Raw genomic sequence first — 258,005 nt, 5'->3', positions numbered from 1 at the left:
CTGTGCTCTCTCTCATGTGAGGCGCTCAAGAGTTCAATTGCCTGCGAGTTCTATCACAGTAGTGCCTTTGTCTCAATGCACAAATGGACATTCTTTCCTGAAGCACTAGTTGGCACTGGGATGGTTTGATCACACCATCCTCATCACACTGGCCCAGCCTGTATGGCTACAAGAGCAGGTAACGTGACCACTTCCTTCCCTACACAGCCACTTGGTATTGCTCTGTGTGGATTCCCTCAGTTGCTGTGTGGCAGCACGCTGGACAATCCACTGACCTTGTGATCTTTTAATATATACTAATCTTGGCAGCTGAAGTGTAGTGCATGCCTGGCATTGCTGGGGTTATTCTATTCCATTACCATATTTTTTATCTAAATTAATGTTGACAATGTCAGCAATAGTTTATACAGTACGTTGCTCTGGGTTCTTCTCACTAACTGTATCTCCCCTCTCTAGAGCTCCAACACCTCTTTCCTTGTCCACACCACTAATTTGTGGGTACAAACCCACACCGTATTTGACACGGTAGCATGAAGCTATGGAGTCACCTTCCTTGGTCTTTCATGGCTTCCATAGCTTTTATTGAATTTGACCAAATGCACAAAACTTTTTGAGTTATCCATAATTCACACAGAGCCAAACTGTGAAATAGTTTTAAAATGCTGGAAAGGCACTTCTGGATGTCTATTGCTTGCCTTGGATGATGCTATTCATATGTTAACGTGACTGAATTAGAATTCTATGGAAAGCTATTGCTGGTAGTTCCTTATTTTGAATATTATAATTAAAAAAAAAAAAAAGCTCCAGGAAAGCCAAGCCCTGTGACTATTTGGCATTGTTGAAATTAAAACCAAAGAGCCCAATTTTTGCAGCAGTGTTTTAAGATTATTTCACAAACATCTACAATGCACACATGAGGCAAATCATGCCATTCAGAAAGAATCGTGCCTTTGTCCAAATGAAAAAAATAACACTGCGTGGGAAAGCTACACAAGCCTAGGCAGGGTGACTCCACAGCATCTCGTGTGATTGAGGTGTTTCTGGTCAACCCATTCCCTGCTTGGTTTAGTATAAAAAGTATAAGCTTTACCTAAGGATTAGATTTGTTTAAATGGCTGCACAGAAAGTAGACATTTTGATAAATACACTCTTTATAAATTTTTCATTTTTTTTTCAGCATATTTTTCGTGATTACTCACCAACAATTAATAAAATCTGTTTAGCACACTATTGGCTGGAATGTGCAACTGAGGCTCTGAACTGCTTAACAGTGTGTCATAGGTCCCATACTGCTATGAACCAAAGGAAATTTCGTGTTTCTGGAGCAGCAGGATGAGTTCTATCTCTGCTGTTGCCATGATGTTCCAGCTACTACAGTGTGCTGCATAGTGGCCATGGATTTTACAGTGTATTCCCCATATTTCTTAGAAAAAAATCCAAAGATTTATGCCTTTGACTTAAAAAAAAAACCCATCAGTCAAATGATTGAGTATTTTGTATTTATTTTTTATGGGGGAAAGGGAATGATCACCACTATCTCAGAAGCATAAAAAATATAGTTTCCCTATTGTCATTTTGAAGGTAATATTTGATATACTCCCCTCTTTGTTAATGATTGCTTCAATGCATGCAGAATATTGCCATTATTTTTTTTTTGTACACCACCATCAATGCTTAATGTCAACTTGTTTTATGCAAATTGTTTTTTCATTTTTAGTTACCTATTGAGACCACTCAGCAGGGAAGTACAAAATACTATGTAGCATGGGGATTCTTAGACAAGTGGCTAGTGCTCATCTTTTTGGAATTACTCTTTAATAATGTGGTAGATTTTAAAAAAGTAAACATTATTTACAATCTGGGAAGTTTTCCTCTTTGGATCATAACAGCCATGGCTATGTAGTTAGAATACCAGACTAGAGACAGGTGATATGGGGTTCTATTTACAGTTCTTCCACAGAATTCTCGTGTGACTTGGGCAAGTCACTTAACTTCTCTGTGTCAATTTCCCCATCAATAAAATGGGAAGAAATCAACATTAACATGTCAAGGTCCTTTCTGTGTGACAATATCCTAGGAACCACGTAAAAACCGCAGCTCGTTTCCAACAAGTAAACCTAAAGTCTGGATAAATAAGGCTATGTAGGACTGTGTGAAAGAAAGGAAACAAGCCAAAGCAAACCTCAACTCCTCAAAAACACCTCTAGAAAAAGAAGCAGCAACCCCCCCCTAAAAAAAAAAAAGCTTGTATAAAATAAAGGATGAAGCAGTAAAAAGCAGCATGAGAAGAGACGAGAAAATACATGGATAACATTGCCAAGGAAGCTGAAGCAGTTGCTGAAAGAGGTGATAGTAAATAACTTTACCAACTCAACAAGGTTCAGACTGTCCAGTTTACACCAACTGGATGGTCTGTTTAAGATAAACAGGGAAACACCCTGTCATGGGGTTCACTCACAACAGTGGTGCCTCCTGCTGGCCGTCCTGGATATTAGTTCTGCCAGTTGCTGTGCCCTCTTCAAGTGGCGTTTCTGCCATTGTCTTCTCACCCTGCGGACCCAACTCACTCCAGGAACCGCAGCGTCCTCTTAATGACTTGGCCCTCTGGCCGTGTCACCGTCCATTTCCCCCTTTTGGGGTTACCCAAAGTCATTCTATGCAAACAGTCCCAGGCAATCTTCTCCTGCGCTGTCCTGATAGAGCCATTTCCCCAGTGACCAGTAGGAGAACCCAGGCCCACCGACTACTCTGGCTCAGCAGTTCTGGGATCTACCCTCTCAACCCTCACTGCTCCTTCCCTGGACTTCTTCCTACTCTTCCTGGTTCCCCCCTTCTCTGGGAGCACCATCTCCAAACCAACTCCCTCCTCCCAGGGAGTAGCTGTCGACTACCTCTCTGCAACCCCCAAACACTCCTCCTGCTTCCCAGAAAGTAACTGCCCTTTCCCAGCAGTCCCCTCTGCTCTTAGCTCCTGGGTTTTATAGACTGAGCCTCATTTAATCAACTTTGTCCTCCTCCAGTTACAGGCTGGGCAGTTAATTGGCCTACTCGGCCATCTTAACCCCTTCTGATCCTGTGTGTGGACACCCCATCACAGACCCTAATAAGAGAAAAAGAAGAAAGAGTGATGGGCAGAGCACTTCAAAGCAGTGCTAAACAGACCAACACCACAAGGAACTATGGACTTCGCCAAAGAAATGAATCATCCAGAATTAGACATCATAGTATCTCACATTACAAAGAAGAGAAAAATGCAGCAAAAAAGCTAAAATCTGGGAAAGCTACAGGTGAAGATCAAGTCACTGGAGAAATGGTGAAAGCTTGTCATAACAGATATACAATCATAGACATATAGGACTGGAAGGGACCTTGAGAGGTCATGTAGTACAGTGCCCTGCACTCAAGGCAGGACTCTGTAATAAATAGACCATCCCTGACAGGTGTCTATCTAATCTGCTCTTAAAAACCTCAAATGATGGAGATTCCACAACCTCCCTAGGCAATTTGTTCCAGTGCTTAACTATCCTGATATCTAGGAAGTTTTTTTCCTAATGTCCAAGCTAAACCTCCCTTGCTGTAATTTAAGACTATTGCTTCTTGTCCTATCCTCGGAGGTTAAGGAGAATTATTTTTTCACCCTCCTCCTTGTAACAACCTTTTATGTACTAGAACACTGTTACCATGTCCCCTCCACCCCCCAGTCTTCTCTTCTCTAGATTAAACAAACTCAGTTTTTTTAAACTTTCCTCATAGGTCATGTTTCCTAGACCTTTAATCATTTTTGTTGCTCTCCTCTGGACTTTCTCCAATCTGTCCACATCTTTCCTGAAATATGGCATCCAGAATGGGACACTCAGCCTCCAGCTGAGGCTGTATCTGTGCAGAGTAGACCAGAAGAATTACTTTTCATGTCTTGCTTACAACACTTCTGGGTAATACATCTCAAAACTATGTTCTTTTTTTTTTTTTTGCAACAGAGTTACACTGTTGACTCATATTTAGCTTGTGATCCCCCATGACCACCAGATCCCTTTCCGCAGTACTCCTTCCTAGGTAGTTTTGTATATGTACAATTGATTGTTCCTTCCTAAGTGGAATACTTTGCATTTGTCCTTATTGAATTTCATCCTATTTACTTTAAACCATTTCTCCGGTTTGTCCAGATAATTTTGAATTTTAATCCTGTCTTTCAAAGCACTTGCAACCCCTGCCAGATTGGTATAATCTCTATGCCATTATCTAAATCGTGCATTAAGATATTGAACAGAACTGGACCCTGGATCCCTGCAGAACCCCATTCGACATATGTCTTTCCAGCTTGACTGGGAGCCACTGATAACTACTGTCTGAGAATGGCTTTCCAACCAGTTATGTACCCACCTTTATAGTTGCTCCATCTAGGCTACTTTACCCTAGTTTTGTTTATGAGAAGGTCATGAAAGACAATATCAAAAGCCTTAAAGTCAAGATATACCACATCTACCACTTTTGCCCTATCCACAAGGCTTGTTACCCTGTCAAAGAAAGCTATTAGGTTGGTTTGACACTATTTGTTATTAACAAATCCATGTTGACTGTACTTATCACCTTATCTTCTAGGTGTATGCAAATTGATTGCTTGATTATTTGCTCCATTATCTTTCTAGGCACTGACGTTAAGGTAACTGGTCTGTAATTTCCCTGGTTGTCCTTATTCCCTTTTTTACAGATTGACACTATATTTGCCCTCTTTCAGTGCTCTGGGATCTCTCCTGTCTTCCATGAGTTTTCAAAGATAATGGCTAATAATGGTTTTCACTAATGGCTCAGATATCTCCTCAGTCAGTGTTCACTATGTTAGACGTCCAATGGCTGCTAACCTTTCTGGTGAAAACTGAAACAAAAAGTCATTTAGCACTTCTGCCGTTCCACATTTTCTGTTATTGTGTCTCCCCCACGCCTCATTGAGTAATTGCCTACCCTGTTCTTGGTCTTCCTCTTATTTCTAATGTATTTGTAGAACGTTTTCTTGTTACCCTTTATATCTCTAGCTATCACTGAACACTTTAAAGTATGGTACCAGGAACAGCATTAAGAACAATAGAAAAATTGAATTATAGTCAAGATACCTAAAGAAAGGTGACCTAGGTCACTGCAGCAACTGGCAAGGTGTTACATTGCTTTCAGTGATGGACAAAGTCTTCTACAGTATCATTTTAAGACAAGTAAAGGAAGCATTTGAGACAAAGCTAAGTGAAGAACAGGCTGGATTTTGGCCTGGAAGATCTTGCAGCCAGATTTTTATCCTAAGAATAATCATTGAAGAGAGCATTGAATGCCAAAAATACAGTCATCATAAACTTCATAGATTTTAAGAAAGCATTTGACAGCCTCCATTGTGATGCACTCTGAAATATCTTGAAGTGTCATGGTACGCCAACAAAAAGAATTCATATCATCAAGACATTATCAGGGTGCAGCTTGTGCAGTTAAAGTAAACACAGACTTGAGTGACTAGTTCAGCATAGACACTGGTGTCAAACAAGAATGCATTCTGTCACCTCTCTTGTTTGGCATTGCCATTAACTTCATTCTGAGAAAAAGTGTAGACAGATACAATACAGGTATTGCACAGTTCAACAATAGTACACTAGAAGATCTGGATTTTGCTGATGAACATAGCTCTAAGTGACAGCTTAACCAATATGCAAGTAAAGACCAAAAGACTGTCCAGTACTGCAAAAATGACAGGATTAACAATCAGTTATGAAAACACAAGTCTGATGAGAACCCCAGCAACTCCCAGCTCAGCATTGCTTTAGAAGGCAAAGGAATACAAGAGATGAGTCAATTAACATTCTTTAGCAGTAATGTTCAAGCAAGAAATAATGTCACACATTGGGATGGGGCAGCTGCATTTATCAGTTTAACCAAGATTTGGTTATTGAAATTCTACAACTTATAGACCAAACTACAAATCTTCACCTCAAACAAGATTTCCACCTGAACAGATGGCTGAGAAAGCCAGAAATCCACCAAAGGGACAAACTGTCTAAATGCCTTTGAAAGCAAATGTCTCAGGAAAATACTAAATGTTAAATGCAATAAATTCATAACCAATGCTGAGATTCATCAGAATTCAATAACCCCTCATGTCTAGAGTTATCTAGAAAAGAAGATGTAAATATCTGGGACACATGTTAAGAATGAAGATATATCTGGGACACATGGCACGCAAGTGCAGCTAGAGGAACATAGAAAAGGAGCTGACTGAAAGAATCCCTCCATCAAACAGCACTCAGAGAAGGAACATTTATGGGACTTAGTAACATCGAGGACATGCAAAGAGCAGGACAGACAGGGATGACAAAGCCTCGTTCATGCTTTAAGCAGAAAGGTTTCAGATTCAGAAAATGGAAATAAGGATGCCTCCCACAGAGGGACATCATAAGTCTTACATTAATAGATTATCTCGAGTATTTTGAAATACTCGGAGGGTGTGATAGAAGTGCAATAGAATACATTATTTATTAAACTTGTAATTTTCTTTTCATTCATAGCTGAATAGACAATTGCAAGAATTTTCCTTTTCCCCTCAGTTACATCTATGGTGGTTTTGTCTTCAGAAACAGTAACGTATTTTGCAAAATAAAACAAGGCAATATTCTCTTCTCCTTTTTCTGGAGAAAGCACTGTTTTCTTTCTTTGGCAGGTTGAGCAACAACTAGTGGTGGAAGGGAGGGGCAAGGATAGGAAAGAAGAACAGTTAAGTTTTCTTTCTGTACTGTGCTAAGTTTTGCAGTCACGTCCCAAGTTTCTATGATGTGCAGAGAAACAAAAGTAGAAACCAAAATCATCTTTCAAGTTGGATTTTCCTTACATTTACTGGTTTAAAAAATGACAGATCTTAAATAATCACAAAGTGGTCAGTACCTCAGTTTTCCCTGCATAGGGAGGCAATAGGGTCCAGTGGGAGTAAAAGTCATGAGATCAGGGTTCCATTTCTGGCTCAGCCACTGACCTCTGTGTGAACTTAAAGAAGTCACTTCATTACTCTGTGCCCCAAATTCCCCATTGGTGCACTCGACAAGATTCTCCCCAACTGAATTTGTAACATAGGATTGTCTAACACAGGGATTCTCAGGCTTTTCCATAGCATGGGCTACAACTTGAGAGAGAGAGATTATTGCCTGGATACCTTTCTTCTCCTTCGTGATCACACAGCATCTCTGTGGCAACTTCAGCAAGAGCTTATGTGAAAAAGTAATAGGAAAGCATTTAGCTACTTTTAACTCTTCCAATGGCGGCTCCTGTTTCCTCTCTTCTTTTAAATGGCCTCATCCATCTCCTGTTGAAGTCAATGGAAAGACTTTTACTGACTTCAGTGGCAGTTGGATGGCGTCCCTAAAGCGGCGGCTACTAATGGCTCATCCTGCTTGTTTTCAGATGCTTTTTACAACCGGAATCTTTTTTTTCCCCATGAAGAACCTGGACAGCTATAGAAGCAACTGGAAGCATGGAGGGGCTGGTTAGATATCACTATGTGAGCAGCACCATGAGTGGCACACAGAGACCACTGTGTTTGTTTTTTCACTTAGGCCATGTCTACACCAGCGAGCTTACAGCGGTACAGCTGTACTGACGCAACTGCGCCACTGTAAAATCGTTTGTGTAGCTGCGCTATGCCAATGGGAGAGAGCTCTTCTGTCAATGTAATAAAACCACCTCCACCAGTGGTGGTAGCTATGTCAGCAGGAGAAGCTTTCCTACCTACATAATGCTGTGCACACTGCCACTTATGCTGGTGAAACTGTGTCAGTTAGGGGTGTGTTTTTTCACATCTCAGAGTGACATAAGTTTTGCCAACATAAGTGGTAGTGTAGACATGGCCTTAGTGTTTTGGTGGCAGTGGTTATGTTCCAGATCATGTGTCTAACATTTGGTAATCAGCCTTTGCCAAAGGGTAGGGAAAAAATCCTCATATTTAAGAGCTGAACATTAAAACTCATTTCTGCCAGCAGGCCTCCAAAACCCTTGAGAATGACCAGGCTGCTGGTGTCCAATGACTGCTGCTTACTACACTTCTCACAACAGTCTCACTGTTACCTGTGCTCCCCCCATCTCTGTCTTGTGTCCACCTATAGTTTCCCATCATATACTTAAGCTGTAAACTCCTTGAGTCAAGGACTAGCCCTTCCTTTTCTTTGTGAGACGTCCCTAACACAATGGGGACCTAATCCCTGACTGGGGCCTCTAACCACTAAGTTAATGCAAATATTAGATAATAATAATCAAGAACAAAAATCCTCCTTTATGCAATACCATGGGTGTATTTTAGACCACAGCTATTGCCCCCATTACCATAGTATCTGAGCACTTCAGAATTGTTAATGTATTTATTTTCATACCATCCCTGCGAGGTAGGGAAGGACCATCTGATTTTACTTCTCTTACAGAGGGGACTGGAGACATAGAAGATACTTGTGGCAGAGCAGGAAAGTAAACCAGGATCACTTAGATATGGGGAAGGGGATGGTACAAAAATACCATTTATAGGAGGAGTAGATATCTCTCCCTCCAGCCCTGAGGACCAGAACAGCTGGTTATTTCCTAGCAGAGGATACAGAAAATGGTCAAGGCTTACTACTGTGCACAGGATTTGATAAAAACAATCTTCTCTTCTTACTTGGGAAATCCAATTGTTTTCAGGTCTGGGAAAGGTAGAAGAGCTCTGTGTAACTGGAAAGTTTGTCTCTCTGTTACCAACAGAAGTTGGTCCAATAAAGATATTACCTCACCCGCCTTGTCTTTCTCAGATCCTGTAGTCACTAGATAAGACTGTGCGTGGAGAGAGAAAATTACAAATAAATAAATAAATAAAATAGTGGCGATTAAATAGTCTAAACTACTCAAGGACCTGATCCTGTAATGGGAGTTTTGTCCCAGTAGGTAGGGTGGACCTCGCCCTTAGTAGGAATCTTTGTGGATAACAACAGAAAAGTGTAACAGTACAGAGGAAAAAATAGCCAAAATTTTCAGCTCTGCCTTCTTTTGCATTCATTACAATTGTTTGGTCTGACGGAAGTAAAGTCAGATTGGGGTTCTGCTTTTGTGAATTAATTAAGAGAAAGAAAACAGCGATGGGGTTGGGAGTTGGTGTGTTTGTTTGTTAAGTCCCTGACAGGAAAGAGTGCCTCCCAAGCTGCCTTTGGCAACACCGCGGCTCTTCTTCAGATGTTACTTATCTCTTCCTGCGCAGGAGCGTCTGCGGCTGGCGTGTGCCCATCGTGCTGTGGCTCCATCACCAAGTGCCCAACCGAAGCGCTAACTCCGAGTCCATCAGCACAGGCTGCGGGATCGATCCGCGTGGGAAAGGATTGGGCGCCTCGCCTTTTCCGATCTCAGTAAACCAGGGCAAAGTCGGTCTCGATTTCTGATCCGTTACCCGGATAAACAACTGCGCTTTTGGAAAAGTCGCTGACAGGCTCCGATTAGTGAGGAGGGTACATGGGGGTGATTTCACGTGGGTGCAATTCCCATCACATTCGTGGGGTAACATCACAGGCGCCCTGACCATCCCTCCGGGTTAATTTTCCAGACAGCAAGAGGTGGCGTTGGTGGCAATCCCGTGCTGAGGACCGTGGCTGTGAAAGGCAGCCCTCGACTCCCTGATAACTACTCCCCGTAGGAAGTGACTCTGGCGTGCTCGGGGCACCAGCCCCGAACGAGTCATCACGAGTCCCGAGCGGGACGTGTTACACAGGGGTGTCTGCCCAGCGAGCCAGGCGTTCCTCGCACAGGTCCTTCCCACGGGGCAGGAAGAGGCTCTGGAATGCCTTCGTGGCCCGGAGCACGCATCGGAAGCGGGGTTGAGGCCGTGTTCGCAGCGGACTCAGCGGGAGACGTGGGCGGCCACTTTCGAGCACGCCGACAGCCTGCGTGCACTGCAGAAGGGACTGGGAAGTCCTCGCTGTCGTGTCATGTGGGGTGTGTGTGTGTGTGTGTGTGTCTGTCTGTCTGTCTATCTGGAGACCGTCCCTTCTCCCAATAACGGTGTGTTCCCCGGCTCCCTCCAACCCCCTCGGTCGCACCACCTAGACTCTTTTCTAAAGATCAAAAGCGCCTCGCGGTTGCAAAAGTCTGTTTTCTCAGGCGTCTTTCTCCGCCATGGTTTGGTTAAAAGGACAATAGACTCCTGGGTCCGTCTTGTTGGCACCAGTTTTGTGTAATACGGGAAACAACATTTCCTTTCGGGCCTGGAAAATGCAGGTGGCTCGTGCTTTCCCCTTTATTACTAATCCGCACACACCCCGGGAAACTTGGCTTTCTGGGCCATCCCGCATCCTCCCCCCTGCACGTTTGGAGGGAAAAGAAATGAAAGGAAGCAAAGCGGATCCGATCAGCTAAGCCAATTCCTAACCCAGTCAGCAGAAAGAGGTGTGCGCACACCGCTAGTATCTGGCCCGGAGACACCCTCGCTGCACGTTTCTAGCTATACATGCACGTAGATCTGCACGTTTCTAGCTATACATGCACGTAGATGTGTGTGCCTGACGACACACACGCGTGCACACGAAAGCGAGAGCAAGGTTAGCTTGAGATGTTTACACGTTTCTAGTCTCGGGTCATTCACACGCGATTTTCAACTTGCTTCTGTCTGGGGTGAGTCGAATAACCAGCTCGCTGTGCCTCCGGGCCGGACAACTCTTCACCTGCCTTCTCCCAACGGCGGCAGATTTCCCCCGTCACTGCAGGATAACGCATCACACTGATTAATGGGCCCCTTGATTAACTGGCAGCTGCTTTTAGTGGCCTGAAGTTCTCTCTGTTGGGAGAAGACGCTTCTCAGGCAGCTGGTGGGATGTAGGGGATGCTCTCCTAGCTCCCAGGGCTTTCCCTCACTTGCTGGATCAGAAACCGGGAGAAATAGTGACACGTTATCTGTACATCAAACTTCAGCCCTTGTGCTGAAGACAGGTTGGGTCAAATGACTCCAAAGTGTAATTCCCAGCGACTTCAACGGATTTAACATCATCTCCTTGAATTTGGCTCACTTTGTCTTGTTGCAGATTCGCAAACAGTGTCTTTTGACTCTCTCTCGCTAACTGCCTTTCCTGGGGTCCTTGCAGGAAAAGTTCTTCTCACCTTCAACAAAAAACCTGTGGGAAGCAACACTCTGGCTAGTCTGCACGTCCAGCCCTTCAGGGGGTCGCTTCACGCTACTTAGGTTAAAAATACGACTTTGTTTTTAATCTCTGTCCACTTCCAGGGGGGGAAAGCGTGTGTGTGTGTGTGTGTGTGTGTGTTCCTTATTGAAAGACCTAAAATCCTGAGAGGACATCTACGTTTCTTGTGACACATGGAGCCTGTAAAGTGTGACTATACCGGATGCATTTTAATTTACTTCTTCAATTGGTCTAGACACATGAACAATACCTGCGGCAGAGATTCAACACTCCAGTAATAGAACATGAAAATAGCTCCCCAACCCAATTTACACACCAGGACTATCACACACTTGCATGCCCAGTATCACACAGTTAATACAAACAGACATGTGGATTTTATCTACACATCCTGTCTTTACTTCAAGGAGAGTTTTGTCTCAATAAGGGTTGTAAGGTGTGTGTGTGTAATACACATTCCTTCAAGGCTTGATTGTCCCCTAAATGATGTAATCTTTATTCCCTTGTAGCAGACAGGCAAGTGAGTATTTGGAGTCAGAGATTTCTCCATTGGGGGGTGGGGTGGGGGGAGTGTCCAGACTTTCCCTCACATTGGGACTGAGGGGAGGATGAATGGCAAACTCCATGCGTCTTGAGGAACCCACAGGAGTCCTGCCTCCTCTAAGCGTCTATGCCCCTGTTCTGATATTGCCTTCCTTCTGGCTGCTTCCACCCAAATCTCCCCTCAGGAGCGGGACTGCTATTTGTGTGGAGCGCTGCAGCCCATAAATGAATGCTGACAGCCAGGAATGCTCATGGGTTAACCCAGGCTGCAGGGCAGCTCTCCTCTTGGACCAGCCCCAAGCCTCAGCTGCAAAGTCCAGTAACCACAAAGCACCCCCAGAGGAGTGTCACTGAGGTCTGGGGAGAGAGTGGGAAATCATGCAACAGCTTCAGCAGCCTTTCTGTGCCCAACCCCCACTATCCCACTCTCTGGCTTTTTGTTCTCCCACACAAGAGGAAGCATAGGGGATTGTTTCACTCACAGTGTGGAAATAACTATGTCATTAAGGTAAAATCCCGCTTTTCACTATAAGCCCCTTAAACAACTGGAAGGGAAACAAACCTCCCACATAACTTTTCCTGTCACAGTGAGGCTCTGGTCTATGATTTTAAAGGAAATTAAATGTTGGAAAAATGACAGCAAACTTAAAAGCTTGCAATACAGAGTAAAAACAATTGTAACTCATTGTGCAAACATTTAAGGGAGAGCAAACATTTAAGTGAAATAGAAGCCACAATAGATGCTTAAAACACAAATACAAACACACAAACAATGTAATAACAAAACTAGTCCAAATGTCAGGATTTTCCCATGCTAATAGTTGTGCTTTATTTCTTCCTACAGCGTTAAAGTTTTAAATGTTTGCAGTAAGTTACCAAAGAAACCCCCAAACCCTACACCCTCCAAAAAGAACCAACTCATAAAAGGCCTTTGACTGCTTTCTCACACAGTGTAACCCTCCTTATATTCTCTCCCACAGACCTGCATCCATGTCACTTGCAGCTGTGTGGCTGAACCAGTGGAAGCAGCAATGGTGTAGTGAATCTACCAACCATACTGTTTTGGTGTACCATGCCTACCAGGACCAGTACAGTGTTACACCTAGCCCAGAGTTCCCAGGGAGCTCCCAGCAGCATGGTGTCTACTGGAGATGACTGTTTCCATTTGTTCACTTTTTTATTCTTTGGGGTGGGGGGGGGGGGGGGGCTATTAATGTATGTAACGTGTGGGTGGGAGCTACATCCTGCTGCACCTCATACATTGCAGCTGCCCAGGCAAACCAGCTTCCCCCCTAACCGCTGTTGTATGCTGGGAGACCCAGTGTCTATTACAAAAAAGGAAATCCTGACCATTTAAGGGGTGGTGCATTAAGGAGGTCAGGCCTAAGGAGCTTTTGCTTTTACTTTTACTTTTGACACTATGCTTCTTTCGATGGTTTAGTTTCTTGTAGAGTTCTTTTTTCCTGAATATTTATGGTTTTCGTTTGGTTTGGTGGTTATTTTGCAGAACTTCTGGTTGTCTTCTCGCTCTCTCTCTCTGTATCTCCCTGAGATGCTATGATCGGAGTGGTTCTGTCTCCTTTGCATACGGAGAAGATCTAGCTGGATCCTTCCCCCACAACTTACCCTGATCAGGTAGTGGTGCTGTAGGGAAGGTACATATCACCAGAGAGAACTGGGGGAGGAGATGATTGGGTAGTGGATCTTAGAGAGTCTGGGAGATGCAGCTGAGGCAGCTGCCATACTGTAATGCCACCCCCAGCCTCTCATAAAGTCAGATCATGCCTGTGTCGCTGTGAGTGTTTGCGTGCACGCTGTCTCGCCTTTGTGCATGTAGATGTAGTGTGCATGCTTACCAGCCTCTCTTTATTGTATTTGTGCCTTGCAGGAGATAAGCAACCTGATGGATCAAAAACATAATAAAGTTTCTGATGTTTTAGTAGCTGCTCAACAATGATTCTCAGCGCTCATCTTGTAGAACAAAGTGTATAATATTTTTACATGAAAGCAAAGTGCTATTACAATACACATTTTAACAAGGTGAGTGGGGATTGGGCGGAGGAAGAGCACAAGCATACAGCCTCGCGGCCATGCCTGGGAGAGGGAGCAGATGGATAACAGGCAGAGACATCATTTGTTTGGGGGCAAGGCATGAATTTTGCCCCCGCAGACATTTCATAGGTTTATATGCTCCATCAAGTCTTCCACTTTTGCCTTCCTTCCCGACTTTGCAGGATGTAATATAATCAGGTATAATGTGCTATATGCTGACCCAACTTTGCTTCTCCACCCCCTGAATTTTTCTGAAATTACCCTGATAACAGGGGAGAGACCAGACCATCCAGTTATTACCTTGGATGTTTTGGGTCTGCCTGCAACTGGGAAGTGGTTGGTTTGACAGGTGACATAGCCAGTGCTCTGAGCTATCCAATCTGTCACTGAATGATGGGCACGAACATTGTGAGATTGGCCTAGAAGGACTAATCATGATGGGGTGGAAGGTGGGGTGGTGTTCAGCTTTGCTAAGAGAAAGTGCAGTCCCACCAGTGGGGTACATCTTTGTAGTCACTTTTGTGTGTGGATGCATGGTATGTTACAGGTGGGCCACGGACTTGCAGTGATGGTTGCAACTGCTAAATGTTGTAGTGCAGACAAGGCTTTCTAGGCCTTGTCCGCGCTGTGTTTGAAAACAGTGTTGAACTCTACCAATTCTTGAGTGCAGCTTTTGAAATGGGCTTTCAATATGGGGCACCCCTGCTGTTTGATTATCATTAATAATAATAATGACTCGCTGATCATGTGAACCATGTTTTAATGGCATGGTTTTCAAACACTGCTCTTCTGCAGGGGCATGGGGGAATGGGGTGTGAAAATAATGATAATGATTGGCACAAGAACAAATGGATATAAGCTGTCCATCAACAAGTTTAGGCTTGAAATTAAACAAAAGTTTCTACTTTCCAACCATCTGAGGAGTGAAATTCTGAAAGGGCCTTCCAAGGGAAGTAGCGCAGGCAAATAACCTAACTTGATTTAAGAATGAGCTTGATACGTGTATGGAGAGGATGGTATGAAGAGGTTGCCTACAATGGCATATGGCTCATCCATGACTGCTGTTAGCAAATATCTTCAACCGCCAGAGATGGGACACTGGAAGGGGAAGGTTCTGTGTTACTACGGTGAATTGTTTCCTAAGGTGTCTGGCTGGTTGGTCTCACCCACATGTTCAGAGACCAACTGATCATCATATTTGGGGCCAGGAAGGAAGTTTCCTGTAGGTCAGATTGCCTGGGACCCTGTGGGTTTTTTTTTGGCCTTCCTCTGCAGTGTGGTGCATGGGTCACTTGCTGGTTTGAACCAGAGTAAATGATGGATTCTCTATAGCTTGATTTCTTTAAATCAAGATCTGAGGATTTCAGTAACGCAGCCAGAGATTATGGGTCTATTACAGGAGTGGGTGGGATGAGGGTCTGTGACCTGCAATGTGCAGGAGGTCAGACTAGATGGTCATGATGGTCCCTTCTGGCCTTAAAGTCTATGAAATACCCAGCTGCCTTATTTGAAAGAGAGGTGGGCCGGGGGGAGGCCCCAAGAGAGCTACATGCGGACCTTGTTGCTATTGATATGATGATTGTGTACTGGTTATGAGCATGGTATAAATACCTAAATGGACAGAGTAGATAGGGGTCAGTGCTACAACAGGCAATTGGGTCTGTACATAAATGTCACCCTTTGGTGGTGATGGAGTTCAGACCTTAGAGGAACCACTACTAACACTGTGACCAATCAATCTAGTGGCTGGACAATCAGATCAGCCAACAGCGAGTATGAGGCTCATATAACATCATTGGCCAGGAAGTTTAGTTGCAGGGCAAGTAAGGAACCTCCCTCAGATAGTACTGACCTTTATATACTCTCTCCACCTGAATGAACACCTTGTTTCTCTATCCACCCTTCCCATACATAAATTGCTCAGTGTCCTTTTTTAGTGTGCCGACTGGTAGGGATTGTCATCTCTGGAGAAGGTGCTTCGCCATATCTTTCTGTGTTATTGCTCACACTGAAATGACCCTGGGCTTTAGATCTTGACCACCACTGGAATCAGGAAGGAATTTCCTGCTAAAATTTTCCCATCCTAATCTGGTTCCAAAGAGGTATGTTTTTGCCTCAAGTGGGTTTCCCCTGTCTTAAAGGTCCAGGGTTGTTACACTCACATATATTTATGTCCCAGTATATTTATTGGGGTACGGGTGTGATACTCGTTGTCTCTGCAAATAAAGCATTTTCCAAGGAGAAAGCTATATCAAGTGATTTACCCCAGCCAGTCTTCTGCATATGTTGGAAAGCTTTAAACTACTCACATCTCCTGGGTGAGATACTTCCATTTACAATGGATAGTGTTTTACATTTGCATGAAAACCCAATATACCGTGTATGACCTTTGCTGAAGCATGAATAGCGAGTCCCTGGGTCAAGCACACCAGTGGCTTTAGCTTGGATGGAGCAGTGTAATGGATTGTAGGGCAGTCCATGTCATCAGCGCACATTAGTCCAGGCAGGTCCAGTTTGACAAAGACTTCTTGCCAGGGGTCTTCAATTTGTTATCAGTCAGCGCTTCGAGCAATTGGACCCTATAACATGTATCTATCTCTGACTGTACTCTGCCCCAGCACCAATGCCTGTAGAAGGCATACCTTTTCACTGGCATCATGCAGACACCAACCGAGCATTGATGAGCTGAGTGCTGAAAGTGCGGGCCCAGTTCAGTGCTTAGCTGAGATTGCACTAATATGGTGATGGTTTGGGGGAGAGCTGGGACCAAGTTTTATGAAGAACTGACTTGGAAATCATTCTTCAGCCAAATAGATTTTTTCTTCTTCTCTTCTGTTAGGAAAGCATTAACACTGAACATCCTTCAGTGTACACTCCTCCACAAGGCCCCAATCCTATGTATGAATGTTTAGGTTACACCCTGGAGCAGTGGCTACACCATGTGGTACTGGCTAGTGTCTAGCTTGCTCATCCTGTACTTATCTTCTGCATAATATGGGGAAAAAGGGTATATTGGAAGCTTAGTGATCTTGGGTCCTGGCACAACAACCATACATGCTGTTTAACCAAAATGGGTGGGTAGATGCCATCTTACTCCATAGCAGGAACAAGGGCATGCAGTAGTTGGTACTATTGGGTTGTCAGCAGTGTGAGCAGTAAACACAATAGTCATCCACAAGCAGTTGGGTTAAAACTGCAGGGGGACCAAGAGCACTAACACCACTTTTGGGGGTCTGCGGTACCATCAAGTTGGTGACCCTCTGCTATTTCAAAAACAAGTAGATTAGCTGCTAGAGACATTTCCTACACCTCACCTGGGGTCCGGTAAAGCCACCGACTTAGCAACTTATCCCAGTCAGCCCTGCAGGAGAGATGCTTGTCTCTGCTACGGTTTAAAGAGGTTTTAGTCTCAGCTGTTAAATTTGGTAGGTTTTCTTTCTAGCATTTGGTAATATATATATATACCAAATATTAGAAAATAAATTGCCCACATGTCACTGCCAAAGGAAATGGAACAGGCCTTAAAACATTGAAGGACAAAAATGTCTATCTATATGCCAGCTATTACTTTCAGCCCCAGTACTGGGGCTACGTTTCTGGTGCAAAATAATCACAGTCAGGGCAGTACGCCGCACCTGCCAAACTCTCCACCAGGAGGTGTGTACATCTATGTGGTACTGACTCTGACTCTGTGACTTGCTTATTTAATATGTATATTTCAGTAGCACCCAACCACTCCCATCAAGATCACACCCCGTGATGTATACATAGACAAGGGTAGTCTGTAGAGCTGATAATCTAAATAAACAAGTTAGGGAAACAATACTACATAAAATTAAACAAAATCTTATAGGTACTTCCCAGACCACCTTGCTCCTCTAGGCACCCAGTGTCCAAGTGCCTGGGCCAATGTGCACTGATTTGCCCTGCTTCCACCCAACCCATGCCATGCAAGTGTTTATTTACTGTTTAATCCTTCCTTTTTTATTTTATCACCATGACTTGTGCTTTATTTCAATGCCTGTTGTCTCCTTCTTATTTGCATCTCCCTCAGGGTCATTTCAATACTTCATCAGCATCCAAGCCCCCTCCACCTCTGGTTTCCATTGAACACTTCTGCAGATATCGTGGATTCTGAAAGGCTCTGGAGGTGCCTTCTTCCTGCCCTGCTTCTGCTCTTCCTCTCTGTCTCTGCTTTGGGGGATAAGAAGCCTGATGGGGGGTCTCTTGGGGGAGGAAGCTGGTATGCCCTGCTTATGTGGTCTGGTGTTAGGAGGTGTCAGGGTGCTTGGAGTCCCAATTTCCGAGTTCTGGCTGGCCTGGTGCCACTGTTCTGCTGGGTCTCCTGCTGCTGCTCACCTTCCCTCTCTGTACTAGAGAGCAAGAGTCTCAGGAGAAGAGAGTCTCGTGGGAGAAAAAGCAGCTGGACCCTTCCTGCATGGTGTGTGGGAATCACAATGGAGGCTTCTGTGTATACACATTTTATTTCTGCTTGCAGTATCGGAATTTGAAAATACCAGGATCAAGTCCTTAAATAAGTAACATTCATATTCCCTGGAGTTCACACTGATGTTCTGATCTACCATTTGTAGACTAGAAAGTTAAACTACTCATTTAAAAACAAGTGTCATCCTTTCTTCTTGCACGGGACGGTCTTGGGGGACTCAGGCGAGCTGGAATCTGTTCCTGGCGCTGTCACAAACTTCCTGCGACTTTGGACTAGGTGCCTCAGGCCTGGGTGCCTCCCTTTCCTCCTCCGTAAGATGCGGGAGAGTCACACTTACCTGCCCCACAGAGGGCGAGGGGGAATGTAGTACGCCTGGCACCCGTGCCAGTGACAGGACCAGGGAAATAGGCACCGGGCAGGCAGGCGCTGTGCGTCTCCCCGTGCCAGCAAAGCTGCTCCACCAGCTTTCCGAAGCATCCCCAAGAAGCGTAGGCAGGCTCCCCTGAGCCTTTCCCGTCTGAGCAGCCGTGCCAAGGCTGCCCCCGTGCCAGCGGGGGATGCTCTCGGGCGGCGCTGAGCGGTGTTCCCATCATCCACCCTCCTCTGCCCCCCGTTCGTGTGCGGTCGGCTCTGGAAGCCGCTCCCCGGAGGTGAAAGTCCGCTCTGCGCCCAGCGCTCGACCCCAGCCCGCGGGGCTTTCCTCGGGGTGCGCGCAGGGCAGCGCCGCGCCAGCTGGAGGAAAGGTCCCGCTGCAGACCCGGCCCGCGATCCGCTCCTGTCCCGCGCCGCGCTGCCCAAGAGAGCCGGGCTGGACGGTGCCCAGCTCGGCGCGGAGCCGGGCCCCGCAGGCGGCGGCGAAGACGCGCTGCCAGGCCGGGTCTCGGGCTGCGATGAGCGGCCCAGGCGGAGAGCCAGGCAAAAGGGAGAGGAACACACGTGTGTTCAGCCCGGCTGGCGCCTGGCTCCGGCCGGGAGCGGAGCGGGGTCTCGGTGCTGGCTGTGGGAGAGCGATCGGAGGGACACGGGCTGGCAGGGGTGGGCAGCGCCGCGGCATGAACCTGGAGACGAGAAGAGGCTGGGAACTGGGCGCCGAGTCCCAGCTCGGGTCCTGCCTGCCGCGCACCGGAGCCGGAGCCTCTCCTGGGCAGCAGGGTCCTGCAGGGGGCTGGAGGCACCGGGGGGGGCTCCAGGCGTTGTAGGGGAGGGGGGACCCAATGACGCAGGGGGAGGAGGGCGTGATCCGCCAGGAGGATGTGGAGGTTATAAATCAGCCGGACGGCAGGCAGCTCCCCCTGTGAAGGGATGTCCACGGGAGGTTAAGCGCGCAGCCGGACGCGCCCTTGGTCCTGCGGAGCTGAGCGCCGCGCTGCCCCGGAGTCAGGGTGCTGCTGGACGGTGGGTCTCTCTCCGGGACCAGCTGCCCCGCTAGCTTTACCCCCGCGGCCCGGCTGCCGGAGGAGCAGCCCCTCTGCTGGGTGTCCCCGAGCCGCCTTCTCTTTCCGAGCAGGCCCGGGTTCAGCTTTCCAACCCTGTGCGCATCACCCGGGCAGGACCATGGGCAGCCGGGCGCTCGCAGGGGCCATGCTGTGCGCGCTGCTGGCCCCCGCTCTCCTCCTCGCAGGTACGTGGCCCGTTCCCCTGCGGGATGGGGTGTGGGGGGAATGGGGGGCGGCCTTACTTACGTGGCTCTAAGAGGCAGCCAGCTGCGCTTGACTCTGCGCCCTAGGGAGATGCCGTCCAAATAACTTGCTCCTGGCCGGGGGAGTGTGAGCCTCGCTGCCCTGCTGGAGGGTATTTTCTTGCAGCGCAAGGGGGCCGGAGCTGGGCTCCCAGACTTGGGGCATCTGTCCTCACCCCCATTGTGCCCCGGCTGGACCCCACTTCCCTCCGTGTTCCCTGCTGGAGGCTGCTTTGCTCCGCAGACCCGACTGTCCCGGGACATTCCCTGGGTGCCCAAACGGGGCTCTGTCCCTATTACTTTGCAAGTAGGTTCCCGTGATCCCCGCCGGAGCTGTCCCGTGTCTGACTCTCACGGGCAGAAAAGAAATCTCTGTGCCTAAGAAACTTGGGGAGCGGCCGGATCCCGATGATCTGTTGCCTCAAGCCCCCAGCTTGTACCATGAAAATAGAGAGCAAGGCTAGCAGCTCCCGCCGCCTCACCAAAAAATCCAGACCCCGACGGATCCCGGGCCCACGAGCGCTGCGAAAGCCCGGTTCCAGCCCGGGGCTCCAGCAGGATCTTAGCAAATTACGGACACAAATTGTACAAGCTAAACAGAGAACAGCGGTAGCCGCACGCGCTTCCCTGGAGAAATCTGGACTCTGACACATCCTGGCCCAACCGCACTGGGAAAAGGCATATTTAATGCCTAGACCCTGCCCATTTTAATCCTGTTTCCTCAAAATTCCAATCTTGACAGAGGAAAAAATGTCGCAACTATTAGCGAACTCAAAAATCCAGACCCTATTGCAAACGGGTGCAGCGACCCGGAAAAAAGATGTATCTGCCACCTAGATACCGCTGGGGTTTTAAAATCTCAACCCCTTAAATTCTACCAGAAAAGAAGAGCATCAGCTCCAATTCCACTACAATGATCCAGCTCCTGATGTATCCGTGGTAAATAGCACCGCCAGGACATATGTCCATCAAAACAGAGCTTTGGACACAGATTTATCTGATGTAAAAGGATGGCTACACTTTGTAGACAGAGTAAAACTGCGGATCTAGGTGAAAAAAAAAAAAAAAAAAAAAAAACAACCGGGCCATGTCATGCAGTATCCTGGTCCATATTTGGATTTTACAAGTGCTTGTGTGCCGGGATGTATCAGGGACCAGATTTTTTTTTTTAGGGAGGACTGGAAGCAGATACACTTGATTTCCATTTTTCCAACAGAATATAGAGGTCTGTGGTCAAAATTCCCTGGATCCGTTAAGACCTAGATTGATTGCTCATGCACCGGGATTTGTTGGAGCCTGGATTTTTCTGGTCTTGTAGGAGAAGCAATGTATTACCTATTTTGATGGTACAATTGGGGAGGTTAGGGCCCCCAAAACAGTAGGAACAGCAAGCTGAAGTGCTAATTAGCTGGGATGCACCCTGACCGGAGTATGGATTTTTGCAGTGGAATGTTTGCTTTTCTTAGTGTTGGAATAGAGCTTTCCAGATGAGGGGTAAAGTTATCTGCAGGTTCATGGCAGTTGGACCAGGCACAAGGAGATCTTGTGTTTGAGTGAGAGAAAATACTAAAATTCATATGGAACATAGGGCCAGATACAAACCTGGGGTAACTATACTGAAGCCAGGTATGGATTTGCCATATAATGGGGAGCAAATGTAAATTCTATAACATAGAAGAAAATTGCTAATTGAGATTAGCCTCAGAGCGAAGACTACCTTAGTGAGCGTTTATTCTGTTTGATGACTGTGCTAAGGGGCAGGTTGGATCAGTGTTTCTAAGTAAGTAGTAAACATTTTTACATGAGAGTAATCAACTTAATGTGTTGCCTTATTTATTGTTAATTAATTGCATCTAGAAGTTATAGAACCATTTAAGTGTTACATTTTCTTGCAAACTGTTCTACTTTATAGTTTCAATCAATTAAATCCAGACTAAATAGATGACGACTAACAACTTTATAAAGGCTAAGCCAATTTCTTAAAACCATGGCAGTAATGCAAATAGTTTGTGTATGTGAGTAAAACACTAAAATATTTTGTTCTTGCATTGAAATTTAGTTCAGATTTTGACTTGAAAACATTGAGGATATAGCTCTGTCTGCATGTATACAATTACAGACAATGGGTCAAACTCTGCCAAGTGATTTTCAGTTGGGATGGGTAGCTGGTGGATGTCATAGGTACTCTAGCATTCTAACGATATTATTTGATCGCCATCTATCCTGCAAAATCTCCTATTCTGTTGCTTGCTATGTATTATATTTCCTAGTATGGATGACCATGCTCCTTTGAAGTCCATAGCAAGACTCTCCATAATTTCAGTTTTGAGCAGGATCAGACCCTGAATATTAAAGATGCAGGAAAGAGTGGGGAATAACATATTCAAGTAAAAACATTAATACTTTATAGACTTTTACTTCCATCCCCAAAAAATAGATCTGGGAAGAAACTGGTTTTCCCATTCCATGAACATTTTTTGAGATTTCAAAGCATTTTCCCATTCTGCATTGGGAGGAAACTGAGACCATTCAAACATTCCCATGCAAAAACCACATGAGAAAGGGCATCCCACCCCAAAATAGCTAAGAGCCCAGTGGTCAGGGCACTGATGTGGCAAGTAGGAGATCCACGTTCAAGTCCCCACTCTGTCTGATTAAAAGTGGGGATTCTTAAGCGTGGTTCTCCCATATCCCAAGTGAATGCCCTGATCACCAAGCTATTACTGTTCTGGGATGGGGTTCTCTCAATTGCTCCTGTGGGAGCTGTTCCACTTGGTGTAGACAAGTAAATATTCAAGGGATAAGAAAAAACTGACTCAGTTGCTCTGTTGTGAGGGCACTGAAGTGGGAGATACAGGTTTGAGTCAGATCTAGGCTGGCGGGGCTTGCTCTAGCACTCAAAAATAACTGTGTAGAGGTTGCTTTGATATTCAGCTCAGGGTGGAAGTTAGGCTTCAGAGCCCAAATGCCAGCCAGAGCTCCCAATGTCAAAGTGGCCTCTATGCAGCTATTTTTAAAGTGCCAGCACCAGCCCCAGTAGCCTGAGACTGCCAGCCTGGGCAGGGAGGCTCAGTCCCCTTCCATCCAAAATGCTGTGTAGACACAGCCGGCCTGTCTAATGTACTTACATCATCTCCATCCCTCAAGTATCTGAGGATATTTGCTCTGCTCCCATTTAGGTGGCAGTAAGTTGGAACAGACTCTTAGGAAGAGTAGCTGGCTCAACAATTGCTTGTAATAGGGAGTTTTTAGGGAAGAGATGGGGAAATGGCATCTAAATTAGTACATGTGTTTTTTAGTAGTTTAAAGTTCCCCATGCTAACAGGTTAGCTACCATACCATTAAACACCACTTTGGGAATTAGATTAAAGAAATACTATTTATTTTCATGTAATTTTATATATGAGCATTAGGAAAACTTTGAATTCACAGATATTCACCTGCAACTACACTGTGGCTTCTCTCCCACATCACAGCAGAACATGTTATTTTGTTTTTTATGTTTGCACATATTTTGCTTGATCATTTGTTTATATCTAACCTGTAGCATCTTCGAAAGCGCATTTACCAAATGGTAAAAATAAAACCTTTGATGCCATATTAGAGCCCGATCCTGCAGTCCTTGCACACTCATGACTCTCATTTAAATCCGTGCGGGTTTGGGTGTGCAATGACTACAGGAGTCTAACTCAAGAGTTAGTTTCTGCAGTCCTCTTCCCTTGATCTCACTGGAGGATTTTGTCTGAATCAGGGCTACAGGATTGGGCCCAAACCCCTTACTAATAGATCCATATGTGAGACTAGCGATAGACAAACCAGAGACCATGTGCACTCAGAGAGCCTTCCACCAGATAGATCAGCTAATGTATATCTTCATTTTTCAATGACAGCACAGATTGAAAGCCCCACAGTCAGCGAAAGCAAAGCCTTCTTGAATCTGTGCCCTTGTTCTACTGAAGTCAGTTGAACCAGCAATGGGACCAGGACAGAGTGCTAAGTTAAAATGAGAAACAGTAGACTACGTAGCTTCAATTGCTAGTCACCTTTACACATTAACTTTTATCATTTGTACAGCTAGGATCAGGCCTCATTGTTCTAAATGTTATACAGTCATGGTCCCTGCCTCAAAGAGCTTACAGTATAACTCAAAACAAGATGTAACAAGTGTCTGGACCAAACAATAGGAGGAAAGGAAGAGGACAATGATAATAAGATCATCTGGCTATGCAGGATAGCGATGTGCTTGACCTGATGTTTCCAAATCATTTGATTAAAAAAAAAATTAATAAACAATATAAATGATCTTTATGCCATCTTTATCTGGCTGATCTCTTGTAGGCATCACAGCGGAGTTATATCTTGAGAAGGCATTTTAAGGTCAGTGGCCTTAGGAGTTAGTTCCCAAGGACATTGCCTGTGGACGGGCAGTGTGTAAGAAGTAGTGGGAGCATATGCTGGAAAAGAAGACAAAGGGTCATACAAGGCTGGCATAGTTGGTGGGGCAGAAGGCAACATGACAAGGACTGTCTTGTAGAGCTGCCATTCACAAAATGTGTAGAGTTTGATTCACCATCCAGGTCCCAGCAGTGGAATGATGTGAGCTTCCTGGCTGCAGAAAGTTTGCCTAGCATGGAAACAAGGGGTGCAGTGTCACAAGCTACTGTTAACTCCTCCACCAACAGTCCTAGAGCAGCAGCGCAAATCCAAATGTCTTGCTGGGGAAGGGGCATTACTAGGACATGCAGGAAACATGGTAATTCAGTGCCTGTCCTGGGGAGCCTTCACTGGTTGGATGGCTAGGGAGATTGGGCTTGAGTTTAAAGTTGTCTGTTCTTTTAGGGTGATCATCATGCCACCATCCATCTTTGACCAGAGGTGAATTCCCCCTCAGGTGTGGGAGCCTTCCTGGACCCAGGGGCTGCACTTTGCACTTATATGTGCCTGCAGGGATTAATCAGTCCCACTGACTTGTTTGGGTGTTAGGGCTGGGAGCTCTAAAAGAACCTGAGAACTGGACTTCTGACATCCCTTGAATTTCAGCGACACCTAACTGCCTCCTCAAAAAATTCCAGCCTACATTTATGTAAAGCTGGAGGATTAGAAGCTGGTATGGAACAGAGACATCCATTCTTCCATTTGTATGTAGGATTTAAGACTCTAACTTATTAATAGTACTAATGGGAATCACCCATGTTGTTACCGGGTAGTATTTTGGCAAGATGCTCTGTATAGTGTAGCTCTATAGAGCCAAGTTCTGCTCTCATTTACTCTGATGTAAATCTGGAGTAAGTTCATTGAACTCAGCTGAGCTGCTCCAGATTTACACAAGTGTAGATGAAAATCAGCGTTTGGCCCATACAGTAAAAGTGACTTTCATACCCACAAACGTTCAATCCATTTATCATTTATAATTGGTGATGTGAGATGACATTTTTGTTTGTTTTTGAAGATTGAAATGATCATGAACAAGTGTGACCTTTGCTTTGTCAGATTTTCCAAAGACCAGAAATAGCATCTTTGCCCTGGCTAACCGTGCTGGCCGTGCATGTCGGACAGAAGGCAATGGCTGTAACTTTCCAGACCAACTGCTGACTCCTCACGTGTCTATGCTGTTTGGAAATTGCAAGCGCTATGAATATTGGATTGTTGGTTTTCATGTCAGGCTGAGATAGTGTTAATGAAAGGGAGAGGGGTAATTGAGGAAGGACTTGAAAGACAGGGGTAAGGTTCAGCATTGCAGAACTCTAGCTCATAGGGCAGTGGTAGGATTCTACTGAGGAAATTGTTCCTCTGAGCCTGCCAGAGATAGGCAGGAAGTTGAGACTTCCTCATGCAACCCAGAAGGGAGCAGGAAGCAGGGATTGCTGCAAGAGTGGGGGAAGCTTTCTCATCAAGAGAGGAATGTCTGGTAACCACAGTCATCTCCACTGTTGGACCATTTCTCTGCGGCTAGCATGAGACCTTTTTGCACCAGGAGTTCCTTTACAAATACACTTTGTCTTTATTTTGCCCTTTTTTGACAATCTGTGTAATACATTTCCATACTGCAAAGCCCCAAGCCAAAGCTGTGTATGGCTGCATAGGTGAGCATATATGAGAATCCTTTCCATTTAACCATTTAAACTAACTTACAAACACTTCATTCATCAACCAAGGAAATGACCTGCCTCACATTTAACAACCAGGAATGGGCTGGCTTCTCAATTTATTGTGTGCGAACTGCTTATTCCGATGCTGCCCTAAAATCTATTACCTTCACATCTTTAGCTGTTGGTGCCAAGATGCGTTCTCAATCTTCTCTTACCAAGATGTAGAAACTCAATATCTCTCCCTGCCCCACGCCAAAGGAACTATCATGTGCAAAGCCAGACAGCCAGTACATACTACCAGACCCTCTCTCTTTCTCTTTATGATTTGTTCCTGGCAAGGAAATATGGCTTCCTAATATAAAGGAAAGCATGATTTTGCCTAATATATTATCAAAGTAATTCAAGACCGTTATAAATCCTTGTGAAACTATTACTTAATGTGTGCATTCTGGTTCTCAGAACTTTGTCTGCTATGTGTTTATTAAGAAAGAAATGTCTGACATCTCAGTTAATCTTAATTCTTCAAAGAAATCTGCCACTAAAACACAATTTTAATTCCTGCCCTCGTGCAGATTTTTTGGGTGTTTTTTATAATATACCCTCACAACAGGTGTGATTACATGTAATGACAGTGATGATGATTTACATTTGTATCATGCTTTTCCTCCATAAGGATCCCAATATGCTCTTGGAATATGGGATCGATCTTGCAAACAGTTATTCATATGTACTCATAATTACTCCTAAGCAGAGTCCCTTTGAATTCAGTTACACAACCAAATCATCTTCTCTGCCCATGGTCTCTGAGCGCTATCAGTAAATTCACCCAAGTATTACTGCAGCCAGATGCACAGTCATTCCTTCTCTGCCCTCCTCCTTCCCACCTTCTGGGGAACTTCACTGGAGAACATCAGTTGGCTGGGGAGGTCATTAGCTGGTTGGGATGTCCCAGACTCCACGGCCCGTTGGCTCCGTTAGACAGGAAGTGGGGGAGGAGGGCACAGGGCCTCCTAGCCATTGTAGAGGTACAGGGTCTCTGAACAGATCTTCCTGTTCTTCTGACAGATCCCATGAGAGCCCTGCTTTCCTAGGACAGAACTACCTGCTCTACTCCCTGGGGATGAATGTGGGGAAACTCCATGAGAGGAATTTCACATCATTCTCCCCACAACCCCTTCCTGTATGATTTTCCATGGAATGGAAGGATCCAATCCCTTTATTTCCACTCTCAACTGAATTAATGAGTCTCCCTGGCAAAGCTGGGAATGTCCGGTAAAGTCATGGAAATGGCTCAGGTGTAATTCTGAATTTCTATGCATTAGTGTTAACATAGGAATATAATAATTGCCATAATGGATCAAAGCAGAGATCCATCTAGCCCAGTTCCTGTCACCAACAGCGTGCAGTGTAAGAGCCTTCAGAGAAGATGCAAGAAACCCTGCAGCAGACAGTTATGGAATAACCTTTCTCCAGGGAAAGTTTCCTTGAGGAAAATTGTTTGTGGTAAGATCCAAAACAACTCTGTTAGTTAGAGCATTAAGAAGCTGTAGGCTCAAAGGTCAAAGGAAACAACATAAACTTGATGCCTATTTAAGTTAGATGCCATCTACCTTTATAGCAAGTGACCATCTTTTAACATATTGCATTGTATAACTTTTCCTGCTCTTGTCCTGATATTCAAAGTCTGGGGTAAAAAATCCAGCTGTCCTTGTCTGATGCGATGCTGTAATATAATACATTGTAATCTGTGGATATTTTTCGAGTGTGTAAATTGGGGCATACTCATAAAATGGGGCAAGCTCAGATTCCCTAGATATTTTCTGTAGATGGATCTTGCCCTGTGTCATGTGGTTTATTGGGGATGGGGAAATGGGGGGGATTTGGAATTAGCCACATTCATGAAACTGTTCCTTTGCCTTCCACACAGGTTTTCTTGTAAGAGAAGATGAACTGGGCCATTAGTCAGGTCATATTTATTGCAGCTCTAATAGCCAAAGATAATCCGATTTGCTGAGATGGAGTTAAATTACTGCAATTCATTTAGCACTATTGTCCTTTTAGTTGGTTAATAGTTTGATGTTCTAATCTATTGACAAATCACACACTGGACCAAAGCAAGAAGAGGTTAGTGGTCTATTTCAGATAACTGATTAAAGCTGGTCTTGCTTTACCATACCTGCCAAAAGTGAGGATGTCCCTAATAGAAAAGAGAGAAAGCGGTCTTCAGCATGAGACTGCCCTGACAAAGGGATTTTGAGTATGAGACAGAGAGGATCTAGGAGGTGGGCTGAGCTGTCCTGAGCTAAGAACTCTAAGAACAGCCAAACTTCAGGAGAAGTCTTGGACTCGCCTTTGTTGTCTGATTGCTGATTAACAAAGTCCAAACCAATAAAGGGGGTGAGTTTGACCCTAAACAGAGTGTGTGGAGTGCATCTTAGAGGAAGTTGAAAAGTCCTTTGTTCTGAATCTTCTGATCCTGATTGATTCTCTTGTTTTAAAAGTCAATTGTTGCATTGGGTTTTTCCTGTATATGTATCCTGGGTCTTTGATAATTGGTCAGTTTTACAAATGAAAAAATGAAGATGAAAGTAATATTCCTGTGTTGTGTTTTTTTCTTTTAAAGTTACAGCATTTTTGGGGTGTTCTTATCTGTGAAATATTGAAAATAATAACTCAAAAGTTTTGCACTAAGGGGAAATGCTGCAACTTTTCTGCTTAGTCACGGGGTTTTCTTCTGTGTCTTGATTAGTGAAGAAACAACAAATAGATGGAATTTGGTATACTGCAATGTCAGATGGAGCTAGCAGAGATTAAAAGAACTTGATTGTTTAACCTACAAAAAGAAGGCTGAGAGAGGTTATGATTGCTCTATATAAATAAATCAGGGGGGGTGAACACCAGGGAGGGAGAAGAGCTATTTAAGATGAAGGACAATGTTGGTACAAGAACATCTGACGATGATTATATCTAGGCTAGAAATTAAAAGAAGGTTTTTACCCATCAGAAGAGTGAGGTTCTGGAACAGCCTCCCAATAGAAATAGTGGGGGCAAACAACCTAACTAGTTTTAAGATGGAGTTTGATAAGTTTATGAAGTGGATTATATGATGGGGTTACCTGTGACAGAGGAGACTGGACTCCATATCATCAGGAGGTCCCCTTCCATTCCTACGTTCCCAGAGTGTTATGGGCATATTTCTGAGTTTTTAGATGTTCACATGGAATATTCCCCAAATTCAGTTTGTTATAACTTGTTTTCTTTCTAATGCAAGCGAAGCTATAATAAATGTTAGGAAGCTTGCTAGGAAAGGAATTGTGTACTTGTTCAGTTTAGTTGGAGTAGGGAAACTCATCAGTTTGCTCTATGTAGGAATTTTATGTGATTCATATAGAAGTTTTGGTCTCAGTGTATTTATGTATAGTAGTACTTTCCAAATACCTTGCTAATAAAGAGACATTTCTCAAAACAAAATAAAAATACTACAATGATGGTTATTTCATGGTGAACATTTATGCCCAGTATTAGAATTCAAAGCAAATCATAACGAGTGATGATAGATGTCATGAGCTAAGGTAGATCTGATTTCACCCACAGAGAATTAGAAGGCTAGGGATATGCAACACACAAACAGTACAGGTTTGGAGGTGTGATGGTCTTCTCTTTGCATGTCCCCGGTAGCAGACCACTAACACACAACTGCCCAATGGAACATTGACTACTCCACATATTGCAGTGAGCTGAGCAGGGACCGCTCACATCTTACCCACCACCTTTGAACCCTTTGAAGGTGTAGGAGTAAAAGTGAGTATGCTGAGGTGCAGAATTAGAGTCTCAGAGACCTCCACCACACTGACTTTTCATGCTGAGCATACATAGCTCTTGAGGTCCTATTGGATCTATCACTATTTTTGGATTCTCAAGTTCTGGACAGATCCATTTTAACACTATATACAAATGATAAACAAACAAGCAGTCTCAGTGGCCAGTGACTACTGCGGACCAGGGGGATGCACCTATTCTCTAACATAGCTATTGAAACCATCACTGATATTCTTTGCCACCTCTAGGCTAGACTATTTTGATGTGCCAAATTGGTTGGATAGAAAAGGAAACTTTTATTGAAAACTTAAATTTATTCCCCCAGTTTTTTGTGGAAACTCAACATTTTGAATTACTGCATCTGAAGAAGAGAGCTGAAGTCTCTCGAAAGCTTATGTCTGCAAATATTAAATTTGTTAGTCTTTAAAGTGCCACAGAACTCTCGTTGTTTTTGCTGTATACAGACTAACATGGCTACCCCTCTGGAACTATTTTGAATTTTGCACTGCTTTGCACTTCTGGCATCCTTTTTATGGCTTCCCTATTTTTGTGATGATCTTAGCCAGGGGTTCTCCAGCTTTCTTTGCTGGGGCCCCCTTTGAAAATATTTCAGGCTGTGATGACCCTCACCATGCCACCCTTACTTCTGTGCTGCTACTGCTGCTGGGGATGGCACTGCCTTCAGAGCTGGGGACCCAACCAGCAGCCACGACTCTCTGGCCACCCAGCTCTGAAGGGTGTAGGTTATCAGCCAGAGCTTCAGCATGGGTGGGGACTGACAGCTCACGACCCTTCCTCCCATAATAACCACGCGACCGCCAGGTTGAGAAGCCCTGAATCTGAGCTGTCAATGTACTGTGGGAAATGGCAACACTTTGGAGGCTGCTAATTGGAGAGCATGTTTATTTCATGCACTCATCTGTAACCGTGACTTGATATTATTTTTCTAGATAACATCAACAAGACGTTTACACCTTTAAATAAAATGGCTGGATGACCGATTCTTGTGAATCCAGTTGGGGATGAACATGTCTGTGTATGTACGAGAACATATGCATGTACAAGAAAATTACTGCTGTAACTTTTGTAGCATGTGCCACCCAAGCATGTAGCTGAGAGGTTGTCAGAACCGTTCTGCCTTCAGCTTTAACTATTAGGTGTTACATGTTGCTTATCTAGCACCTGGGAATTTTTATTTTGTTAAAATGCTAAATCAATACACTTTAAACAAAAGTGCTACCACCTCACTCTCAGATCCCAACCGGGAGGGGGTGGGGGGTTAATGTTTGGTGGAAAGGGCCAATTTGAGAGGCTCTGTGTATCTTCCTCTGTCTGTCAAGACCTCCCACAGGCAGCTAGCTACTCATGTGCATATCTGACTGCCTTTTAACTCCAAGACATAGAACCAGAGTGAGGGCTAATTACCATACACAGCACTTGTCTGACACATGATAGCAAGCCCTGAGATTTCCTAAATGTGCTAGGTCAGGCCCCCTTGGGAGCTTACTTATCCACTCTCTTGGTCTGATTATTATATCCAAATAATAGTTTGATCATTTAAACTAACTCAGAAAGAAGTTTGGGGCTTGATGCAAAAATTAGTAGGTGAAATTCTTTGGGCTGTGTTATTCAGGTGGTCAGAGTAGATGATCACAGTGGTCCCTTCTGGCTTTAAGGTAAAAAACTATTAATTATCATTCTCCTGTCATGATGCATATTTTGTCTGTAAATAACTTTTACTTGCAAGTTCAAAAAAATCATTAAAATAGGACACATGACAGTTGCAAAAGAGGCATGCATGAGTTTAGAGAATAGAGTCAGTGAGAAACAAGGCAGTTCAACATGAACTGTGTGTGTGTTTCTAATTATTGCTGTTGATATCAATATGCTCACCTCTATACGGAGCAAACAGGAGACATAGCCAATGAGCTTACAATCTAAGGGCTGGATCCTATAAACTCTTACTACCATATATAGTGCTAATGCCATATATAGTTCCATTTAAAAATTAAAGCTACTATTCCATTATGCTAGTTTAATGAGGTGGCCTGCTTAAAAGAAAGGATGGTCCAGCAGTTAGGGCACTAACCGAGGATGTGGGGGACAGGGTGCTGTGCCTAAACGTTATGTGTGATGTTGGGCAAATGTTTGTGCCTCGGTTCCCAATCTCTAACAAGGCAGGGATAATAACACAGCCCATCCTTGGAAGGACGCAGTGAGCATAAATACATTAGATTGAGAGGCATTCATTAAAATAGGTAATGGGGGGCTACCATATAAACAGCTGAGATAGAGGGTGGTGTCATGAACGTTTCAGGAGGTCAGAAATACTCGCATTTTTTCACTCTAGGTGCTCCTTAGAAGGTTTCTGCTTTGTCAAGGGCAGTATTGATGGTAACTGAAAAAATTCACTGAGAGTTAAACCAAAGATAGACTAGAGGTTAATAGCTCTCTTTGCAAATGGAGGTAATTTAGAGCTTTAAATGACTCTTCAAAGTGCCCCTCAAGACTGATTTTAGGCAAAAGTATTATTTAGCTCAGTAATGGAACTGACACCATGTACAGGTACAAATATTCCAACCACAAAAAATTGAATTTACCCATTGAACCGTACACAGTTTCTTCAGAAAAGATTTTAATGTAACAGTATGCCAGCAGGAATTTGGTCATAAAACCTTACGAGCATCAAAGGTGTCTTTTAAAAAAAATATATTAGAAAAGAACAAGTCATGTATACAGAAGAATAGATTGGCCAATGGCCATATAATGGGCCAGTTTGTGTAAATCAGTGTATCGCCATTGTTTTCAATGGAGACACAGTGAATGTCATTAGTGGAAGGGCTCCACACTTTTGGTTATTTTGGCTACATTCTGCAATTGTTACATTGGTAAACACAAATGTGAGTATTTCCATTCCTTTCAATGGGCTGACTCATATGAGGCAGTATTCAGACACTTAAGTAAGAAGTGCACAATTTAGCCCATATTGTAAGCGAATAATCTTTAAATTATTCAGGTTAAGAAGAATTTTGAATAGTGGAAATTAGAGAGGTGAAAGAACTTAGGGGACCTTATCCATTCTCCCACCAATGCAGGATTGTCCTGTACAGTATAAAAATTATGTCTGATGATTGAATATACATTTTTTAAATTGGGAGAATATTGTATTTGCCAATAGAAAGCACTAAGGGGGAGATATGTTTAATGAGCTTTAAAATGTATGCAAATCCAGCACTCAGTAAAACAATTAAGTCTATGATGGATAACTTTATTGCACATTGATGGCACTTTAAATCCAGAAGGTCAGAAGCTCTGTATACACTGCAGTTTGCAAAGATAAACTGAACATTCTCATTAATCTCTTTGTGGTGTAGATACGAAAGATTAGCAAGTACATTCAAGCTAACTGTTATGGTAGAGGGATGTTTATCCCAATAGTTCTTAATTATGAAAAGTAAAAAATGATGATTAATTTTAAAAAGACACAAGGTTAATTCATTTCACCCCATGTGTACAGTTACGCACGTGTGTAAATGCTTGTAGAATTTGGGGCATATATGTTCTCTGAAGATCACACACAATATCAGTAACATTTATATACACACATTTATTTTATCTGTGGTGTACAATAATTTGAAATAAGCCTATGTATAAGTCCACAAAATAGAGCAAAAGTTTCTGTTTCTTGAGTGCAAAAAGACTGCTGTAGTGTCCCATATGTTAGAATATACTTCAACCACTTTTATTCTTTAGCGCCTTTGCATCACCAGCTGAAAGCTCTGTCTAGTCTACTAAATACTGCCCAAACCATGTTTTGTGCTTTGTCAAACAGTTCTTTGACCCTGTCTTTAGGCAGCTTGGGTAACTTTTGTCACCTAAACTGGTATTTGCACCAATTGGTTCAGTAATCCTATTGGCTTACTTAAATGTATCCAACAAATTTAAAATAATGAGTAATATGGGGGGTCATTTGTTGTTGTCACATGAAAAGAAGTTACACCCCAATGTAGGTCACTGTAAGGGTAGGCTGCTGATGGTCGCTTAGTGACAGGCATAATGATTAATGAACATGTCCTGTTAAGCCATGACCTTTCCAAAAAGCCAGTGTCAAGTAAAATGCCTGAAGAAGGTACACAGAAGGCGTGATCCCCTTGTAAATATTGACAGTAGGAATTTCTATGCTATTCTCTTTCTCTTTGTCTCTTCTGGTAAGCTTGTCAAACCCTATTGCATTTGTTCTTTGAATCATTTTTGTATCATTTAAAAAATGTACGAAAGCTAATGACCCATGCAGGGATGGAATGTAAAGAAAAGCAATTTCTCTTCAGACCTGTACCACTTTGATGGTAACACACTATTGTCTTGTGTGTGGACTATCTACTACAAATAGGATTCTGTATTTTGGGGCTTTGTTGCTGGAAATCTGAAATATTAAACATATGTCAATATTGGGTTTGTTGGGGGCAAACATTAAGTTAGGTGCCTCAGTGTTAATGTGGTTAATTACTGTAGTTAAATATTTAAAGTGCACTAGAATTCAATGGTAAGAATCCAGTTTACTTCAATGGGAGCAGGCCAACACTGGAGCAGTTTTAAAATTCCACCCACAGTAATTACAAAACACAGCTAGCTGTATCTTTTAGATATAGTTAATATATGTAATAAGACAAAAACCTGGATACACATCAAACGTATCTGGGATTTCTTTTGACCACAGATTGGAGTGCTGAGAGAATTTCTTGCATTGAGCTCAGTAACTATGAGATGGGTCTCCTGGATTATTATGAAGCATACATTTCCAGGGTTTCCTATTTTATAAGAGTTATAAATGTGTTGCGTGACATTTTGTATGGGGACATTTTTGCTTCTGACATCATAGATTAACTGAGAAAAAAATGCCACATTTGTAACATTTCTGATCCGTCACCATTAGCAGAATAAAAAACAATAACAAAACAAACAAACAAAAAATCAAACATAACACAAAACCAGAACACTCCAATGGATGATCAGCTGGATGACCCTGGATTAGTGTTCTGGACTACCCCGTAGATGAGCTGAGTTCAGTGGTGGCAACTAGGTCATGCTAACTCCATGAGATAGAATCCCAAGAAACCTTATCTTAGACCGTGTCCTGTGGAGCACAGACTGTGTCTCCTTTTTGTTTGTACAGTGTTAATTCCTACAAGACCCTAGTGCAATTGGGCCCTGATCCTAATTGATCTCTGGCAGCTATTATAATATAAACAATATTTAATAATAATTTGGTCTTGAAGGTCAAGCTAATGGTAGACATTGTCATGGGCACCCAGCTTTTCCAGTGTTTTCAATCACTGGTCTGAAGGCTGGCACTTCTGCCCTTACATAGGAAGCCAGATCAATAAAACAATAACATTTTTCTTCATTGCAGGAATCTTGGAATCCTCATTATAAGAATAATTAGTATGATCATTAAATGCTCATGTCTGGTAGTTCATGGGACTATTCAAATTGTTTAGCTTGAGAGCATTGACAAAAGTTATAAGCCAAAGTGTCTGAATTTCTCTTCTCAATAGCTGCCTGACAACCACTGGTTAGTTGCAGCCCTTCTTGAGATTTTTATTATAGAGTATGTTCAGTCTCAAATTTTCAGTGTTTGGATTTAGCATTAGCATTTCAGAATTGAAAATCTGCCAGACCGTGAATATCTACAAGAGTTTATCCAGTACATCAGTAGCGCATGTGTTAATGGAGCCAAGAAATCAGTTTTTAGATTTTTAGAAAGATGATGAAAAAAAATGTAAATTTACTGGTCAGAGTTTTCAAATGATAAATCACTTCTTTATAGATTTGTGACCCTTTCTTCTTTTAACCACTCATTTAGAAATACATTGAATTTTATTTCCAGTCAACAATGTGGTTTTCTTGATGAACCACAGAAGACTTTATGACTCAAGTTCTCCTACTAATATACACATTTCTGATAATGCCTGTGGTCCTGTTTCAGGAAACATTCTTGTTCAGGGAACCATTTAAGCCTGGCTTAAGTTCCATTCAAGTGACTTAGATTTGCTTTAAGCACGTGCTTAGGTGCTTTCCTGAATTGAGGGTTGAATGAGAAAAAGTAACGTAACTAAATTAACTTCAATCACCAAGTAGTCTTGTATAAAAGTAGTAATTGAAATCAGCTAGAAAACAGTTGCAGGATCTTTTCTTACCTGGTCTCTAGTCTATAGTACTATGTCCAGTTTTGGGCCCCCTACTACAGAAAGGATGTGGACAAAATGGAAAGAGCCCAGCAGAAGGCAACAAAAATGATTAGGGGGCTGGAGCACATGACTTATGAGGAGAGGTTGAGGGAACTAGGCTTGATTAATCTGCAGAAGAGAAGAATGAGGGGGGATTTGATAGCAGCCTTTAACTACCTGAAAGGAGGTTCCAGGGAGGATGGAATTAGTCTGTCCTCAGTGGCAGTAGATGATAAAACTAGGAGCAATGATCTCAAGTTGCAGTGGGGGAAATCTAGGTTGGATATTAGGAAAAACATTTTCACTAGGAGGATGATAAAGCACCGGAATGGGTTACCTAGGGAGGTGTTGGAATCTCCATCCTTAGATGTTTTTAAGTCCTGTCTTGACAAAGCCCTGGCTGGGATGATTTAGTTGGGGTTGGTCCTGCTTTGAACAGGGGGTTCGACTAGGTGACCTCCTGAGGTCCCTTCCAAACCTAAACTTCTATGATTCTATGAATAAACATCTGCCTTTGGTATGCAAAGGTGATTGAAAATAACCCAAAAAGGTAGAAAGAAAAGTAAGACAAAGACTTGCCTTAAGAGCTTTCTCATTATACAGGGGGCCAGATTCAATGTAGCTATGCTTATTTACACCATCAGCAGATCTGGCCTATGATAATATTTTGGCAGGTTCAGATTAATTTTAACCCACTGAAAGAAACAAATTTAACAAATAAGACAGTAATCTGAAGACAACTTGAATGTAAGGACAGCAGCCCTTCCTCCAATGAATTAATTAAATTAAACAAGGTAACTGAATAATTCAGAAGTTATTTTCTAGTGACTACTATATAGAAGAACAGTTTTCTTGCAGGAGCTGATTCTGCATTCCTCAAGATGGAAAATTGTCCCATTGAAATGAAGAGATATTTTTCATTTGTTGGGACTGCTTATGCATTAATCATATAGGCATAAGCCCTCACTTCAGTACTCAGCGAACCTCAACTCAGGTCATTAGTGGGGCGTGTTCTAAAGACCACTGTAATCAGTGGAAAGACTCCCATTGGTTTCAGTGGGCTTTGTCTAAGGGTATGTCTACACTGATGGCAGCAAAGTTACCGCGGTCAGATTGATCTTTCTGGATCAATTGAGCGGTCAGTGTAGACCCACCCAATTGATCAGGAAGTCGACGCTGGTAAACCACCCCCTCAAGTGGCATAGCGCCATGTCAACGGGAACATAGATCCCGTCGGTGCAGTGCAGTGAAGACACCGCACAGAAGGGAAGCACAGCAGTCGACGGGAGTTACACAAGCTACTCTGTGTAACACCCGTTGACTGCTGCCGAATTTCCAGGTAAGTGTAGACCAGGGCTAAGTGTTCTGCCTCAGCTGAGTAAGGACATCAGGATTTGGCCCTATGTGCTTTTCAATATCACAAGTTTTACAGTTTGCTGAAGAAGTGCTATTGAAATACAACAGAAATACATAGGAAATATTTTAAAGAGAGATGTCTTTTAAAGAGTCTACTTGCAATTTTCCAGTGCCTCAGTAAACACAAATGGGTAAAGATAGGTATAGATTCAGTGTAGACAAGAACATCAGTATAATGCTTAGTTTCAATAGGAAAAAAGGCAATATAAATTGGTTGTGGCCAGACTTTTAAGGATGCTGTGGAAATAAAAAGTAGGAAATGCTATGTGTTCTACATCTCTCATTTCGAATGTGCTGAATGCAGGTTAAGCCACCTTTTTGCGAAGACCTTACATGTTGCAGTTGCAGAATAACTGGCAGTAGAGCAGAGAGATGGGACCCAGCTGTAATGACTATAAAGGGAATTCTTTTTTGAGGCTGTTGGACACAGAAAGATCTTGCCATTCTCTCTGGCTTTCTAGTTCCCAGACTGAGTAATCACTCTCTTGTGTCCCACACATGGTCCCCCTCAAGTCCTAGCCTGGATTAAGGCAACCATGAAAGGAACTGATGACTTCATCACAGCATAAACATGTAATATGTCACGTCAAATACAAATGGAATCAGCTCTTCAGCCTATAAGGATTGTTTGGACTTTTGTAAATACTGGGTTTTATGTTTTCCAAAATGGGTTGCCAGGCATTTGATGTTTGACACATATCAATGTTATCATGGGCTAGAATTTATCTTTTATAATAATTCTGCTGATGGGGAGAACACAATAAAATTGTGTATCACTTGTTATGGGACTATTGCTGTGCTGATTTGTCAAAACTGTCTACTTAAAAAATAGTCTTCAAGCAAAGTTTTTGATTTGGAGGGAAGGAAAGAAATAACATTTGGTTTTAAAAAGTCAGCTTTCTTATGAAAGACTGATTTCCACATTTCAGCTCACCATTGTTCAACAAACAAATTGCAGAGATCTGGTATAGATTTTTTAAAAATGTATCTTTGCAGGAAACTACCATTTAATCTGTCTGTAGACTGATAGTGCTGTATTTTATTAATTTAATTTTATATAATTTTGCACACCGTGATAGCTCATGAAATACATATAGAAACAATTCTATGGATGCATACAGTGTAATTGTCAGCATTTTTATCTCACACCTTGGCCACAAATACTTCATGATCTACAGCAGGGCTCAACCTCTGCACCTTCTGTGTCTACACCTGGAGCCAAAGGAGGATCTCCATTAACTGTAGTAGCACTTGTATTCCCTGTTGGCTAATCACCAGACATACAGATGGCAGCAAATGAGCAGGTCTGACATTCCAACTGGCAGAGAAGACAGTAGTGCACGTACATACAGACATACTAATCAGCACATTACATCTAATTTTCTTGAGGATCCCAACGGACACAGTGCTCATATAAACTATTGCAATTCTTGGCATCTGGGTCTCTGAAGGAAACACCAGCTTGTACAGGACACAGTGGCTCACATCTTCAGCAGGAAAGACTGCTGAGAACGTTTCACTTTGGTGCTCTATGCCCTCAGTTGGCTCCCAGCTCACTTCCGTTGCCAATTAAAAGACCCTATCTTGCTTACTGAGACTCTTAGTGGCTCATAGTCCATCTACATTATTGCTCCATTCACAGCCTACCAAGTCATCTGCCCTTCTCTGGGACAACACAGCCAACAATGCCCAGGGTGAAGACCTCCAAAGTAGGAGATAGATTGTCTTTTGTGAAAGGCCCTCAGCTATGCAAAGACCGACCAAAGGAAATAAGACAAAGCTTGAGCCTGTCCATATTCAGAACATGATACAAGACGTGTTTTCATGCCAAATCTTTCCCAAAATAACAGACAACAAATTCACACGCACACACCACCTAATAAGCAAAAGCTGCTGAACCTGGCAGAGGCACAGAGTCCATCAGTCTACATCTCTAGTCTATTTGGTGCCTAGATACAACTGTGATAGGCCCCTCAAATTATCTAAAATAGACAGATTAAAAATCTTACTCCCCCATATTTCAGTGCATAATAGACAATACAATTGTATATTTCATGCTGTCTCCTTCATACATTGGCTATAAAATACTTTCCCTTTCTCTGCAAATGGCACTGTGCTTGAATTCTTTCAAATTTACAGATACTCTTCTACTACAATGCAAAATCCTCATCACTTTCATTTTCCAGTGTTTCGGTATTACCTAAACCAGTGGTTCCCAACCTTTTCTCTGCTGCGGCACACCTCAAGCTCCAGGATCTCTTTTCCCCACCCCCCTGCCGGTGGCTGCAGGAGGGGAGTGGAGGGGTAGAGAAGCCAACCCATTGTTCACACAGGAGGGAAGAGAGAGAGATTGAACTCTGATTGGTTGCTCTGCCCTTGGAAGAGGTGGGGCAGTGAGGCAGACAGCCAATCAGAAGGCGGCTCCCTCCCCTTGTTTTTTCACATGAACTTTTACAAATTATTCCATGGCACACCTGTTTGGGCCTGATGGCACACTGATTGGGAAACACTGACCTAGACTTAGGTTTAAGACAGCTGATATTGGCTTGTTGTACTGCTAGCTTCTGGAATGCTTTGCAATGAGATGGGAGATCAGGATCAATGCGTTGAAAGGTTCCCCCCACCTATACCCCTGCAAGAATTCTGTTACTTGTTTTTAAAGGAATATGTTTCAGGTTGCTTGACGTAAAAGATTCCATTTAAATATTATAATGATGGGCAAAGAGAGACAAAGGGGCCATTCGAGGCTGCTTGACAGTAGAGGAGCTTGCTGCAGTAGGGGATGTTAGACAGAAGGGCTATGGCTTTAAATCAAAAGGAGTAAATCCTGAGTTCCTTACACAGTCTTTTCAAAGATCCTCTGGACTTTGCAGAGAGTTTTATACGAGAGTTCAGCATAACTGAGGCCCTTCTTTTGTCTCCTTAGAGATCCATACATGCATCTCACCTTCCTATGTGGAAAGAGAAGCCATCCACCTCCATTGCTTCCTCCTCTTCCTTTTTCCTCTGGACTCCATGGAGAGCTCTCCATGAATCCAGCATCCACTTGCAGAATGGGCTGGGGCTTGCATTGTCCTCTCACAGACCTGTGGCGTTCCCCAGGGAAAGATGATACAGCCAGATAGTACAGTGAATGGCTGTTCCATTGGCGATATATAGCCACGGAGTGCTCAGTGTGAGGCTTCTGAGGGCAGAGAACCTCCATGTGGATGGCATTAGTCTATACTGATCCCCAGGTCCCAGGGCCTGTTCCTTGTGGGAAAACCACGCCCCTTGAATGAAACAATTCTGGAGCAAGCTCAACATGGTGAACCTTGCAGAGGTTTCCTCTCTCTTCCTTCCCCACTTTGTGTGTTAATTCCATAGGAGAGGTTGTCGGGCCTTAAGCAAGGACTTCAGGACTTGGCCCAAAGGAAGGCATGTGGGAAAATAATCCAACAATTACGCTGCACCATGGCAGTGATGATAGCACTGTGAATGTGAGCCGATTGAATGCTGGAAGGCTACTTACCATTGTTAATGCTTCTTTTATTGTTTTTCTAGGATCTAGTTCAGGGTCAAAATTTAAAGGTCCTGAACTGAGTATAAAAGGCGCACAGCACGTCATTCGAGCAGGCCAGACTTTAAATCTCACATGCAGGTAACCAGCTGATTTGGCTTGAGATAATTTGCCCGGGTATTAATCCACCTGATTTTTTTTTCTTTTTGTAACTGAAACTGTATTGGGGGGACAATTGGGAGTTAACCTTAATGGCAATTGTTTGATAGCTTTCTATTGTTGTTTTTGGAGAACAAGATTAAAGAGAACCCCAGAAATAGCCTGATATAATAAAACAGAAAGCTTGGGAACCGGAGCTATATAATTGTAGCCCAACATCATTGTTTTTACTTCCTTATCTGTGTTTGCAGGGGGGAAATGGTTCATTCATGGTCTCTGCCTGAAGCTCCAAGTAAGGAGAGCAAAAGGCTGAAAGTAATTAAATATGCCTGTGGAAGGAATGGCAAACAGTTCTGCAGCAGCCTGACCTTGAGTAGAACTCAAGCAAATGACACTGGATACTATCGCTGCAAATATCCATCATCAAGTGCTGTAAAAAAGAAGACAGAATCTACAGTCTATATATTTATTAACGGTAAGATTCCAATTTTTTAAAATGTTCCTCGGGACTTTAAATTCAGCAATGTTAAAGTGACCAAAAGTGTTGCAAGTCAACTATGGATAAATGTCTAAAGGACATTTTCAGCTTTGCATGTGAATGATGTTTTCAGCTTTGCAAAAAGGTCATGCAAATTTGCCAGCCAATGTACAAAATCTGCTTGCCCACCGTTCACTGTGCAGCTGGATGATAATGCAAAAACTAGGGCTAACATTTTATTTGTTAGTGAAAAATAATGGAAGAAAAAGTGACTAGAAAAAAAAACAAATCCAAGTACACACCCTGGGCAAGTAGAATTTTGCAAGGTTGATTTATCTGAAATGAAGGTGTGTATCTGTGAAATGATTACGACATCACAAAGCCATATCAAATGGTCATTCAAAAATATATTTGCCATGATACTCCTTATAGATGTTAAATGCTATTAAGAGACCATAGGCTTCTAGTTGGCCAAAGGATGCCAAATGCTGTGTCTTGTTGCAGATGGAGAGATCCACTTTCCAGTTTACCAGAGGAATATTTTCATGTTGTAGAAAATTAATATTTAAGTGTTTGTCACTTTCAAAAAATTCAGTACTCTGGAATTGTAGCAGATATTAAACATATTGATTCTATTTTATATCATTCTGAATATCAACTCTTTTGGGTTCAACAATCAAAGATTGTGTAAATATGTGGAAAATACCTGGATTAGGTCACTTAAATTATATGAAAAAGAATGGCTTGCTTGCCCTATTTTCTATAGGGATATTAATCAAGCACAAAATGCACTAAAAATAAAAGAAAGTTATAATAAACCCTTCAGGTTTTGCATTTGCTTTTGAATTTTAATCTTCCTTGAGTTTTAATTCTTTGAATTTACAGCAAAAAAGTGACTAGATTAATGTCAGGTGTCAGATTACTAGATTTTAAAAACCTGCGTTAGAGAGAATCCAAAATGGAAACTTTTCCAAATTACGTGTCTGCCTCCCCTATTGAAGTGGAGTTTTGGTCTTACAAAATGAAGAACATGACTGAGGCTGTGGAAAAGTGGAACCAATCAAACCTGTTATTTAACTCTAACAGAAAACAAGAGACCAGTTCCTTATGGTCTATATCCTGCCTTACCCTAATTTATACAGTCAGTGCTGCTCTTTCTACCACTGAACAACACTACGAAATTATATTCTCCTCTCAGTGTTCAACCATTTACCTATGTGACTTTCAGTAGCATAACTCTGGGTATCCAGCTTTTATCCCTAAAAGTGTAAAGAAGGCAGGAGGTTACTAATTTATTGACTGACATCTCCTGCTGCCCATGAAAATCTGCAGCTTTCCAGAATAGTAGCTCTTTTCCTTTTTCATATCGAGACCCCCCTGAACCTTCCTTTCCATCTAGCTGGGATCTATCTGGCAATGTTCTCCCATTTAGCAATATGAGAAGAGCAAAAGTAATTGTGACTGCTTGACTCCAGGTTGAGAATCCATGTGCTAGGACTAGGACTACATTGCTACATATAGGAGATTCCTACATGGTGTCTCTCTCTCTCTCATTATCTTTCCTGCATGAGGTGTTAACACTACTTGTATGTCACTGAATTAAGTTGAGACACAGTTGTGTGTTGTTTCTTAGATTCTCTTTCAAATATATGTCAGATGCACAAGAGTCAGGATGGAATTTCTGGTAGATGCAGATGGCTGGAGAGAAACAGCAGGTCCTCATTGACAGAGTGGTCTCTGCAGCAGGATAAATATCTTTAATATGCTAGTTTAAAGTGCCTAAGTCACTTAGGAGCCTAAAGCCTGTCGACTTTCAATGAGAGTTAGACTTTCAAGTGCCTAAGTCTCTTTGGAAAATGGGACTTAAGTGCTTTTGAAAATTTTATCCTCCACCTTGTTTCCCAGGAAACTTGTCCAACATTGTTCAGGAGACAATCCTGTCCCAAGCTGACATATTTCTGGCACCCCAGTTTTTAGAATCTGATGTTGTGTTTAGTGGAGTGTCAGTTTCTTAACAGCAAGGTATTGATAATCTCAATATAAGTCACAATGGATGCATGTACCAGCCTAGGGACAATGGAATAAATTACAGAATAACTGCTTGATCAATGCCTGATGAGTTTATTCCTCTGAATTACTGTAAAGTGGGGAGAAAACTTATTGAGCCTACATGCATTTGCAACTTTAAGAAGAAATGTTGAGCAAGCCAAAGGAGATGTAGCTTTGTGAATTCAAGAAAAAAGGACAGTTGTTATATCTAGCTAGGTGCAGATGCTACCCCAGTTTGTAAATTTGTTTCTAGGTGGTTCCTGTATCTTCCTTTGAGTCCAGGATCTACAGTTCCCAGGAAGCATGGGGGAGGGAGGAGGAGAGAGAGAGTGTGAGTTCTGTGAAAAAGTGAGGGGAATGAACCTTATCTTTGCTGTTATCAAGCTTCCCAAGTCTTCCTTAAAGGGGTGAAAGTACAAAACAAATTGGTGATGAGCATAAAAGAACCACAGAAAAACAGAAATCTAAGTTATTCAAGTGCCTCATGATTCCTGCTGCTGTGATCTGCTGTTTCTCCCATGGCCCCGGGATCAGTATGGTGTTATCATTTATAAGGGAAGGTGCATGCAATGCAAATGCCTCTTAACTTATGTCAGTGCTTTTTGGAAGCCAGCATGGAATGTATTTACTGAGCTCAATTTGGAAACAAATAAATAAACTTCCTTTGAAGATTTTTAATTTTTTTGAAATGGGTGCTTGGGAAACAAACTGTTATAAAATCAGGATCATTCTTAGTTATGTATTGTTTCCTGTGACAGGACATACGTGTCAGTCAATTCCCCACATTAGCTCCATGTGGATTACTAAAGTGCCTCTTTCCCATGTTTTAACACTCTGCACAGGAGAATAAATAGCTGCTATTTACAAACACAGAAACTGAATCATGAAAGTTGATATTGTTTGTACAGGAAGTCCTCACTTATTGTTTTCAAAATGTTATTTGTTTCCGTAATTAGAGTGACTTTGAATATGAACTGGATAGAAAAGAATAGACGTATTAAACCTTTCAGGTCAGTAATACAAATATCCTATTGCAGAGGAAAAGCTTATATATACAGAAAGGAAGATAAAAGTCCCCTTTTCACTGTGAGGTAATGAAAATTCTTGCTGAAGAAGATGAGATGAAAATGCCATATGCCCCAACACTCAACATGGTACTTTCAAGATCCTGCGTTTCCTTATCATCCTGGCAGGCCCCAAGAGACTCTTTCAGAAGCCAGTCAATATATAGACAACCCCTTTTTCCACTGGAGCAGTCACTACTGAGTTGCACTGGGGGGTGAGTGCACAGTCTGTGCAGTAGTAACCCTGGCATCACACAACCAGGAACTGATCCAGCAAGAGAGGGAAAGGAATACGCTTGAGAGCTTTGACTGTGTTGCAGTTCACTAAGAAAACTGGCCTATGTATAGTGCATGAGACCACAGAAACCTTATGAGCCCTAGGAGGGAGAAGGACATTGGAATTTGAAATTCAGCAAGGCTTTTTGCAAGTTTCTTCTGATCCCGGGGCCAAATCCTGCTCTGTATTCTCATCCTGCTGACCAGTCTGACCTGGCTTATTTAAGTAAACACCTCGTTTAATGGGACACTCGCGTTACTCACAGGAGTAAGGTGTCCAGGGTTTTCCACTTACAAATAGACCATATTAATGGGATGAAGACATTTAAGAAACATACCAAATTAGCAGCATGCCAGCTATTTTGACTGACTGGCTTCCCCAAGGCAGGATTCCTCAGTGACTGAGGAACATGTTTTATTCACCATCTTCATTAATGATCTGGAGGATGGGGTGGATTGCACCCTCAGCAAGTTTGCAAATAACACTAAGCTGGGGTAAGATACTCTGGAGGAAAGGGATAGGATCCAGAATGATCTAGACAAATTGGAGGTTTGGGCCAAAAGAAATCTGATGAGGTTCAATATGGACGAGTGCAGAGTCCTGCAGTTAGGACAGAAGAATCCCAGGCATTGCTACAGACTGGGGACTGACTGGCTAGGCAGCAGGTGTGCAGAAAAAGAGCTGGGGGTTATAGTGAACAAGAAGTTGGATATGTGTCAACAGTGTGCCCTTATTGCCAAGAAGGCTAACGGCATATTGGGCTGCAATAGTAGGAGCATTGCCAACAGATCAAGGGAAGTGATTATTCCCCTCTATTTGTCACTGATGAGGCCACATTTGGAGTATTGTGTCCATTTTTGGGCCCCCCACTACAGAAAGGATGTGGACAAATTGGAGAGAGTCCAGCGGAGGACAACAAAAATGATTAGGGGGCTGGAGCACATGACTTATGAGGAGAGGCTGAGGGAATTAGACTTGTTTAATCTGCAGAAGAGAAGAATGAGGGGGATTTAATAGCAGCCTTTGACTACCTGAAAGGGGGTTCTATGGAGGATGGAGCGAGGCTGTTCTCAGTGGTAGTAGATGACAGAACTAGAAGCAATGGTCTCGAGTTGCAGTGCGGGAGGTCTAGGTTGGATATTAGGAAAAGCTTTTTCATTAGGAGGATGGTGAAGCACTGGAATGGGTTACTTAGTGAGGTGGTGGGATCTCCATCCTTAGAGGTTTTTTAGGTGTGGCTTGACAAAGCCCTGGCTGGGATGATTTAGTTGAGGTTGGTCCTGCTATGGGCAGGGGGTTGGACTAGATGACCTCCCTTCCAACTCTAATCTTCTATAATTCTATGACTGCCACTTTCAGGTCTGTCTTTCTGGGTGAAGGCACACCATCTTTTCCAGATGTCTATTGCTCAGACTCCTCTTTTTCAGCTGCTGGGGCCCATTTTCTTTTTGCACAACAAGCATGCATTTCTCTGCACCCTCCATGACCACTGCTACCTGCTCTCATGATAGAGCTGGGGAAAACGAATAACTTTGGTTACTTTGATATTTTAACCCCAGAGCTTTGCAGAAATTCAAACGATTGTTGGTTCAGGTTGCCACATTGCCATTTCCTCTGGTCAGTTCGGGTTTAGGCAGTAGCAACATTTTAATACTAGCAAAATTGAGAATTTTTCCCCAGAGTGAAATTGAGAGGAAAGTTAGCCAGTTTCACAGCCAAATGGTCTTTCTTTCTTTACAGCAAAGTAGGGTAAGTTTTCAGCCAGGGCAACTACCTTTTCATTCTCTCAAAATCTGTCATTGAATTGGAGGGGAATCTGATAACTGTCTTGAGGCTTGGTCAGCAATAAGAATGGTTTTGTATAGTCCTAATCTGATTATCAAACTCCAATTTGTCATTCTTCAAGGTATTTCCCAGCATTGTCAGTGTTCATGTATGCTAATTTATCTCCTTTGCATTATTCCCTGGATGTTGAAATATTCTCTGGTACTCCGTTTTACAATATTCTGGATACCTGATCTTGAAGATGAAGCAACTAAACAAGATTTTACTTCAATACCATTTAAAGTAGACATATTCATAAATCACCAATGACTACCGTTTCAAACGTGTCCTCTAATTATGATTGTTTCAATTTTTTGGTTGCCCAACATAAGATGACTAAGTGTTTCTACTGAATATTCAAAAATCAAGGCCCTCCGAATAAGTGGACACTGAAAAATTTAAGCCTTTGGACTTTCAAAGTGCTTGTTTTTTGAGAGCACATTTTGAAATCCTAGAGTCACATCCTGCAAGCCCTTGGTGCATAGAACTACCTTTGACATCACTGGGAATTCCAGCTGTTGGCAGCTGGCTGGATCAGGCCTTAGAGTTGGAATGGATTTAAAATGTAACTTGAATGGATTCACTCATAACACTGCATGATATTATATCTCTGAACAGGCAGACCATCTAAAAACAGCTCTTCAAAATCTTTGGTTTAAAGTTCAGAAGCCCCAGTGTCAGGAGAATTCAGTTGGTGAAGGTGTGACTTAAAAAAAACAAAAACCAAACCAAAAAAAAACAAATCTCTGAATGTTGACCAAAAATTTAGATTATTTTCTTCCTGTATTTTTAAAAAAAAATCAGTAATAACCTAGCAGTGGAACAATTTGCCCCAATGTTCTCAGTCTGGGAGGCTCTGCACCTCCCTTATGCCTTTCATGATCCATCTCTGCTATTTGGCACAGCTCTATCATATGAATCGTGCTTTTTGGCTAACAGATTGTCAAAGTCAATAATGTGATAGCACATTTGTTATGAAAAGGAAACTAGTTTAAACTATATTACAGCTGTACGCTGCATGTGGATACATTTTCAGTGCATAGGAAAGTTCCTGCTACAAAATAGAGCCATCGAGAACACACTGACATAATTAAACTTAGCTTCCATTCCTGCAGATGGAGATGCTTCGCTTTGCATACTGTGATTAGTTCCATTGAATTTACTGGGACTAGCCACAACGTGTAAAGATAAGCAAGTGCGTAAATCTTTGTGGTATTTGAGCTTTAGACTGTAAGATCTTTGGGGCAGGGACTATCTTTTCATCATGTGTGTGCACTGCCCAGCACAGTGGGTTTCTGCTCCTTGATTGCAACCTGTAAGAGTTACCACAATACAAATAATAAAATAGCAAATCCCTGACATTAATAATTTAGGGATGATGTTTATGAGAATAACTATATCTAAGGTCCTGTCTGTAATACATTTGAAACCATAATAGCAGCAACTGTCTGAATTGTGTAAGTGCAAGAATGTCTCTAATATGATTTCCCTGACTAATGACAATAAGGATATTTTGCTTTAAGAATTTTATTATAACCATGATTGAACACCATGCTATAGACTTACCTAGTGCATGGTATAATGTTGTCCCCTGGGGAAAAAAAATCCCTATTGAGAAACGGTCAAGAAACCATCCTAGAATTATAGCAGCAATACTTTGGTCTTGTCTACATGGAGCAGAAATGCACACAGGGGTATGATTTCTAAAGCATTGCACAATAAATGGTTCACCTAGAGCTGCTGGAGTACACCAACTGTTCTCTAGTGCACTTTAATGTACTGCTAAAGCATGCTAGGAAACCTTTGGTGTGCACCAGCAGGGTCTACACAGACCAATTCATGCGCAATATGTCAATGTGCTTTAGAAATCATACCCTACCATGTAGATAAGCCCTTTGTGTTTGAAGATAAGTGCTTTAGTCTTGAGATGTTCAACTTCTCTGCACTTTGGACTTTGCTTGCCAAGTTATTGTTGTCCTGGATTTATTTCTAAGTTTATTAATTTATGTCTCAATATCACTCATTCTTCAGGAAAAGAAGACTGAAGGACTTCTTCTGTAGAAGTAATTTTATCCACATAAGGCCAGATTCTGCCCTCAGATGTGCACGGTCCTCTCCCACTGTGCAAAATTCTCCTTTCAGTTACACAAATACAACCCAATTGACTACCATGAAGTTTCATTGGTATAACTGAAGTTAAGAGTTGCATCAGTGTAAATGAAAGAGGAATTTGGTCCGTGGATTTTAATGCAATGTACATGCATATATCTGAGGATAGAATTTGGTCCTTAAAAATGTCTACGAATGGGAGAAAGTTTTTCTCTGAATGTAGGGAAACCATTTCTTTTGAGCCAGAGATACCACTGTGATACCCATAATATAAACAGATATCCTGGCCCTACTGAGTTCACTGGCAAAACTCCCATAGACTTAAGTGGTGCCAGGATTTCACCCATAGAGTTTATTTCTGACATCTTTATATCTGTGTTTTTTTACTTTCATAGACTCCTAGATTCCAAGGCCAAAAGAGACCATTATGATCATCTAGTTCTAGTCTGTCCTCCTGTGTAATTCAGGCCAGAGAACTTCCCCAAAATAATTCCTACAGCAGATCTTTTAGAAAAATATCCAATCTTGATTTAAAAATTGTCCATGATGGAGAATCCACCGTGACTCTTGGTAAATTGTTCCCAAGGTTGATTACCCTCCCTGTTAAACTTGTACACCTTATTTTGAGTCTGAATTTGCCTGTCTTCAACTTCCAGACATTGGAACATATTCTACCTTTCTCTGCTAGAGCCCATTATTAAATATTTGTTCTCGTAAATCTGAATAGACAGTAATCAAGTCACCCCTTAACCTTCTCTTTGTTAAGCTAAATAGATTGAGCTCTTTGAGTCTATCATTGTAGGACATGTTTTCTAATCCTTTAATCATTTTTGTGGCCTTTCTCTAAACCTTCTCTAATTTATCAACATCCTTCTTGAATTGTGTGCACCAGAACTGGACCGAATATTCCAACAGCATTCATACCAGCACCAAATATAGAGTTAAAATAACCATTCTACCCAAGGCTGGATTTCCAATTAGGCACAGTAGGCACATGCCTAGGGACACCGGCATGCTAGGGACACCTAAACAGTGGAAGATTACTGTGTGGGCCAATGGTGCCCGTGCCCAGGGGCTCTAGCCAATTTGAAGGCTGTGCATGAGCACCAGAACTCTGGCCCTGCCTCCTGCTCCTCCTCCTTCCTCCAGAGGCCTCACTGCCCTGCTCCTCCTTTTCCACCTGAGGCCCTACCCCCTGGCCAGGCCAGAGCCAAAGTCCAGAGGTAAGCATATTCCCCCCACCTGGAGCTGGCCGAACCGGTCACCCCTGCCCCTCTCCCCCTGCCACCGCCCCCCCATGTGGAGCTAACCCAATCAGCCTCTTTCTCCCCCATTGCCCGCCCATATGGAAAACATGAAGGTCTGCTATAGGCAGGGGAGGCACTGAAGAGGCTGTGACTAGATGCGTGTAAGGTGTGAATCCGGCCCTGGCTTTACCCCTACTCAAGGTTCCCATTTATGTATCCCCAGATCACATTAGCTTCTTTGACCACATCATCACATTGGGAACTCATATTCAGTTGATTATCCACCATGACCTCAAATCGTTTTCAGAGGCAGAAACTTGTGTAGTTAAAGTGAAGGAACCTGAAAACACAAGAGTATGAAAAGGAGGAGCATACATTTTTCTGACTATGCCATTTCAATATGTGCTAATCCAATTATTTGTGCAAGACATTTGCCTTAATATTTGCCTCAATTAAGGCTCTTATGTTTGAATTTGGGAGCTGCTATTTATGTTCACAGACAATATAATAAATGACCTTCATGGATTTTGTGGTTCTGTGACTACTTTTTGTGGCTTCATGTTGCTTGTGATTGGGAAATATTGTGGGTAACATGGTCAAACACAGTACAGAACCATTACCTGCTGGCACAGTTATTGTTTTAAAATATAATATTCAGTAAGAAGCAACCTCTAACTTATGCAAATATTCGGAGGGGGGGGCATTTCCTTTTCAGTTTTAACCAGTTGTTTAGCAAAAAATAAACATGCTCAACTCATTGAAATACTTACAGTTAAAGGAGCTGAATATCCAGTGCAATTGTGGTCTTCAGCATTGCTGAAAATACTTTTTCCTGAAGATAAAACATTCTGTTCAAAGTCAGAATTAGACCTTCATATCTCCACCAAAAGTGGAGTGGTGAATCAGACCCAAAGAGTGGAGACACTGTATCCCTGGAGATGGCCCAGAAGAATAGGGGAGGGAAGTCAGACTTAGATTTAAAGGACCTAATTCACCACTGTGTTACATCACTTCAGGAAGGAATGATTAATCAGAAAGGAAACGTCCCAGGAGCTGCTAGCAATAGCTAGGCTGGGTGGTGGGAAAAAGACTATGTTGGGTTCAGGCGATTTTATTAATTGGTGAAGAAAGTTTCTATCTCACTGGAGTATTGCCTGTGCTTACTCCAGTGCCAGCTGCTAGTCCTGAAGTAATGGCTATATCCCCTTACAACCGTTAAGAAGGAAGGAGAATAAAATCAAAGGGGTTCAGGAAAAGCCTCCAGATTAATTATGAAAACAAAACTCTGCTAGGAAACATGATGCATATTCCTTTTAATCAAAAGCAGGAAGACATTTGGAGTGCTTTGGGCCATATTCTGCCCTCAGTGCATGGCGGAACTCCCTAGTGATGTCAATGGGAATTCTGCACGCGAATTAGGCTATAGCTATGGATGGCTCTTTATGTCCAAATGCTCTAATGTGTCATTGCAATCTCAGATTTACAGGGGAAAACCACCTTCAAATGTAATAATTGCATTCAGAGGAGTCAAGGGAACTTTTTTATCTTTGTTACAGCACTTGACTGTCTCCTCCAAGTGTGAACGGCAGCATGCACATTTCCATTAAAGAAAAAAAATGTTCTTCACATTTTGTGCTGGTTTCCTGTCGCCGCCTTTAGACGGGCAGGGAGTCCTGCGAGGTTAGGGCAGTACAACTCCCACTAGAGCAATGCTGGCATCAGTTAGTGGTGACACTTTGTCTGGAGACAGCACCGGTAGTCTTCAGGGCAGTTCTTCCTTGCACTTGTAACGATCTGTAGATTATGATACAGGAAACTACTCTGCAAAGTTTGCTGTTTTGGAAAGTAGCTCTGAATTTTGTGACAAGGATGAATGAGCCTTTGGGGAGTAGTCAGTCTGTTTCACTGGTGATGTTAAAGGCCTAGTGACCTCTCCCAGAACTGCAGCCCCTGCAAAACAAAAATGTTTCTTTTACAATGGTCCAAGCAGAAGCAGTCTCGGTCTTTCCCTGAATCATATTGCAAAGGAAATGTTAGACTAACAAGTCTTTGGGTATTTTTATTGCATACGCAGTCTCTATTAGGCATGAGCTCCTTTTGCGATCACAACAGATGTGACTGTAGTCCAGTCTTTGAATTTCAAATTATTTTCTTTATGTGACAATTTTATCTCATCTATCAAATCTCCTTAAATTCTTTGGGCAAAACTGTGCATTCACTTAAGCAGGGGTAAATCTAAGGTACTTCTGAATTTATCCCAGTGTAAATAAGTGCAGAATTGCTTCCTCTCCTACTCGATGCGTAAGACTGCTTTAGTTTGCATTGTCTAATAAGAAATGAGGATCTTAAAGTATTTTATTACTATGTGAAGTGGTGCACATAGTGTTGAGTGAAAGAGAAGCAAAAGTAATGTATATAAAAGAGTAGCTACTTCAGTGAACATATAGGAATGTGCAGAGATTCATGACAGGGATAATTTGATAGTGATATTCTATTTCAACATTCATAAATAGCCAAGTTTTGGAAGGAAGAATTTGATTGATCTGTATGGTATTCTGACAGAGTGAAAACAGCAGAATTTGGCCGAAAATGCACCAGAACTAGAGATAAGCCTCAAGTTAGGAACCAAATAATTCACACTTCGATTTGAATTTTGCAAATAGACTCTCTCTTTACACTGTGTAAAACCAAATGCTCCTGATCTGAACACCTGCAAACAGGATTTGGATCCAGAGTTTGTGACTCTTGCCCATCTTGGTTAAACATCACAAACAATAAAACGTTTGCAAAAGCAACAGTAATGTTCCCTGTTTCAAATGGGAGCTATTTATGCCAATGCCCTTTGTCAAAGGTGATTGCTTAAAGAGACAGTAAATTATACTATCAAGTCTTAGTTGTTGAGTTAAATGAAATAAATGTTTTCCTGATATTTTCATTCACCTTGTCACTTACGAAAGCGACACAAATATATTGTGTAGGTAGGAAGAAATGCAATAATGATTATTTGAATATCTGACTTAAAGACCATGTTTAGGATTCCAGTCCTTGTCTTACTGAAGTTAGTAAGAGTTTTGCTACTGACTTTCAGGGGAGCAGGAACAGGCCTTTAGTGCCTTTGATGGTGTGTTTCTTGATAGGTGAATTCCAATTCAGTCACATTTAACTATTTCTTCCAATGACAGTAAAAAATAAATGAACCCAAACACTATGAAATACGATATTTCATTTATGTCTGAGCCATATGTGAGATGCAATAACTAGAAAATAACCTGCTTGCCTATATATATTAAATATGATGCAAAAATGTAAAGAAATGCTATGTATTGATTATGAATGATGGATAAATATATTTTTCAAACGCTGCAAAAAATTTTTACCAGCCCTAAATAATGAAAATAAATGGAACTGCTATTTTGGAAACTTATCTACACTGATATTTAGGGAGAATTAGCTGATATGTTTTTTGTAGTTACTTGGAAATAATGAAAGGACCATTCTTTAAAGAAATATGATGCCTGTGGTGAGAATTTTTTCTAGGCCCTTCAGATTTACCACAATAAATGAGTAGGATCTTTTTAGTTGTTATGTTTGTATAGTCTGGTTAAGTTGGCCGCACATTTTCTAAGCTGTTTTAACATTTCAGACAGTTACCTTTTCTTTTTATCCTTCCTCTGTAGATACAGGTAGTCCATTTGTAGAGCTGCACAGCAACATACCTAAAATTATACACATGACTGATGGAGGAGAGATGATCATTCCATGCAGAGTCACAGCGCCAGACATTGCTGTTACTTTAAAAAAGGTAACTTGATCCCCATATATTTCTGGAAGTGTTACTGCAGATATAAATGTGCTGCATTACTTTTTTGCAACTATTTTAATGACTAGAGTGTTTAAGCAATTTAGGAATCCTTGTACTCTTGTGGTAAATGTTAACTAACTATAAATTTGGGGGTCACCCATGATTTAGGGGATAGTTTCATCTTGGAGCCTGGTCCAGCCATTGAAATCAATAAAGAAAGATACTCTCATTGACTTCAGATGGTGATGGCTCAAGTGCTTGGTGCATATAAATGTGTGCACGTGACTCCCAAGGAAGCTAGTGGAATTACATACATGAAGTAAATCCCCAAGCATCAAGATAAGAACAGTACTTCTTTGCTAATGTTACTCTTGTTTAGTTTAAATAGAGACAACAATTCATAGTATTGGAGGTGATGCTTTATCTGTGACAGGAGTGAGTTCCATATATGGAGGGATAGACGAACAGTATTGTTGCAGGAAAGAGAAGGTCAACTCTTTGTGTAAAACAGCAGGAAATAGTGAGACAGGACTCAAGAAAACTGATGAACTGTTCAAATAAGACACATGGGGCCAGATTTTCAGCTGGTGAGAATCAACATAGATCCACTAACTTCAAAGCTCCATTGTCTAGGCTGATTTACACCAGCTGAGATTTGGGCTTTGTATTCTAACTTAAATCAGAGGTTCTCAAACTGCAGTGGTCCCTGGAGCACTTGCTCGTGGTCTGTGGAGAGTTGGCTGGTGACATGATGCTAATTTTCCTCCTTGTTTCCAACTGCTAAATCACATTAAAGGAAGCTAAAAATACAGAGAAAATATATGTAAAACTCATCTTGAATCTAAAAGCAATCTCTAGAGATTAAAGCACTTTTGATTCTGGAGCACAAGTCCTTGGCGAGGTGTGGAGCCGGGTTGGCTTGCGTAGAAAATTTTGGTGGTTGTAGAAGCAAAGAAGAAATGGGACCTTAACTGAATTGTATGTGTTGTAGAATGCTAATCTATTTATTAGATTTTGAAAGCTGTGGGGTTAAAAATGTTTCCCTATTGTGTCTTAAACTCAGTGTATTTAATTCCTAAATGAGAAAACTCCTGTTTCACTGTAAGCGTCCCGCCTACAAGAAAATTCTTTAAAATGAGTTTCTCCTTTTCCTCCTCTTCAGAAGGATGAGATTTATTCCCAACCCCATTCCCCACTGCCATTAAGTATCCACTACATGTGTAGTCAGAGTTTGAGGTTTAGGATCACGAGGATCGATAGTGCCAAAATCAGACGTAACACGGTTTATAAGGGGGGAGGAACCTTGTCTTAACTAAGCGAATTGGTTACATATATTTTTTTGCATTCCAGGAAAAAGAAATTTGTCTCCCTAATTCATATGAGAATTTCCTGGAATATGTAAGCTACAGATCCTTAGATCATGTAGTTGGTTTTTTCTCATGCTATGAAATCAGCGGAGGAAGGCTCCAGCAATTTTTTGCTTATGCAACAATTGAGAGATGCCTGAGATTTATTTCACAACTGCAGTCATCCTACTTATGGATAGCTGGCAAAGCAGTTATGCGGTTTTCCATTTAGCAATTAAGTGAAAAGTCGGGTTCCTGTACTGGAACTTGTAGCTGCAAGAACAGCATAGAGCCATTAGGTCTTTATCCTGTGTTAACAGAAATTCAGAAAATAGATTCTCAGTCATGCTTCACACTTTCTAGGGAATCATCTCTGTGATTTCTCCCTTTTGAGTAGACTCAATCCTAAAGTCATGTGGAGATACTGCCATTCACTTTTTGTTTTTCTTAGTATTATTACCTTTTAGTTTCAATGATGCAATGTGGGGAAATTTTATTATTCATCTCCAGTGCTATGGGTGATGTTAATCAGTGAAATAGCAAAGGGTAGCTAATGACAGTGTATCCCATGTAATTACCTATTTTACATATATAATTGCAGCTTTACATGAGCATTGAGATGCACAGCTGCTATATCTTCAAGTTAGATGTGTGGTCCAATGTTTGCATATTGCACAAGATGGCAATCAATACACTACACAGAAAGACCCATAAAAATCTTGCATCCAGGGAGTAAGACAGTAAAGGGGATTGGTAAAGGAAGATGGAACCTTTCAATTCTGGGTCACAACTTCAAATCCAGCCTAGCTCTGTAGCAACTACAATGAGAGTTCTGTGGCACTTTAAAGACTAACAAATTTAATATTTGCAGGCGTAAGCTTTCGAGAGACTTCAGCTTTCTTCTTCAGATGCAGTAATAAAGAAGTCTCTCGAAAGCTTATGCCTGCAAATATTAAATTTGTTAGTCTTTAAAGTGCCACAGAACTCTCATTGTTTTTGCTGTATACAGACTAACACGGCTACCCCTCTGGAACTATCTGTAGCAACTGAAAGTCTTTTTCTTTTTCTCATTGTTCGACGACCTGTGGAATTAGATAATGGTTTTGGTTTAATTCTTAGTAGACAGACTGCCACATTGCCAAACCCACCATTGACACTGCTGGTGGTTGCTTCTGTCCAAAGTTCAAATGGGCACTATCGCAGCTACAGCATAGGTCATTCCCACATCATTTTGGTAACTTGTCTCAGTTCCTCACCACAAAGGAACCATCCTTTCGAGCAGTTGTTTTGTCTCCAGATCTGTTCCTCCTGGCTGGGAATGCCAACAATAGTATAAACATTCAGGTGTAGCAATGTTTGAAAAAGAAAAAAGGTGTGGAAGATTACAGAATTATTTGTCACGAGAATATGAGTTTTTATAGGCCCTTCCTTCCCCAAATCAGATTCCTCCTTCTCTCATGAAGAAACAGATCGATATTTCCAATTCTATTATACATTTCAGTATGCTTTAAATTGGCATTTTAAAATACAATATATCTTGCAAAACATCTGGGAAATGTATCTTACTACATTCATAGGTTTTAAATATTGTGTTGTGTGAAGGCCATCAGACCCCTGACAGGATCAGGGCCTGTTGCGCTAGGTGCTGTACACTTAGGAAGACAGTCCCTGCCCCAAAGAACTGACAGTCTAATTGGAAGAACGAGAAGAGGATGTTCAGGGTAACTTAGCTGCTATGGTGATGTGGGTGATATAAGTATCTAGATGTATAATAATGATTTCTATTTCTTGCGTCTGACAAAGTGGGTTGCAGCCCACAAAAGCCTATGCCTGCAGAAATTAAATTTGTTAGTCTTTAAAGTGCTACAGGACTCTCGTTTTTTTATGATAATGATAATGTCCCATGTTTACTTAGGCTATGCTGACCAATATTGTCTCATTGTTTTCTTGTAGTCCCGTCTCCCTCTGTTGCCTATGTTTAATACTTAGATGGTAAGATCTTTGGGGCAGAGACTGTCTTTTTGTTCTATGTTTGTACAGCACTTAGTACAGTGGGGTCCCACTCCATGAGTAGGGATTCTTGGTGCTATGGTAATACAAAATAAAATAAAGTAATAATAAAATAATAACTACAACAACTAAGTGATTCTGGATCATATCAATTCTTTTTAAAAATCTGTCACTGGCAGTTTCCTGTTGGCACCATGGCAGAAATGGAGCAAATCTGAGGGATGAGAGGGTAGGGGCTAGGTCACAGTGGCTCTGTGCATCACAGCGGTTGTGGAGAAGCTTGTGGGGAATGTGGGCAAGCAGGTCACTGAGGGTAGTGGCATTGGTAGAATGGAATGGCTCAATAAGATACACGAGCAAATAAGTAGGGATGGATAGAGTTGTGAAAGGCCTTAAAGGTGAGGACCTGGCCTGTTTCGGTTCTTTCCAGTTGGAAGAAAACATCGGATCTCCTTTCCTCAAAGAACAGCTGATTGGAGCACTTTGGACTTTTAGATCTGACTCAGCCACAAGAGACCAGCTTCGCTGTATAGAATCCCAAAGGGCTTTGCTTTCATGTCCTCCCCCTGCTTTTAACTTTCATTAGTCATGGATTGCAGTTGTATAAAGTGTCCTTGATGGTAACTGAAGTTGCCCACACACATTTTTTTTTAAATTCCCAAGCTGCGTATATAGCTCTAACCCCTAACCATTTCTGAGTGATGCCAGACTAGCATATTATGTGTGTACATGGATTTGCATTAGGGATGGGTGAGACTCGTGAAGTCTGAGGGTCTGTGAACCTCTCAAAGTACACTTTAGCTTCACAAAACAAGATTGAGTTTGTAAAGGTTTGTTCTAGTAATTTAGACTCTCTCCCTTGCCCTGCGCCACTCCCAGGGAGCGTCAGTTTTAAGAGCTTTTCTAGCTAAAGGGAAACATGTGCTGTGTATTAAGGATAGATGAACAACGCTCTTATCCCCAAAGCGAGGCTAATGCAAATTTATTAACTGATTAATTAACAAATAGGAATTCAGCTCATCCTAGGCAGCATCTGCTTGTGGGGCTCCTGTGGAGCCTGGACTGCAAATTGAATCCTCCTCTTATCTCCCAGCAGAACCCCTGGGGGAATGCAGCAGTGAAACAATAAGGACAATCTGCACCTCCACTGAATCAGCGGGCGTAAATCCAGCTGGATGGCTTGAAAGTGGAGCTGTAAACTGGTTAACCGTACATATTTGAAGTGTTTGTATGTAGAAACAGTAACTACAATAGCATCCCTAGAATACAAGCCATTGCTGAGTGTCAGCCAGCAGGCTATAAAGTAATGGACTGTGCTTATGCATGTAACATGTACGTCCCTTGTGATTTGCATGCTTATTATAGCTTCTTATCAGATGTTGTAAAGATAAGGAATTCTATTCTACTGCAGCAGTTTTGTGCTAGCTGTAATTATTGTTCCTTTTATTCATCATTCATGTCTGTCAGAGGAAATGGCATGAGATGAGTGGAGGTGATCTTGAGGACAGCTTTAGGCATGTGCTAAATAGGCAGCGGAGGGTGCCACATTTCAGAGGGAATGTGTTCTGTGTAGGAAGAAGCCATCTAATCTCAAGCCCCCTCGCTCTGGGCATCCAACTGGCCAGAAGACAAGTTCTCTGGACAAGCTAGGGAAAAGAAAAGAGGCGGAAGGAACGCAGCTAGACTGGCAACAGAAAGAAGTGGTAGTGGTGAAGGTGCTTTGTTGACTTGGGAGTGGAAGATGCACAAAATATTCCTTTCTTACCACACTAATACACCTCAGCTCAGCTGTGAGGAATCTTAAAAATGTGCAGTTTTTCTTTAAAAAGTGACACGAAAAATGTCATTGTGAATTTCCATACTCCTAGCCTTTTGTACATTGCCATGTTTTTTGAGAAGTGGGATTTTTGTTACAGTAACCAAAGCCATTAGTACATTTGAAGAGTGGAAATGTTAGAAAATATGACAGGAAATATGACAGAAAAAATGTTAGAAAATGTTTAATGATGATATTTCAAGATGCTACATAGTGAAAAGTATACCTGGGATGATGAGAAAACAAGAATTCTTAACATGTTTTTGTGTGAACCATAATGTTGATATCATGTTTTGCTTTTGCAGGTTTTTGTTATATCAAAATGGGTTTAAAATTCAGAAAGTGATCATGTAAAATATTAACTGCTACCACTAACAGAGCATTTGATTATTTCCTAACTGTAGATCCCATGTGCCAGGGGTCGTATTGGACTTTTGCACCTAAAATTTCAGAGATGACTAATGATTTCGGATTCCTCAATTTTTGGTACTCAACCTGCAAGGCCTTAAAGGTGCCCAGTTGTCCCTCTGAAAATAAGGTCCAATTCAGGTGTCTCAAGTTGGGCACCCAAAGTCACTAATCAATTCTGAAAAATTAAGTCCACAACCTCCTGTGGCTTTCTTCATTTTCCAGTAAGAACTACAATTAGCATGCCTGAGGAAGCTCTGCGGCCTTATGATTCATGTGTTGTGTGCTGTGATAGTCATGAGAAGTATTTATATTATGAAGTGTTAGTTTGGGAACATGCACACACATTATTCACACTTTTTCTGAAACAATTCCGTGCCCTTAGAAGACAATAGAAAGCAAGAGACTCACCAAACTGAATCTGAGCTGGCATCTGATAAATGCACAAGGTGACAGCAAATGAAGTTAATCTGTCAGATGTACGGAACAATGTATATTTGTTTCTGAATAGCCACACCAGACTAGTTAATTACAAAGTCTGCCTGAGACAGGCATTTTGGCTGCTGTCAAAAGCCAATAGCATTGCATACTAAGCTTCTAGGCTAATGCTAGTGGCAATCTATTGCATATTAATTTACATACTTCAGTAAATAATGTAATGATGGAGACAAATGAAACCTTCACATTTTGCACCCAGATTTCTTTTAATTTAATATTAAAAAATGTACTTGAAAATATGCCTAATTAAATATTGTCATTTCTGTATTGATTGGCATTTTTTAGATTTGTTTTTTAAATTCCTTTTTATTAGGCATCCAAAGGTTTTTGGGGCGGGGTCTCTGCGAAAATAAAAATGGATTAATTTTATAAAATATGTTCTTTGTTTTCAGATTCCTCTAGAAACTCTGATTCCTGATGGGAAAACAATAATTTGGGACAGCACGAAAGGCTTTATAATACCAAAGGCAACATACAAATTCATAGGTCTCATGAGCTGTGAAACAACCATTGACGGGAATAAGTATAGTACGAAATACCTAACGCACCGACAAAGTGAGTAGCGTTCACCTGTCTGAATCATGCAAACAGGGCATTGTGTTGGTGTGATGGTATTCATTTGTCCTTTCTTTTTGTGATCTGCAGCCAACACAATATTTGATGTCCAGCTAAACACCCCTAATCTAGTCAAATTGCTGAAAGGAGACAGCCTTGCCATAAACTGTACAGTCTCAGCAGACTGGAACACAAGAGTTCAGATGACATGGAGTTACCCTGGTGAAGTGAGTGCTTTGGTCTCTATGTAGAAATGCTAGTTATTTTCCAAAACAGCATCCCATTAATAAGCATCCCCAATAGGAATTTTGGCTTGAAATGCTTGCCATACTTGGCATTCCATTGTCATGACCCTCACTGACATGTCTTTTATTGCCTTTTTAAAATTATTATTTTGCTTAATTGAATAAGTAAACATGTTTACACAATACACTGTGGTATATTGCATAATCAGGAGTGAACAGTAGAATTGTTTCATCCTTGGGAACTTCTTCTTGGGTTCGGTGAAGTAATAGAAATTTTGTCACCCAGTGCCAAGCTCCCTTTTGTAACAGAAGAGTTTTCATTTAAGCCATCTTTCCAAGCCCATTCATTTAAAGAACTGGCAGACAGTCAGGCACCCGACTCAAGCATGTTTAGAAAAGATATTACGATTCAGCTAGCCAAGATCTCATTTGTTAAGTGTCACATGAACAATTCTCTTGTTTTGACAACTACAAGAATGATCTTGAATGTATTTCCCCTCTTCCTCCCCACAGACTGGGAGCATCCTCATAAATACTTGTCATTTATGAAACAACTGCCAGGGAGTCCGTGTTAAGCTGATAAGAAATTTGACATTCATTTAAGGTTTACAGCTCCCAGTTCTTTCACGTCAGTTTGATTTATACTGTAGATTCAAGTCAGGATCATTTATTATGTCAGTCATTGTGCCTAATCACAAACTGAAATTACGATTGCACTATGTAAAAATGATTACTGCAGCATACTGTAGCTGTTTTCACTAACATTTTTTCATCCCAGAAATAAATAACTTAGCAACGAACAAGGCTCCGAGCATGCCATAGTGGCACATTGTTGCCTTGCCATCCATTGTTTAACATCACACTTTGCACAGTGAAGTATTGTTTTGTTTTTATTTAGATGATAGTATGCTCACTGTTTATAAGACAATAACAACGTTCTGGGTTAAATAAACTTTGAGGCCAAAGGCTGAGGGGGAGTAACAGGAAATAACTCCTCAGCTTCAGTTTATCTTCTGCTCCACCCTATTCTCTTGCCAAATCTTGTCATTTCTCTCTCTGTAATGTTTCCAGAATTCTCCCCTTCTCTGTTCCTGCTGCTAACACCCTGGTACACACCTTGGCTACTGTAAATCTTCTCCTCTTTCTGCTCTCCTGTTTCTTCTCCATTTTATTCAACATGCTGCAGCTAACACAATCTTCCTCTCCTGTTGCTTCAACCCTTTCCTTGAGTCTCTTCATTGTCTTTATGGTCTTGTCAGCATCATTCAGATTCTTCAGCCTCATCTCCTAGATGCAACACAACTCTGCCCCTAACCGCGTCTCAGCTCTCTTTTCCACACACTACCCGTTCTCTGAGCCATATAGCTGTCAATAGTCAACAAGTGCTAGGTAAGGTTGGAAAGTCACGATGTAGCCATGTACAGAACTGGTAGCTGTAGTACTGTAGTAATTAATAGGTAGTTTACATTTTAAATTAAGTGTTAGTTGGCACACTGGGTTAATACATGAGCCTTCCAGCCACTATTGTGGTATTTCCTATCTTGGGACATTGAACTCTATATGGGGAAGTGTCATTCTACTTCATTGGGCCACACATGCAGAGCAGAGGATTGAGTTGGTTAGGAAGAGTTGTAGGACCCCAGATCCAGTACCTCCTTAAGATCCAGTTCTGCCATGACAGCTACACAAGCACAGCTAACTAAAATGTGCATTTACTGTGAATAAAAACCAAACAGCAGAGCTCTGTTCCAGTGTGTCTTGCACTAGCCCTTGCCGAGTAGTCAGATAATCTTGTTCAGTTTAACTCTCTCATTCCTCTCCCAGCCCCTCCCTACTGCAGAGGAAGAATGGTGGGGAAGGTACAGGGGCAGCTGGGCTTGCTAGTCCTCCCCCGAGGGAAATCTGCCCATGCGCATCGAGTCCCACATGGCGATGCTCACATTGCACTCCACATTGCCACTAGCACCCAGGTTCTGTGGGCAGGGCCAAAGTAGCCAGCTCAAGGGATGAGGTTGCTGCTACTCCTTATGTCTTTGTATGTTAGACAATACATAGTGGCTATGGCCTCTTCTGTATTTGGAAAGTGCCTAGCAGACTTTGGATGATATTACAATTTAAATAATAATAATTAATTGCTTCTCATAATATTATGTCTAATTTAGTTTGTAAGCCCTTTGGGGTGGAGATCATGCACAGCACAAGGGGGTCTGAATCCCAACTGGGGTCCTGGGCACACCATCAAACACATCATTAATAATTATTATTAGTAATAATAATATATTTGATTTCCACTTTTTTTTTTCTTTCTAGGTAAACCACAGAGCATCTATAACCAAACGCATTGGCCAAAATACAGATGCCAATATTTTCTACAGTATTCTTGTTGTTGACAAAGTGCGTGATATCGATAAAGGCCAATATACCTGCCATGTGAAGAGTGGACCATCGGTCAAATCTGTTAACACAACAGTCCACGTTTATGGTAAAAAATAGTGTGGACGTGTAGAATGTTTAATGCTCATATTCCATGTTCAAAGCTAAACAATGGTTAGAAACCTTATATACACGAGGACACAATGCAGGTGAAGTTTTGGAAAGCTAGCTATAGGAAAAAAAAGAGCCTGGGAACAGAATATGTACCATTTGGTCCAAGACGCTGTTTTATTTCATTGGCAGTAGATATCTTAGTCTGATCACCCATCTGGTCACTTTTGTTTGCAGAGTGCATGAAAATTCTTCACTAGTCAGTACTGGCAAAAGTAGGCAGTAGCACCATAAAGATTCCAAACAAGAGACAAATCTACAGGCTTTATTTAAATGGAAAAATCCCAATGCTTCTTTCCTGGGCAATGTGTAACTTTTTTTACCTCTGATCAGTGGCATGCAAACCACATAGGCCATAATACTGTTTTCGGCTCCTGGCAGTTCTTTATTATGTGAAGCTCATGAGAACTACGTCTCTGGCTCCATACACAGTTCAATCCTTGCCAAACATGCACGGAGAGTAGACTGATGTGATGCCCTCTATCTGGGACTACACAACTTGGGACCATTAAAATGCTGAAGCAAGTGCAAGCTACTGCATCTCATTTATGAAAAGGGGGTGCTGCTTGGGAGCATTAAACCATCTGCACTGTCTTCCAGTAAGATTCCAGCTAGAAATCAACGTGTTGATTTTAATCTAAGATGCCCTAAATGGTTTGGGACATACTTATCTGAGAGATCACTCTCTCCATAACATACTACTCCAGCAGAGATCAACCAGGGCACTCACACTGGAGCTCCCTAGATACTGATGAGAGGTGGCTGCTGGCAGGCTATTCTCTGTGTGGGGTTCTAGGTTCTGAAACTCACATCCTCTATTGGCCAGAGCCTGGATTTGTTCTGGGCATGCCGCAAAGCCTATCTTTTCTCTCCCTTCTCATGTTGTGGAGGAGGCTGTAAGCTCACGGTGCAGATAGTTATGTTCATGGGGAGTCCTACTGGATTAGTCTGTCTGTTTTAATCACTGATTTATGTGTCCAAAGCACAGGTTGAACAATTATTGCTATATTTTATAAATTAGAATAAATCAACCTAAAACCCTCAGGACCTAAGCTTTCAGCAGCTCGGTTTCTCAGCTCTGAAGCAGATTTTTATTAACATTCAAAGAAGCAGAAACTATTTTTTTACATTTAGGTTATGGAGATTTGTTTGTAACGCATAGTTAATTTTTATGATGGTAAAACATACATTCCTGCTGTTCTGAAGAATGGTGTAGAAATGCACTTTATAAAGGAACAGAAAAAACAGAGTATCAGCACTTTGAGCCCAGCTTGTAAACTGTTATTTGAGCAAATAATCTTATTGAAGTCTAGGTGAAATCTTGTTGATGGTACTAAAACACTGAATTGTGTCTTGCATGCATTGTTCTTAACCTTAATACACATAACATAGTTAAGTATAGATATGCCTGCACTTTCAAAGGACATCTATCACTCATTGATCTTTCATATGCTTTCCTTTGAACCAAATTTTAAGATTTTTAGAAGAAAAAGTCTTCCTCCAGTGTTAAAAAAAATCCATACATTACTTTGCTAGGTAAACTGACTCATCATAAAGATTGAAACATGGGACAATATACAGTAATGTAATACAAAGTGAAGTCTTATAAATTTGAGATGTTTCTAATGAAGTTATGAAGACTTTCTTGGTTTGACAAAGGAAATTTGTTGCCAAACCATGCTCTGAAGAGTCCCTAGCTTCTGTTTACAAGAACCTGGAAATGGGCAACAGGGGATGGATCACTTGATGATCACCCGTTCTGTTCATTCCCTCTGAAGCGCCTGACATTGGCTGCTGTCAGGAGAGAGGATACGGGGCTAGATGGACCATTGGTCTGACCCAGTGTGACCGTTCTTATGTTCTTATGTAATTGTAAACCACTGATCCATAGTTTTTTTATCTTTTGTTTTTTATTTTGTTATATCTCTGATGAAGATAAATAGAACATTTCTTCCCCTGGAAAAATCCTCTTTGCATTATATAGCCAATGGGCCATGGCCCAAATCTCAAATTCCTGAATGTTTGTGCTGATCCATTAGGTTTTGTAATGGCTATAATGATCACTGAAGATCTCTGGTAACTCAGAGCTCAGTCTTGATCTCAGAATCCGTGGATGCCCAAATGATCAGAGATCCCTGTTATACTTCTTCTCGTGAAGATCACCATACTGTATATCTTATTTTCTATAGTAAGTATGAAAACCGGTTGGAAATCAGTATCTTAACTATGTTGTATTTTTTTTTTAAGATAAAGCATTCATTACTTTGAACCACCGAAGAAAAAGTGTGCTTGAGGCTGTAGCTGGCAGAAAATCCTATCGGCTGTCAATGAAAGTGAAGGCATTTCCCGCACCAGAGGTTGTATGGTAGGATTACAGTTACTTCCACATAGATAAAGGAATTACTTCATGGGTGGGCAAATAACAGCTTTGCTCAGGTCTAATGATTTGACTTCCTGGTAAAATATTGAAATAAGACCTACTGATATGGAAATAAATGATCATAATGTTTAGCAGTTTTATTGCACATTCCACCAGAGGATTTCAAAGTACTTACAAATATTAATTAATTAGGCCCTGATCCAGCAAAGCACTTGAGCACGTGCTTAACTTCAAGTATGTAAGAAGTCGCATTGACTAAAAGTTAATTACATGCTTACATGCTTTGCTGGGCCTTAATCCTCACAACATACCTGTCAGTTAGGAAAATAGTATCCCCATTTTACACATGGAGAAGGGGAGCCACTGAAAGGGTAGGTGACTTGCCCGAAGTCACAGGGAAATCTGTGGCAGATGTGGGACTAGAATCCAGCTCTCCTGACACCTGTCTTGACCACAAGACCTTCTTTCCTCAGATCAACCAGTGAGAATACTGGAAAGAAATAAAAGCTTTAATTAAAATTAATGACTGGGTTGAAAGAATCAAGCTTGTAAAGTGTTAGTAGAGGTTGGCTTAGTTTTCTGGTGGCCTGTAGTTTGCAGATCTAATTTAGTGACTTGAGATTTTTTGGCTCAAATGCACTATATTAAGAAATCTTTTAAGAAGTTTTTTGAATTAGTCTAAGCACCTTTATACCAAACAATGTTATCTATTCATGATCTCTATTTTTTTTTGTTTAAATAATTTTAAATGGCAATAGCTTTGGCTTGATTCATTGCACTTTCACAAAGGGTGTGTGACAAGACTGATTAGGAAAACAATCCATAAATACATGAACAGCGTGAGTTCACAGTACTTTCAGCCAAAATTTATTTTTGCTTCAAACATTGTGTTTTGTTTTAATCTCCCCCATTGCGTTTGCCGCTCCAAATGGAAAATTAAGAAAAATATACATATGAAACTTGCATTTAAGTATTATTAAAACTTTTGTTTTTCTATTTAGTGGTTTGACTGTCCATATAGAAACAGAACTTCTGAAATGCAGAGGGAAATCAAAAGGCCTAAACCTACAGTCATTAAACAGATAAGACTTCCATTGCCTGTGTAAAGACTGCAGGACCTTACCCTAAATATTTCTTAAAACATGAGAGTGTAGTGGTGTGTCCATCAATTTAGTGGACTAAGTCAGCATTGTATAAAAAAGTTATTTGTACACTATTGATAATACATTCTTACTACATCAAACTATTGAAGATCTGTTGATGCCAGCTATAAAACTTTGAAAACAATATTCTACTGAGAAATGACTCTACTTATATGCAGTATTTTCTGTTGTTTTTAAAGATATTTGCCTGAATGCAGGATATCTGGTTCTTAAAATATCACAGTCCAGTTTGCTCTTTTCCGATCTGAAATCACAGTCATGTTTGTGACATCATAGCTCTTCACTCTGGAAGGTTTTATGATGTCATAAAGAAAGGGTTTGGGACTGGGTCATGCAACCTTTACTCACAGGAGTAATCCTTCCTCATAAAAGTAGTCCCATTGACTTCATTGGACTGTTTACATGGGAAGGAGTGAAGGATCGGTCCCTCTGATGTTAAATTGAAAATAAACAGTTGGAGAGCTTGGATTATTAAGACATGAAGAATCAATTTTCATATAAACATATATATTAAAAATAGATCTTAACAGTTAAAGGTTGGAGAGGACTGTTAGGTCATATTAATATTAACACAGAATTTTCATTGTCAAAGTACTTTATAAATACTAACAAAGGCCCTTTTAAACTATTTAGGTGGTGGTGTGCTGGGTGTTGCAATACCTGACTGATTCAGGAGCCTAAATTTCATTTTGAAAAGGGATTTAGGCACTTTGGAGTCTAAATTCCAGTAAATGGGATTTTTTTTAGGTTTCCTAAATCAGTTTTGGGTTATGACACTGAGTGCAGCAATGCCTACATACCCTTGAATATCTTGGCATAAGTCTATAGGGTCCTGCTACCTGCCAGTGATGGATATGCCTCTGATAGGGAATATATCAGACATTAAACTCATACTATACTTGAGCCTAGTCAAAAGTTCAAGAGAAGAGGCACAAGATGAAGGAATATAGGATACTTAAGCAATATTATTTCTCAAAATGTTATTTTCCATGTGATTTCTTATGACTATTAAAGTGCAAGTGTGGTCTGCCTTGGATGCTCATAGCTTAAAACATTTCAGCCTGAGGATGTTCGCATTCTAGCATATAATTACAGTAAAAAAACGCCACCATTTTAATAATAATAATAATACCTTATAATGATCATTTAACAGGTTAAAAGATGGATTACCTGCTGCTGAAAAATGTGCCCGCTATGTGGTTAAAGACTATTCATTAATCATCAGAGATGTTGCTGAAGAGGATGCAGGGAATTATACTATAACACTGAGTATACGACAGTGGAACTTGTATAAGAACCTAACAGTCACGCTCATTGTAAATGGTAAGTTTACAGTATGGTATTTACTTAGTTGCGAAACACATTGAAAGGCCAGATTCTCAGCTAGGGCTGAGAAATTTTCCCATTGACTTGTTGGAACTAAGATCAAGCTCCTGGCGTAGACTGGCAAAGCTACACTGAAGTCAATGGATATAAACTGATTTATATCATGTTGGGGTCTGTCCTCCATTTTTCCACATTATTTAAGTATTTTTAATACCTGCTCATCTCACTGTACTTTCCCTATTGGTGTTATTTCAGTTCCCAGGAGGGTTCCTAACTTTCCACTATGCTGGGTTATTTTACTTTCTTGAATATAGAGTGCAGTGGAAACTCAACTCCTTCTGACTTCTGTTCTATTTATGCCCTTTACAGTGAAACCCCAGATTTATGAAAAAGCAGTGTCATCATTTCCTGATCCTAATCTTTACCTACTGGGCAGCAAGCAAGTGCTGACTTGCACTGTTTATGGTATTCCTCAGCCGAAAATTACATGGATATGGCATCCTTGTAGACAAAATCATTCCAAAGCAAGGTACGTCAGCTTGTTTACTTGTTCCACCTCCCCACGACAATGATCAAAAGAACTTTTTTCCAGTTATAAAGCTTGCAATTACAGTAGAGAAATCAATAGAGTCTGTATGATTTTTAATCACTGTCTTTTGTATTTTCACACATCTGGGCAAAGAGCAGTATCTTATGCAAAATATACCCTAAGGGGCATCTTCTGCAACATTACCTTACAGTTATAGGAGAGCTGATAGTACAAACTATTTGTGCTGTTCATAGTACACTTCTAATCATGCATGTAATGTCCACAGGAGATGCCAGTGTGCTGTACAATATGTTCGCTGCAAGGCTTCTCTTATAAATTCATGATACAACAGATGAGCTTCCCTTTCTTCTTGAAATCCCAAAGGAATAATCTTCTGCAGAAACATTTGCAGGATATTTTGGATTCTAAAAGAACAAAGGCAAATATACCTTCCCTAACCCCAGTAGATGGGAATATCAAATCTGCACATACCCAGTTCTCTCCTCTTTGTACGTTAGCAATGTAAAACATAACACCATCGTAAAGATTCACATGATATTGAAGCCCAGCTAATCTTTTGTATTCAAAACTCTTTTCCAAGCTTTGTTGTTTTTGATGACTAGTTTGAACACTGACTCATTTCACCAAAACGTGGCCTAACTCATAAAGTCTAACAGAGTCTTAACTGAAAATCCTCACCACAAACTGTAGAATAATGACTACTAAGGAAGGGTGCAATCGTGCAAGTTGCTGAGCAATTACTGCCAATCTATCAAAGCCCTTACTTAAGCTGAAGAACATGAGTAGTTCTGCTGACTTCAGTAGGACAACTCACGTTTCAAGCAAAGCATATGCTTAAGTGCTTTGGTGGATCCGGGCCAGAGTGCTCAGCACTTTGTAGGATCACACCTTAATTTTCCCATTGTACCTTCCTTTAAGATTATGCAAATGAGAATCATTTGCTGTACTATTCTCACCAATAGGTGGCATCAGCAATCTCTAGATTTGCTTTAGTAAGAAAAAGTTGCAGTTCTCCATTTCACCAACAGTATTTCCTATATTTCTTATGTTAGAAGAATCAGTTTTACTTTTAAGAGAGTGATTAGTGGCCCTGTGGCACCTGCTTTCTCCCTTGCACAAAGACTAGCAATGCAAGTAGCCTGTGCAGGGAAGTAAGGAGGTAGATTATGCCCCTTTACTGCCCTGTGTGGGCACATAAAGTAGCTCCAAACTGAGCTTTTAGTGTGCTGCCTCCCACTCTCTCTGCATCACCAGTGATGCCAGTTGCATCCCTGATTGTCTGTTTCTTCCACAAGGCCTTAGTCCTTTGGCAAAGTCACAGCCCCTCCTGGCTGGCTCTAGTTATGCAGCATCTTTTGCCTCGGTTTCTCCCACCTGTCCTTTGGCCTACACCAGGTGGAGTGACCTGGCCCTGTGGCCAGACCACTTGATAGAGTCCTACCCCTTCCAGGGCCAGAGTCCTTTGTCAGAGTCCCACAGAAATACTCAAAACAACCACAACTTCAGCCCCGCTGGGCTCAGCAGGCTGCCTCTTCTTCTTCACAAGTGTGCCTAGACTGCTATAGTTTGTCTGCATGCTTACTCCTAGCTCCTATGGCTCAAACAACCCACTGTCCAGGGACTGGCACACTCCTCCCTCCACTCTGGGGTTCACACAGGCTGCTGCTCATCGGCGTTCCTGCCTCCAGTCAGGCTTCCAGCTCACCCTGGGAGTAGCCTGTCTCCTTTTCTCTCCTGTCTCCTTCTCAGCCATCTTCCAGGCTGTTTCGTAAGGAGGGGGAACAATCCAGTTCTTCTCCCCAGCTAGGCTCACCGAACTCTTTATGAGCATCCCTAGCTTTGCCCCAGCAGGATCTAATAACTAAGTTAATAACACCTGATCTCCAGCTGTTCAGGATACGCTCTGTGTGGGGCATGGGAAGGGGGTGGGTAGCTGAATTGTCACAGGCTGAACCCTTAAGGGCCAGCCAGCCAGCCTGTAACAGGCCCCAGGTAAGGAATGCAATTAGGCATGTGTTATGTTCCATTGACTTCAATGGAACTTAAGGCAGTGCTTAAAATTATGCAGAGTATTTCCTTGAAAAGAGATGCTTTCCTGAACTTTGTCTTTCGTGTTTCTCCTGTGCTGCCCCAAACACATTGCGGGTCCTCTCAAGATACACGTGAGATAAAATAATAATAGCATATGTAAAGTGTGTGCATGGAATTTTGAGGTCCTATTCTCCCCACTCTCCCTTCTGCAGCTTGCGAATCCCAGCTGACATAGCAAGGGACAATTGTCCAAAAAGGCTGGGATTCTGGAACTTGTTATATCCCCCAACAATGAAGGGTCGAACATGAGTTCTGGTGAGTTTTAGGATGTGTCTAATACATGACGAAACATTAAATACTCAGTTGTCAAAACCTCTCTGTTAGGTAGGTCAATATTATTATATTTAGTTCGGAAATTGCAGCACAGAAAAATTAAAGCTAAAATTTCCAGACTTTAGGTGAATAAAGCTGAGCCCCAGAGTTAGGCACCTATGCAAAACTGAGCTGATTTTCAAAGGTGGTGACCATTGGCATATCTCCCAGCGAAGTCAGTGGGAGTTGCAAGTGCAGCTTATTCTGGATTTAAGTGTCTAACTTGAGGTACCCAAGTCTGGAAATATTGCTCTATTAGTGCCAACTTTGTGTAGTTACATCTGCCAGTGCCTGTTTATATGCACAGATGTGAAGGTTTGCACACTCAACTTGATAAACTCATAATTATTTGTACTACAGCAGTTCCTAGAGCCGCCATTCAGGGATCAGGGCCCCATTTGGTAGGTCCCCGCCCCATATAATAAAAAAAAAAAAATCCCTCCCTCAAAAAGCTTACAGTCTAAGCCCAATTTCTGCAAAGATTTCTGCATATGATTGACTTTATGCAATATGAGTAATGCCATTGAAATCAATGGAACTACTCACAGTGCATGAAGTTAAGCACATGCTTAAGTTTTTGCAGAATCATTGCCTAAAGGTGCATTAATGGAAACCACTTGAAAATGTGGCTTTTTATGTCTTTACATCTTTGTTCCTCAGTCTTTCTATTGTTGAAATCTAAAACATACTGCAGTGGAGTCCTTGGACTCAGTGTTTGTTTAAGATAATGCAGATATATTGATACTATGTGAGTAATCATGCAATCTACTTATGTAACTCACTTTTGTCAATTATGTGGGCTAGTACATGAAGAATGGCCATATTTAAGCCTGTTTCCATAGTTTCCTGATGGCAAATTAAAGAATGGGATTTTGTTAAATTGTTCTAACATTGCACAACAAGTTGTCTTTATGGAATACAGGGGGACAAATAAGGTGATTAAAATGTTGCTGTTTTTCCCCCACTTTGTTCAGATTAACTCATTTGCTACTAAAGAACTTTTTCATATATATTTTTCAATTTTTTTCAAATTTGTGGTGGCATTTTGTCCCCACAAAAACCCTAGTAATATGGGACAAGGAAAGGCCCATCTGGGGATAAGAGAAAAGGCTGATTTTTTTAAAGCTCATCCAAAACTAGTGAGCCCAGAGAGCATGCAAATCAATGGAGAGAATGAAAGAATAAAAACGGGGGGAAATAGAACAATAAAAAACTAATTAGAAAAGCATGTTGTTTTAAACTGTTGATTTTCTTTGAAAAATCTCTCTCCATCCCCAACTGACCCCCAGTAAAGCAATGAATGTGTGTTACTGTGTTATGTCCTATAGTTAGATCAGCCACAGCTCATCTATGGCAATGTGTTTCAGCTTTTATTTGCTAGTTAGCCAGCATCAGACGTATTGGGGGAAACCCCCCAACCATTATTCAATGAAAGTGGGAAAGGGTAGTGTGGTCCCAACAGTACAAATCATCTTCCCCAGCATATTTATAAACTATTCAACTATATTGAGTTGTCATCTCTAGTCTCACTTTTTCCAGAATCTGAATCACCACTATCAGATTCAGCACCATAGGTCAACTGATGTGGCACCTTTGACTTCAGTGTAGTCATGCTGATTTACATCAGCTGAATACCTGGCTCTCCTTCTCTCAGGTCTCATTATGGGTGGAATTAAACATGTGCCATGGGCAGTGTTTGCTGCAGGACTCCCATTTAAGTCATTGGAAGTCAAGCCTGGAAGCTTTAAAAGTTAACGTCTTAATGTGAAATACCTGCTCAAAATGACCGTTCTTGCAATCTGCACCGCAGATATGTGTTGATTTTAAATTACTCCGGCAGAGATTGCCAAGGAAGGCAGAGTGGGGTATTGATACTGTTCAGTATAATCGCTGGTTTCCTCAGCACCAAAAGAGTATTATTCTTTGTGAGTTTCTATCTCTGGACAGTTCCACATTGACAGTGGACAGCTGGAGAGATATCCCCATCATGTTCTAACTGAACTTCGATTGATTTGAGCCTTCTGAATCTGTAACTGCACACAGCACTGGAATGTTATCTTGGGTGGTTTAGCTCTCTCTTCCCCCAACCCTTCCATGATGTTGAGTCTCAAACAAACTGAATACCAAATGAGTAACCTACACCAACTCCTCGGAGAGCAACTCTGCAAACACATCAATATTATTATGTTGAATTAGGTTGCTTTCTTTGAATGCTGGTTAATATTCTGGAGGTATCTACAAAATATTAGGCACTGGAAAAATTGGGGCCCAATTCTCCTCTTTTACATGACTTTTACCCTGGTATAGGTCTCACTGCATTCAATGGATTTACTGCTGGTGTAATACAGAATAAGTAAAAGGCTTAGGCCCTCTGAGTTAAATTCTCATTCCTGTTCTGGCTCCTTTACAACAGGTAAAAGAGCCAGAATAGTGTAAAAGGGGTCCTAAAAGTCCCAGATCTGGGACTTCCCTCACTTTCAAGAACTGAGACAGATAACCATAGGCTGTGCTGAGAGAACCTCCTTATAAGCTCTAAGCACACATTCTTTCCCATGGACTTTGGAAAAGTGCAGTGATAAAGGACCGAGGGATGCACATGGGATTCCCAGCATATTCAGTACAGTTGAGACTGTGGGTAGGAAAAGATAGGGCTCTTTGATGAAAATACATAAGCTCAAATTCAGCAGAGGAGGACTGTGTGTGGTTGCCAACAGATGGGATTGATCTGGGTTAATTGATGGTAGAGGAGCGGATCAACCCTGCTCAGTTATTAGAGCCATATTAAAAGGTCATTTTTGTAAGAAAGCAATCAGAGAAATCAGGATACTCAGCACCAAACTGTGGTAAAGAACATCAATGCTATAGAAAAAACATAGATTAAGGACAAGAGAGTTTAGTTTAGTTAGAAATAGGCCTGAATTAAACCCTGGATCAAAACACCCCAAGCAGTGGGAGTCCTCAATATCTGAACACGAATGCTATCTGCATTTTGCAATGGCCCTTTTCTTTATAATGATTTGACTGGAAACTCCCAGCCAAAGCATCCTCTGAATATTAGGTTGATCCCAAGTTTTCACTTTGAGCTCATTTCTACAAAAGCGGTCCTCCTACACCACCATAGTGATGGGCACTTTACAGGGACGAAGAGATGTGAGCAGCTCAACCACAGGCAGAAGCTTAGAGTTTGCATTTAGAGCTGTCTAGATATAGAAGGCCTGATCTTGCCCTCCTGGAAATAAATGGCCAAACTCCCACCAACTTCAGTGGGATTGGGCGCCGGCCCTGTGTGCAGAGCCAGTCTAATTGCATTTGTACATTGTTTATGTCAATATATTAACAAAGGATTGGATGGTAGAATCTTTAGGATGTGCTTGGACAGATTACTGGAGGAAACTAGGTTTGGGACATCAGTGAGGTATGTAAAATTAATAAGTGAAGAACAAATGTGAATTGTACTTAATTAGAGATGTACTGAACCACCCAAATTTAATTGTGGCTGTCTCTGCAACCATGGATGCCCATTAGTTTGTCCACAGTGTCGGTTTTGTACTCTGTTCTCAGTGCCACCATCTATTTTCAGGGAGGGAAGACAGAGTCTTCAGTGATGGTAAAAGTAGGTCAGATACTGTTAATAAACAGGTAGTTCAAGAATGCCTTTGTTTAATTTGACATGGCCAGATCCTCAGAGTCTAATTTTACATCAGCTGAGGATCTGGCCAATGAACGCTATGGGTCTGATTCTCATTTACATAAATGAGCCTTTACGCTACTCTGGTAGCCTAAAGGGGACTTAGAGTGGGTGTAAATTTATTTTTTCCCCACTTAAAGGCACGTTCACATTGCCAGAGCTATGCAAAGGGAGCTTAGTGTAAATGAGAATCAGGGGTCTATATTCTTCACTCATCTTTTTTAAAACGTGCATGCACACTGCTATGGTGTCTCAGGTTGCACGTAGCATGTGCAGAGAATTGAAATTCCCATTAAAGGATTTTAAATCAAGTAAAAAGAATGAGAAAGAGCCTCCCACTGAAATATTTTCAGCATTGCTTCACGCTGAACAAATAAGCAAATAAAGCAGGTCATCCTGTACTGTAGGCTTCCATTGTGAGCCAAAAATTGACGTTCACTAATGAGCAGCCACTTCTGCCCTGCGGAAATTACTAGAAAAGTGCCCTTGGTCCTTTGTGCGCATCTTGAAAAATAATCTTTCTAAATATTTTACCTATAAAATGCCCCGAGAATAAGACCTGACGTATTTGTCAAGCACAGATTTGCCTGTGTTTGTATCCCAAAGTTTGGGATAGTGTGTCACTGTCCATCCTTCTTGTAGTGATACAGTAAATGTGGCAAATAATTATTTCTGATGACTCTACTGTGCATATTGTAAATGCTATCAAAGGCTTCATTATGTGCCTTAAATGAACCAAAAGCTTGATCATTCAGATTTCAGCAGTACTAGGTTTAAAATAGCTCTTCATCATAGTTTCTCAAGTCTAATAAAAGAATGCTTACACACAAGATACAAGATGTTGCCAAAGTTTTTTTTTTTTTTTTAATTAGAGATGGGTCAAACCAAGCTGGGTTTAAACATAAGAAAATACAACAACATTCCAAAGGACTGTCTCATGGTGTTACTTACTGTAAATAAAATATAATGAAAATGCATTTGGCTATTGTGCAGATAATACTGCGAAGAGACAGTGTTCTTTCAAAAGTTCAACCAGTTGACAATACTGGACCACATTGAAGAGGATTCCACATGTTAGAGATTGGTGATATCTCTGAACACACAGAATATTTCAAACCAGTGGAACTCCTGAAGTATGCACAACTCCTGCACTGCTGAAGGCAATGGAAGCTTTGCCATTCATCTGCATAAATGGTTGCAGGATCTGACCGTATAGATGCTTACATATAATGTTTAATGCATTTGTTATTATATTTCATTATTATATTAAGCAAACCTTTTTCAAAATATAGAGTTAACACACTTACTCTCTTGTTTTTATTCCTTCTCCCCCTTCAGATAACAGTTTACTTTTATTCTATGTCTCAGTATTTTTTCCGCACTCTTTTCACTGTCTTTCCTCTAATCAACTTTTTCTTTCTCCCCTCCAAGTATCTCCCTATATTCATTCTCATCCTCCTCCTGTTTTGTGCCTCTCTTTGGGGCTGGTTTTGCCTCTCTTCCTATATTCAGTGCCACAATTGGCTCAGAGTTGCTCTAAGTCCTCTACCCAAAATCTGAACATGGACCACCTGGCAGGGTACTAGCAGCAACTCAGTGTAGCAGCTGCTCTTTGTCTTTACTGCTGCTCGGCCGATCACTAGGGAATGGAGTTGACATTGTCTGGGGAACCATACAGACTGTATAGAGCTGCATATAATGCTCCAACCAGGGCAACTGGAGCATTGGAGAGGAGTTCCACTACCCTCCTTAAACCTTGAGTGAACATTGCCCTGGATGGCAGCTCTGTTTAGTGATAATAATAGTAATCCATAGGTTATTTGGCTGGAGGTGATGCAACTGTGCCATGCCAGATAATCTGGAGAAGTGTAGTGTAGGAGGCAGATGCTCTCCTCTTCCTGGAAAACAATAAACTTGCTCCTATATAGCAGTTTTTTTGTGAAAGCGGAGATTTCATGATGATCTGGGTCCTGGAAGGCTGCAAATACAGACTTCTGCATCAGGATCTAAGGGAGGTCTTATGACTGCATCCTTGATTGAGCAAAATGTTCTATTTGAGTAGAAAAAAGAGACTTGCCTAGCAGGGACCAAACAACATCTGCCTGTGATCTCATGGAAACTCTGAGCTTGGACTTCACATCCAAATAAGGGATTTGAGAATTGAAAATAAAAGAGTCAAAACCAGTGGCCATTTCACGATTTGCTCCTATTACCTTTATGGGCCTTCCTTTTAGACTTCTGACTTCTCAGAGGTCTTGATACCTGAGAGTGTCCTTTCCTCCTCCACTAAATGAAACTTTAAAACTAATCTCTGTTGCAACAGTAAGGAAAGAAGTTCCAGCTGTTAGTTCTGTTGTTATACTTTGAGCAATATCTCCATTGCTCCAGCCAGTGCTCAACTCATCTGTGGAAAAGGTAGGGGGATTGGCCCTTTCTCAGAGTCAGAGAGGGAAAGTCAGAGGCTGAGTCCTGGTGACTGTACAGGAGAACTGAGTGATTAGAATCTAGCAGAGGGGGGAAAGGAGGCGGAGGACCAGGAAGGAAGGAAGGAAGGATTGGCTGAAACAAAATCTGTAAGAACTGCTGAGTAGTGTGTGGCAGGAAACAGTGTCAAGAAGCAAAATGCAATTAGCCAATAACAAAAAACAAGGTAAAATAATCCCATGTCATCTTAATGATGAGAAAAATTGATGCACATTTGCTTTCAAGCATTGCCACTTTCCTAGTGGGCTGTTGGTCTCATAACTTGCAAAGCAATTGGAAGAGTATTCTCTTCATTTTTTCATGTGTTTCAGCAAACATTTATCAAGTCATCTGCATGGTCTGCTGTTGTAGGACACTTAATTATATAGATTAAAACATTCTCTTTTACAGAGATGATAGCCATGAAATAAAAAATTGGGTGACCAAGAGCTTGATGATGGTCATGGGAAGAATATGGGAGATATAGGCTATGTCTTCACTGACGGTGGCAAATTCACCACCGTCAGATCGACCTACCTGGATCGACTGAGCGGTCAGTGAAGACCCGCTCAGTTGATCCAGAAATTGACGTATTAAGACCACCTTCTCAAGTAGCATAGTGTTGCGTCAATGGGAACGCGGTTCCCGTCGGCGCAGTGCAGTGAAGACAGCACGCAGAACAGAAGCACAGAAGTCGATGGGAGTTAAGCAAGTTTTTTGCATAGTTTGCATAACTCCGGTCGACTGCTGCCAAATCTCCGAGGTAAGTGAAGACAAGCCCATAGTTGAGGTGGGAATGCTGTTCCTGGCTTCTGACGTAGCTGACTTTTCTTTCCATTCATGCCCCAGACAATTCCGTGAGCGTACTGGGAGCTCTTAGGATGATAATGTTTTGTTTGAGAAAATTCAGAACAGCAAGCCTTCAGTATCAGCACCAATGAATAGTTCAGGACACGTCATGAAAAGAGAACAGATTGAATTGTCCAGCTACACATGAACTGATGTTCTGGCTCCTGTAATTCCCAGCAAGCTTTTCACTAAATCCATGGCTGCATGTCAGGAAAGCCCTGGGTGTCATGTTTTGTGTCACTTGTTTTTTAGTGTACATGAGAAGTAACAAAGATCGATGCCAGGAGAAAAAGAGAAAGCACTGGACACCTGGGTGCTCACAAAAAACATGTACTGTTTTCCCTAACTGCCCACCTCATCAGAGAGACAGAACATCATATTGAAAAGAAACTTTATCTTCATTCTCCCCACTAGTGCACTACACACAAGTGGTAGGGTCCAATGGAGTGGTCACAACTTTTCAGCGTGGCTTGTAGGGTCTTTGGCCACCGGTCTGCCATTTCTGTTCATGTAGAGAAGGACTTGAATGACTCCAGAGACTGGCACTACTTGATAGAGACCAGTAGTTGTTGCCATCTGCAAGCTGCTGGGTGCTAAATCTGAAATGAGCTTTTGATGTCTGACCGCCTTCCAGAGGGCAGGCACTGACATCACAAACACTACCACCGCAGCTGGTGCTGACTGGTACCTGTGACAGTCATAGCAGAGAGGCCAAGGCCTGCGGAGAATGACGAACAACATCCTGTCTCATCTCAGTTGTGGTGCCTCCAGGGCAGATCTGAGGGGCATTGAGGAGTCAGTGAGGGAAAGCTTGTACCGCTGCTGCTCATGCTGTACCAGTCACTGTGAATAAATGGAGGATTTCACTCACCAGGGCTTTCAGTCCAGCCCCTTTCACAAGCACTAAACTTCAAAGACACGTTTTTAAAAGAGAAACAATTTGTAAAAATATAGCCATGTCCTAACACTGATAATGTACTCCAAGCCGATTGATATTTATTTATTCATTCCTTTAATATGTTGGGCAGGCCACCTGTGATGAAATCCTGGCCCTATTGAAGTCAATGGGAGTACTGCCATTGAATTCAATAGGGCCAGGATTTCACCCCATCACTGATTATTTTGGACACAGCACCTGCAGCATCAAAGGAACATTTATATCCTCGCTCTTCAATAGGCAAGCAGATTATAACACTGGCAGCCAATCATATTCAAGCACACTGGCAGCGTACCAGCATATCTTCTCCTCCCCCCCCAGAAGACATTTTACAACATCTGCTTGCTCCTTACTACTCTTATGCACCTTTCTTTTCTGACTGACAATGATTCAGTGAGTGCGTGATTACTATTGCCCTGTGCTACTGATTACACAACAGCACAGATGGCTTTTGTTGTAGAACCCCAATGTGCAGATAAGCATAATTTCATGCAATTTGCATTTTTGGTAACCAAAGGGGAAACTAGTTTCCCTATGTTCTTCGTGATTCTAGGGCTTAGGTTTTCCAGTTCCTATATCTTTAAGTCAGTGTTATCATGATCTCATCATAAGTGATGCAAATCATTTAATCTCTTGACAGTAAGTTTTACCCAAACTCTGATGAAAACAATTCTTTAGTATAAAACACGATAGACACAGAGAAAGGTGATATGGTTTGTTTTTATTTTTTTAACTGGTGTTCAAATTTATTAACCTCAATTGCTGTGTGGCTTTCTCTTGCTCCTAGTACCTGTGCTGTTTCCCAATTCAGTCTCATCACTCCAGCTTCACAAAAGTAGTTATTTATTGACAGTGCCTGAAAACCATTAAATCCCAGTTAGTAAATAAGAGACACATCTTGAATAAGATGAAATATGGACAAGCTGTCAGTTGCTCTTAAGATCTCAATATTTATTTACTATACCTATGGATTTGATGGGATTGGAAGACTTTTGAGGACTGAATGAGATTTTAAGGCTGGGACAGCTTTTGCAGGTTCAGGAGCTCACTGATAGGTTTGGGAATGAGGAATTCAAATGACGTGAATACAGAAGATGTCACCCTCTTTTCTAATACAATATAGAGATCTAGATTCTTATGTTGGTGCCCATCACTGTATTATCTGAGCTGCAAATTTCAGATGCTGTTCCAAGTTGAGGGTATGTTCATGTCCTGGATTCCAGAGTTTTGGTTCAGGTCCATCTGTAATACTGGAAGTTCAGTACACCCTGAGAATAACTAGAAAAATCCTTTGCCTAAGCCGTCGCGAATCAATGTAAACCATCAATATTGGCTATTTTTATTTTAATACTGGTGTTTATACCTATTAGACTCTAGAATGAAACTGGTTTGTATTTTCACTTCAGTGAAATAAGCCAAGATGACATATAGTACACTCTCACCCTAGAAACTTTTCCCCATCAATAGTTATAAATATACCACACTATTATGCTTGGCATGGTGTATGCAAATAGAGGTAAGAGTTCTGAAACTCATTAGGAAAGGGAGAGGGCTGTGGAGTAGAGTGAGGACAGTGTGAAGCTAAGGTTGATAACAGTGGCCTTGTCCAGAATAGGCCATGGGAGTTTTCTTATCTTGCTTTGGCAGGAGGTGCTGTGAGCTTCCTGTGCGAAATCAGGAGCATATGCTGCTTTCCTCTTGTTGTTTGGCTTCCTCCTCTACACAAGACGGTTCCCAGCACTGTGATTATCTTTGCATCTTCAAACATGGCACACTCTACTTCCTTAAGAGCTTGATGTATTCTTAAAAACCAGGCTCACTCCCCTCCCCCAAATTACTTCTGAAGTGCTGGTAAGTGTCCAGTTCCACAAATGGCATTTAAAGTTGAACTTCTGGATCCAAAAACCCCCCTACAACCAACCAAACAAAAACCCTCCCGGGAGCGTAAAGTCATAAAACTGAAAATTGGTGAGTAAGTTTGCTCATGGTCTCAAATCTTTCCTTTAAAAGACAGGGAGTTTCTTATATTCTGGCTGTAACTATACTGCATGTGTTTTCAGCTTCCTGAGAATACCCAGTGTCAGATTAACAGCTTTGACCCCTCCTTCCCCTTTTGGCATGTTCCTCTGGAAATCCAAAATAGAATTAATGGCTTCTGGTTTTACAAGTGAATAGCCTATTTCTCAAGCACTTGACACAACAGGACTGAAGCATGTGTGTTTGTATACACACACACACGCACACGCACGCATGCACGCACACATCTTAATTAGGGGAAGAGAAAGCTGAATTCAAGAAAAACAATTTACCAGATCTTGTGGCTAAGACATTAGCCTGGGACTCAGGAACTCTGGATTCAGGCCCTGTGACGTAGGGCAAGTCCCTTGGGATGAAATTCTTTCCCCATTGATACCAATGGGATTTTTGCCATTGACTTCAGTGTGGGCGAGGATTTCACCGTTAATATCTCTGTGCCTCAGTTCCCCATCTGTAAAATGGGAGGGATAATACTTCCTTTCTTTCACCTTTTGTCAGCCTTGCTTAGACTGGAAGCTGTTGGGACCTGGACTGTCTGTGTTTGTATAGTGCCTAGCACAAAAGAGCCCTGATCCCTTCAGTGATGAGGGAGAATATTCTTAACCTTTGGCCCCCATGACTCTCCTTACCACTTCTCGTGGACACTGGGGTCTGATTGTGCCCTGATATACACACTCACCTACGTGGACCTGGCACAAAAGGATCTGCATGAAGGCGGGTGTGAGGGCTGGAGAGACTGATACCATTACTTATGAGCAGGCTGGCAGAGCTCTAACTTGTTTATGAATTGCTGTGTGTGTTGTGTGTTTTCCGTTGGTCTGGCTCCAACTCTGTGGTATAAACCTTCCTGGATGTGCAAGTCATTTATGAGTTCACTTAGTTCCAGAGCTGAAAATAATCATTTCAGTCTCCGATTTCCAAAGTTCTGTGGGATTAGTAGTTCACATTTTTGGTCACAAATAGGATTGTCCCACCTATTTTGCACAGTCAATAATTTGAAGATCTTGGCAAACAATAGAACAACAACTCACACAAAAATGCATAGATGAAGTTATATGTGGAGACACATCATGAAACACCTGTTGAAATAACTGGAAGATTATTTTGATTTTTCAGTCTCATCCAGAACGGATTTGTGTACCTCTGTTCTTGTCTGTATATTTGAACACCAGTACATAAACACAAACTTGGCTCGGTGATTGTATTTAAATCCAGTTTAGACTTTTCCCTGTCAGTTACAAAATGCCTGCCATTATATACCAAAGCAGGAGAAGAAGGAGACATGATTTTAATTACTGTACAGCTCTAATCAATTCTGCAGGTTAAGCAATGATCCTATGTGGCTCAGTTGGAAATAATAAGGGGGGTGGGGAAGATTAGGTACTGAGCAGGCTAACAAAGTCAGGACAACTGAAAACTGTTCTTGTTCTGCATTCATATATTTTATTATTTGAGATTATAATTAGAAGTAGTCATTCCAAATGTGGCTAACTGGTACGAATGAATTTGATTTTCCATTATAATTACATTACCATTATAATCAGCAGTGTGAACATAATATAACATGTGAAGTCAATAGGAGCCACATATGTGTATCCCTGGGGAAAATTCCATCCAATGTTTCACATATGTTGTTATTATTATTATGCTGGGCATCAGACAGACATAAAAGAAGATAGTCCCTGTCCCAAAGAGTTTACAGTCTCATCATACATACTCTTCCCCTGTAAATTATTCTCTTACAGAGAATAATTAAAACTAGGTTCAGAGGCTGCAGAACTACAGGAGATTTTATGAGATCTCTGGCGTAGCAGATGCTCAGCCTAATTCTGATTGTGAAGCCCTTTCCATCCAAACCCTTCCTTCACCAAATTTGGTTTTTTAACTAGTACATTTACCGCAAAGAGGCCAGACTTCCAACATTGCAGCAAAGAGGCATCAATGTATTCAGTGAGGCAAGACTACAATGTCACCTGCTTCAAAGGGCAAACATCTGACAGAGATAAAGAGCTGAGGGACAAGAAAAACAGTTGAACTGAGATCATGGAGTCCTCACTTGATAGTGACCAGATCCCACCCCTGCCCCAATTGCAAGAGACTAGATGAATATTAATTTGTTGTACATACAGTCTTGAGGTCACTGAGACGTCCTGCAATCCACAGCAATTTAGAAGCATTATTGGCCCCATCTATCTAACAGTTTCCTCTGTGTTAGTTTCCTGTTTTTAAAACAGGCTGTTAAAAGCACTGGTTTTGTTGAACAATGGTGCAGGCAAAGCGGACGGGGGCTAACTTTATTTGAACCATCCTAAAGCCTATTTATTTGTCCTTGTGTGCTCTTGAATGAGTTGACAAAACTGTCTTAAAGTTATATTCCATCTGCTCAGGCCACCACGACTGTGCTTACAGAAACTGAGTTTTGAAACAGAGTATGGAAACCATGAGAGAAATGGTTGGGTAGATCAGGCAAGGTGCACGAAGAGACATGGGTGCTGCAAGGCTCAGTGTCACAGCACCTAACTTCTCGGTGCCTAGAAAATCACAGGAACAACACTGCTATCCACAAAGCCGAGTTAGGCACCTAGGCTCCCTATACAATGAAGAGGAGAGGGAGATAGGTGCTGTACACTGCAATCCACAAAAGCCAGCCTGCTGGGTGGGGAGTAGCCTAAACTAGCCCAATGGGAAATGCTGACCAGAGAGGTGTGTATTAAGCCCCGCCCCTCTCTCAGACAGGTGCTTATGGGCAAATCTATACTTAAAACGCTGCAGCCATAGCAATTTAATGAAGATGCTCAGCCGATGGGAGAAAGATTTCCCATCAGCGTAGTTAATCCACCTCCCCGAGGGGTGGTAGCTATGTTGGCGGGAGAAGCTCTTCTGCCAACACAGCACTATCTACACAGGGGGCTAAGGTTGGTATAACTATGTCGCTCAGAGGTGTGGATTTTTCACACCCATTAGTGATGTAGTTATACCGATATAGGTCTGTAATGTAGACCAGCCATAAGTTAGCTCTACTAGCAACCTATGAACAGGAGCCAGCCACCTGCAGGCAGCTTGGGAGCCTAAGTCACTTCTTGCAGGAATTAATTCTGCACTTGCCTTGCTCCCCACAAAATGGTTGGAGGAGTAGGTGGTGGGGCCCACCTTGTAACTTGTACCCAGTAGTTAGAGCACTCATTGGGGATGTGAGAGGTCCAGGTTCAATTCCTCCTTCTCCGCCATAGGAGGCAAAAGGATTTTAACCAGGGAAGGTCTCCAGAAGGGAACTCTAACCACTGACCTACGGCATGTACTGATGTGGGGGCTCCCTCAGTCTCTTCTGTTGAAGCTGTTCCACTGTGGATAAATATTGAAAGAACCATTGGAGTGGGGGGACTGGACCTGGGGTCTCCCACCACACCGGTGGATGCCCTAACCACTGGGCTGTGGAGTCATTCTCCCAATCATCCTCTCTCATTCTGGCCCAATGACTGTTCCACTGTGGATGAATTCTTATAGTCGTTAAGCCGGCAAGAGAGAGAATGATTCTAGCCTGATGGTCAAAGCACCCACCTAGCAGCTGGGAGACCCCCTGTTCAATTCCTTTCCCCCCCTCTGGAAAAAGGAGGAATTCAACCTGGGTCTCCCTGGCTACCTACCTGACCGAAAACCACGTGTGACTTAGGCAACCAAATGTCTATTTTTCCCTGGTTTGTGAATTGCTCTGTGGTTTAGGTGCAAGATAGGTGTCTGGATGTCTGGAGTGGGGCAGCCGCGTACATGCCGCAGGGTTTAAAACTTAGGTGCCTAGGAAACTTTTACAGAAGAAAATTAGGTGCCGAATGAGTTTTGAAACCTCTTACAGGGTTAGGCAGCAGCCAAGTGATGGTTCTGCAGATCGCAGTGGTGCCGCACATGGGGACTTAGGCACCCAAGTCTGGAGTGTAAGCACTTGAGTTGCTTTGTGGATTGCACCCATGGAGCCTCCCTGCCATCCCAATCTTCTCCATCTCTCCCCACCCCCACACATGAATAAGCATAGCCCGTCCCTTCTGTAGGCTGGCTGAGCCTTCCCTGCATCATAAGGAATTCTGGGGGCAGAAAGCCACACATCTGTAGTGATGTCCAAATTAGTTAACGAATCATCATTTTTAAAGGTTGTCAAACTAATTAACATACATTAATTAATGTAATATTATCTTTGATGTTATGCAAAACATTTTGAAATTATCATATGGCATAAATCATCTACAGTGATATAAAATCAACAAAGGAAACAAGCAAAATGTAAAGCTATTTGAAGGGATTTGATAATCATTCTTTGTAGCTGTCAGTGCACAACCAAGTAGTTTCAAAGGTGACTTCTCCAAACAGCATGCTGTACATATGAAAAGAATTTGTTAATGAACATTAAATGTGCTATATTTAAAAACCTTGATGTGTTTGAAGAACTCGTCAAACTTGAAAGAGCTTATACTCAAATGAAGGGTCGAGCTCTACCTTTCAAACTGGAATTGAACGTGATAGTTTAAAATAATAATTAGATGTCCTGAAAAAACATTAGAGATGGACAGAATGTAACAAGCATTCCAAAGTGTTTAATTCCATATGTATCATATTAAGCTTTGGAAAACAAATTAGTTCCACCATGACCACATCTGAATGTTCTGATTAAAAGACAATTTGTAGTATAAGGCAAATACATTTTTTCTTGAGGTTTCCATTCATTTATGTAATTTGATTTTTTTTCAGCTTTAAAAAGAAAGTTTGAACCCCTTAAGCAGTTGGATATAATTTTTTATTTTGTTAATTTGTAAGATTATGTGGTTATTGTTTTATTGCCCATCTAGTAAACAAATTATCACAACAGTAGATATTTTGTCATTTTGTAAATTGAAAGATAACATTTGGAAGATAATCTGTTGAATTATCAACAGATAATCTGTTGAAACAAAGAAAATTAGAGCTTGTGACCTAATTTTTATGATAACCAAAAGAATCTGCACATAAAGAAATTTCATTGGAATAATTTTAAAAAATAGTTCTGAGAAGTTTTTTTAAATTCTTCAGCATTTTAAGTCTTAAAATAATATAAATAATAATTAAAACTAAACCTGAAATATAACAGTGAGCTTCAAACTTTGGAACACTGGACTTAGAATATGGGGCCCAAACAGTACCAAATTTGGATTCAATTCAGATTCTGGTGCATATCTGAATTTCACGCCTGAAGCCCAACTCTACAGTTGGTCAAACAAGAGCACAGAGTGCAAAGAATCTCCACTCTTTCAGGAAGTTTGGATCTGGATTTGAACTTCAGCCCATGTTTGCTAATGATATCAAGAAGCATAGATGTAATTTGCCAGATTATGAGTGTTTACAGCTCCCACTGACTTCCCTTAGGAGCAGCAGGTGCTTAGGACAGCTACTTTTTCTTCTGAAACACATGTTCATTCCACATTTGGTTTTGCTAAGAGAAGCACTTGTTTTCTCCTGCCCACAGGTATGAAGTTTGCTCTAACACCGAGGGACCTTTCACCTTGAAAACTGGCAGCAGTAGAGGAAACAGAATCCAAAGCATCACTCAACACATGGCAATGATAGAGGGGAAGAATAAGGTACGGTTGTTGGAGTTAAAAATACCACTGCTATGCTAGGCTACTATCTGGGAATGTATTTTAAGAGATCATTGAGCTAAAAACTGAAGAACTGAATGACATGGTGTTTTAAATGTTTTAAATTTGAAGGACTGCATATATGCATGTCACACACACACACACACACACACACACACACACAAATCCTTTGGTTTTTATTTACCAATAGTCCTAATTAAAGGCAGTAGGACTATGCATGAGAACAGCTGTTGGTGGCACTGAGCCCATAGGTCTTGTGAGAGCTGAACATAAGCATGACAGGGCAATTTATAATTACAACTCACAATTCATTTTCTGTGTGAACATTTAAATTTTCACTTCGATGCTGTCTGGGAATGGGACAAACACATGAAAGTGTCAAAAGACCATTGAGAACATAGAGCACCGATGGAACCAATAGTTTTACAAGCATCATTTAATGTTACACTATGCTAAGGTTTGTACCAATATTTCATGTGATATTTACTCTGTTTCATGCCATTGTGCAATTTCTCTTGTTTTTGGTAAGAGTATAGCATAATTTGCTCTCATCAGAGAGATTATTCACAGATGTAATGCTAGTTTATAGGAATACTGCTCTAGACACTTTAATTTGGAGAGAGTTCAGAGAAGAGCGACAAGAATGACTGAGGGTCTGGAAAACTTGCCTTACAGGGAGAGACTTAAAGCGTTAAATGTATTTAACCTATAGAAGAGATGTTTATGAGATGTTTTGAGCTGATGGTAGAGGGTTCTTTAATCTAGTAGTCAAAGGCATAATATGATCCCATAGGTGGAAGTTGAAGCTAGACAAATTCAAATGGGAATTAAGGTTCAAATTTTTAACATGGGGTTAATTAATCATTGGAACAGCCTATCAAGGGACATGGTGAATTCTTTCTGGATTTCTTCTAAAAGATGCTCTAGTTCAGCCACAAGTTATTCAGATAGATGCAGTGAGGTTCTGGTCCTGTATTATGCAGGAGGTGAGACCTATGATCACAGTGGTCCCTTCTGGACTTAAAATCTATTAATAACATAGTTCTCCATGAGAAAAGCTAAGCACTGTACTGATCTTACAGTCTAGTCTGACTAGTCTGTATTACAAAGAAGTAATATCTTATCTTAATGCCTTTAATTCCCAGCAATTCTGAAGGGCTTCATAAAACTTCAGGTGAAATACACAGGGGCCCTGGTTCTCAGTTACATTAAGGCTATGTTTACACGGTGTTGAAAGTCCCACAGCAGCAAGTCTCAGAGTCCGGGTCTCTGGACTCTCTCTTGTGCTATCACACTAAAATCAGCAGTGTACGTGTTGCGTCCCCCACCCCAGCTTCAGAGCCTGAGCTCCAGCTCAAGCCCAGACGTGTCTACACAGCTGTTTTTAGCACAGTAGCGCGAGCCCCACGAGCACAAGTCTGTAGACCTGGGCTCTGAGACTCACTGCCACGGGTTATAAAATGCAGTGTAGACACATCCTTAGTCCCCTTTCCGCCACTGTGGCAGTGTAAAAGGGCCTTACAGTAGGTGAATTACAGCTACTCCCACTTTAAGACCCTTTCACACTGTCAGAAAAATATAAATGGGGTTTAGTATACCTGAGAATCATATCTGGGGATCATGCCTTCCTCCACTACTGTAGTATTTATATGCTTCCATAGGTGTTCATGGCACTGTACATATAAGAATGGTGCTGGCCTGGGGGAGGTTGCAGGGGGGGAGGTTAGCCTAATTTAGCCAGGTACCATGCAAATGATTAAGGATCAAGGCAAAGATGGGAGCAGCCAACTTTATCAAGGAGGCTAGCATTGGAAAATTACATGAAAAACATGGTTTAAGGAGGGTTTTGAAAGAGGAAAAGGAAGTCATTTGAGGCACAGGAAGAGGAAAACTGTTCCAAGTGGAGATGTGATGAACAAAAGACAGTGAGAACCCAATTATGTTCCAGCAGGCATCTAGCCATGCTGAAAGTGAAGTTCTACCTGGTCGCAGCACATCGAATCAGCTGTGCCTGTGTCATTCGAACACAGCTTTTGTGTGTTGTGCTTTTTAGAGACAGTGAACGAGGAGGGGCTGAAATGTCAGTCCAACTTCCAGCCCACAGCAAATAAGTTCCTTCCTGGAGGAAGATGCTAATAATGGATCCTCCATGCAGGATTGTAGAGTTTGTTTGAAGTCTTTGGCAATCTGCCATTTTTTTTAAGCATGCCCAGAAATGCATCTGAAATGATGGTTCCCATGTGTATGTATTATTGAGAGTTTTCCAATGAAGCACAGTTGTTCTCTTTATCTATCCAACATGCTGTTAATCCCAGAAAGAACTGTGTGCCTTCACTAAAACAACGGCATTTAGAAGTTATCAAAGTTATCGGATACTGCCAAACTTTTTCATACATTTCAGGTGTAAGACTAATAGCAAAAAGGGAGTTGATAAGGGGGCTTCTGTAATTTTTATGAGCCATCTGAAGCACAAATCATTTCTGCTTGAAATGTGGTGGCTAGCTACAGCCATTGGCTCTGCTAGGTCAATGTGAGTTTTCTTGCCTGTGAATAATTGCTTTTCCAAGGCCTTCTCTGGACTGCATGTTCTTCCATAGTCTTCTGAGCAGTGCTTGTCTGAGGACAGGTAGCTATTCTAAATGTAAAGTGCTCTCTGGCCGTTGGCATTGTTTCTTGCCAACCCTTAGGTTACCTGATTTCCACAAACATGGCTGACATAGAGTAGTCAGACATTTATGTTGCCATGAGAGATTGTGGCTTTGCAGTCTTTGCAGTCAGTTTTCGTAGGATTAAAATCACCGACATATCTCGTTAAAATTTTCATTCATTGTGTCCCAAAGCAAAGTCAAAGTGGAGGAAGTTGAGACAAAAGCTTCCTGATTGGTCCATTCACAGAACTATCTGAGCACTTCCGAATACCTTCTGTATTGATAAATTCATGTAATCAGAACTGAACATCCAGCCTATTCCTACTTCCAAGCATAGAAGGCAGTGTAAAAAGAAGTCATGAAGCTCAATGTGAGGAGTAGACAAAGGTAGCACTTAAAGGACAGGGTGGAAAGTTGGATGTGATGGAGCAAGGAGGAAAGAGCTGAGCGGTAGACTGGGGTGGAGCTGGGCACCTGAGAACAATGATCTTAAAGCTGATGTGAAATGACGGAGGAAACTAGTGAAGGGACTGAGGAATGGAACAACATGGTTAGAGAAACTTGAAAGGATAGAGATTTTGAATAGAGTGGAGAGAGGAAAACTGAGAAGTGGGGAGGCCAGAGAGAAGGAGGTTACAGTAATTAAGACAAGAGAAGAACAAGGCATGTTCAGAAGTTTACTTTTGGTAATCAAGGTAAGCGTTTTGGTCTTGTCTAAGGAAGAGTTGCCAATTCCATTCACATTTCAGGTAAATAAAGCATTAGCACCTTATCAGATGATGGTTCTCTTTGGTTTGGCTTTTTGTTTCATTGGGTTGGTTTGTTGTCTGTATGTGAATAGAAATGTAACCTCTAGTTTACTTTTTAAGTTTAACCCCTCCCCCCAACCCTGAGTTTGTATGGGTAAAAGAACACAGGAAGGGTGTGCTACATTATTCATCTAGTGACACAGGAAAAAAATGGTCATGACTGTGTTTTAGTAACATTTCCGTTGAAACCTCTCTAAACAGACATTGAGAAACTTGAGTGGTATAATGGAATAAGTCCATGACATAAGCAATAATACTTAATCATCAAATAACTGTACAAGTGATTCAATTCCCACACCCAAAGTTTTCATTCTCATGTTGGATTTTCCCATTGACTTTCTACAATGTACTAACTCACACTATTTTTAGATTCTCCATTTAAACTGACCCAGAATCTTTCAGTTCTTAAGAAACATCAGTTATGAGTGCTTCCAGCTAAAATCATGGCTATATTTAGTGCAATGCTAATACTGGCTGTTATCCTTAACTGGTGCAACAATTCATTGCAAAGGCAATCTGTGGATGACCTGCAATAAAAATAAAGTAAGATATGGTGCATTAATCTATATCAGTGTATATTGTGTTATAGGCGAAGCTGTTAATATCACCTATTTATTAAAGTTCCCCGACACTTCCCATTATAAGAGGCTATTTTCAGTTGCCTATAATTTTGTCAAACTTCAGCTGTTTGGGCTGAATTTTTTCATGCCATATGTTTGCCTCAGGATTAATTTGTTTTTGAACATTTCAGCCAAAACAGTTCAGTTGTTTCCATCAATGAGGCTAGGGAAAAATACATTGTTTTGCCATGTTAAAAAAATCCTGGCAACCTTTTCTTTCAAAAGCTCTAACACCCTCATGCTTCGGGGCAGGGACTGAAATATGGCAGAGATGGCAGCTTTTTTGTGAGGGCTGTGCCTTGTAATGTTCCCATGAAAACCTGACTGAATTTGGCCACATTATAAGCCTTTTTTAAAAAGTCACAGTTTGCACATGCTCAGTAGAGACTTCTTAGATTTTAGCAGCTAAATTCCCCAAAGATTCCATGTGCATAGGGCATGCTTCAGCCCAGGACGGAGCAGGACTTTCCCAGCAATTGCAACTCTGGGTTGCTGTAGGCTGTGCTGGATCCAGGCTATCAAACTGAGTGGGGAGACTGTCTGCTGTGCATTCAGTGACCCCCTTCCATCTCCTCCCCCATGTCCCCCGCTGGGACCAGGCAGTGTGAAGGAGGAAGCTGCCTGATTCAAATGCAGAGGGGACAAAGAGCCAGGGGACGGGGCTGAAACTGGGGTTGGAAGCTGGTGGGCAGGGGAGAGGAAACTGGGACTGAAAATCTGACAGAACAAGGAGATTGGAATGGATCTGAATGGATCCCGAGTCTCTCCATTCCTCTGCTGTCAGCAAATAGCCATGAAGCCTTCTGACAAAGAGTATGTCTCATCTCCATCTAGTGCTAGTCCACATAGAAGATGACAACCTAACACGGCTGTCAGTTACTCTGTTAGCTCAAGTGGCAGTGGGCTGTGCTATGGCTCAAGGCTCCAACCCTGCTGATGAACGATGGGAGTGTCAATATGATACCACAGGACAGAATTACTGTTTTTTCCGTTTGTTTTTCTAAAAAACTGGGAATTACACACACAAAAACATTGTTAAAAGAACACTTAAGAACACTCAGAAGTTAGGAAATGCCAGAATTCAGGCTACATGTGCAACCTTAATTCAGCCCCCCTGTGTGTATCATGCATTATGATATATTCTTCAATTACATGATCAAACATACCAGTTTTTCTGACAGGGCTCCTGCCTCATTTGGTGCATGGGGTAGGATGAGGTGGAATCAGGGTTGTGTAGTGAAGGAGACTGTTCTTTGTAAGACCCCTACTTCATTTGTTGCAGAAGCTTTGTAGTGAATGAGGCAGAGGGTTCGAGAAAGAGAAGAGATGGTCTCATGCTTAAGGCAGTTGAATGATGCCTTAGAGAAATGGATTCTATCCTTTCCTCTACCACAAAATTTCTGTGTGACGCTAATCAAATCACTTAAACTAAACTTTTCCCAGGTGGCCACTAGCTGTGTGTTTCTCATTGTCTGAGTGGCTGATGAGATCCTGGTGTCTGATCTGCAGAAGTGCTGAGTGCTCACAGCTGCGATGAAGTCAATGCGAGCTGTACTTTTAACACGCAGAATACTATATAATGCTAAGTGTTCTGACAAATCAGCTCCTCAGCATCTCAAATCAGCATCTCAAATCAAAACAATTACTGGATACTTTTAACCTTAAACGCTCAGTGCCTCAGTTCCCATGTGTGAAATGGGGATAATACCACCCCCTTATCCGGGGGACAGAGGACTTTTGAAAATTAATTTAAGTTTGTGAAGCACTCAGGTATTATAGTGATGCGTGCCAGAGAAAAGCCAGAGGAAATGAATGATTCTGTCTTCAGAGCATGGATTGAGTAGTGTGTAGTAAATAAGGCCTGGGGGGCAAACACTGAACAATGAGGAGAAAACAAACTATTGAACAACTGCTCACTAAGTGAACATTGTGCACTGACTGAGGCAGAGCTCTTGTTGAAAAATTAGTATGTGATCATGTAATTAAAAACTGCATCAAAAAAGCATGTGGCAGTTGTACAAGGGGGCCGAATTAAGGTTGCACAGGAAATATTAATTCCAGCATTTACTAATTTTGGAGCATTTGACGTCGCAATCTTGATAATTTTTTTAACGTAGTTATTTTATGTGTGCAATGTATGATTTACTGAGAATTATTACATGACCGTGTAGTGTGTTATGGTATGAAGGTTTTATTTATTTATTTAGCTATCCATCCAGCTACTTACATGGCCCTTATCACCTTGATATCTGTGCACCTTTTTGGCATACATTTTGGATGGACACATCACTTATGAGTGGCAAAGCCACTTGACTTCAGGATTTAAGATAAAATGCAAACTAAATACCCAACTGTAAAGGTTTTACAAACCCCAAACCACTCTTTTTTTTTGTTCCTCTTTAGTTTGATTGATGATATCATCTTTGGCCACAGATGCGTGTGTGTGCATTATAATTTGTGACACTGCAGTATAAAATACAAACAACTGCAGTACAATAGTTTAGTAAAAATGCATTAAACACCTATGAATATTAGATAAATAATACATCACCATGGAGAGTGTGATGAGGCTAATATTTTGACAAGGTAGGGATGGATCCTGTATGTTACGAGTTGTGGAACCATAAATGTGTCTATATAAAGTCAATCCTAACAAATGAAACTATTTGTGATAGTTCACCCTATATTCTATTTCTTCTCGTTCACAACTAGCAAAGCAGTGGAGAATGTGGGCAATTTTAAGCATGTGACAGTTGTTTTGATTTCAATAAGACTATTTATATGCTTAAAGTTACTCATATGTTTAAGTACTTAGGAGGATCTGGGCTGTAGTTTGTACTATTTATTTTAAGTGCATTGCTCTAGGATTTTAGCTTGCCTTATTTTCAATGTACCACACATAATTTTTCTCTGGGTTATACATCCTCCTAAGTGCGACTAAAATTTGTCACCAATTTTAAAACAATCACTTCAGAGGGGCACGCTGGGTCTAGTGTTTGACAACACTGAAAAAAGCATGACTTGGCACATTCAGTTGCAGATCCCTGTCTGCCATCTGCTCCTCAACATTCCCTTCCTCTACATGCAACAGAGGCAGTGAATCAAATGTTAGTGTATTAACCATAAGGTATTAATACACTAATGCACTAAGGTCTTATGAGTGTATCTGAGAGTACTTAGTTGCTTGTACTGCAGCTTCTTTATGAATCAGCTGGATGCAGGGCCAGTTCTAGGGGCAGGCGAGTAGGGCGGTTGTCCTTGGGGACCTTCTTTCAGGAGGCACTGTCCCACCACTCGGGATGAGGAGGAGTGCTGAAAATGTTTTCTGCCCTAGCCAGCAACATCTTAGGGCTGCTCCTGCCATTGTTTTTTCAACGGGATATTGTATTCTGCTTGTAATGCCGCTGAAGATACAGCTTTGCTTCATGAGGAACAAAATCATCTGCCTAGACAGCATGAACTTGGGAGAAAAAGGTTCCCCATAACTTTTGTCCAAATCCTGTTATTCAATTCTGAGGTATTTCATTAGGTGTTTCTTATATTGAAAATGATGTTTGTTCTGAAGGTGAAGCATGTTGTCCAGATGTTTTGCACAGATACCTCCAATCCACAGGTGAAGCATATTAAGTATATCAAATCATTGGCACAATCAAAACACCACAGTGATGTGCTCCAGTATTTCAACATGGGACTCCCACAGCCAAGCCACCACCTCAGTGGATGTTCATGTACACACCTTTTAGGAGGCAGGGAGGTATCTTTCCTAGGAAAATTGTCAAAATGCCAACCATTTGGTACAACTGCGCTCTGGCTTCTCTGCTGCCCATTTCAACAACATGAGTCCTTTGTGTAGGCTCTTATGAGAAACGGGACTTTAATGTAGAAACTCCTCATCCACTGCCAGCACGAGGGAGGAATCACCTGTGCTTCCTCCTGCCTATAAAGATTTTGTCACCTGTCTCAATCAGTGTGCATGCCCTCCTGATCCTCCTCCCCCTCAGCCTCACATCTGGCCACCATTTCAGCCTTCTCCCTGCTTTCAGGATCTCCTCTTCTCTCAGCTGTTAGTGATGGCAGCAGCAGTATGTGAACAATCTCCCCAGCCTCTGACTCTGAAACGTGCCTTCTTTCTTAGTGCTTAATACTTTGATTGGCCTTGGTTGGCTTGATACAAGAAAAATTTTGGTGGAAATGTCTGATTGGGAGCTAGCAGATACCAGCGTTTACACTGTCATATCTAGCTGTGGCACTCTACTGCTGCATGTTGTCCTCCTGTGCAGACAGCACTGCTGCAGCCAATTTCTAAACCTCTTCATGTTGCAGAGAATGTCAGATGCTGAAAGAGTTAGATGACATGAGACTAATAGAAAATACTCTTTATGCAACACTATGAAGAAACCACACAGCTCAGATAAGTCCCAAATAAGCCAGTTTACTCAATATACACAAACAAGCCAGACCTAGTTACATACACACTGCTTCTCTGACTGTTTTCAGGCAGCATCCACACCACAGAACACACTGTGCACCTTTAGAAGACTCACAAACTATTAAAGGAGTAATGTCTTATGCCTATACACTACGAGTACCCAGGGCAATAACTGAGATAATATTATATACACATCTAAGGGAGTGCATAGGCCCCTGTCCAGGAATAATTAATGTATCTATGTCTGATGGAGTAAGAAAACTTATGCTTTAGGGGAAATTTCCTTTTTAAATCTGAGACCTGATAGTGTCAAATTATTGGATGATAACATTAATTCCCATCAACTGGTAGGGTTGCCAACTTTTTAATTGCTGAAAACCAGACATCCCTGCCCTGCCCATTGCCCCGCCTCTTCCCCCGAGGCCCTGCCTCTTCCCCCGAGGCCTCACCCCCTCACTCTTTCCTTCCCTCCTCTTCCCCTCCCCCCCCCTCCCCTTGCTTGCTCCTTCATCCCAAGAAGCTGATGTGATTGAGCAAGATGTTGCTGATTCATGAGACTTAGAACAGCATGAGAGGTTTAAAAGAAATGTTTGTTCTTTGCCTTCTGGAAAACATTTTTCTCATACTTGATTCCTTTCTACAACAAAATTGTCCACAGAAAAATTATATAGAAAAATACTCTAGTTTTAGAAGCATTTACTAAATGTCTCATGTGTTCTGTAGGTAGGTTTTCCCCACATGCCTTCTCAGGGACTTTATTTATTTTTTAAAAAGAAAACTGATTGCACACTCAAATGAAGCAAACCCAATGAACTGATTCAGTGTGGTATTATACAAATACATATTGACATTTACCCAATATGCATCTATTTGCAATTGTGCCCTAATACTTAGGGCTTGTCTATATTAGAAAAATTGTACAGTCTTTACTAAATTAATCTGAAGTCTATGTAATTAAATAGGCGATACCACCTAATGTAGACTCACACAAACCCATTTAATCCTTGTTTAGCATGTACTAGTATATTACTAAATTAAACTAAACTGATTTATGTGAAGGTTAAACAGGTTTAAGTGCCTCTACATTAAGTGAAAAGTACCTCCACCACTAAAATCCAAAAACAAAGTTTAAAAATCTTCCCATAACTTGGTTAAAATCCCATCCCACCTCTTTTCTTTGTGTTACTAGATACCAAATGGTACAGGAACATGAGCTTTTTCTTGGGTTGAGGGCAAATGAGAAGTTTCACAAACTTAGAAAAGGAAAGTTTCAGTTATACAAACAAGAATGCCTTGCTAAAACATAATATACCAAGATAGCGCCAAACAAATCTGGCAGCATATGTAATTCTGCTATAAAATGCAGCAACCTATTTTCCAGCCTGTTGCTAGCCCATTTTCCATAGTCCTAATCATCTTGTTTCTGTTATATAGAAACCCTAAATGTGATACAAATTGTTGTGGCTTCTAGCAAATTATGCACAGTAAGATTTGTTTTGTAGAAATTAAGTCTTTTTAAGGTGTCTAAATAGTTCTTTGAAAAGCTGGCAACTGATTGTTGGCTGTTTAAGAAAGTATTGTATTTTAAATCAAACTTATTTTTAAATAAGAATATGTCACTAGAATAAGCAGCTCAGAATATTGTTTGAAGAGAAATGTATTACTCCACACTCTTGATAACTCAAAAAAAAAGTAGCTTGGCTCTGCTTCCCAAAGATGGGGGAGGAGAGGGCAGGAACTGGTATTGAGGGGTGCTGGGATTGTGGGCACTAACTGGCATTGAGGGGGAATGCTGTGTGAGGGAAGCACTAACTGGCAGAGAGGGGGTGCTGGAGTTGGGGAACCACTAACTGGGAGTGGGCGGGGACATGGGGTGTGTGTGTGGTGGGGAGAGACGGTAAGGGGCAGTGAGGGGGTTGTGCTGCGTGTGTTGAGGGAAGGAAGTAACGGGCAGTCAGGGTCATGCAGTGTGCAGGGGGAGATGGTAAGGGGCAGCGAGAGAGGGCACGCTCTGTGGGGTGTGGAGGGGGGGGGAAGAGGCAGTAACGGGCAGCGGGGAGAGGGGTGCGTGCTGTGTACAGTGCAGAGTGGGAATTAGTATCCTGAGCGAGGGGCCAGGGCAGGGAAATCAGGCACAGCGATGGGGGTAGGGGGGAACAGACAGGAAACCCCCCACCACTGGGTAGTGGTAGTCTGCTGGAGAGGCTGGAGCCAGGCCCAGGGTCCAGCCAGTTCTCTCTGTCAGCAGCAGCAGCAGCTGAGCAGCTGTTGCTTTTCCCGCCTTCTCGGCGGAGAGGCTGGTCGTGGTTGCTCCGGTAACTGCACTTTTAGTGTCCAGTCATCACTCAGGGCCCAGTACAAACTTGTAACACGGGCCCTCCCACACACATACCACAACCCCGCATCCCATACATACAATCTCATGAGCCAAGAACATCTTTTTCCTCATGGTAATGGGGGTTGTAGCCTGGGCTGGGCCCCCCAGGGCCTCCGGGCCCCAGTAAAGTGTACCCTTCCCTCCCCATGTGGGACCCCTGTCAGCGCTGCTGACTGGCCACTGCCAGGTCCCCTTTTTGACTGGACTTTCCGGTCGAAAACTGGACACCTGGCAACCCTACAACTGGGGGAATGGCAGAAGGAGGAGTATTTACCAGGAAGGCCTGCGGCTCAGGAAGAAATACACTATGGGGTTCAGTCTAATAAAATAAATATCAGATACCAGTCGAGTCAGAGAGCAAGGCCTGCTTCTTCCCTGCCCAGTTTTTTAAACACACCCATATCCAGAACTCCACCTTATGGGTGCTCTGGGTTTACAGCTTAACTCTTCAGGGACATGTGACTGTGAAAGCCAGCAGACACACAGTGAGACTTCCAAAATTGATTATCTTACTTAGCATGAAAGATACACAGAACTAGGCAAAATAATAAACACAGCTGTATGCATTACCCTGCCTCAGTTTCCTCATGGCTCTGGAGAGTTCTTTGGGCTTGGGGAAAGTCCTCTGGGGTGTTCAGGATCCTTCTCCTGCAGCTCATGGCTTCTTCTCAGAATCAAGTAGTTCCTCTCCCTCTAGGTAACTTAGTTGTCTCTGACCTTGGCTGGTCCCACAGTTAAAGATGATCTATCTGCCTGCTATCCCGCTACAAAAGCATGCCTTTCTCTCCTGACCAAAGCTTCCTGTGTGTCTCTGAGTGCCTTGAATTTTTATGCCTCCCTTACATTCCCCCCGTTTTGTTCTGCAGCTGGGGTTTTCTACTTTCCCTCCCTGCAGACAGGTTGGAAGAACTAGCTTCTCCCAGCTTCAGCCAACCCACTCTTCTGAGATGTTTCCACCTGAATACATGACTATTAAAGTTTAATGACCAACTATTGTCTCTGGTCTGTCAGACATGCTACAGGCCCTGTCAGGAAATGGTGGATTCCACATCCACAGAGGCATTCCCTGACACAAAAATGTAATAATTACTACTTCATAACATTAATCAGAATCCATAAGCTGAACAAATGGATCCCAAAATCATCACAGTTCAAACATTGTTTTTACTATGCTTGACCAGCACTCATGGAGGAGATGCAGAAGGTCACTGTTCCTCAGAGATCTTGTTGATCTTGACCGATGGATTCAGTTATAGACTGAATGAACAGAAGAAAATATTAATTGCACTAAAATTATTTTTGACGGTTTATTGAAAGTACAAGTAGCTTAAAAAAACTAAAACATTTCAATCTTTTCTCATTACTGCCTCTCACACAACTCTACCAATAATGCCAGCTCAACACACATTTATCTGCTTTTCTTACAACCATCTCCATGCTTTTATCCATGCCATTCCCTTTGAGGTGGCTTAAAAAAGAATGCCCTCCTTGAACCACTCTGCAGACCCATTACTCGGTCTGCATTAAAATTTCTCGTCAAAACCTATCTGTACCATGAGGCATATGCAAAATTAACTGACTAAGAATGGTTAGATTAATGGTCAACAGGGGAGCTCAACTGAATTATGAGGATGTGATCAGCCATGACCACTTTACTTGACTTTTGTATCTATTTCCCCTACTCATTGTCTGCTTATCCTTTTAGATTTTTGAGCCTTCTTATCTATCTGTGCAGCATCATGGCTCTTTGTGGATGCCACAGCATTTCATATGAATAAATAATAGTCTATAACAGAAATTAAGAATACCACCTCGAATTATTGGGGCAACCTCCCAAAAAATCTCTATTTTAGGTACTTCTAGAGCCCCCCACTAACATAGTATTTGAACACCTCTCAATCTTTAATGTTTTTAGCCTCACAATATCCCTGTGAGGCAGGGAAGTACTATTATACCTGTTTTACAGATGGGGAACAGAAACTCAGAGAGGCTTAGAGACTTGTCCCAAGGTTATACAAAAGGTGTGTGGTGGAGCAGAGACTTGAATCCAGGACTCCTAAAGCCTAGATCTGTGTCTTAACCCCTGGACCATCCTTCCACCACTATGCAGGGCATTCCCTAGTGTAAGCATCATTGTAACATTTTTCTCTGAAGAAATGTTAGATGTTACTCTACCATGGCCTTCAGCTTCTATTCATACACATTTTATCACTGCAGGGAAACATTCAGTATGCTAGGCCCTCTAAGATGGCGTGATCTTAATAGTGAAGTAGAAGCATTGATCATCAAAGCAGCGTTTTGATTGTATGAACTGTTTTAAAGCTGAAATCCAAAACGAAAAAAAAAAAATGTGAAACAGAGATGAGTAAGCCTCTGTTCTGCCCTTGCCCTCATTCAGGTAGCATATACAAGAAACAATGAAAGATGTGACAAACTCATCTGTTATAAAATGGGGCTATATTTTCCTAGTGTTATCCAAGTGACTAAGGCGTTCCTCACCTACTCCCTTTGTTGACTGACTGACCCACGGGCAGCCTCGTAGGGTAGAGCATGCTATGCCACACCTCATGTTTTATCACCTGTCATTATTATATCAGCAGCATGCGATAAATCAACCTGAAAGGCACATTCAAAGATTTGGGTTGTAGTGACTCTGATAATGTAGCGGTCTCCTGGGAAGCTAGTTTCCTGTTATTTTTCCATCACTATCAGAGCTTGACATGGTGACACTTCCAACTAATCACCACTGCACTGCCTTTCACTGGACGAATGGAGCAACTGAATCATATTAATGGCAATAGGAACTTTTTAAAAAAGGGTTCAAACAACTTCTTAATCTAACGTAAGCTAAAACTATTCTTTCTTTCACAGACTGCTAGCATTCTGGTTGTAGCCGAAGCCAAATCTTCTGGAATCTACAGCTGCGTGGCTTCCAATAAAGTAGGAAATGTTGAAAGAAACATTAGCTTTTATGTAACAGGTAAGGTAAAATCCATTCAGTAACTAAATGCACACCCTGGTCATAATGTTGTATTTGTTAGGATGTCGTTTTGTTTACACTTTCCCCATGGGTGATAATTTCTGTAATGGATGCAGATGTTAAGTAATGTACTATTTTTCACTGCCTTAGTAGTGGGTTTTGACAGGACTGCTAGGATTTGGCTTCTAAAAAGGGGATTAGCGGTACAGAGTGATGAATAACAATGCTCCATTATCATGTATTCCAATGAAGATGCAAATTGCTCATGAAAGTAATGGTCTCTTCCTATGACTTTTTTCTAGTGTTTGATGGCTTACAGTCAGCACATGTGTAATGTTACTTTATACTTTGTAAAACTCCGACCAGCACCATCAGGTGTGATCACACTGTGTATCAGCTTCTGCAAACTATGGTCCTAATCCTGCAACATGTATCCTGCTAACAGAACTCTGAGCCTCCACAGAGCCCCACTGAAGCCAGTGGGATTCAGCACTGGCATAAGTATCTGCCTACCTCAGAACATGTTGCAGGACCAAAGCCGGTGGGTCACATTTTGCCATCTTTTTGCAGGTGTGTCTTCCATTGACGCCAATGAATATTTTGTTTATAGATGAATGGCAAGATAGGACCCATTGCATTCTACTACCCTCTTCTGCGGAAGATGCCATTATAATTAGAGGCCCTGATCCTGCAAAGACTTACACATGTGCTTAATTATGCATGTGAGTAATCCTACTGACTTCAATGGCATAAAGTTAAGCATGTGCACAAGTCTTTGCAGGAACAGGGCTAAAGGAGTAAATGCTGTGACTTCAAGAGCTAATGAAGTAAATTGGAATTTACTAGCAATAGCCATTACACAATTTATCAATGGTGACGCAGGAAGGTAACATTGCAAAGGTAACATACTGGTTGAAGGTTTTGTGTTGGCTGTGGCAGAATGCATTTACCAAGTGTGGACTCATGGGATGCTAGACTTAAATTAATGATCTCGATAGTCTTGAAAATGATCATGGCAAAGGATAATGGGACTTAATCATTTAATATCAGATATTTTGGAAACCACAAGCCAATCTATCCTGACACTTTAATACTAAAAATGAGAAACCTGCCATCACCTCACAACAGAAAAGGGCAAATATTTTCAATTAAGCAGATTTTGTTGTTGTTCTTGCTCTTATTTTGTAATCTGGTTTGTTGTTAATCTGTTGCTGTCATTCTGATTAACGTTAATGAAAATAATACCATTACTATGCTGCTAGATGTCCGACACAAATAGAGATAATAGCTAGAATTGGTTAAAAAAAATAGAAAAAAATTAAACATTTCTGAAAAAAACTTTTCCAATTTTCCCTCCTGGTCTTTGGATTAAATTTTACACTTTCTGATATATTATGACCAGCTCTAATAATACATTTCCACAGTTAGGAACGGTTGACTGTCTGTAAATACAGAAGTTCAGTAATAAAACACCAGAACTAGTAATTGAAATGTAAACATAGATAAGTGAGACACAGGGAGGTTATTTGTTAAAATATGAAAAAGGAAAATATTTACTTGTTCTATTAATAGATATGGCAAGAGTATTTGCTGACTAACAGATCACCCTTGAACAGTTCTAGAATCATAATTTTTGCTTTGATTTCAAGCACTAAATTGTGTACATTTCCTTGAAAGTGAAAACCTTTACTTAAACAATGAGACTGTGATTTCCCACAAATTGGTTTCTTAATCACTCTATGTTATTGTCTCTACATATTTCACATAAGGATTTTACATACGCCTTAGGGCAGTGAATGGGAACATTCCAATCGTCAGTCACTGTACTGGGGACTTGCTCTTTTAATGTGCAAGGCACTGAGTTGTGTACTCTAGCCCTATCTCATTAGGCACCTAATGCTTTGTGTAAAACCCTGAAGCCAAGTGAAGATAGTTTTTTGGTAGTCCCCAGTTATCACCATAATACCTGCCTGTTTAAATTCTTCAGTTGCTCTCCCACCTAATTTTCTGATAATAGAGCATATTTCATATTTCAGGATATGAATTGATTTTTAGCTGGGTGCAGAAAAATCATAGAATCATAGAATTGTAGAACTGGAAGGAACCTCAGTAAGTCATCCAGTCCAGTCCCTTGCATGGTGGCAGGACTGAGTAATATCTAGACCATCCTTGACAGGATGCCATTATCCAAATTATTTATGAAGATATTGAATATAACCCAACTCTCTCCATGATACCATATTTTACATGGTAGAATATATAACGGCAGAGAGGGTAGAGAGCTATGACTTTCCCCTGAATGCTTTGGTACTGGCATCCATTCAGAAACAGAATATTCGAATGATTAATTTATTGTTGTCTGGAAACTGTTCATGGTTTCACTAATAGCAGAGAATTCTTTCTTGGGTGTCTGGCTGGTGAGTCTTGCCCACATGCTCATGGTTTAGCTGATCACCATATTTGGGGTAGGGAAGGAATTTTCCCCCAGGGCAGATTGGCAGAGGCCCTGGGGGTTTTTCGCCTTCCTCTGTAGCATGGGGCATGAGTCACTGGCTGGTGGATTCTCTGTACCTTGAAGTATTTAAACCATGATTTGAGGACTTCAATAACTCAGTCATAGGTTAAGGGTCTATTACAGGAGTGTGTGGGTGAAGTTCTGTGACCTGCATTGTGCAGGAGGTCAGACTAGATGATATATTGGTCCCTTCTGACCTTAAAGTCTATGAGCACCTTTTTTATGTGGGGTAGTGATACTGATATAAACTCAACTTTTAAATCAGTTTTAAAATACGTTTTATTTGCCCTATGGACTCCTAGTGTATCTTGAGACTTGGGCTGTGTGACAAATAAACTCCTGTTTGTATACTGACGTCTGGTTGCTTTAATTAAACTTGGATTGTTGCTATCTGCTATTTGCACATTTAAAAACAAAGTCAGGCTTCTTCTTCTCTCTCCCACATACAGTGCATCAATTTGAAAGACCAAAACATTAATTTGGATTCACAAATTACTCTAGCAATTATGCTCTTTGAAGCTAAGACTATTGTTCTAGTCAGGTAGCGTTTTATACTTCAAGTCAATTGAGAGACATTTCTTTGGTGTTTGTTGCAAAGCGGGCACTTGGGGAAAAAATGACAGTCCAAAAAATGCTGATGGGTGTGAACAGACAGACAGGACACTGAAAAGGATTTCCTTCTAATGTATTCAAAACATACTTCAGGGCTAGGGTGACTGCAGGAGGTTTGTTTGTTTTTTGTGGGCAGGGCTGTTAGGCAGTTCTCACTTGGCTCTGACTTACACAAAGACTGAAAGTGAGACATGAAAATACCCAGAGAGGAGAACATGACCACTTTTAGAGTCAGAAGCTGCCCACCATTGCAAGGAAAGTCAGATAGGAACCTGAACATTGGGAAGAGACCAAGCATAGTCTAAGCAGACAATTCTTCCCTCTCCTAAAAGCTCCTTTCTTTGAACCACTGTGTGGTTCAATCCTTGTCTTTAGGTGTGGAGGAAGCCTGTGTTAGAGCAGTGGGAAGAATTGAGGGAGTGGGGGAGGAGAGGCAGTTTCTTTATATGACATGCTCCTCTCTGACAGTGGCAGAAATAGCACCTGGAAAGCTAGCAGAGGTTAGGGCTGCTCCTACATGCTCTACTTCCTATAGAGAGGGAAGGCGGGAGCACAGGTAAGGAGCTGGAGATGGTCAGATGGGGTCAAGCTCTCATGTTTATTATTGTAGATCCCCTGGTACTTCTGAAATACACACTTCCCATGTGTATCTTTGGGAGATTAGAGGTGCAACTTTACATCCCTCCCGTGAGGGAGGTGTGATTTGGGATCCCCAAGAAGTGAATCTGATATGCCCTTGAATAGCTTTCCTCTGAGAGCAGGGGCACTCTTAGGCTTTGTTTCAATGTGTTTTTAAATGTGCATCTTTGTCTTAGTCCATGAAATAACTGTAGGCACATGCCCTATGCAGAGAAAATATGGAGTGTTCACTTCTGAAAGACTTCCTGCTCATTGATACTGGGGCAGTCTCGATAGCAATACCTGTATGCCAAATTATATTTCACTACCCACCCTCCCCAACCGACCCCATTCACTACATGTTGGGCTGTTTTGCTGGCATGCAGCAAGCCCATGGGTGTGTTTGCAATTACTGAGGGTGAGACAGGAACAGCTCTGCCTTATTTCCCTGGTTTCCCAATGTCACTAGACGCATTTTATTTTGAGATTCCTGATGGTGCTTGGCAAAGATAAACAAAATCTTCCATCAGGAAACCTGGGAGCTATTTCCACAGGAAGCTTCAAATCACTAAAGTAAATAAAACTCTTTTACATTATTCCAGCCCTGTTATATAGCTCACCTCAGGCTATTAGTTTTAGTGCTAGGTGTCATATATTAGGGATTTGGAGTCTTTAAACAAATTATTTGATTGGAATCTAGTGCATTTTGCTTTTGTCCTCAGCTTTGTTTAAAAAAAAAAAAAAAAGTTTCTTCCCTGGTGACATCTAGGAAATGTTCCAAATGTGACAACATAAAGTAGTTATAGTTATATTATTCGGAGGGTACATTATCCTTTTAAGTTAAGAATAGGTCATTTCCCTCTGAGTCTCAGGGCACTCCAGGATTTTCTTCTTAAGGGGTTTACTTGGCTTTTCCTAACCTTTACTGAGCACTGACATTTGCATAAGCAAAAAAAAAAAAAAATGTAAAGGATTTCAGATGGATACCTTGCTATTTCTTGATACTGGGTCAAGCTTGGAGCTAGTCTAAGGTGATGCAGTAACATAGGTAAGCCAGATAGTGTACCTTTGGCAAGAACTGGGCCCAGGGAAGTTGCTGCACCTACTTATAGGAGGTCTGATTATGACCTAATGTTTTAAAACAAACCAGCATACCACAAAGGCAAGTTTGGCTCTCAAGAGCTCTTGATTTATATTGGTTCTGCTGAAATCAAAAGCTGGTTTCACATAAACCTGGGTAAACCAAAGAAGTTGTAGCAGTTGCTAGTCAGCACCAAATATGGCGCAACTGCTCTTATTTTTCACTCTCATCCCTTAAATTTAAAGTTCTCCCAATGTCTTTGTGTGTGTGAGAGATGAAAAAAGGCCAGACTACCAAGTGGTTTATAAGAGAAGTAAGTGTGCATATATCCAATATCTTTGATTTAGCAGTTTTTGTTCAACTCATCTTTGTCATTTCTGGGTCTTTGACATTTCTGTGAATGGAGAATACACATTTTCCACTCATCGCAACAATAAAAATGGATTCAAACCACAAAATTTAGGTCCCTCTGGATTATAAGCACTTCCAAAATTGGAGGGAGTTTGAATCTGGGATTTGATAGGATTTCATTTACCCAATAACTAACCTAATGGATCCATCAAAAATTAGTGTAAGGAAGTACAGTGTTAAATGCAAGTCTTGGTCATAAGGAGTACGTTTCTGACAGATAAGACAAATGTATGAAGGCATGAAGTACAGTAATTCCATGTCCTAAAAGAACAGACTGGTGTTCTAGGGAATAATAATAACAGCTGCAATCCCTGTCTCTATGATTTCAAGTGACGTTGACAGACAAATGCTGTAGATTTTAACAATTAGAGAACAAGTGAAACCCACCACCATTGTCATCAAGTTGTATAAGTCAGTTGCAATTAAACAAGCAAGAGGAAATAATTTTAAGTTAAACCAAAAGAGGTTCCATTCTGGGACAGCCATTTGAAGTTGATTTTCGCCAGGACCCTTCTCCTACTTTCATTGAAGCCAATGGCATAATTCACATTGGCTTCCATGGTGCAAGGGAAAGCCTCAAATGGTTCTGTAATGGAGTGTAATCAGGCACGGGATGGCCAGCACTTTCCAGGCAAAGGAGGCTGCAATTATCTGGTGATGAACCACAAATCTACTTTTATTTATTGTTGGCTGAAATAACAGCTGGTCAAAGTACCCATTAGAAATCATATTAGTTACAAATTTTGCCACATTTATGTTTAGCAAATTGTTGATGAGCTGATCTTGATTTTCTTTGAATCGACTCACTATTCATAAGTGTTTGCCTAATAGTTTGGATGAGTAATTTTCATCCTATGTGCTGTTTCTGACCAAATATTAGCTCTGTAGTTGGTCAGCTAGATCACATGGTATTGTTTCTGGTCTCTGCTTGGGAGACTGAAACTTTTTAAATAGAAGGATAGTAAATAGCTTACTTCTAGTGAGAATTCTTAGAAAAAAATTATTAATTCATTAAAATTTCAGGATTTGCAAGAGTTTCAATAAATACCCACCAGTTATCTGAATACTCCTGAATAACAAGAAATCGCTATCATAAAATAATGTGAACTGCCCTGTGCACTGCTATTGCCCAATACTTTCACCCTTTTTTAACTATTGCACTAGCTCTAGTTGAAACCAGACATTTCTCTCCTTTACAATGATCTTAGTGTGCCTTCTTTTCAATACCTGCTACTTTTTGTTTTCTACTTCAGACTGTCCTGATGATGAGCCAGATGATGAGCCAGATCCTCAGCTAGGGCAAAATGATGAGCCAGATCCTCAGCTAGGGCAAATCGCTTTGCACCAGTGATGACAATGGAGAGATGCCAATTTACACTAGCTGAAGATCAGCCCTGACGCATCCATTACAAGTGGAGAGTACTTTCTTTGTTGAGTCAAGTGATAAGAATAGAGGCAGGGTGGGTGAGGCCATATCTTTTATTGGACCAACTTCTGTTGGTGAGAGAAACAAGCTTTGGAGTCACACAGAGCTCTTCTTCATGGCTTGAAAGCTTGTCTCTCTCACCAATGGAAGTTGGTCCAATAAAAGATATTACCTCACCCACCTTGTCTCTCTAACATCCTGGGGCCGACATGGCTACAACTACACTGCATACAAGAACTGAGGCATCCATTATGTAATCAGTAAGGCTAGACACATCAGCAGGAAGACATTGAAAATTTTAGCTGAAGGATCTTCAGGCTAAAGGGAGAATAGAAATTATTTTAATTTTAACACATTAATTTCCTATAAACTAAATGTGTTCTTGATTTTTGACAGATGTGCCAAATGGATTTCATATTAATTTGGAAAAAATGCCCATTGAAGGAGAGAACCTGATATTGTCCTGTTCAGTCAACAAATTCCTGTACAAAGACATTGCTTGGATTTTGCCGAGGACAGTTAATAATCAAACAAAAGCAAAAAGGCATCTGACTAAGGAGTACTCCACTACTCTCACTCTAACCATCAAGAATGTTTCCCTGGAACACTCAGGCACCTATGCCTGCAGAGCAAGGAACATATACTCGGGGGAAGAAGTGCTTCAAAAGAAAGACGTTACAATTAGAGGTGAGCACTGCAACAAAAAGGCTGTTTACTCTCGGATCCTCAAATATAAAAGCACAAGGAACGATTGTACAACACAAAACAATGTAAAACATTAAAGGACTCATTAAAAAGTCACAGTTGTCTCATATCATCTTGATTTTTTATTAAAGTTGCTACCTTTCAGGCTCTGAGGTGGTACACCTCCAAAAATGGGTATGGACATAGGAGGAGTAGTGAAACAAAAGCGTAACACATGGGCTTCCAGTTCAGTTCAGACGGGTGTGTTCTGCTTTGGCAAACCTGGTGGAAGCTGGGATTTGGAAGATTCCCCTGTACTGCATTATGTATGTAGTGTTGTTGTGTCCCTTGCTGCCTCCTACTGAGTGATAATGAAAACTTTGGACCAATTTTATCTTCCACTTTGGTATCGGCCTCTTCGACAGTGTCAAAGCTACATAAACTGATTAACTTTAAAAACTTCTGGTTTTGGTCAACAATGGACATTTAATAAGTTAATTTTAAAGTGTGGAATGAGCACGATTCAGTTTGAGATTGGCTGGACTATACTTTTTTTATTTCAATCTGATTTTGGTGGATTTATAAATATTACCTGCTGAGCAAGTTCTAATGCTTATTTATTTGAATTAATTTTCTACGCTAAGTACATTAATCTTATGAAGTATCTCCTTCTCAAGGAAGGCCTTGTGGATGCAGGAAAGAAATAAAAATGTTGATATAATGCACAGATCTATCTTATCATTTATAATAATGAGGATTTAAAAATTGACAGAGATGAACCCTATTTCTCCAAATAAATCCAGGTAGATTTCCTGCGTTGGTCAGTTTTAAAGTTACTTACTCCACTACCGAAAAAGACCTGTGGACATCAGTGAGAGTTCTGTGGCTGGCATGAGCATAAAGGAATTTGTAATGTTATAATTATCTCATTAAAGTAGAAGTGCTATACTCATTCCATTGACAAGGTGATAGCCATCACAGTGAAATGTTTAATACATTCTTCCAAATTTAAATTTAAAATTAAGGCCATTAAAAAAAAATCCCTTCCTTTTGGTATGCAAATGACAATAGGATTTATTATGGGGATTAAGAAATGGCCAAGCTACTGAAGGAGAATTAAGTGTAATCTAAACTTCCTTTTAAGCATTTCCTTTTTACATGATTTCACTATGAGGTGTTTCTGTATATTATAAATTCAGTATAAGGAAGAAGTTGTTATTTTAATAGATCGGATAACTTTATTTTTTTACAATATGTAGCTTTTATAATTTTTTGTTTCATTTATGACTGATCATTTATATAGGATTTACATAAGTCATAACAAAGCAAGCCATAGTGACCAAAATAGCTACAGCAAAGGAACAAAGTGACTGTGCTTCTAAAATAGAGGGTGACAACATGACAACTTCTTGCGCTTGGGAACTCACCAGACTGTTTCCTCCTTTAGGTATTGGGACTGTGTCCCACGGCCAAACTTGTCTTTCACGTGGGAATTGCTTTTGTCAAGTGTGAAAGGGTAAACAATAGCATTTCCCCATCATGCCAGCTTCACGGAGCCTAAAATGCTTAGAAAACAATTAGTAACCTGGAAGTTGTCAGAGTAAAGAAAAGAATAATCATTTAGATCTTGAAATGTCACCTATAGCCTTCTTGTGTACAGTAGCTCTTTTGTTCATTATTAGCATGATGGTTTCCAAAAACAATGTATTCTTGCAAAGGAATTTGGGTCTCTTCTGTTCTTTTTTTTAAAAAAAGTGAAATGATCATGGTAATTGCTTTTAAAATGGGACAAGCTTGTTCTGTTACAATGCAGGTCTCCCTCTTTAAGGGGCTGTACTTGAGAAAACATTTGATGGCCCGATGGACTGCAATGACAGGACTTAATACATTTTCAATGGAATTGGAAGCCAGAGTGCGGTAGCTTGTAGCAGTCAGTTGCTGGCAGCAACCAGGTGATATGAGCCTGGGTCACAAACTGATGTTGTGATTAGAAACTGTCCATGTGTGGAATTGTTACGTGATGATGTGTAACCACATTGCCTTAGGGGACATCTTGATAGCCACTTGCTAGTATGGTGTCGGCCAATGCTCCGAACAGTTATGATGCTGTACAATGCTGTGTTAGTGCCCGGGCATAGTTGCCAGTGTTGGAAGGCATGGAAGAACCTCAATGAAACTGTGCGAGGAAAAGTGTTCTGTGTTTGATGGTGAGATAAAAAAGCTATTGTCAGTGCAGATAAACTGAAGAATCTTGTCAATTTCTGGCAGTTTCTCTAACTCCCTCTGAGTAGCGTATTACTGGGAGAAAATAATTATGTAATTTAAGTTTATATTCCTTTTTCTTAAAAAAAGTGTTAAAATGCAACTGTGTATTTATATTTTCAAACTGGTTAATAAAATAAGAAACATAAGTGACAATAAGCTTACTAGGGTAAAACTATGTGAAATGAAAAGTTATATAAAAAGTGCTAACAACTTTCCATGTTTTCCCTATTGCCAATGTTTGGTTTTGCAGTAGAGATTTTGCTTTCTCCAGTGTCACTTTGAGTCATTATACTCTGAAGAAAAAGGGCCATGTTCTGTCCTCAGTGACACCCCATGTAACTCTGCTGGGCCAAATTCTGCCTACAGTGAGGTTCCCCGGATGTAACGGAGGGCAGAATTGGTCCATCAGCCCATGTTTATGACGTCACAGAGAGACATGATGGCTATAATTGTAATGTTCAATGTTCAGTGTTAGGTGTGAGATTTTCAAAGGTGCTGAGCATTGACTTAACTCTGTTCCTACTGAAGACAATGGGAGCTTTACTGACTTCAGCGGGAGCAGAGTTAGGCCAACACTAAGTGCTTATAAAAATCCCACCCTATGGCTTCACTCCTGAGAAGCAGGTGGTCTGGGAGAGAGTAATCCCTTGTTTTAACCACTTCCTTGAAAATCCGCCAACTGCGGCAAAGAAATTATTAAAAATATGTGAATGGTAACTGGCTCTAAGTTTTAAGCAAGAAAGTTTTTCTCACTATGAAAACCCATCTTTAGTGTATGGATATAAACAAATTAAAATTAATCAGAAATAACTTACAGAATGTGTGATTTGCCTTTGTTTTGTCATCTTGTCACACCTTATTTTGAATGGATTGGTTGTGTTTTTCTGTGGTGATTATATATAAATACAAAACTTGGACCAAGTATCTTAAATCTGTCGGCTTTTGTGTGTGAACGTATTTTCAAATGATATATCTTCATAGACAGCTTAGTTTGCTAAAATGGAATCATAATGTAAATGTTCAGGATCCACAGCTGAAAAGAGGGGAATCTTGTTGGAATGGGGAGAAATCATTGTTGATGTTAATACTAATGCATATAGATTTGATGAAGAATGTACATCTGAACATCACTCACTGGCATTGTTGTTTGTTAATAAGAACAGACTATTTGTTGCACTATGAACACATAAGATAATGGTCATTACCCCCAAGGAATTTATAGCCTAGCTTGGACATAGACAAAAAATCAGACACAGATGGTTCATAGATATGTTGGAATTTATTTCACAGGATAAAAGTCTAGCAGAGGTCATTCATTTCGGAAATTCTGAAAAGCTTTCAATGCTTTTGGGTTTATACACATTATCTAAATAGACTAAGACCTAGTGTGAAGTGTAAAATGTATCTGAGAGTTTTTAATCATGTCAGATAGCAGGATCATAGGGGAGATGAAAAGACCTGTTGGATCACAGAGTCCAACCTCCATAAAAGGATAGCATATAATGCTCCCAACAAATAAAGTGTCAGATATTAAACTGATGCTGTACTTGATCTTAGCATATAGATATATGTTGCTGTCAAACAGTGAGCCCTACTCCTGGAAGTTTCCTTGCAGAGAAAGATTGCAGCATCAACCAGTTCCTGCAGGAATTGGGAATTCAAGGAAATCTGCAATGCAGTGCAGAATTGTGCAGGAATACACTGTGCTCTACAGAACCAAAGTACAAAAGAGATTATATAAGAAGTTGTAAATGTGGTAGAAAGGTTGTTGCTATATAATTACTATCAGGTCTGTAGATATCTTCCTGATCTTGTTCGTAACAGCTTTCAACTTTGTGCAGGAAGGAAGGGGGAAATTGATTGTTTGGAGGTGGGAAGGAAAACAACATCAAGCTCATCTGCTTCCCTTGGATGCCCAAGGATGATACAATATTGTGCTTGCTGAACTTTTTTTGGGTTCTCTTACCCATGGTTGGGGGATGTGCATGATGGACAGAATCAGCACACAATGAGGTTTACTTCCAAAACACTAGCTAGAAAGTCATTGAAATACATTTTATTTCATACCATTTGAGAGAATTTTAACCCATAAAAATGGCTAATGTGAAATAGGAATCATATGCTGTTATATAGCATTAAACTCTGGAACCTATACTTCTGCCTTTGGAATCAGTGTTTTAGACACTTGCATTTTGGGAGGGGATGTTCCCTGAGGAAAATAGATACATTTCTCACAAATGCAAGGACGGTTTGTGTCTTGCTTGCAGTCATCCTTGCCAGGATTCCTTGAGTTCAGCTAAAGACAAAAGCTAAAGATATACCAAGACATGGGGGTGTACAGCTCAGTGATTCAGTGCTCACACTTTGGTTTTGAAGTATGATAGTTTACTGAATAGGGCTCATAATAAAATTGATCTTCACAGTGAGTAAACCGTGTAAATTTCATTCATGCACATACCAGAATATATGGTACATATAAATGTATAAAGCTTTCACTAATGCAGGGTACTCTAACTAAGGACCAGATCCCTTAGAATCTATTTAAAATCTTGCACTTCATAGTACATTTCTCCTGAAAATATGTAAAATCCTGAGCTCTCATTAGAGTCTTTGCCTTTACCTTCTAAGAGAATGAATGCAGAAAACCTGGTCTTAACACAGCATCTGTTGTTGGATCACTTCCCTTATGCTCTGTAACATAACCAGTTACAACTGAGGAAAGAAAATAGTCTCAAAAGGAAAAGGAATCACTATGCCACACTAAATGCTCTTTTGCAAACAGGGATCAGAATAGAAGAAGTATAAGCATAGAATTTTGGTAGAATGTCTCAGACATTTTAAAATATCATTAATGACAATGCAAGAACTTATTTTAAACATAGATACATGATTATAGGAATATAATAACTGAATTCTCATTTTATTTTGTAGCTCAGGAAGCACCATTCCTCCTGCGCAACCTCAGTGATCAGATTGTGAACACCAGCAATTCTGCTACTTTAGAATGTCAGGTTCAAGGCATTCCCGAGCCCCAGATATCCTGGTTTAAAAACCATGAAGAAATACAGCAAGAACCAGGTGAGATCTTCAAATACCCTTTTTCCCTCCACACTCTTCTCTCTTCTCTTATAGCTGCCCTGTCATAGGTACTTATATCCTCCATTTCCGTAGTATCTGAGCACCACACAATCTTTAATGTGTTCATCCTGACCATAGCTTTGTGAGGTCGGGCAGAATTTTTACCTTCACACAAGTGCATAGTGGAGCAAGAATTTGAGCATGGGTCTCCCAAACCCCAGGGTAGCACCCTAACCACTGAACAAATCTAGTATTGGAATACCAGGGCAGAACAGGAATTCATCTGCCTGTAGTAGGGGGATCCATTTGTCATGTCGCATTACATCCCATTATGAGAAATCCAGAGCTGCTACTTTGCTGGATTCTGATTTGCTTTTCCTGCCATAACTAGAAAAGGACTTTGGGGCACAGGGAAGTTTAGAGCTGGATTAGCATTGCACTAGGGTTTGAGTTCAAGGCTCAGTTGAGGCTAAATGTTCAGCTAAAATGGCACCAATATCATGCAAGCTAGTCATGGGAGACTTCGGCCTCAAAGGTAGGAATCTTGGATGGGGTAAATTGAATGAGATTTTAGCCATATCCTAACCAGAACTGGAAAATAGGTCTCTTTTGGTTTTACATCCGATCTGTAAACAAAGTTATTCAGGCAGGTGTCACTCCAGTAATTTGTATCCAATCCCCAATCTCTTCTAGCAAAATTCAAGGAGGTTTGTAGTCAAGCTTCTGGCTTTGGTCATCTCCAATTATTATGTAGCAAACAAACAACTGGAAAAAATCTTAAAACATTTACCAATAATAATCACTAGACCACAATATGTTCTTGCAGCAATAAGACACCAAACCGGATATAGAACCCAATGCTGCAAACACTTCGTACTGAGCACATTGGTTACAATGGGACTAACATGAGTATTCTTATGACTTCAGTGGGACCACTACCTGTGTGTTTAAAGTTAAGTACGTTTAAGTGTTTGGCTGAATCAAAGTCTAAGCCCAGTACTAAACGTTACACCCAGAAATAAAACATTTTCAGGACCATTCCTATGGACTGAGCCTTCTTACTAACATAAGTGCTGTATAAACACCAGTTTCCAACAGAGCCTCAAAACATTCAAAAACGCTTTGTAATGCTGAAACAAACACGCAAAATTAAGGACCCATCCATTCCCGAGGGCGTTATGTAATGTTTAGCTAACCCCTAATAATCGGAAGAGGATTGTTTTACAGAATTAGTTGTTTGTTCTCCAGGTCCCACTCATTTAAAAATCTTCCACTCCACAGGAATAATTTTAGGGCCAGGAAGCAAAATGTTGTTTATCGAAAGAGTCAAAGAGGAGGATGAAGGACTTTACCGGTGTATAGCCACCAACCTAAAGGGATCGGTGGAGAGTGAAGCTTATGTCACTGTACAAGGTAAAGCATGGAAGCACAACAAAAATTGGTCTACTCTCTTGTTCTTTATTTGATCTATTTTTTCTCTTTTCATCTGTTTTTCTCTCTAAGCAGCTTATAAATTGGAAGAAAGGTAAGTGGGTTGTTGATCATGTGTGATTTCTTCAATTTAGCAGTTTGAAGGAAGTCTTAGCAAGGGAAATGCACCAGGTTGGAAAGGAAGCCAATGAGAAATGCTAACTCAGAATGTGTTTATTCTCACCTAAAAAGAAGAATTCAATCCAACAAAGAGCAGGTCAGAGTAGAAAATAAATGTAAATTTAGCAAATAAACACCCCCCCCCCCCCACCCATTCATTTTCTCATTTCAGGCTACTACAAGCCAGAATGAGACATTTTTGATATTTTCATTTTCTTGGTTTTAGTATAAAGTGGGCTGCCATGCCCAACCGGAAGGGTTTTCCAGCAAAAACAAATACATATTTCAAAGGTATTTACAAAAGAAGCTAAGGGGTTCTTATTATTACTCCCCGTCAGGATATTCATGCTATTCATGTGAATGTCCAGGCTTTTTTTGAATTCTGCTAAGCTCTTGGTCTCAATGGTACCTTGTGGCAATGAGTTCCACAGACTAATTGTGCATTTTATGAACAAATATTACCTTTTATCAGATTTCAATTTGTTACTTTTCAACTTCATTGACTAGCCCCATACCATTCATTTTTGTGTACACTTTTGACACAAACCTTCTAATACATCTCCCTTCTCAGCTCAACAGTCCCAGTCTTTATGATCTCTCTTCATAGGAGACATTTTAATTAGGCAAAATATTATTATCTCCTCCAGACACAGACTGTTTTCCTGCATGTTTGTACAGCTCATAGCCGAATAGAATCCCATTCCTGTTTATTTGAGTACTGCCACAACACACACAATGAGATAAGTAAATCACATGTTTCAACTGCAAGTTCTTTGGCTTTCTTGGCACATTGGTAAGTTCATCATTGTAAAAAAATCAGAGGTATCAGTGTGTATATATGAGTAGGGCTACATACAATAGATTAAGGATTTATCGTCAGCTATGTTTTGATGAGTAATTTTAAATTTGTGGGATATTCTAAAAAAATGACTGTTCTCTGAGGGCTTGTAGTTTAATACACCCTGCAGATTAGCTAATTTGTCTGTAAAATGTCATTTTACCTTGTATTGATTATTGAATATAATTGTATTTTGTTATTTACTGATGCCACAAACATTTTGCAGGCTAGTTTCTGAGGAAGCAGTGTCTCCTTGTTGGCTGACCAGGGGAGAAGGGGAGGATAGTGGATTCCTGTCTGGATAAGTGTCCTTCATGGACCATAGATGGATGGTTCTGACAAGAAGCTTTAGCCAAGTAGAAGATGGGACCCAGTGAGTTAAAAACTCCCCAGCACTATGGTCTGAAAAAGGAAAGAGAAGCAGATCATTTAATTAGTCCCCAAAACTATTCTCAAGAAGAATGCATACCCCCGCACCCTCTGCCCAGGAAATCTCTGTAGTCTCAGCAAGGGCACAGATGGTCAAATGAAGAGTGATCCCTGCACTCCTACCTCAGCAGCCCTCAGCAAAACCTGAACAACTGTCCCTCTTCTGAGGGACATGGAATTGTATCCACTCACTCAGCTTTGGGTCTAGAGGTTTAAGATCTGGGCTCATCTCTAGTTTTTACTGCATTCTCAAAAATGCATAGCTTACAATTTCTGTTGGTGTTCCAGAACAATACTGACGTTTTCGATCTGCATACAGTAGCTCGCCAAGTGCAGTAGAGCATATGAAAAAAATCTGGGCAAATGCCTCATGTGCAGGACTATGTTTAACAGACTGGAAAAGTGGTTTGCAAAATAATCAGGAAGGAAACTGTCTGCTCTTTTTATTTCCTTTGAAAAAAAGTTCTTATACTTACAGATAATACAATGTGTTATTTTTGTATCAGAAAGGGAAGAAAGGACTGTAGAATCCAAGAGGGTTCTTTAAATAATCACAGTCCTTGTTTGGTTTGGAAGCCACACATGTAGGACAGGCTGGGGAAGAGCTATAGCCATAAAAATGTCACCATAAACCATCAAATGAACTTTACCTTAACAACTGAATGGGAAGTACATATGACTAGAATGCATACAAATAGAAAATCAGAGCGAGGCACATACACATGGAGAAAAAGTCCCTTTTAAGTGATGCGGAAGGATTGCCACAGACGGAATGTGTGCTACTTATTGCAGCTTACGCTTCAGGGTCAATTCAGCCACTTGTCACACTGCTTCAGCTGGAAAACCATTTAATAAAGTTCTTTCATTGAAGTTCTGCTCCGCAGGTATTATGCACACTGCAGAGGGCCATAGCTCAGTTGAGTAGCTAGTTATGAAGGAGAAGGAGGATGTAAAAAGGGGTAGAAGTGTAAAAGGCGGCACTAGTTTTACAGTTTATACCCAGTTAAATACAGGCGCCCACCCCAGATATATAAATACAATAATGTATCTTGGTTTAAAGTTGCCTCTGGACAGATTTGTGACTTTCAGAGATATGAGAAAGGAAATCTATTAATTGCGCTAGAGTTTATTCAGTTGGTCTGAACTCATGACAATAATCTGCTACCTACTTATACATTTTTATATTGACACACATGTTACAATAGCTTGTATAGTAGGGACCCAATCCAACACTCACTCAAGTCAATGGGAGTGTTTCCCCTAACTTCAATGGGAGGAGAAACTAGCCTTGGTTAGAGAACCTAGATTCTAACATTTTGTTTGTGTGGTTATGAAATAAATGGTCACTATGAGTGTATGTTGGGTGGTCATTAGTCTGCTTCCATGGTGTCTTGGGCTATTATCTCATCAGACTGCACAAGCTGAGTAGGGGTAGATGAGATCAGTGCATGGATGAAAAAGCCGGGGAACCTGCTGGAAATGGTCCTGGTGATTCATTTGCTGGTTCAGTACTGAACCAGTGATGCAGCGTGGCATTAGTCATACTGCACTAATGGATGTGCTGTGGAGCGGTAAAATAGTCAGGATGAGAAGTAAAACTGAAGTCCTAAATACCTGTGGTCACTACAGAGGCTGTGACCTTCTTCACATGAGCAGGGTTCTTAAATCTGGTAACTGAGCTGCATCCCAGCTTGGATGATGATATTTTACTTTCCTACATTGTCCTTGCAGTTTCAAATGCATTCAGTATCCTTCTTCACTTCATTTCCTTAACTACCGCTTAGGCTTATTGTAGTTGTTAGAAAGCTGCTGACAAAGCCCTGGCTGGGGTGATTTAGTTGGGGTTGGTCCTGCTTTGAGCAGGGAGTTGGACAAGATGACCTCCTGAGGTCCCTTTCAACCCTAATCTTCTATGATTTCTATATTGCATTCCACCTAGAATTGGCTGCACTTCAGCTTGTGGGTGCTGTGATTCCTGCATTAAGGAATGGTGACACCCACTCTTTTCCCTCCAGGTGCTGCTAAATAAATGTCAGAAACTATTACTTGTAACCTGCACAGGCAATGAGTCATATTCACAGGATAAACAAGAATATGTACATGCAAATACAGAGTCTGGTGAAGGCCCTATATTATATTAGAAGACAATCTAGCTGTATTAGCCTGCAGCTCAAAGCACATTTGTCACAGTAACATTATAAAAGAAAGCATCGTTTGCGTTGTATGTGAAACAGTTGTTTTTTTAAGTACTCGCACATGAGAGAGATTAATCACATCCCAGGGTTTGGAAAAATAATTGCCTTGAATCTCAGTTTGTAGCCATATTCATATTTTTTATTGTGATGAAACTTACTCTCATAGCTCCAATAGGGACACGCCTGAGGAGTCTTAAATATTTGACATGAACAGGAATCTGATTATCACCTTCCCAATTCCTGCATAGCAGACTTGCCACAGTCGCAGAAAACAATTCAAACGCTGAACAAAGCTCTGCAGACTTGCTTAAAACTAGGCATCACGTACCCCTTGATTATCTCATCAGCCCTTCCTCTTTCAATTGTCAGGCGTGGTGCCAATCTTTGAAACTGCTTCAAGTGAGGCCAACAAAAACCTGTGAAATCATGTGTCTCTCTCTTTCTGAAAGCTGTTCACTTGAGACTAAATTTTGAGAGTATCCCAATAAGGGAAGGAGTGTGGGGTTTTTGTGTTTGCTCCCAATGAGAGAGAATATTATTGTGACATGATCCCAGCATTCACAAAACATTCTGCTTTGAAGACATTTTATGAGCCCCGAAGGAGCAGTATGAAATGAAATTTTATTCTGTGTTTTTTTTTTAAAAGCACCATCAATGCCCTCTGATATTTTCCAGACTTGGTAGTTTAATATTTTCTTCCTGCTCCCATTTGTCTCATTTGTGATTTCTCCATTGATTTTGATCAGCTCTCCCTGGGCTCACGAAGGGCTCGTCTACACTGCAAATAAAAACACGTGTAGACTTCTGGGCGTGGTCTGCAGCCCGAACCCCGCGAGCTGGAGTCAGCTGTGCCGGGCCAGCTGAGGGTGTCTAACTGCAGCATAGACGTACCTAAGAGTGTGGCCCTGCCAGCCATCACATGGTATAGAGGGGGTGCTGCTCGGGAAGGCACATGTGGGACCTGACCCTAGCCACTGATGTCAGTGGGAGTCACACACAAAGGTGTACAGGACCCACCGGGGGCCGAGGCTGACTGTAGCTGGGGCAATGTTGCTAAGCTCTCCTCCATGCAATGGGAATAAAGAGCACAGTAACCAGTTTCTTGAAAAAGAGTTATTCCCTGGCTGCATCTCCAGTGTCCCAGGAAGTGAGCTACCTCTTAGTTTCCTGGTGCCTGTCCTACAGCAACCCCAATAAAGGATTGAGCTCTATGTTAGCAAGCTCTCCATCAAGGATCTCTAGAGTTTAATTGCAGTGTGTTTATTGCCATGGGTTTGCCAGGGGGTGCATTTTTCTAGGCTCTGAGCGCCAGTAACATCCCTTGAACAGCAGTTGGTTATTATTGATATTTTCTTCAAATACATTGCAAATGCCAAAGAAAAGCAAACACCGCTGCTCTGAGTGTAGGTTTATAAAACCTGTGTTGCTTCATTTCCCCAGGAATGTCAGAGAAATCGAACCTGGAGCTGATAACGCTGACATGTACCTGTGTGGCTGCGACGCTCTTCTGGCTCCTACTAACGCTCTTTATACACAAGCTAAAAAGGGTAAGAACAGATGAAAAATTACTAAGCTTCCTCCTACATTAAGGGCCTGATCCACCCTTGCTTCCTTGTGCAGTCAGCTGCCCCCCAGGTGCAATGTGGGTGCACAATGCTAACCTCTTTGGACTGCAAGTAACCACAGAAAGTGCAAAGCAAGAGTGACAAAGCCCTGGCTGGGATCATTTAGTTGGGGTTGGTCCTGCTTTGAGCAGGGAGTTGGACTAGGTGACCTCCTGAGGTCCCTTCCAACCCTAATCTTCTATGATTCTATGAATCAGCAGCTAAAGCCCAGATCCTCAAAGATATTTACACACACAACTCCCATTGATTTCAACCAGAGTTAGGCATGTAAAATACCTTTGAGGATTTGGGCCAAATTGCCTGAAAATGTTGAATCTTCAGGGTAAATAGAAAAACAGGGTCTGGTAAGGTGTGGTCTACACACAGTTTTTGTGCTGGTATACTGATATCAGTTGGGGGTGTGATTTGTTATTGACATAGCTATACCAGTATAACCTCTACTGTGGATGCAGTAATACCAGGATAAAAGGTGCAGAGAGCTTACAGCACTAATGCAGCTGCGCTGCTTTCTGGTGTAGTTGCTTTAAGCCAATGGGAAAGTGCTTCCAGTGACATAATTAATCCACCCCCAAGGAGCAGTGGTAGCTGTGTTGGTGGAAGATGCAGCCCTGCTGATACAGCACTGTTATGTTGGTGTAACTTAGGAGAGTGGAATATTCACACCCTGAGCGACATAAGTGGTAGTGTAGACATAGCTTATTCCCCTTCCTGCAGAGGAATAGCTACACTTATGCAAAGCACTTTTATACCAATATAACTGTGTCCACATTAAGGGAGGTTGTATCCCTTTAGCTATACTGATAACAGTACAACGTGTGTAGAAAAGCCTTCAGGCCACATTCTGCAGCTTTGGTAGTGCAAAAGGACCATAGAGAGAATGTAAAATGTAGTTTATGCTCCCTTTAAGTCCCCTTTACACTGACAGTGGTGTAAAGTAACTTTAGTTTAACTAAGGCCACGTGTATGCTACAGGGGCTATGCCAGCATAGCTATGACACTGTAGCTATGTTGGCCAATTTAAGGCCCAGTGCTGCATTTTTTTTCATACACTGAAAACTGCCATTGATTTATGAAAATGCAAGGCCAGACCTTTAAAAGCATTGCTTCAGTAATTGTACTTGAGTGTGTACTCTTCCTCTCTTTCCACCCCACACCGCACCACATGTGCGCACAAACACACCGAAAAAATGAGAGAACCAAGCATGTTTAAGTCTAGGGAAAAGGAGAGTGAAGGTAGAAGGGAAATATAATGGACTATAGATAGAGCAAAGAGATATTATAAAGGGGATAAGGACCAGTTAAGGACAGAATAATTAGAAATGGCACTAAAAACAGTTGGGAAATGGTTGATTAAGCATGAGAAAAAACATTAAATGTAAGTGCAATTAAACCATGGAAAAAGGAGCTTCAGGAAAGTTTGGATTTGCTACCCAGAATGGACACTCACATGCTACAAAACAGGGGTCGACCAACTTCTAGGTAATAGAGTAAAGGCCTCTTCTCAGCCAAAAGGTTCCATTCAGGATTCTCCATTTAAGGTTCTCGCTATGTTTTTGTTATAAATCCCTAGTTTTAAAGATTTATGGCTGGAATATAAAAATTAGCTCTAAGCTCAAACTTCATAGATAGGGCTCAGGCAGAAATATTGTTGTTAAAGCAGTTACCACATCAAAAATGATTTCATGCTGTCTGAGAAAAAGAGCATCTTCTTAACGTCACGCACATGCGCGCGCGCGCGCACATCCCCCGACATATATTTCCTCTGTGTCACACTTTTACTACAGGGGTATGACTGACTCTCCAGCAATGCGAAGGATGAGGTGCTCAGTGCAGCCAAAGAGAGAGGGCAGCTCTATGCCATTTCTCTGCTTCCCTGATCCTGGGACCGCTATAGTTGAAATGGATCCTGACATGACAGCCTAAGAGTTGTTCTAAATTGTGCCAGCTGGAGAAGTGGAATACATACTTCTCCACAAGCTCAGGATCAGCTGGAGTACCATGTGCTCTGGCCCTTCCCCATCCCTGCCCAGCTGCACCTACTTTGTAGACAGTGGCAGCAGCTGGTACAGAAGAAAGTATTGCAAGGATTCCCCTACTTTGGAGGGATCCTCAGCTGTTCTTTTAGGGAACTTTTTGGATGCTTTGGGCAGCACAAGGCAGCTGAAACAAGAGTCAGGAAGCTACCCATAATTTTCAACATGCACCTTTCCCTGAGGTGTTCCAAGTTACAGAGTGTGTGTTCTCCCTTTCAAGCAATTTAGTGAAAATGATTGTAGGAAGACGGACCAGTCCTGATGATGGAGGAGGAGAACTGAAAGCTTGAGTAGGAATTGGAAGTATGTGGATGTGTGTAAGATGTAGAAAGTAATAGCCTACTGCTTTTTGGCATTGCTTGAGAGAAAGCATCCTGATGCTCATTTCCATGAAACTTGCACAACATCCAACTAATAGCTATGAAACCAGACTTTCTACAGGCTAAGATTTTTCCTTTTCCACACAAATACAAGCACTTTCTATGACTATACAGAAATCAAGCTGAGGCTATTGGTAGCTCTGCAAGCTCACTGAGAAGAAGATCAGTTTCAAAATGTAAATTGATGTACAGCTATAACCCTTTAGAAGGAACTCGATTCCTTTCATTTCTCATGGAAAGGCAGCAATTTGTTTGTTTTGTGGAGGATGCTTTTCTGGGTCAAAATCTCATTAATACATGAAATAATCTTTCTGAATCTGTTTTTTTTTAAAATCCCCTTAATAGCCCAAGAATAGAATTGTCAGAAATGACAACCTAGAATTTCCGAGCATTTGAAATCTGTATATGCACAACATACAGTTCAGTGTATTGCAGACGAAGTCTGAGTCTTACACAACTCAAAAACCACATCTGACCTTTTTTGTTAAATTCATTAAAGAAATAAACATTGACAGCTAAACTCCATCTGTTGCATATACCAGTGGGAGGGGAGGGGAAAAGAGGGGCTGGGTTGTTGAGTGGGTATTTTTTCCCCAACAATCATTCAGAAAAAGTTATTTTTAGCAACGGTGGTTAGTTCCTGAAAATACTTCTTATTTCTCAAAAATACAGAGTCTGTATCCCATGGCAATTATTTGTGTGAAAATTCATATGGATTTAATTGGAGCAATTGACAGTATGAGAATAGGTGGAGGAAGGGTTGGTATAAAAATTAAAATGTTGCAGCCATAAAATAACAGAATCTTTAACAAATTGTATATTGGAATGTGAAACATACGTCCTTACAGTGGGAGATGCTTTGTGTGCAGTCAGATCTAATCAACTTACAAACTTTGACCAGAACCAGAAGATGCTGCCCACTATTGTTTTCCATCTGATGGTGACTTTGAAATGTTCTTGATTTCCTAGCCTTATTCTTCTGAAGTAAAGACCAATTACTTGTCAATCATAATGGATCCTGATGAAGTCCCCTTAGATGAACAATGTGAACGTCTTCCGTTTGATGCCAGCAAGTGGGAGTTTGCAAGAGAAAGGCTTAAACTAGGTAATATGCTTGTTACAGTATTAACACATAGCATGTTGCCTTTGTGATGATCAAACTAGATGTGTTTGTAATTAGAGACAGGCAGTTGACCGTGTGTTTTAGATCTGCAGGGCAACTCTACATTTGATTGTTAACAAGCTGGTACTGATCTTCAGTTGAATTATTATCAAATCTAAAATTGCTATTACCTGGCTTGCTGTATGATTATTTAGATTCCAGATGTGAACACTCAAGTACTGTCAGTCGTTGTATTTGTAGTGCAGATAAGGCTGTTTTATATTTCTTATGTTTCTTACTATAAACATTAAAACACAGGCCAAGAGATTTTCAAACCTGGGCGCCTAAAGTTAGGCTTCTGTGTCCATACTGAAGCATTTAAATAAGAGGCCAAATGCAAAGGTGCTGAGCACCCAGTAGTCTCTCCTGGGATTAGTGGGAGCCTTATTAGTAGTACTGTTATTTACATGTATTACAGCAGTGCCTAAGGGTAGTCTACTCTTCACTTGGTCACCCATGGCTGGTCTGTGCCACCTGGCTCAGGCTAAGGGGTTGTTTAACTGTGATGTAGACGTTCAGGCTCAGGCTGCAGTCAAGCTCTGGGACCCTCCTACCTCTCCCTTATTTATCATATTTATTCATCTACTGATGACAAGCGCTATACAAGGGTTAGGTAGTGTTATTTAGGTGCCTAACTATGGACTTAGGAGCCTAACCATAGGCATCCATCTTTCCCATAGCCCAATAATTCTTACTTCCAAAAGGGCAACTGCCTATGTAAATGAGGGCAGAAATGAACCCATATTGTCCTTCTTGAGTTTTCCTCCAACCCACTCTGGTTTTCTTCTCTTCTTCAAATTTATAAAAGGACCTATCGGCGTCTCTCCTGTGCACTGGGCACCTATCCCAACAGAAAGGACTGTCCATGCCCAACTAAATGGCCATAGAGCCTTCCAGTCCTTAGCCAGCCAGTCTTCAAATGCCTGAGTGAAAACAATGGGTTTTGAGATATTCCTTAAAGTTTAAGGAGTCTGAGCTCTGGAAGACCATGAGACTGTTCAAATTGCAAAGTTGAAAACACCCCGCTAGCAGCTCTCTCATTTATATTGAGGGGTCTCCAACTCAAGTGTCAGCACTGATCTCAGCTATGGCAACAAGGTTTCATGTCCTTTCAGTCACAAATTAAACCTTAGCCAATCCCAGATGCAAATGGGGCAACCACCATCTTGGCTGGCACACTGTGGATTGAATCAGGGACCTCCGGAACTAAAAGCATGAGCTACACTTTGAGCTAAAGATACATGGATCTCTAGCTGGGGATGGTAACAAACGCACACTTTCTGCAGCTTTGGCACCAAGGGGGATCTGTGCACACTCAGCCACACACTCACTAGTGCGCTGTACCAGCACACAATTCAGATCTCACTTAATTTGTCTGCTATACAGGCCGAGGGGTGACTAGTATGTGAATAAGCACAGACAAAATATTTTAATGGTAATTTTTAATACCTGTACATTATTTTGTGAGTGCCAAAGTATAAAATCTTGTTGGGAGACTCCTCATCTATGAAAAGGTCTTATCACATCAATGGATCAAGAGCTCAGTGTACATAAAGTACATGGAAAGAATCAAGTTGAAATGGAATTAGCTAAAGTTTTTTGAAATTCCAAGGAAAACTTGTCTGAAGTAGGGTTTTGTTTTGTTTTTGTATAAAGGTTTGGAGGTGAGCTGTGAAAACTGAAAAGAGAACAGAATTAGTTAAAAGTGAAAGAATTGGTGTAAACAAGTAAAAAATGTTGACAATGAAGGAGAACTAGATTCTGAAAAGTTGGGTCAGCAAGGTATGTTAGTTTAGCACTTGCATGGGTTCCATTTACATGGCAGTTAGCCCAACCTTTCAATGACCTTAGCAGCTCTACGGGGAAATAATCTCAAACTTGAATGGTTTTTATATAGTTTCTTTTAAGTATCATTAGTCACAAACATAGATCCTTTCAATTCCATGTGTGCATGTCTTTTCTTTCCAGGTATTTGTCTTCACAGTTATCGTAATCAGTGTGAGGAGACTCTTTCTATTTAAATCTCAGTTGCCTTGTATGCCTCATCCATGGGTGCATATTATTGATGCTACACCCATACAGTGTTTCCTCCTCATCCCCTACGGCTACGGATGTTACAGAAACCAATCCATACTAACTCCAGTGAAGTCAGGGGAAACCCTCCCAGTTCAGATGAATGGAAATGAAATTACATGATAGCCCCTAAATTAGATCATAAAACTCTGGTGCTTCAAGGCAAATGACTGTGTTTAGTTACAGCCCTGTACCTTTCGCATTGATATAGTTCTGCATTTTATGACCATACTAAAGGTGGCAATAAGTCATAATTTATGACAGCCATTACACTGCTGAAGTTGTGGTATAGGACCCTTTGTCATTATTACCACCAATGGAACGGGCAGAGTAAAGCTTCAGAAATCTGTGTAGTAAACAATTTCATTAGTTGCACTCTCCTATTATGCACTATAAATCTATTCTCTAACTCTGCCAGAGATGAGTGACTTTTCCCCTCTGATTTTGACACACTGAGCTTTCATATTTATCAATAATTTAAAACAGGAATCCTCTGACACAGGGAAACAGAATGTCTGGTATGCATCAAATGAATTGGGCATGTTCACAGAAAGCCTCTTTGAAACTCCAGCCTTCCCAGTGACTCAGAGGCAACAGCATATAGCAAGAATGACTTGTGGATTAACCTCTGCCTCTCCATTAGGGCCCTGATTCGGCAAAGTTACATGCACATGACAATGTGACATCTCACATACTTAAACTTGGATGTCTGATCAGGTATCTTGCTGAATTGGGGTCTGAACAGCAACTGCCTGACCCAAAGCCAGTTAAGTCAATTTCCATTGACTTTAATGGGTTTGGATTAGCCCCAGAAAGTGTAAGCAAACCTGAGGAATTTTAACTAGAGTTCAGCTGCATTATTCTCTGCATCAGAGTTCTCAAAATGTGGTCACTTGACCGCTGGTCTGTGGAGAGCTGGCGGCTCACATGGTAACACGTCCTTATTTTCATCTGCTAACCTGAACTAAAAGTCGATTAAATACTTTCCTAATATTAATTTTCCATGTAAATGTCTGCGGCTGTTGTCCCAAGGATGATCTGAGATTATAAATGGGAGGAGAGTTGGTCTGAGACACAATCTGCATCTTAAAATGCGATCCACACAATAAGAAAGTCTGAGAATCCCTATTCTGCTCTAAAGTTTAATATGACACAAAACAGAATATTAGAGCTAAAAATTAGCTACAAATTCAATTTTATTACTATTTTCCATGAAATCAAGGTTGTTGTTCTCAGGGAAAACATGTTTCTAGCGTTCACACTGATTAAAGGGCTAATAGATGTCATATGCTGTTTTATAAGGTAACAAATTTGTTTTCCAAGAGGTGGCTAAACAGTTTACCCCAAAATGAGAAATGGATTATTACTGATGAAAACAATTAAAATTACTGAGTAAGCAAAGTTTTACTGTGGATACTGGGGTTGTAGTGCCTTGGATTACGGCTTCATATTGAGCACACCAACCCATTGCCATGTAAGTTAGGGTGAGATACACAAGGCATTTAGGCACCTAAGTCCAAAATTTAGATTTTCAAAATCCTCACTCAGCTTCTGCCTAACCCTATAGCTGCCTGTGACATTGCCCAGGGTACATTCTGGACTGATGGACAGCTGTGTCCCCTCAGCTCTCCAACATGGGGTGCCTTTTACGCCGCTTTGTGGTGAGAGCAACCGTTCCTGGTCTGGCACACACAGCCTCCAGCATGTAAATTACTTCCAGCTACACTGTGTGAGTGCTATAGCCAGCTACCTATGAATTACATTACGGAGCAACACTAGTGAGTGAATTCCCAGTCCCAGCCTTTCCCCCAGAAATGTGCACTTGTACTGCCCAGCACACTCCTGGAAAATACAACCTCATATAAAGTCCATCATTTTTATTGACATGAAAATTATATGCACAAACCTTGCTATCTCAAATGAAGTTCCCCAAACACTTTGATCCAAACATGCACTGGTTTAGATAAAACAATAAAATAAGGTTACTAACTACAGAAAGATAGATTTTAAGTGATTACAAGTAATGAGGAATAAAAGTCAGAATTGATTGCAAAGAAATAAAAGATAAAATGCAAACTAATACCTAACTTAACAAGCTAAGTGAATTCTTGCACCACATACTTTAGCAGTCTTACTGGTTGGAATGCTTTCAGCCACAACCCCTCCCCAGTTTTCTAATATTTGGTTGTTTGGAATTATGTGTTTGTTTTGTTTTTTTAAAACTCCAGTGTTCTTGAGAGGTGACACACACTTAAATCACATATCTGTGCCTTCACTCCATCTTATCAAGGATTGTCTTAGAAGTTCCTTATTTTAAATAGTCTTGGCGGGGGACAGGGAGAGCTGGGCTGGGAGGGTAGGTGGACAATTCCCTCCTTTCTGCTTCCTTCCTGAGGGCTGCAGAAGCATAGTTCAACTCTTGTGCACTTCTAACATCTGCAGAGGGATGTGCGTGTATGTAATTTTACAACTGTGGTGACCAAGTTAATGGCTCTCTTTTTGCATTGTCCTACCTGTTAAGGCTAACGGTCCAGAAATAGAGAGATCTTATGCAAATAATGCAATGTCTCAGTTTACATATTTAATGAATATATGTTCTCCCAATTGCATATTCTATCCTTTTATTTTGAACGAAAAAGTTGTCTTTACGTTCTGTCCTTGTTTCCTCGCCATCGTAACACTTCTTTTACATTCACAGGCATGTTAGAAAATCAGTAAAAATAAATATCACTGAGCATTAAGGTGTCTTTAATCCTAGTGAACCTGAAGCAGAAATGAAGCTGAAGTTAAACACTTGGGTTTTATATTTTAAAAAATATTATTTGCTGACATCCTGAGAGGATCTCGCCTGTCAAAACCTCCATCAGCCACTAAAAGAAGAGTGATGAGCCCAGACCCCCCAGTGAAGGTGGATGGAGAGGGAGAAAATCAGTATTGCCAGCTCCTAATACTCACAAATCATAAGTCAGGTCCCCAAACATCCTGAAACTGGCTTAACAATCATGATGTTTTTTTATAATAAGTGTGGGTTCTTATTATTTGCTTTTTGGTCTTTGAACCTCTAGGGTGTGCTCAAATCATGTTATCAAGCTTTTCTCCACAACCACGAGGGCTAGAAACTTTTTTTTTTAAAATAAAAGCTGAAATTCTCATACAAATTCATGATTCTAGCAGCTGGGACTTTAAAGAGAACACTGGATATTGTGAGCTTTGTCATAACATTGCAAGAACTGGCAACACTATCTCAGGCACAACACAGAAAATGCCATAGTGTCTCCACTGATAGATCTTGAGTCCACCCAGGCCTTAAGCAGCCATGGCCTTTAGACCCCTGGTTCCTCTAGGGGGTCTCTGCCTGTCTGCCTTTCTAGGGTCGAGGGGGCTGTTTCAGTCCTGCTTGCCCAGCTCCCTAAATCATAGGGCTGACTCCAGACTCTGCTCTGCTATTGGTGCTGGCTGTTCCCAGCAGGTGCATCTGCTGTCACCGTCCTTGCTGCTCCCTCTATGACAGCCCCGCCTCTAGTGCATGTGCGTGCACACACACACACGCAGGGGAAGATTTGCACAGCACAGTTTGTTATTCAATATGTCTGAGTGTTTTCAATGACAACAGCTTTGTTTGTTTTTTTACATGTGTGTATCTTTACAATTTGTTTTCTGTACAGGAAGGTCACTTGGATGTGGGGCTTTTGGAAAAGTGGTCCAAGCAGCTGCTTCTGGAATTAAAAAATCACCCACGTGCAGACTAGTTGCTGTGAAAATGCTGAAAGGTATTCTGTTGCAGGGCTGTGCTGGAACATACACTGCACTAGTTTCCCCACTCCCCTGCCTTGTTCGGTGTGTCATTCAAAAGCAACAGTGTGTGATGTTACCCCAAACTGTTTTATTTTGAAACACCACAAAGGCTGTATCTCACATTTCCGCTTAGATCAGATTTTCCAGCTAAGTGGGAAGCCCTTAAAATGAAAAATGAGGTTCTTAGTGAAAGCACTGATGAAACATCATATGCTATGGACCAGGGTTGCAGAAGCACTCAGAACCTGGTTGCTGCTGCTTCTGAAACATTTAAAAATCTGGCTCCACTAGTACAAGCACTGGGAAAAATAGAATGGGAAGAGTGGTTAAATGGTTTGGGGGCTACAGTGTATCCTGAGAATACAGCCTGGAGCACACTTCATAGTTTCATAGAGTTTCAGGCCAGAAGGGACTATCATATCATCTAGTCTGACCTCCTGAATAACACAGGCTATTACATTTCGCCCAGCTACCCCTATATTAATCCCCAATTACGTAGACTCATAGACTTTAAGGTCAGAAGGGATCATCATGATCATTCTAGTCTGAACTCCTGTACATTGCAACCTCACCCACCCACTCCTGTAATAGACCCCTAACATCTGGCTGAGTTACTGCAGTCCTCAAATCATGATGTAAAGACTTCAAGTGACAGAGAAAAGTGTGTTTGACTAAAACATATGTTCCTTTCTGGAAGACATCAGGAGATGGAGAATCTATCACTTCTTTTCGTAGTTTGTTCCAATGGTTAATCACCTGCACTGTTAAAAATTGTGCCTTATTTCTCATTTTAATTCAGCTTACAGCCATTGCTTTTGATTATGTCTTTCTCCGCTACATTTTCAAGCTCTTTAGCAATTAGTTTTTGCTTCCTGTGAAGGTGCTTACATGCTAATCAATTCACCTCCCAATCTTCTTTTTGAGGAGATAAACAGACAGAGCTCTTTAAACCTCTCACTGTCAGACATTTTCTCCAGCCCTTAAATTATTTTTGTGGCTCTTTTCTGCACCCTCTTCACTTTTTCAGTGTTATTTAAAAAATGTGGACACCAGGACTGTACGCATAGAGGGAAAATTACCTCCTTATTCCTACTGCCCTGTGTATACGTCTGAGGATTGCATTAGTCCTTTTTGCTACAACATTGCACTGGGCTACACGTTGAGTTATTTGTCTATTATGACCCTTAAATCCTTTTCAGAATCACAGTTTTCCGGGATACAATCTCCCATTGTGTAGATCTGGCCTGCATTCCTTGTTCCTAGATGCAAAACTTGGCATTTGCCTGTATTAAAACATGTTTTGTTTGAATGGGCCCACTTTACTAAGTGATCTAGGACACTCTGTATGAGTGCCCTGCCCGTCTCAGTATTTATCATTGTGATTTTACTTTTACTTTCAGATCATTGATGAAAACGTTGAATAACATTGGGCCAAGTACCAGATCCCCGCAGAACTCCACTAGAAATGCCCCAATTCAATAATGATTCCTCACTAGAAACTACTTCTTGAGATCCATTAGCCAGTTCTTAATCCATTTAGCGTGTGCCATTTTGATACTATACAGTGCTCATTTTGTAATGAGAATGTCATGCATCACTGAGTCAAGGATCTTAGTAAGGGGTGGTGCATTGCTATTGTGCTTCCAGGAGCATCCTGGAGGAAGGAATTGTGGGTCAGGGTAATACAATTCCCTTCCTGTTCCCAATGGCTCCATAGGTATGGTAACTCTCTGCTGGCCTACACCAGCAATGAAGTACTGCCCAGCCAGCCCCATGCCAACTCAGCAGTTCTGATCAGGGTGTTGGAAGGGTGGCTGGAGCCAAGGTTTTGCCCACTCTGCTCCTACTTGTGGTGGTGGTGGAGAGTAAGCAGCTATGCAAAGTCTCTTATCCCTGTGCACCTGGTCCCAAAAGGTGGTTAGCCTCTGTCAGCCAGCTGAGAATCTAACCCTTAGTAACAGAACAGATTGGCCAGCATGTGAATGTATGTGCTTGAAGGTCTAAGAACAGTCAGCTGGATAATCCATGGATTTCAGTATGACACTGGGATTTTTGTGAAATACTGATTTTCAGCTCCATAAAGACAGTCGGGGATTCAGGAGATGGTATCTGTAGCCTGCCTGCCTGTGTCTGTCTGTCTGTCTGTCTGGGCCTCCTCACTGTACTATCTGAGCAACTCACACTCATAGATATTATCCTTGACACCCCTGTGATGGAGGGCTGCACTATCCCTGTTATACAGAGAGAGTTCCTGAGGCACAAGGTAAAGTCAATGATTTGCCCAAGGTGGCAGAGGAAGTCTGTTTCCGTGCCAGGTGGTGACCCCACGTCCCTTGAGTCTCAGTCTACTAGACCATCCCTCCTACCCCTACATGGCACCAAAGCTGAGCCAGCACACTATCGAATAGAGCACTGGAAGGAAGTTAGCAGTGACTAATTCTTTCATCGGTCTCACTGCAATTAAAAGGTTGCTAGGCAGAGAGAGAGAGAGAAAAGGGGAACACAAATACATAGAAGTGTGGCCACTGATGACAATTATTTCATGTGTAAAGCCTTGACAATCAGCAGGCAGTGGCATAGCTCGCAAAATAAAACAGTCTTTATACAGTGGCATTATTTTGTGTTCACAGAAGGAGCCACAGCAAGTGAATACAAAGCGCTGATAACTGAGCTGAAAATCCTGATACACGTTGGGCATCATCTTAATATTGTGAACCTCCTAGGAGCTTGCACGAAAAATGGTGGTAAAAGAATTTGTGCTGTGCTAAATGTGGATTGAGATATTCTCTGGATAATTATCTTTTGACTGTGTTGGTTTCATAATGTCATCCCAGGGGCCAGCTGTTGGCTAGTTAGGTCAGTTTCACATAGATGAACTCTGTCTCTCCTTGGCTAAACAAGGAGTAGAGAAACAGAGATGCCTCTTTGGATTTACCCAAATAATTGCTGGGGCTTTCCTCCTTCTCCCCTGCTTTGGCCTTAGTATTTAAAGCCTTGAATATAGGACCATCCTAACCAAGAGACCACTTGTTGCCCTAAACCCTGCTGCAGCAGTTGAGATCAGCAGAACTGGAAGTGCTGACTAGATTAAGTATCATCTAGGAAGGACAAGAGGCAGGGGTTCTTCAGAAATAGCCAGTGACTCTGAATTCTCATTCTTGAGATATACTCTGATAAAGCTCTTCCCAAGAGGCTGTTAAGGAGCCAGGGGTATGTCTACACTGCAATTAAAAACCGTGGCTGGTTTGTGCCAGCTGACTTGGGTTCAGGGGCTTGGGCTAATGGACTGTTTAACTGTGGTATAGATGTTTGAGCTTGGACTGCAGCCTGGGCTCTAGGGCCCTGTGGGGTGGGAGGGTCCCAGAGCTTGGGCTGCAGCATGAAATGTCTGCACTGGAGTTAAACACCTCCTTAGCCTGAACCACACGGTATCTAACTGCAGTGTAGACATAGTGTAAGCAGTCAGTAGGTAAGAGATAATTCCTTCTGGATACATCACCATATATTGTTTTAGGAGAGAAGTGCTGGGATTGCAAAATTCTAATGAGAACCCGAACTTTTCCAGTAATTGGGGTGTCCTCCACAGCCAGGGTTTTGTGTTGGCTCATCCCTAATTTCCAGAACCATTATTATTTTGTGAAAGTCTCAGGAGTCCTTCAGGCAAAGATTCTTCTACATTAAAATGTATTGTTAACTGTTGTGATGGGAGCTAGTGCTAGCTGGGTGCAGAAGAGATTTCGCTGTTCCTCAGGACTCGTTTTCTTAGATCTTATTTTCCGCCACTAAAAATGTTCTTGACTTCCACTCAGGGCCTCTGATGGTGATTGTTGAATACTGCAAATACGGAAACTTATCAAACTATCTGAAAAGTAAAAGGAATTTTTTCTTCAACAAGGTAAAGAAGCAAACACCACTTGTTTCCGTGTGCATCCTCCTTCTCTGCTGACAACATCGTTCTTGCTGAGTGATGGGTGGGTTTAGAGCTTTGGTTTATGGAACGGAAGCACAGGAAAAGCAGCGTGCCCCCCTGATCCCAGTGCTGTGAGGAACATGCAAGAGATGAGGCTAGGAAAGCTTTCTAAGGTTTAAAACTACTTTTCTTAATGCATGAAGGATAGGATCATCGAGAAGAAAAGATTGTGGACCCCTTGTGCTTCCACACAACACATTCTGCAGTGGAATCTGCTAGTGTCACTAGGTTTAGTGTATTCTTTATTTGCCACCACCTTGGGGCCCCAATTGTGCCAACAATTGTGTTGGTGGACGCTTAGTTACACAAGTAGTCCAATGCCAGCCAGTCTTGGGACTGTGCTTGCCAATGTGAGCATCACGCCCATCGATGGAACAGGAAGATTTCAGCCACAGATCACAGCTGAGACCATTTCATTGGCTGAACTGAGGCAAAAAGCCTGATTTCAGTTCTTCCGACTCCTGTAACTTTGATACAGTATCTCTTGCTCCCTCTGTTTGTTTAAAGGATGCATCGTTGCAAGTAGAACAGATGAAAGAGAAAAAAGATATTGAGCTGGTAGAAGGTAAAAACCAGAGGTTGGCTAGTGTCACCAGCAGTGAGAGCTTAGCAAGCTCCGGATTTCAGGAAGATAAAAGTCTGAGTGATGTGGAGGAGGATGATGAGGGTAGGTGTTCATTCCTTCCTGCTCCTACACGGTCTGTGATATTTTTACATGTTCTGCAGCTCTGAAATTTTTTTTCTCATTTATCACCCTAATAAACATCCCTGGGAGATGCTCACAGGGTCGTGTCCAGAAGCTTGAAGATTTAAAAAAAAAGATTTACTAAATCTGACAGGAAAATGTGTGACTGTTTCTTCTTGACTACTACTCTTTATCTTTGAGGAAAACAATGAAGCAACAGGGTATAAAGCAAATACTATTTTTGCTGGTGGTGCCAGTGGTTTGATGTCCATGCACTACTCTATTAAGAGTGAACTTACTGGAATAACAGCAGCAGTTAGGAAAAAAACATCTTACTAACTTAATATGTGTTAAATTTTTTCCAGAGTCTGATGACTTTTACAAACGGCCCCTTACTATGGAAGATCTGATTTCTTACAGTTTTCAGGTGGCTAGAGGCATGGAGTTCTTGTCCTCCAGAAAGGTCAGTTTTACCCTTTTGGATATTCCTCTCCAGAAGAATCAGACTCAGAAGAGGTGAAATGATGTCTATGTTTTAGTGACACCTTTCCTTGGTAGAACTCCCAAAGGAAGGGCAGCTTCCTTCTTGATGTTCTAAATATAAGCATATGTTTTTTCAAGTCTTCTTTTTCAAGTCTTCCTGATAAACACAGGATTAAAGTAGAAGGCTGTGGGTGAAGCTGATTCATTCAGAGAAATTTTTTTTCTTCAAGATATATTAACCATGGAGTTCAAAACACTAATGCCTTCCTTGGTGATGTTAAACAGATGAAAAGCTTGTGACTTTTTGGTTTAGAAAAATGTTTGTTTGTGAAGAACTGCTCATTGTTTACAGTAACTTCATATAGACTTTAGTCAACTTCCTTAAGAAAATACAAATTTGATCTTTCGAATAATAATTTTTTAAAAGGAAAACGGAAAGATTCAGGAAATTTGTGGGTAGGGTTAAGGAAATGCAGTTTGATTGTGCAACTGTTTCATTATAGTGTATTCATCGCGATCTGGCAGCCAGAAATGTCCTTTTATCTGAGAACAATGTAGTGAAGATCTGTGATTTCGGCCTTGCAAGAGATATTTATAAGAATCCAGATTATGTGAGAAAAGGAGATGTAAGTCAACATTCTGTTTGTTTGTCCAAGTTGTTCATAGTGTATCATTTTAAACTGTTCACTAAAATGGTATGTAAATGTTTACATTCCCTGCACTTAAAAGAGTCCGAAACCTATCGTCGATTTTATGTGAAGATGAGCAATCCAGATGTGTTGTATATACAGTGACCATTTGCATCCTCAAAAACAATGTTCGGAAACGCTAACAATTTCACAGTTCTGGTCTTTTAATAGTTTACATGTTGGTATTTGTTTCTTGGCTAGCCAGTTAAAGGGAGCTGCTTTCTTGAAAGCAATCATTTATGCCAAAAGGAGTCTGTGTCCCTCAGCGTACATACACAGGGCCAAATTCTGTTCTTAGTGACATTGGGGTAGATCTAGAATAACTGCACCTGAAGTTGATGGAGTTGTGCCAGGAGTAAGTTTGGCCACCCACCTGTAAAATCAAGCTGAGCTAGCATGAGTCCATCTCTCTGGGCTGGTCGGCTTGCTCCCAGTTGCAGCGTAGACATCCCCAGCATGGCCCCGATCATACAGTCAAAACTATGCAGGCAAACAATGCCTGTGCACACTGAAGTGAATGAAGCTTGGTGTGGGTGCTGGCATCCACCCACATGGCTCTCATGGCAGAATCAAGACCTATTTTACCTACCTCCCAGGTGTTAACTAATATTTCTAAGTTGCTCTAAAGACCTAGAGTACTAAATAGGCACCAAGAATTATTATTTGAATAACTGAAAATGTCTCCCTATTAAGATATAATAGGCTTCTCAGTTTCAATTTTTTTACATTACATGGAGTAAATGGAAAATTCATTTCATTTTTAAATAGAAAAAAAATTACCCTGCAAACAGAGAAAAAAATGTTCCAGTCGATCGAGTGCTCGTTGTATTCTTGGTGTCTGTAAACCAATACAATCAAATCTTGCTCCAGTGTTAACTATTTACATGGCTACATTTTTTTTACGTCACCTGTGGTTGAATTTTGTATCCAATGAAAATAATAATCTGGCTTGTCCGTTTTGTTACAGGCACGACTACCCCTCAAGTGGATGGCTCCAGAATCCATATTTGATAAGATCTACAATACGAAAAGTGATGTGTGGTCTTATGGGGTATTGCTGTGGGAAATATTTTCCTTGGGTAGGTTTAATGTATATTATGGAAATTAGAGACTCAACAGTTAGGGTCTAATCAAAAGCCTTTTTATATCAGTGAGATAAAACCAGCTGACTTCAATTGACTTTGGCTTAGGCCTTCAGTGAAGAAATACATAATTTGATCATAGGGACATATGCTCTAGATTGTGTGTGTAGCTGTATGTTCAACTTCGAGGAGAACCACACAAGACCAGCGAAGAGCCACAGGAGACCAATGTGTCTGCAAAAGGAGCTCTTAAGCTATCTAAAAACCAAAAGGGACAGACACAGGAAATGGAAGGAGGGGCATGTCACTAAGGAAATAGCACGAGCATGTGCAAATATCTGGAGGATGAAGAGGTAATCACTAGCAGCCACCATGGATTTACCCAGAACAAATCATGCCAAACCATCTTTGACAGGGTAATTGATTTGGTGGATAGGGGGAATGTGGTGGACATAATATACCTGGACTTTAGCAAGGCTTTTGACACAATCCCTCATGACTTTCTCGTAAGTATGCTGGAGAAATGTGGGCTCCATAGAACTACCATTAAATGGATACATAATTGGTTAAACAACTGCAAACAGAGTAACTATTAATGGAATTATGTCAGATTGGAAGGAGGTTTCAAGGGGGTTCCACAGGGATCTGTTCTGGGTCCAGTGTTATTTAACATCTTTATTTATGATCTGGATGTAGGAATAGAGTGCATACGGTCAAATTTGCAGATGACATAAAGCTTGCAAAAACTTTGAGGCTATAGCTAAAGTTCAAAGGGATCATGATAAATTGGAGGACTGGGCTATAGACAACAAAATGAAATTCAACAAAGACAAATGTAAGGTGCTACTCTTAGGGAAGAAAAACCAAATGCAGAATGGGGGAAAACTGGCATGGAAGCAGCACTGTAGAGAAGTATCTGGGAGTTGTGGTGAATCACAACTTCAACATGAGTCATCAATGCAATATTGTTGCAAAAAAAAAAAAAAAAAAAAGAGCAAATGCAATTTTGGTTATATTAACAGAAGCATAGAATGCATGTCATGGGAGATTATAGTACCACTCTACTTGGTGCTAGTTAGGCCTCATTTGGAGTACTGTGTCCAATTTTGGTCACCAATGTATAGAAAGGATGTAGAGAAACTGGAAAGGATCCAGAGGTGAGCCACAAAGATGAGCAAAGGGATCACAGAATGCAAGCCATATGAGCAAAGGCTGAAGGAACTGGGTATGCTTAGTTTGGAAAAGAGGAGATTAAGGGAGGACAGGATAGTGGTCTTCAAATACTTGAAAGGCGGCTATAAAAAAATGGAAAAAAGTTGTTTTCTCTTGCCACAGAGGGCAGGACAAGAGGCAATGGGTTCAAACTACAGTACAGCAGATTTAGATTAAATCTCAGTGTAGCACAGCATCCCTGCACCATCCCTCTCTTTGGTGTCCCTCTGGACCACAAAGGACTCAGAGACCCTCAAGCTTGCAGTCACCAGTGGCTTATTTACAACATGCACAAGAATCTCCCACCACCATACAGGGCCATGACTGGGCCAAGGCCAGCCATTGCTGGGGATGCTCAGGGTCCAGGGAGATAGGCAACAACACAAAAACACCACACCACACCTCTACTCTCTGACTCCTTTACTCTCTGGCCTCTAAAATCCTCTGGGGCCTGTCTTAGAAACCTTGCTGGGCCAGCAGGACAGCTGCAGCTCATGGCCTAATCAAACCCCAGGGAGGCTGCTCAGCCTGTGCCTATGTACAGCTGCCTCCCCTCAGGCAATCAAGCCACAGCCCAGCTACCCACTCTACTGCCCCTGAGCTAGCTAAACTAGTGTGGCAGGGGGCTGACCAGGGGTTCACCCCTCAGCATCCTGTCACACACCTCCCCCCTCATAAAACCTTTAGGTTTCTTCTTCCCCTCCTTCCTCACCGGAGGGGGGGTCCCCAACAGGGGAATTCTTCCCCTTCCTTCGGGTGGCCCTTGGGCTCCATCATTTGGGGTTCCCTCTCCCCCCATCCACACTGGGTTGCGGGCAGTGCCCCCCATAGGTCTGCCGCCACCCACAAGTCCTCACACCATTCGCAGCCCCATGGCTGCCCATTGTACCAGCCGCACAAGCTCTCTGGCTGGGGCCCCTGGGCAACTCTCCCCACTTGGAGGTTGCCCGGGACTTCAGTGGTGTCCAGCCCAACAGATGGGGATGGGGCAGGGGCGGGCACCCTCTGGCCTGGGGTTATATCGGGGGGGATTCAATTGCTCACCCCCCCCTTGCTTTGGTGGCATGCCCTAGGCTGCCCCCCACCCCGTTTCCTTCTCTATACTTTCCCTCCCTCTGGCTCTTGGGGCCGCCTTAATCTGTCCTCACTCCGTTCTTGTTGTCTAGGGGTTTCTTTCGTGTTCGGGCCTCCTGCCCCAGGGGTTCCTGACCCCTCCCTAGGGAAATTCCCTGGGTTTCCCCCAGTGGGTGCTCTATTCCCACCCCTTTCCTTTTCGGGAGGGCTGCAAGTCCATGCCCACCACCACTGGGTAGGGCAGTCCCTCCACTACCGCTACTCGTTTCCATTGAAACCGGCCCCAGACCTCCAGTGGCACCTGGGCCAATGCGTACTACCTTGTGTCCCTGTGGATGCAGTCCACATTCAGCCCCACCCTTGGGATCCTCCATTTCAGCTTCACCATCCCCCTCCGGACCAGGGTGTGGGTGGAAGCCATGTCCACCAAGCCCTTTCGGGACTTTCGCCCCACCCTCACAGGTATGACGGACACATTTCTTGCCACCCTCCTCCCAATCACTTAGCCCTTTCTCCAAGAAAATGGTGACACTGAAGCCTGAGACTATTCATGTGAGCGAATGCTGCAGCACTGAGCCTTTGCTACACACAAAATATGCCTGGAGGGCATAACCCTGAGCCTTCTGAAGTCATTGGGAGTTTTTTATTGACTTCGCTGAGTCTAGGGTTTGGCCCCAAATGATTTAGAATCCCCTGATAGGTTTTGACTTTTCCTTTGAGAGCAAATAAAAATCTACTCACAAACAAAACCACCCCCAATAAAAAGAACCCTTTAATTTAAATGGCACTTTGTATTTCCACTCTTTGAAAAAACTACCAGGCGCAATTACCCTTGAGCATCACAGTGCCAGCACTTCACTGTTAACAGCTGCTTCCTACTTACACTCATCACTGGCAGGTGCAGACAAATGAACATTGAAACAGATGCTGTGGAATGAACTAGACCGAGCACAGAAGTAGAAACCCTGCGCGAGGCAATGTTTATTTTAAGTGAAAAATGCAGGATACAAAAATCAATACTGAAAGGGAAACAACAATGACATTCAGAATAAAAGAATCTTAACTGGGTCCAACACAAAGACTGACACAACAGTAGAGGAAACAGTCCCATAAAATCCATCATACAATCGTTCACTAGTTTGAATACACTTGGTTGAGAGCGCTCCCGACTCCGGTGGTTTTATGGCAATGTTTGGTGTTTCTCTCAAAGCCCCAGCTCCTGGACTCAAGTAATTATTTGAGAACCTCAGCGTTCATTTTTTTTTTTTTAAAGAAAAAGTAAGTTTCAAAGCCTTCTTGGTTGTGGAGAAAAGCTTGAAAATATGACCTGCGCACCCTAAATGCTCAGAAACCAGAAGGCAAAGAACCCAAATGTTGTTTTGGTTTTTTTTAGGGAAAAAAAAAATCATGATTGAGAAGCCAATTTCATGATTTTTAGGCATGACTCATGATTGGTGAACATTGGGGTTGGTTACACTGTGTCTACTAGAATTTAGGACAGTATTCGTATGTATTAAGGAATCTAACAATTCTTAGACATGAAGAGAATACAAATCATATTTCCTTTCAGTGAATATCTGTTTTAAAACTGAATTGCTCTTTTTCTCCTTAAATCCATCTAAGTACTACTAATACTCCTGGGCCTAATCCTGCACGATGCGTACACCCAGATCCACAAAGGTATTTAGCCTCCTCACTTCCATTGTTGTCAATGGCTACGGACATTGATTTCAATGGAAGTTAAGAGTCTAAAACACGTTTGAGGATAAGGGCCTAAATGCCTGTAACTTGGATTGATGTCCATGGGAGTTGAGGGCGCTTGGTGTCTTACAGGATCAGGCCCCTTAATATGTGTTCAGCGGTATAACACTAGAACGATACATGTATAGACAATTACTCTACCCACCTCGGGACAAGTACTGATTTTTACACTGTTACCTTTAGGTGCTTCTCCTTACCCAGGGGTCCAAATAGATGAGGACTTCTGCAGCAGATTAAAAGAAGGCACAAGAATGCGGGCTCCAGAATATGCAACATCAGAAATGTGAGTTTACTTTTCCTATATAAGCTAAGCATTTCACATGCATCTCAACTGTCAGTCTGCTTTGGAGCCTGGGAGATATTTGAGTCCAAAATAATTCACCTGGGTCACAAACAAAACACTCTCATTTTTTTAGTGGTTGTTAGCCTGTTCTAGGGTGTCTTCCCCAGCAGGGCTTCTCCAGATTTTTCACTGTCTGATGATACTTGCACTATTGTTCAAATGATTTAACATGGATCAAAACCCTTAGCACAGCCTTTCCTAAGATGGCTCTCAGCCTTGAGTCCAAACTCTACAAGGGCTCATCAGCGGATTTGTGTATCGTCTGAAGGAAGAATATGAAGTTGCAAGGAAAGGCCAGGTCAGCATCATTCAGCACATCTTTTTTGGACAAGCCTAAGTCACAATTTTAAGAGACAAATAAGTGGAAGTTCAGTGGGTTCTTAGATACTTTACAAGGCTGTACCCGAAGAATAACTGGGAGGAAGAAGATTATTCATTTTCATCCAAGTTTGAAAATTATTAACGTCTGCTTGACAAGCACCATACGAATGCAAAATATTATCGTTCTATTAACTTGGGCCATAACAGTTCAAGCAACCCCCCAATTATTTTGCTGAAGTTATCTCAACCCTTTTCTGGAGACCACCTCAAACGGTAAGGGAAGGTGAAAGGCTGGTTCAGTCTCTGGGTCTTTTTTAGTCCTTGACCTCTCTGTTTGAGGTTTTCAACAGTTATGCCAACTGTGCAGACAACGATCCATTAGGAATTGGACTAAAAGTGCTAACTCATTTTACATAGGCCACCAAATTGGTCATCAAATTATAGCAGCTTTCAGTCTCTAACTCTCTGGGTGGATGACCTAGAGATGAAAAGCTCCATACCCTATTACTAATCCCCTGAGCCTTTCAGAATCCTCATTTCATCTCAGATAAAGATAAGAAGTGATTTCAATAGATACAACCATTGAAATTTAGACAATAAAGTCCTGTCAGAGCACTTGGCCTATGCAATCTTTAAAACAAATGTTCTGCATTTGTATCAGATGAATGAATGTTACAATAGGTTCACAACATACTGGGTTGGGTTTTTTGTTTTTTGTTTTTTTTTAACTTTGACTGTGTCAGTTCTGGATGAAATCACAGTAATCAGAATCCACTTTCATTCTGCACATTTGGGAAAAAGTACAAACATCACATGTCTTGTGTCTCCCTCTGGAAAATCAACTCAAATGAAGGCTTTTATGGTGCCTTGTCCACATGCCACTGACTGAAGTCATCAGCAGGACTTTAAATAGCAACACTTACAAAAAATGGCAGCCCTGCAGCTACACACCAGACTTAATCACCTCTGGAAGTTGAACCTAGTGGCTAATTTTATTATCCTACTGACACTTAAGAATTTTTTTGTTGTTTCAAATATTTTATTGCAGGAAGGAAAACTAAACTTGACCAATACAAGGAAGTGAGACATTCATTTGTCTACTTATAGTGCCTTCCATTAGAATTACCAGATAACAAATGCTCAATACTATGGTTTAAAGCTGTGCTAGGAATAAAAAAAATATTTTAGGAGCTGTTAGTTAAATTATCCTCTGATTGCAACCTTCTTAGGTTGCTTTTTGAGACATGTCAGTGCCCCCCAAGGAGGATTCTTTTTCTGAAGATTTGCTCTTTTCTTTTCAATAACAGTCCCTGGTAATGCTTGAGATCTTCCTTGTTTAAATGCATAAATCCTTCTTGCTTTTACAGATTAATACATTATGAAGAACAATAATTAAATCCAGTGACATGACACTACCATAAAAAACCTGGAGCTGTTTGATATGCCCCAGTGAGAAACATATCGTACGCTACCACAAAATGTGCTCAATTTGTTTTTATTGTCTCAGCTATCAGATCATGTTGGACTGTTGGCATGGGAATCCCAATGAAAGACCAAGATTTTCTAAACTGGTGGAAAGGTTAGGGGACCTGCTTCAAGCAAATGTGCAACAGGTACAGAAACAAATGGCATCAATATATTACTAGCTATATCCTGGACTGTATTTTAATTTAATGTATTTTTGTGCATTTAGGATGGCAAAGACTATATCCCTCTGAATACTATATTTACAGCAGATTGCAGATTTGCATACTCAAATCCCACCTCAGCCAACTCTAATTTGAGTGAAGATATTTCAGTTCCAAAATCAAACTCTGAAAGCACTGAAAATATTGGGTAAGATAAGAAATATCAAGAGATTGACTTTACATTGACTATGTAGAGGAAACTTCTCAGGCATGGTTTGGATTAGGATGAGAAAACAATTAAGAATCATCCTGAACTTTCGATCATCTCCATGATCTGATTGAAAACTGAAGTTTTTTTTTTTAAATAAGATCACCCTTAATTGCGCTTTTCCTCCCTGCATTCCAAAATGGCATCTGTCCTTCCCTTCCTCCCTGTGAATCTCCCACTACCTCTGTATAATCCTCCAGTAGATGCCCCCATTACATTCCTTCCCTATACCACCTGCCACTGATTTGAAATTCTGCATGCTCTGGAGCATGCAGTGCATTCTGGGATAGATAGCCCCACATTATCAGTTGTGGATGAGGCCCAGCAGAGGCTGCTAGACCTTCTAATCTCGGTAACGAAATCTTCAAAGCTAAGGGAGTGATATAGGGGCAAGGACCTACAGAGAGGTACCTACTGGTAGACTATGGGGAAGGAAGAGAAGATAAAAGAGGGAAAAGGGGGAACCTTCTGACAGGCCCATCAAATCACAAGTTAATATGAGTGTCTACATAGTGGGTTTCATGTGGCTAATTTTAGCCGTCAAACAAGTTAATACCATTTTAAATATTAAAATGAAAGAACAGTCCCTGTTTATGGTTTTTATGCACAATTCATTTTATTATGGAATTGCTGAGGTTTCACTAAAATTAACTGTTGATGATCTCTTTTTTCTGCTTGTTGTTGACTAGATACATAAATACCTTCAAAATGAAGCCATCCCAGAGGGTAAATACATTTGAAGAGCTTTCACCCAAGGATACCTTTGTATCTGATGTAAGTGATACTCAGCCCAAGGACAATGGACAGCTTATTCTTTATTCATTTATTTACATTTAATTTTTTTTAAAAAAGCAGCATTTAGTTTGTGTGACTGTGCAGTGCAGCATTATCTGCTCTTAGACATTAGGTTGTTTATAAACAATATTGTAATAACGGGCAAAGAGCTGAAGAAAGCAAAATGGAGGACATCAAGGGTTGGCCAGTGTGGACACAGAGTTCCATAACATGGCCTGCAAAACATCTCCTCCTTTGACATGAAGGTGTAGTCCACAGAGCCTAGAGAATCTGGCATCCTACAAATCTGGCATTCATCTGAGCAGCCAGACAATGCAGCCTGAGATTTCTAGTTTGCAGTTCTGTATCAGTAAAGAAGAGAGAAACTGAATTCTGCTCCATTTTAGGCAAGTTTGCTAAAATCCTGGTTAGCTGGCAATGTGTCCCTCTATGGGGCAAAGTTTGCCTCCCCCTCGTCCTCAAATTATTAGGCCTTGTAGAGTTAGAATCATAGAATCATAGAATATTAGAGTTGGAAGGGACCTCAGGAGGTCATCTAGTCCAACCCCCTGCTCAAAGCAGGACTAACCTCTGCTATATCATCCCAACCAGGGCTTTGTCAAGCCGCAGCTTAAAAACCTCTAAGGATGGAGATTCCACCACCTCCCTAGGTAACCCATTCCAGTGCTTCACCACCCTCCTAGTAAAAAACTTTTTCCTAATGTCCAACCTAGACCTCCCTCCCTGCAACTTGAGACCGTTGCTCCTTGTTCTGTCATCTGCCACCACCGAGAACAGCCTAGCCCCATCCTCCCTAGAACCCCCTTTCAGGTAGTTAAAGGCCGCTATCAAATCCCCCCTCACTCTTCTCTTTTGCAGACTAAACAAGCCCAGTTCCCTCAGCCTCTCCTCATAAGTCCTGTGCTCCAGCCCCCTAATCATTTTTGTTGCCCTCCGCTGGACTCTCTCCAACTTGTCCACATCCTTTTTGTATTGGGGGGCCCAAAACTGGACACAATATTCTAAATGCGGCCTCACCAATGCCGAATAGAGGGGAATAATCTTGTAGAGAGTTGTAGAGAGGGAGATGGGAGGTGGGGGCAAGGTGAATGAACGGGTCTGATATGAATCAAACCAAACCTTTGGAAAGTTATGGGGAAGGACTGATTTTCAGTTCCACACTCAGGTGTGTCATATCAGTTTCCCCATTCCTGCTGCTGCTGTCCCATAGGCTGTCCGCACGGGTGGCTAACCAAACAAACCATGTTGGATTGCTGTTTTAGAACAGATCTTGACATTTCATAGGTGGTTTTTGTTTAAAAAGTTGCAGCCGTGTTAGTTTCATGTGTTCGTTATACCCACACAATGGGGACTCATTTTCAAAAGTAACAGGCACGTTGGAGCCCCGGTCTCATGGAAAATCAACACCTACGTTGCTTTTGAAAATCTGACCCAATAAGAATGTGAGTCTTTTAAAAAATAACTTTTTGTTCAATGCCTAATTTTTTAAAATTATTTTTCAGGATTATCAGGCAGACAGTGGGATGGTGCTGGCTTCAGAAGAACTTAAATGCTTTACTTGGACGGAGAGCAAACAAAAGCAAATGCTTTTTGGGTCAGTTTCATGCCTCTTTCTTGTCCTTTATTTAAAAAAAAAAAAAAAAAATCAAAGAGGGCCTTGCGTGTTTTTGTGCTGAATCACACTGTCTGACAGTCTCTGTAAATCATTTTGTTGGTGATCGTACTTTGTGACTGCTTTATTTATTCAGTATCTGTAACCAGACCATCCAGGCACATGACAGTAAATTTAAATCAAACAAGTTTCAAAAGTTACCTAGATGCTTTGTCACTGCCCTTTATCTCCTCCTGTACTAATTTGACACCTGATTGACCAGGTGATCCAGGTCACTAATCTAGACTGGGGCAGATGGCTGCAGAAAACAAGCTCCAAATATGAGGGCCTTTTGCTGAGAATGACTTGCTGCTGGTCCTGGAAGTTCTCAGGAGACACCAAATGCACCCAGCAGATATTCATCTAACAATGCTTGTTTTTGCCCTTCTCTTACATGAATCAGCTAAGTATAACCCATTTAAGAGCCATCGGCTCAGGATCCTCAAGTGGCAACTTTACAATAGATGGATGTGAGGGCCTCATTTCTCTTCCTGCTTTTAAGCACTTTAATCTATTGCCTACCTTCCTCTGTCTAATTCCTGACAGCTGCCTGAGAAGGGAACCAGGGCTGTCCTATTAAATGTACTGTATTAACATGATCTAACTGTAGGTGGGGAATGTTTATTTTCTCAGCTACAGTGGTTCCTCTGTTCCAGGGCCATTATGAGACTGAAAACCTGGGAATTGAAACTGATCTGAGACTAAGGCCAGCTCACAGTTCAGAGGCTGCCTTGATCAGAGGGATCATTTATCTTACGCTGGCAATAAGTTACAGCCATCATTCCATCTTGATTGTGCTGGATTTGTCACACTGAAGACAGTGGGATGGGGGATATGATGAAGTTCTTGGACAAGATCTAAAATGATTTGCTTATAGGAACAGTTCAGTGACTAGCTACACTATTTTAGCTGAATGTGTACAAGATCTCTCTGTGTGTGTACATATACACAAAGAACACCTGATGCTATAGTAGAAAGGTTCTATTGGCAAGAGATTGAAATGGAAGAATTACTCATGTGTGCTAAAGGCAAGCCATAAATGCCAATTCTATGCAGGTCATAGAATCATAGAGCCACAGGGTTAGAAGGTCAGTCTAACCCCCTGCCAGGATGTAGGAGTTGTTGCATCTAAACCATCCAAGACAGATGGCTATCCAGCCTCTTTTTGAAAACCTCCAGTGCAGGAGATTCCACAACCTCCTGAGGCAGTTTGTTCCATTGTCCTACTGTTCTTACAGTTAGGAACTTTTCCTGAGATTTAATCTAAATCTGCTAGGCTGTAGTTTGAACCCTCTTGCCTCTTGTCCTGCCTTCTGTGGCAGGAGAACAATTTTTCTCCATTTTTTGTAAGTAAGTGCTGATAAAAATGTTTATGATGCACCCATCGCTCAGACGTTCTGCCAATGGACACGTGTTGCAGATTTTCTTTTTTAATTTTTTAAAGCACTCATTTTGAGACAATGTCTTGTATCCTTTCAATTGAAAAGCCATGTGTAACAATATATATGGACTGTACAGAAGTCAGTAGAACAAAACAGCTCTAAAAATGACCTAACATAGCTTTTCTCTAAACCAACATGACATTTTTTAAAGTCTCATCTCTTGTGACATTCCAGGGCTAAAAGCACGTGCTACCTGTCTCAGTGAAGCCTAGCAATCTCCCTTCTTTAATGGCATAATGCTCTTGTTTCTAAGACTGATTGGTGCAAGGCAGCATATTGTTCTTCAGGACAGTGTCCTTTTGCAAAGAAGTTTCAGTTAGGGAAGCGAAGAGAATACCTGGGTGGCAAAGCGATTTTTCTTTAAGAAATGGTGGCTGTTAGGAGAATGTGAGACTAAGTCCTCAAGGGCACTAGATTAGCAGAGAACAGATGAGGTGATCAAAACTGAATAAAAGCAACTTGTAACAGTATTATGCTGGCAGGTGTTAGTGGCTGTCATCAAGCAAGTTTTTGAAATATAAACAGTCACAGACCTGATGAAAGCTGATAGATGTGCTAAACCCCTTTCCTTCAAGCTACGTGGAAGGAGCAATTAAATGCCACTTTATGTAGTGATAACTGGAAACAATAGAAGGCTGCTACCCAAGGCACTGGGCCACATAGTGAAGCCCAAGCAGGGCAAGCCATGTGGTCTGTGAGATTTCCCTCAGACTGGTGGTAAATACATGAGTGAGGGGATTGTTTGCAGGCTGTACCTCAGAGGCAGAAGGGGGGGGGGGGGGGGCGGGAAGCCAGCAGACTGCCAGAAGTGGTCAAAACCATAGCCCTGAGAAGGAGCAGAGAGACAGCAATCCATAGATATGGAACTTATTGTAGGGGGCAGACTTGGAAATAGCAAGCAAGGAAAGTGCCTGTTTGTTTCCTACTTCGTCCAGGAAATAGGACTTTGTGTGCGGTCTTTGTAAATAAATAAGTTACATTAAAGAAATACTTGATTCCCATCATCAATTTTTCCTCCTAACAGATACAACCCTGCAAGGCCTCAAGTATTGGCTAACCACACAGGTCAAAAGGGGAAACTAGTGTCACACTGCAATGGTCTCACATCTGTGTTATGAGTCTGTTCATTTTAAGTGCAGTAAAAGAAAAAAAATTGAGTAAGATATAGGAAAAAAAAAGTTTGATTTAGGACTTCCAAGGAAGCATGGTCATTTAGATCACAAGACTACCACCAGCTTCATAGAAAGAAGCATCCTTAAGAGCTTGGAAGTTTTCCATTTGCAACCCTTTAATAGAAATCGACTAGCTCTCAAGTCCAGAGCAAGCTAAAACTCCAAGCTAGAGAAAGCTGCTCCCCTAAAGCACATTTCCAAGCTAAAATAAGCTTTGGCCTGCATTCGATGCCTAAATTGGAATAACTGCCTCAGAACTATAAGAGAGACCTTTACCTAAATTAACCCCCCAAAACTAGAATGTCCCTCAGAACCAAAACAGGCCCCTCCCTAAGCAAAGATCCTAGCACAAACCCAACTACTTGGAATAGGGAAAATATTTCCTCCTTAGACTGAACTCCTACAGTAACTGCCTTACCTCTGGAAGAAGATTTATAGTTCCATAGCCCCACCCCCCTAATAAGTTCTGGCCAATTAGCCCCTTTCACCTGTTTCAAATGGTGTCTGAGTGCAAACAGCAAACATGAGGGTCTTGTCTTTTTCTAGGAGGATTTTGTGAATACTTTGTTCTAAGGTTAGAGTACCTAGGTCTTTATTGTGTAAAGGTAATTTGTTTGGGGAAGTTAGTCTTGGCAGGGGTTTGTTTCAGTTTTTAAGGTGTTATTTTAGTTCAGGCATTTAATGTAACTCTGAGATGTATGTTACCAAGTCTTATGATTTTTATGGTATATCTTGTAATACTTAATGTTTTTTCCCTGACTTCCTAGACACTGAGTCATACTAGAAGCTTGGCTTTCATTTTTTTAAAAAAGAGTTAATGACCCTTATGGTTGTAGGAGGGGAAAAAACTTGAAAAGATGAACCATAAGGCTGTAAAAGCCAGGCAGGGACTAAAAGACCCTCCTCTAGAAGTTTAGGGGTATTAGGTAGTGGGGAAGTCTATAGCACCCTGGGAACATGTCCTTTAGAAAGTGTATGTCCTGTGTGTCAAAGTGCAATAATTTGTAGAAGCCAACAGCAGCTGTTGCCCCTCAGCTTCCCACATAAGAAATGCCTTGTGCCACACACACAGGTTTTGGTGCTTAATTTTTTCTTTCAAAGATTTTCTTGCCCAAATACAAATTTAAAAGTCTCCTGAAGGCTTTAACGTATCCCTGGAGGTTTCTTTCTTGGGACTCCAGTGTGGTAGCTGGAAGGGGGAAATTCATGACTACTTAGACACTTACTCTTTTACTTCTTGAAATAATTCTTCTGAGCACTGACCTTTTAAAATAAGGTTACTGGAGTGTAAGGACGTAAAATAAGGCAAAAACTACCTTCCTGGGGATTAGATGGCTCAGTGTCTTACCCTTATCATGAGAAGGGTATCCCATCAAATACTGCCCAGGTGAAGAGTGATGCAGTGTTATCTCAGGGCTACAGGATGGCTTCCATGCAGGGCTAGTCCCATGTATTTTGATGTTGGGTGTGTGTGTGTGCGCACAAGTTCCCTCTTATGCGCAACCCCAGTCAGGCCCTACCACACAGTGCTCACCAGGAAGGAATGGGCTGGTTTCCTTCCATGTTGTCTTCTTCAATTCTCTCATATTCATCTTACACACCTTCTTTTCATGCTTGGAAAATGACACTGCTCTGTTTTACAGTGTGAAAGCTGCCAGCAGGAGCAAGGAGTCTGTTCTTTCTGGAATGACCAGGCCAAGTTTCTGCAGTTCCAGTTGTGGCCACCTCAATGAAGCTAGTTGGAGATTTACTTATGGTAATGCAGTGATGGAAAAAATGAGGGTGTGCTGCTCTCCTCCTCCTGATTATACTTCACTGGTATTTTATTCCCCCTCACCTGTTTAAGAAGTTCTGTGTGAAAATTCAGATGTGTATTTTAACCTGAACCAGCTTTTCCTAAACACTGTCAGTTTAAAATCTTCTACCTGAACCAGCTGCTGTATGTGTGATCTTAAAAGCCTTCTCTCCGCCTGTCTGCCCCCGGCCAGGCACTGACTAAACTCAGCTGACCTGCTTTTCTGCAGACTGCACCCTGTGTGTGTGTGTGTGTGTGTGTGTGTGTTTAAAAGGAAGTAGGGCACCAGTGCAAAGGGCCTAGCTTTCTCAAGTACTGAATCTCTGTAGCACTCCCAAAAGTTAGTGTGCGCTATGGGTGCTCTGTACCTTAGAAAACTGGGGTCCTAAAATCTTCATGTAGAAGACCCCAGTTGAGTTTCTGGTCCCTGGCAAGGGATGGCAGTCCCACAGAAGATGCATGCCCTGCCCCACAGCACAGGTGGCATCCTGTCACGTAACATCATCCAGTCTCCATTCAGATTCAGTAACAGCTGTGAGATCTGAAAACAAGAATACAGTTCCACACTCCTGAGGCAAAAAGATAAGGGCAGCACTGTACCTTTAATGCCAAGGGGGTCAATGGTGGGCAAGAAACTGGGTGGAATTGTCAAGGTTATTCTGCAAGGCACATTGGAATCTGGGCCCAGTGGTCTGAGAGGAGCCAAGTGGGGAAAAGAAATCTACCCGTGTGTGATTGGGAGTGGGAGATAAATCCCTGGGAGGAAGGGCCCCACTTCCTGGAGTTCAGGATGTAGAATCTCTGCTTATGGGAGTTTGAGGGAGGATTAATGCTTTGAGGACCATGAAATTCTGGTGGATCAGGGCCTAGTTTTAATCCCTTCTTAGACCATAAGAGATCTGGAGGCCTCCCTGGCACCAGGCATTTCTACACACACTGAAAAATGCAGTTGTGAAGTCTACATAGAACTGAAAAATCCAGGACTGAATAAATTACAGATGAATTAAAAGCATATCAAACTTGATGGGACACTAGTTCAAGCAAATCTTCTAGAAGGTGGCACTTTGTCTGTACAAGAACGTGAACTGGAAATTATTTTAACTAGAGATGTTCAAGTCAAGTTTTGTTTACAATACCTACTAAACCTTCTAACATTCTGTACTGATTGTTAGTTATGGGAATCAGTCAGTAATACTCCAAAATGGCCAGTAAGGGCTGCATATTGCTAAAATGAATAAATGATTCTTAGATGCCTTGGAAGGGTTCCTAATTAACTCACCAAATAATCCTCTGGAATGCTACAGTGAGTCTTCTGTACATTCATGGTTGAATTTCAAATGTACTTAACAATATTGGGGTAAAGCAGCAGAAGTATTTATTAGCAATTTGCCTTGGACACTATGTATATTGACTCAGAGGAGAAACAGATGTTCTTAGTTTTAAAAGCTGTGAAGATGCACTATCCCCCTTCACCTTTGTATTCAATATTCATGTAAAAAAGGCCTTAGATAAATCTTAACCTATTAAAGGTTGGAAGAGGGAGAAAATCCCCTTCCCCAATATAAGAGGAAAAATAGCCATGTACAGATCCTAGAGTGAGCTGTATGTACTATGCTACTGTAAGAATGCTCTGGATATGCATCCATCCTAAACCTTCATTATCAGGGGACTATTAATTCTATGACCCCTTTGCTTGGTCTCTTGCTGGTGGAGCAGAATTGGTCTTGATCCATACCTATGAGAGAGCCACAAAATGTTCCCCCTTTCGATCCAGCCAAAATACTTATTCAGGGATAGTGCATCTCTAGAGGAGTGTGTTGCACACTGTAAATTTATAAATATGCTTTTTGTGCATAAATATTTAAGAGAACTGTAATATTAAGATTACTTTTATATGAACTTTACTAAACTTCTTTGGCTGTGAGTAACTCATGCTTACATCTTGCATTTTATATAAAAAGACAAATGTATTTTAACTGCTAAAATCACATAATAAATGACTTCTTAATTTTGCTTGGTTAATTAACTGAATACATGGGTCAGAAGCTTCTTGGAAAAGACTTTTCGTGCCATTAGGCACAACTTCTACAGCTCTATGGAGATCGTGCCCCAGGTTTGCCAGGAGCTGAGTGGTCAAAGGGGAAGACAATGAACTCTTTCAGGCACTTACTAGCTCATTTTCAAAAATCAGCTGGAGGGTGATGGACACCCGTATTGTTCCCATTATTTGTTTGAATAAAGTGAAATGCAGTAAATACAGTGACTCTCCATGATTACCTATCCCCAACTACAGACCCTGTGGTGTTCTCTGCTTATAGAAGGATGGCAAGCGCTCTTTTTTCCTCCCCTCCCACAAATCTGTGCAATCCCCTTGCCTGTGGGGAAGGGCTAGTGGGAGGGGGCACTTGTCAGAGCATTGTTCCTTGACTCCAGGTATCAGGTTAATGCTGACCTAACCTCACCAGTTGTGTGGTGGCTGGGGCAGGCATTGCAGGCCTAGAATTACTTTTTACAAGAATCTGGAAGACATGAAGATGAACAAAATGGCATCCTCCACCCAGCTTGCATGCATTGTGTCAGGCCACACCTTGCGTGCCCCTCTAGAATAGCCTGCCTGACAAAACCTCATGGCCACTGCTTCTGCCTCTGTCCACTCTGTAGTGAACTCGTGCTGGAAATGGAGGGGTGGCTAGGCAGCAGACAGTGGGAGGCCATGGCAGCATGGCACACCCACCATGCTGCGACATGGTCTGAGAAGCTGTGCTCTAGGCACACAGCAGAGCTAGAGCGCCATAGTGCCCTCTCTGTGCCTCTATTGGCTTCAGGTAGATCTTATCCTCACTGCTCCTGACTGTCTACTGTGAGGTTTCTCTACTTTGAGCTAGAGCACAGATTCACTGAGAGATATGTAGGGAGGAAATTGGCAGATTTGTTCACCAGACGAGATTGAACGGAGAGGTAACCAACAGCAATTGTTGCTTTAGGCTCAAGTTCACCTGACTACATTTAAATACTTGATGCTGGGTGATTATTACTGTGCTTGATATTAGGTCTTGTACTTTTCTTAGTTAAACTTAGAGACCATTGGATCCAGATTGCTGTGGGGCAGAGAACTTTTAGCCAGTGGGTTCTCACATTCACTAGCCTGGCTGGATGCTGTGAATAAATACCACCTGTACTTGCATCATTGGTCCCCTTTATTTTGTATCTCGATGCTCTACTCCAGATAAAACTGGAAGGAAGGCAGCTATGGGGCCAGTGCTGAAATCACATTCAGAATATGGTTGACATACAGTGTTCTAACATCATCATGATGGGAATGGAAGCAAAAGTGACTTTCTTCTCTATGATGGCATGGAATCATAGAAATGGAGGGCAGGGAAGGAAAATGAAGTAATCTAGTTTATCCACCCCTGCTGACGTAGGACCACGTCCACCTAGATTAGCCCTAAAAAGTGTTTGGACATTTTTAACAGGTTAGACAATGAGAAGGATTCCACAATCTCCTTTGGTAACCTAGTCTAGTACAGATTAACAAGTTTTGCTAATATCTAACGAAAATCTCCCTTGTTGCAGCTTAAGCTCATTACTTCTTGTCCAACCTTCAGTGGACATGATGAATTGATCACCATCCTCTTTATAACTCCTCTTACCATTTGCAAACAATCACATCCCCTCTCAGGCTTCTCTTCTCAAGACTAAAGATGTCCAGGTTTTTCTAAATCTTTTATCTTTTTTGTTGCTCTCTGATGGACTCTCTCCAATTTGTCCCTATTTTAAAGTGTGGTGCTCAAAACTGGACACTACTCCAGTGGAGGCCCCATCAGTGTATGTCTCAAATCCAGATCATTGGACCAGTTCTAAATGGTAGAGTGTTCGATAAAGCCAGATTATCTGCACAATAGAGTGTCGCTTAGTATGGAGAGTCTCATCACTTGAGGAGGGTCCAAATCTATGTTCTGGAAGTGACTGCTCAGACCTAGACTGGATTGATCGCTAATAAGGCAGTGCAGTCATATAAAGAAGGGAGAAGGACAAAAGCAAGGTCTTATCACTGGCTGATAGCCAGCAAGAGAACTGTTTTTTCTTGAGGTTTGCGTTATAAGATACAGTGATGCCTCTCGTGGACAATAAAACATGAGACTACAGCTGGTAGATAGTGCTGGGAAGAATCCCTCAACTTATTAAATCCCTTGCTCAAAACACTCTGCTGGGGGTTGGTTACTCTTGCACAGTAGTTCCCAACCTTTTTGGCCTGAGGGCCACAGATATTTTTACAACCCTGAAGGGCCACCAGGCTCTGCTAGCAGCCCTCCCCCCCTGCACGCACACACACACACTGCAACCAGACGGAAGGAATTCAGCAAGGAGGCTGCCTCCTCCTTTGCTGATCTCCCATCCCTCTGGCTGCAGCAGACACACCATCCCATAGCCCCGTGTGCTCCGCCTGGGTCCCTAGAAAACGGGTCCCTTCTGCAGCCAGGGGGACAGGAGATCAGTGCTCCCTTCCCTCTGGCTCCCGAAGGGACTAAAATAATAGTGCAGAAGGGAGGTTGGAGGGCAGGGGAGATGTAAGTAACAGCTGCCTAAGAACTGGCCATTGCCCATGATTCAGCTTTAGATGAGAGGTCTTGTTTGATCTTTCATCGCTTCTGGATGGTTAAGCAACTGCAATGGGCAAGGATCTTTTTTTCTTCTTCATCTGCACTTGCCAGGCAGGTAGCGATTGCTGTTTGAATTTGTAGTGATCCCAGCCAACTATAAACATCTTTACACATTACCCTTCAAAATACCCACATTTCAGCTGATGCAGCATGCAGGTGCCAGCATACTAGGAAGAATTCTAACACAAAGCATCTTACCCCTCCCCTCCACCAAAGGCAAGGAGGTTCAGTTCATTTCAAGCAAGTCAGTGAGGGGCTGATGCTGGTCTCTGGCCATTGAGATCAAATAAAGCTTGGACCCACTCGATTCTGTGAAAATCTGGAGGAGGAGTAAGTCACAACAATTAAGCCAACAGGTGCAGACCAACACTGAACTACCACCTCTAGTGGCAAAAGTGGAAAAGCAGGTGTTTTTTTGGCAAGTCCATCCAAATGGTCACACATTGATGGCAGTGTTAAAAAAATATAACAGGAATGTCCTACCATCCCAGAATATATATATATATATATAATTTTAGGAAGTACAGAAATGGCAGGAGAGGTACTCTCACCTGCAGCATCTCTTGGCAATAGAGGCTAAGAAGTCTTATTGTGCATTAAGGATTTAAAGTGGAACAACTACTATTGGGCCCTACATATGCTAGCAGTGGCACAAATTACTGAAGTGTTTGTGGCTACCTACAACAGGTTCTGCAATGAAAGTTGTTCATTGCTACAGCAATTCCTCTAATTCAAATGCGAGGAGGGTAAGATTAATTCTGAAGGCTACTTACTACCCCACTCGTTTTCCAAGCACGTGGGAAAAAAATTCCACACATTTGCCACCTTTCCAAAACCTTTCTTTGGAGTTCAGACTTACGAAATGCTAAAGAAGGTGAACTACAGTCATGCAGCTGAGCTTAGGTTTTGTTTCACGTTACTTAAAAATTCACGCTCTAATTGTTACAAAAAATAAAACTTTTCAGAAACAAACCCACCAAATTCAGACTGAAAGCGTACATCAATGAACTATCACCAGGCAACACTTGTAGATGGGTGCACACTTAAAATATGAAAACATTATTCCAGTTTTACCAAAAACCCCTGGATTCTTCAAGTTACTAACCAATGTTACTATGTGCATTCTGGAACAGAGAAGACGTGGGAGTACTTCTATATGAGTATGTAGTCCTTGAACGCAGTTATTTTCTTAAATGTATATTAGAGTTTACCATACAGAAAACTGCTTCCTACCCTCTGAATTTTTTAGAAGAGTGCACCAAGCAAGCTTGCTGCAGTTTTATTTTAGTCATATATGCAAAATAAACTTTCTAAAGCAATAAATGCAATTTAAGGGACCAACCGTCCAGATTAAGTTTATGCAAGGAAAAAACAAAGATATTGACAATTTCACATGTATTTTACAAAATTTTCATAACTTTACAGTTACATAAACATGTGGTATGGGGGTGTGTGGGTACAGAGGACTTTACCCAACCAGTAAGTCACTTTTGCTGGTTAACAATACAGAACAAATAATTCTGGGCATCAAAGAGGTCAGCTATCCCATGTAAAATTTTCAGAGAAGCTAACATACATATTGTCATTGGACAAGAGATCTCAATAAACATGAATGTAAAGGTATTTTTAATACAGTTTTTCAGAATTAGGGGTAATCTAGTAATGTGGACCTGATTTAATACAAGCAAAAAGGAGTTACTACTTTGACTTGGAAGTTACGGAAATGCACATTACTATGTCTAGTGTACAGTATCTGGAAATTGTAGGCCATGTGATTTACTGTAAGTGGTAAACATTAAATGCAGTTTGCAAGTCATGATTGTTACAACTCTGCGCCGGAGTCATTTACAGACTGAAATACAAAAGGAATATGATGGAATGCAATATATTTCCAATACTTAAAATGTGAAAAGCACTACCCAACTACTGCACTTAGCTTGCTCAAAAGAAGGCTACATTATTTCTGGTATTCTTTATTAAAAATACTGCTGTACACATGAAGAATGAAAACAGGATTAAAGATGAGTAACACATATCGGGATCATGACAGAACTTAACATACTGGTGCTTTTTAGGGGAAGCTGTTGACATCTGAATTACTGAAACAAGGGCCAAACAAAATACACAGGTACCCTCAACAAAACATGTACAGTGTAGTAAATACATTAACAGAATTTAAAACAGGTACAAAAATTAAAATGACCAACACCACATGATTTCAAAGGTTGTCCTTTCTGTGCTTTTAGCTGTAAAGAGAGGAAGGTCACAATAATTTCCCATATGGGAGGGTATGTCCTGGGTGGTTTTTGTTTTTTAAATATACACATACAGCTCTTCTTTTGAATGGAAGAGACTATAACTTTAGGACAACCTTTTTAATGGAATTAAAATGGGGTAGAAGGGCTCCCCCCAAAAAACACCCAAGCAGTACTTCAGACTGTTCAAATCATCCCCAAATATGGACCAAATGAAATAAATAGAAAACAAAGCTGAATGATTGTTTTATGTATTACCTGGCACCAAATGTTTTCTGGCTGACATTAGTTACTTATGAAAACTTATTAGCGGTCTACTTTTTGTTTTTAAACCAAGTCCTGAGGTTACTAGGGGCTGAAGCAAACTGACATTATGCAAATACATGTACGTTTGCATTTTAGACTTGTCTCACAGAGGGTGGTTTGCTGGTCTAGGAAGGATGAGAATTCAAGCCCTATTTTACCCCTGCCTTAACTTTCACAAAAGATTGGTCCACAAATTAAATTTTCCAAAGGTTCCCAAACCCCACAACTGAATAGATGATCCCCTTTCATTTTCAAAGAAAACAATACTGGAAAAAACCTCAGCCCGCTTATAAATTAAGCATTTCATATTTCTTCTAGAATACAAGTACTTCTTTTTTGTACAAAAGAATTACAATATGATTTGTCAAAAAACATATAAAAGACAGCTGCTCTTCCTCAAATACATGAGCTAATGATAAAAGACTGTTTTGCATGTTCACTTCTCAAAGTTCCTGTTCCTTTTACATTAAAAAGAACAATATTGTGGCAATTGTTACCCTTTGAATATTAAACATTATGTTCCTTTTAAAATTCATTCAGATCAAATGCAACAATAATTAATTTTTAAACTCAACAACTGATGCTACCAAATGCGGATTCAACCACATTTTCTAAAACATGTAAAGCATGTCTCTAGTCTTCAAAGCTTTCGATGTGAAGAGAGTTGCTTTTCTTTATGCAAGTCTCAAGGCGGAGAATCATTTTAAAGCTTATAAAAGTGGACAGAGAAATATTAAAAACTTCTCTGAAAACTACAAATATTGAGAATTATTAAAATTGATGTCAGTAACATCAGTTGCAAGTGCTTAGAGTCTGTCCTGACCTTTTGAGTTTCCACATTTTCTTCATGGTGAGCACCCAGTGCTATTAAAATATTCAGTGCTGGGAAAGAATAGATACAGTCTTCACTACCGCTTTACGAAAGGAAATTCCTACATATTTGGCAGTCTTCAATATCAAAGTGTAGGTGTTTATCTTTTACTATAAATCCCATGAATACCCAAGTTTGGAGACAACTGCATGTCCAAATATGAGAGAGTTAATTGAGGTGGAAAATTCCAGACTTTTGAGACTGAATTACTTCAGGAATATTCATGTGTTGAGTATTATCAAAAGTAATATTACTTTGGGCTAAGCAGTGACTGCAAAGGCACAGCAGATCATTATCCCTCCAGATTCAGGTTGTAAAACGTCAAGAGCTCTTGATGCCAGACAACTGCTGTGTTTAGTTTATCTTCTTAACAGTGTCTTTGTTTCTGTATCCAGTGTAGAGTACCATAATAAAGCTGTGGTTCAAAGAACAGAACTTTATACAAAAATTATACTGTAAATAACCTAAAGTAATACACTCCTGAAACTTCAGGCATTTAACACAATTTCTTTTAAAAAAAAAACTCTGTTAAAAAAATTGCATAAATGTAAATGCATCTGACTAGCAGGAAAACATACAAACAGTTTTTAAAGGCGCTGGTTGTGTTTAGATCAAATTCAATATACTCCTTAAATTATAGGTGTTTTAAAGGTTGCTATTTTGTCACGTTGCTTAGACAAGGCTTAAATGAGAGGGGATTTTATATATGTCAATTCACTGATACTTGATTTCTTCTTTAAAAATATGCATCTCCTGGTTTGGTTTGTTAACTAACAGTGGGTGGCATACAGAGCTTGCATACAACACACTTTTACAGAGATTACAAACTAAACTGAAATTTATAGAACACAATTTTTATGAAATTATTTACCTGGTCCTTTATGCTAATCTGGGCACAAATAATATCAAAATGAATAAATTCAGCAATATCTTCAGTGACAAAAATGTATCCCAGAAATGTCCTTGCAAAGAGTTTCCCTTAGTAAGTATACAATGTGGCAAAACATCAGAGATCAGAAAAGTCTTAAAAAAATTAAAATTAGTGCATATACAAGTGGAAAAAATAAAAGCAGGAACATCATGCACCTGATGTGTTCCTCAATCTAAAATAAATTCTTCACAGATAAAGCCTCCAATGGCAGCCATAGCTCTAGGATAAGTGAAACATTCTTCCCTTCAAGTAACAGTGTACCTGACTGAAGTGCAAGCAGCTTTGCTCATCTCCTGTTTGTTTCCCAAATGTAAAATGAGATGACAACAACAACTCAGCTGTAGTGCAATTTGCTATTGGTTAAGTTCCTCAGCAATGTCCTGCATGCTTTCAGCAAATACTACAACTGACCATTTGCGGCTGCAATTAGTTCTTGAAAAGTATTTTCAAAGCAGCGTTTTAAATCGCTGTAAGTTACCACAAGTACACTCTTCTCGTCTCTGGAAATGAGGCTTATTTTTTCTGGCACACCAGCATCTAACTGTAACAAGAATGCAAAAGATCAAATTTACACTCATGTGAAAAATGGCAATACAATCATTTTCTTAAACAGAAAAATAATCAGTTTCTTAGCAAGATTGTGTGTGAGTGTGTGTGCATGTGAGAGTGTGATTCAGAGGAAGAGGAAGGTTTTTCTTTTTCAACATATACAGCCTATAGACTAATCACAGGTTTGAAAATGTTTAACTCAAATCTTGCCCTGAATCAAATTCATGGTCAAGTATTTTGAGTTAGAAAAGAAAATTGTAGAAGAAAATGGGAACTTGGTCCAATCCTTCTGAAATACCTGTTACAAGAATCAAGCAAACTAGGGATAATTTCCATATAGGCCTGAGACACATCACTGAATTTCTTTGCAAGTTATCTGATATGATCATCAAATGGACCAATAAGGAGGGATGGATCTTGGGCATTTTAAAACAGAATTACAGGATGTGTCAGCACCTGAGTAACTTTGGCTGCCTATTACTGTGCTCTGCAACAGCTGACATTTCAAATTCAAACTGGCTAGTGGCCAGTGAAGGTGGGAACAAAAACAAGTTTTTTGTACAATATCCTTTCCTTTCTCAGTCTAGAATGCAGCCATTATCTAATCCTGATCTCTGACAGACAGTTAATACAGGCCGTCAATCAGAAGGAAAAAAAAGTCTTTTTTTCAACAAACACTTCAAATTTTTCTTCTGACTGATTAAACTAGCATTGAAACAGCATGGAAACCAACTAATATACATCTTCAACTGGCTTCCACACAACTTGTGTCACTAATACTTTATAATATTTCTACCAGCAAGTGGTGTAGACATCTCTAGGGGAACTTTGTAAAATATGAAGAGTCCACAATTTATACATGGCAAGAAGTGTTCATTAATTGTAAACTTGCAGACTCTCTGCTAAGTATAACAGATGCAACTTTCTTCTGAAAATAGTTTAAGGGATCTTCAATATTTGATTTACACCACAAACTCTCTTGTCCAAAGACAGACTTCACTGTCTGTATCCTGCCATACAGCAACACTTTGGAAACATACCCCGAGGGGATGATGGGAGGCCTAGTAGATTTTTTAGGTACTATGGTGATCAGTGCCATGAAAGAGATAAATGTACTGTTATGCCCCATTGAACAGAGGAAAAGGAGAACTAGGTCAGCCATGAAGTTCTTGTTTTATGGGGTGTTCTCAGGAGCAACACCGTAAGATAGAGAACATCTTGTAGAAAGACATGCAGCATACTGGTCTGAGACCATAGCAATGAAAGATAGAACCTCCCAAATTCTAGCCCCAGTGTTGTGTGAGGCTAATTTGTTTTCTCTTCCTGTAAAATGGGTATAACACTGCCACCCCTGCAACACTTCTTGTAGGGCATTATTAGAATTGATTTTCATAAAACAGTTTGAAGATGAAGAGTACTAACTATAATTGCTATGTATGATCATCTATCTATTGTTCACGTAAGCGCCACATGTGTCATCCGAATTATTCTACTGGATTTGGAACATTGCAGATCAATCACAAACAGAGCCATGCTACTGACCATGTAACTGACTATGTGTAGCTTTCTTTCCCTACTCCTTAGATAAACAGATAGGGGATAAGAATCTCCTTTTGTGGACTGCTAAGGTTTGGTAAAACATCTGCAAAGCTGAAGTACAAGCTGCAGGGAAAAAGTCAGTCTGTATTCTTTTTTATTTCATTCATGGAATAGGACAGAAAAAGATTTCCCTCTGCTGCCATTCATAAGAGTGCTCAACTTAAGTTTTGCCAATGATGAAACAAAACTTAGAATACTGCAAATGGCCTCTTTAAACCAGTTATGCACCCTACCAATCCTGTGCTGCTCACAGGGCAGGAGAGGCCTCTGTCATAATTTAGACAAGTCATTTATAAGTCTCCCTCGGATGCCCCTCTGTGCCACAATACTGCCTGGACACCCCCCTTACCTCCAGCCCTGCCCTGACAAACCCCCGACAGCAGGGTGTGTGGGGACACCCTCAGGAGACAACCTTATGATGGTCTTCCACTGTGCTTGTGGTCAGCCACAGTTGTATATACACCATTATAAGGTGAACAAGGTAATACTGTATATCATCCTTTAATGAATTCCGTTTTAACATTAACGTAATAGTACTTTAAATTAAAATAGCCATGAAAGGTTATATGTTAATTTACTAGATAATGTGGATGAGAACGGATTATCAGATAAATTAATAGAATTAACCTGTCAGTGACAAATCAATTCTCTTTCAACAGTGGAATGGCACATGAATGAAAGCTTCACCAAATCATTCTTTAAAGAAAGAACACAGATACAGTTTACCTTGTTAAGACATGAGATAATGTGACTGAGGTCAATCCAAGGAGTACCCGCTTCTGTCACTTGATGGAAAAGATGATCCCGAAAGAGCTTTAGTAGATATCGGTCTCCAGTTTCTGACCAAGTTGGGTCTTTCTGAAATCTGGTGCAACACAAAGCCTCACATTAAAATCAGGATTCATTAACTCTTCAAAATAAACGCTGTCTGAATAACCTTAGTCTAGTGGAGCTTAGACAACCTGCTACCAAGCAGTAGTGTTTTCTTCCTATCACAAAGGTATAAGAAGCTTTATCCACAGGTCCTCAGCTACAGTACCTGAAGTTAAATGTTTGACAAAAGCTTGAAGAAAAGAGATTGGGATTTCAACCATCAGCAAAGTTACCAGATGTATGCTAAAACCCAGCTGTATTGTAACTCAAATCTGTAGTTACTTAACAGTCTATTTAAATGGTTTTGAAAATAGGGCAGTGAAAAGTAAATTTTTTCATATTAGCAGCTGACAGATAATTGGCATAAAATTATGTCCATTCAAATTCTTTTGAAGCAATTTACTATAATTATATCTTGAGGTAAGCCATATCCTTGCATATGTACTCTCAAGCATAATAAACCTTAAATACACTATATATGTTAAATATATGGTAAAAAAATGTAAATATATATGCTAGAGATAGAGAAAAGAAAATTATTCCTAAATTTAGATTCTGATTAAAATAGCCTAATGTTGCCTCAAGGTGTCTTTACTTCTCATTTCTTCAGAGATATATGTGGCAATAGAAGTATTCAGATTATATTTGTGAGGGAAGAAATCTTGAATTATAAATTGGATTGTATATACTGTACTGTGAAAAGAAGTATTGTATTTCTTACTCTGGCCTTTCATTGATTGTTCCCAATTTTGCTAGAAGCCGAAACAACCTTCCATTCTGCACTTCCTGTAAAACAAGAAAGGGATTATTAGTGTAAACTTGGGAAGAAGCACAAAGCTTCGACACTGGTGCATGCAAAAGCTTCAGTGCAGCAAAACTGAGCGTGTGCAACAAAACTGCGAAGGCCCATTAGATTAACCTATGGAGCTGGTTTACATTTTCAAGAAATAAGTTTGTCAAATACATTGCACTGGAAGTCATAACGTTATTGGTCTTTGTATTGCATTTTCTTCCTTTCCAAGTCTCGCATCCAGTCTTGACAGGACCCATGCCATGTTTTCACCCCAGCAGGGGCTGGACTAGCAGATTCATTCTCTCCTAGAACACCAATGCAGACTCCAGTTACCCCATCCATACGGGATACCGTATGATGGATGTCTAAAAAGTATACTGGGTTTTAATATGGAGCAGAAGCATGGGTATGGACATCAAGATCCACAGCACAAGAAATTGCTAAATTTCCTAGCTGCTGCATAGCTTTCCTCTCTTATCTTGGCAATCTGGGGCACTCAGTTTAAATTGTTTTGTTTTCTTCTCACACGTTTTTCTTGGCTGGCCACTATTAGTAAAAGGTGTTTGGCAATAGTGGTAAGTCAGATTGCAATCCAAATACATAGTAAGTATCAGCTCCAAGACCAGTTTAGACACAAAGCACATCTGTCCAAAAGGAAACAAATGTGTATAACTAGAGTAGCTTAAATCCTGACATCATCCCTGACAAAGACCAACAAAATCAACACAAAATACAGAACTCACTGCAATTTGGGATTTATTACACACACAGATGATAATCCATTTCACACGTTGCTTCCCATCCCCACACAGTTTGATAGAAAAAAAATTGTTCTAGGATACTAGTTTACATTACATTCTGGATACATGCATCTTTTATTTAAGTAGGGGCTTTTCAAAGCAGGCTTTCAGCAGGATAAAAGATTCGAAAGATATGCCAGAATTAAGCATCTCAAGACCCAGTTATTGACATTAAAATTCATGTTGCATAGTAGCTTACTCCACACACAGTACCATTGATTTCAACAGGATTACTCCTGGGAGTAACTTACTACTTAACATGAGTAAGGGTGGCAGAACTGGGTCCTAAATTTGGCAAATGAAGTGAATTAAAACCTTAATATCCCACTTGGAATAACTCACTTTTTCAGTCAATGGTTTGTGATGTGATAAGGAAGAAGTGAAAGCCTCCTCCAAGTATCTTGGTCTGAATCTTTTTGGGAATTTATGGTAACTAGTCCAAGTAGGAAGAGACAAACCCTCTCTATAGCAGTATTATATAGTAACAGGGAAGTACACTTCTCTTTGAAACTTCATAGCTGATAATCAAATTCAGCCAAGGCATATATTGCTAAGTAGAACAGTACTGATTTTGTCGATGTGAGGGTGACAGCCGAGAGCTCTATTATTTTTCATTTGTTTGAACGGGAATTAATATGGGGCAAGAAGAAGAGTAATGGAATCTGAATCTGAGGAATCTAACAAAAGTAGTATTTGCAGTTGGAGTAGCAATTCTAACACCAACTACTGAAAACATTTTGATGGTCTGCAGACCATGCCTACAGAATCAGACAAAGAATCTTCATTCTATAAAGGTGAGGATTTCAATGCTTAGAGAATGCCTCTTGGCTTCTCCTAGGGCTACTGGCTCTGCAGAATACTGTTGCTTCAGCTAAAAACCAAGTTAAAATAACTTTATCATGCACTGACCACTTCTCAGAGAACTGGCCACCAGACTTTTAGGTTTGCAATCAGTTAGGGAGACCTCAAACTCAGACTTGTTAAGACTACACAGCCAGCACCCCGGTCAGTCATGCGTTGGCTGTCCCCAAAGATGTAAACAATTGAGATACTATATTTATTTCAACATCATCGGAGTTTCTTATTTAGCACTAAATTCTGGTTCTCAAGAAATCATTGAAAAAATTCAACAAGAGCTCAACAAGAACAGGATTCAACTTTATAGACTGTAAACTTATCCCCTGTAGGATGCCTACGTGCAACCTTTTACCACTGAATGATTTACCTTTGCAAGGTCTTCCTCTATAACATCATTTCTCATTTGAGCAGCATCCAGCTGGGTATAGAATCGTGCACCAATCATAGGCATGATATCATTTACACTGCGAAGCCTATTTTGGTCAGTCAGCAAATACCTACCAAAACACCAAATAGATTAATGGAACACATCACACTTAAACAGAGATGTCACCATATTGTTTTAACCAGCTCCTATTTTCTACTTCAGATGCTATTTTGAGCACTAAACATGCATCTGGGTCTGAAGCTGCCACTGTGTTTTTTATATAAATGTTAAGCAGCAGTACTGAAGCAGTAGAAAACGCTCATTGTAACTTACCTACATGCTTGCTGTGTTTCCAGTCAATCACTGAGAGAAAGCACTCAGTATGCTAAAGAGTACTCACATGGCAGTGCAGAAGTAGATCAATGCCAGAAAGGGCAGGATTAAAAGTAGGAGATTTATGCAGATTGTAAATTTTCAAGTGAGGAGCAGGGGACAAATATTCCCATTTTTCTCTCTCTGACTGTAAGGGTGGGTGAGGAAAATAGTGACTACATTTATGAACACAAAAAACAAATCCTTTCTCTGGTCAGAAAGGCAGCAACCCTATTAATGAAAAATGGACAGTTTCAGGAACTAAAGTGTGCCTACAATTTGTATAAAGAGGTAGAACACAAAAGTTAAGATCTTAATGCAAATCCAATTATTCATATGCTGTTTCGAGGGTCAGAGAAATAAGATATGATATTTTTGTGAGAACACCTTTAACACTGCTCACTGAGGGAATATGAGATTCATATTTACTACATATACCGTAGAAAATATATAAAGTTGTCCCTGAATAGCAAGGGTAATAATGTGTTTTGTTGGCCCCTTTTATCTAGAATGAAGACAATTCAGTACCACTTTTTAATGCTGTACTTTTAATTTGAAGTTATCTTAGACACTGTACAGAATTTAACTCTTACTTGTGTCTGAAAATATGAACCATTCATCTGATACCTTCAGCTATATATTATCTTGCATTTCTGTTTTGCTCCTAAAACTGTAACAAATCTCCTTCAAATCTGTATTTTATAACAAAAAAAACCAGCAACAAAAACATGCTTTAATCCATGCTATAATACTGAACTTACAAAATCAGATTCTTCAGATCAGAGGAATAGTTGATTGTCACCAGTTCCATAGCTTTCTGCAAATTCTCTCTCTGAATTCCTGACAAAGAATTGCAAGCCAACGCCAACACAACTTTTCCTAGTGAGATCAGATCTGCTTGCTAATAGAAAAACAAACATAACTTTACTATGGCCTCTTTAAAAAGGGGACAGTACTTGCAGTAGTTTTTTTTTTTTTAAATGAGTATCTAAAGTAAAACAGCGAGAGTTTTGTAGCAACTTAAAGACTAACAAATTTATTTGGGCATAAGCTTTCGTGGGCAGAAACCCACTTCCTCGGATGCATGAAGTGGAAACTTCAGTTTGGTAGGTATATATACACACATGCAAGGATGGGTGAGTTACATCATCGTGAGGAGGGCTAGTGTTAATGAGGTTAATACAATCAGGTTGGATGAGACCGTCCACAACAGTTGATGAGAAATGAGTGCTTCTTACTTTAGATAAATTGCCCACATTATCAATAGAATTTTACAAGATATGTTTAGTGTGCACAGAATGGAAGCCTGTATTAGTAGTACCTGGTAGGAATTACATACATCTTTATTAATACTTAGCATCCAATTGCTTATTTTTATTTTGCAAATTAAATTTTAACAAATGGAGCGTGCCAAGGCAGAATTCTATCTCAAGGAAGGAAAGATCCTCTCTTGTGGGGATTAGAAAGCTTTGAAAGAAGGAGCTTCTTCTCTCCACCCACTCTCATCCACATCACACCCTCCACAAAATAAATGGGGAGGCACGGAGGCCAGCGGGGGGAGAGGGGGTGGAGCTGCAGCTGGGCTCAGCTCAGCTCCCCGCAAGTGAGAGCTGCCCAGCTACCGTGGCGGGGGGAAGCTGCAGCTAGGCTGCTCTCACTTGGCAGTGAGAAGCCGAGCCCAGCACCGCTCCCTGCCCCCCTAGTGTTTAAATGTCCTATTTTTAGAATGTTTAAACAGATTTTTAATTAAACTAATTTTTACATCCCTATCTTCAACACAGCATTAGATGCTAAAAACAGAGCCCCAAATTAAACCTTTCCTTTATTTTCCCCAGGATAGATGTCACGCTAACCATTCTATAGTTCCTTGTGTCACCCCTTTTACCCTTTTTAAATGATGGAACTACACTGGCAGTCCTCCAAATTCTTTGGAATTTTCCTCCTTTTCCAAGACTTGCTAAAAGTTAACATTAGTGGTTCAGAGAACTCAATTTATATCCAAGAGTCTGAAAGGAACTAATTGATCTGGGCCTGTTGATCTGAAAACTTTTTATTTGAACACATGCTGCATTACATCCTCCTCTGTTACAGATGGCAAACTTTCAATCCCATTCACATTATCATATGGGATGGATACATCTTCCTGCTTTACTCCAACTACAGAACAGAAATGTCTTGAACATTTCTACCCTTTATCTATTTATAATTCTACTATTTGCATCTAGCTATGGATGTGACCTAAAGTTTTTTGTTCCTAAAGTTTTAAAAATCCTTCTTATTGCCATCTTTAGTCTTATTCAAAATCAATATTTAATTGATTCCTTTAGTTTCCCTTATCAGTCTACTACATTTTTAACTTGCAACTTACATTATAGAGTGCCACACTCTATTCATGTGTCTGAAAGACTAAAAGAGACCAAGAAAAATAGATCGCAAAAAACAATGAATTCTTTTCTCATGGACCTCTCTTTCTTAGTCTAACCTCCTTTCTCTCTTTCTTACCTGTCTGCACAACAGGATGTAGTCAGAGAGTGACAAAAAACACCTTCAACTACTGAAGTGAGCAATAAGGAAATGCACATTGGCTGGTTGATAAGCCAACAGGTACCTTTTACATTTTTAAAAGACACACGTGTCCCAGTGGAGTTCAGGGGTGAGGGGAGAAGGAAAGAAAGTAGCCATTCTGTAATTTTCTTAGATTGGAGGCAATGAGACGTAGGGGGTGACTGGGAATCCTAACCAAAACTGCCAACAACCCCTCTCTCATTTGTGTTGTCTCCCTATATTGTTGTAGGGTGGACAGGCAAAAGATGACTTTACAGCCTCACCTGCTCAGAAGAGTGAAAATAAAGTGAATCTTGAACTTCACTAAAGATGGAAACTCAGTTTTGGTGCTCTGAAGACGCAATATGGGGCAGAAGGGGCGTAAAGAGACAAGCTTCAAATCTCCTCAATTTGCAACACCTTCTGCATCAAACACCTAACAGCACTTTTCTGGACCAGCAATACAATAGGAGCAGCTTGTGATTAACAAGGGTCTAAAAGAAATGTCAGTCAGACAACTCTTGTCTAGTAACATCTTCAGGCTACTGGGCAATTAGTCATAAGTTGACAGCAGTGCTTATGTGTGGCAGGTCCATCAGACAAGGATTTTTGGAAGGAAATCTATAGTTAGAATAAAAACGGGTGAATAGATAATAGATTCTATTAGTCATTTATTTTCTGCTGATTACAAAAAACATACAACAGGAGATATCCAGTTAAGAAGAAATAAGAAACTAGTTAATGTATACTGGTAAAGTACACAGAGAGCTGGTTTACTCGATCGTTAACAAAAAGCTGCTACATTTATGAGAAGTCTTGAGCTTTAGCTAAGCAGAAACAAGCTTATTCAAACATTCCATTTATTACTATATATGTATGCAAAAGCCATTTTCTCAATGATTAAGTTTGTTTAATGAAAATAAATTAAGTCTAATTCCCTACTGTGGTCTTACACTCCCAATGCTGGCAGGAGATGAAAATGCTCTGGAGACAGTGTAGTCAGTCCCATGGGAAGTATGTAAGACGTAGAACTGTAGGAAATTGGGTTTTGGGAGAAATCATCCTTGTTTAAATCCTGATATATTGAGCCCATTTAAGGGTGGGGGGAGAGGAGAGGAGATTGAGTGCAAGGGCAATTTTTAGAAGTCTTTTTTTTTTTTTAAACACGCTATTTTGCCCTTAGCGTATACACTTACTTCTGAACTATTGCGGCTAGAACAGCATGAAAAATGGAAAGCAGAAACGAAAGTACAACTGAACCATTACTGTTGATGGATCTAATTTTCTGTTAAAACCCTACATGACACATGGGCCCAATTCTGCAGTAGCTTCATGTGCTCATCAAGTCCTAAATTTGTTTTCCAGTATTCACTCAACTTTTCATAATAAATTTAAAAGATTTTTCCTTCTTTTACAAAGAAATCTCAATTCCGACCAGTTCTGATTTTTGTGGTTTTGCAACGTAAGCCACCTAATGCATTGCTTGTTGTCAATATACTAGTGCTCCTTATTTCTGAAGTTTCAAAGTAACAAAATGACAGCTCACATATACAAATCTCAAACAAATTTACACAACTCAGGGAGGAAAAGATATGCCAATACCAAAGATTGTTAAAAATGTATTATATACACTGAAGCCTACAAATGTAAAATGTCTAGATCTTTATGAAAAGTAATAATTCAAATGGAATTAAGTTGTTCTTGGCACATATTATCTAAGAGTAACCAACCTATTACAAAGCTGGCATTATCATCTTACCTGAAACTGAGCCATTAGTGCCAGTGGATTATTCTGACTGTTATCAAATGTTAAAACATCAAAGACTCCAACACAATTCACTCGTAACCTTTAAAACAAAACAGGAAATAGGGAAGAGATCTGGTAAGATATTTAGGTCTGTTTAGTTTTTTCCTTACCTTTATCATATAAAATACAGGGTAAGATTTCAAAAAAGCCATCTATGCTCTCCTGCTGCCAATTAGCTTACTAAGAATATATATATTTATTTTATTAAAACATATGTTGCAGCTGAAAGTTTTCAGGGTAAGAATTAAAGCAGACAGATCCACAAACATGCATGCAGCCTACTGGACATTTTCAGAAGGCAAGATGTAAATTTTTCTAAATTTAGTTTACTAGAACTTGATTTCCTGCATCAAACCTTTTCCACTTCATTAGTCTTGGGCCAACATAAAACCTTTCCGTCAAATTGTTAAGTTGCTTCCCCATATCTGGTACAGGAATGTAGTTACCAGCTATCATTGCACATAGATCTCAGCAGTCAACAATCTAATCCAAAAAGGCTGTTTTCCATTACCTTGTTTTTCCAGTTACTAGAATCTTTGTTGGATCCATAACTCGACATGCCAGTCCTGCTGTATGAATGGTCCGCAATGCAGAGCTGAGCTGCACAATATATGCCCAAATAAGAGACTCCGGTAGTAACCCAGCATGCTGCCGGGGCAGAGGACCATCATGCTGACCTAAAAGAAAAATATAGTATCAACGAACAAAGAAAATGCAACCAACTTTAACGTTAAAGACAGTATGTAAAATTTAAGTTAATTAATTTTGAAATGAAGAATTGACCAATGTACCTCAATTTCATCCTATTTTAAGGCTATATTAGAAGCTAGAAATGCAATTCACAGGTTGTATGCACATGCTCCTGCTAGCTGTCATCTGAGCTAGCACACTAATAAATAGTAGCGTAGCCACAATAGCAGCACAGTCTAGTCGTCCTGAGCACAAATCCCCCTGAACCCTGCGGGTACATACTTGGAGCAGCTGCCGTGCCGCCATTGCCCATGTTACAGCAGCTTCACTACTCCTTTTAGCATGCTAGCACAAGCATGTGCATAGGAGATGGGAATCAAACCCCTACGTCATAGTGTAGATATGTACACTTACTGAAAAAGTACCAACAACAATATTTTAATGGATTATTTTGAATGGTCATAATAGATTTTCAAACAGTAACATTTCATTCAATAAATATTGGAACTTTTTACTCAAATTCATGAGAATTAAGTCCTTTTAAAAGTTAGGATGAAAATTCAGTACAAAAAGACAATAGGCTTAAAAACTGATTGCTGCAGTCTGATTGCTGATGCACCACAATACTCAAATACTCAAAAAGCAGAAACCAAAAACATTCCAAAACAAAAAACATACACATCACAAGCCCATTAGCAAGAATTTTTGATGAATCTGTAAACTCAGGGGCTGTACCGTCTAACTGGAGAATCGCTAACACAGTTCCTATTTTTAAGAAAGGGGAAAAAAGTGATCTGGGTAACTACAGGCCTGTTAGTTTGATCTCAGTAGTATGCAAAGTCTTGAAAAAAATGTTGAAAGAGAAAGTAGTTAAGGACATCAAGGTTAACGGTATTGGGATAAATACAACATGGCTTTACAAAAGTTAGATCATGCCAGACCAACCTGATCTCCTTTTTTGAGAAGATAATAGATTTTTTAGACAAAGGGAATGCAGTGGATCTAATTTACCTAGATTTCAGTAAGGCTTTTGATACGGTTCTACATGGGCAATTATTAGTTAAATTGGAAAAGATGGGGATTAATATGAAAATTGAAAGGTGGCTAAGGAACTGGTTAAAGGGGAGACTACAACGGGTCATACTGAAAGGTGACCTGTCAGGCTGGAGGGAGGTTACTAGTGGAGTTCCTCAGGGATCGGTCTTCAGGAAGTTTAGACTTGAAATTAGATGCAGGTTTCTAACCATCAGAGGAGTGAAGTTCTGGAATAGCCTTCCAAGGGAAGCAGTGAGGGCAAAAAACCTAGTAGGCTTCAAAACTGAGTTTGATAAATTAATGGAGGGGATGGTATGATCGGACAGGCTAGTTTGGCAATTGACTGATCTTTGACTACTGGTGCTAGATATGCCTATGGCCTGTGAAGGATGTCAGATGGGGTGGGTTCTGAGTTATTACAGAGAATTCTTTCTTGGGTGTCTGGCTGGTGAGTCTTGCCCACATGCTCAGGGTTTAACTGATCACCATATTTGAGGTAGGGAAGGAATTTTTCCCCAGGGCAGATTGGCAAAGGCTCTGGGGGTGTTCACCTTCCTCTGTAGCATGGGGCACGGCTCTCTTGCTGGTGGATTCTCTATATCTTGAAGTCTTTAAACCACGACTTGAGGACTTTAATAACTCAATCATAGGTTAGAGGTTTATTACAGCAGTGGGTGGGTGAAGTTCTGTGGCCTACATTGTGCAGGAGGTCACATTAGATGATCATATTGGTCCCTTCTGACCTTTGAGTCTATGAGTCTACAATAACGACTGTTTATCTGCAATTGCTAACGTTTTGTGCTCTTATGCTATATAGAGAGTAGAAAGAAGTATAAATTAACCTCCTTCCAATCCCAGAGTGCACAGACAAGAAAAAACTAAAAGTTCATTTCAAATTCCATTACAGAAAGAAGAATGGAAGATTGTATGGGAATGCTGAGCCTTCTTACTCCAGATCATTTGTTTTAATGTGACCCAAGTCACTAGTAATTCTGTCATTACCACAGTATTAATGTTCAATGGGCCAAGTAAAAGCAACCTGATTTCAATCCATTTCCAAATCATAGCCCAAAAGCCACCAATATTTAATATATATAATAGGCTATTTCTGGGTAACACTGAAAAAAGCTTATGAGAACAACAAAATACGCAGAGTGCACTAGTGGTTGATTTTAATGACGGAACTAAAATAATGACTGTAAAAACAGGGAAATGTTTCGGAGAGAGGGGTGGGTAGTGTTAATACTGAAGAGACTCTGCAACTAAAACTGTATAAAGATGCTACTGTTTGTATGGCATAAGGAAGGGCTACAGTGGAAACAATGCTTCCAGAAGAGGAGTACTAGAACTCAATTTGACTATAAATCAGATTAGCTCTTTTTAGACTCTTCACTAGACAGCATTAGTGCTTGTTTTGGGAATATCAGGGTCATCAATGTGGCTCCTCTCAGTAAGGCCCTGATTCAGCAGTGCTCTTACACATGTGCCTCAATGCTGAGAAGTTTACAAATATCTTCATCCTTTCCCATATAAATGTCATTTTGTTGTTTTTCCCCCAGGAATGTTGATCGATTCCTGTGAAATTGCTCAAGATTATAGTTAACAGCCAGTGTTGAAAAGTAAAGCACATTGTTGTAGATGATTCCAGTTAAAATTTTACAGTTTTGGGGGTTGTGGGAAGGTCAGTGAGATTGGAATGTTTCTTGCTTTCATTTCTGTTAACATCTTTATCTTTAGATCACTTTTGGTGGCTTAGGTTCCTTTGGTTCAGATTTTGAAGGACAAGACACTTCCTCCTCTAACCCACAGAATTCTGGCATGCCATGTGGAGTCTCACAATGATTTAATTTTAGATTTATTGCCCTGTTGATGAATCAGTATGCGAATCATCCTCCACAAACTCGTTTACCAGTAGTCTCACTTGACACACCTTTTAAAAATATCCCCTCTCTTCATCATTCATATCTACCACTGTTTCATGTCAGGGTGATAGGATGTTCCTTTACTGGTTAAGGTATCTGTCGCTCACACATGCACTTTACTTCATTTTATACTCCTGTATATATGGTAAACTGCAACAGACGTGATAAGCCTAGCAGGAATGCACGAGATCCCTTTAAGACAGTGAGTATTACATCTGTTTAAAAAACAACACTAGCACGGAAACAATTTTTTTAATATCCAAAAGAAAAACACAGCCAAATGCTTATCTTCTTGGAGAACTGCAATTATTTGTATTACCATAGCACCTAGGAGTCCTAGACATGGGCCAGAACTCCATTGTGCTAGGTGCTGTACAAAAACAAAACAAAAAGACAATCCCTGCCCTCCCCCCAAGAAGCTTACAATCTAAGTATCACAATGGGAGTAATATTTGCCTTTTGATTCTCAAGAGAAAAGACTAATGAAAGAGTGCTCAATACATGCTGAGAAGGTAAAAAAAAAAAAGATCAAGGAGAGATTACTCAACTAAAAAAAACCAACCTTTATTTCTGTACTGGAAAGCTGGAGTTTTCTGTGCCAGCTAGCTAATTAAGAAGTTGCTGATGTGATATGCTTTTTTGGGTGGAGGGGAAATGAGGGGAGAAGGGAAGAGGGTAAGAGAGATCTAAAGTAGCCCAAGACAAACTCTCAATGCTACAATGAACTCTCGGACTGCTTACAGCAATCATCTCTCTCCTTCCCAGATAACACAAACTACAAAGAAGATAGCAGAAAAAGGGGTTCAAAATCTTTTGAGAAAGTTATTTTGGATATTTAGTTTTAGTCTGTGTTAGAATATTATGTGAAATAAGGATTCAGAGCTATGAGAAACAAAATTAATATTAATATAAATGAACACAATGAAAATTAGTTGAAACCCTCAGATTCCTGTAAAATTCCCAACACAGCCCTCATTAGCAGTATACAGTAGTACCACAATCAAGGATGAGCCCTGTCGTGTTTAAGGTCTAAATGCATTCACCAAAGAAGACAGTCCCTGCACCAGAATGCTCAAGCTACATGACACACAGGATACGTGTCCACTGCAGAGTTAATCCGGTCTCTTATTTGGGTGTTGTCCCTACCACCTACCACACAAACCTTTGACCCACATTTGGAGGTGCTTTCAGTGTGTGTTAGCTGGTTTTTCTGGGGCTATAAGAATGATGCTTTTATTTGGGCTGGTGACCTGCCCACTTCGCAGTGAAGACACTGGTTAACCCACTCAAGTGCTGAGAGACCTCCAATGCATTCCCACTATTCCCTCCATGTGCAGAGAAAGACTGACATGTTCTCCCACAATTCACTGGAAAAAGAACAAAAACAGCTTAGCTTTCTGCAGTGCTAAGAATGATGGGATATGTCCTCAGAAGTTCTAGCACCTCACACGTGAGTGTGTGATTCTGGCAGACCAGGAGCCAGCTCATGTCAAGACCCCAGGCCTAACTGAACACCTCCAAACGCATAGCTGGAAACCAGTCTGGCTCACCTGTGCGTTAGCACTATCAAAATAGATATTATATGTTAAGTTGATAAAAGTGTGTTTAGTATTTAGATTTGATGAAATGCTTGTTGGATGCTGCATATATTGATCTCACTTATAATCTCTATAGCCCATGGCACTGGTCCCTAAACTGTGGAACGCACCCTGAGGGAGAGTGGAGGAAAATTCAAGGAATTGCAAGGAGGGGCCCAGGCCAGCCCCTTCGGGGTGGTGGGAAAGGAGTGCCATGCTTCCAGTCCTGCTCCAGCCCCAGACCAGCTTTGCCCCTCCCACAACCCCATTCAGCCCCCAGTCCTGCTCTACCTCCAGGCCAGGCCAGCCCCCATGGGGGGTAGGTATGGAATGCCACGCTTCCAGCCCCCCTCCGCTCTCAGACCAGCTTTGCCCCAAACCCCATTCAGTTCTGCTCCGCCTCCAGGCCAGATTAGCCCCCACAGCCAACCCCAGCTCTGCTCCCAGCTCCGCCCCAAGTCTAGCTCTGCCCTCATTTCTTCTCCACCCCCAGTCCAGCTCCGCCTCCTCCCACATCCCATTCTGCTGCTGAAGAAGCCTTGGCTATGCAGTATCGGGGGGGGGGGGGGGGGGGGGGAAAGCACGGACAAATTCTGTTACTGGGGGGCGGCATGGTGTAAAGTTACACTGAGTGTTTGAATTGTAACCTCTGTAATTGTGTAACTCACCAAACAGGAAAAGCAGCATTAATTAAGATAAAGGGCTCATCCTTTGTACTAGATGGCCCACTGAAGGCAAATGAGAATGTATAACACTGAAGGAGAGAGGCCCTGTTGATTGCATTCCTAACTCCCTCCAGGAAAGAGCGAATACAGGAAGAAGCATGAACTCATCCGATCAGTTTGGACTCTGGAGTGGAGGGGATAAAAATCCACGACAAGGAGAAATTGTATCTCTTTTATGCTGTTTGGACTCTTACAATGGCTGGAGCTAAGAAACAAAAAGCAGAGATCCCTAGGGTCAACCTAAAAACACATTCAATGGACAGATTACTACATCTTTGTCACCTTTTGGAAGCACAGGCTGACTCATTTGTGCTTATATGTTGCCAGCTTTAAGCTGTAAATAACTCATTTATTTTTCCTAGTTAATAAATCTTTAGTTCATTTACTGTTGGACCGTCTACCAGCATTGCCTTTGGTGAGAGATCTAAGGTACAAACTTGATCTGGGTTAACTGACTGATCTCTTGGGAATGGGAGCAACCTGAATATTTTGTGATTTTTGGTGTAAATCGGGGTGGGGAACCTTTTTTCTGTCAAGGGCCTGATGGTGGCCCTGGCGGCGGGGGAGAATTCGGCGGCGGGGTGGTTTCAGGGCGGCGGCGGGGTTCCGCGGGGGCCAGAGGGCAGTGCCCGCCGCCGAAGTCCCCCCGCCGCCGAAAAGGGGCAAACGGCGACAGGGTTTCGGCGGCGGGCACCGCCCCCCCCACGGAACCCCGCCACCGCCGTGAAACCGCGCCGCCACCGAATTCCCAGCCGCCGCCAGGGCCAGACCAAATGATTTCGCGGGCCGGACCAAATGATTTCGCGGGCCGTATACAGCCCGCGGGCCGGACGTTCCCACCCCTGGTGTAAATGATCGTTTATCACTAAGTCCAGCTTGCTTGGGCGGCAAGATAGATCAGAATGCCCAAGGGGATTGTCTGCGACTCCATGGTAAGACTGATACAGTGATTCAGGAGTTCACATTTGTTACTGGGTTGGTGAAATCTAATTGTAGAACAAACATCAGTTTGGGGTGTCTTTGACAATCTGCCATGAGGCTGGCATTCACAGTTATTAATCACTCCATGACAGTACAATGCCAGTGTGTATACAACTGAGTAGATGAACCCGATTATGGTTTTGCAATGTGGCCACTCACACCTGAGCTAGGCCGGCCCAGATGCTTAGACTCTGGTATGGATTTTCTACAGCAATTTCATTTACATTTTAAAAAGTGAGTTTTTCAATGCATCCAATATAAAAGTACAATGAGTACAGTAGCCCCGATGCACATGGTTATTGAATTTAATTATTTTACACTATCCCTACATTGCCAACATTCAATATACTGCCGAATTTTTGTACTGCATTTCACAAAAGTGGTTAGATATATGGAGGTTTCAGAGGACTGAGAGTTGGGTCTTCTGACCCCTGGGCAGTCACAGAGGTGGTTTTGGATCATGAGGCAGTCAAGTCAGACATATTTCTGCTAAATAATCAGCAGCAGTGAAATAGTTTAAAGTGTTATCTTTAGGTTTCAGCATCAACACGCTATTCAGATAAAAAGCTGCAGTTTATACCTCTCAGAGCTATTAGTTTCTGCCTGTTTGTAGATACAGAAAGACTATATTCACATCAACTTACACTTCACTTTTCTAAGGTCCTCAATCATAAGGCCTAGAAACAGCTTAAAACAGACTATAATCTGGAAAATGATTCTGCGGCAAGGGATGGGAACGATGTGGATTCAGCTCCAAATTCTGGAGTAAACAGATTCCTGCCTATATGTCAGAAAGGAAAGTAATTTTCTTGGGCTTGTGTGTCTTTTCTGAAAAAGGGCTGTTTGCTGCAAAGCAATCTGTAGCACTGCAAATGAATGGTCAAAGCCTTTGGAGGGGTTTGTTAATAAGTAGGGATAACTCAGAACTTTTTAATACATTGACCTGAAGGTATATACTGAAGGCTTGATTGTTTTCCTTTTTTCTTCCAAACTAGAGAAGTATTAATATGGGAAACCGATCAGAAAGAAATGTCATCCAGTGCTGCCAAAACAAATTCTATTTCTAAGATTGCTAGTGTTTATTTTAGCAAATGATTTAAAATATGTATAATTTGGGTATAGTTTATTATTTACAGTAATTTGATACTTAATTTCTATTCATTGATTATAATTCATTCAGGCAGAGTAACAGTTTAAGTTACTTTTGAGGCCAGTTTACTACAGTGAGAGGAATTTCAGCTGCTGTAAAGAGAGATGTGTGGCATTGTCATGTCTTATATTTCAATACTTTAAGTAATAATCACACTAATAAGAAAAAAAAAGAAAACGCTCTACCAGAAATTCCACAACAAAACTGATAGACGAAACAAGCAGCAAGACCCAATGAAACTGGAATTGTATAAATAAATGGATTCTAAGCAAACAGAATGCTTTGTTTGTTGAAAAATGTACATGCTCCATCTTTAAATCTTATGAATATTGTAAAATACATTAAAAACAACATTGGATCATCACAATATATTTCCAAAAACAGAAGATAATTTACAGAGTAAGAGACAGCACAGGGAAAGAATTTTAAAAAATTAGAATATAACAGAAAGTACAGGTGTTCAGTATAAAAATAAACCATAGTTGTTAGGTCTTTTTTCATCTGTCACAAGAACGCTTTACACCACATCCCTTCCAAAAAGATTCTGGAACAGTATTTGCAGATGACATGGCAAAATAAAAAAAAAAGAGTTTGACCACACTGACACCAGAAAGTGACATGTGAAACAGCTATGTAACCACAATTCTTTTCATTTAACTGTCAAAACTCGCTTTGCTAACTGATAAGATAGAGACAAATAAGGTTGCATACCTGAAACCAAATTCTCTTAATTCACTACTTCCACAGATTCACATCAAGCTGTGCATCACGCTGTGGGGATTCTAAATCTTTAAAAGCAATAGCACCATTCAGGGCCTCATACTGCAGAGTGGTCTTTGGGCATTTATAAAAAGGAAATCTCAACTTCCATATATCCCCTGCTTCTCTTGGGAGTCTCTTCCAGGCAGGCAGACAGCCAAGAAACTCTAATGAGGGGTGGGCGAGGAATCTGTGAAGGTAGTCAAACCTGAGAATTCAAATTATAGGCAGACAATCTTATTTTCTCTCTCAAATCGTTCCTTCTATCAATGCCCACTCTTGTAGACTAGAAAGCAGTAGGTAACCCAAAGACGGACCAGAAGAAATGTCTGAAGGACTGCCTTGGCAAAAAATGGCCATCTGAATAGCCTCATCTAAGCAACACCATGCAAAAGTTGGAATAGAGTTTGAAGTGGCTGTTCTGGAGAGTTCAATAATAAGGATTAGAAGCTATAGGTAATGAAAGCTGCTCTACCTGTGGTAGAATTAATTTAAATACCTTCCTTAAAAATAACTTCAGTTTTGTTATAACAACACTCTACATAGTTGTGCATAACACCTAGTTTCTGTTTAACAAAAGAAACTGATAGTCCCCTTTTGTTTCAAGAGTATCATCTGTAGATATGTCCTATCTAGGGCGCAAGATACTCTGAGAGAAGCAGATGACAGGAAGAAAAAGATAAATTTAAATGTTAATAGAAAAAATACATGTGGGAGACACTCAGAAATGCAGCCCTACTCTGAAAAGTGACTAAAACTAGTAGTAGGAGTTCCATGTTTATTCCATATTAAATTCATTCAGGTTGTGATTTTTCTTTTTCTTAACTGCTAGCCCTGCAAACTTGCCATCGAATCGGAAAATCAAGCTGACTTTTTTCTGTTTGGCACATCACAATGAGTCATGATGATTATGCAAGTCAAATTTTAACCCCATACCTAAGCACTTTATGGAAAGATAATGAGGAGTATTTGGTGATCATTTAAAATTGCATCTGCAAGACTCTGAAAGCTTTCACACACGGAAGACTCACTAGGTCCTGATTTAGACAACTAAGTCAAGTTTAAACATTTAAATATAAATTAACAATATAAACATGTAAAATAAATTAACAAGTCTATAACTAGTGGTTCCAGTTTCAACAGGCAGTAAAAAGAGCAGGCTTGGGGAGACTGGGGGGGGGGGAGGTGTCTATTTACAGAATTGCTTTCAGAGCCAGTTAGTGGCCACTTTAAGCTCTGAAATCCCTAACCATGGATTGCTTTGCTAAAAAGTAACAGACTATGGCACATCTTGCAATTCTAAGAATGTAGATATAGGGATACCGTATGAAGGAAAAAATGTATCTGAGAATATAAAAATCACAGAGATTTTAAATTTGTTTCCTGTTCTTAACAACTACAGTTTTACATTTTCAAGCAACGTGCAAACATTAGTCCTCATAACACCTTTGTGAACAAGTAGGAATCCCCATTTTACCAATGGGGACCCCTCAAATACAGAGATTGAAAGAGATTTTCAAAGACACAAATGGCACAATGACTTTAGATGGCACTTAAACACCTGTTGTTTGTGCCTTTGAATAACCCACTGGTAAGTGACTTGCCAAATGCCACCCAATGACAGAGTTGGGATTAGAGCTCAGGAGAGCCTGACTCCCAGTCCCATGTTCAATCTAGTAAATCACAATGACAAAAAGTATTTGTAGCCTCCTTACTCAAGTTTCTTGTGTATTTTCTTCCATTTTTGCTGATGTAAAGTCAGAAGTTCTATGAAATTAGGAAAATAATCATTGTTCAACTGGTTCAACCTATTATTTAAAATACTTCCCACACATTTATTTTCATATAACACTCACAGTGTGCTAGGAACTTTACAAATAAACTAGGAAAAGAGAAGGAAAGACCCTCATTCTGCGGAATTTACATTGTAACTAATATCTGACTAAGTGAAAAATTATGAAGCTGAATTTACCTATTTCTGCCCAAACAACTGTACACCTCAGCTATCTGAAGTGATTTCTAAAGTGACAATTGAATGCATTTTCCTTACCCCACTTCCTTTTAGTGAAATAGGCATCAGCACTAGGGTCATTAAAGTGTCTGCTCATCATAGTCTCTCCTCCAGCATGAAAATCATACGCAAACACAAGAGCTTAAAAATAAAAAGATGTATAAATGACAGCAATTATTAACTCTAATCCAGGGTTTCTCAGCCGTAGCTCATGACCCAAAACTAGGTTTCTAGAATTCATCAAAGGGCCGCAGCGCTGGCTGAACTCAACTCCTCATTCTGCATGTTGTGATCTGCTACACAGGGCTGCAACGCTGCTCACGTTTGGCCCGGCTGCCTTCCTGACAGGATGATGGGGGGCAAGCTGGACCAAATTAAGTGAGTGGTTGCTGCCACTCCATAATCCAGGTCACAACGACACACACACAAGTTTGTCCTGGCTGACTCCCCCCCAACAGGGGATCCAGGCCAAACCCAACAGGTGCTGTGGCTCCAGATATCTCAATGCCCTGAGTAGAGAGCTGAGCCCAGCCAGCTCTACAAGACATGAGCTATTAAGAAGCAGCTGGTGTCACATTCTCTGGTAACTACTGGCCCTTTGATGTACTCTTCACCCCACAGGAAGGTGACTCCCTGTCTTCCATACCCCATCCTGCCACCCAGATGTATCCCTCCCCCCACAACCAGGCGACTCCCCCATCATACCACCCATCATGGCCCCCAGTTCCCCAGAGTTTCCCCCACTGCATCATCAGTCTCCAACTTCTTCCCCCACCCCCATACTTTATCCCAAAGACATCATATCCCCACGCCCCTTTACGCCCCATGGGTCATGTGTTGGGGCTGTGTTCCCCGTGCCCCCTCCGCCCTCATATCCTCCCTCTCCCCATCAGTGCACCCCCACACCCCTCTACCCCCCCAATTCCTTTTCCAGCCCGCCCAAACTCCCAATCCCTTCTTCATTACACCCCCCAGTTCCCAAATCCCTCTCCCACTGTTTGTCCTCTGACCCCATGGACTGGGGGGGGCTTCTTTTTGGAGCTGTCAGCTCACTGCCACTCATCCAGTTGCATTGCGGGGATTGGCCAGATGTTCACATCTGGCTGGAGCATCTGGAGTCTTAGCTCTAAGTCGCCACTCCCCCCAGGGGACCTCGGTGCAGGGGGTTTGTCATTGGGTCTGGGGGAATCTTGGGGGACCTTGGTCATGACAGGCCATCAAGGTTTATAATGGGTCCTCAGCCCAGAGATTGAGAACCACTGCCCTCATATTCTCAAAGTTACCTCAACAGTTCAATTCCAGGAAACTTACAATGTTCTCCAAATGCTTTTGTGGTAAATACTTCACGCAGAGTTACAATATTTGAATGTTGAATTTTTTTCCACATGTCAACCAATACCATGCACTTTGTGTTAACAAGACGAAAACCTGAGAAGGGAATAAAATCCATACAGTTTAATTACATTTTCAGAGATTTCTGGATTAGATTTTTTTTTTAAACTTTGGTATCAGTTCTGAAAGTACTGAGCTGCCACCAACAGAGGCACACCAGTATAAAACTTTGCTTGCTCATTTCCAACACTATGGACTGTTATCTAGGCCAAACTCTGCTCTCTTATTCCAACAGAATGATTCATTTCAAAGCCAATTTAAGATTTATGAGTAGTATTATAGAACTGCAAATGTTTTAGGCTTAAGTATAGGTAGCATTGAAGTTTAAAAAGATGACAACTTATGATTTCCCTCACCATGTATCCTCCGAAGGCAATATGGCAGGTCATCTTTGCTATTTACAGCTTTGTAGCATGATGTAATGTACCCAAAGTTGCTTGTTTTCTGAATCCGATTGGGTGGTGGCAGTGGTTCTAAAGGGAAAAGGCTGTGGTAGCTGTCAACTTCTGTAGGGACTGCTAAAGCAGTTTATAAAAATATATTAGACACTAATTGCATTTGTAAAATCAATATTACAGTAGTAAAGAAAATTTGACTTCAAGATATTAAGATGTCAAACAATACTTTGTGTTGTGTCTCAGATACATGCAACAAAAAAGTTAAAGCTCATAATTCTATCTTTGGCACAAGCAGAGTTTCCTGTCAGATATTTCTGGATAACAGATATATCTGTTATCCAAAAAATAGTCTTGCCATACTAAAAGTAAACAAGAGAAGTAAAAACATTGTGTGCCATGAAGTACCAGCTTCATTCTAACATTAAACCAACTCATCCATAAATAGTGGGGAGCAGTATATTGGCAGCTGCCCAAATTGCCACCATCTTCTGGCAAAGAAAATTTACTCTGTCTTGCAGCTACTGAGGATGAAGATATGAAAGAACACGGATGATCCCCAGCATCCACACAGGCCTCCCATGAATATCAAGACCCCAGTCAACTCTTTAATTTCTTTATGAGAGCAGCAGAGAATAGCAAAGACAGACACTGTCGGTGTTCAGAACGAATACACTATTTTGTTTGGAGAGTGGGGGGAACTGGACAGATTATAAAACATTTAGGAGGATAGTCTAGACTACAAAGCTAGGCTGTATTTTAAAATGTGTAATTTAATCTGCTAACACTTGGATTTTAGTCAGAACTTTGCACCGAGACAGGGCAAACTGTATAAAAGCCACGTTAGCTCACTGCAGTCAATGATAAGTTCTCCAAAAGATTGACCACAAAAAGCAACTGCATTTTTAAAACACAACTTCCCCAGTCTACACTAGGTGCAAAATCTTGCCTAAAATCATGTTACCTAACATTTAAAAAAAACACAACCTAGCTTACTAGTCTAGACACAGTCTTAGAAAAATAAATTCTTCTAAACATAAATCCACATTTACCAAGGGTTTGTGTATATGGAGACTTAGTGTGTGATTGCTGAAGAACCCCTCCCGTCGGCATAGGTAGTGTCTACACTGAAGTGTTGCAGCTGTGCCGCTGTAGCATTTTAAGTGTAGACATACCTGCAATACCCAAAGCTGACACCGAGAAATATAGTCAAGTTGATGGGTTTAAAAGTCCTTCTCCTGATGATTTGTATACATATTCACTTTTGAAAATGTAGGTCTTAGCTGCTGTAGTCACCCAATAGAATGTGTGAAAGCAAACCGTGCTTAGATCCAATCATGCCACTAACTGGATACAAAAATCAGTTACAATGTGGATTGCGGACAGGATCTAAAAGTGAAATCTGCTCAATCAAGTTAAGAACTGCTTACTTTTTAAGCCCATATAAATGATGTTAAACAGAAAACCAGACTTAGGTCAGCTAAAGAATTTTAAAATATGGAAAAGAAAATATGCAGAAGAAACAGTGAACAGTAGAGACCTCGTGTTTGTAAAGGGCTTTGAAGGGGCAAAGTATTAAAACACTGACATCTGTTATTAACAGCTCTAGTATAATCAGACCAAGTCTTACACTTCATGAAAAATTAAATTCAGGAACAGTTTTGCTAAAACATGCTGGTAATGTATATTTACTTTTAACAAAATTAGTAGTTCTATGCGGTTGTGAGAGCAAGCAAGACTTAGCTTAAAATAACCACAGACAATTATGACTGTGACTTTCTAGTTACTTACCAGGAATATCTGCTTGATCAATCTGAGCCATTGTTATTAAATGTCTGTTGATCAGCTCCTGAGGAACAAATTATGTAGCCTTACAGTACAGAACATAATTTAGTTGATCATCTTTGCTAAATTGACAGGATAATACCTATGAAGGGTCACATTTCTATAATGGAATAGCTAGTTGACTTTTTAGGAGAACTCACATTACCAGCCTGAAAAAGTTAGGATATGAATCTATGGAATCTTCCCCCAGGTAGAACCTGCACAAAAGGAAGGCTACCTCAGGACTACTGCTTCTCATCAGAAAGAGGTTACAATGGAGACTATTTTAAAGGAAGTGTTGTGTGGAAGAAAGGAGCTGTAAAAGGAGCATGAACAAGGCAGGCGTTGGCAACAAGGGCATGATATTGAGAGACGCCATAGCAGGTCAAAGCAACTCGAGGGGTGCTCAGTATCCTCCCCAGAAGACTAGCAGATATGCCAAAAACGCTGAGACAGTTAACTTCACACCCAACTTCATATTACACTTAAATATACCAAAGAAATAGAACATCATACTCTGTAGAAAAAAATCCACACAAGTGAACGTTTTCCTGAATATACAAGTAAACTTCAGAGTTACAAACACCTCAGGAACAGAGGCTGTTCTTAACTCTGAAACATTCGTAACTCTGAACAAAACATTATGGTGGTTCTTTCAAAAATTTACAACTGAACATTGACTTAATACAGCTTTGAAACTTTACTATGCAGAAGAAAATGCTTTCTCTCTCTCTCTCTCTCTCTTTTTTTTTTTTTTTTTTTTTAAACAAACAGTTTACATTTAACACAGTGCTGTATTGTATTTGCTTCTTCCCCTCCCCCGGTCTGATGCTGTCTGATTGCATACTTCTGGCTCCAAATGAAGTGTGTGGTTGACTAGTCAGTTCATAACTCTGGTGTTCATAACTCTGAGGTTCTCCTGTACTTCCATTTCAGTTAGTTGTATTCCAAACAAACAAACTAAAATCCCAATACCTCACAAAATGTTATGCAAGTACAGAAATTCCAAAAGGTTTACAATAATACATTTCTCTTCAAGTAAAATGGTCTTGATAAAAACATATGGCATGCAGAAGGTATTACAGTTACAAGTACTTTTGTTTGTATAATTTTGTTTTCTGTGGTACCTCTCTTTTGGTCACGCGATTACATTAAGTCTGGAATGGAGAGAACTGTCTCAGTGGTTTTAATGTGCCTATTTCTCTTTTATTGTTTGTGGTTGTCCAACTTTTTTTATGAATATATAACGATATCTGAATCATATCTACTTCAACACTATGACAGCTTACCTGTCTGAGTTCATCTGCCATGAAGAAGGAAGGTGCATTTGCTTTTGGCTGCATATAAGCAACATGAGGTGCAGTGGGAGGGTAAAGGTGATAGTTTGGAAACACCTAAGACGGGGAAAGAAATAAGAGATTATTTAAGACTTCTTTCCTTTAGAATTTGGAAAATGTATCTAATTTGGATATGCTTTTATTCTGAGCATTTTTTGACCTGCTGACTTAACTAAATCCTCAAAATGATACGTGAGCTATGAATATACTTTCTGAATTCACTATAATTTTCTAATGTGACGTTCACAACCAATGTAACTTTAGATTATTTTTAAACCGTATAACGTTAACTGCCCTTCTTCCCCATCTGTAAATGCAAGTTTCTCTTAATCTTGCAGAAATTAAAGGCAATTATCCTTGTAGTTTAACAATCTTTTTTTAAAAAACGCTTTCTTCCTGCTGTTGTGTGAAAAACTGCATACAAACAGAAACAAGCAAAACAGAGAAACGTTTTCCCTTATCTTTTTCAGTTATAGTAACCTTAGGTGTTACTTGTCTGAATAGCTGACCTATAAGTTTTACAATGTAATTTTTGAGTTGACATTGCCCTTTTAATTATCCATGGGTTTTTCCTACCATCTTTCTTTATAATTCCTCTACTTAACTAATGTTTATAAAATAGAAATTTCATCAAGAAGTCTTGTGTACACACAACAGACCAGACTCAGTGTGATGTAAAGAAGCATAATTCTGAGTTGTCATCAGAACACTTTCTCTCTAGAATTTCCCTCTTTTTACTAGAATTCTGCACAAAATTCTAAGTTCTAGTTTGCCATTTGAATATTACCCATACTATGCAACTATTTAGAGGCTTATGTGACTACCCCATACATCATCACAGAATTTTACATCTGCATGATAACTCAGTAACCTACTCCTAATTTCAATTTTTGAGGAGTCCCAGTGGTGATTTTTTTTTTAAACCAACCTGTTCAGAAACAAGAAGGAAAAAAACTGCCCCACATTGCTTTCACATCACTTGAGTAATACCACTCAAAATTAAGTTTTGGCAAGAGAAAGTGTCCAGGTAACAGCTTCTGTACCAATTTTCAAAAGAATACAAATTAGTAGCAAGATGAAACATCACTCAAACATCTTCACTTTATGAAAAAGGTAAGATAACTTTATTGACCCTATGAGGTTATCAAAACCAAACATACCATTCCTGTGAGAGGGGCTGGAGTTGTATCAGTGTAGAAATATGTTGTTCCACCCACAGTTTCCTTCTGAATCACCTGGCCAGTAGATGGAGGCTGGGAGACAGCATTAGTAACAGGAGTAGAGGCACTAGTAGGCACCATATAATTTGCTGGGTTTGGAGTATGACTTCTTCTTCTAGGAGCAGGTGACGTGTGAGGGGTAATTTTAGGGGAGTGTAGAGGAGAAGATCCTGCAGACAGTGACATTCCTTAAGAAGATAAGAAAAATTTCTTCAACAAATTTTTGATTTGTGGAACCATAAAGACTAACCCAAGGCTTTAAAAACCTACCTCCTCTACTTGCTCAGGGCGAAATGAAATTTTGGCAGGTGAGAGGGGCCAGGAAGCTGCAGGTTCCTTCTGCAGGAAGGCAGGGAGCAGAAAGGCATAAGCACCTCTATTTCTTTATGAAGCATTAAGGGGACAAAGTAGCAGTACAGCTGGAGAAGATACATTTTCCTGGGAAGGGGGCAGACGCAAAAGAGTCTGAGACTTTGCTTCTTTTAAAAGGAGAACAGGATGACAGTTGTGGTGGGGGGGCTGGGGAACATGTGGCCTAGATGTAGGAGGAGGAGTTAAGATGACACACAGAATACAATAAGTCAAGAAGGAGATGGCACTATAGCAGAGGAGCCTTGCAAAAAGAGAGGAATAACCAAATTATTGGCATGCTTGTAGGGGCAGAACTGGTTTAGTTGTGTGCAGATAGTATGGGGAATGAAAATGTGTCAATATATATTGAAACTACCTTTTTTTTTTTTTTTTTTTTTTTTAAACACAAGGTAGTCAAGTAAACTGTCAGGAAAGCTTTTCAATTTAAGGCAGTAATAAGAAATTTAGATTTATGATAATTTACAGACTGCTTATGAGTATCATGATTAATAATTCCCTAAAGAAAAGTTATTCCTTTTCCTCAGGTCACAAAATATAAACAGTAATCTTCCAATCAACAGGAGATCAATCTAATAAATATGGATATGGTAACACTTCCCAGATTGAGGAGAACTAGTACAGATTTGGACTGAGATTTTCAAAGCTGCCCAAGCAACTGGATGCCCAATACCCATTAAAATCCATGGTCACTGGATGTCCAAGTCCCATAAACAACTTTAGAATCTAAGGTTTGATGAGCAATTTAGTGCTGCAACTGGAACAGACAGGGGCACCCTACGTTACATTCACGCTTTAGTTATTGAGCCACTTCTCATTCAAGAAACTTGTAGACAGAGCTTATAAGACATATGAATATTCCCTGTTCCCAAATATCTTTAAATTAATTAGGAATCTAAAAAAATTCATCCAAGATTAGATTTGCATTTTCATAGGAGTGTTAGCGTACAAATTTTTTTTTCAGAAGCTTATTCTATTGCTCCCAACTACCACATTCATAAGGAAAAAAAAACCCTGGATTTACAGATAGGACATATACATCTGGGTGAGCAGGTTAAATGCAAGAAAGGCTGGTATTATTGGGTTCCCTTTAACATTTCTCAGTTTAGGCACACTGCTTTCCACATAGGTAACAACTTTAACATTTCTAATATGACTAAAGTAAGCCTTTCCAGACTTAAAATTTCTCTCTGCAAAACTGCACCATAGTACCACCTATATTTACCAATCAATATGATGAGCTACAAAAGTGAATATAGATTCTACCATGTAAAATGTAGTCAATGTCTCAATTCTGTATAACTACCAAATATGCTAATGGGTATCAATGTAAATTTTTGTGACTTTCTGATAAATTTTTTTTTGACGTTCACCACATTAGTCTTTCATCTTAGATTATGTTATACTGTGGAATAATGCAAACTTTCTTAGGCTTTGAAAATAGCTAAAATTTAATCTGAAACAAGTGTATTCTGATAGTACTATTAAAGCCATTTGCTAAACTTGCACTCTAGCTCTGGTTCTAGCAAAGAATTTTAATCATCTCAAAAGACATGCTTAATAAATTAGCAGGTCTATTTCCCTCCATCAAAACTGGAAGAGTTCTTCAGAAAATATATACATTCCTCCTATCTTTCATACAAACCCTGAAACAATTTTGCGATTTTTCCAAATTCCAGATCATATTTATCTTTAATATGTCTTCTTAGGCATTTTTTCCTCCATTGCTAAGGTAAAGTCTACTTGTTCATAGTTCTTAGAATTCATATAATTACAAAAGGATGCAATGTGAGCTATGTTAGACTTCTGGCATGTCAGCTTGCTTTATTGTGGCAATACATATTTTCTTTTGTATAATCAAAAATGGAAATTAGAAATAGGTACTTCTGTATGACTTGATCAGAATGGCTAAATTTAATACTTTGAAGTATTCCTGAGTGGAGATATCTGAAGTCTTCCACAGAATCTTGATCTGGTTTTTGCCCTTTAAATATTTTAAAACAGAAACAACAAATATACCCTGCCTAAACTGTTCTATCTTGTTCCAGAATGTGTTAGCTGTAAATACAAATCAATTAACTCTTCCAGCACAAGGTGTTATACTATGAAGCTAACACATCCCATATTTATGCTGCAAAGAAAAGGAAGATTTCTCCATTAAAAAAGCATCCACTAATAGTCTAGAGTGATTGAGTAGTGGTTAAACAATTACTGCATAATGTATTAAAAGACTAATTTTAACAGACGAGGAGATATGAAGGTTCTGCCATTTTCTCCCACTTTAATGTGGAAAGGAGATGATTTCATAGGAAGCAATATATCAAGTTAAATACAGAAGGAAAGCTAATTAAATGGCCTAAAAAATCAAAATGATTTTCATATAATTTATGTCCACTACACAATTCTTTTAACCAGGGAAAGATTTGAGTATGTCTCTTCTATCCTATTTCAGTTATTTTATGTTTGACAATTATTTATAAATTAAAAGCATTTATTATTGAGTGATCTAAAACTTTGCCAAAGTATTTGCTTCGAAGAGTTTATTGAAAAAGAACTAATTTAATAAAGTGTGCAGTTGTAGAGGTTGGAAAAACAGTAGCCACCACTTGACTTAATGAAACAATGTTAGATTGCTTTATGTGGTGAAGTTTAATATAGAACATCTGTAAATAGCAAAAAAAAAATTATATTGTACTGTATATCTTGTTGGTTTGGGTTTAAATATAGTTCAGGGTCTATGTTAAAAGTATGCATTGAACATCTGTTGAATGTTTCTCAAAACTATTCTCATGGGGCCTATCAAGCAATGTACCCAGCTGTGGTTATAGGTATAGTTTAATCCATTTCTCAGTGTTTACAAAATATATTTCCATTTGATGTCAGTCAAATTAATACCTCTAAAATTTAGAAAGTTATGTTCATTTATCATAGCAAGAGAGAGGAAGGAAGGGAAACAAGAAAAAAAGGAGGAATATCATTATATCATCATTGCAAATTATGCTTACTAATAAAAATTTCAAATGCACATGAAGTTCAGCACTGCACTTAGGTTTCAGGGTATGGGTACCTTTTGAAGAATTTCTAACCGCTTGAAGGAATAAATTAGTGGTCAGAGTATCCAGCCTGGAAACTACACTACAGAAACTCTCTCATATCAAGCACCCTTGATGAAGTGGCCGTCTATTTTGCCAATGCACATACTGAGTGAAACAGTTGGAGATAGGAACGGTCTTTTATCAGAAGTTTCTTTTTACCCTGCTGAAACAGCAGCCCTGCTTCTTGCAAGAGACTTGCTCTTGGTTCTGTGAGTGATTCCAGTAGACTAGGAATGTCAAATATCCTGCATGTTTGATGGATTTATGTGGCTTGCATTGCAAATTCAGATTTTGCATCATCTGAACTTTCATTTTTTTAAAAACATTTCCAGCCTTCACAGTAGGACAAAAAAAAAAAATCTTCCAAATGTAAACAATGCAACTGATGCAATGCTGTCAATGTGAGTTTGCAGATTGTCTGAATCAGTAACTCTCCAGTTGTCAGTAACTTCATTTTTTTTTAAAATTAACAGCTCAAACACAAATGTCAGCTAATTACAATGGAATGGAAAAGAGGATGGCATAACTTTTACTGGGGAAAGCAGACATTGGGAGCTGCTGCAAGAAAGGAAAGGTGGAGGTAAGAAAAGAGAAACAGAAAAGGGGGAGAGTAGTACAGAAAGAGGAATGGAGAAAAACCAATGAAATACACAAATCAGTGATCGTAAAGTTTAGCATATTTTTTCCACTGACTGATACTGAATGCAACAATAAAGGAACTGAATAAGCAATTAGACAGATTGTGGAGCTCCTGTTCATATAAGTAGACCCATTGGCTTCAATACACCTATTTACAGGGTAAGCGCTCATCCATGTCATTAGGGGTTGCACAATCTAGCCCTAAAGGTTTCATTACTGCATAAATACCATATTCTACCCTTGATCTTTAAACAAACCTGCCACAGACCATAGTAAGAAAATAGTAACACCATTTCCAGCTCTTCTAATGGGAGAGTTTAAATGTCTGAGCCATGTGAGTGATTAACTGGTAGTAGGAACACCAAGATATGAGCTTTGAAGAAGCTGCTGTCAAGCTGCTTTTTGATCCTCAGGGGCAGAAACTCTGCCTGTCATAAGCCGTTCTTATCCTCTTGCACAATATATTCAAATGCATCAATCAGGTCTTCTGTGAGAAGTGAGAAAGAGCTTATCTTGTTTCTTTATCAGTTACATTTGAAATATGATCAATGTATGCTTTGATAACCTATACTCTCTGACCTAGCGACTGAAAGATTTCAGAATGTATTGACTAATAACTATTTGCAAACTTTCCAGCGTTGCACTGAAAGTCTGCAAAGAGCTGACTGGTCACATGCTGCTAGCCCTTCCCCTTATTTCCAGCTGCTAAATCACTTTCCCAGTATTTATAAGTACCCACACCAATTCCTTATGGATTTGTGAACTGGAGGAGAAGTAGGAACTATACATTTCTTGAGGAGGTGGGAATTAATATTCACATATAAAATCAAGAAGTCCCTGTTACTGTTAAACTTTCACTTCTTACATTGTTCTACATTTTCAAGTTAGTAAGTGAAGAAAAAGGAAGTGATAGAAGTGAACAAAGAAAAGCCAGCATACCTGAAGTATATTTACAAATTGCTGAATTGTTGACAGTAATCTAAAAATGGGTATTACAACATTTAAATTTGTTAAAACTTAACATTGACTTTTATACAAAGTGCTTGATTAAAAAGCTGGAATTCTGCAAGTGTTAACTCTCACACCCATAACTGCTTAGTATTAAAAGACAGGAGAAATATAGTACTTTACATGGTAGGGCCATGAAAAGTGTGTCTTTACTGGCTTGCTTAGTCAAATCTAATATTTGTAATAGTACAAGTTTCAAAGAATTGCTAACTGAATTTAGTTCAAATTAAGACAGATATTTTCTCCATTAATATTCTTGTCACAAAGCTTCTTTTGTTTTTTAATAAAAAGACTACATTTATACCACAACAGTAAGAAAAAAAATCAATATTTCATTGTCTGCTCTATCTTCCTTTCTGTATTATAATTCACTTGGTCCAGGCTCACAGACAATTCCTGGGATGAATGTTTCAAAGCTCTACTGTTTGCATTTAAATATTTTAATTAAAAGCAAAGCTGTCTTGACTTTGAGGATTCATATGGATAAACTGGACAAAAATGTTGGTTTTAATGTATTCCTCATTTGGGATTTGGTCCTACACCCTTTGAAGTCAATGGAAGCTTGCTAGTCAATAGATGTACAATCCAACCTTTAATTAGTACATTATAATAATGTCGATTCAGTTTAGCTAATCTACAGCACATGTGAACTTTTAAAATGTGGTGCAATTGTTTTAAAGCACCATACAAAGATTTTTCCAACAATTTTCTTCCTCTTGTCCACAAATTTACACTGAAACCTACCACACCCACAGCCTAAACTAAAGAAAAACATTAGTGATATCACTAGCAATTGAGGCATTGACCTTCTTTCTCTGGAGATCAAACAAAAAACAGTTTATTAATATAAACTGTTAAAAGCTTCACAGGTATTCTAAATTACTGGGTTAGTTCAGAGCATTACATTACTGAATGTAGCAAAAGTTTTAAAATAAAATAATTTGCAAGAGTTTTTTTGCTGCAGGAGGTTTAAATACAGAAGACTTTTTTTTTTTTAATCTTAGAGAGTTTTCCATGGTGCCCATTACCAATGTAGCTGAATATGTCCAAGGTAATTAGATCTGCATGCACTAGGTTCCTAGTGAACTTTACAGAATCTTCTGCTCTTCTCCCTTTCCTGCTATGAGATGGTTTTGCCTGGGATATAAGTAATTATATTCTCTTTCCTTTCTTCTCCCTTACCTGTACCGTTCTGGTATGGTTGGAAAGCTCCCTCAAAACAGTAGGGTAATGCATCATACCCTACAGGTGGTCAGAAGAGATTAGTCTGACCTCCTTTTAGAACTCTGTCCACAGTCAAACCTCCTCAACCGAGAACACGTTCTCCTGCTCTCCCACACTGCAACTTGTGTAAACATACCAAGCTAGCTTTGATCTAGCTAGATCAAAAGGGACAACAGCAGTGTAGCTGCTGCACCATGGATGGCAGCATGGGCTAGCTGCATAAATTATGTATCCAGGGTCCTGGCAAGGCTGTACTCAGAGGCAAAGTTGTACCACCGCCCCTGCAGCTACACAGCTACTGTTACTCAATCAAAGCCAACTCAGGTACACCTATGCAAACTGCAGTCACATCTCCTGGGTGCACTGTAGATATACCCTTAGTTTTGGGCTCTGTAAGCTTCATAATCTCCGAGGTGCTCAGTTTGTCTTGGTGGGTCAAGGACGGAGATGCAATTTCAATGGAACAGGCCACTGTGAGCACTTCAGCACTGCTTCCCCCCTACTGGCACTCAACCTGGTTCTATTGCCCATTCAAGGTCCTGGTCTTTACCCATTTGATGGTTTTGAAGATCCAGAGTCTTGAACGGTCAACAAAACCAGATTGGGAAACAGTGGATGAATTGGAGCACAGGGGTGAGATATTGGCAGAGGCCTGGTTCATTGGAAGCCCGGCGCTACATTCTACATGAGCTGGAAATCTCTACATTGTTTTCACCTTCAGCCCCAGAAAGAGGAAATTGCAGGAATTTACACTGGAGGTGACAAATGCATCAATCACTAGTCAGATTCTTGCCTGAGCAACATTATTTTAACAAACCAGAGGTGAAACAAGGGGAATTTTACCATTGATTCTATATGGTTAATCCAGGTTTAGTGAAGAGTCAAACAGGGCTATGAGGTGTTGCTCCACTTTGATGAACTGTTGAGACAAGCCTTCAATGAAAAGTGAAGATAACATCCTGGCTAATTTTTTAAAAGCCCATCCCTTTCTGATCAGCATCACTTTGGTCTTGTCCAGAGTGAGTTCTTCCCCAGCTACTGATCTCCTGTATGCTCTGACATCTTTTTGATGGCATTGGTTGTCTTTAGAAATAAGCTATACAGCTGGGTGTCATGAACATACTGGAGGCAGCAGGGTCTGTGGCATATTACCAATTCTAAGTGGTCTCATGTAGACACTGAAAAGGAGGCTGGTCTAGGATATTTTCTTGTGGCACTCTACCGAAGAGAGTTTATGAAGAATAGCACTGCTCATCATCATTTTCTAGGTCCCATTGGAGAGGAAACAACTGGAACCATTGTACTTCAGCAGTTATCTCTAGCTACGGCACGTAAGCAAGTCAGCAGCATTTTGTGTTACTACATTTCGGCACCTATGCTGAAAGCTGTAGAGATCAAGCAGTATGGGTGCTGAGATACAGCCTGTATCCACTGTCATGAGCAGGTAATCTTGAAGCTCTACTAGTCCGGTCTCCATGGTGCACCCCAGTACAGAGGTTGGTTGTGAAGCAGCCAAGGAGTTGACAAATTTGATTTTGGCTGTCACTACATTCTCAATGGTTTTGCTTAAAAATCAGCTGGACAGGTTTTCTTCATCCAGTGTTGATAGATTGGGTAAATAAATGCAGATTTCAAGGGACATCTATACCATTTTAGGAACAAATTCTGTCAAATGCCGTATCTCAAATATGTTTCTGATTTATACTTACTGCAAAGGAAATCTCAGAATCAAAAGTTAAAGAAGATCTGTTTCGTCTTCTTGTCCATCCTCAAGGGATGAGCAAATAAATGTAGGACTGCTCCCTACAGAGTGAGTTATCCACTTTAGTGTTTGGTGAGTAAAACAATGGAGACATCTCTATTTCCTTTGGGATACTATTTCAAAGTCTAACAGAAATCACTGCAAGTACATCTCCTCATCCCACCTGAAACACTCCTGCTCAATGTCCCTCCAGTACTCCTAATAATACCTCTCTGAACTCTATAAGGAATTCTTTTTACTCTTCAATGTTTAAATTCTTCACGTACCTTTGGAAAGTTGTATTCTATTCCCCCAGATAACATACACCACTTAATCACTTTTCAGCTAAGCTATACATTTCAAATATATTCCTTGACTAAAAAAAAACCAGTCCCTACACATCTAACTTTTGTTGCTCTTTTCTGAGTTCTCTCCAATTTGTCAGCATATTTCTTATATTGAAGTACAAAGGAACAGTTTGCAACATTTTAAATGAAGACCCACCAGGGCATAAAGGGAGTATTATAACCTCAGTTTGTAACTTGTTTTTAAGTGTATTACTCAAAAATCACTGTTTATTTTATCAATTTCACAACAAAGTTCATTTTCTGTAATTTGCTGTCCAGCAAGACCTCTAAGACCAAGATTTTCAAAAGCAGGAACCTAAAATCATCAGGTTTCTATATTCTTATCAAGGCTCTTACATAAGCGGCCAATTTTTCAGAGGCAAGGAGCACCAAACTCTTGCCCATGAATGAACAACAGGAGTTGTAGATGGATCAACACTTTTGAAGCATCATGCCATTTAGAAAGCTCAATAAGGAGTCTAGCAGTCTAATGCTAGGCTCATATTTTAAAACCTTAACCACTAGATTTTTTTCCAGCACTGGTATCTACTAAGCCATGCTATTTAGTGCTTATTTTACCATTATCTTCTGAATAGTTAGACAGTTCTTCCATTATTTTACTAAGGATTGAAGATCATCTTGCCAGATAGCAAGAGTCAGGACTAAGCATTCTTTTTAAAATATGTACAACAATTGCCCTTTTTGAGTCCCTTAGAATCTCCCTAGTTCTCTCTGATTCGTCAAAAGCAATTGTCAGGGATTCAAGTATGTACATTAGCAAATTCCCTTAAAGAGTTGGGATGTATGCTATCCAGACTTGTTGATTTGTATATATTCAAATTGTCCAAGTATTCCCATATGTGCTTTTTATCAATTAGAAACCAGTAAAATATCTTAAGTTTTCCAAAGTTTTATAAAGTGATGTGCAAATTGCTTGAAATTTTCTGATTGTTTTTATTTCAAGAACACCTTTGAATTCCAAGATTTGCATAGAACATATTTTTACAGGAGTTTTAAATACTGACAATAATTGTTAACAGAACCCTAAATATAGGTTGCAAACTGAAATTACACAATAGGACAAAAAGTAGCAGTAATTAATTTTTAAAAAGGCAAGTGATTTTAGGCTTAACTTTCTTTGGTCTTATAAAGATTTAAGAAAATTCTTACTTTATCTTTAATCTTAGTGGCCATGTATTATTACATCCACAATTCCTATCTTAGAAATAAATAAAAAGCACTTATTGTATGGTAGTAAATTAGTAGGAAAATTATTTCAAGATATTATACTATTATTGGCATTAAGGATTTTAAATTAAGGGCTAAACCAGGAACATACATGGAAAACTCTACTCTAATTTTAATGGGTTAAATTTGAAGTGTAGATTAATAATAATAGTTGTACTGAAAATCATTACTCCGAGCTTACCTGGAGCTAGTCCAGCAGTAGCGGGACTTCCCATAGAAGGGTGAGAGAACAAGGCTTGAGAGAAGGCAGACATACTTGACTGTGACACGTTATTCAGCCTGGAAGTTGATCCTCCTTTAGGAATAAACTCACTTGCAGTAGGATTTGGTGTCTGTTTAAAAATCAAATATAGTAAGTTAATGTTTATTCAAGTGTGAAGATATGGACAATGCCTATTAAGCATAAAAAGCTTTCTAGGCAAGTCAATCAGAAGGTAGGGGACATTTTAGAGATTTGCATACAGCTTGTTGTCTGGAACAGAAATACAGAAAACTACAGTGCATAAACAGATTTGAAAGTTACTTTCTATCTTACTTCTTAAGTAACATTAGAGCGCTAGCCTTATGAACAGCTGAGCTATGAATTTATATAACACCTTTGCACAAGATGTGTAAAAAAATCTCTTAAATGTCAGATTATGGACCTTTCGAGAATTGACACTTTGTAATGGAAAAGCCCTGACACTGCTGCTCAGACTGGCATAACACTGAAATATTTTAGAGAACTAGACTACTGAAAGTACCTCAGAAATGAGCAACAGTTTCAAATTTAAGTTGTAAAAACCACTTCTACTAAACAAAGGTCATTTCTGTCTCTGTTTCAACAGATTTGTATGTTCCTTTTTTGGGGAAGCACGGCTCCCTTCTGCTTTAGTTATTTACTCCATTTACACAGCATCTTTAACAAACTGCTAGTTGCTACAACATAGACAATATGATTTAGACAGGTAACAGCTGAACATCTTAAAATAAGTAAGGCATATGAACACTTCCTCTGTAAAACAATTAAAACTATTGGTTTTGAACTTGCATTTAAAAAAAAGTGTATGTTTTTCATGGAAGAAGAAATATAAACTGGTTCTAGATGGGCATAAAATAGACTATAGGATACCCATCAAGAATAAATGTAAGTGGACAGAAAAGTTAAGAGCAGGGAATAAAAATAAAAATGAACAAAACTCTATAAATACAGCAGTGTACAACCTGAAGATCATTAAGTGTTAGTTGATAAATTTAAGCATAAAAAGTCTCGGTTTCTAAGGTAACTGCTGCAATTGCCTGAATAAAAGGGCTAACGTGATAAAATCAGAGAGAATGAGTTAGCAGCAGAACTTTGAACGTACAGCAGGCTGTTGACAAGATAATGATTGACAAAACAAACGAACAAAAAATACCAAAAAAACACACCTTAACAGCAATCAAACAAGTTGTGGACCATACTTTTTTGTGTTGGTTGACATAAAAAAAAGTATGAGTTTAAAATTTAGATTAGTTAAATTACTAGGTCATACACGTTTCCACGAAAGGGATAAAACTGAGTCAAAGAAATTAAGTTCTTTATGTCACACACATTAGAGGGAAGACGTGACAACAAAGAGATCAGACTCTGAAGAAAAGCATTTGAAAGCACTGTTTTAAATACTTTTGACATTAAAAATATGAAAGAAATATGCCTCCAGTTAGACACTTGAGCCAAACCCTGCAATATAACATTTGAAACTACGAGAAAGGAAGGCTAAATCTGGGCATTGCAACAATATAGAGGATACTCAAAACTTTAAAATCACAAAGAACAGTCAAACAAAGGCAGCCAGCAATTGATTTGGAATGGAGCTTCGCTGCATTCCTACACTCCAGCCCTGTGACCAGGATAAATTCTTACCAAAAAATAATCTGATTGTTTTAGGAAGGAGTCAATCTGTACATATATGTGAATATTAAATTTGAAGCAGTGTCAATAGATAGCTGTCCTATTTTAGTCATAGCCAAAGGTGCAGACAGGAAAATTAAAATACCTAGACTGATAAGGCTACAAAGGTTCTATGATGCTAAAGGAGTAGCAAAGTCTGGGTAAAGAAAAAAGTTACTAAAATATAAACCAAGACAGGAAAATAAAAAAAGTTACTTATAACTGGCAAATTTAAATACATTTAAACTTAAAGGGAAAGTTCTAGACAGACACCTGAGAATTTTAGGTAGAGGAATAACTGAAGAATGAAATATTCTCTTGAACTGTCTGAGGTAAGATCAGGCAAACATGCAAATGGTCAGATGGATGATGGGACTGGAAAAAGATGCAATGGGGGGGAAAAAAGTTTTCAAATCCTACAACATTACTGTAAATTCATCAGGTAACATCATTCAAATAACTTCTGAAACAGCTTGTAGAATCAAATCAAAATGCATACAATCTCAAAGAATGACATGAAGTCCATAGAAAAACAATCTCCTATGGTCACAAGCTGACCATAAACCCTTCATGTCTACAATATTGTGATGGCAATTCTACCACGTCAAAATATTTTGTAAAATTAAAACACCTGCATGCAGGAGAAAGACAAACAATATGTAGACAAAACCAAAAATGTACCTAAGAAACCTTGATCAGCAAAAATTCCCTCCTGCCTCCTAAAAAGTGGGTAACTTCGGAAAACCCACAATTGCTTAATAATTAACTCCCTCAACTCAAATGGAAGTCCATTCCACTGTCTATACAATTGTACCACTGTAAATTCCTAAATATATTTCACAAATTTAGTGCTGTCTGTAGAACAGCAACTGGTAATTCAAAACATTATTTTAAAATGAAGTTCTACTCCAAATGTTCCCACTTTTGTCACTCTATGAATATTTCAGCTTATCCAATTTAGGTGGATACTATACTCCATATATGATCTAAATAGTACTTTATAATGCAACTACAAAAAATATGCTTGATTTGACATTACACCTCTTGATGGATGGCAATATCATATTAGCCTTTTTAATCTCACACGTGCTCACGCATGCACGCACACCTGCCCGCCCCTTCCCTATCACTCAAGGAAGCAATTTGAGGATGTAAATATGCTTCCAATTACAAGCAGTTCTAGTTAGTGTTTAAACCATGTTCTACAAAATTTACTGAGAAAATAATGTTTTAGGAACTAAAAGGAAAAGAGAATTTCTAACCCACTGGGCTCCATACCCATTGCTCAGTAAAACACATAGGCTATAAGCCATTATCATCAAAATTTGAACAGTAAAACACACTACGCAGTCACAAACAAGCAATATTTTCTAATAATTTAATGTAACATCATGATCACAAAATTTGACATTTAATCCCCAGAGCAAGTTTAACAGCCATGTTACATACAAGTTACAGAAGCTTTTAAGAACAGATGAATTTCCTGAATGTGTAAGCTCTCAGCTATAGTACCATAGCTATAGTATTAGTGTGATTTTTCTTAGTGTGTTTGAGTTCCTTATTACCTGTGCATTTTTAATCTGTAATCACTTGAGATCAATGAAATTTTCTGGCTTTCTAGGTCTATGTTCACATGTATAAATTAGGCAGCCACAGTGTGTACACTAATGCACATTCACCATACGTTACTTCGTTGACTATTATTGTTACTTGTCTATAATTGCTATTCTTTTCAATGTTCTTTTCCAAACTTCACAAAACACAATCAATGCCAAGTACTAGGTATATGCCAATTTTGAATGCAACATTAAGAAATCAGTTATCAATGCATTAAGTACCCAAGAAGGTTTTTATACCTGAAAAAAACCCAACAAAAACAAAAACAAAAAAACCCCGTCAAACTCCGGTGACACAGAATAACACCAAATGAAATTTTTAGAAACTTTTGACTAAGTTTGTGTCAAGGATAAACACAAAAGTTTTCATTCCCAAAGGCAGATTGCTTTAAATAATCAGAAAGACAGCAAGTGTATCAACTACAGTTTTATGGGGATTAGTTTAACCCACTAAGATGAAATAAGAATGATTTCACTCTGAAGGGACACTTCAATCTTAACTACATTCAGAAATTGCACTGGTTTAATTTAAGGTGTGATTTTTTTATAACTAGTTAAACAGCTGCAAAAGGCTGAGTGAACATTTATTGTGGTTTAAGACAGTCTTGTTGCACTTAAGTTGTCTCTTCCTTATTGAAACTGAAGGGAGATTTTATTTCTTTCTTATACATGAAGAAAATTTACTTCATTCCAATCTGTTGCACTTCGATACTCCACCGAAAGCCGTGCCCCACAGATCCTCCATTATTTGTGATGATGTGCAAAACACAAATAATACAGTTTGACCCTCTGAAGCCTGGTAGAGTATGCAGGGTTGACAATTCAACGTATTTGACATGAAAATCTCTGACACACAATACAGAGACCCACGAAGTAATTTTTTCAGTTTTCTGAGTGGAACTTTACTAATCTTCCTCACAGCAGCTTGGTTGAATAACATCCTTTAGATCATGAGTAACCAAGTATATTTGGCGTTAACATGTTCATAAGGACAGAAAGTGAAATTTCCTAACCACATTTCTATGAGACTTCATTGTAAAATTTTAATAGGTTCTGAATTTCCTATAAGAGCAGTGTAAGCAGAGTGACACTGAAAGCTCATGTTCAGCTGCTTATCCATCAAGAAATCTGTCGAGGGAAGGAGAGCACTTTACTGCTAATTTCTCTCTTGCAAACTTAAGTTACTGAAATGGTCTTTCAAATAATTTAGGATTAGTAATACAAGGTATTTTACCAGCTTCCAAAAATCAATGTTTTTTGATAATCATTAAAAAACAATCAAAAAACCCTGCAATCAGAAAATAGGACAATGTTGTAGAGAGTAAGATCATTAAAGATGCTATCTTGCAACCACAAGATAAACGCAGTGGTTTGCAAAGCATATTGTTTCAGTAATGCATTTCCTCAGAATAAAGCAACACAAAATTGCTGGGGCTAAAATTGCTGCTCAATAGTTAGATTAAGAGTAACCTAGAAGCAATAAAGAGCAGTGGGACAGATATGGCAATTTCCTGTAGATCCTTTGGAGACCGAACTAAATTAAGTTCAGGTATCTTTGCAGTCTATTGTTTTAAATGAATGTTTTATGTATGGTTGTGTTCTGCCCCTAAGGGGAGGGCTACTACTGCTCCTCAGGGAACTAAAAACGATGGTGATGATTAAGGCAAATCAGGCAGGCTGTAATCCTGCCCCAAAGAGGTACCACCTCCTGGGAAAGCTCACATATATTAGGTCAAATTGGATTCTCCAGAGACCAACAGACAAAGAAAGGAGTTTTGGATACAATAGCCTGATTTTAAACTAACCCTGAGCCTTCTTTCTGATCCAGCAAATGGATAGGACCTTCTGTCCAAGAGGAAGTCTCAATCCTGCAAAAGTGTTGGAAGGACTGACACCTACCAGACCCTTATGTTGAATTTGGGATAAGCTTTTTAGCATGTGTGTAGCTTCTTTTCTTGTTTTTAATATGTTTTCTTTCTAATGCTTTCACCTTAAGAATAAATGCGCTTGCTTCAGAGATTCCAAGGCCAGAAGGGAACACTGTGATCATCTAGTCTGACCTGCTGTCTAACACAGGCCATAGAACTTTCCCAAAATAATTCCTAGAGCAGTGCTTTTAGAAATGCATCCAATCTTGATTTAAAAATTGTCAGTGATCGAGAAGCCACCATGAGCCTCAGTAAATTGTCCCAGCGGTTAATTACTCTGTTAAAAATGTATGCCTCATTTCCAGTCTGAATGTCTAGCTTCACCTTCATGCCACTGGATCCTGTTATACCTTTTCTCTTCTAGATTGAAAAGACCATTATTAAATATTTGTTCTCGATGTAGATAACTACAGACTGTAAATCAAGTCATCCCTTAACCTTCTCTTTGTTAAATTAAACAGATTGAACTCTGAATCTATCATAAGGCATGTTTTCTAATCCTTTACTCATTCTTGTGGCTCTTCTCTGAACCTCCTCCAACATCCTTCTTCAACTGTGGGCACCAGAACTGGACACAGTACTCCACTAGCAATTGCACCAGTGCGGAAAACAGAGGTAAAATAACTTCTCTACTCCTACTCAAGATTCCCCTTTTTATATCAAAGGATCACATTAGCTCTTCTGGCCACACAGTCAAATCTTTTTCAGAGTCACTGCTTCCCAGGATAGAGTCCCCCTCTTTGTAAGTATGGCCTACATTCTTTGTCCCTAGATATGTACTTTTACATTTAGCTGCATTAAAACACATATTGTTTACTTATGCCCAGTTTACCAGCGATCCATATCACTCTGAATCAGTGACCTCTCTTCATTATATACCACTCCCCCAATTTTTGTGCAATCTGAAAATTTTATCAGTGATGATTTTGTTTTCTTCTAGGTCATTCATAAAAGTGTTCAGTAGCATAAGGCCAAGCACTGATCCATGAAAAGATCTCCTGGTCAGGAGGGAAACAGAAGTGGGATCTCTGCTCAAGAGAGGTGATGGCTGAGGAGCCAGGAACCTACAGTAGATGTCCTTAATGGACCCTAAGGTGGGAGAGGGGTGTAGAGGGCATACTGGTGCAGTTGGCCTGAACCATGACAGGTAGGTAGAAGAAAAAATTCACAAAGCAATTTATTGAATATATTTGGAGAGCCTAACAGACTCAAACTTTAACGCCAGAAAGGACCATCATGATAATCTGCAGTGGATGTCTGCTGCTCAAAGGGCATGGGATAAAGTAATGGAACAGTATGACATTAAAAATCCCCTGAAGAACTGGATGTAGTTCTGAAATCTAAATCAAGCAGCAAAAGTAAGCTAACACCACTGTTTGCTTTACAATCATTAGAATAAGGGCCACATTTTATCTGGTCAGTAAGCATAGCCCCCATGACTTCAATAACTAATTGTTTAAGCATACAAGCCATATACTACATGTAATTTCTGAAGTATTTTCAATTAGCAAATTTTCTACAGATTGCTTTATATGGAAACAAACAATGCTATTGGCTATGCTACAAACAGTAAAAGAACAGCATCCAAAAATAAAGCAACTGATTCAATAAGTAGGTCAATTACTAACAACCATCATTCCCTTCCCTCTTTCTCTCCCCCTAGATGGGTCACAGTTTTACTTCCCCTCTTCCAAAGGGAATTTAAGACATTGCCAACATTTTTTGAAAATCTGCTGAAGAAATTAATCTAGATACTATCTGAATGCATTAATCATTTCTGCGTTATGTATTCTTGCCAATACTGTTCCAGAATAAGCTGATTTCACCAAAAATAATTACCTCCATATTGTTTAACTCCCGTCGACTGCCGCCGAATTTCCAGGTAAGTATGAACAAGCCCCTAGTGAGCTTCGTAATTAAGTTCTGTAAGACTCAGCTTGTCTACATGAACATTTCGTCTGTGGCAAAATGGGATGCGAATCTACCCTACAGTTCGCTGTAGACTAACTGTCCATCTGAACCTTGCTGACATACATTAACAGTTAGTTAATGAGCTTTGATCAAGTCCTCTTTGAAATGGGACTTGATCAAAGCATATTAATGAACTGTAAATGCACATCAGCAGGGTCTACATGAATAGCTAGTCCAAGGCAAGCTAGTGTGGGGTAGAGTCACACCCGTTTGATCCACCCCTGCGCTTGCCACAAACTAAATGTTTGTGCAGACTCGCCCTTACAGTAGCTAATGCTGATCTCTGACTTCAGACAAGTCTACTCTATAATCTACTTTGGAAAGGTCTCACTACCACCCAAAAAGTACCACATATATATGTGCTTCTCTGTTCCACGGCACAAAATGGAGGTGTGCAAAGTATGTCAGAATACCTAAAAAAGGTCCCTGCCCAGAACAGTTTATATTCTAAATTTAATTATAAGGTAATTAGTGAAGATGAAAGAGGAATAGGATAGGGAGAGAAGAGGTTAACAGTAACACAATCATGTCATTTCCTTTTATACTGTGGATGTCACAGAACAGTCTTTTTTTTTTTTTTTTTTTTAAGTCTTTCATGAGAAGTGGCTAGTAGATTGGCAGACGCAAAGCAGGAAGAGCATTCTATGTGAGGAGTGAATCATGAATAAAAGGTGTGGAGTGAAATGAAAGGGTAGGGCATTAAGGCCATCACTGATAGAGCAGTAGGTTGCAAATGTTTATACATGAATATGTTAGGGAATTGTATAGATGAAAGGATTACTGCAATTCCAGTGAGAAATGAACATTCTTACAGGGTCAACTATCAATCCAAGAACTTATCTGCCTTCTTGTAAAGCGCTTTGTGATCTACTGCTAAAAAAACATTTACATACGAGCTAGGTGGTGTTCTTTTTAATCAGCAAAATTAACTATAAGGGTGCTCACAAAAACATTACTGAATTCATCCTCAAGGTACTTGTGAAGTAGGGAAGTATCCTATTTTATAGATGCCGGTTGAGGCATAGATAAATTAAGTGACTTATCCAAAGTCACACATGAAATGGGCGGCAGACAGAAAACTGAATCTACAGCTCCTGAGTTCCAGTCCAATTTCTTATCTTCAAAACCATTTTTCTCATATTATCCATCCTCCTGCTAGTGCAGAATAGCTCACAACAGTGTATTTTTAATGCTTTATTTTGACTAGTTGTAAAATAATTCAGGCAATAAATGAGGTTTTAACGAGTGCCATCTCTTTTATGACAAAGTCCAGTTTCAAAAGTCTACGGTGGGAGACACAGAAACAGTATTCAACAGAAACATAACTGAATTTTTAAAAATGTACATATGTGTAGTCATTAATGAAAAACATTGCAGATTTCCCACCTAGCAGACTTATAAAGATAGTACATGGTGGAATGTGAACATGGGAACACTCTGGGGCTACCACCTCACCTCCCGCACCAAGAAGTCAATTACAGCCCAGTGCACCAGACCAGAATGGAGACAACAACATTTAATCTAAATCAAATTATATTAGATCAAATCTAAATCAATAATATTATTGTAATGGGTAGTAAAAAACTCCTTTGTTCTAAAGAAATACTTTGACAAATTTGTCCTTCTGTATGCATAGTACAAACAGCAGCTGTAGAAGCTGTAGTAGCTTGTGGTGCTAAGTGGCTGGTGTACTGCATGGTTATACTAGCTCCATGCTCAAATCCTATCAGATCAAAGCAGAAGTAGATTCCACTTATTTCAGAAGTATGTGGTTGAATGTACTTACCATGTTAAAAATCTGAAATCAAGCCTTTTTGTTATCCACCACCTACAAATTCATGCTGATCTTTTCTGACATCCCAAATTGAATAATTGTGCAATGTCACTGTTCGCAAAAAACTTCATTACACTGTACCCACACTATTTTGAGGCAGTTACCTCCCTTTATGGCATGCTTTCTAAAATGGGTTTTATACTTCAAGTAATCTTTAAAAACAGATAGATATGCCCAATAATGAACCTCACTTACCCAAGTCCCTATGCAGCTGCTCACTATTCCACTTCTGTTTCTTGGTAACTATTCTGAGAATTATACATTCTGGGATATCAGAGCAGCCAACCTGAGACTGGAGGTTGCAAGGGACGTTAAAAACAAACTTCTATCCCCTACGCCTATTCATGCAGAATGCTTTCTTAGCTTGGCTAATGGAAACAATCAGCATATATCTCCTCCATTAATAAACTCTACCCATTTCTTCTGCAGATAATCCCTACACTGAATTATAGTATTGTTCTTCCAAAAAAGTTATAGGTAAGTTGAACTGTATGTTTAAACTGAATCTTTTCTTATAATTTTAAACTGTATTTCATGTGAGATCATGTAATAATGCACCCTATTTTCTGCATACAGACAAGGGGGCAGAAACGAAGTAACCATGGATGTTTTCTAACTGAGGGTAGAATTTAGTCGTGCAAAAGGAATTTAGTAATCCTTTTGAAGCACAAACTAGAATAGATTCCAACTCACAGCTGTGTTGATTCTGTAATGCTTACAGGAATAAGTAGCATAAGCTTACTGCCACTAAAATAAAATTGATCTGACCTTTGTGTATTCATAACCATTTCAGATAGGTTCTGTCCTTTTTCACCAGCTTTTCTGACCATAGCAATATATTAAAGATAGCAATTATGTTGCACTTTTCAAATAAATATAATCCTGTTTCCACAATCTAAATCAAGTATTTGAATGGCTGTACATTCAAATGAGCATGTGAACTTTAAGATATACCAAGATGAAGTTATAAACCTATTGGAATGTTGAGATAGAATCCTGCTTTGACATTACTTATTGATCTTCAACAGCTAAGGAAAATCCTGGAAATAAAACTCTATGTCCATCAGAATGTGCAAGTCATCTTAATAGTATTTTTGTTTATATATTGTATTTTCATAAATTATATTAGCAACGATGACTTGAGGCTGAGTTTTTCCTGGGAGTTAACAGGCTAAAATAAGAATTTTAGCTTCAGTATAGGCTTTCAACTCCTCCAGTAACCATTAAATGCCCTCCCTAGTCACTACTGCTTAATCATCATCGTACACATGATCTATACACTATTGTCACACCTGAAAAGCTATTTCTAAACTACATATCTTCAAAATGTCACTAAGAGACCAACCTTATTTGTGGATTATGGACATGCTAAATTAGGACAGAGTCAACTTGAAATCTCAGTTTCAAAGTTTTACTTTTAAGGTAATTTCAGGTACCAAACTTGCCCAGTTACTATCATCTGTTTGTGGTTTAACAATTAATGTTCTATTTTTAAGAATAATTTTCTCTCCCCCCTTTGCATGAAGACAGAGACGTTTAATACTGGTACATTCAAAGTTACCACTAGACAAAATCACTAGAGCTTCAACATACATAAAGTATAATTTTGTTATAGAAGAATTCAACCAAAGCTGAAATTGAACTTCTCATTCTCCACCTGGAAAGCCCTACACGATCTTGCTCTCACCTACGTCTCTGCTCATCTCTCCATTTTGCTCTTTCCTTCCCCATGCTTTTCCTAAGCTTTTCTCCATACAACTTCTTTTGTCTCCTCTTCCTGCTCTGCTTCATGCTTTCTGCTATCTACACCAGCAATATTCTTCCCTTCCTCATCCACAAAGTGCACACATCTGTTCTGTGTTTTTTCCATCTGTGTGTCATATCCCATGTCTTCAAGCAAGAATGCATATTGTATAATATACAGCATCTTATGTGCCAAATTAATAACTGTTACACGGACCTTGGCTACGTGCAGTAAGGAACTTGGATTTATGGGATCCTGTTCCTCAGCCATCCCATACCACCGCCCCTTGCTGCAGTCCCAGCCCATTGCCAATTTAAACTCAAAGACTTGGGGGCAACAGTAGGACCAAAGAATCCTACTCCCGTACAATTCAGGAGGGAAAAACCTAAAGTGGAAGGGTGGCAAGAAGGAGGCTGCACTTGGCCTAGTTTCTGGTCTACTGCCTCCTCGGGAGCATTTCTAGCTTTTTTTTTTTTGACCTAGAGTTGAGCAAATGGGGGATCAGATGAAAGCCTCAAACCAAATTGCAAGGGAAAAAGAGCAGAGGTGGCAACTGCAGGAGCAGGCAACTCCTTCTCTGCCGAGTTTGGAGATGGGGATTCTGCCATTACCTCTCCTCCTCTAACATAGCGGATGGCTCCTAGTGAATTATGTGAGATTTGTGCCCCCTACCAGTCACAAAGCAGTTTGGTACATTGAACAAAAGCCTGAGAGCTTCAGCGTTCTAATTCCAGCTCTACCACTGATTCATTGCATAGTCTTAAGCAAGTCATTTAACATTTCTCTATATCAAATAGAAAAATAAATACCTCAACACCCTTTTGAGGTAGAGAATTAATGTCTTCTCTGAGAACAATCGTAAGTGCTATGCAGTCCTAAGCAATAATACTTGCAACACAACAGTTAAGGTTAATATGACCATTCCATTCTAAGTCCCTCTTTTCAGTTATAACTTTATCAAGTGGTTCAAATGCTCATTGGAATGGATTCTTTCCAGACAAGAATAATCGTAACCTTCAACATTGAGCAATCTCTCCTCTCTTAAAAAATGAGTCCATGGTAATTCTGGTTTTGGGGGGCGGGGGAAGGGGAACAAGGCTATTAATGCAATGTTGAATTTGACAATTTAAATGCACAAGACAGGCAGGAAATTTAGAAGGTTCAAATGGCAAAATTAAAATGTTAAGTTTTCTGATTTTTTTGCATTTAACTTTCTAACTTCAATAGGGTTTTTGTTTTTTTTGCACTGAATATTAGACGTTTGTGATGGAGAGAACTAAAAACTTTTTCCATCAGAAATGTCTCTCACTCAGAAATTTGAAGTATGATGTCTTATTTTTAATAGATTAGAAAGAATGCAAATCTGTTATCTCCTCCACAATTGTAACTGTAAACAAAACAAAACAAAAACAAAGAAACAAACAACCACACACAAAAGCGCTGAATGGGGGTGGGGACAGACAATAAAATGCCAGAGAGCACTTGTCCTGGGGGTTACTACACTTATTTGACTGGTTAAACTTCTGGCCCAATCTCAACCCCTGCTTTGAATAACTGCTTTTAACATTTTTTTAAAATGTGAAATAAAGCATCCGAGATATTGAAAAGTGACTAGTAAAAAGTAATTTTACCTGTAAATTGTTTTCTGTGACTCTGTTCCACCAAACCATATTGATGGGTACTCCTGTCTTACACCTGTCAGCCAGACAGCCAATAGCGTTCTTTGTTTTTCGTGCCTTTGATCCCACCGGAACTATCCTCTCCTCCAGCATCCCCAGTCGATACTTCCTTGGCTACGAAAAAGAAGGAGAGAAACCAGGCCACTCCTAATATCTCTCAATCTAGAACTAAGCTAAAATAGGTAGCATGTCTCAGGATGATCTCTGGATTGGTGGAATAGGAAACAATTTGCAAGTAAAATTTCTCTGAGACTGTTTCCCTTCAATCTCGACTACGAGGCTCTAACTAACAATGCTTTGGAAAGAAGAATAAAACAAGGAGAAGTTGAGAATTTGTAAGCAAATTGTTGCAACAGAAGTCAGTCACTGAAGTCTGTGCATACAGTTAGATGCATTTCATAAAAATGAAAATTAATATGTTTTGCAAAATTCTTCCATTGACACTTCCCCTAATCATATCCCACAAGGCAGAAATTGTTATAGCAGAACAAGTTCAGAGGTTTTAGAGACCCATGATACCTTCCAACTTATATTCCTCTCTAACACATATCTTCAACCACATCATGATACTGAACTTTGACACCTTCCTTGGGAAGAGTCAAAGGCTCCCATCAACCAACAGGAAATCAGTTTTATAAAAAACATTCAAAAGCAAAACAGATATTTAAAGTTCAGGCTCCCACAGCTCTTTCCTGAAAATCATGGGGCCTTAAAGGAAATTTCAAAACAGTAGATAGTTTTGAAGCCATTTACAACAGAAGTCATGCAACTAGACAAAAGTTACATCTGTCCAAATTAAAATTCAGGAGACTAATTCCAGCTATTTTCCTAGATGAAGACAGACATGAAATACAATAACGAAAGAGTAAATGAAATGGACTCCAATCACTCGAGAAAGCAAAACATGCTTTTTTAAAAGGTGAACATGCAAAAGGTGGTTGTGACTCAATAAGAGAGGCAACCCTAATGCCGTGATAATGAAAACTGACAGACAAACTTTAAAGCATTTAATTTAATGTCTATGAAAAGAGCCCTGCAGACTGAACACCTTTACCCAAAAAACAGACAAAGCACACAAGGGCAGTTCAAGCTTTCCCAATATATCCTAACCCAGAGGGCACATACCAGCAAGGACAGTTCAGAGTTTAGATTTATTTAGAGCATGGTTTCTTTACTGCAGCTACAATCAACTGGGGACTAATTTCCACACTTATGAATGTGGGTTTTAATGTGGATACTTGGCCAGTAGGATCTGGATTGAGACCACCAATTACTTAATCTCACACTGGTCACTGAAACAGTTCTAAAATGGCTTTCAGAAGACTTCTCCTAATTTGGGTAACAGGCTTTTGCCTGAATGTGAAGAATTTTAGAAGTCCAGGATTTTGATAAAAACCTGATCTAAACTTCCAGAATAACCAAATGGTAAAATCCTCATGATAATGAAAGGGAAAGGGCAGCTAATCTATTTTACAGTACTTTGCCACATAGAATGAAGGATGGAAACTTTTCAATAGTCTCCTCTCTAAAGCAGGCTTGTAGCAAGAGTCATTCCGCATTAAAATATCCAAATGGCTCTGAATACTTGTTACACAAGAATTACACAACACTCTGGAATCAGACCAGCATGTCTGTTATACAGGTACAGATGGTCCCATGTAATGACTCCACAAATAGTAGATATTGAATGGAATCTGGACCAACCCTGTCGGGTTCTTTTAGTTACTTCCTTCTATGTTTGTAATATGGAACCTATGGAGAGGGTTTCTCTTACTCAGAAAGTGTTCCTTTTTGGATATCTACTGAAATAAGCATCAACTGGCAAATGTAGGGAGGTTTTACACTATATGTAATTATAGTAAGACAAAAACTAAACTTACTCACCTTCATGCAGAAACCTACTGAACCAGTCTCTCTAGGAAATTGAATGTTACTGGACATGCGTGGTAAAGACTATTCTGTGATAGACAAAATGAGAACTACATTGGAGAAGAGTCCTCCTGTTCACGCAAAATCACCAAACACTAAGATGAGTCTGAGCAGACTATCACAGAATGGCTGCACAAGGAGCCTCTATTTATTGGGGGTTCACCTGATAACTATGAGTCACACTTTTAGTCATTAGTCTAAACGCCTACATAATTCAATTGGCTTTCTGCCTGAATAATAATTACAGGATTTGGCCAGCTCATACATTCATGCCTCTTGTTTCTGAAAAAATACTTCAAGTTGGCTAAGAGTAGAAGATGAAGGATCCCAACTTTGGTCTGTAAGTTATAAAGGCATAAAGCAGCTTAAAGATCAAGTAATTTGAATCTCTAACATTCAAAAGAAGAGTAATTGGCTTCTGCAATGTCTGTAGTGGAAATATATAAATTGTGTGATGACAGGATAAATCTCCCGCATTTTGAGTATGAGTTGATTACGGTAAGGCTAACAATTAGTTGGGAAGAAGACAAAGAGCCACGTTTGAATTCTGGTTAGGTATGCTCAATATATTTTATATGTGGTCTTTTGGGTGATACTAAAAAAGTCTTCTCTGTATCAATGTTGAAAATTTTACTGTATTTTTCATTATGGGTTCGCCTCAATTTCCTTGATTAAATTGGCATCTCCCCCTTCACTGCTATATTAAGCATTATGCTCCAGCTTTACACTCTCCACCTCCCTGACAGCATTTCAGTTGAAGTTCACTTATGTTTATGAAAGGCTTATAGATCCTTCTGGATGAAAGGTAATCAATAAATATAAATATTTTGAAAAGGAGAACTAAAACAAAAGAGAAACTGAGCCAAACAGTTAAAGTAGAGGGAGGCTGTTTCCTTTACAACTAAATTCAGATTCCAGGGAAGTACAGTGAAACTGAATTCAGGCTTTAGGAGGGGTCACAACCAAAAAAACAAACACACAATGGCCAATTTTTTGCCACAAGCAATGTGAGTTCCAGTCTGGACTGATAAGATACACCTAATTCATAGTCTTCCTAACAAGATTCAGGAATTAAAAGGCAAGAGGCATCTGCATGTAATAAAAAACTTATATTGGACAGACCTACGATTTTCAAAAGCGCCTAACTGACTTAGCGGCCTACATCCAATTTTCAAAAAATGGCTTAGGGTTTGTGTACATGGTGAGCAACTGCATGGCAAGCCACGGTCTGAATCGACAGCACACTAACTTGCTGAGCAATAATGTATGATGTAGGCACTGCAACAGTGCAGTGGAAGTCCTGGAATGTGGCTTAGACCTTACACATTCGCTTAAACATGCAGTTTAGCAGCATCCTCACAGTCAGCATACAGCAAGAGGACGTGTGGTAAAGTCACACTCTGGCTTGCCATGCCATACAGACATACCTAAGTCACACTCAAAAAGATTTTTACCCAAGAGCCTAAGCTTCTACAACATAAGAGATGTGAAAGCCCTGTCAACATTTTAATAAAAAGAGTGGAAATAAGTTTTGAGTAGCTCACATCTAAATACATCAAGTTTACCCTTACACTATTCCATCAATGAAAGGGCATCCAGGTCAGGATGTACATCCAAGTCTACAAGAAACTGGAAGAAAGGAAAGGAAAAAAGCAATTTCTGTAGGGAGAGTTGGGTGAGGTTAGTAAATCTACTGAATGGTTAGGACAGGAACAGCAAGACAGCAAATAAAATTAGAGAGCAAGAATTTGGCAATCACAGGAAGAGGAATATGCCTTGGATGGAAGGCAAGGACAAAGCATCCACTCATTAAGCTTCTAGGAACTAAGTAGGCTACTTGAGAATGTCTTCTCTGGTAACGAGGACATCCTAGGAAGAGGTGATTTAACCCGGTCAATAAAGCCCAAGACCTTCTTGATGCATGTGCAAAATTCCCTTGGATGAATATATAAGGAGCTGTCTGCTAGAAAGACTCCATCAGATAAAGAACAACTGCTCAGCAACAGACTTTTTGCATACTTTGGCAGTTTGCATAGTGTCTTGTACATTTTAGGAAGGCATCTGACATTTAAATATGGACAACTGGCAAACAATCGTGAGAAGCACCAGAGAGTTCTTACTAAGAAATGCCTTCCCACCAAAATATTCTGACAGATGAGCAACTTTGAACCAACAGGTGCTCTAGAAATGTTTCCTGTTGTCAGCACCTCTACTTGCTCCCCATTCATCCAATATGAAGTCCCAGAGAACCCTCGCAAGTCTATTAACTTGCCATTTTATTCTGCTAGATGGACCGTTTGCTGTATTTGAAGCCTATAGGGCACAATATGAAGCTTGTCTAGATTTATCCCTGCAAGAAATTAAAAAAACCTCATGAACACCGAACAAGTTGCAAGGCTTCCCTGCTCTAGTAACTTTCATCCAACAATAGAATCTGCACAATCTGCTAAATCTTCAAGCCAGATGTTTTCAGTGTTGCCTGCAAGACCTGAACACTGCGAGCCACCATATTCCATAGGCAATTTTGGAAAATCTAAGCACAACATTCCTGTGTGTGGAAAGATTTACTCATTCTCGGAGATGCATTTATTATACCATTGATATGCATACAGCGTTTAGAGATGCAAGACAAACTACCTGTCCCAAGGAGTATACAATCTAATTCAGTCAGGAAAACATTGGAATATGGCGGTTAGAGAAAGTAGAGTTCACAACCGTAATCAATGGGCAGAGAATACACATTTTGGGGCAGCACTGTATTTCAAGGAAAATCTTTCATATATGTATTTTTGTTTTACATAGTTACTTTTGAAGGATTTTTTTAATACAAAGATCAGAATGGGAACAGATCATACCTGAACAGAGGTTAGGCAGAGATTAGTGGTGGAGAGCTACTAAAGAGGAATCTGAAGATACTGAGCCATGTGGTTAGTCTACTGGGACAGAACTAGCTTTTTCTACGTTGCCTCTAAAAAAAAGTGACCATTAAACACAAGGTGACAAGCCATAACCTAGTAGAGTACACAAAAGAGCACAGAGCAACTCGTTATCCCACAATACATAAGACATCCCTCCTCTCTTCAGGGCGGCCATAGCTACAATGTTATTTTCATACAGTAATCATGTGTTAGCTGACTAGAGGCTCACACTTCAAATGAACATTACCAGTATGGACATCAAAGTTTCGTGGATGGAAAGGAAAGTAAGGAAAAAGGTAATATTGGCAATCCCAGGATATTAGAAGCATTTTTAGGAAAGACAAGTAGATTAGTAATGTGTTTCCACATGCAGCTATAATTGAAGACTAGTTAGTACGTAGAGCTGCTACAGAATGCACCATTCTTCTTGTCCTGCATGCCAACTATATGTGCAAAGGGGAAGGTACAAACAGTTTCAGATGAACCAAGCCTGGGCCTGTCAGGGCCCCAGAAAGGTGCCTCCCTACCACCCCCCCCCCCCTTTTTTTTTTTTTTTAATTTGTTGGGGGTTGGTTTTTTTGGTTTTTTTTAATCTTCACTCTTCTTTTCTGTCATGGAGTCCTAGCCTTCTCCATAATGGCTTCCTTCAATTGCTCTCAATTGACCTTATTCACATTCTTGAGTTCTGGTTTATTAGTTTCACCTGACATAGCTCTGAGTTTCTCAGAGATATTATGACCTTTCACCAATTTCTCAGTTTCACAGAAATATTAATTAGATCTTTCACCCAATAACTCAGACATACCAAACATACCACTTCATTCATAAAGAGCTAAGTGGGTGAATCCTTATGGTCAACCATGATTTCTGCTCTTAATACCTACAAGCACAAGAGTGATGGGATGATTTAGTTGGGGATTTAGTTGGGGTTGGTCCTGCTTTGAGCAGGGGGCTGGACTAGATGACCTTCTGCGGTCTCTTCCACCCCTAATATTCTATGGTTCTATGATTCTATAATGCTTGAAAGTGCAAGCTGCAGCAGACCTGTGAAAAAGATCAGAAAAGTGCAAGTGGTCTGCATAGTTTCTTGTAACTTGAGAAGTTGACCACTTTCTTGGTGAACACTGAAGATGGTTCTGCTACTTCACTTCTGAACCTTCCCTAACTAGTGAGAACAATGATTTGGGTGTCTCAAACTTGTTGAGTGCTGGAGTTTCTCATTCTGGCACAGGGCTTGGCACTGAATTGTTGAACCCTAGAGCCTCTGATTTTGGGACAGAAATTGCCTGTTGGTTGTTAGTGCAACTCTTATAGATGCAGATGCTGAAAATGGTTCGATTACTGAAAGTATGGGAAATAATTTTTACTCTGACAAGGCAGATGTAGCTACTTTGCCACAAGTGACAGATTGTTTTGTTGGCATAAAAAATTTGTTATTTTAGAACAAGGAAGGCAATTATTAAAATGGTGAGGCTTTGCTAATACTGCTAATGGGGAATTAATGACCGTGATCTTCATTGATGTACAGTTAGATTCTTGCCTCCTTGTTCCATTTCACTTGTTTGCTTTTTCAGCTAAATTTCTCATCTTTTTTTGCAAACCATAAAACTGGGTTCACCCACCTTTTTAGCAAGTGAGAATGCAAACACAAACATTCAAAGGAAAATGTAGAGGCAAATCATTTGCTGGATGAAACTTGCAGAGCAGCTGGAAAAAGAAACTGAAAAGGGTATGCAAACCTGGTACAAGATGCAGAAGGGCATGTGGCACAATATTGTGTGTCATCTCTTGGACATTTTACTGTATTTAGATCAGAGATGTTAAACTTTTAGAGAGGTTCAAGCGAGAAATTAGACAATCCTTGGTCATTTTTTGGGTTTACTGGAATTGCTTGTAAGGTATGATAGTGTATTGCAAGATCATATGAAAGTTATTAAAGCTGGTACTACAAAGGTGACGTACTTAAACTGAATTCAAAATGAATTTTAATAGGATCACAAGAAAAGTACAGCAGGCTATTTTTGACAATGTCAGTAAAGCTAATTGTCTATCCATGTTTTATTGCCCTCTAGACTTCTCCTGAATGGAACAAATGGCTCAGGTGTTTATGTATGCTGAGGTTTTGAAAGACAGAGCAAAGATTCTTGAGAATTGTACAGATTTCATTGATACCCACACCAAAACTGGGGAGGGCTTTATGGAAGTTATTTTAGAGAAGCTGTTTAGATGGGGCTGATTGAAGGGGACAAAGCTATGACAATAGAGGTAATATAGCTGCAGCGTAGAAAACAAGCCTTTCCATCCCACACGCTACCCATTCACTGAATCTTGTTGGAGAAGCAGCTGCAATGGTTGTTCCAAGTTGTTTTATATTTTGGAATTGTTCAAAGATGGTATAATCTACTTCTATTAGTGGTTGGGATATGTAGAAAAAGCATATTACCATTACATTAAAATGCTAAAACACACAAGATGATCAGCATGGATAGAGGCAATACTTTAGACGAGATCAAAGCTTCAAACAATCTTATGCTAATACTCAAGTTGGAAGATGATCGCTTGCAAACATACATTACACAGCTTTTGTTTCTTGTTTTGCTAAGATGCAGTATACTGTCTTATCAAAAATTAATGTGAGCAAAAAATTGCAGAATCCAGAACAACATTAAAACAGCTAACTGTTTACTTGCTGGCTTTCAAGACTTTTTAACAGGATTATCGTCTTCTGGATTCGTTGAATATATAGGAAGCTGCTGCTTCACAAGCTGAAACGTTAGGAATATCCACACAGGTCAAAGAGAAATGACCTCACAGAAGAAAGTAATACTAGGTGAACTTGCAAAGGGTGAAAAGAAAGGTCATTGGATCTTGAAAGTTTTTGAATGTAAGGTTTTCGACTCTATTTTAGACACAATATTAATACAATTGAATGACAGGATGCGTACGTACAATGGAGTGGGAGAAATATTTGCTTTCTTTTCAAGAACAAGTAACTGAAAAAAACTCAGCAGCAAAAATTTAAAGAGCCACACTCAAAACTTAGCAAGCAGCTACCACTGAGGATTTAAACCCTGAGAGTTCTGAAATGAAATTGAGCTCTTTGCCAGTTTTTGCAAGCAAGTCTTTAAGGATGACTTGGAAACGAAAGCAACCATTCATCTACTTAACTACATTCACAAAAAAAGGTCTTTAGATGAGAGTATCTCTAACAGAAATAGCATTGTGTATTTTTTGCTATCTTCTTGTAACTGTGGCTGCTAATCAAAGGAATTCCAGCAAGCTAAAATTAAACACTATTTAAGAACATCTCGGGGGCAGGAAAGGCAATTATTTCTATAGAAAACTCAGAAGCAAGATGGACACCTTGGGATGAGTTAATGAGATTGCTTCAGAGAAGACTAAGGAAGGTTCCTTTGTAAGAGTATGTAGTGGTGATTTTAGGGTGTTTTTGGGCTGCATATGGGGGGTGGATGGCAGGGATGCCCAGGTTTGAGTCTTTTCATTGGGCCCAGAATATCCTTGGCACAGCACTATTTCCCAATCACTTTCAGGTGAAAGCTAAATTTCCTATTATGGATCCATAAAGTCCTATGTGGTATGGATCCTAGGTAACTAAATAGCTTTCTCTCCCTTCATGTTCCATGAACACCATTCAAATAAGCTAGTGCATTCTTGCTTACCATCCTCATATTTGGGCTTCTGAGGGCTGGAAACAGTGGTTTTCAGTGATGGGCCCTTGACCCTGGAATTCACTGCCCTCAATGGGAAAACAGAAGAATCACTTGCTCTTCAGTCCACTGTTTATAGCTCATCTGTCACACAGGTGGAGTATGTGGATATTTACAACGTTGTTACTAGAACTAAGACTGTATACAAATTTCAATTTTAACCCCCCATTTTCATTTGCTCATAATATTCTTAAGTTTAACCTTTTGCGAAGAAATTTTCACTAGCTGAAAATGACTTGGGGAAAGTGATCAAAAATGGTTCCGTTATTTAAGGGCAAGTGAAAAACAGTTCTTGTATTATAAAAAAATCTTGATACTTGCAGCTTGGTACAGAAATAAACCTCATTCAAGAGATGTGCCTTTGAGTATTGTATGAAAACTGGTTCTGATCTGAAAAAGGTTGAAAGCTGCATGCTGCCAAAGTAGTGCATTTTGTTTTAATTCACAATAAACACAGCACAGGCAAGTGTGGGTTGGTTAGCTGCACAGTGAAAGAGTCTCTGTAGACCTTGCAAGTTCCAAAGGAGAAGGCTGCTGCACTCAAGTCAGTCTATGCTCAAAAGTTTAGAACCACAGATATCAGAGGTGTGATTTTTCTTTTAATGACATAGCTATGCAGGCATAAACCCTTCTGTAGATGCAGTGATACTGCCAAAAAGTACTTTTTTTTTTTTTTTTTTTTTTTTACAGGTCTAATAGCATCTGTAGGTGCATGAGCAAACCTTCTAAGCGTAGACAAGGCTTAAAGTTTGAAGCGAAGAACCATGCTTAGAATTGCACCTTGAGACCTTCATAGCTGAGGGAAGCACAAAGTGCATTACCCAGTTGTAAATTTCTTAAGTTTAAGGGCCTGTTCTATGCACATCACAGAACATAGCATTCCGGTGGCGTGTAGCCAAATTGCTCCAGATAATGGAATTTGCACATGCAATTATAATTATTTTTTTATAAGACAGTTTAAAAGTCTAGGAAAGTGAAATTCATGTTTTTCTGTTAAAAAACCCTAGAATATTACATATAAAAATATTGAAAAAGTTAAAGTTGCATAATGGAGCACTCAAAATGCAGGGAATAATAAAGTTAAGGATTCATATGCAACCTTTAACTCTGCCCCTTGTGCACATGCATTACTATATAGCAACTGTGTGATCACACACTCTCTCAATAATGGCACATACTTCCTGCCACTTAAGATATAAGTGTAGCATCTTATATCACGTATGGAAGTCTAGAAGCGCTTTCCCTCTTCATGTTCCATTACAGCCATATGAAGAGTTCATCTTAAACCACACATTACATATGTATTAGACCTAACAAGGTGTAACAAAAAAAGCTTGCAAATACACAACAGCCACCCAGATGTACAGCGGAGTTAGCTTTGTAGTTCATTACCTCAGCCCTTGAATTGTAGCTATGGAAGCCTGTGTGCCTGGTAGAAAAGATATGTAGTTGATGAGTGCTAGCAAACCTATTAAATTGTCTTTTTTCTAAGGTATGTATCACAGAGACTAAATCATTGAAGTTACCCCAGTCAAAAGATATACTGAATTTATTTAGGTATAAACAACAAAACAAACAGGATTTCTTTTTTTTTTTAAATCACTAATTCAGATGAGCGCTAGAAGTTTGCTCTTTCAAATAGTTACAGAGGAATAAGTATTTTACTCTGATGAACTTACACACATCAATTTCTGAAACTTTCTCTAAGTAAATGTAATGTTGAAATAGGTTAGTTTAATGAAATAATGTAGAGTGCCCAATTTCCCATAAATCAAATTCCATCTGAATAAAAAGTATTCAAGAACACACCAAATTTACACAAAAATAAGGAAATATCAAGTCTGGTATGGTCTATTAATTAGTAAATATCAATTCTGTGGGACTCTAATGAACAACTGAAAACCAGATAACAGAATTCCATAAAACTATAAAAAAGGAGACCAAATAGCATGGCAGTCTTGATACACATCTTGCAGTGAATAAGTCAGTTTCTCCACAGTAAAGAAAATCTTTATTCTAACTGTTTCTGTAGGAGGATAATCTTGTTTCCACATTTGTGCAATAACCTTCTTTACAAAAACAAGCGATTGCATATCTGTTTATAACATTTTATTATTGCAATAGTATGGTGTAATTGCAGAATGCAAGTTTCATGTTTGAAATAAAATTTTAATCCAGTAGTGCTCTGAAGTCGTCTTCTGAAGCCACAATTCTGCAAATTATGTGTGGTGACACAAATGTGGGATTGCTCATTAATGAGTATTGATCTATCCTAAATGTGGTTTATGTACTGGATTTCTGAGATGGTGTGTTGGAATGTTACAGGGGAGCAGACAGTTTCAACACACCTCCAGATAGGTAGATACAGTGCTAAGACCAGCGATTGCAAACCGTTAAGGCTAAATGGGTCTAACTGCCTGAACAATGGAACATGGATGATAGCATTCTCCTAAAGTGACTTTTTTCCCCTGCAGTCGACCAACCAGGCTGAACCAGAAGGAAGACACCAAATCTTATCCTGTAACAAAAACTATTGAGCAACATGGTAACTGGGGACCAGACACGCACAGGGGAGGGGGAATTTTTTCGGAAACCTCAGCTGGATGTGGGGGAACTGGGGAGAGAGACACTCTGCAAGACCAGAGCTAGATCCCAAGTGCTGCTTGGTTTCCTACAAGAATGCTGAAGAAGAGCTCTAGCTCAAAAGTCTGTTTCTTTCACCAACAGAAGGTGGTCCAATAAAAGATATTACCTAATCCACGTTGCCTCTACAAGAATGCAAGTTAGTTCTATTCTTTTCCTCACATGTTCCTGGACATTCTGGTACTTATGGAAATGGAGCATGCTAGGTCATGCTGCATAGGATGCACCATTTTGAGGAGCGCACTGCCCCGCCCCACCAGTGTGATCTCCCATACACCATGTGTGCGAGGTCAGGGTGGCATAGTGCACTCTTCAAAATGGCATCCCCCTGTCTGATAAAACCATGTCCGGTTTTGTCTCAGTACCATTTGGGGGACAAACTACCCAAAAAGAGGACTGTTCGATTCAAAACCAGACAAGTGGCCTCCCTACCTATGAATTAAGAGGGAAACCCATCTTACTTAGCTTGCAGAGAAGCACAAGATTAGAGCAGACTAATATGTATGTAGGCTGTTCTGAAATCTTTAACTCTAAAGCTTTGTTCCTAATGCTAAATAAAATATTTGGATTAAAGAAGTTGGTCATCTCACTGGTCAGAGGTCCCTGAACTCTAGTCAGGACTGCACGGTAATAAGTGGTTGGAATACATGGGTATCCCAATCTAAGAGTGGGAGAACTTCAAAATTCCACCCCAAGACAGGGACAAGAGCCCTCACACCTGGGGAGGAAATGGGGGACCCAGACAAGAATGAACAGAGGCGCAGTTCATCCTATAACCGTGACAAGAAGGTAGTCCTCCATGTCTGCATACTCTAAATTGAAGAATTGAGGCCTGTCTTGGTAGTAGCCAAAAGGAAGACATTTCAGTGCAGTACACTATATATGTAATAGTAGTGCCTTTTTCATTGAATTTTCCCAGCAAAGATGAAAATTTTTCAGTAATTCTTGATAGTTTGTTGGGAACATAATACATTCTTAATATAACCTAAACCTGAGTTAAGGTGTACAATGAGTTCTAAATTAGCTATTACTACCCAAGACAGACCTTGGAGTTACCGTAAATAGTTCTCTGAAAACTTCCATTCAATGAGCAACACCAATCAAGAAGACTAACAATATGATAGGAATGATCAGAAAAGGGATAAAAATAGAAGACAGAAAATAACACAATGCCACTAATAAATCTATGGTGCACTCACTTCTTCAATACTGTGTCTAGATGCGATCTGCCCTGTCTCAAAAAGGATGTAGTGGATCTGGAAAAGGTTCAGAGGAGGGCAACAAAGATGACCAAGTGTATATGGAACACCTTCCATATGAGAAAAGACTAAAGATTAGGACTGTTCAGCTCAGAAAAGAGACTGGAGGGAAGTAGTAGAGGTCTATAAAATCATGAATGGTGATGAAAAAGTGAATAGAAAAGTGTTATTACCCTTTCACACAACATAAAAACCAGGGGTCACCCAATAAAATTAATAGGCAGCATGTTTAATACAAACAGGAGAAAATACCTTTTCACACAATGCACAACTAACCTGTAGAACTCATTGCCATGGGATGTGGTGATGGCCAAAAGTATAAGTGAATTAAAAAAAAACAACACTTATGAAAGTGTAAAAATAGAATGAAGGAACAGATCTATGATGACAATTAACTAATGGTAAATCTGAAAAAAATTGAATTGTAGAAGAAATGATATTTTACTTATCGTATGTGATCTCAAAGACTACTGTAATGCATATGCACAAGGTAACAGAGCAAAAGTTGCTTGCTGAAACTTCACTTTTGAGTGCTAACTAGAATTTGTATGGAATTCTATTTAATTTCATATTGGTCAACTAATTTCTGCAGTTTAAGAATTGTGTTTAAATGAGGTTAAGAATAAAATGTGATGAGTTTATTTTTTAGATGAAAAATATAAAAAGATAGAATTCCCAGATGAGTGCTTGCTACTGTATGACTCAATCCTACAAGGTGCTGGCCCCAATTCAGCAGAGGATGTAGGCATATATTATCTTTAACCATGTGATTAGTCCATTAGTCCCATTTAAATACATGACTGAAGGTCAGTGCTTCAAGTTAAGCATGTGCTTAAGTGTTTTGCTGGGTCAGAGCCAGAGTGTTCAGCACCCTGCAGGACTGAGCCAGTAATGGTTTAAAGGCAGAGTGTATATACCAGTGGAAAGCTGTATAAAACAATACTAAAGACAGCAAGAATACACTGCTATCAGCAGCTGTAGAAACATGGCACGAGCAGGACAAAGTGGAAATTAGGTCTGGTTCTGGGAGACACTGAAATATTCCAGAGGAAACTTAGAATGGTTTAGGCAAAGGTCAGCTCTTTATGCAAAGAATACTCTGTGTAATAGAATAGCTAAGCAAGAAATCTGGAAGATGCACCATATTTGAATAAGAAGCTTGTTTCTGATGAATCTCAATCCAGATAACCTCTCCAATATCTTCCACTGTTCAGTCCAATTGGGAGAAAATATTTTGCTCCTGGCTTCTAGTCATCCAAGGCCAATGAAGAGATGTTCTGAAGGACTAGAATTCTCATTAAACAGCATCCCGATAGCATGGCCAAATGGAATCACAGAATGGTTCAATCATTACAACCACTGCATCAACAGTTGTTGTCACATCAACAATTGTCACTACCGCAGGGTATGTCTACATGGCAGTAAAAAACACACGACATTGAGTTTCAGAGCCTAGGTCAACTGACTTGGGCTCTGGGACTAAAAATCACAGTGTAGAAGTTCAAGCTTGGCTGGAGCCTAGGCTCTGAGACCCAACTCCCTCGCAGGGTCTCATGGCCCAGTCTCCCAACTGAGTCTGAACACTTACACTGCAATTTTATAGTCCTGCAAGCCCAAGTCAGCTGACCCAGGCCAACCACGCCCATGCCGCAGATCTTTCATCACAGTGTAGATGTACCCATAGAGCTCTTCTCTAGCTGTGACTCAGACAAAGAACCATTCAAAAATGGAAAAAGCCAAGGAAAACTATTGGGAGCCACTGAAGACAGTTCAGTTTCAGTGGGTTTGAAGGTATGAACAAATAAATAAAAAAGCAAAGAAGGGTATTTGCTGACCAGTGAACAGAAGTGGTACCCATTAGTCTGGATTGATGGCAACAGTCTCAGAACCAGTTTACTCAAAGATGTCGCTATGTGCTTTTCTTGACACCTGTAGAAGTGCCATCTCTTTAGCATCAGTGATTACAATCAGTTTATACCATCTATATTTTATGAGCTATCAAACATTAAAAAAATTTACCAAAGGAACCAGAATGAATCCAAACAGCTTTTCCAGACAGATAAATACTGCTTTATGCTCATTTAAAATATAATCTTTCTAAAAAGAAAGAATTTCAATTTATTCATGTTGAGGCAAATTGTAAAACTCCAAAGAATCCAAGTTCAGGATGACACTCCATCCTTAGGAAATGGTATTAGGCATTTTGGAAGGCTACAATAAAGGTACAACAGCATTAAGTTAAGGACAGAGTGTTAATCTCATATTGAATATCCTGGCTCTTGTTATCATGCACCACAAATCTTATTCGTGTACTGTAGATCAGTGTTTCTCAACCTTTTAAGAAGCAAGTACCTCCTAACTTCCAAAAATTTTAATAAGTACCCTAACACTCAATTTTCCACAGGATTTTATATTTACAGACTCATGTGAGCCATATGTTGGAAGAAGGGCTGAGTATATAAGGCCGTGATATGACAGATGTCAGATCTAGTGTGGGTAGGGTTACCACCTTTACACCTAGGGTGCACAACTCAAGTATGTACCTGGGCTAGAAGTGATGTTGGCCAAAGCTATGAGGCTTTGAGCGGCATGCCAATGCTGGAGAATATAAAGCGCTGTGACAAATTTTTTGCCATAGATTTGAAAGAAGGAAGGGGTCAAAGAGAGACAGGGAACGAGGGTGAGAGAGACAGGGAACGAGGCAACTGGTAAAATCTGGGGCTGTCAAAGAGCAGTGAAATTGAGAAGTTTGCTGGGCGCTGGGCTTTGAGCCAGGGAGAGGGGCTGCCACCTGGGCAAGTTGCAGGCAGCTGCTGCCTGGCTGCCAGCCCCGGAGGTGGGCAACTGCCACCCAATCCGAGCTGGGGCAGAGGAGGCTTCTGCACCGGCTGGGACCCAAGGATATGGGCAGGCAGCTGCCGCCCATCTTTAGGCCGGGGTGCTGGAGACTGGCCTTCAGCTTGGAGCCAGGGTGTGGGTGGCTGCCACCCACCTGTGAGCCCAGCTGACAAGATGCAGGAGGCTGCCACTGGGCTCCCACCTGGGAGCTGGGACTCGGCAGGAAGCTAGCGGCTGCCGCTTGCCTCCTAGCTGGGACCGGCCGGGAAGCGGGCGGCTGCAGCCTGGCTTCCTAGGACTGTGGCAGTTGCCGCCCACCTTCCAGCTGGGAGCTGTGGCTGGGCAGGAAGTGGGCTGCTGCCACCCGGCTTCTGCCACACACCTGGGAGCTGTGACCTGGTGGGAAGCGGGGGGCTGCTACCTGCCTCCCCCAGAAGCTGGGGGCTGCTGCCTGCCTGCCAGCTAGGAGCTGTGACCTGGCAGGAAGCAGGGGGCTGCCGACCACCTCCCAGCTGGGAGCTGTGACTGGGCGGGAAGCAGGGGGGGGGGGTGCCACCCGCCTTCCCCGGAAGCCGGGGGTTGCTGCACATCTCCCAGCTAGCTGCTGGGACTGGGTGGGAAGTGGGCTGCTGCCGCCAGGCTTTCCCAGAAGTTGGCTGCTGCTGACTGCCTCACCTACTCTTTTTTTCCCCTGAGTACCCCCTGCCTCATGTACCCCCAGGAGTACACGTACCACAGGTTGAGAAACTATACTGTAGATTGTAAGAGAAAAATGGATTTGCTATAAGAAATTTTCAAGTATCTATCTAATTACATTTAGTGTTATGACATTCAGAGGGGGTTAGGGCTGTCAGAACCTCCACATAGACTGCACCTACAGAAGTGTTCAGCTTATTTGATTTTTTTTTTCCATTCTGTAAAATTTCTTAAATTTGTAATCTTAGATTTACTGTAACTTAATTGTAGTGCAACATTCTAACAATTACTAAATGGGCAAAAGGAAAGATTTTACAGTCCCATGTTTGTGTTTATCAAAGGTCATTTTAAGGTAATTTTTAGAATGTTCATGTTAAATTAAAGAGTTAGGTTAATTTTTAAAGCTAATCTATAGCTGACTGGATTACAGCTATTTAATAACATTTAATGTTTTTAACCCCCTAAGTTTTACAAATACCTCAAATAACCCCAAGCAAACCAACCTATATTTCCAAACACTATCTGCCTAAACAAAAACCAAGGAAATTCATCCTTAAGGTTACCAAGTCCATCCTTAACTTACTTTGTTGTAACCAAGTATTGCAGTTCATAAGTATAGGATCACCCACTGTTCTGAGGACTCTGATAGGATCATATGATCAGCAATATCTAAGCACAATAAGATTTTTTTCAGATAGAATAAACTCTGATTTTTCTTGTTGAAGTCACCTATTTAATAATTTTTTTCTAGAAACCTTTAAGATTCAATACTATTCAAACATCCCCTTTTTTGGAAAGGTAAGCTGCAAAGCTTTTATAAATACTTGAGTATTTTAAGATTCCAAATTGCTAACTTCCAAAGAAAGTATCTGAAAAGCAATTTCTCCTTTACTCATTTACCAAGACCCTATTCAGGGTGTTATATTTGTCCTCCAAGTCAGTGATAATGCAGGAAATGCTGACTTTAAACAACTGTATTTTCAAGCTGTTTCAGCCCAAACAAAACCCTAAACTTGGGTTCTTGGCAAGTAAACAAATTGTTTTTCAAATAACTGTGTTCAAATTATAAGTGCATGTGAATTTAAGATCTACCCAAACTATTTAATATCCCAAATCAATATATTTTCAGACTTTCAAAAGCTCTGCAATTCACCTTGCAAGTGATCTGTTGACATGAACTGTACACAACACAAGCCCCAATAAAACAGTAATAGGTATTACAGAATACTAACAGTATTCAGAAAACCAATCTATAGCAACCTGCGTTTGTAGGAGTTGATACTAAAATATTGCATAACATTCTTCTGCATGAATCTGTGCTAAAAAGTAGTAGCTACAGTGTATAATCAATTACTAATACTTCAGAGGTTTTCATCTTATATTCCAATTAACGGAAGTGCTACATACTTGCAAAATTAGTTGTAAAAGTGAATTTATGAGTCAGACTGCATAAGCCACTCTTTCTGCCAAAGATACCATTTTTGTGACTATGGGTTTAGAGCTTTGATTATGCTTTGAAAAACAGGAAGAAGCTAGAAACCCATACCAATTTCAAATTTTGTTTTGTTTTTTATTTGAGACTTTACATTTATTTACATTACCAGACAAAACAAATGAGATTAATTATAGGTAGTCAAACAACATATAGAACCATAGCCAGTTGTCCCTATAGTATACCTGTGCATTATGATACTCTCCTATCTATTTAATTTTTATTGTTGTGCATACATTTTCATTCTGACCACTTCCAGCAAATAGTGAGAAATGTAAGATTGTATTCAGCATTTAAAGCAAGTTTTCAGTGCATCACAGCTGGCATTAAAGACTAGGGCAATTCACATGCCACACTATAACCAATATTAGAAAATAGACATTCTGTAACATTTTATTTCAAGGAACACTCATTTGGTGGGCCAATTATGATAGTTTTCATGTCACTCCTTACCTGCAGGAAATATGCAAAGAACCCACAACTTCCAGTACATAGTTAGAACTACAAGCACAAGCATACTGAAGCAGTGTGCTTGCAAGACAGTGTACCATGCAGTTGCGGGAAGTTAAGGCTCATGTAGATGGCTTGATATTAGAGGAAAAAAAGATGTGAAACTGGTCAGTGAAAGTGAATTTTAACTACTGTTTGGGACAAATTGGATTGCCTTTCTAACAGAGCTGCAGATCACACAGAACAAATGGAAATCTGGTGTAAACCTAGTTTACAGAAAAAATCTGTTTCTGATCTTGGAGAGGTTTACATTTTTTCAAACTAATGAATTCTGCACGAATCACTGAGGTTCAGGACCCTTCCTCTATTTGAAGATCTTATCACAGAACCCTGATGCAGTAAAGCCTCTACTCTCACCATCATAAAAAGTTTATTTTAAAGTTCAAGGGGTAGGTCCTTGACAAAGTATTCTTGTCATGTTCAAAGTATTCTTGTAAATGCGATCTGAAATATGTGCCTGGAATATTTCATATTAGCAGCAACAGGCTTGTCTGTTATAGCAGATCTTAAAGATAGCATCTAACTTCTTTATGTAATGAAATATAAAACAAACACGACGACACCAAAAGAGCCATATCCATTTAAAGCAATCTAATTTCATGGGTTATCCCTGTCCTATCCTCCATTCCTCTTTTGTCAGTTACAAACATGTCACCTTTTAGAGTTTAGGTGTTGCCTACCTTTCTCCTTTGAGATAAACTGAGCGCAGCAAAGTCATTAAACAAGGATGAAGCCGGTGAAGTTAATGGGTCTGTAAAAGAATATTAGAAACATTGTTACTACTGTATATTATCAGCACAAATGATTTAGGAAAATTTTTTTAAATATAACTGGAAAAAAGGAGAAAAAAAACTTTCTTATCCCTCCAGAATTAAAAGTTAATCTTGAAGTCAGAACTGTTGAAAGCATAGCAGTTCATTTGATTGTGCGTGGGTACGCAATTAAAATGGCATTTCTTAGCAGAATTTAGTTACCCATTGCCAGTTTAAATAATTATGTGCTGTTTTCCACACCACTTAATTCTACAAATATTATGGACGCTATCTGTTTTGCCAACTTTTTATTTAGAAATTTAATCAGGACCCAGAGGCAATCAAGCTGAAGATTTTATTAGTAAATTATTATTTCTCCCTGTCCCTACACTTTGTCTCCAGAACCATAAGTGTCATAATCTGGATCTCAATCACCGCAGTCACCGTTTAAACAAGAAACTCCAGATTAAGCATAGATTAAAAATATGTATGTCTCCTAATTGCCAGGTGGGTACCATCTGCTAATATACTAATGTTTAAATTGTTTTCTGGAAATCTAAATCTCTTTGACAATGGTCACTATGCCTTTAAAGTGCAGTTCTACTCTGAAGTGTGCCTCAAAAAGGGAACTGCAAGGTTCACTATCAATAATTTCTTATGTCTGTTCAGTTTACAAAGCCAACCTAGCAAATCAAGATGGGTTCCAAAAGTCAGTCTGTTTTTTTTTTTCCCCCCTTCTCGTGTATTGCCATCAATAGTCAATATTTACAGGTCAAATTCTCATCTCATTTACACCAGCAAACTCCATCGCCTTGAACAATTAATTGTGTTCAATGGGAGTGTAGAAGTATAACTCAGGACAAAACTTGTTCTGTAATATAATCATTATTATAAATGAAGTATAAAGAGGAAAGAGCCATCTGACTTTCATATCTCAAGTTGAATTTTCAGGTCAGTCATTAAGACAGGTTTTTTGTTTTTTTACTTGTAAACTGACAAGTGAATTTATTATGGAACGTGACACAAACATGTAGCTCCACAACACCACTTTTGTAGCCCCTTTCAGAGGAGGGCCATACTTTAAATGCGTGTTTTTGCCAATTGGAAGTGGGAACCACTTCTTTAAGAAGTCAAATATTGAGCTACAACTAAGCAGATCATCTGAAGAAATCTGAAGTGCTGTCATATTCTAAAAAGTAAGTAAAAGAATATTGTGAGGTTCAGTGTTTTCTCACTGGAGTTAAACACTAAATTTGCTCAAGTTAAAAGTAAGGGTATTTTCCTTAACTGACAGCATTTCAAACAACTTGGGATCTTTCAGACACTGACATCACCAATCATGATTTTTAAATAGAAAAAGCATTAGCAGCTTCACAACACAAAGAGCCTACAAAATATAGCCATTTTTTGGTATGCATGGAAGGGACGTTCCCAAGTTGGGGAAAGTGGAAAGGTATTACTTAGAACATGATGTGCAGAAATTTTAAATTCCAAGCTCCAAGTTATATGGTGTATGCCACAGAACTCAAGACCCAAATTTGATTAGATTCTGTTAGTGCCAAGTTTCTGTCCTCTGTGACCAGGAGATTCATATCAAATAGCCTGTTATACTTTGGCTGTGGGAAAAAAAATGAAACACATGAGGTGATAAAACAGAACAAACTTAGTTCGGTTTGTAAATAAATCAGACAAAAAATGTGAATATGTGCACACATATTATCTATAATTTAAGAATAAAAAATTGCATATGCAATTCCATTTTACCCAATTCAAACAACTTTTTTTTTGTAAGAAGCATTATAAAAAAAGATTAGTGTATTGCAGCTATATAAATAGATAACTATCAAGGCTCTATAGTAGACATCCAAAGTAGTATTTTGCTTGATATGACTGAATGGTGAGACAAATTTTTATTTTTTCCCATTAAAATGAAAGGCAAGCTGAAAGTTAGAAAGTTCCCTAGTAATTTGGTTCGGAATATTCAGTAATAAAAAATAATTGCACAGCACACACTAGTTGAAGATAAAGTTCTATCACTTTTAAATCAGATTAAAGAGAGAACTAACTCTCTTGAAATTATTTTTTCCATAGAGATAGCTTTTGAACATACCTTTAAACATATTTCTTTAAAAGTTCTTACCATGGCCTGCATACTGCTTGGCACTGTCATTGAGAAGGCTAGGGGAACTGCTGCTATTTGTCATCCTCTGCAAAAAGTGAAAAACAAAACTGTACATATAATATGAAGCTATTAAGGGTGAGGACATATAAGCTAATATTAAGACTTAATATTAATACTAATTAGAAGATTAACATACTGATGGCCATTGTTTCAGGGCAAGAAGAGGATATGTGCTTATTCCCAATCTAATTGCTCTGCACAGATTCTGATTCATAGTTGACAAAAATCTTTTAGCAAATGAAAGAAAACAATTCTAATGAAAACTACACAAAACGAAACAATTGTGTATTAAAAATAGCACTATCTATATCAATTACTTATAGATTAGGAGGCCTTCTTGCACCTAAAGTTCCCCTCCTTTTCCTATAGTTTCTCAAAATGTTAGAGAAGGCTATAGCTTATTTCTTAAAGGTTCCTTCAAGCTGCACTCCCAGGACTCCTCTCCCTCCCCACATTATACGCCACTATCACCCATCTGAAGCTCTTTCCCTGTGGAGAATTGTCAAATTTGTATAGCATTTGGTGGTATGTTTTGAATGATAGAACCTAGAGAAATACCATGCATAGCAGGGCTTTCAGGAAAACTATATGATTCCTGTAGTTATGCAACATGTTTAAAGGCCAGCAATGGTTCTCTCCAACTCTCGCTCTACTTCCCACACCTCTGTTCAACCATTATCAGGATAAGCCCTACTGTAAGGGTAGGAGTCTCAGTAAGCAAGAACTTCACCTTTTGGTCACAACAAAGGAAAGAAGATAAATGGCAGTTTGAGAGCTGCCTCCTCCCTGTATTGTTCTTAGGAATATATACCTGCTATTTGGAGTGTGAAAAGATTCTCTCCAGTTTCCACAAAACAACTGAAATTAGAAGTCCCTGCAGAACTTTTAACACTCACTTCACCAAAACATACAAATACTTCGGTTATATTAAAAAATAATGGAAATAAGGTTTGTAATATAAGTAGGACACAAGTTTTTAAAACTAATGTATGCTTATGATGCCATACAAAGAAAGAACAAAATAAACATTAAATTATAGGGTACGTTGTAAAACCATTTATGCACATTACCTGATAGCAATTTTAGATGTGACCCTCCCAATGAGCTCAGTCAAGACACTTCCTTTCCCAGTTGCCAAGCTAATCTCATTCAATTCTGCATGCTGCATTCTGTTTGGATGCTACAGCATCAAAAACATTCTGTTGTCACGGAACCTATTATGTTACTACCTCTTCCCCCTACTCCATCCCTATGACTCTCCACACACATACCCACATGAACCACTGCAGAACAGCTTGACAGAGGTTAAGAGTGTGAGTACCAACCTCAGGACAGACTGTTAAGTACGATGGCACAAACCCCAAATTGGCTGTGAGTTCTATACTTAGATTTCACCAACCAAATATCAAGTGTAAACTCCTAAGGCACTACAGCAACCTTAACATGGAGGCACAGTCAGTCCCCTTGGGTACTCTGATTTGTCTTGTCATCCATGTAAGCCTACCTCTATGATAGCCTACCATCTCAACAGACCAGTCACTCACCCCAGGTCAATTACACTTTAGATCTCACATCAAAGACTAAACTTGTCCTAAAATCCTATAATCTACTACCTAAAGATTTATTAAATAGGAAGAGCAACTCAGAGAATAGTTTACAAGGTTAAAGCATGACTACTAAAATGAGTTACAGTCTTAAGTTTCAAAAGGTAATAGGAAGCTTCTATAATAAGCAAGCTCTATCTGTCCTTTAGGGCTAACCCAGGCTAAGGAACTGGGGATTCCTTGCTTATGCCTAGAAGCCTGCCCCCAGAGTCCAAGCAGCAAATGAGATACAGTTCCTCCTTGTTAGGGGTTTTTATTCCCTTCCCCCCTTCTGCTTTGAGCTACAAACTCAGCTGATGGGAGGAATTCAATTGCATGACTCATCTTTATGGGGGGACCTAAGAGGGGAGGGGCAGGGGAAGAGAGTAAACAACAGTCTTTTGTCCTCTTTAATGTTCCACCCTAGTTTGTCTGGTGTCAATGAACCTTTTTTTTTTTTTTTGTCAGGCAGGACATAACACCTTCTGATGCAGCATTTCACACTAGTTAAGTCTCTCCCCTGTCTGGTGATTTACACACTTCTGAAGGCGTAAAACACACCCACTTAAATATTACTTTACAATATAGGATACAGATGTTATAAGTGAGATTAATGAATGCAAGCAACTCACAAGCATTCAATACAGCCTAACCTCTGAACACAATCTTATAATCCTAATACCTATTTTAACAACACTAACAGCGGGTGAACCAGATTGATTTCAGCTGTGTATTTGTCAGTATTCAATTGAGGCACGGAGACCTTGGCAAGAGCTGGCACAACCCCTTTCAAGACCTTTGATGAAACAAGCTGCTGGTAATGGCATGCTGTTTCATTGTTTTGATTCTGTGGATGTGTCATATTGCTGAAAAACTGAAGTCTAACTTACAATAAAAGGTTATTAGTCAGTGACAGCCAACTCCTTACCACAGACTAATATCTGCACTGAATTTATAAAATGTACTCATCACCTCAATATCAGGCACACTTTGCATGCTTGGGACTAAGAGTTAACTATCTTTCTGAATACAGAGAACATACCATGACACCTGTCTCTCTACCTCCACCTCAAGAACAACAACATTACAAGGATACAAGTGGAAAAAATCTGACCAGTAATGTAACACTTCAGACATTCTTACTTAACACTTTTCAGCTTCACTCAAAATTGCTTTTAGCAAGTTGAAAAATATTTCCTTTTCCTGTATTAGATGATCCTTCTATTTCTGCCTTAGCTAGTGTATATAATTCTGAAGTCTAAAGTATAATTCCTTCTACCATGAAGTACTTTATTTACCTGCCTCTGAAGAATAGCTGTAGAATTTATCATATCCAGTGATATAGAATGCAAAAGCCAAATGCTATAGGAAGAGCCGAATTTTTGTTTGGTCCTCTATGCAATGTGGTATCTGGTACCACCTGTTGCCTTGATCGATACTTTTCTGCCACCTACTTGAACTGGTTAGTTTCAGCATCTTAGTTCTTGGCATCAGGTATGAACTGAACACAACTGCCACACTGATTTTCTGGTAATTAACAAAACCATATTAACTTATCGTTCTTCTTAAGAAAGTACACAACAGATGAGACCCATTGACTGCTGAATTTCTGGATCAATTGCCACTCTGGTATCTCCTTTAGATTCCTCTCTCCTTATTGAATTGGGCCAGTGCAGAGAGAGCAAGAGTGGTATATCTCAGGGCTAAACGTCCACCTGTGTATGCCATATGAGGTGCACCTTGGCTTTGCTAAACTCATTAATGCAATACAAGGTATCATCTTGTGAACATGCAAGCTGTACAGTGTATGCCTACACATTTTTGTTTTACTTCCTGATACTTGGTCTAGTAAGGGTTATATATAGATTGTTATTCATGACAAACAGTGCATGCATCACAGCCTACTTTATTACACAGTATTAAACAGGCAAAAGATGTGGCTCCAAGTTTCAATATACTCATTTTGCGAAGTTTGGAAGAACTAACCAGGCCTTTTTGTAATTCACCAGGCCTAACAAATTTGCTTCAACAGGTTACATTCATTCACTGCCTGTTTTTTGTTCACTGTTGTAACAAGGAACATTAGCTTTCCTACTTTCACAACTCACAAGTCAATAACTGTTTTATATTATCTTTCACACAAACTATATCCCAAAACACTTTACAGAGTTATTACTTAACTACAGCCTGGATTAGGCTGCTAAAACACTGGGTAGTTGCCCAGCGGTCCTGTTTCTGGGACTGACTAGAATGTCACTCTGTTCTCAATCCCAGCAGACAGGAGAGAGCTTAGATGAGAATTCAGCCATGGTAGAGTTGAGGAAGTGGCATACAAAGGCAAAAACCCAAGGTGAAACAAGATAGGAGGTAAAACAAGGATGACAATGGAGCAAAATTAATTTATCAAATTTAAACATTACTTGCTATTACTGAAGGAGTGGCTACTGTTTACAAAATAAATTTACCACTTTTTTTAAAGGAATTGGTTGGATAGCAATTTCCCTTATTTCAGGGAGGGAACTGTGTATCTGAGCAAAAATGCACTTTAGAATGGTTTATCTGCAATCCCAAAAATGACTGTGGAAAGAAAGAATGAAGGATCAATCCCATGAAGTAGCAACTTCTGTTTATTCTGTAGAAGGACTTTTGGGAAGCATTTAAGTATTAACTCCACTATGGTGGCCAACTTTCAACTTGCTTAAATTGTATTCTTCACGTCTGAAATTCCACCTATACATTTGATTTATAAAGTAGAAAAACAGCATCTCAAAGAAATGCAAGAGATTTTGTATACAATTGCTGATGCAGAATGGCTCCCTCTCTTTCCATACTGCAGTGTTGGATGAATGATCCCAGCATTTATTTTTTAGTTTGTAAATAGCATTGGGATCCATCAGAATGGGAGTTGTTATATAATATAAGCTTTTATTTCACTTATTGTAAGGATAAACAAGTTATTAACAAGGAATTAACTATGCCTATGAAATGTCATCTTAGTAGGGAAGTGACTACACTGAGTGTCTGAGTAGGACCACATTAGATGTTTCCAGAAGCCTCATAAGACAGCTAGAGTTGATTAAGTACCCAGTTAATACAAGGTGATTTGCTCTCTCCAGTCAACCTGCCTCATAAGAGCTAAGCACTAAGCCTATGTTTCTTTATGAATCAAAGCTAATGGTTTTATTATTTTAAGACTATTTTATCTGTAGTGATTTTGCACAGTTTTTTCTAATAATAAAGTCCAAACATTTAATAAATCTACTAATGCTATATTTTGTCAAACATAGCAGTTATTGAGCTCCAATACAGAAGTAACTGAATAAAATTTAATGTCCTCTTATACACAAGAAAGAGGCCAGACTAGAGGATCTAATGATCCCCTGTGGCCTTAAACTCTATGAAACTATAAGGAAAGAGTTACCTGCATTTACTAGAGCATAAAAATGACAAATCAGAATAAAACAAATACTTCACTGCCTGAAAAAGCTGTGTTTTGCTGCACGCACTGAACAACAAGCATGGTCTTTTAACTAGTGATTTAAGTCCATGATTTAGTAGCCTTGGTTTAAACACTCCAAACAACAGATAATCTGATGGTATCAGTGCCCATTCAAAAGATTTGCAATACAGCTGTATGCACTATTGCTTGGACTTGGTATTGTGCATGGACATGCCTGTGGTCTTTGTTAATGACTACACTGTTTTTGGATTAAGAGTTGGGCTACTCTGTTACTCCCCTCAGTTCCACTGATCACTTACAGAAAACTTAATGTAACAGACATGTTGATACTCTACAGACAAGGGAGCCTAAGAGAAAATATTGAATAACTGAACATTCTTGTCAAACTAGATTTAGGCAGTTAGCCTGGGAGAGGTATGGATTTGCAACACTGCATACACATACAACAGCTTTAGACTCCTATACATCTCATGATCCTCACCACAAAGAAGTTTGCACAGAAAGACAACTCTGTCGAAACCAAAGTAAAAAAACCAAACAAACCAAAATCGTTTCTCCAATGCCACACTGATGTCACTTAGTTATTTATATACATTCCCCTAATCCGTGGCTGGCTGCTTCAATACCCAATCGTTTGTTGCTATGGACCCGGATGTGTCATAAAGACCTAGTTCAAAGTCAGCCCCAAAACTGACTGCTGTTCTTTTTGCTTAAGTTACATGGGTACGTTGCCTCCGTTCAAATTGCAAAGGAAAGCTGTTGTCAGAGCAAGAGCCATCATCACAAGCAACATCAGGATCTTGTCTACACTGAGCTTTCTCTGAAAAAAGCCCTATGTTGATGTCACACTGCTGATGAGAGCAATGGTGTAGAGCAGCCAATGGCCTTCTTATTTCCCAACTTGCTCTGAGCTCCAACGGAAGCTACTGGGCTCTCATTTTTCAAAGTCAAAACACTCATCTAGATAAATACTGATTTAAAAATTTTAAAAATCTTAACATTTAATCTCAGACCTATGCACTGAAGAAAGTTTTTCAGAATAGCCAGGGTGGTTATTTGAATATACAGCAATTAAATTATAAAAGGGGAATGAATGCAAGTATAATTCAGAAAAATTAGTATACTTTTACTGTTTCTTCTCTTTCAAGGAACAGCTCAACTTTGCCCCTACTTACAACTCATCCAAAGGGAAGGAAGCATGAAAGAAGGCACAAAGTCAGGTGTTGATGAAAGGGCGCTCAGATATCCATTTTGGGGGTAGCTAACAGTGTAAACATTATTTTGTGTGAACAGAAGATGCTCTATTGCAATTCTGTTGATAAAAGTTCCCAATTTGTAGATCTTGCAGATCATTGTGATGGTTATGAAAAATTCTGTTTTGATGGAGAGGTAGTAGAATAATGATGAGAGGCAAATATAGAGAATGTGTGACAGCCTGTCACACCAGTTTAATCTTCCATAGGGCCATTCTGTGTACCTCCTCAGGATTAAGTAACAAAAGGTATATTGAGAAAGTGCTTGATAACAGTGAAAAAAGCCACTGGCATTCATTCACCCTTACAATGGAACACAAGGGTGAATCCCAAATTGTAATTACACTTAAAGGTGATTTTATCTGTATTTTTCTCAAATTAAGTGGAAAAAATATTGATGTACATCATTTTCATCTAGGCAAGGAATCCATTAAGTATTGCTAAATAGAAAGTGAGAGCTTACAGAAGTGAAAATTTGCTAGCGATAAAATACATCTTCTGATGTAAGGTTATCTTGACCTCAAGCCTATTCCTTCTGCTTCCTTCCCACCACTTCTTTCCCCAAAATACTACCAAATAAATAATTGGTTTCTTTTCTCCCCATATTTCCACAGATCCAATCCTCCATCTAGAAAGCTGCCACCTCTTAAGACACTAAGGTCCTACTCTCTCCTCAAGCCACCTCCTACACTGGTCTCTAGATACATTTGCTGAGATATCCTAATCCACTCCCTTCTTCTAACACCACTTACATTCATTTATTTTCTCCTTAAAGTACTATTATGTTTCATATTGATGAGACTATGACAACTTCTCTGAAAAGTATAATGGTCAGAAACACAAATCATTTAGTTGTCAATGTTCGTGGTCTGTGAAAGGTGATACAGGGCTTTTATTTGGCTTGTGGAGAGCAAGAATCTGATATGAATAATTGCTTCTCTTTCCAGAACTTGACTGGGTTGTTAGCATATTTTGCTCCATTTACAGTATATCCAATTCACAAGTTTTGCTTTAGCTCATACAACTAGACTTCTTCAAAGTATTATGCAAAAGAATAATTTAACTGATTTTTGTATTTAATACAATATGTCCACAATTCCAATGAGCTCTCAACAGTTTAATGATGAAGTTTACAAGTTTCTGCAACAAATGGGCAATTTTGTTCTGATTTAGATGAAATTCCAACACCACTTAAGTGAAAATTTTGAGGTGTGGATTCAAACTCACTTTATCTTTATAAAACACCATAAAAGGATGCTCAACCTCCAAAGCTGGAAGTTTTACTGCTCTCCTGGCCAAAGTAACAACCGCCAGGAAAGCTAGAGAGAGGAGAAAATGAGGACATAGCTATTGATTCAAGAAGGGGCCCCATTAAAACTGAAAGAACCAAATTCAGATCCCATCATACTGCTGGGTTCCTAACAGGTGGGAAGAGCCTGTCCAAACCTTTCAAGAACCTAACAGTCATAGGGCTGGAAAAACAGATCTTCCATCTACAGAAGAATGGAATGTGGAGATCCGTGAGGGTTCATCTGGCAGCTAACTGACAAAATCCTTTTTCCTTTAGGTGAAGCAGGTAATCCACAGTAAGATGAATTAGGAGCCTATGAAGAAGAGGTATCATTCTGCTGGGACCAAACAGAGAACCTCTTACGTTTCTTTAGGCAAGTATATCTGGTGGAGGGTTCTCTGCTATTTAAAAAGAAGAACATTTTGCACTCCAACTTTACAGACCACTTCCTGGGAGTTATCCATTGGGCATGCAAGCAATTAGATGTAAACCGAGAGGGCTGGCCATGGTTCTACAAAACTATGTCCGAGCCTGGGGGAGAAGTATGGGATTTTGAATAGAAAGGCTCAAGAGGCCCAAGAACCAATGCTAGCTGGGCCAGGCTGCTGCTGGTGTCCTATCAGAGCTTGCTCAAAATTACTGGCACCACAGAGAGAGGAGAAAAAGTGTAAAGAAGTTTCCTCTTCCAGGATAGTAGAAAGGCATCTGACATAGACCTCAGGCTGTGACCTGTCCTTGAACAGAACTGGTGATTCTTCCTGTTCTGTCAGGTAGCGGAATAGGTTTATTTCCAGCATTCTCTAGATCTGAAAAATGGATTTTGCTATGTTCGGTCTGAGACACCACTCATGATCCTTGCTGAATGATCTGCTGAGATGGTCCGCTAGACAGTTCTAAGATTCAGGAAGATGAGATGCTTTGAGAGTAATCTCATATCTGATGCAGAAAGACCAAAGGTTTATTGCCTCTTGGCAAAGGGGGTCAAACCTGGCACCTCCAGGCTCGATTAGATAGAACATCACAGTTGTATTGTCCAGGAGCACCTGAGCAGAACCACCTCTGATATGGAAAAGAAACACTTGACCAGCTAAGTGGATAGCTCAAAGCTCTCAAACATTTATGCGTGGGAGAGATTTTGAATATGAAAATGCCCTACATGAGCTCTCTAACTGAGAAATGAAGCATCCATGACCAGGATCATGGAGGGCAGAGTTGGGGCAAAAGGAACACCCTTGCATACACTGGCAGAGTCCAGCTGCCAGTCCATGGATGACAAAATACTTGTAGGTATTTGAGTCAACATGCCCAGCAAATGATGAGGGATGGTAAATAGACTTCAACTCCCCACGTGACTGTGAAGTGAAGTCTGAGATATCAATTTTTGTACGAACAAGTTGCCATGTGACCTAAAAGTTTCAGGCAATTCCTCACTGTTGTACAAGAATATGCCTTGAAGTCTTTGTACCGGTCCAATATTGCCTGAAAACCTACTCTGAGGTAAATATGCAGTTGACGTGGTTGATTTGAATTGATTTGAATTTGATTAAGAATTGATCTTATGAATTTGATTCTCTATACAGGGAGAACTGAGTTGTCCTGTTGATCAACAGGTCCAGTAACTGAAAGGGGGACTGGATCTTCTCAATGGCCACTATTACTTGCTGTCTGGACAGATCTCAAAACAACCAGTCATTCAGATATTGGTACACCTGGATCTCTACCTCTACCACTTGTGCAGAGGAGGACCATAAACTTGTAATGAACATCTGCTACAAGGAGTCTTAAGAACCTCCTGTGGCTCTGGTGAATGGCCACATGGAAGTAAGAATCCTTTAATTTGAGAGCAATGAACTAGTCTTTTGGGTCTAGGAATAATAGATGTTAGGGTAGCCACACAAAACTCTCTTTTTTAATGTATCAATTGAGGTTTAGCAGGTGTAAAATAAATCTGAGGTATACCTTGAACGATACCACATGAAGTGCCAGAGCTGACGACTCTTCATTGCCAGAATGTGCTACTAGGGAGTGCCTAGTGGAACCTGGCTTAGCTCTAACCTTGGTACTGGTCTTCCTGTGTGAGTTTATTGGGAACCTGTCCCTCAAAGATGAAGAGGAGTTTTTTCTGGCTGGAAGAGGTAAAAGTGCTGGACTTCTGCTGCTGCCTACATGATATTGAGAGAGAGAAGAGTGTCATCTCTCTGACTCTCTGCAGCACAGGAATGCCGCCAAGTCTGGTTGCATGCTCCAAGATAGAGTAAAGTCCGAATGGGACAAAAAGCTGCTTCTAACAAGGTATCTCAACGCTGAAATTCCCTCAGACCCCCTATAGTCAGGGCTCCTACATCTAACAAAGACTTTAAACAGAGGGAGTTAGGCTTGCTGACTGACAGATTAGTTAGAGACAGAACAGCACTTAAAGCCCAGGGACTTAGGCATGGCCCCATACCAAGCTAAAAGCTCAAAGAACAATAAAATAAAAACCAAGACATCCCTTGCAAATGAGTACCATTAACTAAAACTATAACAATTATACTAAAGTAACTATTTACAATTAAAAAACCTCAAGAAAAATCTTCCTAAAGAGAGAATGAAAAAGAGGGTGAGAAGCTCACATATGCTCTGATTAGCGACCACAGGAGATGAGACGGAACCAGAGTGGAGGCTGGAAGGGTGTCAGGGCTGTTCTGCACCTTTGTAGCCTTGGATAGTAGCACAAGTGTGCAGAGGGCACATGCACTGCAACAATGGATACTACTATGGGATAAGGTTCTCGGGCTTCAGTGCATTGGCACGTGCATACCTAAGTGGAATGTGCATGTACTCAAAGAATTAAGGTTGCCTGTGCAATCTTAACTTGCCTCTCTAGGGTTTATACATTATGATACAGTATTTAATTACAGGATCACATACTAATTTTTCCACAGGATCCCTATCCCATTCAGTGTACAGGATAGGCCTGCTCTAGGGATGAATCAGGTTTGTGTAGGGAAGGAGACTGCTGTCTGTAGCACTCCTGTTTCAGTTGCTGCAGAAGATGATAGGTGTGTAGTGAATGAGGCAGGGGACTGCAGAAAAAGAAAGAATGGTCTCATATGAAAGGAGGTTGAATGCTGCCCTGGAGGATAGGTTTTTAGCACTGCCTCTCCCACAGAGTTCCCATGTGTTAGTGAAATCACTGAAACCAAACTTTTCAAAGGTGGTCACTAATCACGTCTTTCCATTTTCTGGGTGTCTGACTTGGAACCCACGGTCTGATTTGCCGGAGCACTGAGCACTCTCAGCTGTAAGTGGAGTCAGTGGGTGCTGTGTTTTCAACATGAAGAGCTATATAACGTTAAGTCCTCTGAAAAATCAGGTCATAGGTTTCTCAAATTTGGCATCCAAAATTAGTTCTTTTGATATTAATCTCTCTGTCTCAGTGCACCACTTGTAAAATGGGATCAATACCTATTTATCTCACAGGGGTGTGTGTAAATAAATTTGTTAATACTCCTGAAGCACTCTGATGCTATAGTGATGAACTCGACAGAGAAGCCCATGAGCAAATGATTAACTGTCTTCAAAGCAGGGTTTGAATGGTGCACATAAATAAGGCATGGGGGCCACACATGGAACAAAAATAAGTAATCAGAACATTGAACAGCTGCTTATTAAATGCGCATCATACATTCTGTGCACAGAAGGAGACAGGAACCTCATGACCAGGTTACTAAATATTAAATACCTCATGACCAGGTTATGTATCACAATGCATATGCACAGGAGAATTAAATTAAGGCACAGGCAACCTTGTTCCATCACTCTCACATCCACATGATTCAGGAGTAGGAGTGGGACCTTTAAATCCACCACACAAACTTCTGCCACTTGAGCTAACAGAGTGACTGATAACAGTAGTACACTGTCATCTTCTATGTGCACCAGTACTAGAGGGTTACGGGACACTTTGCCAGTGGGCTTCACAGATATTCACTGACCACAGAGGAATGGTGAAATTTAGTACTCTTGAGTTCCATTCCAGACTCTAGAGCAGAGGTCCCCAAACTGGGGGGAGGGAGGCAAAGCAACATTGGGGAGGCATGGCAGGGCCCACGCCAGCCCGGTCACAGCTCCACACACAATCACAGCTCCGCTCCTCGCCCCAGCTACGGCCTCGGCACCATGGCCTGGCCGCTGTTCGCCCTTCTGCCCCACTCCTGGCCTCGCCCTGACCCACCCACAGCTGCGACCCTGGCCTTGGCCTCGGTCATGGCCCCTGGCTCCCAGCCAAAGACCCAGCCCCAACCATGGCACAGCCACAGTTCCACTTCTGGCTCTGGCTCCCAGCCCAGCCATAGCTCCAGCACGGGCTGTAACCAGGGCCCTGCTCCTGGCATTCAAAGAGGAGGGGTAAGGATGAGGCACAGCATAAAAAGTTTGAAGATCACCACTCTAGAGGAAAGTGTGCTCTAGTGGGCACAAAACCTTCTGCCCCATCCCCTGAAGCCTATCCTTGTCCCAAGCCTGTCTTTTTCTCTCTCGGCTCCTCATCTCAGTCTCCACTACTCAGGCTTTTCCTCCATCTCCTGGCCCAGCAAGCCCTAGCCCCAGTCATTTTATCCAGCCATTCCTAGTTCCCCTGGCCTCCAGTCGCTGGTGCCGCAGCCCACATTCACAATCTCCACTAACTCTCTGCCCCAATCTTTCTGCCCAGGCTTCTTGTCCAATCTCAGTGTCATCATCCTGTTGTCCTAATTTCTTTGCCTAGCCAGTCCCAGGTCCCCTCCCACACTCCAGTTCCACATCAGTTCTTCCCTCATCTTCTTACCCTGCCCACAGTTTCTCTATCCCCTCCCTCCCATATTAGCCTCCAGTCCCACCTGCACCATCTACCCATACGTCCAGCTCTTGTCCCCTCTGTACATGAATCAGACAGCTTCCTCTTCTATGCTGCTTGGGCCCAGTAGAGGACAGAGGCTGTTCTCAGTTCTTGTGCCCAAACTGGACCCAGCACAGCTTGCAGCAGCTCAGAGCTGCAAATTCAGGGAAAGCCCCACTCTGCTCTGGGCCAGAGCATGCCCAGCATGAATGGAATCTTCCAGAAATTTAGCAGATAAAAATCTAAAGAAAATCTATACTAAGCATGTGCAAACAGTGATTTTTCAAAGTCTTATAACTTGTTCAAATTTGGGCAGACTTTCACAGGGACAGCAAAAGGTGTATCCTTGACACAATGGCCATCTACCAAATTTCAAGTCCCTGCTCCAAAACACAGGAACAGTAGAGTTGTTAAAAAGGTTGCAAGAATTTATCCCTAGCCTCGTTCTCAGAAACGAATGAAATGTTTTCAGCAACATTTTAAAAAAGATTTACAGACAACCAGCATGGCAGCCCAAATGGTTAAAATTTGGCAGTTATAAGCAACTGAAAACTTGTTCTTATAATGAGACGTATCAAACAACCTTAATAGGTGGGGTTGGTAGCTCTGCCTATTAAGTTTGTGTATTTGTCTTCATATATTCCAGAGAATTTACAGACAAAAAACTTCAGTTTATTGTTTAAGTGCAACATCTTCCAATGCAAACCCTAAAAACAAGAAAATGTCAATGTATATGACACCTCTTAACAGTAAGTTTAATGCCCACACAGCATGTTTTTAACAATGAGACTCATCTTCACAAGGAACTTTCTACGGCTTCCCACAGATAGGAAAACACTACACACAACCCATTAAGTTTTCACACAGTAAACCACAAAACCTTAATTACAACCGTAGCAATATTACCAAATATTCAACATTTACATGGGCACCCAGGTTAGCGCATGATGTGTTATGTTTCTGAAAGTAATATGAAATTATAATTAAGGTTGTGTGTTCTAAAACGAAAATTTTGCTGTTAAAGACCAGAGTCCCAAAAAAAAAAAAAAGTTAAGTTTTGCATTTAAGAGTAGAAGCACTTATGTTGTGTGGTTCCATGTTTATCTCTGTGCTATCTAGCTCAAATTTGTTCAAAGTATAGAAAAGTGATTTTTTAACTTCCAGCCCTGCCAGCTCACCTTGAGATCTGAGAGCAAGATGGGCTATTTCTATCTCATATATAACTAGCAGGAATAAAAAATTCTACACAGCAAGTTATAAATCCTCCAACCCCCTTTAAAATACGAGTTATAGCCTTCTTCATATCACGCATGAAAAAGAAGGAAGCAAGAGAACACCTAATTCTCTCCCATTCTTTGCTGGTTACTTTTATATCCACCATACCGCCATAGCTGAGCTCAAAGGAGCCTCATCAGCTCAAAGTCCCTTGATATAAAATAAGAAAGAGCTGTTGTCAGGGCTTTCTCCACAAGAAAGCACTCGCCACCTTCAGTCATCCAAAATCTGTATTTATTAGCCTCCCAAGCATGTGGGCAGACCATCTTCCCTCAGATTTTTAAAGAGAGGATGGATTGAGGGTGAGAGAGCTTTATTATGTTATGAGTTTATTGTTGCATTTACTAGCAACAATATTTGTGCTTTGAAGTAAGATGAGCAGCCCTTTGCAATAGACAGTATTGTGAGACTGTTCTATTGTATATGCTAACATACAATAGACACCTATATTTGCTATAAAATAAAAAAAATCTATTCCAAAAAAATTACATCGCAAACGGAGGTCACTTAATTAGTTTATATTCATTGGGCAATGCCCCATAAGTAGACTGTGATAACTGTGTAGCAATTAGATGTTCACCTGAGAGTTTACAGAGGTTATGCTATTACTACATAGTTACTTTAACAGTCCACACAGTTTCAGAGACTTAAGGGCATTAAAATGTATTTCAATGAAAAATATTTTATAGTTTTGAATTAAAAGTCTGAAAAAAATTAGTCATACCAATTCAAACCGACAGACCCAAATAAAGGGAGCCTTAAAAAGAAACCTGGATGATTAAAGTTAAGATTGCCATATATTTTGACCATAAGTCACAAGAGGATTTAATGTACCAAAATAAAGAGAAATCAATTAATAGAATACACCTTTCATCCTGAAAAAGTGCTAATAAAGAGCATCACAACAATAAGGAATGAACAAGGTTGTTCTGTTTCCACCTGTTAGATGAGATAGACAAGCCTGATGTATTCCGATAGGTACAAAAACACTGTGGAAAGGCAAATTAGTTTTCTGTTGCTCCGGCCACTTAACTGTTTTTCAATTCTTAGCACAATAGTATAACGTGGCTGTCAGAGCTAGTGCAAATTGATACAGTTCACTGCTAACATTACCTGCATCATGGGATACTTTGCTTCAGCAGGACTTCCAAATCCATTAACGCCAATGAAGCTGGTGCTAAAGTAGGAATCTGTGAGACTAGCATCAGCTAAACCACCACCATCTAGTCCAGGAACTAAAAGAAAAAGGAAAAATGTTTCAGATTATTTTAGTTTAGCAAGTGTACTTGTTTCTTGCCAATAAAATATTTTTCTAGATTTAGACCTGAATTCCTAGGAGAAGCAACAAAGAAAACATATTGGTGTATAATGAAAAGAGAAGTTAGGGTGGAGGATGGTAAATAATGAGTGGGTGCACAATATGAAATTACAGCAGACATGAAAGCAGGGTAGAGCTATGCATATCCTTGAAGGCAGAGATGAAGAACTCAAATAATGTGGCAAGAGTAAGGAACAAGTGATGGTATCAGAATAGAAGGTAAAAGGGTTGGAGCATCAGGAAAGGAAGAATTTTTTTAAAAAGCATAGAAAGTAATGATCTTGCAGAGTAAAAAGTTCCAAAGTGTTCAATAACTTATTTCTCAGACAACTATTTTTCAAACAATGTCTTGATGGCAACATTCATGGCAAGTTAACAACTTAAAATGATGTAGTTTCAGTTTTTCTCCACACATCTTACAGCACAGACATTCTACATTTCCTTAAACTTTTTATGACCTTGTATTTCAAAAGTGGTTAGACAATTTTATTCAAAGTTGCCAAAAAGTTCTTCTAAGCTAAGAACAAGCATGAGAGATGTAATTCCCAAGGCATATTTTCAGAAAGTTAAGTGTTTAGAAACAAAGGGCTATAATAAAAGTACATCAACTATACCTATATAGATTTGCTACTACTGTGCAACAAGGATTTTTAAGAATACAAATATAGTAATTTCATGAAGAGCTACCACACACTAGTCAAACAGCAAAGAATCAAGATTCCATAGTTCTATGGAAAGTATGTTTCAGTAAAGACCCACCAAAAAACTTAGCTGTTTGATGACAAGGCATGGATCAACTCAGAGGAAAGACCTGTACCACATTAGTGCAACTTGAAACTTGGTATCAGCCTCCGGCCAGTTGGTAGCATGCTAACATGTCTTCCTACTCACCATTCTCAAACAGACTCAAATAGATCTCTGTACCAAGCTGAAGGATTGCAGTTGCTGGTATTCAAACCTACACATAAATGTAGGGTTTTGAATGCCAAATCAGGCTACTTGAACTAGTTGGTGACTTCTAGTCTGGAAGCAGGTAGATAGCAGTAAAATTTTTCCAGGGGAAACAGAGGTGTTAAGAGGATTAGCAGTACTCAAATGGTACTAGCTTGCATCCGGTTAGCAACTGACAAGTTGTGCTCATTCAGGCTTCAGCCTGTATCCCCACTTTAGCCAGCCAACTTAAGTTAATAGCACCACTGTACTTGAATGACAGGTTGCGTGTGGACCAGGAGTCAAGTTAAGGGAAACACTTGAACTATCAAGATAACTTTGCAATGAAGACATGCCCTTAAATAAATTAAGGCTGATAGGACATTGGCATTTAGCTGGCTACTTTGAGTTTTTCAGGAGAGATGTTCATTACAGATGTTAGAGACCGCAACTATTTAAGGTCACTAAAAATGACATGAAATTTTCTTCAAGTCAGTTTTGAATCATAAATTTAAGGACTAAGGGAACAGGGAGGCAGAGCTGTATCTCCCTCTACCTGCAGCATGTTCTAGGTCCTCTTCCACAACTTCAGAAGAGCAGCCAAGAGGGAGCTGTAGACAAGCCTCCAACCCCACTTGGTAAGCCCAGCAGGGGGCCAGAACTACTTCTGCATCTGCAGTCTGGCCCTGTTCTGACCCCACTTCCCCCATAGCTGTTTAGGTGCGAAGTTTGAATTCAGAAGAATGGAACAAGAATATTCTATTCTGTAGACCTATAGTAATGCAACAACACTGAAAACAGCAGAGCTGCCAAATATTGTTGCCAGTCCTTGCTAGTCAAGATCCAACTTGGACTGAGAAGGGTCATAGTATTTGAACTTAATCTATTATTTTGTCGGGACAAGGAAGCCAAGACACTCACCAATTTTTTTTTTTTTTTTTTTTTTAAGATGGAATTTGGGGCTCTGTTTAGTGACAATAAGTAGTTTTCATGTTATTTTTCCATTAAGAATTACTTGGGTTTGCACTGAGATATCTACTGCCTCAGAATCAGGAGTCTTCTCTGCTTGAATTTCAGTCAGTATTGAAAACTGAGATACTGCTGCAGCTTTACGATACAACGTACAAGTTAAATCCATGTGCTTCCTAAGTGGTGAAGCAACTTTCAAAATTTCAAGAACAGTTGCCATTCCAAGATACACTGTATAAGCTCATTGGCATTCCTGCTTTTTCACGCTACATTTCCTTCAGAACCCTTGGACTACATCCAATCCTGGTGATTTACTGCCATTTAAATGTTTTAGATTGAAATATTTGAGGAAGTTTATGGTGCAATCTGTTTAGGAATGCCACATGGATTTCTCATGTGGAAAGATATGCTTGTCTTAATTTCTCACATTGTCCTTCACTATAAAGACTCATTTAACAAACCTGACTTCTCTGCTACATTATAGTTAAAGCAACATCCAAGATAACAAAAAACTGGAAAATGTCAGAGAAAAAAATCACTTTTTTTCCAGTTGATTATTTTGTGTATTTGACAGCATTTTGTGCATTGACACACTCAGGGTACATCTACACAGGGATAAAAGCCCCCTGGCATGGCCACGGCTGGCCCAGGACAGCTGACTTGGGCTCAGGCTGCAGGGTTAAAAATTGCTGTATAGATGTTCGGGCTGGGGCTGGAGCCTAAGTTCTGGGACCCTGCAAGGGTGGAGGGTCCCAGACCTTGGGCTCCAGCCCCAGCCCAAACATCTACACAGCAATTTTTCAGCCCCAAAGCTGAGCCCCACAAACCCAAGTTTTTTAATCCCTGTGCAGCCATACCCTAAGAGTACAATGACAAACAGTTCCTCATTCCCTACCAGACTGGCCACTCACATTGTTCTTCAACACAATAATCATGCATCCTGTGAAACATCTATAAGTCCTGGGGTAAAAGAATGGAAAGTTGTAGTCTCACAAGTCAACACTATGTAGATGACCCCTAAACTCTGTAACTCACTCACTTCAATGCTAATAGCCCTAGCATAATAAAAATATTTTGAAGAGCTATCTACCACAGCATCTCTCAGTGACAGACTACCTCAAAATGCCATGTCATTCTGTAGCTTTAGAGTTTTTCTTGAATCCTGGGTGTTTCTGGGCACTTACAAGAGCTGCAGCTGCCCCACAATATTCTCTTATCTTACCTGGAAGAAGGCTGAGCCTCTTTTGTAGGGCAACAATCTGGCCAGTTGTCCATGATTTCTAACTTCCTTGCTACAGAATAAGTACCCTGACCTTTAAAAGATCCTAACTGGTCCCAAGCACCAAGGATGACCAGACAGCAAGTGAGAGAAATCAGGACACTTTTTGGGGGGAGCGGAGGGGGGGACGGACAGGAATAGTTGCCTATATAAGGCAAAGCCGATAATATCAGGACCATCTGGTCAACCTACAAGCATCACCAGCCACTGAGAAAACACCACTCAGATGCTCCACTCACTATACTGGCTCCCTATAAAAAAACATGCTAATTTCAAGGTTATAGTCCTCATCTATAAGGCCTTTCGTTGCACTATACCAAATTACTTAATAAAAAAACTTCCTAAAGAGCCATGCTCCACATGGTTAAAAACCCATTACAGCAGAGGACAAGAGTTTTCCAGGTAATGGCCTCAGACAATGGAATTCCATTCTAGAGATGACAAGTGAAGCCTGACTTCCCTGCCTTCAGAATAAAAACCCAAGATTCATTTCTTTAACATAGTCATTGCTGTTGATGTGGAAAGGATAAGAAAAAGAAAAAGAAAAAAAAAAAGACAAAGGGATGAGATGCAGCTCACATAGACACACATTAAAAGAAGAGAGAAAATTGTTTCCAGAGACCTTTCCAGAAGCCAAGAGAAACAGAGTCCACTTGTCTGGCCAGGTCTTCCATAGGATTATTTTTGGGGAAACAATTACTACAGCAATGGGTGCTTGATAAGCAGCTAGTTAGAGGAGGCAGTTGTCACTTGGTCTGTGTTCTAGAAGACCACAAATGCTATGTTAACAGCTTTTTCTCTTCTTGACTTTGCTTTTGACAACTAATTATTCAGACAAGCTACAGATTTTTTTCCTGAGATGAAGGCCACAATTCTTAAAATCACTTCTGTAACTGTGTCATGGCCTGCTTAACGGAGAAGGCTCTTGCACTGGAAGTGGCTGGACTTCACCAAGGATAAGTAGTGTTGAGTAACTGGAAAGTAGGTTTCCGAGATCCATATATAATGGGCCTGGGACATACCTTAGAACAGATTTTACTGAACTACATTAGACCCTGCATTCAACTTGCCCATTTTGATCTTTTCTATATAACTAAAATTCATTAGTATACTTTGAAACTGTTCCACATTTGGTACCATTAGAATAGCATTTCCAATCCTGTTCTATTTCCCAAAAGTATCCTTTTTATTTAGTTTAAAAGAATTGATTACTTTTTAGGGTAGTGAGAAAGTCTGAAGTTGGATAAAGTTACCTTATAGGAGAAGTACATCCATTTGTCTTATGTTAGCACTATTTATGATTCAGGAAACTGAGGTTAAACAATCTCAAGATGATCTTACTCTGAAAGAACTAATGATTTCCCCACAACAGTGAAAAGGTTAGCTAGACTAGTTTGAGGAGCAAAGATGGATGTGGAAGGAAAGGGAATATAGACCTGGATTTCTCTTTCATGCAATGCCAGAAGAAATTTAGAATGATGAGCAAACTAAGATTTTAGTGTAATAAAGAATGCCAACATTTAAGGCAAACAGATATAGAAAACAGAACATATTTTAAGTGGCTTGGAGGAGCCAAAACATATTTTAACTTTTGGCAATGCTGGAAACAAGTGAAGGAAGGCAAATTTAAAAAGAGTCATAGAATAAGTTTTTCTACAGTTAAAAAGAAAACCCATCAAGAAATTTCTCGCTTATAATCAGCACATCAGTTCAGCTTGACAACTGAAATAAAGAGTAAATGTGTCCTCTATGATATTTCTTCCACTGCCACAGCAGGAAACAGAGACTCTTGATTGTAGTCACTACTGGAGAACAAAGGACAGCAACAGACTTTTAGTTTAAAAAGAGTAATGCCAATATTTTCAGTTACAAAGAATTCAGTCACAACTCAGGTGCTTGGATACCTCAGTGATGACCATAGTATAAATGCCTAAACACAGCAAACTTCCAGACTAGTCAGTGAGTGGGTTTCAGCTGGCTAAAATCACATGCAACGCTGGAAACTGAAAGGCAAGTAACACAAACACTAACAGGCAATATGGTATTTCTAATTTATTCATTCAGCAAACATAGGTGCCAAAAGAACCTACTGTTACTTCTTTTGTAAGTTGATGAATCAAGTCTTCTCAGAAACTGCACGTGACAAAAGGAACATCCCTCTTTTTAATATCACAAGTGATTAGGACACCCTTTATATCTCATTTGAAAGAGTGTACCACTAGCAGCACTTAATATGGTATTGGTTCAATAATAATTAGAGGATGAGCACCTCTTACTATATAATCAAAAACACTGCCTGCAGTACTACTAGAAGTATTACGCAGGACTGACCGTGCTCAGGCATTGAGATCTGACTAGATTACAGCCAGATTTATGACAATTGGCCAAGGAGAAAAGGTAAGACCTCATGTTAAGTTTTGTTCTGTTAAATCACTTCTTTCGTGATCAGCTGCATAAAAGGGAGAGAGAGCGCTCAATTCCAAGTACACCTGCTTAACAGGAAGCTCTGCTTTTCATTAGCTGCATAACTATGAAACAATGCTTAAAAGGGGACTGGCAAAGTAAGCCTAAAGAGTTGGGTTTGTGCCCCTTTTATGTTTCTTTATGTGTAAATGTGGTCTGAAACAAAGGTTTGGGAGAAGATTTTTCTGCTTGTTTCTAACCTAAAAAATAACAGAAATGTAAAATGTGGTCTTCCATAGCTTTGCTAGATTTACTGGAGGTCTCATATCTTGAGAGCCTTCTTACAGATTAATGGAAGGGACAGATGTGTTAATTGTTAACAACCTTTCTCCCAAATGTTTACTTTGTAACACTTAAATAAGTGTTAAACATAACCTCTGTTATCTTCGTTCCTAATTTTTTCAGCACAGCATATCACAGTTTTGGAAAAATAATGTCCAGATTGAACCTTGTGTGTTGTCATCACTGCTTAAAATCCCAAATTATAGCTATATCTTCACTGCAGCAAAAGGTGTGTTTTTACAATGAGATGGCTATCTTGATTCAAAATTCTACTGGAGACAAAGAATAGATAGATTTTTAACCTCAATATAGGCTAGTCAAAATTAACCCTATCACCCCACTCACCTCCGAGGCTTTAACTCAACTAGCTACTGTGATTAATGACAATGGCTTGTCTCCTCTTGGATTTTACAGAGTGATAGCTGTTATAGTGTAAAAAGCCAAATCTTTTTTGGCAGCAGAGACAAAGCCTGTGTGAGGGATGTCATTTAAAACTTAGGAAAACTGCTTTTTAGCTTCATAAAAATACTATGGTGTTTGTTAGGCTTAAACTTTACCTACTTTTACTTTGTAGTGACATTTCTTCTATCTGGAAGCGACAACCCTATACCTAGGTTAAAAGCATCATTTGTGTACTGTTTAATGGATCTCAAGCACAAGTTATGCGCTTTATATTATGTGGTTTTCAAGTGTTTTTACATACTGTTACTACCATTGTTATAGCCTTTTAGCTCTGATATCCCTTCTATGCCCATTTTTAATATAGCATTTCTCAAGGCAAGACTAAGATTAATTGTCTTTATTTACAAACACTACAACTTCCTGATCAGGTATTTATTTATAAATAAAAGGGGGAAAACCAGAAAACTATAAAATAAGCAAACTTTACCCTACTACTTCTAAAATGAGAGCTAGTCTCCCTTTCCAATACTGCAAAATGTACATACCATAGATGTGTCTAATCTAGACTGCAAACTCTTTGGAGCAGATGTAATTTCTTTCTTTTTATTTTTAAAAAACCAGTAACAATCAGCACTCTAAACTAAGTAGCTGGAAAATTTTACTATTGGTATTTTCTGGTCCTTGTGGCGAGGAGGTCCAGCCATCAACCATATGGAGTTGGCTCAAATGTATGACATTTACGCACCCAGAACAGTCAACCTGATTATGGCTTGTACAATCCAGGACCAGGACCTGACTCTACTAAGTTTGTATTTCATTTCTGAAACAGAATTCTCAGCTTCTCAGTGAAGAATGTTCACTGTTCAGAAATAGATGGCTTTAACTAGGTGAATAAAAATTTACTCTTCTGAAATCAGTGAAACTACAAAACAACAAGATGATTTAGAAATTCATCCACACAACACAAAGGCCATATGATTAGTGCTCCTTTAACTCCTTACAGATTGTACTGGAATACACACACTAGGCAGCTTAGCCCATCTCACCACTAGTGCAGGACGGTTTCCCACTCTACCTTTTCTAGCATATGTATACACTGAACACTAAACCTGGTCAATGGGACCCAGGCTTGGGAACATGCTGAGTGGTACACCTTGCCTTGTAATGCTGGGTTAACAATTGCTGGACCTGGGTCTCACAGCTTTGCTAACAGGTCTATTTGAGGTCCTTCTGACTTGGGTCTGCAACTTGAGCTGTGTCCATACTGGAAAACGACAGGCTTTGGACCTCAGTCACAGCGGGACTTGGGCTCTGACACTGCCCCACCCCCCACAAGGGTCCTGGGACCAGGCCCTGGGTGTTTGTTGACCTAAGTCAAATTGATGTGTGTGGGTCAAAGAGAGGTTTGGTCTCAAACCTGAGTCAGAACCCAGGCTGAGAGTACAGTGTACACGTACCCCTACCACCATGATCTATTTTTGTACACTGCAGATAATGGGGCTTCTGCCACTTCCCTTAGAAGCTTAATCATCTCACTGCTCAGATGTTTTTCTGATAGCCATCCTAATTTTTTCCCCTCTGAATTTAAATCCAGTTATGCCTTGTTATAGTGCCATACATAACTACAGCACTGGCTCAGTCTTTGGTCCTCTCTTTCTTTCATTCCACTTTTTTCTTTGCACAGTCTCATACACTCACACTTCTTAAAGTTACCATTCTCTACACTGATGATTCACAAATCTACCTCTCCACTCCTTACTAGTCTCCATCCAATTCTGCATTTCTACCTGTCTCTCTGGCATCTCACCCTGGACATCTCACCATCAGCATCCACTAACATGGTGAAATTTTAACTCTTTATTCCTCCCCTCACTTCAAAGAATTTCTCCACTAAAACAGTGTTTACTGCAAATTAGACCTAATATGCAGATTGTGTTGGGTAAAATGAGAACTTAACCTTAATATGATATGCTAAATATAGTATCAGGTAAACTGCACTATAAAAATACCTTCAAAGATAAAAATTACATATTTAAAATAATCCTCAATACTGTTACGATATATTAGACTATTACAATCCAACAGGTTTTTGTTTTTTAAGATCTGGCTTGCTGGTGAGTTTGTCTTAACTACTCTATGTTGTTTCAAAACAATGGTGATGGTTAAGACTTCAACATCTTTTTCAAAACAGATACTATGAACAAATTTCTATAACCAATGCTACAAAACCTAAATTGTAAATCTCACATAAGAGAACAGTATTTATTTAACTGGCTTAATCTGTTGAAAGTGAATGTATGCATGGTCACTCTTAGTATACAGTGCTATAGTGTTGCTCCTATATTGGCAGCAGCTGCTTACTGCTACTATCAGAGTAAACTTGCAAATGTGTAGTTTGCTGTCTGTAAGAGCAGCAGTACCATGGCTATCAGGCCAGCCTGTTGGGATCCCAGTCTCCATGCCCCTTCCCACGTCCGAGGCCAGACTATCAACCAATGCTGCAATGGAGAGATCTAGAGCAGCGCTACCACCTCAAGTGTTGTGGGCAAGCTATTTAAATTTTGTTTCATTTTTTTAATCTGAAGTTTCCTACAGAGAAATCAAGGACAGATTTTCTTGGCAGAGAATAAGGATAAGGAAAAAGGAGCATTGAGAGGAAAAGACCAGTATAGGATTAAGAAGGAAAGGGGTACCTAGACTTGGTAATACGGAGAAGTAGAGCTCAACAAATCTACCCAATAGTAGCAGCACCACTGTTCCCATGGCCAGCTCCTTGCATGTGCTTACCTAACACTACAGCAGCAAAGAGGGGCTGCTGTCATGACAGATCTATGAAAAGTAGATATAACCGCATATGTTTTTACTTTAGTGACACCCAACAATATTTAAACACAAAGTGAAAGAAGATTAAGAAAAAATAGTAACTATTGTAATATTTTATAGTAAAAAACATCCCAAGGAGTTAGCAGATAATTTGAATAGTTCCTAAATCACAATCTTTACTAACATATATAAAAATTACACAAGAAGTTACATAATATTATGGTTGCAAAATCAAGCATTCAAAAGTTAGGAAATGCCAGAATTAAAGTTGTCGTGCCCCACGTGTGTACACAGTATGATAGTTTTTAAATATACGATCAGATGTTATTTTTTCCACAGGACCCCTGCCTCAGTCTGCACAGGACAGACCACTCCAGAGAATGAACCAAGGCTTTGTAGACTGGATTGGCTGTAGGACCCCTGTGTCAGCTGTTGCAGAAGATGAAAGGGTGTAGTGAATGAGGAAGGCGACTGCAGGAAGAGAACAAATGGTCACATGGTTAAAGCAGTTGCATGCTTTCCTAGAGAACTGAATTTTATCTCAGTGTCAGAGTTTCTAACAGTGAGCAAACCACACAAGCCAAAATATTCACAGGTGGTAGATAACTAATTGTGTTGTCCTCATGTTCTGGGTGTCCAACTTGAGATCCTTGGGGCTGATTTGCAGAAGTCCTGAGTGCACTCAGGTGCAACTGAAATCAATGGGAGCTGTGTTTTGAACAAATAAACCACTATAAAATGTTAAGAACATTGCACCTGAAAAAAAATCAGAGCCTAGGTTTCTCAAATTAGATACCCAAAATTAGTGGATGCTTTTGATCTTGATCTTTCTATGCCTCCACTCCCCATCTGTGAAATGGGAATAATAACCTCTCACCTCAAGGGCTGTTGTGAAAATAAATTAACAATTGTTACACTCTCAGATACAAGTGTTGAGCGAGACAGAAAAGCCCATTAGGAAATTAACAATTCTGTATTACAAGTAGAGTTTAAATAGTGTGTAGTAAATAAGCCACCAAACAGCTGATCATTCAATGAGCACTGTGCACTGACTGAGGCAGGGGACCTGTGGAAAAAAATATCTGATCATGTAATTAAAAATTCAAGGGTGTCAAATCATGGTTGCACAGGCAGCTTTAATACTGCTATTTCCTAACTCCTGAGCTCTTTTCTGCAAAATTTATTATTATTATTAATGTAGCTTTGTGTGCAATATCCTATGTTTTTATAAAACAAACTAAAAAAACCCCAAAAGTTCCATCATATGGAACCCATATTTACAGCCACATGGCTCATAAGCCCTGTGTAACCTTTAGATCCACAACAATGCCTCCTACCACTTGAGCTAACAGAGCAATAGTAGGTTGTCAGCCCCTATGTGCACCAGCACTAGAGGGGATGAGGCACTCTGTACCCATAGGTTTCACAGGTATTTGCCGACAGCAGACTAATGGTGAGACAGGCCGCATCATGGGGCTCTTCATCCCAGTCTTCTCTCCCTCCTTACCCAACCAGTTCCAGTCTCTGCCCCGACATTCTCTGGCTCCCAGTCTCCTCTGCCTACCACCAAACCCACTGCATCCCTAACCAGCGTCCACAAGGGACACCCTCTCTGGTATCCCCGTCCTCACCACCTCTTACATCCCTAACCAGCACCCACGGGTCACCCTCCTTGGTACCCCGCACCCTCCACTCCTCTACCAGCACCCAGGGGGACACGCTCCCGGCTGTCCTCTGTCCCGCCCCCCAATCTCTAAGCGGCACCCACGGGGGACACACGCCCACTACTCGCCTCCTCTCCCCGTGTCGGCGAGAGGCGCCTTTCCCACCATCCCCAGCCCGGCTGCCCGGCCCTGGCCCTACCGCTTCCCACCAGCCGGGACCGGGCCGTCGCCGCCTCCTCCCCTCGCCCGCACTCACTCGTCAGCCGCGGTCCATCCAGCCCCCCGCCGCCTCCTCCGCCGGCGCCGCCGTGGCTGCCCCCCAGCTCGGCCTTCTTAGGCCCCACGACCGCCGCCGCTCCGGGGGCTGCCCCGTGCGGGAAGCCGGGCCCGGCCGCGGCGGCGGCGACGGCGGCGGCGCCGGGCAGGCCGAGCGGGAGCCCCCCGAGGGCGGGCGGGGGCCCGGGGCAGGCGGGGGCGGCGCCGGGCTCCTCATGCAGGAACTGGCACTCCTCCCCGTAGAAGCAGGTCTTGTCCTTGGCGTAGTAGCGGCAGAACTTGAGCTTCAGCCCCGCGCCGGGGGCCGGGCCCGGGACCCCCACCGCCCCGACCCCCGCCGCGACCCCCGCCGCCACCGGCGATGGGCCCGCCGCGGACGGCCCGGGGAGGCTGCCGCTGTTCATGGCAACGCCGCCAGCGCCGCCGGGCTCAGCACCATGGGGAGGGGACGCGGGAGCCGCCGTCACCCCGGGCTCGGACTCCGGCAGCGGGGGGGGGGGGAGGGGGAGGCGGGGGTGCGATTGTGCTGCTCTTAAAGGGGCCGCGCGGCGGCTCGGCAATGGGCCCGGCCCGGGGCTTGTTTATTCCATTTTCCTCTTCCTGAGCGGCCGCCCCGCTGCGCATGCGCGGCAGAGGGGCGTTCTGGGTAATCTGGGGCGAGCGAGTGAGGGACCCACCTGGCAGGGCACAACAGGGTTCCCCCCGCCCCGCCCCTCCCCTCCCCTGCGCCGCGCGCAGGCCGAGGGAGCGCGGGCGCGCGCCAGACCCCGGGCTCTTCCGCGCCTAGGCTGGGCGGGCAGAGCCAGCCGGCGGAAAGCAGCGGCCCTGCCTGCCGCTCGCTGCCCGCCTGGGCGCCCGTCTCGCCTCCTCTCCGCGCGTGTGGCAGCCTGGCGGTGGGACGGATCGTCTTCCCCGGGCATCCCCAATTCCCCACCCGCCCCGTCTGCCCCCTGCCTCCTGGAAACGCCTCCCAAGAAACCACTAAACCCGAACTGCTGCTGTTTCTCTGCCGCGCACCCTCTGCCCAGTTACTGGCGGAAGTGGGGGTGCTGTGGCACCCCCTCGCTTGACGTGGTTTCCATCATATCCAGCGATTCCAGTTTGGTTCAGCGGCTCTCCGCACCCCCAGTGTATGAATTGTTTCAGCACCTCTGTCATCTCCGAGGAAAACCATTTGAAAGTGCCCAGACCCTTACAAGTGTTACTGACAAGCTGCTGCCCCGAGTTGGATCAGAGGTTTGCTGTAGCAGGGGTGTGTTCGCGCCTTCTCTATAAGTGGCTGAAAAGCACCTAGCATGCTGCCTGCACTCAATAAATAATAAATAGTTGTGTGTTGAGCAGCAGCAAGGTGCTCATGCACGGCAAAAAAAATCAGCCAACGGAGGTATTCCTTGCAATGTAAGGGGGGGGGGGGGCTGCAGCCCGCTCAGGCCTGGGTTGTTATCTAAAAGGTCAGACTAGTCAGCGGTTCTCAAACTTTTGAAGTGGCGCTGCACTGTGGACTTTTGTGTAACGATTGTGCCCCTCCCCTTTCTCTAAACTCCCCCCCCCCCCCCGATTTTCAGTAAACAAAACAAAACAGGGCCTACATATCATAGGCGGAGTTTGACTGCTTAATTTGGGGGGGGGGGCAAGGGGTGGCAGCAGCTCCAGAGCCCGATGTGACCCGCCAGAGAAAATAGCAGTGGCGATGAGGACTTGCACCTTGTCAGGATTATCCTCAGGCAGCAGCGCAGATGCAGCCACTGCCTCCCGGAGCCTGCAGAGCGGCAGCAGAGGAGGGGGGCTGCTTCGGGAAGCGGGTGCCAGGAGCAGCGCTCCCACTGGAGACGGAAGCAGTTGCACAAAGTGCAGAGGTGGAGCTGGATTAGTTCTGTATCCTGATCCCCCAGGAACCTCCCCCCACCTCTGCTCCCCTCCTAAGAGTCCCCCATCCCCAACACCTGCCCGCGTGAGGCGCCGGGGTCCTGGCCGCCGCCCAACCCCGCTCTCAGCCCCGTGCCCCTCACCCAGCAGGGAGAGACGGCTCCATCATAAGTTGGGGGGGGGCATTGCCCCCATGCCCCATCAAACTCCACCCATGGCGCTCCCCCATGATCCATCTCATGCCCCCCAGTTTGAGAACCGCTGGACTAGATAGATGATC

At 40.6% G+C, this 258,005-nt stretch overlaps 2 protein-coding genes across 5 annotated transcripts; one reads left to right on the top strand and one right to left on the bottom strand.

Moving 5' to 3' along the window:
- The first annotated feature begins 19,653 nt into the window (after nucleotides 1-19,653).
- On the top strand, nucleotides 19,654-152,072 carry FLT1 (fms related receptor tyrosine kinase 1). 3 transcript variants are annotated; one of them, XM_067562924.1, is made up of 30 exons: nucleotides 19,654-19,828; nucleotides 40,980-41,076; nucleotides 41,346-41,569; nucleotides 53,820-53,944; nucleotides 60,415-60,577; nucleotides 60,668-60,804; nucleotides 63,133-63,304; nucleotides 65,614-65,731; nucleotides 68,063-68,232; nucleotides 68,605-68,764; nucleotides 86,651-86,765; nucleotides 100,538-100,646; nucleotides 107,706-107,996; nucleotides 113,190-113,336; nucleotides 114,618-114,749; nucleotides 119,829-119,935; nucleotides 123,396-123,531; nucleotides 129,327-129,431; nucleotides 132,087-132,200; nucleotides 133,266-133,351; nucleotides 133,934-134,093; nucleotides 134,477-134,574; nucleotides 135,098-135,220; nucleotides 136,251-136,362; nucleotides 140,596-140,695; nucleotides 142,584-142,689; nucleotides 142,770-142,912; nucleotides 143,662-143,746; nucleotides 145,270-145,361; nucleotides 149,676-152,072. In XM_067562924.1, exons 1-30 carry the CDS (start codon nucleotides 19,762-19,764, stop codon nucleotides 149,875-149,877), a joined length of 3,996 nt encoding a protein of 1,331 aa, XP_067419025.1. In that variant the 5' UTR covers nucleotides 19,654-19,761; the 3' UTR covers nucleotides 149,878-152,072. The 3 variants fall into 3 exon arrangements, with proteins under 3 accessions (XP_067419025.1, XP_067419027.1, XP_067419026.1); XM_067562925.1 differs by lacking the exons at nucleotides 132,087-132,200; nucleotides 133,266-133,351; nucleotides 133,934-134,093; ... (7 more) ...; nucleotides 145,270-145,361; nucleotides 149,676-152,072 and adding an exon at nucleotides 130,857-130,919 and having other exon boundaries at nucleotides 19,656-19,828; XM_067562926.1 differs by lacking the exons at nucleotides 86,651-86,765; nucleotides 100,538-100,646; nucleotides 107,706-107,996; ... (15 more) ...; nucleotides 145,270-145,361; nucleotides 149,676-152,072 and adding an exon at nucleotides 75,870-76,139.
- Nucleotides 152,073-155,814: 3,742 nt separating this feature from the next.
- PAN3 (poly(A) specific ribonuclease subunit PAN3) lies at nucleotides 155,815-256,430 on the bottom strand. Of its 2 annotated transcripts, XM_067562922.1 has the most exons (19): nucleotides 255,840-256,430; nucleotides 244,567-244,688; nucleotides 229,692-229,758; nucleotides 227,480-227,550; nucleotides 208,739-208,900; nucleotides 196,287-196,437; nucleotides 186,375-186,622; nucleotides 185,167-185,271; nucleotides 183,845-183,902; nucleotides 182,015-182,176; nucleotides 181,578-181,694; nucleotides 180,306-180,407; nucleotides 169,928-170,093; nucleotides 169,369-169,456; nucleotides 165,827-165,966; nucleotides 164,694-164,823; nucleotides 162,597-162,661; nucleotides 161,729-161,867; nucleotides 155,815-159,395 (listed from the first exon to the last, which is right to left on the bottom strand). In XM_067562922.1, exons 1-19 carry the CDS (start codon nucleotides 256,261-256,263, stop codon nucleotides 159,255-159,257), a joined length of 2,658 nt encoding a protein of 885 aa, XP_067419023.1. In that variant the 5' UTR covers nucleotides 256,264-256,430; the 3' UTR covers nucleotides 155,815-159,254. The 2 variants fall into 2 exon arrangements, with proteins under 2 accessions (XP_067419023.1, XP_067419024.1); XM_067562923.1 differs by lacking the exon at nucleotides 208,739-208,900.
- Nucleotides 256,431-258,005: the final 1,575 nt, after the last annotated feature.

This window comes from Emydura macquarii, unplaced genomic scaffold (genome assembly GCF_026122565.2).
Source record: "Emydura macquarii macquarii isolate MOO-44397 ecotype Brisbane River unplaced genomic scaffold, CSIRO-AGI_Emac_v2 contig_2473, whole genome shotgun sequence".
NCBI lineage: Eukaryota > Metazoa > Chordata > Testudines > Chelidae > Emydura > Emydura macquarii.
This window is presented reverse-complemented; position numbering and strand designations above follow the sequence as displayed.

Excerpts from the sequence above, each read along its gene's own strand:
- FLT1 (XM_067562924.1), top strand. The coding sequence starts at position 19,762 with ATGGGCAGCCGGGCGCTCGCAGGGGCCATGCTGTGCGCGCTGCTGGCC. Across the intron at positions 19,829-40,979 it reads CCCCGCTCTCCTCCTCGCAG|GATCTAGTTCAGGGTCAAAA; the intron begins GTACGTGGCCCG and ends TTGTTTTTCTAG. Across the intron at positions 132,201-133,265 it reads AGCTTGCACGAAAAATGGTG|GGCCTCTGATGGTGATTGTT; the intron begins GTAAAAGAATTT and ends ACTTCCACTCAG.
- PAN3 (XM_067562922.1), bottom strand. The coding sequence starts at position 256,263 with ATGAACAGCGGCAGCCTCCCCGGGCCGTCCGCGGCGGGCCCATCGCCG. Across the intron at positions 183,903-185,166 it reads TGGCAGATGAACTCAGACAG|GAGCTGATCAACAGACATTT; the intron begins GTAAGCTGTCAT and ends TTTGTTCCTCAG. Across the intron at positions 159,396-161,728 it reads TTATCTCATGTCTTAACAAG|TTAGATGCTGGTGTGCCAGA; the intron begins GTAAACTGTATC and ends TTCTTGTTACAG.